This window comes from Dryobates pubescens, chromosome 1 (genome assembly GCF_014839835.1).
Source record: "Dryobates pubescens isolate bDryPub1 chromosome 1, bDryPub1.pri, whole genome shotgun sequence".
Taxonomy (NCBI): Eukaryota; Metazoa; Chordata; class Aves; order Piciformes; family Picidae; genus Dryobates; species Dryobates pubescens.
The window spans coordinates 22,190,565-22,472,657 of NC_071612.1; the positions used below are offsets into that span (position 1 = coordinate 22,190,565).

The 282,093-nt window shown below is 48.4% G+C and overlaps 3 protein-coding genes across 7 annotated transcripts in view; all 3 read left to right on the forward strand.

Moving 5' to 3' along the window:
• The first annotated feature begins 3,388 nt into the window (after nt 1-3,388).
• Nucleotides 3,389-19,368, forward strand: TPRA1 (transmembrane protein adipocyte associated 1). Of its 4 annotated transcripts, none has more exons than XM_054162829.1 (11): nt 3,389-3,492; nt 7,980-8,179; nt 8,315-8,447; nt 10,772-10,858; nt 12,633-12,705; nt 13,683-13,762; nt 14,913-15,023; nt 15,445-15,505; nt 16,515-16,617; nt 17,168-17,248; nt 18,344-19,368. In XM_054162829.1, exons 2-11 carry the CDS (start codon nt 7,989-7,991, stop codon nt 18,576-18,578), a joined length of 1,155 nt encoding a protein of 384 aa, XP_054018804.1. In that variant the 5' UTR covers nt 3,389-3,492; nt 7,980-7,988; the 3' UTR covers nt 18,579-19,368. The 4 variants fall into 4 exon arrangements, with proteins under 4 accessions (XP_054018804.1, XP_054018799.1, XP_054018803.1 ...); XM_054162824.1 differs by having other exon boundaries at nt 3,412-3,492; nt 7,977-8,179; XM_054162828.1 differs by lacking the exon at nt 3,389-3,492 and adding an exon at nt 3,541-3,630 and having other exon boundaries at nt 7,977-8,179.
• A 4,212-nt stretch (nt 19,369-23,580) lies between these two features.
• Nucleotides 23,581-144,229, forward strand: CHCHD6 (coiled-coil-helix-coiled-coil-helix domain containing 6). 2 transcript variants are annotated; one of them, XM_009896346.2, is made up of 9 exons: nt 23,581-23,754; nt 24,739-24,871; nt 25,089-25,158; nt 27,266-27,398; nt 59,505-59,525; nt 65,017-65,100; nt 85,151-85,221; nt 102,728-102,863; nt 143,691-144,229. In XM_009896346.2, the coding sequence occupies exons 1-9, from the start codon at nt 23,665-23,667 to the stop codon at nt 143,712-143,714; spliced, it is 762 nt and encodes a 253-aa protein (XP_009894648.2). In that variant the 5' UTR covers nt 23,581-23,664; the 3' UTR covers nt 143,715-144,229. The 2 variants fall into 2 exon arrangements, with proteins under 2 accessions (XP_009894648.2, XP_054018825.1); XM_054162850.1 differs by lacking the exon at nt 59,505-59,525.
• A 26,372-nt stretch (nt 144,230-170,601) lies between these two features.
• PLXNA1 (plexin A1) overlaps nt 170,602-282,093 on the forward strand; it is a 124,444-nt gene continuing 12,952 nt past the window's right edge. The window contains exons 1-28 of the mRNA XM_054162857.1: nt 170,602-170,913; nt 185,022-186,368; nt 192,490-192,672; nt 223,040-223,180; nt 225,290-225,390; nt 225,829-225,952; nt 228,675-228,828; nt 229,439-229,538; nt 238,626-238,740; nt 245,208-245,408; nt 254,036-254,132; nt 254,504-254,694; nt 258,691-258,842; nt 259,181-259,301; nt 259,624-259,760; nt 260,287-260,454; nt 261,330-261,423; nt 261,908-262,147; nt 262,907-263,050; nt 263,798-264,032; nt 265,353-265,495; nt 268,691-268,947; nt 273,208-273,274; nt 278,766-278,912; nt 279,747-279,906; nt 280,471-280,574; nt 281,044-281,140; nt 281,830-282,020. Of these exons, the coding sequence (XP_054018832.1) occupies nt 185,166-186,368; nt 192,490-192,672; nt 223,040-223,180; nt 225,290-225,390; nt 225,829-225,952; nt 228,675-228,828; nt 229,439-229,538; nt 238,626-238,740; nt 245,208-245,408; nt 254,036-254,132; nt 254,504-254,694; nt 258,691-258,842; nt 259,181-259,301; nt 259,624-259,760; nt 260,287-260,454; nt 261,330-261,423; nt 261,908-262,147; nt 262,907-263,050; nt 263,798-264,032; nt 265,353-265,495; nt 268,691-268,947; nt 273,208-273,274; nt 278,766-278,912; nt 279,747-279,906; nt 280,471-280,574; nt 281,044-281,140; nt 281,830-282,020 (5,067 nt within the window). The 5' untranslated portion in view covers nt 170,602-170,913; nt 185,022-185,165. The remainder of the gene's footprint in view (nt 170,914-185,021; nt 186,369-192,489; nt 192,673-223,039; nt 223,181-225,289; nt 225,391-225,828; nt 225,953-228,674; nt 228,829-229,438; nt 229,539-238,625; nt 238,741-245,207; nt 245,409-254,035; nt 254,133-254,503; nt 254,695-258,690; nt 258,843-259,180; nt 259,302-259,623; nt 259,761-260,286; nt 260,455-261,329; nt 261,424-261,907; nt 262,148-262,906; nt 263,051-263,797; nt 264,033-265,352; nt 265,496-268,690; nt 268,948-273,207; nt 273,275-278,765; nt 278,913-279,746; nt 279,907-280,470; nt 280,575-281,043; nt 281,141-281,829; nt 282,021-282,093) is intronic.

The window sequence follows — 282,093 nt, forward strand, 5'->3', positions numbered from 1 at the left end:
GGGTGACACATGATGGGGAGCTGGCTGATGCTCAGGCACAGGGAGCACCCAGAGATGCTCCCACCTGTAGGCTACTAGAGACCATGATGGCTTTAAAGGAAAGCAACCCAGGAGCTGTGTAAGGTGGTGCTGCCTGACAAGGCCCAGGTGACATGCTGTGATGAAACAGCCTCACCACAGGGTGCCACTGTCTCTCCAGGCACTGGACAGCTGGGTGGACAGTCTGGTCTGTCCTTCCCAGAAGACCATGCAGCATATCCATTTTTTTGCTGCTTTCTTTGGGTGCCAGCTACAAGTGGTCCTGTGCTTTAATTAGGGTGCTCATTCTCTTTGAGAAGACCTGAGGTTGGGCAGCTAAAACCCTAAAATCAGGTAGCCACCATGCACAGGACAGGGCTATGCCCTGTTCAACAGACTGGTCTAATAAAAGCTGAAGGAGTATTTTAGAGAGATAAAATGTCCTAGAAGAGTGGGATTTGGTGAAGATATGAGGGTGTAATGCTGTCCTGGAAACCATGACTGTGCCTTCCGCTTCCAACACCTGCAAGTCAGGTGACCTTGCCAAAGGAGAGCAGACTGCAGTCGGTACAGCAAGTACAGCACCAAGTGCCAGCTTTCCTCGGGGCCCTCATGGTTATACTAAAGTTGGTAAATATCACCTCTTGTCCTGCTTCAACCTGGCAACTCCAAGTGGCACAGTGAGGACAAGGGGAGCATGTCCCATCATCTTTATGCACTGCACAGAGTGCAGAGGTTCTCAGCTGAAGTGGGAAGATGTGTGCAGTTAGGAGATGGGGCAGTCCTTGGAGTTGGAAGTTATGTTTGCATACACCATGTTCGGGCTGGAGGGCATGGTTTACAAATAAAGGGAAATACAAGTTTTATGTAAGCAGTGAGGAAGGCAGGATCTAAAGTGTCATGGTCCTTGCAGTGGCACCCAGCAGTCTTCTGCCTGAGATACAGCTTTTGGCTCTGGTGTCGCAAGTGCTGGGCTCTGGCCTCAGAGTGAATCAGATGGAAAGAGCAGGTGGATTGGAAAGCAGAATCTCTCCTTCTGACACAGTTATGTGGGAGGTAACATGTTTAATTAGGTAGTGCCTGAGGCTACGAGAGAGAAGACATGGATTTTGGTCTTGGCTGTGTTACCAAGGCACTTTTTTAGGCAGAAGCACTCCACCTCTCTTCAAACAGAAGTGTCTCTTCTGTAACTCAGAGATACTGCTGCTTGCTGAGCTTCTGAGCTTGGATCCATAAATAGAACTAGTCAAAATATTGCAACATCTGATTAACTTGAATGGCAGCATGAGATGAGACAAGCTAAGGACCGGCTACTCCAGATGTCATTCCAAAGGCATGATACCAATATAAAAACCTGTTTCACCCCAATGTAAAAATCACAGGAATAGGGCTGTGGCAGGCAGCACAGCCTCAGGGTATGTCCCCTTCATGAGGCTTGCTGTAGGGAAGCTCAAAAATGAAACCCAAGAAGAGGATCAAGCAGAATTAAATTGAGAAAGATGTATGCATGAGGTTGATCCAGAACTCTGTGCACCTGCTGTTGGCTAGAGCAGGGAATGCAAACTTGATCAATATAGGAATCTCCTTAAGAGGTGTGGGCCTTGTACAGCAAATTTCAGCTTAGCAAAAGCTTTGTGCTCCTATAGAAGCCATCCCTAAAGCCCTAGGTGAACCACGGGTAGAAAACCACACCAGAGTTTATCCTCCAGTCCTTGAGATAACTCAGATAACAAGAACTGTTCACAGTTAGACAGCTCTTACTGCTGAGAATAATCTGCTAATGTTTAGTCAGTTATTTCCTTCAATTTCCTTTTAAAATCTTGACTAATTCATCCCAGCTATTTCCCTATTTATTATAGTTAAATACTCTTTTTCTTGGACTATTATTTTCACCTCCACAGCATGCTGATTATTTATCATGTTACCCTTTAGCTGCTATTATGCAAGTTATGCCAGGTTGGCTCAGTCAGCTTTAAACTTTCCTTAAAAGCCAACTCTCCCAGTTGTTAATCCTTCTCTACCATGGGGACTTGATTATAGGATCCAGGCCATGGAAGATTATTAACTCCCCTACCTTGTCATCAATAATTCTAATACAGAAGTAGCATAAACCCCTTATTCCCCTCTCCATGGAGGTGTGTGACGAGTACAGGATCATGAGTGTTTGCCTTTGGGTATGACTTTGGGTTGTGTGGGCTTGCCTGTAAAATATGATCAGGCTGTAGAACAGAGAGCTGGCACATTACAGGCAGCATTGAACGTGGTTTGCCTGTGGTCAAGATAGGCTTCTGCTCAGGCAAGACAATGGCACCACTGCTCTGCCTTGCTCCCCACTGTCCTTTGCACCATACCAAGACAGAATCATAGAAAGTTTTGGGCTGGAAGGGACCTTTCAGGGATGAGGCTTCTACCACCTTTCTGGGCAACCTGTGTCAGTGTTTACCACCCCCACTGCAAAAAAAAATTTCTTCCTTGCATCTAGTGTGTATCTTAGAGTTTAAAACCATTGCCTCCTGTCCTGTTGCAATAGGCCCTGCTAAAAAGACTGTCCCAAACTTTCCTGTAGGCGCCCTTCAAGTACTGAAAGGCCCCAAAAAGGTCTTCCTGAAGCCCTTTCTTCAGGCTCAACAACTGCAACTCTCGCAGCCTGTCCTCACAGCGGAGGTGTTCCAGCCCTTGGATCACCTCTGTGGCCCTCCTCTGGACCCGCTCCAATAGATCTATATTTACCCCATGCTGAGGACTCCAGAGCTGAACACAACACTGCAGTCAGGGTCTCACCAGAGCAGAGGGCAGAAACCCCTCTGCTGAGCTGCTGCCCAGGTTGCTGGGGATGCAGCCCAGGGCATGGCTGGCCTTCAGGTCTGTGAGTGCACATTGCCAGCTCACGTCCAGCTTTTCACCCAGCAGCACCCCAAGTTCCTCTCCACAGAGCTACTCTCAATAAAAAGATAGTGCAGGGGCCTGGCAGGGAGGAGGGCATGAGAGCAGCTGGCGTTCAGCATTGGGGAAGCTTTATTCCTACCACGCGTTTCAGGGAGTGATCAAGCAAAGGGAGTGATCAAGCAAAGGGACTCACCGCTGCAGGGCCACCACCTAGCCAACAGTTGGACGAACAGAGGCCCGCGGCACTTTAAAGGGCGGCGGGCCCGCCCCCCGAGTCCCGCCTCTCGCCCCCTTCCATTGGCTGGCACCGCTATTTCTTTCGGCCCGTGTCACCGAGTCTTTCTTCTCTAGTCTTTGATTGGTCCAAGCGGCCTCCCGCTCGGGGACTCTCTCTCAATAGTGCCGCTAGACACTCCCGAAAAGAGCTCGCCCCCGCCCGGCTCTGGCGGTGCGGCGCTCTGCTTGAGCCACTCTTTAGGGACGCTCCCTGGACACGGGGAGCGGCGGGGCCGGGGCCTGGGATGGTGGGGCTGGGCCTCCGCGACTGAGCACCGTCGCCGGGGAGGCAGGGGCGGGCGCCCGCGGCGGGTAGGAGCGGAGCTGGCGCCGGGAGAGGGGCTTACAGGGAGGGGCTTGTGGGCAGGGGCGGCGGGGCACCTCAGCCCGGAGGGGTGGGCTCTGCCCTGGCCGCACGGCCTGGCTACGGCGGGGCCGCGGCCCTCCGAGGTGAGCGGCGAGGCCGGGGCTGTGCGGGACCCCTAGGGACTGTCGGATTCCAGCAGTCGTTTCTGAGCGAGCGGGGAGTCTGAGCGTACCTGTCAGGCTCCAGTAGCCAGCGCCTAGCTGCCCTTTTCGTGTAGGAAGACAGCTTCGTGCCTTGCCTGGGGCGTTGCGGTTCTTGGGTTACAGTCGGTATCGGCTTGGAGGTTACCGGTGGCCTGGGACGACCTCGGTGTTCTGAGCTTCTGCCCTGTCCTTTGCGAACGCTTCAGCGGGTCCCTCCTCTTGCAGCCTGGGAGCCCGGCTGTGGCAGGAGCGTCCAGAGGCGCCTTTGCCGATCCTATGCCGCAGAAAGTAACTTAACGTGTTGTTTTTTTCCCGGTTTCTGGATCCTTTAGTAGCCTTCAACATAGATAATGTTTATTTGTCAGCGTAGAATGAAGTCACCATGTACTTGATCTCTGGGCTTCGCTTGCTGTATTCTTGCTTGTTGAATGTGCGCCCACCTTCTAGAGTTAAAAAAAGCCCACCACGAAACCAAAACAAACCAGGATACTTAACTGCTGACAGACATCCCTGAGCTGGGATTCTCCCTGAGAGCTGTGGGTTATTGTTGTTGCTTCTGCTTTTGGTATTTTTCTCCGGTTGTTTTTAGCATTGCAGTTCTTTTCTCTTCCGAGTTTACTCCAGAGCAAACCTTGGAGAAAAGAGAGGTCTTAGATCACTGGTAGAAAGTCTCTATCCTGTGCGTTCTGAGGGTGAAATGCAAAATGCAACCATTAGGGCCAAACTGAAGCTTGAAGAGCCGTCTTAAAAAGGAAGAGAAGAAAAAAGTGTGTGTTTGTTGTTGTTGTTTTCTTTTCTTTTGCTTTTAAGCATTTATTGAAGTAACAGTTGTATTTAAGCATGAAGCTGGACAGTGCAGCTTTTACTTGCACTAATGTTTTAAGGAGCAGTGTGTAGTATGCAGTGTAGTATAATCTGTACTTGCAAGATTTCCTGATACTCTTTTCAGCAATGAAGAGAACTTTTTTTCTTTTTAATTAGAGCTGAAACTCTGGTAGTATGTAATTCACCTTTCTGTGGTTGGGTTTTGAGAACACACACAATTGCCAGTGATGTGATCCCTGAATTTCTTTGAGCTCTGATGTGATTATGGTGCCGTGGATGAAGAAACGACATCCCCTGGATGAGAGGCATTTTCGCTGCAGGTGGAGCCAAGCCTTCCCCAGCAGCTCTGTCACAGCAGCCTAAGTCATGTGGATGTTCTTGAACTGAGTGCACCTTGGGAGTCCAGTGCCTGGACAGAGAAATAAGCCTGTGCCAAGTCAGGCTGACTTCAGTTGTTGTGTGGAAAAGCATTTTATTTTGTTTTCTGGTGTATGGTGAATAGATGCACCTGCTACAAGAAGGAGGGAGACCGGGACTGCGGCACTGGTTTGCTTTTATGTGGCTGTGGGGTGATTTTATCCCCATTGTGTAGGCTGGGCTGGCTGCAGTGAGTAGCCTGGTGCAGGCAGGGTGTGGTGAGTGATCTCTTGAATATGCTCAGCTGACTGGATTTCTTTTGAACTAGATAGGGTGAGGGTTTGGACAGTGTGCTGTAAGGAGCAGTGTTGCTGGGAATGCCAAAGCCTAACCAGATACTTGCCATCAGCTTGTGGTCCTGTTGCCTGTAGCTGGTACAAAAGCATGATGATTGTGCTGTCTGGCTGATGGCTTTGGCTGCCCTTTCTTATGTTGGACTTTCTGTTGCTCTGCTTTGTGTATGCTCCATCTTGGGAGGAAAAATAGAATACTGATCCAGGTATTAGTACACGGGTGTAGCAAGCAGCCCAGCTGAGGTAGGGTTGATTCTCTTTGCCCTTTGAAACTTTGTGACTCGAGCCTTGCCGCCTGTGGCCAACTCATCTCTTTATCAGCAGCTTGCTGTTGTTGCATGATAGGGGTGGCTTCTGGGCTCAAAGAATGGAGTCTGTTTGTTCTTTTTATAAAGGAAGATCTTTTTCCTGGGTAATTTTCTTGCAACTTTATTCTTGAGCTCTTTTCAGTGGGACAGGCTGATCAAATCCATTGCCCCAGAAAAGAATAGTAGGAGAGGGCTATGGTTTGCAGTTCATGGTACTATGGTACCCATGCTCAGTGAGGTTTTTAATCTGCTCTTCTCCAGTTTCTCTTTTTTTCTGTGTTGCTTTTTCCTATGCTGACAAATGTGAACATCCTTATCTTTGCTGCTATGGAGAGGGTAGAGGAGTTTCAGAGGAAGAGAAAGGAGCAAAATTATTAATAGAAGTTATTTTAAATAGTGTTAATTCAGAGAAGTGAGAAGCTGAGGGGAAGAGAGGACATTTGAAGAGATAAGGAAGGTGAAAGTTTGTTAGAAGCTCTTGTAGAGCTGGGACTTTTTGACTCAAAAGTTGATCTTTCCAGGTCTGTGTGTTTGTGTAATGTGATCTCTCTTACGTAGCACAGCATATGGCAGTCACCAAAGAAAAGCCCCAGCTCAGTGAGCCTCTGTCAGCATGGATGAATCAAAAGGAGGGTTTGTTAGCTGAGGGTAGGATGATCCCCTTACCCCTCAGAAGACCTGAAAAGAGTCTTAGCTTCTGAAGAGAAAGAAGAGTCTGTGGCTGACAGTCTCGAGTGGTTTGAGGGGAAGGTGCTGCTGAACTCTGAAAGCTTAACAGATGATATGGAGCTGTGCTGATTCATTCTGAATTGTGAGTTACCCAGAACCTCACAGGGAAAATACCTTCTGAGTCCTCTCACAGAGCCTGTCAGGTTTTGCTATGGCATCCAGGGCTAAAGTCAAGCAGGGAGAGTATTTTTTCCCTGATGAATCCTGGATTAACTCTAGCACACAAACTGCTGGAGTGCTTTCTGACAATGTGCATCTGTAGGATGCCAACTGATATCTATTTGTGTGTGTGTGTTGTCTGTGACCACTTCTTTGTCAGGAGATGGGCTAGGACCTTCTGTTTGTAGTCAGCTCCTAGGCAGTCAAGTGCCTTAAGGGTGAGGCTTTCTGTTTAAGGGAGGGAAGAGCAGAGGATTTGCACGAAGTGATACATTAAATCAGTGGCAGGCTTAGTAAGGTAAATCAGTATATACTGATTTAATTAGTATATACTAAATCCTGATCTAAAGTACTGTGGGCTGTAGTCCACTTAAGCTCCAAGATAACCACAGAACCAACAGAGAGTGAAGACTGCTGGTGTAGTTTCTGCCAAAGTTGTGAGCATGAAGCACTCGGGGCTTATGGATCACATCTGTTTCCCTTTAACCTCTGGAGGGACAGTTAATATCACAGTAGTGTAGGGTCTGGGGGGTGGACAGATGGTGGAAAAGATGTGAATGTGCTCTCAGGGAAGATAGCACAAAAAAGTTTCATCAGGGAAATGATAGATTCCATGTTGTCATCTCTGAGAGACAGGAGAGGTGTAAAGCAGTGCAGGCAGAAGAGCTGAGTGCCATGGCTCCTCATGTTCTGACTTTACTGCTCTGCTGCTTGAGGGCTTGACCTCAGGAAACCCATTAGACAGGACTGTGCCTGGTTTTGGCTTTTGTAAGCTACTAGGGTTGATGCTGATCTGTGTCTGAGAAGGGCAATGCAGTTGACACTGCTGGATGCAAAGAAGCTGAAGGGCTTTATGCTTAACATGGTTTTAGGCACTGTCTCTTCAGAGCCTTACTGTCATGTTTAAAATCAGAATAGTTCTGGCATCTTGCAGAGGGTTAGAAGAATGACTTTGAATCTTGGCTTTTGCTGGTGTTGTCTTAGGGAGATGAAGAGTCTGTACAGTCCCCATAGGTAACAGCATGTGAGGCTTTCCCTGTTCTCAGACTGCAGGGTTGGTAACAGCAACAAGTTTTAGGTAGGGGCCTTGATTTTTTTTTTCCTTTGCAATAGTTGAAATAAAATAATTGACTGTAAGTCGATCTTGGGGGCTACAACAATAATTGTTTGGAACAGCAGGGTTTCTGTCTCCGTCTGATGATACCATGTATTACTGCTGGCTCTCAATTTCTTCTATGAATCTGTCAAAGCTCAAAAAAAAAATCACAGCATTTAATTCAACATGGTATTACACTATTTTGAAGGTGCTTGTTACTCCGATACAAGATAGGTTTTTGTGCTGTCCACCCTAATGGCTGTGTGGAGAGTGAGGGCAGGTGGCATTTTATTGTGTAATCCCGTCTTTCAGATGATGATAATTGGCGGCAACAAGCAGGAAGCAGTTGTGCAGGGGCCTAATGGCAGGGATGTGCTCTTTAGCTCTGACTCACAACTGATTGAATGTTGCTTTTTGTCTCTTCTGTGGTTGACCTGTGCTGGGTTGGACCTGAGCCAGAAGGAAGGCAGGATGTTCCGGTCCGTGATGTCTGTGATGAGGTTCACAGTGTCTGACAACATCACACATTCCACTGGCCTGGTGACACCACTGGATAACGTGACAGCTTTGTGGCCAACAGCAACACAGGCAATCAATGACACCAACATCACTGTGCCGCACAAGTGCCTGTTGTTGCTCTATGAGGACATTGGGAAGTCCAGGTGAGACAGAAGAAACGAGATAATGATCCGCCCCTGGCTCAGGGGAGAGAGCTTGGTTGAGAAGGGACTGGGGCTGGTGTCTGCACTTCTAGATGCTGAAGAACAGGACAAAAGCTGTTCTCTTTACTTTTGCAGGGTCCGCTACTGGGATCTTCTGCTCCTGGTTCCCAACGTACTTTTCTTTATGTTTCTTCTCTGGAAACTGCCCTCTGCCAGGGCCAAAATCAGGGTCACTTCCAGCCCAATCTTCACTACATTCTACATACTAGTGAGTACCACTGTGCTTGTGAAGTGATGAGTGAGTGCGTTTTATTACTACTCATGAGCTACTGGAGAGAGAGCCTAGACCAGCTCTCACAGAGAGAAAATCCATTTTTAATTGAAGGTGTGCTACAAGTAAACACAGGTGGTTGGTTTGTTCACTATCTGAATTCTGCTTTCCACAGATTCTGGGACTATATCTGCTGGATGTGAGTGGATTTTGTTCTCCTGTGGAGATTTCCTCCTCCCCCCCTCCCTTTTTTTTCCCCCCCTTCTTTTGTTACTTTGTTGTCTTGGAATCCAGTATCTTACACTTTCTTTTCTCCATGCAGTAAGTAGCATGTGACACAAAACCAGCTTCTCACTGAAGCAGTGAAAGAGAAACGTGGGAGAATTGTTTATGTGAAGCTGTTTCAGAGCTTGACCATCTGCTGTAGAAAATTATTTGACAGGGTTCTGGTTAGCCTGAGAATGTAGAACCCAAACCCAGTTTGTTTCTCTCCTGCCATATCAGTGGCTGCTGGCTTGATGCTCTTCATGCTTCTTAAGATGGAAACAGAATATATAGGTAGTGCAGTTCTCAGAACATCTAAGATTTTGTTCTCTCCCCAGTCAAAAAAGTAAATTCACCTAAATTTGCTTTAAAATACTGTTCAGAAGCTTTATTTTAGTGCTTTTTATGATTCTGGCTTGCATTAGTGCATGGCATAATGTGCTTGCTTTTCTTTAGTATGTTGAGTACAAGTTTATAGAAGGCAGTGTGTGTTTGAATTGGGCTGGAGGCCTGGCATGTCAAAACTCAAGAAGCATCAAAACCAAATCTGAACTTAGCAGCCCCAACTAAATCTCTGTTGGGAACACTTGTTTGCTCTTTCAGGCCTGGAGTGTGAGCACTGGGCTGGTGCAGGATTTTGGGTGACCAAGTGTACACAGAAGTGGTCCAAACTTTTGAAAACATTACCAGTCCTTTCCAATCTGGATTTAAACCTTCCTTTATGCTTCCAGTAATGCACATGGCTCAGTGGGGAGTTCATGCCAAAGGCTTTGGAAAGTGAAACTCTTGATAAACCAAGGGGAATTAACAAGTGAACTGACTTTGTGATGTTGACTTCTTCAAGTCAGAAAAGCAGAAAGTGATGAAGTGGCCTTAGAGGAAAACAGTTTCATTCAGTTTGATCTTCTGGAGCATGTTACTGGGAAATGAGGATGGAAGTGTGTTCTGTGAGAATTTCCTCTCAAATGGCTGTTTGTCATGTCTTGTAGGAATGCTTTCCTGTGGAGCAGATATTAAAGCTAATAGATGAGGCGAAGTCTCAGACTACTTAGGGAAAGCAAAAAGGGTGTGTTTTCATCTTGTATGCCTGGTAGCTGCTCTAGAATATTTTGTTCAGGGACCCTTCTTCTTTTTCAATGTTTTGTCAGAGTTTTCCACCCCAGGAGAGGGTGGTATATTATTCTTTCCTGCCATTTGCATCCCTTCTTCCTCTAAGGAAGAAATACTCAGCTGCAGGTGGCTTATTGATCACTTCCATTCTACAGACACTTTAGAATCAGCTTGGACTCTTCATTCCTTGACAGATTTAGCTGTCTCATACCTGCATCATTAGAATTAGCCTGTGCCTCACAGAATTTTACTTGGAAAAATCTGCTTTCTTAAGGGATAAGTCTGCACAGCAGAGGGTAGATATATCCAACCGAGCTCTTAATTGCATAGTATGGCTGTGACAGCGCAGGAGTTGGTAAATTAGCCTTACTGAGCTCCCTGCTGTCATGAGTTAAGTATCTCTATGTTGCACTGTGCATCAGGGTAAGATGTTTTAAAGCTGTTGGTTGCAGCTGACTTTCTGCTGTGTTCCTGAGCATTGTCAATGTTGAGAGAGAGAACTGTGGATTTTAGCTTTATCACAGACCTGAAGTATGGTAGTCAGGTGAGTGACTTCTGTTATCTGATGTGAGTGGTTTGTTCAGTCATTTGATCTTGTCATTTGGAGGGATGTGGGTTTTGTCTAGTTTTTCTCCTTCCCTGCCTCAGTGGTCTGTGGGAAGACTGCTTGCCTGTAAAGATACTATTGTAAGGAGGGGATGAGACCTCTTCAGAACTATTTAATCTGACAGTTGAGGAGATTTATTCCTTCCTAAACTCTAAACCAGTGCTCCTACATCTAACAGGCCTGAGGAATCTTCTTCAGCAAAGTAATCTGCTGCAGGAAATCCTTAATACACATCAGGTTTGAAAGATGACCTGGAAATAGCATTGCAGAAGGCTTTCTGGTCACTACTACATGATGTGCCTTTTAGACATGAGCTGACTTCTGGTATCTTTCTGTGTAGGTATTTGTGGTGGCTTTAGTCGGCATTGCTCGTGCTGTTGTCTCCATGACTGTGAGTGCCTCTGATGCTGCCACAGTTGCAGATAAGGTAGGTACCATGCTGTTTTCTGCAGTTCTGATCACACCAGTCTGCTGTGCTTTCCCTTTTATATCCAGTCAAGAGGAACGTGGGTTTGTTGGGGTTTTTCTGCAGTATTCGTGTACTATGGAATCCTGTTCTGATAGCTCTTATCTAAATAGTCACAACATCCAGGGCTGTGAAACAATGGACTTCCTGAAATAGGCACACAAATAGTGGCAGCAAAACTTTCCTGTTGCTGGGATCATCTAAACATTCAGATACCTTTAGTGGCTAGGCAAGACCTGGGCTGCTTTGTCCTTGCAGTAGTTGAGCGGCTCTTGGAAAAATGTTAAATTCCTTTGCACTGAGAGCAAATCAAACTGAATGTCCATTTGAGACTGATAGCTGAATGTCCTTGTAGCCACTCTGAGCACAAGGTGAACCCTTAGCAAACAGGAAATAGCTTTGTACGTGCTGTTCTTTGTGGTCATTTGACTTTTAGTCGAGTATTACCTAAAACAAAAGGCTCTGGGGGTAGAGGAACAAGAGCCACCCATAGTGTATAGGTTCTTCTGGCTTTTTCTGTGGGATTGGTCTGGTTGTTTTACTTTCCCCTTTACTGTTACCTGTCAAAGCATTGTAATACACTGCTTGTTGTCAGTGGCTGGGTGTTTGTAGCATGTTCATTCACTTCTCAAATAGATGTAGGTCTGGGATGCAAATAATGGAGAATAGGTGAGAAGGTGTTTTTTTTTTCCCCCAGCTCTGTTGGTGTTGCTGCTAAGTGCACCTGGCTGGGAAGTCATGCAGTAGAACAGATACTGTCAAGCTTTTCTTCATGTGAACGTATATTTTATCATTTTTCTTTTGTTTTCTCTCATATACACACTGTGTGTGAGGTTCCACCTCAACATTAGGAGAAACTTCTTTATGGTGAGGGTGATGAAGCCCTGAACCAGGCTGCCCAGGGAGGCTGTGGGGTCTCCTCTGGAGACTTTCAAAACCCACCTGTATGCATTCCTGTGTGGCTTGCCCTAGGTAATCCTGCTTTGGCAGGGGGGGTTGGACTTTGATCTCTAGAGGTCCTTTCCAACCCCTAACATTCTGTAGTTCTGTGGTTCTGTATTTTCTGAGCTTAGAAATCTCATCAAATGCCTCTAAATATTGTGTACAAGAGAGTGACACTCAGTGATCAGAGGAACAGGATTAATAAACCAGAATCTGGGTTATTGATCTAGGTTTGACACTAATTTATTACATGACTACCTTGAAAGTTGCCTCACCTGTTGATTTTTTTTTTTTTAAATCTTATTTCACCTCAGAAGACATGGGAAGTGGGAGGGCTTTGGAGTTGAATATACTTTAAATTCAGGGACTGGTGGCTTTGGAGGAATGCAGAAAACTGAGTTTGTTCAGTCATAACTGTACTGCAGAATCTACTGCTTGACCCTAGTTACACTTTTGATGTCTTCTGGGGTTTGTGATTCTTTGGAATACAGCTAAAAACACCTCCAAGGCAAGTGGCAGATCCTCAAGTGTGGCAAAATAGCCATTTCCTCTCTCGTGTAGGCATGCTCTTTGTTTGCTCTCACACAACTGGTCTGTTTCACAGGCAAGGACAGGGCTTGGAACAAGCATGCAATTGGTATTCCTAGAAAGCACGTGGTAGGTTTGTGGAAATGACCTGCTCCATTCAGAGGCTGCCATCCCCTGGAGCAGAGAGTGGAGTTTCGCTGTATCAACTTATGACTGGTTCCTGGCTCCATCTAATTGCGTTTATCTGGTTTCTTTTATCCTTCAGATCCTGTGGGAGATCACAAGATTCTTCCTTCTGGCGATTGAACTGAGTGTGGTGATTCTAGGCCTTGCCTTTGGTATGTGTCAGGAGGTGTTTCAGTGCTTTGACTGTTTCCTATTCCCTTTCTTTACACAGAGGCTGCGTCTATAGCTTTGTGGAGATAGTGATTCTGTCAAGTGAAGGACCTGTAGAATAAAGACAAAAGACAAATTGGGGAGTTCTAGTTAGAAATGGCTGCAAGCTTGATGGCTTTTACAGATCTGTGGCTTGTGCAGTGTGCTTTGTTTGTCCTGCAAGCACGTGATGGAGTGTGCAGTTCAGGTGAAAGACATACACAGATGTCAACAGTCTGATCTTTGCTTCAGTTCCATTTTATTGAAGATTGTGCTTTTGGGGGTCCTTCGTCCCCTGCTTGATTGGTTTGATTCCATCCTGGCTTCATTCAAATGCTTTAACTGTACTTGCAATCTGTGACTCTACTTTGAGTTGTACAAGTAAAAATGCAGTTTGGAGCACCTCTTCCTGTGGGCCAGAGGTAGAGGAGAAGGGTTGGTAGGCATCGCTGTTGTGTCTGCCAGTGGGATAACTGAGCACAAGTTCTTTCATCTTTTGAGGGCTCAGAATTTGGGTTGGAAGGAGTTTCTGGAGGTTTAGATCTAAGCCCTTCTTTCCTATGCTAACCCAATCTCCCAGAAACTTTTTTCTTCCTGAGAATAAACTTCACAGCATCTCAGAGTACGTGATACTGGAGTCATTCCTGACTTGGTTCTTGGGTGTGTGTTTGTTTTGGGTTTTTTTGTTAAACCCAGTGGAAGAATTCAGTTCCTTTCTCTCTGTTAGTGTGGAATTCTCTGTGTTAGGGGGAAAGCAAGCACTGTTGTTTTCAAGGACTATTTTGTCTGTGAAGGGCTCGACTCCACAAACAGGGAAGCAATTTATAGCAGTTCAGTGAACTTTAACCTTCCCTTGACGGCCTCTGGAATTACAGATGTTTTCCTGTATTGGAGAGAACTGATTTTTATCATGAGTCATTGCTGTGGTTCTTAATTCCAGGTCACCTGGAGAGCAAGTCAAGTGTGAAACGTGTTCTGGCAATCACTACAGTGCTGTCTCTGGCGTATTCTGTCACCCAGGTGGGTACATTGGAGCAGAAGAATTAGTCTTTGCAAAAGAGAGGACTTCACCTGGAGCTAGGTAGTTAGGTGTGGGACTCCTATCTGGCAAGTGTCAGCTTTACTCTTTGGATGAGGTTTTAGTGTAAGACAGGATGCTTGTGGCAATGAATCAACATCCCCAGGGTACACCAGAGTCTATCTCCTGTCCTTTTTGTGGCAGGAATGGCTCAGCCTTGTAAAGTATAGACTCTCCCTCTTCCAACACAGCCTAGGTGAAGAAAGGTGAGGTTTAGATGGATTGCCTCAAGTGAATGTTGGAACAGGAGCGAGATTTTTTTTACACCTGAGCCACAAGTTCTGAATCTAGTCTGAAGTGCCATGGAAGGTGGATGAGAGATCTGAGGTGTTTGCCAGATAAGGGCAGTGCGGTGAGTCTCTTGTCTCCTGACTCTGAGAGCTCTTGCTTCTCTTCACACTAGCAGCTGGCTTGCTAACTCAGTTTATTAGCTGTCTCCATCTCTCTGAACAATGCAGTATGTGTCTGGGATGTGTAAGTGGTCAGCCCTCTGTCTCTATACTTGGGACAGTGCTAGAACAACACAGAGCTCTTTGTTCCATGACCAGGCTCATGTTGCGTAGGCAATGAGCTGTTCGTTACCATATGATAAACCTGGGGAAGCCTTGTTTAATGTCAAGGGCTGGAGCTATACTTGGGTTCAGGAGTGCTTACAAGCTCTTTTCTCTCTCCACTCTCTATTTATGTGGTAGCTTCTCTTCATACCATTTTTCAGGAGTTTTAAGTGAATGAGAGTGTCCTTTCCCACTTCTTCCACAAGTGTGGGCTTCGTATATTCTGGAAAGGCCTGCTTTAGAGATGGAAATGTAACTCTATTTCAAACAGACAATTGCTTGCATCCCCTGTCCCTTCAGTCTCTCTTCTGGAATGCCACTGATGCTCATTTTCTTCAGATGCAGATTCCTGCCACTTTTTTCCTCTCCCTTGTTTTCAGTTTCTTCTACTTTCCCTGTGTGAGCTTGATCTAAGCAGGGCAGTGGTTCATCTTAGGTGGCACATACAGCTGTGCCTGAACTTCTTTAGACACAGTCATTGTCCATTGTTGAGGATGCTGGTTATAATGGAATTATGTTGGTGCCTCTTCTCTTCTAGGGCACCCTGGAAATCCTGTACCCTGATGCCCACCTCTCAGCAGAAGATTTCAACATCTATGGCCATGGAGGGAGACACTTTTGGCTTGCCAGCTCCTGTTTCTTCTTTCTGGTAAGTACTGGACATGTGTTATGCCCTCTCAGAGCTTCTTTGTAATTTCCCAATGGGGCAGGGAGGATGATTTGTGTACAGTAAGGCCCTAGTGCTCCTCCTGCCCCATACAGTGCAGCACTGACGCTTCTCATGCAGCTGGGAAGCTGGAAGCAGTAAAGGTGAGGTGGGAGTGGTGTGAGCTGTGGCAGCTGAATTCTAGCTGAAGGCAGATGTTCTCCCTTGTTTCTCAGTGAGTAGCCTTTTTGTGCTGGTGTAGATGAGGTGTGGGACCTTCACATGTGCGCCATCTGCGCTGGGTTTAATATCGGGAGGTCTGTGCCTCTGTCTTGAAACATCCAGGGTGTGTGTGGCACCATTCCTGCAGAGGTGCTTGAGTTCTGTTGCCAAGGAGCCATGGAACAGTTATTTGTCTCAACAGGTCTATTCCTTGGTGGTGATTCTTCCAAAAACTCCTCTGAAAGACCGGATTTCTTTGCCCTGTAAGTGACCGCAGTGTCTTCCATAGTACAGATGCAGACAGTGTCAGAATAAAACATAGGTGGGAGTAAGAGGTTCCTGTACGTGATTGTGCTGCAGGTGCATCCCACTGTCTCAGGGTACAGGTGCATGGCAGAGGATTGCTAAGTTATCCCTAGGAAAAACAGCATGTGGTGCTTTTTTGGAGAGCACAGTAAGAGCAATTACTTTGCTACTTCAGTAGCTAAGCATTCCCTAAAGAAAACCAGATCTACTGCTCAGTTAGTGCTACAGATGTAAATATATAAAGTTCAGAAAGTCACAAGAAATGGCTTCCTAATAATAGCTTCCTTTGAAATGCATGAATGATGTTAAAGTGCACATGCTGGTCATCTCCTGAGGAAGCATGGCTAATTGTGAGCTGCTTAAGTTTTTTCTTTACACTTACTGTATTGAGGTGCTTCTCTGGTTTTTCTTGTTGCTGCAGAGTTATCTGAAGTTCTTGAATAGGGAGAGAAGCTGTTACTGAGCTGGTTGCATTGGGCTGTTCTGTCTTAAGTAGTGCTGGCCTCTGGGTGGGGATCCTCTGGAGGAGTGGATGTGTGTGGCACATGCCTCAAGCCTGACCTACCCAGTGTCCAGCATATCCTGCTTCTGTCCAGGTCTCCTGAGCAGTTTTGCTAGTGCTGCTCTTTGGGAGAGTTCAGCTTCTGGTTCAGCTGTGGGGGGGTCTTTTGTTTATTTTTCCCACATTCAGTTGTGTGACTGCCACTGGTTTCAGATGCTTGCCTGTAAAATCTTTGCAAGTGTTGCCATGACCACATTTTCAGAAGCCATCTATACACATGCAGGATGATGTGGTTTAGTCCACTATACCTGCATCAATCCTGCCAGCATGGGAAAGTTTTAATTCTTCAGGAGTTGTTAGATATGATGGGGAGGGGCTTCTGTTTGATGGAGATGGCAAACCAGATTTGCACTGGGCTTGTTCTTACAAAGTGAGCTTTATCTCTGTCCATGCCTTTTCCACAGCCAGGAAGAGTTTTTATGTTTATGCTGGAATCCTGGCACTGCTGAACCTGGTGCAGGGCCTGGGCAGTGCTCTTCTCTGTGTGGATATCATAGAAGGACTGTGGTATGTATGCTGGGGGAAGAGGCCTACAGCCCAGTTGATCATGTTGCATAAGACTGTGCTTCATCACTGCCTTTCCCAAGAAAATAAACTTGTGCTATGTTCCTCTGAAAAAATAAAGCTGTTTGGTCTGGTTTGTGCCCAAAGACCTCTAGGTGGTCAAGAAATTCACAGGGGAGAGGTCTGTAGAGTTGCATGCTCTGCAGTGTTCTTGAGGTGGAGAGGAAATGCCTGGCCATTGGCTCATGTTTTTTAGGTAATTCAATGTTCTGTTTGCTAGAAATGGCCTTGTTCATATCTAGAGTCTCATTCTTCAGGGTCAGTGTTGCTTCTGAGAGTCAAAATTGGGAGCACTGAGACCTTGAGTCTTGGCAGGGTTCCCTCTGACACATGTTGATGACAATGTCTGTTTACTTTACATCAGCTTGAATCTGTTTAGCACAAGACTTATTCTCTGGAGGGAAATTAGATCATTCTAGGGGGATGTGATTGGTGTTACCCAGCTGTATTGTGCTTGAGTGCCAAATTCCTTCTTCCCTTTTGTTGTTGACAGCTGTGTTGATGCAACCACGTTCCTTTACTTCAGCTTCTTTGCACCTCTCATATATGTGGCATTCCTGAAAGGCTTCTTTGGGTGAGTAGCCTGGCACAGGAAGTTACAGGGTGTAGACTGTCATTTAATTGTTTTGCACTCCAGTTCTCCCCATCTGTAGAATAAAGGTAATGGCTCCAGTGCCAGATAGGGAACCACTTTCTCCTTTCTGGCCTTGAAGTTTTCCCTTGTGTGATCCAGAGCTGTTTGCTTCTATCCAAGGCTCCTTTGCATGCAAAGTAGAGCTGATAGCTATATTCCTCTCAGACCACTCTCAGTACCACCTCTCAGTGGTAGGATTACCACTTCAGTGTCTGTCTTGTTTGCTACGGAGTTTTCCCACTGTCGTTGTTAACTTAATTGTTAGTGAGAGCTTGAATCTCGGAAGGTCAAATGGTCTTCTGGGTGGTGTTGTTTTGGAGTAGATTTGTAGAAGCGATTTAGGGGTTAGGTTAACTCTGCCTGAGGACTCCTCTAACATGGGCCCAAGGGCCACCAGTTAAAAGCTCTCGGGAGTGTGATTCCTGGGTCGGGGTTGCCGCCACGTGGCCACTTGGAGGAGATGCATCTTGGTAGGGAAAACAGTGGTTCGGTGAAGGTTTTAGCTTTGCTCATCAGCAAGAAAGAGCAGGCTTTGAAATAACTACGAACATAAAGTGCTCTTAAAATATCCAAATGTGCCTCTGCCGCCTTCTGAAATGAGAAGGGAGTAGTGCCTGGAGTTAGAGATGGTTACTGCTAACCCACAAGTGTTTGTGTTTTGGTTTTCCTGATGCATGCAAGTGGAGCTTGAGGTGGACCTGTTCTGTTGCTATCAATAACCAGGTTTCTGTGGAGTCCCAGTGGTGGTTGGATGCTGTTGCCCTCAGTAATTTGGAACTTCCAAAGATGAGAGCACCTTTCCTACACTGGAGTTGGGGTTTTGCCAATTCTATTCCTCTTAGGTGACTTAGGCTAAAACTACATTTAGCGTTACCTTATGGCAGTTGCTCTGCTAGGTGTATTCCAGGCCTGAAAGCTAATATATTTTTAGGGTCTGAATACAGTATTTCTTAGTGCTGCTGAGTTTCAGTTAAGGGTGAGTGGCTGTGATACTACATTGCTTAACCACACATTTGAAACTTTTCATCGCTCCAGGTCTGAACCGAAGATCCTTTTCTCCTACAAATGTCAAGTGGATGAGCCTGAGGATGTGGATGTGCACCTGCCCCACCCTTATGCTGTTGCCAAGAAGGAAGGAATGGATTCTGGCTTCTACTCAAGCACTCAGATAGACACCACAGCTTACCTGGATGACGTGGCCTCCATGCCATATCACGTGGGCAGCATCAACAGCATAGACAGTGACCGCTGGAAAGCCATCAATGCCTAAAGCAGGGCTACCTGCTTCACATGATGTCTTGTTCCTTTCCTTCCAAACTCCCTGATACCACAGCTGTTAGGATGTCCACTGGAAACCTGGCCTTGGCTATCTGCCATGGCTTTCTGCTCTTCCTTAGGATTTCCAGAACCTATTGTGGAACTGAGTTGGCAGCCCAAATCCTGTTGAAAAGAACATTTTTGTTTCACTATCTGACAACAATGTAAAACAGTCTTCATAAAACCTATAAACACCGAACCTTCCTGTTCTGCCATGTTCCAGATGTGAATATGACCCAGAAGACAGGCCTGCCTGGCACCTCTTCCTTTTCAGTGACTGAAAACACTTGTCTGCCAGTTTGGGGAATGGTGTGTTTAGGGATCAGGATGTTGATTTGACTGCTGTATTGTACATATATAGAAAGAGTTTGGTAGGTGAAACCAAAGATGGTCTTTGTGGGCATTTTCAAGCAGCATGGCTGCCTGGGTCTTTGTCATAGTGCAACAGCATAAGTGGTGATGGTGTCTGAAGAGGAAAGCTGTTGAAAAAGAGAAAGTTGGGCTTATCTCTGGTTTCAGCTAATATTGATGGAAATAATGAGTTGCAGTTGCTAGGGGTTAAAAGGAGTGTTCTGAGTGAGTGAGAACAGAGGTGTTAAAAGGAGTGAACTCTTCTTTGTGCCCTAGCAGCGTTTTGCTTGGGTGGTAGCTAGCAGCGTGGATGTGAACTGGCTGAACAATAGGGAGACAAGGACAGACAGTGCTGCTGTCTAGCTGACCTGAAATAGTTGTGAAACAGTCAGTAGAGGTTGTACTCAGTGGAGGTTGTACTGCTGTGCATCTGAACTCGCAGGAAAATCTAAGTAACAACACTGAATCAAGGCTGAGCTTCAAGAAAAGCAATGGGGTGGGTGCATTTTCTGTCTGCATCCTGCTTCATGGCTCTGGCAGGGTCTTGGAGAGTGCTGTGATAGAGGAAACTGACTCTGCAGATGAAGGCTCCAGAGATGTTCAGGTGCTTGAGGCAGAGCAGAAGCTAAGCTGTCAGGAACTCAAATACCACAGATGTGCTAGGATCAAGCTGGCTGGTGTTTTAAGTTGGCAGGCAAGTGGGAGATGGATGTGTTTCTTTGACAGTGTCCCTTCTCTTATGTTCAGATCCCTGGACTAGTGCTGGTTTGAATGGGTTTCATGTCTTGATATGCTTATGTGCATGTGGAATGTGGTTCATTTAAAGACCATCTGGAACTTCTTATTAACCTCTTCCATGCTGGAAAAGGGACTACTGTTGTCTGAGCTGTCTTGTATGCAGTTTCAAGACCTCATGTTCCAGTCCAGGGACTGTTCAGCTGAAAGCTGCATCAGGCTGGTTTCTGGGACATACTGTGCTCTCCAAGGATGAAGAGGTGTATTCCTCAAGCTTTGGGGGGTGCTTTCCTACCTGAGTCCTCCAGGTAGGAGGTGATCTGCTATAAGCAATAGCAACTTCCCATTAGGTGTGGTGGAAAGAGAATTTGAAATGTCTGGGGACTGTGTAAATCTTGTCCCAACTCACTGCTTGTCCTGAAGAATACTGAAGTCACTTTCTGAGAACTTGTCATGCAGGGTGCAGTGTGGAATTGTGTGTTTGGATCAGGAGCAGGTGGGGGAAAGCATTGGTTACCAGGGTAAGAACACGAAGTTCATATTGGTTGCCAAAACTATGCAGGCCCTTTGCTTATCTCTTTCTGTTAATGAGCAATGCAGCCTCTCTGTTCTGCCTGTGGACTTTGCTCCACAGGCCTCTAAGTAGCACTGGCACCTTGAAAACAAACACCTCCCCCTTTTAAAAAGACAAAAAAAAAAGTACTTTTGAGGAAAAAAGGCTTCCTTTTGTGTGAGAGCTGACTTGTCTCGTGTAGGTCAACAGCCTTTCACTCTTCCCCTCTGTGCAATGTCTGTGTAAGGGCTGGACAAGCAAGTGGCCAGCCTAACCCTGCCACATCAGCAGTGTTCTGTGCTGCTCCTGTCATTTGCATTGGCCTGAGCCATGCATGCTTGTGTACTCTGAAAAGGATGGATGAGGGTGCCAGAACTGCCCTGCTGCTGCTCCTAATGCTGCTTACGACTGATCTGAGCTGCCGGTAGAAAGCGTGGGGAAACCTGCAAAGCTTCCCTGAAGCTGGTGAGCCTTGGACAGCGCTGAGATAAGAAGGTCTTGAAGCAGTTGAGAAACAGAGGAGCAACTGCTTTGCCATCCAAAGGAGTATTTGGTGGCTCTCAACACCCTGACTGAGTGGACTTCCCTGCCCTCCTTGATGTGAAGAGCAGGTTATGAATTTGCCTTTTTGTTGGCTGAATTCAGTGCTGAAGAATCACCCGTGCAGGTGGTCAACATGTCCATCCTGTCCTTTGCTGGCAGGACTCCAGTATTTCTGGAGTGTCCCATGTTCTGCTGCTGAGGAGCTTCTGTGCTAGATCATGGACTGATCTTCCTCCTGTTGTATTTGTATGTATATATAATGCCATATTCAAAATGGACCTCAAGCAGGAGTATTCTGTGCAGAGGGGAGGGAAAGAGGAGCAAAAAGAGAGAAAATATAGAAAAAAAAATGTGTATTTTTGTTTGTTAAATAAATAAAAGTAAGTTTGGCATAAATGGTCATGCTTGCTTTCTGAAATGATCCATCTTACGGAGAAATGAAAATAACTTTCAGTTTCTAAATCTATGAGATAATAAAAGAACTTGATGTCCTTTTGTTGGAGGTGGATTTTTCCTTCTTGGAAGGCTATTACTAGGGCAGCAGATGATTGTGCAGAGAGTGGTCTCCAGGTCTAAATGACTGACTGTGAAGCCTTTGACTTTGCTGTTCCTGGGTGTTTTGGGGGTCTTTGCTGTAGGATATCTTTCTCTGTTGCTTGGGAAATGTAGAAGTTGGAACTGATTCCAATTTACACCTTTCTCTGGGCTTTGAAATTAACCCAGAGTCAGGACTGATTTTGTGCTGCAAGATGACATGGTAGCTGCTGAGGTAACACTTGAGTGCGCTGGCAGAACCCATCAGGTTCTCTGCTCAGGGTGTACATGCTGGGGAAGTGAACTGAGCTTTGTCTTTTCCTTGGGATTTGGTCTTGCTCTTGCGCAATAAAACCTTTTGGAGCTCCTTCCAGGCTCCCTGTAGAGCAGTGGGGATTGCCGCAGGTGATGCTACTGCTGGAGTTAACTTTAAGGGTGTTCTCTGCTTCTGCATAGGCAGAGAAGTTGCTGTGTACAGCTGCTCTGCATTTATCATGGCTGCTTCCACATTGCTGTGCTGCAGATAGTGGGCCCTGTTGGGGGTCTTTAGGCTCTTGGAGATCACAGAAAGGTGTGGCTGTAGGTGTCATGCAGTTTTGTGTGCCTGCTCTCTCATGGATCTTCGCAGGTGATGCTTGCCACCTGGCTGGAGGTGCACCTGAAAAAGGATGGGAATAATGAAATTTATGGGAAGACTTCTGGAAGAGTAATTACATGCTTGAGAACTCATCAGCCTGGAAGAGCAGTTGTGCAGATCTGTGAAACCTTGAGAGGACAGAGGAAGCAAGTAAGGAATGACTGTCCCTAGGCTTTTTCAGTACAAATCTGTGTGCCATCAAATGAAATGAGCAGGTGGCAGATCAGAAATAAAGAGGCTGATGAGAGTGTTCTGGGAGATGACATGGTTTGACTTTAGCCAGACCTTCGCTCTTGCGCTGGGTGTGTGCAGTATCTTTGTACTGCAGTACAAACAGCTGGTGGTACCATGAGGCAGTCTTAAGAACTCCAGCAATAGGCCAAATCCTCTGTGTACAAGGGATTAACACAAGTAACAAATTGTTTTCTGCTTCCAGGAATGTGCTAGAGAAGAGACACCTTGCTGTCTTGGGGGGCAGAGAGCACTAGATACTCTCTTAAAGCTGGCCAGAGCCCCAGTGCTGAGTCAAAGCTGGGGTTACTTACATTAATTGAAGTGAAGAATAAGCACTTAACTGCTGCAATGTGCTACTAAGTGCTGTGTTGATACCAAAGCTTCATTAACGGTCTAGTCACAAATAGGTCATCATGTGGCCTCTTATTTTTGGGAATGCAGAAAGTTTGTTTGATAAAGGTCCTTCAAAGTTGCCATTTCTCAGTCCAGCTGCTTGTATTTTACATTGTCTTTCTTATTCCCTTGATTTAGGCTGGGAATTGGTTGTGCCTGGTGACAGTGACTATCTGCAATAGCTTGACCTGTGCATGAGCTATGCATGTGACTCTTGGCAGGTAACCGCGCTGCCAGTAGCTCTTTCTGGAGCACGGTGGCTGAAGGGAGCAGAGCAGCTGCTGTGAAATTGACTAGTCGGTAATTTTGTTTGTAATCCCCACAGAAATGTGAGCTGACAGGTTCCGGCGGTGAGCTCCCTCGAGGACTCTGGAGAGAAATGCCGAGTGCATTTCTCCTGCACTGCTAGTGGGGTGAGGGGGGTGCCCTTGCTCAGCTGCGTTGCCTCGATGCTGCCGAGGGGGAATTGCTGTGGACAACTTCAGAGACTTGTCAGCCCGTGAATCCTCCCCGACGGGCAGCATCTGGGTGGTCTTTTAGTCTTGGTGTTAGGAGATAAGATTCGTGCCTTCCTGACATTTTTCTGCATGGTTATCTGCGGTTCGGTGTTCTTCCATAACTTTGATCCGGTAACGAAAGCCTGCGAGCTGGATGTACGGCAGTGGAAGGTTAGGGGCTGGTTTGATCCTACATCCAAAACGCAAGTGTGGAGGGCGGGCAGGAGAGAAGGAAGCCCAGGGAGCTCGGAGACTCTGGTTCCGCCACGGGTCGGCTGCAAGGTGAGGCCGAAGTGGTTACCCGCCGCGGAGAGCTTCTTTCCGCAGAGCCGGACAGGCCACCCGCGCATCGCAACCGCCGCCGGCAGACTACAGCTCCCAGCTTGCACCGCGCCGGCCTGCAGCACAGCGCCGCGCTATTGGCCGTGCTGGGGCCGACGGCCAATGGGGCGCGGGTATGTTGGGAGGCGGTGGAAGGGCAGAGACGCTCTTGGCAGGCGGCAGCCCGGTGTGAGTGGGGGGCGCGGTGGGAATAGGTGTCCGCAGTGCCCGTCCCGCCGGCATGGGGGCCAGCGAGAGCAGCCAGGGCGGCAGGCACGTCTCCTTCGGGCTGGATGAGCGGGATCAAGTCCGCGTGCTGCACGGCATCAGGGTGAGGCGGCCGTGCTGGGGCCGGGTGATGGAGGCAGGGTGGCTGCGGGGACGGGGTTGGAGGGCGAGCATCTGGGCTGAAGAATGCTGTGCTGGAGCGACAGGGGAGGGCAGGGAATGTGGTACAGGGGTGGGAGGGGTAAGTGGAGAAAACCAGTCAGGAGAAGGGGAGGAAAAACTGGAAGGCTGAAGGAGTAGGGGCTTGGAGAGGCCATGGAATGATTGGAGATTGGTGGGAAAGCAAGCTGAGTGCCTGAGCGAGACTTTTCTTAAGTGGTGACACACGAGCATTTATCTCCCCTACCCAACTCTACTCTCAACCCTCTTTCCCTCCTTTATGCTTAATGACCCCATCTCGCCCCTGCCTTGTGCAAGTAGTTTGATGTCACTGCCTGGCTCTGAGGACATCCCAGAGGAGACATCTCTGCCCATATTAATGGTACCAAGAGCCTTGGCAAAGCACTGCTGCTTGAACATTCAGGTAGATAAAAGACTATGAGGATTAGCGAGGATTAGGGTGTTTCTTGAAGAGGCAGTGGGAAAGTGCTTCTTGAACTTTGTTTGGACATACGTGTATGTGTTATGAAAACAAGCCCTGGAGAGTGGTGGTGTTGCCATTAAGGAAGGTTTTCTCACCCCATCAGAACCCTTCTCCCTACTTTTCATTAGTGTTTTGTTGTGGGTTTTTAAAATTACTATCATCATTTTCATTGCTATTGCTTCTTCATCCTTATGTGTCTGATTTTCTTCTTCGATTTCTCTGATATGAGCTTGCAGATTGTTTGTTTTTTTTTTTTTTTTTGCTGTGGTTTCTTATTTTTCATCTAATTTTGACCAATAACTTGACAAAAGTTAAATAACATTAAAATAAGGCAACTGGTATTATATTGCAGTAGGATGGAAACTGACAAATGGGTAGCTTTCGTAGTAGAATAGATGAAGAATTGACTTGGTTAATTTCTTTCCTGTATTATGTCTGTTTCAGCTCACTGAAGATGTAGTGAACCGAATGAAAGAGTCTTCTCAAAGTAAAAGGGACAACCAGAGGTCGTCCCATTCATCCAGTGGCACAGCTCCATCTTCACCAGCTGCAGAAGGGAGACCCAGATCTCCTATAGGTACTGTCAGTCCCTATCACGTCCTTGGGCTGTTTTGACATGCTTGTCAGTAGTGATGCCACTGGGTGTTACAGAGCAGCCCTCTATTTTTCAAGATAGGAGATTTCTTACATATGAATGTTAGAATGTATATATTCTTATATATTAATTTCTCCTCAAATAATTTATGATGTGATAGATGATGTTTTGTACTACAGGCCTGTGTTTTTCTTTCTAGGAGTCCAGCCACCAACGGCAAGTGACTCTGGTCAGAAGTCTTCTGCTGCAGAGCAGGAACTGTACAGGAGGTAAGGTGAAATTCTTGAGAAATACAATATATAAGCCTCTTTTGGCTTATATATTATAAGCCCTTTTTGGCTTATATATATATACACACACATATATTTTTTACCTCAGTCCAAGCACAGTGGTTGTATGTTTTAATGCCTGGGCATCCCTTTTGAAACTTTTTTCAGTTAAAGGCCATGGAACACATTGTTTTGGAGGAGCCTGTCTCTTAGCCAAAAGCAGCAGTGAGGGGAGCTGTGGGAGTGGTGTGTGGAGAAACAGAAAGGATGACAGAAAACTTATCTGTGCACTGCAAGACCAGTAGAGCATAAACTTGAGTATAGTTGCTTTTTCTGGGACAAATGAAGGAGTCCAGGTGTTTGATGCATCCTGGGAGGGATGGCTTTTGGAATCTCAGATGTGGTAGTGGGCTTAATTTATTTCATACCTAAACTAATCAGGTCCTTCTTAGGTATCTGATTCCATTCCTTCTTTTTCATAGACTTGGCATAAAGTCTGTCAGCACTAAAATGCTATGAATTTTTTATCCAACAGTATTTACATTTGTTAAGACAAAACCACCTATAAAGGTTGGGGGTAAGGGTGAGGAGGGGAAATTGCAGAAGAAAAGTGTCCTCTTCTCTCAGAATTACAGCAGTCTCCTCCTAGTTGTCGGTACTGCAGGGCAGTGAGAACTTCAGTTCTGTGTAGCTCAGTAGCTTTCTATTATTTCTGTTGCTTCTCTGGTGGTTTTTACCATGCTTATTGTCTGGGTAACAGTGAAAATCAGTCTCTCTGTGCATGGTGTTTTTTGGGGATTGCAGCTGATTGACCAAGCCTGTTAAAACCCTGTTGCATCCATCACACTCTCCTTACAAAAGTCAGAGATGCAACCAAGAAAACCTCTGGATAGCTGGTGCCTTTTCTTGGGGACTGTGGGACAAAATTACTGGCAGTATTAAGTGCTGAGCTACTGAACTGCATCCCAAATACCTGACCTGGGAAAGGAGAGGTGTACAGAAATGCCATGGAATGGTAGGCAGGGAAGACAAGAAAGGGAGAAGAAGCTTCTATGAGTGCGGCACAACTGTGAGTGGACAGAAGCCTAAGAAGGTTCGTGGATGACACCAAATTCTTAAAGGAGTGTTTGCTGTGCTGGAGAGGAACATTGCCACTCAGGAATTATAGGTGTGGGAGAAGAGAGGATGAGGGAGCTGCATTGGCTTAGCCTGGCAAAGAAGGGGATATAGCTGTTGTTTTCAGCTTCCTAAAATGGTACAATAGAGACAGTGTCAGACTGTTCTCAGAGGCACACACTGAAAGGACAAGAGGCAAGGGACACAGATCACAGCAAGCATTGTGTGTTCTGTGTGTCCCCAGACAGTCAGTGAGTGCAGTGAAGCACTGGAACAGGTTGGACTGAAGCAATGTTAGATTCTCCACCACTGGAAATTGTTAGAGATTGATTGGAGGAGGCCTTGAGTGACATGATCTAACCTTGAAGTCAGTTCTGTTTTGAGCAGGAGACTGGAATAGACAACATTCAAAAGTCCTGTCTAACCTAATTTATTATTTACTTCATGTTGATCTCTCTTTGCTTGCATATAGAATTTTCAAGGCTTCTATTGCATAGTTTCCTTTATGGCAGTCTGATACTTAGGTGTCCAGACCATGGATGTGACCAGGCTGCTTCTCTTGGTGCTGTTGTTGCATGCATTTGATGTTATTTTCTTTCCCTTTTATAGCAGAAGAGCAGCATTGTCAGCTAGGTTAACTCCTTTAGTGTATGTCCCTTGATCTTTTCCAAAGCAGTATCTATTTTTCTGGCTGACTACTTTCTATTTTCACTGGCTTCAAGTGACAATTAAATACTTAGAACTAAATATAACTGAGGTATAAGCTTATAGGGCACTAAACCTGCTGTTGCCAGAGCTCTACCTCTTTGAAGTGGTAGGTCGTGTGATAAGTTTGTTGGACTTTTGGATTCCTGCTGATAATGGTGGGGCTGTGAGCAGACTTAGTCAAATAGATTATGGATTTGTGTTTTGGCTCTAGGCAGGAGTAGTCTATAAGCCATGACCCTGTTTCCTGAAGTCTGCTGATCACCTTTTCTCTATGCTCATACAGGTATGAGCAAGAACAAGCACTGGTCCAAGAGGAGTTGCTCCGTCTGGCCAAAAGAGAAAGTGAGGCCTTGAACACTGCCCTTCAGCAGGAGAGGAGCAACAGTAAAGAAGAGAGGCAGAGAGCAGCCCAGCTGGTGAGTAACAAAGCCCCTCAGGATGTTTCCAGGCAGTACAGACTAAAATATCTCTGCTTGAGGCGATTTATTAAATGCTGCTTGTATGATGAACTTGCAAACTTTGATTTAAGCTGAAACGCTCATCACTGCCTAATTCATAGATCACAGAATCTATGAACCTAGTTCATCACTTGACATTTGGCTTGTGGTGTAGCTGGTGAGCTGCACTTACAGCATGATGTGCAGTGATGCTAAGGCCAAGTGTGCTAGGAAAAGCATAAGCAAGGACTGTGCTGGGGACAGCTTTACCTGTAGCACTCAGTGTGGGGTGTGTTTACAGGGTCATTGTCTGAGCTAGAGAGAACACTGAAACTGTGAAGTGTGTGAAATGAGTGTTTTGATATGTACAGGACCAGAGTCTGCTGACCTGATCTGTCTTGAAACCTTGCTCGGTTTTTCTATAGCATAGTTGTGCAAATACCCAAATTAATAAAAAGTAATAGTGAGTTGTGTTGAGTCTTTCATGATAACAGAAGAACTGTCATAAAACTGTCAACCATTTTAAGATTTTGAAGAAGGCTTAAGACTGATTGTTAGGGACCAAGAAGCATAAACCCCTTTTGTACACACCACCTACTCCCAGACCAATCCATTCTTGCCCAGTAGGCAGACTTGGTTTTGGACACTTCTTGCTGTTATTCAGGCACCTTGGTGGTGTTGAGATAACCTTTTGGGTTATTGTCATACCAGTGCTGAGAAGAGCAGTAATGGAGGCAGAAGTATTGTCAACAATGCAGAGCAAAAGACTCTTATCAGTTCAGTAGATTGGAGTTGATGCTTAATAATCACATGATACTATTTTGTGTTGATTTCTTCTAAGTACTAACATTACTGTGGCAATGGTGTGCTGCCTGTAAATAATACAGAGTCTTACTGGAACTGCCACTTCTTCCTGACCTGCAGTGGAATAAGTTCTTAGATGTGACAGTGAGGTGGGACTGTGCTTGCCACAGTGAGATCAAACTCCCAGTGCATTTAGCCTGAGATGTTGAAACTTTTTTGAGATGACTGAAAGTAGTTCTCCTTGTCTGGTACATGTGAAAGGATGGTTTAGGAAGGGGACAATCTTGGGTAATGATGGTATTCATTGTTTCTTCCATCCTACTTTGCTGTTGCATGCAGTTGATTTAAATGAAAACTCCTCCTTTGAGCATGTTGAGTGCTAATAGGCATGGCTTACCCAGGCATGTGACTTGGCTGTGAAGCATTTTGAGGTTACAATTTTGGTGGGCTGAATAAATAAAATTGTTATAAGAATGGCTGTAGTGCTTCAGACAGAAGGTCCTTCTAGCTCTTGTCCATCTCTGATAGTGATTTGTAGCAGCTGCTTATGGAGAGCAGGAGAACAGAGCAAATGCAGACCAGTACAAGTAGTAGTCATTTGTGCACCCTTGCAGCTTCTGCTGTTCTGGGGCTTAGAAGCTTCTTCAGCAAGAGGTTCTGTTTTCACTTTGGTGTTAACAGTCCTTAATAGAATTGTCTCCTGTGAATTTGTCCATTTGTGGTTTTGGATCTGTGGGTTTTGAATCTGTGATAATGTTTGTATGTGGTCGGATTGGAAGGTCTCCTGGACGCAGCTTGTGAAAGGCTGCTGTGTTGTAGGAAATAATCTGCTTGGCAGATTATACCCTGACCATGGGAAGTTGCAGGATTGCTGCGCTCTAGAACTGGGATGTCTGAGGCAGGTGACTGCAGTTTGTCTGCCTAGGACATCTGGGTCAGCAGATGCAGTATTAACTCTCTGCCCACTAGAAAGAGAAGGTTCTCTTTCTGAATGCAATTGACCAACTTCTGTGAAGAGGCAGGGAAGAAGCTAGTGGATTCGTTGTCCAATATAAAGATGTGGTCTGGCTGGGAAGTAGCGCCCTGCCCTCCTGCAGGGCGGTGGAGAGTAATCCTGGGGAAGAGTTGACTAGCAGAGCCTGGCAATATTGGTGAAGAGGACACCTCTAAAATGCATTGGGACCTGCCTGCTAACATACAAAAGCTGCTCTGGTATCTGAATTAGCTTTAAATCCTGCAGTGTTGCATACCCAGATGTCACATACTTGGTGCTCTGCAAAAATCTAATCAGGTTCTCCTTGTGTAACTGACAAAAGATGAATAGCGACCACAGAATGTTAGCCCAGAATGTGGTGCAAGAATGAGAAACTGTTAAATTTTATTGCTCTTTAACTATCTCTTGATCAGTCATAAATTTAAGATCCTTAAAAATGGAATAGTCTAGCCTCTCCTTGCAAAGATGAGGTCAAAGCTATTGTCTGTTGGCTTCTAGATGTCTTCCTAAGCGAGAGCTGGTTTTGCTAGCCTTGTGAATTATTTGGATCCCTGTCAGACATGCTTTATCTCAGCTACAGTTTAATTTTGGGAATGGTTACCTTATTGTATTGACTTAATCCTGCACACTTCATATCTGTCCTTTGTCTTACCACTATTGTTTTCACCCTTTATTTGGAGTAGGGCTTGAATGTTTCTTGCTCACCCGTCTGCTTTTTATTCCTAGCTGCTCCTTGATCTCTTCTGTGTCAGTCCTCTCTTTCACCATTCAAGGCCACACCTTGAGTACTGTGTCCAGTTCTGGGCCCCTCAATTTAAGAAGGACATTGAGACTCTTGAATGTGTCCAGAGAAGGGCAGCGAGGCTGGGGAGAGGCCTCGAGCACAAGCCCTACGAGGAGAGGCTGAGGGAGCTGGGATTGTTTACCCTGGAGAAGAGGCAGCTCAGGGGAGACCTTACTGCTCTCTACAACTACCTGAAGGGGAGTTGTAGCCAGGAGGAAGTTGGGCTCTTCTCTCAAGCAACCAGCACCAGAAGAAGAGGACACAGTCTCAAGCTGCACCAGGGGAAGTTTAGGCTGGAGGCGAGGAGAAAGTTCTTCACTGAGAGAGTCATTCACCATTGGAATGTGCTGCCCAGGGAGGTGGTGGAGTCCCCATCCCTGGAGGTGTTCAAGAGGGGATTGGATGTGGCACTTGGTGCCATGGTTTAGTCATGAGGTCTGTGGTGACAGGTTGGACTTGATGATCTTTGAGGTCTCTTCCAACCTTGGTGATTCTGTGATTCAGGTAGAAGAGAGTAGTGTAACTCTAGGTGTACCTTGTCTGGGTGCAGATCACACTCAAAATGATCTGCTTGAATTTATAAGAGAGCAACTTCCAGGGTGGTTGTTGTCATCGTTGTGACCTACTAGGGAAGCCAGAGAAAAGTGGGGAAAACTTAATGAAAGAAATAACAAATAATTGGCTTCTTGCAGCATGTAATGTAGTAAGGATTGAAAATCATGCCACTTACAATTAGAAAGGTTTGGTTTCTTTCATATTTGCAGTAAAGATCTGGAGCTACCCAGTGCCCTTAGCCTATCAGTAACTTGGTGACTAGGAGCCTTCTCTTGTACAGCTGTCTCCAGTAGTGCTGCAAGATTCTCCTTTGACCTCACCACTTGTAGCCCATAAATCCAAAGGTGATAGCTGTATTTTGAAGTGGCTTCATTTTGGTTGTGCTGCGAACGTCGCTTGCCATTTAATCTCCTCTTTATAGTTCTCATTCACTGACTTCTATTATTGGCAGTATTGCTATGAAGCACTTCTTCAGTCTTATTACATAGCACACATTCCTAAAGAGAGCATGGACTGGAGCTAACCTTTGATAGAATTTGTGTCAGCTTCTGGGGCCAGTTGCTTCATCATTGACAAGGTAGGATGCAGATTAAGATTTGTCTGTTTGCTGTTTGTTTGTGAGGTTTTGGTTGCTTGGTGGGTGTTGGTTTTTGTTGTGTGCCTGTGTATTTTTTGCTTTGGTTTTGCTTTTTCCTTGAATTGGTGGTTACATGAAGGATTTAGAGCTCAGTCCCTGGGTTCTACATTTTTGTTTTGCTCTTTCTTTTCTTTCCTTTTTTTTTCATTTTATATAACTTTGAACAAGGTACTTAGCTTTGAGTAAAACTCCTTAAAGTTTTAGTTTAAGAAGCAGAATAGCTCTGTAAGTAGAAACTGCAGCATTTGCTTCCCTCTTTGAGTGAATATGGCTTTTTGATTAGCCGTGGGGGACTGGCTCAAATGGAAGTGGTCTGCTAAGCTGCTGCAGAACGCTCCCCAATTTGTGTTGGAGATGAAATGTTTTGTTTGTTTGTGCAGCACCGCAGGATTGTGGTGCTGGCTGGACTCTGAATAATTTAATGCTTAAAATACAGCAAGGGTTGTATGTACAGGGCTTCACAGCAGGGCTGAAGGTGTTTAACTAATGCCTGCAGCATGCCTTGAGTCTCATGTGAAATAGCCAAGAATTAATACAGCTAGCTTTTAAAGTTTGCCTTTTTTTTTTCCTCCCTAGCATGAGGAACTTCCAAAGTTGTCACAGTCAAGTTATTCAGCTGCTTCACTGTGTTGTGAACAATCTCACCTTTCTCCTCTACCAGGAGTCTTTCCTTTTTCATTTCCAATTAATCAAAACCTTTTCTCTCAACTTCTCGGTTCCTTTGGCTTTCTTTTTTTCTTCTTCTTGCCAACAAAAGAAACTTTGCGAGCGAAGCTGCTCTTTTTTCTCCCCTTTCTGCTTTTGTAATCTCCTAAGGCTGAGCAGCATGTGCAGCATATGCATCATGAGCCTCTTGGAGCCAGTGACTCCCTGCCTGATGGTTTTCTCTGAAACCTTTGAGACAAATCAATGTGGAATGGGAATGGAGAAAAGCAGAAGCTGGGGGGGAATAAACGCGATTAAGCGAAGACATCTCATTACTACTCTAGAAAGGAAGGATTATAACTTATAAAATAGGAGGATCTCATTTAGGGGCCATGTGTGCCTGTGTTATCAGGGCAGAGGGAGAGCAAATAGAATAAATGAAATTAATACTTTGAAAAGAAGCATTACCCGGATTTGAGAATTGAACTAATATGATTTGTGCCAAGCCCTGCAGTTCTTATCTCCCCATTTAATACCCTTAGGATAATGGCTTTGTCAGTGATTGACCGAAAGTCATCGTCTTCCTTCCCACTTTGAAAGAATGAATGCAGAAGTGGGGTGATGCTAGGACAGGCTTTGCACCACGATTGGCTTTTTTTAGGCAAGACTGATGGGCGTTGGTTGCTGTGTGACACAGCAGACTGGACACAGAATTCCTAAATTGCTGGGGAAGTTTTTCTCCAGCTGCCCAGGGATGGGCAGCATACTTTTCCTGGTGTTCCTGGTCATGCCCTGCTTGCTGGATGGCAAACATTTATTTTCTGGTGGTTCCAGCATTGCACTGTTGTGATTAGCGTGGTCCAGAATATAAGCGTGGGAGGAAATACAAGGATGTAGGGTTTGTCTCTGGCTGCTCCAGTAGCTGATTATAATTAGTCATAGGCTGTGGATTCTTTCAGATGATTTGTTGCCCAGAAATTATCTCTTTGCTCTTCTGTGCCTTCATCTCCTGTCGATTCAGCAGAGGAGGGCTGAAGGAAGAATGTGTGACTGGCAATGTCTTTTATCAGGGCAGTAGGTTTTGATATTGATGTCCTCTTGTCAATGTGGAATTCTGTACTCTGGAGCTTTGCTGGTGGCATGCTTTGGACACTTTCATCCTTGGTTTAGTGTAGATTGTGGTCTACTGACATTTTAAGTAATACATTTATTTCTCCATTTCAAAGAATGTGAAAGTAAAGTTGTTCCAAATTGGTGAAAGCAGTAGAAACAGCTCTTTCATAGATTAATACAACAGAGGAGAATTTTGGTGGTGGTAGGAGAGTGGAGCAGTGGTGGATTGAGGGGTTTTTTGCTAAATAGGGATAGTGGGATGATCCAATTGGTGCAGTTCCAGTCTTTGAAGCTTCAAGACAATCATGCTTACATTTTTTTCCTTTGAACTGGCCATTGTTGTGGAGTATCAGCTGTAGCTGCAGCTGAGATGATGCTGAAGGTGGTTTCAGAAACGGTGCTGAGCATCATTTAGGTTTGTTAAGGCTTTCATTTACTTTGCAATAAGCTGGGGATCAGCTTCATCCTAGCTGATTAACCATAGATAGGTAAGTATCTCTTGATTAGGCACAACAGAAACCCAGCCTAATCTCCTATCACTGTGACAAGCTGGAGTGACTGGCTGGGGTCCAGTAGCTGGTGTTTGTTGAAACTGAGCATGAGGCCATCAGTGAGGTGACGCTGCTGGTTTTGAGGGCAGGCTTCTATCCTTAAAACTTGTCACTTCTTCCTATTTATTTGACCTGATGCAATGAACATGATGTGAGCTTGGCATTATGGTTTGGACACTGCTCACATTAGGGCCAGTTTTGTTGGTCCTGTTTGCTCAGCAGCTCAAGTACAGCACACTTGGCTAAGCCCTTCTAAGGATGCGAGCCTCTGCGGTTTGTACTGGGAGGAGACATAGCTAACACAAATCTTGAGGTCTGGTGGCTCTTCAATTTCTGTAAATATTTCTTCTAAGAAGTTTTTCTTTCTGTGGGTGAAGCAGAAAACATTGAATAAATTTAGAACATTTGGAGGCTTGTTTCAGAAACAGTGCAAGCCTGATTTTCACTGATGTTACAGTGAATAGCAACAAGTACCTGTGTGTGTTTGCTAAAGGAATTATAGAATCAACAAGGTTGGAAAAGACCTCAGAGATCCTCAGATCCAACCTATTGCCTGACACCTCATGACTAACTAAACCATGGCTTCAAGTGCCACGTCCAATCCTTTTTTGAACATCTCCAGGGACAGGGACTCCACCTCCCTGGGCAGCCCATTCCACTGGCCAATTACTCTTTCTGTGAAGAACTTTCTCCTCACCTCCAGCCTAAACATTCCCTGGCACAGCTTGAGACTTCTTCCAGATTCATTTTTATGCTTTCTTTAAAAAATGACTGGTGTGTTTAGGTACTAGAACAGGAACTCTTACATACAGTGTGGGTATGCCCAGTGGCACAGGCAGTGCCTCCTGTTCCCTGCAGCCTGGCTTCTTGCTGAGCACTTCATGCTGTGGTCAAACACTCTCGTACCTAATCCTGTTGCAGGCTGAACCAGCTAGGGAGCTCTAGCAGAAGTGACATCATTTTGGGCTAAAAGTTGCAATGCCTGAGCTAGCAGACATTTTTCTAGATGATCCTTTGAGGAAAATGTATTAATATGTGAAGTCTTCAAAGTTAGTGTTCTGTTATTCTATAGTCTTTCCCCCCGTTCTTCTGCTGCTGCCTTCTCCTATAGAACTGGGTACATTTCTGCAGTGAAGGAATGACTCCTTTTTATGAAACCATTAAACATTTAAGGGGTCCCGATAGAAAGCAGTCTTGCAGTATTAAATGGTGGACTTTGAGAAGGTTTGCATTAAATTTAAGCTTGCTATGATGAGGATCTACATGTCTTCTACCTCCAGCCAGCTAATAACTTCTGGTCTCTGGAGCATCAGTGAGGTCTAAATTTAACTAAAGCAATTTTGGAGAATGTGTACTACAGTGAACTCGGAATGGAGAAACAAAGCTAAGTCAAACCAAAAGAAAACCACCTCTTTCTCCATCTTCTCTGGAGGGAAGGCAAAGCTGTTATCTGGCTAAGGGTAAGATGCTGGGTATGTGCTCCTTATTTTCCCTGCTCCTGCTGCTGTGATTTGTCAGACATTTTAAAGTGGATTTTTTTTTTTTTAATAACTTCCAATTTCTGCAGCCAGCTTTTATCTCCTGACTGAAGGTTAATTTGTGTTTGGAGACTTTTTGCAGATTGCAGCAGCTGATGGTGGTTTGACCTTCTCATTTTTGTAGTCTCTTGCTTGGACTTAAGCAACCTTATCACAAAGTTGGCCTCTTTTTAAATCCAGCAGCTGCAATGAATTAAAATTGTCTATGGTGTTGCCTTCTTCCCCTGTCTTGCCTTCAATTCTCCTGTGCCCATATTTCCCATTTTTTGTCTACCAAGTTCATATCCTCCTCAGAAACTTCTTCCAGATTCATTTGTTGTGACTTAGGGTTACTGTAAACCCTTTCCATCATTGAAGAAGCAAAAGATAAGATTAGCCTTCATTTCCCCCTAATTATCACTGTAAGATATTTAATTCATAAAGAAATAAGAGAGTACTGTTCTAGTATTTTTTTTCATGAATGGTTCAGCATTCATGGGGAAAAAAGCTAGTTCTGCATTAAAAAAAAAATTATTTTACTGCCAGACTACTATGGAGTAGTAGAACTCTGCTCTAATTTTTCAGGCTTAAGCAACAGATTTGGTAATGCATCAGGGTGTTTCAGTACAATATATTTGTTGTTTTCTCCTGTGAGCCGTTATCAGTGCTGGGCCCCATCCTGTTCAATATCTTCATTGGTGATCTGGATGAGGGCATTGAGTCAGTCATCAGTAGATTTGGGATGACACCAAGTTGGGAGCAGGTGTTGATTAGTTAGAGGGTATCAGGGCTCTCCAGAGGCATCCTGAGCGGCTGGACAGATGGGCAGAGTCCAACAGGATGGCATTCAACAAGTCCAAGTGCCGGGTGCTGCACTTTGGCCACAACAACCCCATGCAGTGCTACAGGCTGGGGTCAGAGTGGCTGGAGAGCAGCCAGGCAGAAAGGGATCTGGGGGTACTGATTGACAGCTGGCTGAACATGAGCCAGCAGTGTGCGCAGGTAGCCAAGAAGGCCAATGTCATCCTGCCCTGCATCAAGAGTAGTGTGGCCAGCAGGAGCAGGGAAGTCATTGTACTCAGCACTGGTTAGGCCACACCTTGAGTACTGTGTCTAGTTCTGGGCCCCTCAGTTTAAGAAAGACATTGACTCTTGAACATGTCCAGAGAAGGGCAACAAGGCTGGGGAGAGGCCTCAAGCACAAGCCGTACGAGGAGAAGCTGAAGGAGCTGGGAATGTTTAGCCTGATGAGGAGGTTCAGGGGAGACCTTATTGCTCTCTACAACTACCTGAAGGGTGGTTGTAGCCAGGAGGGGGTTGGTCTCTTCTCCCAGGCAACCAGCACCAGAACAAGAGGGCACAGTCTCAAGCTGTGCCAGGAAGTTTAGGCTGGAGGTGAGGAGAAAGTTCTTCACAGAGAGAGCTGTCAGCTGTTGGCATGTGCTGCCCAGGCAGGTGGTGGAGTCACCGTCCCTCGAGGTGTTCAAGAGGGGACTGGATGTGGCACTTGGTGCCATGGTTTAGTAGTCATGAGGTCTGTGGTGACAGGTTGGACTTGATGATCTTGAAGTCTTTTCCAACCTTGTTGATTCTGTGATTATTAGTAAAACGTCAGGTGGTTTGTGGTGTAAGATTGTCATAGGCATAAAGACTGAGAGTGTTATAAGAGTGTAGTTCCCACTGTCTTGGTTAAACTTTAGTTTTGGCTTGTGATTCTGCTTGTCTTTTTTTTTTTGAGTACTTGGAATATTACATCTATCTATCTTAGTATTTGCTGATAGATTTCTGGTATTCATTGTGTTCTAGCTAAAAATTTACAGTGTTTAAATCTTGAATCAATGATCCTTGAGGGCTGAAAATTTTCTTGATGTTTCTGACTAGAAAGCGTTGCTTGAAATTCATAACCTTGGCCTCTTTTGAAGGGCTAATATAGCTAGGAAATGAGTTTGCACTGAATGGAACACTTGGCTTGCACTCTCAACTGATGGGGATGGGAGGTAAATGACCTGCCACTGGATGTCACTTCTGTCATATTCCCTAAATACTACCAAAACTAGCTTTGGTGCTTCTGCTACCTTTTCTCAGAGCCTTAACGTGTGTGTCTTGATGTGATCCTCATTGACAACAGAGGTGGCAAAGAAGTTCCCTGAGATGGGCCAGGTGTTCAGCACTGGGTGGCAGTGTGGGAGAGAAAAGGTGCAGGGTCTTTTTTGGGTCTGACAAGTGACTTCATAAAGTACATGTTTTAATAAGGTAGAATAGAAAGAGGACTACAGATAGTGAGTGGCTCTTACATTCCTTCAGATGGATTCGGATCCATACTGTGCAAGGATTTTCCTATGGCATATTGTGCAGACGCAGAGCTTCCTCCTTTTTGGTTGCTTGAGCAATTACGTTGTTACTAGGAACCAACTGTTCATAAAGGATGCTCACATGAGAGCATCTTGCTGCCCTTTTATATAATGGCAAAGGAATCTGCAGCACAGGACAGGCCTGAAGGCCATTCTTTACCTGCACCTGCTCAGCTGCACTGTTCTGTGGATCACCACCTCCTCCATGCGCAGCGGTGTCCGGGTCAGAATTACTAGATTCTACCCCTTCATCTACATAGTTTTGCACAGCTCAAAGACAGGTAAGTTACATTGTATTAGCAAGCTGTTGAGCTAATGGGAAGTTTCCAGAGGGGCTGGAATGTTATCTGTGTGATAACACCTGTCAGTGCACACAGCACAGACCAGCATGGGGTATTCCAGTGGGTTCCCACTCAGCAGCTGCTCACGGTAACATATGGGCTTCTCAAACCCTGTGTACCTGGCCTAACAGCAGATGTATCTTGTTCAGATGGTGTTTTCTCTGATACAATGTCTTCCACAAGTCTCCCAATAGCTTTGTGGGGCTGTACTGGAAAATGAGTCCACATGGTATGATGGGAGAGATCAAAAGCACCAATGTCATTTCTTTATTTCTCACTCTAAAGACAAAGCAAGCTGATGCAAAGAGCCAATGTCACAGAGTCATTTTCCAGTTTGTTTATACCCTCTGATATGTTTGGGAATCCTCAAACTTGCCTCTATTTGCTGATGAAGTTTCTTTTCATTGTTTGCTTCCCTCTCCCTCTGTCTGTGTCTTTACTTTCCCCAAACTGCAGGACACTTTGCTCCTGCTGCCTCTCCTTGCCGTGGCGTTATCAGGCACGTGTGCAGCGGGTGAGATTGCAAACGCCACTGTTCTCTGGGATTCTAAGCATCAGACAATGTTTTACACGGCGTCCCATTCTCTAGCTGACTGGTTGGACATGATGTTGGTACCTTATCTTCACGCTGACACACACTGGACATTAATAGAAATACATTGCTGAGGCACATGTGTGGAATTTCAAGCAGCCTTTCTAGCTGTGCTTTAGATAGTCTATTGTGTGCTTAACCTCTGGGAAGAGGTTTTGATGAGAAACGTGGGATGTTAACTCTTGGGCAGCTGGGTGGACTCTCCTGGAGTTTCTTATTACAGTCAGCCTAATATCTGCCTAATTGCCTGCTGCTTATAGATTTTGGAGTTTCAGCAATTTGAAACCTCTCTTTCCATGAGCAATATTCCTCCTTCCTAGTGCAAATCTTTAGGGAAGAAATACCAATGTGTGCTGCGTGTGGAGAGGAGGTAGGAGGTACGTGCTGCAGAGTCAAGTGAGCAGCCAGCACCCTTGTTTAGCTTCGTCTAAAGTCTGCCCCTGAATTATTTTTGGCTCTGTGATTGCTTTGCATCAACTGAAAAAGTGACCTGGGTGCAACTGCTGGTATTTGCCAGGAATTCCTTCTGCTTTTGGAGCACATCTGAGTTGTTGCTGTTTCCTTTGCACTATATATGTATACTTTCTCTGCTTGTTTGTTATGACCAGCTGCAATTACCTGTATTATTTATGAGTACTGAGTAAAACATGATGGAAAGTACCTTCTTAAAAGGGACCCTACTAAGGGAGAGGAAATGAGCTGATGACTTTCTCTTTGATTTTTAGACGAGGAAAATAGAATACCTGCAAGCTTGTGAGGGAGGGAAGGAACGAGAGAGTTAGCTGGCTTGCTTTTTTTCCTGTCTGCATATTACATTGGGGGTTTGGAGCCTTTTTAGCCTTGAAGACTTTGTGATAATGGGCAAACTTGCAATAGGAGTTGAAAGTAAAAATTGATCAAGCAGACAGATAGAGCAAGGCTATTTATAATTACTGTCCAAAAGAGAGAAAGCTCTGTAGTTTAATACCTACTTGAATAGTACATTAGACTAAGGATACATTTGTTAAATATCCAGTGCTCTTCCAATTAGGACCAAGGGCTTGCCACATACATTCTGCTGGATCTTCAGCCTAATAATGCTTTTGCCACCTAAAAAGTGGCTCGCTGTCGAGCAGATGGCTTCAAGCTCCTTTCTTTTTCTAAACACCCAGGCTCATCTCTCCTCTCTCTCCTTTTCCCTTCTTTCCAGCCTCTGAGCAAAACGGATTTGTTCCTCAGTGTTCCTCTTGCTATAGCTGTAATTGGCACTGTCAAGCTGAAATTGTGACTCCCCCCTGTAGCTTCTGAACTTCCAGTACATAAATGGTTCCTTACAAAAGCTGTTCTCTTCCCAGCTGAGGATCTGAGCAGTCAGTCATTTTGGTACTTTTGTGTGATAGGTTATGCTTATTTCACATTTAGCTGTTCAGAGGAGGGAATTTGGAATAAGGGTATGTTAAAAAAACACCAAACAACACAAAACAACAACAAAATGAACACCACTGCCCCCCACCCAAAAAAATCCAACAAGCCACTAGAAAACAAAAGAACACACAACACCCCCCCCAACCCAACTAACCAAAAAAGACCCTACCCCAAACAAAGCAAAACCAAAAAATCTCCCCAAAATTGATAACAATAACAACATCAGCAGTGTGTATCAGCTGCACATCTGTGCATGTTTCTTATATCTTCTTCCCTGATTTTTCAGGGTATGAGAATTTTGGTTTAGGTACAAAGCTTGCAAAAACATGAGGGCTTTAAACTGCAAAGCCAGCCATGGTTTTAAAGATAATGAACACCAGTCTAGCCTTTAGTTTTCTAGAATTGAACATGTTGCCCAACCCCCCCCAGCCACAGCATGCCTTTTCCTGTTCAAGGCTCAGCATTTTGCAGTGTCATTTTTCTAAGCTTTGTGGTCCTGAAGGGTTTTCCTTAGAGTTCTGTTAAAAGCCTGCTTGCCTGTGATTTCCTGTTATACAGCAACCTGCAAAGAGTGATGGCTCTCTGGTCAAGTAAAACTTTGACACTGTTCATTTACTGGTAACAGAAGCAGGGTGCATCAATACCCTTTCCCATCTGATGGCTGCTCAGAAGCTGGCTCTCAGGTCACTCTGCCCTTGTTCCAGATCGTGATGAAGATCTAAATGAAACCTTGAAGCTTTTGCCAGCCACTTATTTCCTTTTCTTTAGTACAGTTTAGAAGTAGTTCATAAAACTGTGTGCATCTGGGGTAAAAATAAGCGTTTTCATTGTAATTAATGTAGATGGAATATTGGTTTGTGCCCAAATTAAGTGGAGCACTTTAGCTGTGCTCCTGCTCCAGTAATGTCATTCTGCCACGGCAAGCTTATTTTCTGAGGTTAATAAGGAATGTGTTAAGGCACCTGGAGGGAAAGGAGCTCTAATGGCCTTAGCTGCCATTCTTCTCTGTGGAGATGGGACTAATGTGGAGGATAAATACTTTGCTGCCTCAGGCCTTGCAAATGTTGTCTGCACCCTAGGAAAGAAAATAGTTCAAGGAGTACTGTGAATGTTCTTCGGATGGGTTGAAGTGGCGAGACAGAAGAGATTTCCTCCAGCCTACTCTCACTAACATGAATTTTAACCCCTCTTAATTTCAGTGTTTTGCTTGGAGGGCAGGTAATGGTAGATGATTTCTTCTGATTACATGTGTGTGCAACACAGACAAAATTTTGCCTCTTTGGTGGATATGCTTAGAAGTTGCACTGGGCATTCTTAAACTGCAGTAAAAATTCACAGCTCTGTTAAGAACGAGTAACAAAACTTCCACGTCGTTAGGCTGAGTCCATGTTGTTGCAGAGTGGCCAGCAGATGTTGCTGTTGAGCTTGCTTAGGCTTCACCGTACAGTTCAAAGTCACCTGCCTATTTTAAGAGCTGGGATGCAGACTGATTTGGAACTAAATTTCCTGCTTGATAATTCATGTCACCTCCTGGTAAGTCAATGCATTGTCCAGGGACTTAAGGTACGTGTGTGTAAATAAATAAATTGTATTAGAATGGCTTTTGTGAGCTGTGCATTGTTATTTTATTTCCACTTCATTACTGACTGAGTTCTTACAAAACCTTGCACTTTTGTTAGCAAAGCAATTTTGATTTACTTGTTTATTTTTTTGGTATTATTTTTGAGGGAGAAAGGGGTTTTTTTTGGCTCTTTCAAGAGAGCCTCTAACATGGGATGGTGGAAATGGAGACTAAAAGCCAATCCGTAAAAGGTGGATCTTCGTTAGCACTCCTTTGAATTGGGGATCTGGGCAAATCTATTACCTACCTTGTGTGAAATCTGGGAGATCTTCCTTGGGGTCAAACCCACTGCTCAGCCTGGTGCCTGCTCTGTGTATTGGTCTTGCAGACTGTACTCTGCTCCTCCGTTCTTTATGACGTGATTCTAGCTGTAGTATTTTGGGACTAGAGATTTTTAATGTGCATCTCGGGTGCGTGCCAGTGATGATGTTCACACTTTTTCCTGCGATGAGAGAGCACTTTCAAAGCACTCGTGAGTATTTCCTGAAGGTGGCAGTGAAGGGACGCCCATGAAGATGCCTTTCCAGGGAACTGCTGAGCCTTCGAATTGTTTACATACCAATGAAATGTCTCAAAAGTTTGCTTATTTGTTTTCATTCTGGCTAGCTCCTCCAGGACTTACCATAATATTTTTCAAGGTGGTTTTACCCCGAAGTTTTTGAAGCTTTTCAGTTTCTGTAGAAACACATAATTTGAAACTGTGAGGCCACTGTGCACTGACATAATTGATGAACTGGAGATGTATGCTGAATCAGCCTGCTCCTATCTTTTATTTTCTCACCATGCTTCTTGGGGCTCACTTTTCATGTTTGAATGCCTGGATCTAGCAACTTGTGGAATTGCTGTGTATTCACACTGCAGAGAGGAGGACAAGGTTGTCATGAAGATGGTGCAGGTTTCCGCTCAAATGATGTGCTCAGCCACCTCAGATTGCTTTTTGGTCTTCAGTTCTCTAGTTGGTTTGTAATAGTACACCTTGGAGGGGTAGATCACTGCTTCTGAGTGCAAGTTTAGTTTTGGAAGAATGGCAGATGCTGTCCTAATGACATCTCAGGCTCACTATCAAAACTGGTGTTGCTGCCTTCATTACTCAGATCTTCTTTAAGAGTCACTGTTTTGAAGACTACATCCTAGCCTTCTAAATAGACACTAGGTGCAAAACACAGACTGTAAAAATTGCCTATAATATCTGTGTCCCTTTGTCTGCAATCAGACTGTGTGGACTATCTAAGAAGGCCTATAAAAACCACTGAAGTTTCAGCAGAATTTTGAGATGTATGCAGTGCTGTAGTAAAGATGATCTTTCAGGTCAGTCTTCACTGATCTTGTAAACTTCTGACTTGTTTTGATTAATTTGGAATTTAAAAGATAAAGATGATCTAGCTGGCCTTGGGCAAAATAAATTATTGCTTTGAGGGCAGAATCTTCTCTGGAGGGACAAGTTGGTGGCTGGCTGGAATCCCTGCAGATTTTCAGGCAGGAGATTTGTATCTTCTGTTTTCAAGAAGGAGAAACAAGGGTTGTAAAAAACACTTAAAGGTTCAGTTAAGATTTATTCTGGCTACATAACTGCCTCCCATAATAACTTTAATATGCATCATCCTGAAACTCCTAATTGGCCCTGGTGTTGGCAGGACTTTCAGACCCAGTAGATTCTCCAGTGTTCAGCAGCTTTTAGGAAGGAATGTAGCCAGAGACGCACAAAAGATGAAATGGCTGCCTTATAAATTCTGACTGACCTTGAGAGTCCTTGTTTTAACAAGCAGGAAGATGCTGTTGAGAGCCTTCTAGACTAGAGCAGTGGTGGGAGTGTGTGTAGGTGTGCAATTGTTGAGGCAAGAGGAGAGGATGGGGGAAGACCTCATGTGCCTTGGAGAGAGGAGGTGGTTTAATTGTGGGCCATGTACCTACTTACCCTGTTGTTTATTTGCTTCTGTCATTGGAGTCCTGTATGTATTAACACTGATTAAAAATGTGTGGTTTGTGGGTTTTTTTCCATCTAAGGGATGTTTGTGGGGATGGGCTATGGAAGATCTGTGGGTTGAATTAATCCATTTCATCTGAGGTGGTGTCTTTATTTAGGAAATGATCCCAGTCAGTTGTTCCTCTCTGCTTACTGACTGGTTCCTGGACAAGTGCTCATCAGACAGATCAGAGCTGGAGGATGAAATCTTCTTTAGCTTCTCCTGGGCTCCCCCTGTGCCTGGGTGCCTGCCAGGCTGTTGTGACTGATGGAGGACTGTCATTTTTGCTCTCCTGGGCTGTCAGTTGAGCACCTCTTGCAGACCCTAAATTCCCTTTAAAACAAAACATTTGGCTTAGTTTATTTCATTCCATTAAGTAATTCCACTGCTAACACATAATTATCTACAGCAGTGACACTCGTCTGTGCTTTAATTATCTCAAAGCTGCACAATTCCCCCTCCCCCCTGCCTGGAAGTTGTCACTTGTGCAGGGTGGTTTTGCAGAGATAAGTGTGTAATACACGGCAGTGCTTTGGGTCTCACACAATACTCAGGCAGTTGCTGATTGCCTAAATGCAGGCAATAGAAGAGGCAAGGATTTTGGTCTCAGCCTTCTATTAGTGGCTCTTATCCATGTGGAGTGAGAGACATTGGGAAGGAAAAAGCTTATCAAAACTTCATAATGCAGGCTTGAAAGATAAAGATGTGAGCAAGTGCTGATTGGAGGCATTAAGCTTACAGGTGTTAGGGAAATTTGGAAGCACAAGTATTTGTTTTTCTTCTGAAGAAACTTAGGAAGTGAAACATCCTTGATGTTGGGCAGCAGCCCAGGAGCCCTGGTTGTGTTTGAGCGAGATTCTTTGTATTTCTCTTTCTTTGTTCATTTTTCTTCTTTCTTCTTTCTTTTTTTGTTTTCTTCTTTCCCTTTTTCTTCCCCCCCCACCTCCAGCTTTCTTTTCTCACCTCCTTTTTCAGTAAACACCTTGTCTAAGTGCAGAAGATCCCAGAAGTCTTTGATCCAGCCAGTCATTATAAGGTAACACAGCTGAGTTACAGGGTGTTTACTACCAAGCTGGATGAATATTCAAGTGGAGTACCTGCTCTTATGTAACACCACACTCTCTTGTTTAGGAAGGAGTGTTTTTGTTAACAAAGGACAAGGTCAGTCCTGGCTGAACTTGGGGGCATGTGGGTAGCAGTCTGCCTGTGTCATTGGAAGGTAAAGGTCTGTTAGGGCATAATGTGTTCTTTGAGAGATTTCTAAAACCTTGCAAAATCTGAAGGAGGAAAAAGCTGGAGGGGGCTCATAATTGGACTCATCTAGCTTCACAAAGCTGAGAGAAGTGGGTTGTAGACACCTCATTTAACTTGCAATGATGCACTGAGGTTTGTGGATGAACACCTGGAGCATGTGTCAAAAAGATAGCAAATCTTGAGAGGGACCTGATAGGAATGAGGACAGTATGCAGAAGGAAAGCCTGTTTATTATCATATAATAGATGGAAATGAGGCCATTTATTGGTGTTATCTGCTGGCAGAGACGTTCCGCCAGCTACCTTCATTTGGAACTCTGACCAAGACATGCAGTATGTAATTGTGTTCCACCTTCCATCCTGACTTAATTCTCAGAATTGGAGTTACTCTTTTGCACATACAAAAGCACTGAATTCTTTTCCTGTATTGTTATGGTGAAGGCAATTTCTGGTTGCTGACTGGCAGGAATGAGGAAGGGTGCACTGTGCAGCTTGTGTTACAACACGTGTCCTCAATCCCAGCAGTATCTGCTGCTCTTGGCTGGCAGCAGCAGCACCTGTTTGAGTAAGATTTCTTTGACCTACAAGTATGTTGTATATTTTCTTTGGCCCAAGGATGTAGTCTTAAGTATATCACTTGAAGACCTCACAGCTTGCTGAGCTCTAAATCTTTCCATCAATCTCAGATTTATTTTTCCACACTATTTATCACCATAGTGTTTTATGTACTTTCCAGATCAGTAGGACTGGCATAATGTGGTGGTCAGTTTGATGGCTTTCTTCCTCTCAGGAGAGTATGTTATATTAAGATTTGTGCTTCCTATGGGAGGCTATATACTCACCCTACAGTCATTAGCCTGGAGAAGAGAAGGCTCAGAGGAGACCTTATTGCTGTCTACAACTACCTGAAGGGAGGTTGTAGACAGGTGAGGGTTGGTCTCTTCTCCCAGGCAACCAGCACCAGAACAAGAGGAGACAGTCTCAAGCTGTGCTAGGGGAGGTTTAGGCTGGATGTTAGGAAGAAGTTCTTCACAGAAAGAGAGATTGCCCATTAGAAAGGGCTGCCCAGGGAGGTGGTGGAGTCACCATCACTGGAGGTGTTTAGGAAGAGATTGGATGGGGCACTTGGTGCCGTGGTTTAGTTGATTAGATGGTGTTGGGTGATAGGTTGGATGTGATGATCTCAAAGGTCTTTTCCAGTTTGTTCTGTTCTGTTCTATTACAGAATTTTCTGAGGGAAAGTCCTGGGAACCTGAACACCATTGACAAATTTCCAAAGGTCCCTTATCTGAATACTGTTGATGGAAATACTTTTCACATCTGGCAATGCTTTCACAGAAAAAAACTTTAAAGTGGTAAAGTTAATACCCAGCACAATTGCTTGGGTTTTTGGTTTTGTTTGAAGCATGCTTGAAAACCTTTCCATAAGAGTCCAGAAGGAAATACTGCCTTAGTGGCTTTTGTGACTCATCTTATGTTAAAACACTCACCAGGTCTGAGGTTTCCATGAACCTGTGTTAGTTATTTCTCTGGAGCTTGTGCTCTCACCTTTGTAATATATTTTCTAAGTGGAAATGGGATGTCACTCTTAAAATTATTAGTTCATGCAGAGATACAAAGTAAAATGAGGATATGAGAGCTGCGTGGTGGAGGTGATGGAGCTCATTGCCTCAATTCTCCTGTGTGACATGATTGAGGTACAGCATGGAGAGAGCATTCCTTTTCCACATGGCAAGGGCATTATTGGGGAGCTGTTGTGGGAAGGGGTGGGTGAATGATCCTCCTAGGACACATGTGGGAGAAGAAAAGCCAGAAACCATAGGACACACTGTGAAGCCTGGGGTTTGGGGTACAGAGCACTTCCTGGCTCTGTGTGCACACGTGATACCTTAGACTCCTGTGAGTTTGGTGGCAGGTATGGAGAGGGGATGGCAGCCTGGCAAGTCAGGCGCCAGTGTGGCTGATGATTAATTGCCCTTTTTAAATTGCAATTATGTCAGTCATAGAAGCTGTGAATATTAATTCCCAATTTGCTGCTTGAAAAACTGAATGATGATGAGATGGGTCCATTTTACTGATGTCTCAGAAGCGAGCTGAGTGCTGCAGCCAATAGCTACTACTGAAAGGAAAGGCTGCTGTGACTTTTATTGTTGTGTGGCTGTCTCACCTCTTCTTTTTCAGTGTTTCTGTTCCCTTCTTCAGAATCCTCTCAGTGCTTACAGCAAATTTTCCAGACTGACAGTAGTAGGTGGCAGGCTGACACTCAGAGCGAGTTAATCACTGCAAGCAATATTAGTTACCTGGATTTGCTGGATGGCCTTCCACCATTCACTGCTGCTTCTTGAGTCCCTTAGAGACTTCAGAATGAAATGGGTTGCTTTTTCGCTGCTCCAGCTCTTTCCCTTCATCTCCAATGTGTGTAACGTTTCATTCCATTTTACTTAGATCTTTTGAGATAATTTTCTGATTGTGCCTTCTTGGAAGGATATTAACAGGCAAGCATCAGCACACTGTGACTGTTTTCCTTTCAGTAATCTGCTCAAATACACAGATGATGAAAATCTTGGTTTCTTCTGCTATTCGGTCTGTTATCGGTCATGATCCTGTCTGGTATTTTCTGCATGAATCAGGACAAATTATTACATCTTTCTTGTGCTTTAGTTTTCTTGGAATGGCAGTTATCTCAACAAGTGTTGTCATGATGTGTGGATATTCACTGAGATCTTTGAAGGTGAATAATACGGTGCCTTTTTAGAACAGAAAAATAAAACCCTTCAAAGTGCTCTGGTGGTTTAGTTCTTGACGCTTTCCCACTTTCTAGAATGTTGTTTCTTCTCAAGCTTTTCCAACCTTTCAGCTAAAAGTGACTCTGGGTACCTGTGTATTTCATTGTTTTCTTGCAGGATTGGTATATGCTGAGTTGTCAAACTGACTTTGTGATTTTTTTAAGCAACAGAATTAAAAGGTGGAAGCTGCACAAAAATTGTCTCCACTGTTTGTTCTTATTTTAGTCAGATGTTCTATGTGACTGGAAAAAGTTGCTTGTTGCCTGAAAAGATTCAGAATGGAGGCATTAAGGAACTGAAGGTGCTGTGTATGTGAATGCAAACTAATTACTTGGTATTTATGGAAAAGCAGATTATTACCTGGGGAACATCTGACACTAGAGTGTCTGTATTTTAGGCTGAAGTGATACTGCTCCATTCTGACATTGTTGATGTTTTGCATACAAGAGGGCCTTGCAGGAGGATTATAATCTCATCCCATGAACTAATGCATTCATATTTATGGATATCAGCATTAATTTTAATAATTGTGTTTAGCAATTGACTTTGTGAGCCCCTATTATCATTCTAGTTAGACATCATCATATAGTTACTGTCCCAGTGGATTAAAGGTCTTTTCCAACCTGGTCTGGTCTGGTCCTCTCCTATCCTGTCCTCTTCTCTCCTAGAAGAAAATTAGGTGCAGCAGGGAATAGCAAGAATGTTTTAATTTTTGCTTAGTGTTGTCCTTTCCTGGAAAAAAGGCATGTAGCAGGCAGTTAAGTGTATTTCTGTGGAGTCTTCTTACTGGCCTGAAAAGGTGTCAAGGGTTCAGTTCTTCATTCTAGCTTTTTTTGTTTGTTGGTTTTCCCCCTTGTTCAGCTTTTATAATTGAATGGTAAATTGCTTGTTTTCATTGGACCCTTTCATTTTGGAAAGCTCTGGGCAATCTTTTATTGCTGCTGTTGGCCTTTGAGGTGAAAATGAAGCATTTCATTTTACTAAACAAGGGTGTTGAATAGATAGCCATTTAACTATTAAGTTAGTGATAAAAAGCTAGTTCTTATGGGTGTTATTTTTATCCTCCTTCTTCCTGTCCCCTTAGTGCACTTTGCTGTAACTGTGGTGTAGGAACTACTTTATCCAGCACTTAGTTAATGGCATCTAAGCATGGCTTTTGGATGAGGAAGTAGTGGCTTTTATGATAGCTCTGAAGAAGTATCAGAGCTGCCAGCACCCCTGGCTTCTCAAAGTGCTGTTTTATTGGCATGGAGAGGCTGCACTTAGAAACCTGTCTACCAAATGCAGAGTTTTCAGCAGTGTTTGGCTGATGGAGAAGTTTCTGTTCTGTGGTAGGAGTAGAGTGATCGAAAGCTTTAGCCCCTATTTCTGTTGGAGTAGTATCTGCTTCACCTGAAAAGTTTTCAGGGCATTTTGTCTTTAGGGCTTGAGCTTCGGTTTCATATCACTTGGCTAAACAGGTGCTGTAGACATTGATTATCATTAACTTAAGTAGTTTTGAAATACCTTTTTTTTTTTTTTTTTTTTTTTGACTTAAATTGTTTTAGTAAGGTTTGGTTCAGTAGGATTCCCTAGCAGCACGCGTGACAAACTGTCCCTACAAAGTACTGCTGAGATATCCCGTTTCAGCTGGCAGCCCAACAGACAAGCACATAGCCTGCTGCACAGCGGTGTAAGGTGCGTACACTCCTCCTGTTGACACCAAGTGCAAATATCAACTCTTAGTCAAGAAGTGACAGTCTAAAGACTGTGCAGGCTCAGAGGTGATTTCAGGCTTCAACAACATGTCTAACCATTCAGTAAGGGGGAATGATATGATGATCCAGTGATTTATGTTGAAAAGGAGTTTAAGGATATCTGGCCAGAAACTGGAGGTTCACATTCAGAAAGTGAAGATGTTTTGGATTGCGGAGAACTGAGGATGGAAACTAAAGTAAGAAATAGCTGTTTGCTTTTTTTATAGAAGAACTGACTGTAACTTGTAACATGACTTGAGAGAACACCTAGTGCTGTGGAAAGCTTGGGAGGAGAAGGGAGTCTCCCTTTATGTCTTAATAGGCTTAATATCAGAGCTGTTGGACACAGAGCTGTTGGACAGAGTCTAGAGGAGAGCCACAAAGATGATCCAAGGCTTGCTCTGCGGATAGGCTGAGGGAGGTGGGGTTGTTCAGCCTAGAGAGGAGATGATTCTGGGGGCACCTAATATTGCCTTCCAGTATCTGAAGGGATCCTACAGAAAGGCTGGAGAGGGACTTTTCATAAGGGTATTTAGTGATAGAACAAGAGGGAATGGTTTTCGGCCAAGAGAGAGTGGGTTTACACTGGATCTTAGGAAGAAAGTCTTCAGTACAAGGGTGGTGGGACATTGGAATAGGCTGCTGAGGGAGGCTATGGATGTCTCCACCCTGGGGGTGTTTAAGGCCAGGTTGGATGAGGCTTTGGGCATCCAAGGCTCGTTGAGAGGCATCCCTGCCCGTGGCGGGGTTGTCCTTTTTAGTTGGCAATTCCAGTGCTTGTGAGTTCAAGGTAAGCTCTGTTTCTGCTGGTGCTGTGGCCTGAAAAGGATCCTGCTCTTTCTGCTCAAGCATTGTGACCAGCATGAAGAGGAAGGCAGAGGAAGATGACTTCAGCTGCTGCCTGTCTCATTTCTATCAATGTAAAGAGCTTTACAGAGACAAGTAATATTTTGCAATTGAGTTTCTCTTAAAGACGCTCTGATGCTAATGTTGATTTAATAAGGTTCTCTCATTCTCTCTCCTTGCTTAATTTGAAACGTCTAATTTTGTGCTTCACAGTTCTGAACACAGAATTAGTGAGGGAAGAAGAGCTGGAGGCAGGGGAAGCAGTGCCACACCAGAAGTTGCCAGGGGAGACTGATTCAATAGAGTGAAAAGGTGCAAAAGGTTACGTGACCACAGTTCAGAACAACGTGATGGTGGTACTAATGAGAAGGAAAACTTGATCCTTTAAAGTGTTGTAAGGGTCTCTGCCTGTGTATAAACAACATGAAATGGCAAAGGGAGCACTGGAGGGTTGGCTTCTTTTAGTGGATTTTTCTTTTGATTTTGTATGTATGTAATATATATCTTATGACAGACAGGAAGGAGAACATTATGAGATAAATAGGCTTTTAAAGGGGTTTGTTTTGAAGGTTGTTTTCCTAAGTGTGGCATTTATTTTCAGAAGTGCTGAGGGGTTATGAGAGATGGTGAATTTGATCTTGCTAATTTTTTTTACCTGCACTTGACTCTCCATTGTTGGGATTTTTTTTTTTTTGTTTGGTTGGTTTTGTTTTGTTTGCTTATCTGTTTTGCTTTTTCTGCTTTAATTTTATGCTTGTGGTGAAAGGTATTAACATCCTTGGACATTTAGCTCCTTTGTCATCCTGGGGATGAATGTAAACTCGCCAGAACCACAGTGCCAAAAGGACAATCTAAAATACAAACAATAAATAAAATAATAGCAGCAATGCAAGCTTTTTCCTTTGCCTCCTGCTTTGTTAATGCACCTTTCCTCTGCCTCTCAGGGAACTACTCTGACACAATCAAGCTGAATCCTAATCTGCTTCTTGCTTGAGTTGAGTGACAGTTCTTCACAAAGCCAAGTGGACAGTGTAAAAGGAGTACAAGTTATGCTCAGTTTTATGATAAACTGCTGCCATGTTTCATTGAAAACCTCATTAAATCACAATTAAATCTACAGGGGGTGGGGGAAGTCATCTTGGTGATAAATGAAGTTTATGGATTTCAGTGCTGGCCAAGGATATCATCTGCTGCCTGCAACTACCTGAAGGGTCGTTGTAGCTAGGAGCGAGGTGGTCTCTTCTCCCAGGCAACCAGCACCAGAACAAGAGGACACAGCCTCAAGCTGTGCCAGGGGAAGTTTAGGCTGGAGGTGAGGAGAAAGTTCTTCACAGAGAGAGTTGTTAGCCATTGGAATGTGCTGCCCAGGGAGGTGGTGGAGTCCCCATTCCTGGAGGTGTTCAAGAGGGGATTGCGTGTGGCACTTGGTGCCATGGTTTAGTAGTCATGAGATCTTGGGTGACAGGTTGGCCTTGATGATCTTTGAAGTCTTTTTCAACCTTATTGATTCTCTGATTCTATGCTCCTTGCCTTTTGAGCTCAGTGAAGTCCCACCACAAAATCACCAGGAAACTGTCCCAAACAGTGGAAGCTGTTGGTGGATGATGATCTCCATCTATCTGTGTTTCTTCCATTCCATGGCCCTGGGCAGATAGAAATATCCATTCCCTGCATCAAACTCTTGTGTAACACACTCACTCCCCCTCCCTCTTTCTTTGTACATTGTTTCTGGTAATAGGAGCTGAACTTCTGCCAGTTACTTCTGCAGAATTTGATAGCTGATACCGGATTGTGCAGTTGTCTCAGACATGTGGATGGGGACTGCACTTGACCAAGCAGCCTGCATAAGGAGTGGAGTTATAGGACCAGCTGTTAATACAGACTCTAAATAAAGGCTAAACATGCTTTCAGGTTTTGGTTCTTTTTTCCCCTGCCTATAGTGACTGGTCTCCAGGAATATTTATAAAATCATTTAGCTGTCTGGTTATTTCTAGTTTACTGCACTGGTCAACTTGTTTGATCAATAAATCAATCAACAGGTTTTTTTCCATTACTTCCATTGACTTTGAAGGTCTAGCATAGAAAAGGAGCTCACATAAAGTAAGTGACTGGATGTGCCCCAACTATAATTAGAAAGCAAACAGTGTGGAGATATGTTTGTAAATAGTACCTACTACAGTAAATACAGCAATCTGTCTTTAGGGTTCTGTGATACTCTGAGCTAGATTGACTCTCAATTTGCAAACTTATGAAGCATGGATCTTAGCTCTGTCAAATCATCTGACTGCTGTATTGAGAGCATACACTGTTTTAATGCTAAATTGCGAGCTTCTTGCTTTTGATCGAAAGGTTCAGGGATAAATACTTCTGTGGTTCCTTAGCATGTGGTGTTTTCTGTCTTGAGAAGCTCCACTGAGAGAAGAATGCTGTTTACTTTTCCTAAGGTAAACTCCTCAAGCTGCTTAAGTCTTCCTCCTGCACCCAGTCTATAGTCTCTTCTCAACAGCAGCAGCACCTGGTTTGTATTCCGTGCTGAGAGACAAGGCATCCTCAGTTCAGGAAAGATGTTGACTTGATGGAATGTGTCCAGGGCAACAAAGCTGGGGTGGGCTTTGGAGCACAAGCCCTATGAGGAGAGGCTGAGGGAGCTGGGGTTGCTTAGGCTGGAGAAGAGGAGGCTCAGGGGAGACCTTATTGCTGTCTACAACTACCTGAAGGGAGTTTGTAGACAGGTGGGGGCTGGTCTCCTCTCCCAGGCAACCAGTACCAGAACAAGAGGACGCAGTCTCAAGCTGCACCAGGGGAGGTTTAGGCTGGGTGTTGGGAAGAAATTCTTCACAGAGTGATTGCCCATTGGAATGTGCTGCCCAGGGAGGTGGTGGAGTTGCCCTCACTGGAGTTGTTCAGGAAGAGACTGGATGGGGTACTTGGTGCCATGGTTTAGTTGATTAGATAGTGTTGGATGATAGGTTGGACTTGATGATCTCAAAGGTCTCCTCCAACCTGGTCTGGTCTGGTCTATTCTAGTCTAGCTACCCTCTCCTTGCCCCTGATTGTTCCAAGCCATCTGCCTTGAGCAAAAGAATGTTGCATTGCCCAACACCTGAGCATCGAATCAGCGTTGAGTTCTTGTAGCTCTTACAAACGTTGAGCACTTGCACTATGTGGAGAGCTGCTGTTTGCAAATTGTCCTATCAAATGGAAATCAAAATTCTGCTGGCAGTGACATAATTTGCAAATTACTTTTGATATAGTCATCATGCCCTGGAGATTGCAATGTAAAAATAAAGAATACATTTCAACCATAGCCTGAAATCCATGTTGCTGAACCTCCTCTTCATGCAGCTGATTTCTTTATGATACACTTGGACTTCATTGAAAGGTGCAACCTTGCAGCATTTTCTCTGATCACAGCTTTGTGAGGAGCCAAGATTGCACATATTTGAGAACCAGTCTATTCTCTTCCTAAAACACACAGTGGGTTGCAAGTGCTTTGAAAGCAAGAATCAGAGTCTCTAGTGGACATTTTGTCTATAGCTCAAAACCACAACTTAATTGGCAGCCTTTTCATAACGCCGAGTGTGGCCTAGGATGTAGGGAATGCTGCAGGCGAAGACCAAGGTGTATTTTCAGAACTGATTGTAGGGAAATTCAGTGCTGGCTGCCTGTTTCTCTTTAGTGAGCATAGAGATGAGGGAGATTGCAGTGAAGTTTCTTGCTTGTATGTGTTTCTTTCATGTGCAGTCTCTCATTAATATTCCTACCTATTCTGACTCCATTTTATTCCATAGGTACCACCTTACTACAAGCATGGCTGTATATATGTACTAGTCCAGACCATTCATTGAAACTGGACTTACCTGCTTTTGGTGATGCTTTCTGTCAGGCTTTGGAATTGACTTGCTTTATTCTAGGTGTTGATTACTGTACGCCTTTCCCATACACATTTTGGCAACCTGGTGGGTTGCCCTTAGAAAGATACCTGTCCTCTAAGGCTGTGTGAAGTGTGCTTTTTTTTTTTTTAAGAAGGACATTGAGACACTTGAACGTGTCCAGAGAAGGGCAACAAGGCTGGTGAGAGGCCTTGAGCACAAGCCCTATGAGGAGAGGCTGAGGGAGCTGGGATTGTTTAGCCTGGAGAAGAGGAGGCTCAGGGGTGACCTCATTGCCCTCTACAACTACCTGAAAGGTGGTTGTAGACAGGAAGGGGTTGGTCTCTTCTCCCAGGCAACCAGCACCAGAACAAGAGGACACAGTCTCAAGCTGTGCCAGGGGAGGTTTAGACTCGAGGTGAGGAAAAAGTTCTTCACCGAGCGAGTCGTTCGTCATTGGAATGGGCTCCCCAGGGAGGTGGTGGAGTCACCGTCCCTGGAGGTGTTCAAGGGGAGATTGGACGTGGCACTTGGTGCCATGGTCTCGTTGTGGGGTCTGTTGGGACAGATGATCCTTGGGGTCTCTTCCAACCTTGGTTATACGGTGATACTGTGATTTTGTGTCTAGGATGGAAGAGCAGGGAGAAAAGGAGAACTTACAAGGCTGTCAGAGTGGGTAAAAATGTAAATGGTGATGTTTGAAAGTGCACCTGACCCTCCACCTGCAGAGGAATTCATGGGGATGGACAGGGAGCACATGACCACGACTGAAGGCTTTCAAGGATTTTCTTATTCAAGCATGTCATTAAGACACTCTTTGCCTGGATTAAACACCAGCCCTGAAGTCCACTGTGTTTCTCTTAAATGGTATGGTTTGAAATATTTATTTTTTTTTAAAAAATAAGACTAAATTAGATTTCTAATCCTATGTACTAGGCATTCACTCTGCTACACTAAACCTGTATCCATTGGCTGGCATCTATAATTGTATTTTGTTCAGAGGAAGGTTAAAAATTGCATGTAGCGTCAGAGAGCAAAAAGTGGAAAGGGAATTCCTTCTGCATTCACATGGTTCATCATTTGTACTGCTTGGAAGCACATGGGTTGATGATGAATAAAATCATCTGGGTTTCATGAATTATTTTTTTCTTTCCTTTGCAAAAGAGTGGTTGTGTTTGAAGCACTGTGTTTGACTCGGAAGCTAATCTGTTTGGTATTTAAGAATCTGGCGAGAGAAAGCTCTGTCCCCGTGTGCATGCACAGAGATGAGATGGGGATGTAGGCATGCGTAACTGTTGTTCTCCCCCGTCTGTCCTATCCCTAGAAAGCCATATGCCACCCTTGGGCTAGCATAATGGCAGTCTGTATTAATGATTATGAGCTAGAAATAATCCGAGAAGAATTGAGTGGCCTTTGATTCTAGCTTTGTGAGAAAATACCTCATTGACTCAGCAGGCTCTGAAATATGTTCTGGGATAGAAAGTTGTAATTAATGTGGCATTTCATGATGCCCTCTGGTGAGGGTTTTAGTTTTGCTAAACTGGTCAGGGACTTGGAGGTTCTTATGTCTAACAGTCAGAGTATGAATTTTAGCAAGGAGGTAAAAACTTCAGGTGAGTCAACAACTCCCCCTCTATCAGACAGCAGCATCTTGAGCACACATCTCTGGAGAGCCTACGCTCTGCAAGATTTCCATAGATGTTGAATGCCTTGCCTGTTGGCAGCCTACAAAATGAAAACTGTATGTATGTATGTGTAGAAGTGGTGATGGCAAGGGGAGAATGTGGAAATGGGCTAGAGTATTAAAGCCAGCAATGAAAGCAGATGGTTTGCTTTGTATTTTATATAATAGGTTTCTCTTTATTTTGTTTTAAATACAAACTATCAACTGTCAGCATTGCAAACCTATTTGCAGCAATGTTGCAAGTATTAGGAGTGCAGTTGGCCTTGAGTCATAAAAGGGCAGAGGGTTTTCCTGCTGCTTCCCATCTTCTTCATGTTTATAGAATTGTGTATGTTCTGTATACATTAGAGTTGAGCAATTTCATCACAGCCTTTCCTCAAAATTGATTGCTGTTCAGTGTCTCTTCTTGCTGCTTCTCCCTTGTCAGTTGTTACATCTCTGACTCTTACATTTAATATTAATACTGCTTCAATTTTCCACTAAACTGGAAGCATTTAAGGGTCTGGAGTGGGTAGTCAGTGTCTAGATACATTCTTTAAATGCTTTAATTCCTGTCATTGTGGAAAAGTTTAGAGCTGTGTTATCACCTTAAGAAGAAATGACTCTTTGCTCATTCAGTGATGAAGTCTGGTCATCAAGATGTTAGAATATGTGTTGTGGAGCACTTCAGATACTGACACGAGTGCAAAAGTTGTTGCCAGCAGCTGTCTCGGGTTTTGGACACCTGCTGCCTCTCATTTCTCTCATCTCCCACTCTTATCTTCCAATCCCAAAGTTGGCAGTGTCCCTAAAAAAGACTCTGCTTTGAGCTCTTAAGTAGGAGATCTCTACCAAGGTGGTATTCTGCATTCTTGGAGTCACTGGTCATGCTGTAGTGAAATTAGCTATGTGACAGAGATATTGACTGTGGCAAGGTAATGGATGTCTAGGGTGAAGCTGTCAGGTTACAAAGGCTCTGCCCTTCCTAGGACTGCTATTTTATCATTCTGATCTCTTCTTCCCTCACTGTCAAATGCAGAACTACATTGTGATGGCTTACTGCCATTTTTGTGTTTGCCCAGACCACGACAGACATGAGTGGTGTGCCCATTCTGGCAGTCATGTGTGGGTGATGTGGTGTATGGCTTTGGGAGAAAGTGCTGGAAATTGTCCCTAGGTGTGAAGTGCTAACTTGGCACTGTTTTCTTGATTTTATTGGAGGTTGGACTGTTGATAGATATGTGGGAATGCATCTCCTGCCTTGAATAATCAGTGCTCCAATGTGAAATATGTGGAAGCACAGGTGCGTTACATACATGCTTGCCATATGTAGCCAGAGCCTTCTCCAAATGGACAGTGTCACCTCTTCTACCTCTCCTAAATACTGAGGACAGAGATTGCCAGTTTGGTCCAAGATCCAGTTTCAGTAGTTTTTTTTTTGCCTCTGATAGTCAAGAGAAATACCTTGATTTGTGCTTAAGTCCAGTACATGTACATCTTCCTGTGATGGCTAGCCAGTAGGTTCTCTGGAAGAGAAATAAACACTTGTTTTAGCAGAAAGATTCAACAATTCTGACCCAGGGTGCTGAAGGTTGGGGCTATAAAACTTGTAAGACCCTATGTGGGAGCTGGAAGTGAAGCTCACTCATTCAGGAAGCCCAGAGCCCAGATGTCGCTCCTTTCTTAAACAGTGTCTTCTGTTATCAGCCAGTGTTGGTAAGGCCAGAACTTGGCACAGGCTTAGAAGGTAGCAAAACATAAGCCAGTAGCCCTCCTGAGCTTTCATTTTTTGTATTTTATTTTATTTAGTCTGTGCTTCACTCCAAATGTAGTTATTTTTTTTCCCAGCCCAGCAATATATTGTAGTGCATCTACACCTGTTTTAATTTTCCTGTTTCAATTCAGTGGAGTCTCTGTCTATTCTTAGAGTAATAATTTTCCCCTCTCCTGAAAGGGGAATTCAAGCCCTAGGCAGTACCTAGAGAAGAGCTGACCCGTGGTTAGTAACAGTGTGACCTTCCTTAAAATTCTGCTGTTGTGTATTGTATCTTACAGGGGTGTGAAGGACCACCTCTTAGTATCATAGTATCAGTCAGGGTTGGAAGGTACCACAAGGATCATCTAGTTCCAACCCCCATGCCATGGGCAGGGACACCCCACACTAGATCAGGCTGGCCAGAGCCTCATCCAGCCTGGGCTTAAACACCTCCAGGGATGGGGCCTCAACCACCTCCCTGGACAACCCATTCCAGGGCTTCACCACTCTCATGGTGAAGAACTTCCTCCTCACATCCAGCCTGAATCTCCCCACCTCCAGCTTTATTCCCTTCCCCCTAGTTCTATCACTACCTGAGATCCTGAGAAGTCCCTCCCCAGCCTTCTTGTAGGCCCCCTTCAGATACTGGAAGGCCACAATTAGGTCACCTCAGAGCCTTCTCTTGGTGATAGGGCTGGTTCCTCCTCCTCCTCCTTCCTTCCTTCTCGGGAACTGTCCAGTGCCACAGTGTTACTAGCTTGTGTTCATTTTGTCCTGCAAGTGTTTGTCCACCAGGACAGTGACAGTTAATGGCTTAGGCACTGCAGGGATGACAGATGCATAACCAGTAAAGAGCTACTGGTGTGCATGACCTACCTGCTGAAAAAATAACATGCACCATAAAGAGCCCTGTGTTCCTCCTGTCCATCTGCGAGGATGGACAGCCTTGCAATTGCTGAAATGTAAAAAAAACCCAAAACTAAGCACATCTGTCCTGACTGTAAAAAATCAGCAGGAAGAAAAATGTTATTCAAATCAGGCTTTTGTCAAGACTGGTCAGTGATTACCGCTGAACACCTGCTGGGGATTGGTTTGTTTGGCCAAGGACTTGATGCTGCTATATCAAACCTGTCTGCAGAGAAGGGAAAATTGACTTCCCTTGGTTCGACTGCAGATTTCAGTTCCAGCCCTCTCAGCTGTTGCAAAGGATGAGGATGGATGACACACACGGTTGATGACACATTATCTCTCAGTTACCTGAAGAAGTCACTCTGTGCCATTAAAATGATGGCAGATCCCATAAACATATGGCACTCCACCGTCTGCTCCCTCTGGCACTGAACTATGACCAAGAGGAAGGTTCCTCCTGCCCTGTCAACTCCCCTCAAATAAATAATCATAATAAGAAAGGCCAACCTTTCTGAAGTTCCTGCTGCACAAATGTGCAGCTGATTGCATGTAGTGCTGAGAGGCAGGGAGGACTTGGAGCCCTTAACAGCAAATGAGAACTGTGGCTGCCTCATAAATGCCTTGGCTTTGAGAAAGAACTGGTTATGGGCATGAAATGTTTATCATCTTGTAGTTGCTTTGCTGCTGCTGGGTTCCTGTGTAAGTAAAAAGTAGTAACAGGTAAGTAAGAGTTGATACTGCGACCTGCTTCATCTGCTTGTCTTCATAGCTAAATAGCCTTGCTGGCAAAAGAAGGAGCAGGTGAAGGCAGATTGGATTTGGCCGAAGTTTGGATTGTGTACTGAAGATGTGTTCAGTTGCTTATGAAGGGGGATCTGGTTGGACATCTGATCAGCTTTCTCTTAGAGAGCACTCACTGAAATTGTCTGGTAAAGAAGATGACTTGCTATGGAGGTCAGCTTGTGCATTCAGAAGTGCCCTTGCAGAAGGTTTTGTCCTTTGCAGGTCATTTGGAAACAGCACACGTGTTGGCCACCTTCTTTTGAGTGTGCCCCGGCGCTGCCACGCGCACTGGTGCATGTTGTGCATATCAGCATCTCTAATACTGTGCAGCACCGTGTGTGACTCCCTGAAACTGGCTGCTTCCTGCTGCAGTCTTTGGGGGCTTTGCTTTGTTTTTGTTTTTGGGGTGCATGTGCTTCAGTTTCGCTTTGCCAGCACTGGTTCCCAACAGGGGGTGGCACCACACTGCTGAAGGTGCTTGCCCTTCTAAAGGAACTTTTCTAAACTTGTCATCTTTACAGCTACACTGTGCAGCTTCCATAAATCACTGATTTCTCTTTTTCTTCTCTTTTCCCTTCCTTTCTCTCGTGTGCTCTCTGTACTCCAAGCCTGCGGATTTGGATGCCTGGGTAAGCACTGGTGGTTTTTTTTCCCCTCCTGTCTGGATCTTGCTTATTCCGAGTGTCATGTTGCTACTGCACGCGTACAGATTGTTACTGCGGAGCACAGATGCAGGATTTTATTTTCTGTCATTACATTTTAAAAGGTGTTCAGCTAGAAAATTGCATATTATTTCCTCCATAAAGATTTTTCACTGGTTCCTTTTGTGTGGCTTACAGCTGCTGAAACCGAACTCGATCTGGTGATGTGTGTTGCTGGCTTAGAGAGCAGCAGAAACAGGAGGAAATGAAGGTTACAGCACTGCTGCTTTTTGAGGCCATGAGTCTACATCTGGGTTCTAAAAAAAAAACCAGCAAACCCAAAACTCGGTCACCTGCCCTCAACAGAATGAGAGAGAGGACAAAAAGCAGGTGTTTTTGTAGGCCTTGTGTCTGGAATAGTGGCTGCTGGTGGCTCCACAACAGTGGTGATACTTCTGCTGGTGCAAGTGAAGATTGAGTCAAGACTCCCCTGTGGTTACTTGTCCAGTAAAAGCCTCTCTGTAAAGTTCTGCTGTTCAGTCTCAGGCATGATATATGCAAGCTGCCTTTTGTTTCAGTGTTGTCCTTTCAGCTCTGCCATTCCTTTTGGGCTTGGTGAGGACCATGCTAGCTAGGTAATTTTGGAGCTAGTTCTGTTTTGCAGTGCATTGTTGTCAATTCCTCCTTCTAGGCTTGGAGCCTTCAATAGCATTTGAGTTTGCTCCCTTCCCACCAGGACTGGGAGAGACATGGGTAAGCATGAGGTATAGGAATTTGCAGTTGTGAAGTGTGGCAAGCTGAGGTACTCAGACAAAATACCCTTGCTGTGCTGCTGCAGAGATGTTACTGGATACCTTTGGGGAAAGTTGATAACTCCTCTTAGCACAGACAAGATGATGTTGAAACAAGGCATTTGAAAAGAGACTTAAGGACCTTCCCTTTATCCTTGCCTGGACTGCTTCTGACTGATTCTCCAGGCATCATCTCACTAGTTCTTCTGTGACTGGTGAGTGTGTTTTGCCAAGATGATCAGGCTGGATGTTAGAAAAAAGTTCTATACAGAAAGAGTGATTGCCCATTGGAATGGGCTGCCTGGGGAGGTGGTGGAGTCGCCATCACTGGAGGTTTTTAGGAGAAGACTTGACAGGGTGCTTGGTGCTGTGGGTTAGTTGCTTGGGCGGTGTTGGATTGGTTGATAGGTTGGACGCGATGATCTTGAAGGTCTCTTCCAACCTGGTTTATTCTATGTATTCTATGTATTTTTTGCAATAGTATTGCCAAGTGTTGTGACTTCCCTTTGAGGAAGTTCTTTATAGGCTGAGTTATGGACATTTCTTTCTAGCTTGACTTGCCCATTGTGGTATTGTTTTCCCCCCCCCCCTCCAGCAGTCTTCTCCATGCTTTTCCCCCTATCCTACAATCTCAACAATATTGCATAGAGACAGCCTAATGTGAGCCATCAGCTGTGGGCTGTGCTATTGCTGCACTTTGTTCCCTAGTGCCACATTCCCTACTGTAATCTGATCCTGGCAAGAGGCTCTTTTTTTTTTTTTCCAAGCAGATTTCCTTCCTAGTTTTCAGGTTTAACAAGGTGATGAGAAGGGACTGTGATTAAAAAAATCTGGTGATATTTTGGGAAGGGGAGAGCAAAGCCAAAGCTGAGCTGTGCATGGATGTAGCTAGATTGAAGTCCAGCTCTTAGAAGGTCTGATGTGTTGCATGTTGATGTCAGTTCAGGACAAGGCTAAGAGTGCCTGGCTTTGTTCATAGAGCATGAACTAATAATATTTCATTACCTCAATTAAGAGGCTTGTAAAATATTTCTTTTGGCCTGCCTGTCAGTTAGTAGGCCAGTGCTTGAATTCTTCACTTGCGCCAGTATGTAATGCATAGCTTTAGAAATGTGCTTTCACAGTTTGTTTCTAAATGGGTTGCTTGATAAAGGGAGGGCAGGAGGCAGGGAATTGCACATGACTCTGCCCCAGCTCTTTGGCATGGTTCAAAGCGGTGCTGAGATAACCTGGAAAAACTTTGGGTTGTGGAAGAAGTTTAAAGTTTAATCCTGGTAGTTTACTTTCAGTGTTGTTTTGTAAGAATGCAATGGTCATAACTTCTTACATGTCACAGGGAATTCTTGTGCATTTCCTGAGCGTATCCTCTACCTATGTTTTGTACAGCTGCCTACAAGTATGTTCACAAGTATGTGCTGCCCCATGCTACTTTCCGAAGTTTTGGGTGCATCCATGTGTTCTACAAGTAGCTATCCTCTCCCTCCCCTCCCTCTGTTTTGTTTCTATCTTCTTACTTCTTGGACATCACTCTCTATTGTGTTCCAAACTACAGTTCCTTAAATGTCTTCTCTGGGCTTTGGTCATCTCTTGTATGATAGGTTCAAGCTTAGATGTAGATTCTGCAGCATGGACATGAAATGCAACTTTCTGATGTATGATTTTCAAACCAGTGTGTTATCATGCATGTCTTCTCTTCTCCATCCTCCTTTAGTTCTAAAGGCCTTTATGTGAAAAGCATATCTGCTTTGTTTGGCACCTGCAGTCTCAGTCCCCTGTGAAATTGTAATCATTTTCATAGCTGCCAGTTCTGTCTGGGACATCACAGGCATCTACTTTCAGGTAGGGAATAAGCAGCAGGACTAGAGGAACTCTTAATAAATATCCTGCATTCATACAAAATGTCCCTTGTTGCCTAACCCAGTTTTGGAACAGTGAATATTTCAAATGACACATGCTCTGACTGTACCATTCATGCTTGAAATATCACCATAAAGTATACTAGAGTTTCTAGTAGTAACAGCTGGGGATAGAGGGAAACAGCAACTTTCAAGCAGATCAGTCACTAATAGAATGTTTCTCAGTATACTTCAATGCACTGAAGCACCAGCAGCTCTTGAAAATAAGCAAAGCATAAGAAATGTTTGAGTTGTGAGTACAAACTTTTTGTGCAGCCTTTGGTTCATCAGACAGACTTATGGCAATAAGTGGGAGAACAAAGGCAGGCAGAATAGGAGACATTTATTAGAGGGACAAATGGTTTGTGTGTGTGTGCTGAATAGTCTGTAACTGGCAGATCTAGGTTTGGTTCTTTGACGTCAGTCTTGCAAGCTCTTGGAGAGGTCACTGATAGAATGTCTGTCTGCTGCAGGGTGCATTGTTGTGGAGGTGTTATTCACTGTGGGTGCCCCAGTTCCAGTCAGGCCTGCTCGTGAGTCCATGGCTTGCCATCCTGCAGATCAGCACACCTCTCGTGTCTCCATCTCAGCACCCCACTTGAAAGGCTGGGTATTTGGCTTGTGTTCCCTTCCAGAGATTTCATATCCATGTCTTGCCAGAAACAATAAAGCCTCTTGCCCACCATTATGGTGTTGGGTTTGTGCTCCCAGAGCAGATTACTACCCCAGGAGAGCAGCACTGACACACGATTGATTAATTTAGATTAGGCAGAAACTTTCTTGCATTTTAAGAGAGTTATTTTTTTCCCCTTTCTTGAAATATAGCTCACATTACATCTGAGTTGTGCAGAGGGGTCAGTACTATGCATTATTTCATTTTCTTATTTATTTTCTCCTTAAGGAAATACAAATCACTTGTTTAGTAATCTAATTTTGTGAATGCTATGCAGAAAATCAGCAGGAGCATTGGGTCCCTTTGGTCATTCACCAGACCACTCTGCCGTCTCACGTCTGTTTCGCTTCAGATGACATTGCATATTCCTTTCCTGTACAAAAAGTGGATATTGGTTCAGAAGGATACCTTTGGTTCTCTTATCACAGAAATGGTAATAATTTTGACACTTAAAGTGACCATCAGTGCCCCTGTTGTTCCTCCGGTATCTCTTTGGTTGTGCTTCAAGTCTGGGGCAGCTGATTCTCACCCCGCTTCCCATCCTGTTTCAGACGGTCTGTGGGGCTACAGGACACGTGGCAGCTTTGGTTAAACCAAAGCCAGACATTTTTACCTTGAATCAGGTGTCTTTGAGAGCAAGGGTATTTAGATGTGAGTCTATAGTGTTTATGCCTTCCTTTGGCCCTGCTGGCTGGGTGACAAACATGAAAACCAAAATATTCCTTTTTGCTTTAAAAACAAACAGACACCACCACCAGGGCCCAGCAAACCCATTATTTCATGTACTTCTCTTCTTGCTTATCAAGCTGCCTAGCTTAAAGCCTCTTCTAAGCCCTATTATACCACTGTATTTCCATCAGCAGGGGAGTAGGAAGAAGGAAATGTACAGCAACTGGCTTTCAGATGTAGGTTTTCTCATTAACAATGGCTCTTGGCCATAAAAGGGCAGGTCTGAGCCCATGAGGATGTTTCTGTCCCAGCTGCTTAATCATATTGGACCAGCATTTTCTGTGATTGTACCATCATCATTAAAGTTAAGAGCAATGCTGCTGGGATGCCATAGATAAGCAGGATTTGTGCTCATGTTAATAATTCTAGTTGTGAAAGGTCTTCTTGCCCGGTAATAACTTATGTGAGCCCAGAGCTGTGGGGGTGGGATGGGGGAAGGAAAACACCTGCCATTCTTCTTATTGTCATTGCTTGTTATTTCTCAGGTTAAAAAGTTTGGTTTGGGTCTGTCAATGCCATATTTTTGTAATGCTAGTTCAGTTTAGGGATGGGAATGCAATAAAGTACTGCTGGTTGCTAAGAGCTGAAAGGTAAGAACTAGTGTTGTAACCACACAATTATTGTTTAGTTGATGGCCAGGCTATGCTTGAGCAAGTGCTTGCATGCTAGGTTTGCTGTTCTGGAGCTGTTACACTTCAGAAGATGGAAGAGGAAGACTTTGACACCCATGTCCCCTCTAGACCTGCAGCACCCAGCTGGAGGAACTCTGGGGATGCTGGTGGGGCATACACAGAGAGTATGTGGAGAGAGCACTTAATTATCAGTGTAGTCCTAGGTATGTGTGTAAAAGCAAGTGCATGGTCAGTGACAAGGTGTCTTGCTATAAAAGTACTGCAGCATAGACTTGTTTTTCGGATCTTCCTCATGGTTGTAGGCTTCTGTTAAATCTGTAGAAGTTTTGGGATGCTGAGGGACAAGTGTTTATCTAAAGTGGAGGATTTGAAGTTTATTTAGAAGGTAAGGTGAAGAACACCGAAGTGGAATAAGAAACATCGTGATTCTTGAAAAATAAAGTCCTGGCTAAGGTGGAGTTGTGCAAAAGGCAATAGGAAGGTGTCACAGGTTTCATTTAATAAGGAAAAATAAAATCCAGTTTATGAGTTTGGTACTAATTTAAACTTGTGGAGGTAATGCAAAATTAACTGCAACTCTAAAAGCTTGTAGTTCCACCAAGAGGGATGCTCAGCTGTCCTGAGCAGGGATATTTTTAAATGTTGTTTTTATTTTTTATTTTAGTTCCTTCCAGTCTGCATCCCACATGCTTTCCTTGTCCTCACAATTTTCATTTTCGATTTCTCCTTCCACTCATGCTCTTTTGTTGCTCTTCCCAGGCCGCGGAGCTGCAAGGCAGGGAGGCAGAGCTGAAGCGGCAAGAGGCCTTCTACAAAGAGCAGTTGGCTCGCATTGAGAGGAAGGTAAGGCTAAGTTGTCTTTTGTGGCCTCTGAATACTAATGGGATCGGATGCAGATCTGTGTGGATCCAAAGTGTAGAGAAACAAGAAGCATTGTGCTGAGACCTGGAGCCATCAGCTCCCAACGTCTGTCTGTTGCCCACCCCTTGCACATCGAGGCGATGAAAAAGCTGTGCAAACCAAAGCTTTTGAACAGCTCGCATTTGAAAGATGAGAGGTGGTTAACTGGCTGAGGTCTGAAATGAAAGGATTCCAACTTTATTTTCTTTTTCAGCATGGGGTTTAGGTGAAAGCTAAGTTAAAAAAAACCCAAGTGTCCTTCCTTCCCTTCCTTTTGTTGAGGATTCTCTCCTAAACTGAACCCCCAAACAACTACCAGTCTTGCCATAAATATGAATTAAAGTTGTATTATTAATTTTTCTCTGGGGAGCCCAACAGTTCAGAGGGTGGTGCTGCAGTGGACTGCCTGCTTCTTGCTGGATAAGCCTGTGAAATGAGCATGATTTAAAGAGACACTGTCAAGCATCTTTTAAGCCTGAAATGACCTTTGAAAATCCATTTAGGGATTTGAATCTCTTCCCTAAACATAGGATTTGCTTCGCTGTTTAATTGTTTACCACGATGAGTTTTTAAAAATTGATGCCATAAAAATAGGAGCAGCCAGGCTGCTCTGTATGAACTAATGTGTTTTTCACTTCCTGGCAAAATGAAATAATGTTATAAGTAGTCTTTATTTTTTAATAAATGTGGAGAATAATATTCTCCAATTTGAAGCAATTAAACCTCCTGACAGGGCGTTGCATGAATGTGACTTGTAGCAGTGAAGAATATGAAGAAATGCAAACACTGAGAAAGGTGGGTTGTAGTGAGACAGAAATCAATCAGCTCTACTACCAACATGTACCATGGTGATGAATATGAAACCTGGGAAAACTGCAGAATATAGAAATGGTATAAAAATATTGGCACATCCATTCCCCTTCTCGTTCCCTGCTATTGCGTGATTGTCCATACAGTTTGTTGGCTGTTTTTTTTTTTCCCCCCTTTTCTTTTCAAGCCATTGGTGGTAAAACATGCCCATGAGCAATTTCACATAATACAATTCTGTAACACTTTAATCCATACAGTTCATTAAAAAATAAACTATTAAAACTACCACTCAGTGTTGCATTCAGATTTTAAAATTCTATTTCTAGATAATGGGGATTGTTGAGTGAAATTGCAAACAATCTAGCAGCTATCGTTCTAATTATCACAGTTGTCCATATGTTCATAGGCAAGGGGAATTTCTGCAATTTCTTGGTCTCATGCTGTGTGCTTCTATTATATTCCCCTCTCTGGATCTGGTTTCATGAAGCAGAAACCGCAGGGGAAAATCTGTATGTGTGTCTGTCCTTTATGGACAGTGGAGTGGGGAGAAGTTTGTGTCCAGGCTGCATTGTCTTCTTTTTGAAGTCTTTTGTTTGTTTTGTGTTTCCCTTTTCAGATCCATGTTCTTTGCTGCAGGGTACTTTTTTAAAACCAGGTGATGGCTATTTTAGTGCAGGACCTTCTCAGGGCAAAGAGGTGGCTTGCCCATAGTCCTACTCAAATGCAGAGCTACATAGAAGCTGTCTTCTAGTTCTTACGTGTACAAAAGCAAGTAGATTAAAAGGACAAATTGTCTTTACTCTCTTGAAACACTAGATAGTTTCTGACCCTTGCACTAGCATTTTGCTGGTAATAAAATAGAAGAATGCCTCCAACTGTTAATCTGGATTGGAGTGGGAGGTGGTGGGGGCTAGAAGGGAGAGCAGAGAAATGTACTTGAAACAGTGTAATAAAGCTTAATTGTATTAGTTTTGAAAAAGGTTTTCGATCTTCTCTGTGGATAATTTTATTCCTATAATGGTTGGAAAGATGGAAAACCTAGTACAGAACAATCTTTTTTATTAGCTGTTGCTTTTATATAATTCTGCCTTTATTTGTTGAATACACACAGACCTTGGCATTTATTTATTTATTTATCTTTCCACTGTGCTGTAATGCTCCAACTCGGGCTTAGATGCATTTTTATATATCTATGTCTACCTATTTTTGTCTGTATCTATGTAAGAAAAAAAGCCATTGGTAAGGGGCTGAGGTGGAGGGGAGCTCTGAAATAGAAGTTTGCTTTCTGTGTTGTTTTCAGAGGGGATGGTCACTGGGACTGCGGTCACTGGCAGTTCAGATGTGTGTGACTGGAAGTGAATGCAGGTGGTGACTCAGCATGGAGTTGGAAAACTGAAAATCTTCCTTCTTAGGACTGGGCTGTCAGGAATTCCCCCCCCTCTCCTCTTCTGCTGTGCCTGTCTAGAACCTTAGGTTGGCTTTGTCTCCACTTCACAGTATGGTAACAGAATGCAGTAGCAGGAGGCTTAGAGATTTGGTGTTGCAGGATGTTTTGAAGTGTTGGTGTTGAGAACTAAGTACCTTCTTGGTAGAATGCTAAGAATAACTGTGTTATATACTCGTTAGAATGTAGTAGCTGCTGCACTGAGTCCATCATGGAAAATGTCCTCTTTTTTTCTGGTAGTGATCAGTTTTCAAGACTTGGAAAGAAGGTGCAAAAGAACCTCACCAAAATTAAACAACTACTTTTGGAGAACAACTTTGAGAGGAGACTTCCTAAGTGTTGTCAGTTGGAGGCTGACACAAGCCCTGCTGTAGAAGAGGGTTTTTTTCATTCAGTATTTTTATTCACTGTAATGGAACTTGGCTTACTGCCACTGTTCTTCTACATGTCTCAGGCATTTTTCCTGAAGCCTTGTTTAGCTCTCTGCTTCCAATGTCACGTGGCAGTGTGTGCCACAGATTAACTTCTATGCTCTAAAAAAAATCTCTGTTACCGGCTTCAAATACATTTTTCATTTAGTATCCTTTATGTGAAAGAAAGGGAATTCTCCTCATGATTCATTATCTGTAGATTTCTGTTCCCTCTTACCTTCTCATTAAGCTTGAGCAATCCTCACCTTTGCAGCCTCTGCTTGTGTGAATGACTTTTTCCTGATTTCACATTCTACTTGTTTGTGTTTGAGCCCTTTCCCCCTTGTGGCTTTGTCTTTGAGATATATTGACCAGAACTGAACCGAGTAGTTCTCTTGAATGCAGCAGATTCTGTGAATACATTATGCTTTTTTTTTTTTTTTGGTAATCTCTGAAAGAGTTCTGTAATCTACTGGACAGAGCACAGAATTGGAAGCAGAAAACTGTTCATTTTCTAATAGCTGTTTCTCTTTTGGGAGTTTGAAACAATTACTTAGTCCATCTATCTCAGTTATTCCATCCGTGTGATGGAATAGCTTATAATGGGAGGGCAAAGTGTTGTGAAACAGTAAAGCTATAAAAATGCTAAAAAGGTTTTGCCTTTAGTTTTGCATGAGATGAACTATGTGTGTACCTTGTTTCAAACACATCTCGAGGAACCCAGTTACTCTAGACAGTCTTATTAAAATTTCCACAGGAAAGTGCATGTATGGGGGGGAAAAAAAAGGCAAAAATAAAACATCGGTGTTTCAGCCTTTGTGGTTGGAAAAAGCAAGAGTAAATGCAGCAGTGCTGTGTCACACTGAAGATCCATCTAGTTCAGTGTGCTGGTCCCACCTGTGGCTGAAAGGGAATGTCTTGGGATGAGCGTAAGATGGGGCAAAGTGTGTGGGATACTTGCCCCAAGTGTTGTGATCATCTTTGAAACTTTTCTCCATTTGTTTAATCCTCTGTGAGACATTTGAACCAGAACTGTGCACACAGCCCTCAAGATGCAGGTGAACCATGAGTATATCTGGTAGCTGAAGTGGAAGCACTGTTTGGTTTGCTGATTCTTTGTAGTGCCTAACGCTTGATTTGCACTTCTGACTTGTGTTGAGCAAATGCCACGCACTGCTGCTGCTAGCGGCAGTCAGCTGCTTGGAGTGGAGATTTGAATGCAGGAGTTAGCTTTACTGGGCTTAAACCAATGCTGTGATTTGTTGTTGGGAGGTGTTCTTCCCTCTCTACCTTTCACTGTCAGTTTGTCAGGGTGTGTGTGTGTGTAAGTGTGGTGGGCTTTGTTCTTCCTGCAGCGTGGTGCATGCTTTTGAGACTTCTGTTTTCAAACAAACAAATGGACTTGAACAAATTCCTTGCAGAGGATCAGGACATTTGTGATGCCCTTTCTGTTCCTCATTCTAGCAGTTCACTAGTTGTGTTTCAGTCTTTTAGGTTGCTTGTATGTTTTTGTTCAGGTGTGCCTGAAGTGTTTTGTTAATAAGGAAAATTACAGGGAGCAGATCCTTTGACTGTTTCTTATGTGACTGTGTGTTAGCACAGGATTTTGGAACTGGTGATGCAGATGTTCAATTCCACACTTGGTTCCAGTGTGGCTGTCTAATCTCCAATAAGTAATCCAGTAATGAGGCCTGGGTAATTTGTTTTAAGTGGTTAAACTTCTAACTCTGACTTCTTACACTGATTTTGCATCTCATCCATGTAATTTGGAATTGTTTCACCAAAAGTGGGCCTCATCTCAGCTGTGTGAAGGAGCTTTTGTACTGTAGTGTTCCTCTGGGTAGAAAGAATGAGAGTTGGACCTAATAATCTGTAAGAAAAGCCTTAGAAGCATTTAATTTGAGAAGGTTAAGATGGTGTTCTTTCATGCATTTATATGTTACTGAGAAGCAGGGAGAGAGGGAGGGAGATGGATGGAACTTGGTATAATAGTTAACATAGATGCTGCTCAGGACTGGGATTTTTGTTAAGCATTGTGTGTGTGCATTGTCCTGCTTTCTCCAAAATTCTGGAAGCACACTTCAAAAAGTATGATAAGAAAGTAATGCAGTCTTTCATGGAACTCTTCAGATGCCAGGAGATTTCACTTAGCATATTAGTTGTATACTTTCTACCAAGTAAATACTTGGTAGATTTGTTTTGCCTTTTGGCCTCTTGCTGGGTTGAACGTGACAAAGGTGACGGGCAGCGCTACAGTGAAGCGAAACATGAGCAGCTCTTTGGAGCAGTATAAAATGGCAGAGAAAGAATGAAGGTAATCTTGGCAGATGAAGTGAAACTCCTTGCTGCAGATGATGTGTCGTCTTAGTTTGGATTTTCCTAAGCCCCAGCTCCCACGTTATCTTTTATTAGGTGGCAGTGGACTACTGCGAGCAGCAAGGACATTAATATGCAATGCTTTTCTGCTTGTAGTTTTCTCCAACAGTAAGTAGCACAAGAGATATTCGTAAGCTGTAGAGCATTTATGCCAGTGGGAAAGGAAGGCATTAAAAAAACCAAACCACCTCTCTTTTAATTATTGTTGTTAATAAGGTAGACTGTACCCTTTTCTCTGCTAGCTTCGCAAATCTTGCAAGTTTTTGTGTGGCATTCCTCTTGTTTGGTTTGTGTAAACTAATCTCCTTTTGCCCTTGCACTTACTATTTAATTCATGTTTGTAAAGCATTTAGGATGTGTAAATAGCAGGGAGAGAACTTCTTTTTGTTTGTTATTCTTATTGGTGTTGATCCCTCTTCTTGGAGCATTCTCCCATTGCTGGTGCAGCAAGGTCACCCCTGCATGTGAGTCCACTGTCATGTCTCTGCTCTTTGGCCAGCAGCTCATCTCAATAAATGGCTCTGAGAAACTGACAGCAGCCTGGAAAAAAAAAAAAAGCCTTCTGAAAGAATCTGTTCATATTGGGTCTTCATGATCAATTTAAAGCAGATTCTGTGGGGTTGAACAGACTAATGCCACCTGGCAGAGGTGGCAGGGGATTTCTGTTGAAGGGGACAAGGAATCTCTGAGCTGGGATCCCAGGCTGTGTCTGTATCCAGCAGATCCAGAGACCACTCACCTACCTTTGAAGCAGCAAGCCGTGTTGAGGTGTTATCTTCAACCTACCCCTCTGCCCTCTCAGTGGGAGTTAAAGATTCAGTGCCCTTTCCAAATGAGTTGACATGTCTTGGCAGGTGTCGCTGACACCATTTACTTTCACAATAAAGTGGCCTGTAACATCTTAGGGCTGCGTGTGAGCTATTGCTGTGCGTGTAGGGGCTGCTTTGTTTGCCTCCAGTCACTCTCTTGCCAACCGCTAGCTTACTGCTTTAGCCAGTGCTGTGGGCTACTTTGAGGAAGAAAAGCTAGTGTGAAACCAAGTCTCAAAAAATGTTTTCCTTTCAGAAGCATTTCTTGTCCCTGCCTTTGTAATTGAGCCTTACAATATTCTTTACAATATCTGTCTTTTTTTCCTTTTCCTTACCTAATTTGTTCAGTTCTCATCCCCTGTTGCAAACCCATCCTCCTACAAACCCAGCAGTGCTTTCTGTGAACCTACAACAGCTGTAATCCAAAAAAGCAGTTTGCCTTTCAGGCCAGTGGAGCACTATAACAAAGCACCCAGTTCATCAAACTGTGTTGATTTAATCTTCTGAACACAAGTAGAATAATCCACAGTATAGGTTTTTTTTAAATAGACTGATAAGATCTGTCCTAATAGTCCAGATCACTTCCCAGTTGCTCAGGCTGTCTGCCCAAGGCTCTGTGGACACTGCTTAGTAGGTGGTAGTGGCTCTAGCAGTGTCTCTCAGGATGCAGCCTTTGATATGTAGAGAACTGAAGATTTTGTCCTGTGTGCACATTAAGTTTCTGTATGGGAACAAAATGAAAGAAGAACTAACCTGAAACTGTCATCTGAACTTGTTCTGAACTCATGCTCTTCCTCTTTTCAGTTATTCACAGACATTAAATGTCATGCTGGGGGATGAGTGGGGAATACAGCACCCATAATTTCTTCTTTCCACTGGTATCTGTTAGGGCTGACCAGCATCTAGAGGAGGCTCTGTCTTCCTAATCCTCCTCCCTGTCTGCAGGGAGCGTTTGATTTGTTGTTGCTGTGGGCCAGCTCCCAAACTGACTTCCAGTAGCCTGTGCTTAATTCACCCTTTTAATGGCTGTTTTGCTGAAAGCTTGTAAAGTTTAGTTGTTAATATACCTCAGTACACCAGCTTTTAGAGATCAGATAAATTGATTGGTAATTTGATGAACTCAAAGAACATCTATAATAGAGTAAATAAAATGTGTTAGATGTCAGCACTGCCTCTCTGCCTGCTCTGCAGTGTGTATGTTCTCTCTTCAATATGTGTTGACTGATGTACAGTACATTACATCAAATTACAACCAGCCTCTATGCAAACAGCAACTAAGTGTTTGTTTCCTCTTTAGGCTGGACAATTAGTGTAGAGATGCATTTGCAGTCTGTGTGTTGAAGGGTGAGCTGCCAGAGCCTTACAGTCATTTTGTTTCCCTGGCATTTAGAGTACCTTTGCAGAGAGAGAGAGAGAGAATGATGCTTACGGGTTGCTTCATCTTGGAGGAATCCATCCTCAGGCTTGACTTGTGAAATAAATGTGGCAATGTGTGGTTTGAACTTAGTGTCTTAACACTGAATTTAGCAGCTGAATTTAGATAACAATCTGGTATCTGGTCTCATCAGTGTATCACTATGAAGACTTGTTAAAGGCAGAACAAAAAGACCTTGAATGTGATCTTGTCTCTTTGTTAGAACTCAATCAAAGAGTATTTATCAAGTCTAGTTCAAAAAGAGCAAAACAAGGGGTGCTTTTGTCTTACTTTTGAGAGGTTTTTCCCCATTACTGAATTTCTCCTGTGATCCCTCTATGTTTTTTGTTCAACCCAGCTTTCCCTTTATTTCTTTCATTTTCTTATTGCCTAAGTTTTAGTTGTTGTTTCCTTCCCCTTTCTGCTGTTCACAAGCTCGTTTATAAGCAGGATGGTATTTATAAATAGGTAGCACTGTTTCTATCAATGGGAAACTCTGTTACCAGTACAACCAGTGCTACTTTTAAAATGGAATGGTTGCCTGCACAGGCATACACGTGTGTGTGCACACAGGGTGCCTCTCGCCTCTTTCCACCGTGCTGTGGTTGTACCTTAGCACCAACTACATTATCCTGCTGCAGTATGTACCAGGGCTGTCTCTTATTTCTGTGTAATTTGCCAACCAGTGTACAATTAATTTTTTGGCCCTGTTATTGCAGTATTGGCTATTTTATGAGACTGTAGAGAGTTAGCACTGTGAATTGATTAAATATGTTCCAGACCGTAGGCTGGAGTCTGCGTGTCTGCTGGGATTTGGATGATTGAAGCTTGTGCTTCTCTTGGGATATTCCAGATTTAGACTTAAGTCTTGTAAATTGTTTCAGGTAGACAAGACTTCCCTGTGTGTGTGGAATCTGCTTGCAAAAGAGCCTGACTTTGGGGAATCTGAGATTTCTGTTTCAGCCTGGAGCAGTCCTTCCATGTGTGGCAGGAAGAAAGTCATCACCGCTGTGACTTAAAAATAAAGCCAAGGCCTGGGATCATTTAGAAAAGGTCCTGAAAATTATGACTCTGCCCTTACAGAATACACTATCATCATGCTAGTGGAAAATGTGGCTGATAATTACTCTGTAAATTGGGCAGGCTCCACAGAACATCTCAAATTTGTGATGAATAAAGTAGTCCAGAGATCAGACTTTAAAAAGAGACTGCTCCATATTTACACCAGCTCTACCTTCTGAAGTGAATGTGTTTAGTAGTTTACTGTGGGTGTGTTAAATACATGTTTCATGACAGCCTAAGGCCACTTCTCTGAAGGTTTTTCCCCATCTGCCAGTCATTTTAAAGAAACATAAATAAAAGAGCTACTCCAATTTCTTGAACATATAATGCACATTCCCAGGAGACCAGAGTGACTCAGAAGGAGCTTGTAAATAACATGTTTTAATGTTCTTAAATATATGTGCACCATCAGGCTCACCATGAGGTCTTGAGCCACTGGAAATGGTATTTGCTTTGTCTGCCACAGAACCTCATGATCCCAGGGTGATGAGTGATGAGGGTTTTGTTTGCCCTTTTTTTGGGGGGGTGGGTGGGGGATGGAGGGGGTTAGCTGTTGGTTCTGTATTCTGCTGTACCAAGGCTGATCCCAGTTGCAGTTCACCGTTACACATTTTGACTGTAATGAGAATTAGCTGGCTTACCCATTCACAGTCGAGGCCCAGTGGAAATGTTTTGGGTTTTAATAACAATGCTAAACATACATCTCATATGCACTAGAACTGTCTAGGAGTTGAACCCTGACAAATGTGGAGAGGAGAGTTTTACCCTGATAGGTATTCACCAGTGGAGTAGCCCCATCAGATGAAAGATGCTGCTCTGAGCAGAGGGCAGGGACAGCAAGGAATGTCTGGAGAGCCAGAAAAGGTCGAGAGGCCACTTAATTTGTGCCAGACTCCAAGAACCCACAAACAAGTGAGACTTGGGAGGAGGAGATGATGGAGCTGAGATAAAACTCTAAGCCTCTGATTTGAGAAGACTTGTAATAATGAGGTTATTTTAAAAGAAGAGCTAGCTTTTCTTTTCCTTCCTAATTACTGCTTTTCAGGTGTTTTAATAAGGAAAAAAAAGTCTTCATTCCTTCTCCTTCCTTCTCCCTCCCCATTCTTCTGAATGGAAGCCAGATTTTTGCTTATGTAATTTCAAGCTGCAAGGTTGCTTTGAGTTTGCAGGGCTGGATCAATTGAGGAGTGCCTAGATTTATATTTCCCCCTCCCCCTCTAGAGATGTCTGATGATGTATTGGATGGTGTGTAGAAATCATTTAATTTGCCCTGACATGCAGCAAGCCTTGAACTGACTGGACTGTGGTTCTTGAAACGGAGAGGACGACTCACATGGGCATGTAAAAATGCTGTGTTGTGTGCTCCCTTGCTTATGTGTATGATTTTTTTTTCAGACTTCTTTATGTGTAGTAGTTATGTGTGCTGCAGAATTTCCTTTGACTCTTTAGGGAACAAAGTGCAGATGATGTGATCTTTCACCTTTAGGTCATTTGTTAAGAGAGAGCTTCCAGTAGCAGCAGCGAAAAGCCACTACTTCCAGATGGCTAATCACTCATTCGTGTGGCACTGAGGTCATTTTCCCTCCTCTTAGAGGCAAGAGTTTGTTGCAGGAAGAACAAAAAAATAGATACAACTGTGTCCTAGCTGTCGATTTCTATGATGGGCAAAGAGCATCCCAGTGAGGAACACAAGAGTTAGTCCTTGCTGGCTGAAAATAGGGCAGTTCCCTAGCAAAAGTATAGTTCTGTCCCCTCTTGGTGTTCCTGCTGTCTGATTTCTGAGGCTGAGCTGTCCTCACTTGAAGGGCTAGGATTTAGTTTTGGTCTTGTCCAGTAGGTGAAAAACTGATACAGTTTTCATGAGCCTAGCATTGTGTGATTCTGTGAAAGTTTCTCAGCTAGAGCAATACACCCCCAATCGTTCCAGTGCTTACACCAAAATATTTCTTTGGGGGTTTTAAGCCTGCTTTTATTTCTTCCTGATTTACTCCCAATGTCAATATCTGGTGTTGCTCACATGTAGTGTTCCTTACTGTTAGAGACAGTGGTTAGAGATTAAATTCTGAGTGTGGATTTAGCTTGCATCTCTGAGTGCATGCTGCAACATACATGGGACATTCTTCCATTTATGGTCCTGAGGTGCATTGCAAGGCTTTATGCTTTAATGTTAACCAAACTTTCTGGTTTAATGTTAATAAGGAATTATATCTATTATTCTGTAGTGGTCTGAAAGTTAGAAATGTTTCATTTCCTCGGACTGGATTCTGTAATGCAAGTCAAATACTAAGCCAGTGGTTACCCAAAGCTATTGCAGACAGTGGGTGACTTCATGCACCAGGTTTGTGACAGTCATTGACTGGAAGGAGTGGTCTCTACTGGAGAATGAAACATTTGTGTGCCTGCCTCTTCTTTCTGTGGGTGTTTAATTTTCATGTGAGTATTTGTCTCAAAAGCCCTGCTGTGAAAATGCTTCTCTCCACCTGACTGGTGGTCTGTGGTCCTTCTGGGCTGGTCTTTGGGGACTTCACAAGTTCTTTGCCGGCTACAGAAATGTCTCTTCAATGCCTTGTCCTGCTCAGAGGAGGCAAAACTGCTCTGTTAAAAACCCTGTGAAGGAGAAGATCTCTAAAAGCAGAGAGAGTGAGACTTTCAAATGATGGAAAGGAAATTGCTTACAAATGTTCTGATTTCTTTCTTATCCCTTTTGCCATCCTTTGTCCTTCTCTGGCTTCTTTATCTTAGGATAAACATCATATTTATTTTCCATTTACTGTGTGGAGAATTTCAATCAATTTTGAATAGCAAAATAAATACAAAAAGATACTAGTGTTCTTCTCTCTGACATCACTGATGCCTTGCAGGGAGGACTGGAGGTTATGTGACGGCAGTATTGCAAAGGCTAGGCCAAAGGAATTTGTGCTAATCCATTTTCTTTCGTGTTATCAGTGTTTTAGTTTATATTTAACTTTCCTTTTTAAGTAATAATCAATACTTCTCACTAGAGATACCCTCATGACTCATCCTCTTTTGTCAGCTGTAAAACAGATATACCATTGCTTTACAATGTTTGTCCAAATATCACTAATAGAGGAATGACATCAAGTTATCTGGGGAAAACTACTTTTGAGCTGTGGAGCTGGGAACCTTTTCCAGGTATTAACTGAGGTTTCCAGTTCACTGGAAGATAAGTGAACGCTGTCCATGTTTAAACAGTGAGACTTCAATGCTTAAGGTTAGTATTTTCTGTAATAGCTTTTGTTACTTCCCTTTTTGGTTGTCTGGGTATGGTAAATTTCTGGAGATGTGCTGATTACCCATAACTTGAGCTGGAAGTTTTGAATAATGAGCTCTGGAGCACCTCCAGGCAGAGCAGCGAGCCAGCAGACACTTGTGCAAGTGTGGATTTGTCCGTGTCATTAGCTGTGTACAGTGACCTGCGAAGTCCTAGCAGTCTTTTTGGCTGTAATCACTAAACCAGCCTCTCCTACAGGATCAAATGGGAGAGGAAGCTGCAAGCATAGTGAGAGAACCCTGATGGAAAATACAAATGGCTCCAGAAAATGCTCTGGGAGTAAAAAGAAAAAGTACGGTGGCAAAACAAATTGCTGCTGATACAATTTTTCTTCCTCTCCTAAGTTTACCTCTAGTATGGCAGTTTTCCTCCCTTCAATAAATAAATGCAAAGATGAGAATCGCTGCCAAAAACTGTCACATTTCTGGAACTTTCAGCCCCTGATTATTCACATTAAGCCTCCCTCCCCCTCCCCCCCCCAGCACTACAGTATTCTGAATATGTACACCCACCATTCTGTCAGATCTGTGCAGTCTGTGTCTGGTTCATCTTCTGTGTCTTTGATGTGCTCCATAACGTAGGCAAAGAGAGGTCTGATAGTCTCTCTAAAAACCTGACAGTTTGTGTGACAATCTGTCCACGAATCCACAGGCTCCTTGTCAACCAAATGAGCCTTTGAATATCAGAGGTTTTTGGAACAGTGCTTGCAGCATTGCATATGACTAAGGGGAGAGTACAACAGGCTTCCTTGTAACCTGAGAGATGTCTGCATTTTCCTTAATCATTCTGGGGACATCTCATCATTGCTTGTTGGCTGGTTCTCAGCACCACACATGTCGGGGTTATTTAGCAAAGCTTGATTTACTGGAAACTGCACATGGAGAATAATTTGCAGTTGGGGGTAGAGGGAAAAACCCTGGGAGGGTGTGCAACTTGCAGGCTTTGGTATACTTTTTTTTTTTTCCCTTTTCCTGGGTGTGTTTTGTTTGTGGTTGCTTGTTTGGGTTGGGTTTTTTTTGCATGTTTTGTTTATATTTTTTTCTTACGTGACTTTCTTCAGTTCCCTTTACTGATGCAAGTGTGTGGATATAATGCATTTTCTTCAGTATTCTCCAGTCCCCTTGCACATCCTGCTGCCTTGAGTCTGGGCTTCCTCTGGGAATCCAGTGGACTGCATTCCTTAGCTATCTGTTGTGGAAAAGGATGGGGTCATGAATGTAATTTAGATTTTTTAAAATGGTGATGGGAACTGTTAACTGGGCCAGCTGCTGCAGTTTATAAATGGGGCTTAAGGATATTCTCAGCAGGAGTAGCTGAGAGTTTTAGCTGCAGCATGCCCATCCAAGGTGGTGGGAGTTCTGTTGGAGGCTCTGTCAAATACCAGCTTTGGCATGATGGCATCAAACCTTAGCTATAATGTTCTTCCCTTCCCAAAATAAGCTCCTGTGATGGGCCTGACAGGAGAATGTACGTAGTATCCTTTTTAATGCATGACAAGTACTTGATGACTGCTTGTTTTCTTTTGGGTTGTTTTGTTGGTACTTTTCTTTTTTCCTTCTAAAGTGCTGGTCAGCCTCCTAGTGAGGCCTTCAGCTGCTTACTGTGGCACTCCTGATATTCTGGCAATTCCCTTTTTGCATCTTCTCCCCCTCCCTTAGCACTGATTCTCTGCATGCCTCTCTTGCACAATGCCCAGTTAGAGGCAGTGTCCTTGGATCTGGGAGTTCATCCTGACTGTGTGATGGGCCAGCTGGTAGGATCCACGTTATCTTGGTGGGAGTAATTGTGCAGCTGCCTAGCCCAGGCATATCTGTGCCCTTAAAGTCATGGCTGCTGCATTGCCTGTTCAGGTCAGCCCGGTGTCGGAATTCTCTGAAGTAGATGCTGAAAACTCTTGATGTTTAATCAATGCCTGGGAAGCCTGTTTACCTGCACTTGTCAGGTATAATTGATTCAGGCATTTACTGTGAATTCCTAACCTAAGACTTCTCACTCCTGTATTAAGCTTCCAGCTAGGAGGAGAGCAGGGCAGTGCTCTCCTACAAGAGTTTTGGTGTTAATCTGGGCCTTTCACGATGATGTTGCTGTCCTTGTCAGAAAGCCTGGGTTGCCTGCTGGCATTTTATGGCCTTTTTCTTTGAAGGTACTTTTATTTTACAGCATTTGTCTTTAAAGAATTACTAATTTGTTATTTTCAGTCTTTCAGAACTGTGTGCTTTAAAACAACCTTGTATAAACACAGCCTTCAATTCTTTCTGGGTTTCTTTTGGTCCTTCCTCTTTTGATGGCCTCTGCAGTAAAAATGTCTTTGTTGTTGACTGTCTTTTTGATTTGAAGATAACATGAGCCTTTTCTGAATGCTTACAGTGAGGCACTTGCAGCTCCTTGGAGAAATTCCTAATACCATCCTCTGTGGGGTACATGTTTTAACTGGACTCTTCTCCCTGTACCTTCATAGACAGTCTGACTATGCCATACAATCACAGTCTGGGTCTGTAAACCCATTTTCACCCAAATGGAGTATCTCTATCTCTAGATGTGGGACCTAGTTCTGGAAGTTCTAGAATGTGTAGCTTTGGTTCACTGTGTGCTTTAGGGGCTGTAACTTAACCTTTTTGTGCCTAGCTTGTTATCCACAGGATAAACCCAGCTGTGGTCCTTCTTCCCAGCTCTCCTTTTGAGGAAATTGGTATTTTGTGGGATTATGTCTTTGAGAAGCTCTCCAGATATGCTACAGAATTAATATTTTGCTTTCCACTCAAGATAATATTGCAGTCATAAGATGATCTGTTCAAACAGTTACATACTTCTGCCCATGACTAGTTTAAGTTTGTTGTTACTGTGGACATTGCTCTTTTTCTTTCTTCTCTGAATCTTAATCCAAATTTTATGATCTTACAGTTTGTTGCCAAAGGAAAGAATAGAACGACCCAAATTAAATGCTCTCATTTCATTGTTGCCCTCAGTGGGAGGAGTGGATGAACCCACACATGAACAGCAAACAAGTGAGCTGTGTTTAGAAGTTGGCTTTGGCTGAAAAAAACAACTTTTTTTTCCCATATCAGCAAGATGTTTGTAGTTGCATCTTTCCTCTATTACCTTTTGAGTCAAAAAAACCCCCAAACCATTTCAATTTGCATAAAAGCAGTTTAACCTCTGGCTTCTGTGCTCTCGTGATATGCCTGATATGCATAATTCTTTTTCTTGCCAAACCATCTTCTATGTATATCTGTGCTTTTGCTTGATGGGAAGGAGAAACTGTGAGTGATCTTTTAGCTAAACATTAGCTGATACCAACAAAAAGTCTGAGCAGTAACTTGAAGACTGAGCTCAGGAAATGAAGAGATTGCCTCTTGCAGTATGTCCTGAAATCCCAAACTTCCCGATTTGGACCAAGTCGATAGCAGTGACTGATTGTGGAGGTTGATCTTTAACAGCTCCAAACTGTCATGCAGTGAACAGATGAGTTCAGTTCCTCTGCCTGTGTACCTGTGGGAGGGGTGCAGGGAGATGGGGTAATTTTTCACATCTGTTAGGAGCCATTTGCATGAGTGGTGAGAATGAGCAACCTGATTTATAGTGCATGTGAACCAGCGACCCGGTGAGGGGTGGTGCCTGAGTGTATCTCTGCTTCCCTTAGGCAGTGCTGTGAGCAAAGGTGGTTCCTGAAGTCTGTGCTAAGCAATGGTTTTTTTCTCTAGCTTCCCGCTGTTCCTCATGGCAGCAGCTGTGTTGAGGGCACACGTGTGTTCCCCTTCCCTGGGAGCACGCAGGCAGGCAACAGTCGTGCTGCTTTATCAGGATGTGTTAGGTTTTATTTTTGGCTTCAGAAGCAGCTGGAAGCAGGAATTCGAATGTCTCCCAGTTGGCATTTGATACGTGAGGAGTAACCTCTGTTTTCCTTTCCCCTCTCTCTCCCCAAATTCACGGTGTTTTCTGCTCCCAGGGCACGCTGTGTAATTCCTCCTGCCACGCAGCACCACCCCTTGTGCTCCTTTCAGCTCGGGCAGGGCTTGTGGCAAGAGGATTGCTGGGAGCGGGCAAGCGCAGCTGTTGGGAGAGGGGATCGAAGCAACATGTCTGTCAGGTGCGAGGTGGTTTGTACCATCTAATCCCTTGGCTGTTGCATGCAGCATTTGTCATGGCCTCACTGGCCCGCTCCATTTCATCAGAGGTATCACTAGCGTTCATCTAGGCTGGCAACATTTCAACAGCTGTTAATCCTCTTTGTATCTTTAAACGCTGTGACCACTGACAAGCTTCTGTACTCTGAGGTGTCAAAAAATCTCCAGATAGCTGTGGTGGTGGTTGGGCTTTTTTGTTTAATCCAAATACCTTCTGATCTATTGACCCAGACTGAACCAGATGGAGAAATCTGTGACCCAGTGTCAGATTTTTTTTCCCTCATCTGAGCTTGATGTGCACAAAGAATTTTGCCTAAAATCTGATTAATTTCTGGATCCTCGTGCTCGCCTCGCTTGATTTTCTGTTTTACATGTTACCGCAAGCAGCGCGTGTTTCACCGAAGTTGTAAGGAATGTAGTTTAATGTCAATGTGAGAATGAGCTGGCAGGGTTTCCTCTTTATGCTTCAATTACTTTCCCTCCTGAAATAACCCTGAGAACTCCATCTTCTGCTATATTGTTTCCTTACTTCCTCTGCTATATGTTGTGGAAAGGGCTGGGGCAGCGTAGCAAGGTGTAGTAGTGAGTGTTGGAGTTTCCCTACATGTTTGCAGCCAAGGAGGAATGATGAATTAAGACTACTTCAAATTTAGCTCTGAATAGTAAAATGTACTCTCTTTGGGAAGGGAAATTTTTAGTGCAAGGATGCTTTGGGAAGAGTGGGGAGCAAGAGTATAGCAGCAGATCTGTTGTAGGAGAGCAGCAGGGTAAATGAAAGTGGTTCTGTTGGTCTTTAGGCTCTGGTTATGTATTTTTATAGCTTCTCAGTGTTTCTATTATTTGCTACGAACCATCATTTAATAGCAGGGAAAAATCTTTCAAACTAACATTTCTTTGTTTAGTTTGTTTGTCCTCTCTGGAGAGCTCTTTCTCCATATGACAAAGATCTGATGTTCTAAAGTTGCGTCGCCTAAGGCTCAGCTTTATTGAGAGAAGTGAAACATTTTAGGTGGTTCATTCATTCTTTCTGTGTGTCTTGTTATTTGAGCCCTTATAGTGTCCTTTGGTCATGTTTTTAAACTTATTTCTGCAACTAAGACTGCCAGGAGCTTTATTTAATAACAGTTGAGGTCTCATGCTCAATTTTTTTTTTTCTGTGAGCTGCTATTTTATCTCAAGCATCAAATATTGTAAATGTAAATTAAAAGCAGCATTGATGTCCTGTAATTTTGTGTTGAATGTCCTCTTTTACTCTGCAACTGAATACTGTTTTATGAAGGTAGAGGACTTCACTAAGGCTGTGCACCTCAGACCTTTGTTTCAAGTGCAGATACCACACCTTGATCTCTCTGAATAGCCATTGTGTGTGGGCAGTTCTGCTGAAGCCATGGGAAGTGCATAGGTGGTTTCTGGCTTGGTTGCTCATTTGCAGCCCTATTACAGGGTCCTAGGATTGTTGTAGTCCATTGGAACATCCTCTGCCAGAGTGTGGTAGGGAAAATACTGAAAACTAAGCAGATCTTGCATCTGAAGCTGTCCAGATGAGGATATTTGGAAAATTATTCTCTGTACATGCAAGCCCAAATCAAAGAAGTGCCGTGACTGTGTCGATGCCGAAAGGCCTGTCTGTTGCTCATTTAGTGTTTAGGACAAAAGTGAATTTGATTTTCCCAAGGTAGGAAAGGGCCCAGAGGCCAAGGAAAACCTGTTTAACAAGTCTGCTTGTTGAATGAACTCAGGTTTAAATGGCAAAACTCTGTTTTTCATACTTGGGGAAGCATTTAAAGATTCTGATTCATAGCGTTGGCAATGGTGCTTCACTGTTTCCTAGGGTTGTTGAAGGGGAGGGGAGAAGAAACTGGCAGAGAGGTCTGATCCAAAGGCAGGAGGTCCAGTTGGAACACATGCAAATAGGTTTCATTTTCACAACTCAGCAGCTTTCATCTGCAGGTTGAAGGTCTTCTGTGCCCCTCCTTGATCTTTGCATTGTGCCATGTGCCTTTTGGCTTCTTGGAGGCAAGGTCTCCTTCTCTTTTCCCTCACCTGATGAGGTTCTCACTTGCCTGCTTTTATCAGTTTTTTATGATCCAGACCTATTTCACAGTGATTTCTTCCCTGACTCCTTTTTGCCCATGTTGGTAGCTGGTGGTGGTGAAGCAGAGGCTGATGATACTGCTGGGTCGTTGAACTCTCCCTAATAATCTAGGCAAGGTTGTGCCACAACCACTTTAATCGACAGTGCAACCAGCAAATGACTCTGTTGGCTGTTTTTCTTTTCTTTGGGTGGGTTAAATGCCAACCTCATGCTGGGTCTCACGTACAACATATTTGTTCCTGTTTTCCTCTCCTGCTGCTGTTTCACTGCAGAGTGCCGCAGGCTAATAGTATCTGACGGGGCTACTTCCTCTTGCCTGAAAAATGTTTAATTCTACCACCTTGCTTTCTTTCTTCCCCAGTTTCTCTCATTTTGATCTTTCAAATCCAGTCCCTTTGAGAAATCAGACAGTATGAAATATGAAAATTGCTTGAGTAGTAATTGGAGAAATGATGAGACTTATGAAGCCCATGGAGATAAAGCTTACATCTACTTATTCACATTATTTAATTTTTAATGGTAAATTTAATTAATGAAGCACAGGTCTTGTGGTTTCATGTGTGAATAAGTAACAGCAGGGAGCTGAAAGTCATGAGGTCTGTTTACAGGACAGAGGAAAACGTTCCATTAAAGGCTGAACTTTTCATTATGGGAAGGAGAAAAATGAGTTTAATAGCATAGAAATGTGACCATTGTGTAACAAATAAGTAAAGAAAAACATTAATGGCAATTTTCTGGCAAAATGCATTTTTGAGTGGTTACCCTTCCATGATTTCTCAGTTTAAGTCTGTCCCCTAGGTCAAAGTTAGGAAAAGAGAAGTCTGGTCTGTGGGTTCTTTTTTTGGGTATGTGACATAAATTCAGGCACCAGAGATAAAATGCTTAAATATAGCACCTGGAAGCTTAGGCTCTGGAAGCTTGTATAAGCCTTCCAATTAGCTGAGCTTCACACAACTTCAGTGATACAGGCAGCTGTTATCCCTCGCTTGCAGATGGGGAATGGTGACTTGCCCATGATTGCACAAGTGGCAGAACCGCTAATAGAACTTGAGTTATATCTGTCCTTTCCTTTTTCTAACCGCGGAACAATACGTGTCGCCTCATCATGTGCAGGACCACAGCTGCATCTATGGGAAAATAAATGGAGAAGGGCAAGAATAGTGTTCTATACAAAATGACCAAATCTGGGGGGAGATGAGATAGCAGCTAGAACCAGCCCTAAATGAATAGCTGTCCTCGCTTTCAGTGCTGGTTTGTCACTTTTTTGATTGATTATTGCATATTTTCTGCATGCGCCTTTTCAGACTAAGGCCCTTGCAGATGAGCTTTGAGTGAGGTAATTGCAGCTATTTCAGTATGAAGTCCAGAGGCTTTGCCTGAAGCAGCTTGATCAGCAATTTAGTGACACAAAACCTTGCGGTGAAGTTACTGGTGGTGTGCAGCCATTCCCTTGTGCTGCTCGTGCTTGGGAGGCTTGTAGGTGCTGCTGAGAGCAAGAATTCATCCTCCATGGTCAGCAGCCTGGCAGTTGTGAACTAAAACTCTCTCTGTGGAAGCTTGGGAGAATTCAATGCAAACTTCTTAAGCCCTGCAGCAAGACACTCCAGACTGGCAGGGCCTTAACTGATACCTGATACACCTCCCTATGTTGTTAAAAGGGAAACAGGCTGCATAATTTTCTTTTAAAGAATAAGTAACATAAGTAGAAGCACTGAAATGTAAAATGGATTTTCCAGTGCTAGCAGCCAATTTTGATGCTTGCATGTCAGTAACTTACAGGATCCTTCACAGCAATTAATGAAAAAAGAGAACACAACATAACCTATCTCAAACTACCTTGGTGCTGGAAACACCTCGGTTACATGGAATAATCAAAGCTGAAGGCTGGGTTTTGGTGACCTTTCCCCCCCACCCCCTCTTTCCCTTCTCAAGGGTGAAGTGCAGAATGGAGGACATGTCATGGCTTGATGAGTTTTGCTGAGAAGAAAATAAACTCTTAAGCATTTTCTTTTTAATATTTGTGTGTGTGTGTTCTTTGAACTGAAGATGCTCTTTGTTGTTGGAAATGGTCATTAATTATAGAATATGACTTTGTGGTGGGGTAAGATCTGAGGTGCCTTTAACTTTTAGAGCTGAGCATTGTGTTCTCTATTTCAGAATGCGGAGATCTACAAGCTGACATCGGAGCAGTACCAGGAGGCAGCCACCAAGGCAGAGGAGTCAATAAAGTGAGGAGCCATTTTTTTGTGCTTTTTGTCAGTTCCAGCTGCATTCTGTAAAGCTCTGCGTGTAGCCTCTGGATATTCCCATAAATGGAGTGTGAAGTTACCTCCTGTCAGGTGTTTAGGGGGCTGATGAGCTAGCAACTTCTTTCTGTGCCCAGCTTGACAGAATTCAGTGTAAAGTTGCTAGATCTTAAAAGGGAGAAGAAGAGAAGGACTTAGAAAATTGTCACTGAACAGGAATATTGCCTGGCGTTTTGAAAATGGCAATGGAACATGCTTAGCCTGTTCAAGCTTTGACCCAAGGCATTTAACCTACACATTGCAGCACTGGGCAAGTGCACAGGAGTAGGAAGAATGGCATCACTTCTAAAGTTTGCATGTCCAGGGAAGAAAGAGCTAAACAGTCTGAATCTTAGCCCTGTAAATTTCAATTAAAATAGAGTTGTAATTAACACAACTGCTTTCTGAGAATGGCTGCAATGATTTTTCTGGCCTTGTTTATGGCCCTTGGCACAACTAGTGTACCTTTAATGTGTGGTTTTGTTTTTCCCTTTACCATGAGTATATTTAGTGTCTAAACTCCATTTGGATTTGCCAGTAGTGTTATGTAGCTTATTGTTCCACATGCACTAACAGCTGTCCAAGAAAAAATATTTTCTGTAATTCTTTAATATTAATGAGTCCAAAGCAATTACACTGTCAAGAGCAGTACTCTGATTTCAGTTGGGTAAACAGTTGGCCAATGTGCAGTAAACTGGAGTAGTGGCATATGTAGTCCAGTTGGGTCCAGTCCAGACTGTACGATATTTAATTGCATAAATAGATAATATGGTAGTGATGAATATGTTAGTGGGGGGTGCAGTATATTGTGCTGTCTGTACTCAAAATTACGTTTGGCTGCCAAAGCATCACATAACCTGTTGTGATTTCACGTTTTTGTTTGGACAGTCAAGCAGTAAGTTGCTAAAGAAGCCAAACCAAGGCAGCTAACACATTGCATGCATTTTCGTGCGGTTCTCCATCGCAGAATTCTAAATTCTGGGGTTTTAAAAAAAAAAAATTTAAAAATTCATAGGGCATAAAGTTCTGACAGTCTTTGATCAGCTCAGCCTTTTCTCAGATTTGCTTCTGCAGATGTGCCATCATAGAGTGATAGGAGTTGGAAGGGACCCCTGGAGATCATCTAGTCCAACCTCCACCACCAGCGCAGGTTCACCTAGAACAGGTTACGCAGGATGGCATCTGGGCAGACTCCAGAGACAGAGACTCCACCACCAATCTGAGCAGCCTTTTCCAGTGCTCCATGACCTCAAAGTTCCTCCTCATGTTTAGATGGAACTTCCTGTGTTCAAGTTTGTGCCCATTATCTCTTGTCCTGTCCCTGGGCACTAATGAAAACAGACTGGTCTCATCCTTCTATCACCTTTTAGGTATTAATAAGATCTCTCAGTTTCCACTCCCCTTAGTCTCCAGGCTAAAAAGCCCCAAGCCTTTCAGGTGTTGGGAACACATGTAGCAATGATTTATCTTCATCAGTTGGTAGAGGAAGAGACTGGGACTTGGGATTATGTTCTCTTGCTATTACAGACTGTAACTAACCTATTTTTTATAGCAGTCTAAAGTCTGGTTCCTCAGGCTTCAGTTTCACTTGGTATCTTGTGTTTCTTGTGGAGATGAAGACTGGTAATGTAGCAAGCTTAGGAATGCAAACATTTCTCATAAAGTGTAGTGGCTGAGGCCAGTGCAGATGCTAATGTTTTCTTTCAAGATTCAGAACATGTATTTATAGTCTCTTAAGGGTTTATTCCCCTTTTCTTTGAGCCCTTATCATCTGCTAATCCCTGGCTTCTGGCCTTTGTACAGTGCTCTTTGATGGCTGTATGAACAAGAGCCATCATAAAGGGACAGATTCCTTAGGCTGCCTTCCTTGCAGCCATAAGAGACACCTACCCTAACGTGACACTGTCTGAAAAGATAATATAGCTGGAGGGGTGCCTTGAGAAGGGACAAAGCTGAGGGCAGAGTCTGGGATAATGCCCTTTGATAGTTGTGCATGTGGGAAGAGTCATTGTTTTGCCCCATCAGCCTGCAGTCTAGGGGTGTCTTGCAGCAGCAGGCAGTGAGCCCTTTCAAGGTTGCTACCCTGGTGTATATCCCACCCTAGGAACACTCTCAAAGAGTACATGTGTCTTGAATAAGGCTGGGACAGGGTCAAGAAAACATTATTCTTACATTGGTATTCATGCTTAATTGATAGGAGTTGAAGTCTGTGTTGTGAGATCTTCTTGTCAGCCATTGTAGATTCAAGTTGTTCTGCAGGCAGTTTATGGTAATAAATGATAAGACCCTGTGACTTCAGTGGAAAGAATAGTTTGCTCATCCTGTTTTGCACTTTCTTATTAGATATACAAGCACAGTAAGTGCTAAGATAGGTAAGAATGATTTATGCAGATCTATTAGCTTGGTTGGCAGGAATAAACTGACACTCCAGCAAAATTACATGAACTGGAATACTGCCAAAGTATGAATAAAGCCCTGGTCTGCCTGCTTCCAATGCTGAACTATGACAGCTCCTGTAACAAAAGGAAACCAGGAGTGGCACTTTCCCCATCTGCAGAAGAGAGTGTGTCTCCTTCCCATAGTGTCTCTTCCCTAGTTTATATCAGCTCTGCTTCACTGTACTCTTTGACCTCTTCCTGGCAGTTGTACCTCGAGACCAATCTACCCTGTGTTTATTGTCTTCTGCCATTGTGTATCAGCATAGTTGATGGATAAAGAAGGGGATAAAGCAGGAGCTCTTTCCACAGTGAGTACTCTGCTTTTTGGAGGCCATGTTGAAGCAAAGATACAACATATCTGAAACAAATAAACCCACCTTTTTTTCCTTGTAATTTATTGACTTCTATAATTCCCTTATCAGCACCCACAACTCTGTACAAGTGGTCAATTGTTCCATGGATTATTTCCTCTCCTTAGTGATTATCAGGTGTTGCAAGACTTTGGAATGTTGTACAAGCTTTCCACCAGTGACCCTTCACAGCATGCCTGTGAGTTAGGCAGGTAAACCTTCCTGTCTCCCTTTGTATAGAAACAGAAGTGGAGTACTTATTGCTGAGCTTCATATTAAATCACTGACACAGTCATTAGCTCTTGGTTTCTACTTCAAGGTAGGATGCTAGGCTTGATGCCTGCATGGCCTGACTTGTACAGTAGACTTTGTTCCTCATCTCTTCACTTAAACCCAGCCTGCTCATGTCTCCATGTTCCTACTGCAGTGTCTCCTTCTTTGTTCTGGGCTCTGTCCAACCTGTTTCTTTCTCCCAGAAAAAAGATCCTAGCAACAAGAAACCACTGAGCGCAGCTTTCAGCACCTTAAGCAACTTGCCCTTGTTGCTTACATGCTGTGGTGAATTGGACAGTTGCCACAGACGTATTGTCTAGATGTTGTTATAATTGGTGCATTATGATTTTTCTCTTTTGTTAACCAACAAAATTAAAGTCTGGGGACCTACAACTTTTCCCCCCCTTTTCCTTCCCTGTTTAGCAAATTGTGCACATCAGTAACCACCCACAAAGGAAGCGGCGTGTAAATAAAAAGCCAGCGCTCCCCGCCCTTCCCTTCGTTCCACATCCTTTTCTCAGTGTTCATAGAGCCATGACTCAGACTGGGTTTAGAGAAGACAACTTGCTAATCCCCTCCCCGCTACAGAGAATAAAATGGCATTTCATTCCAAGCTCTATTAATGCTCTCGCTCTGGGGATAAAGCAGCACTCCCAAAAGGCAGTGGCCACATTTTTTTTCTGTTACGTTGTCTTTGTCTTCTTTTGAGTGTTACATTTAGATTAGCTTCTGAGGATTAAATGTTATTACAGTCTCTGAATCTGTTAAGGGGAAGAGGGGGGCTAAAAAAAAAACCCAACCCAACAGTAAAGAGGTTATGGCTTAGTGCAGGCACTCTAGATTTATCCTCAAAATGCTGGTTGGGTTTTTTTTTTGTGTGTGTGGTTTGTTTGTTAGAAATAAGATTTATTTTCTTTCTGTGAAGGTTGCCTTATGGTTTTCTTTTCTGTAGTTGTTAAATTTGGATGCAAGAATTGGCATGGGGGTGTGTGACTCTCTAAAAGGTAAAGCTGCAGGAGTGGGGTGAAGGGATTAGGAAGCTGTTAAAAGATAAAATTGTTCTGAGGCTGGGTTCTCAGCCTGAGAACTCCTTACAGTTTGCAGAAGTGTTTCTGAAGCTGCTTACTGTGGCTGTGTTGCTTTGCATGTTGTGCATAGAGAACTGCTTATGCTTTGTGCTGTTATCGAACATTGCTATCTTATCCTGGTAGAGATCAACCTTGAATCCAAAGCAGCTTTCCAGTGGAGAAACTGCTGAAGAGATTTAGTCCATACAGGACTTGGTATCTAAGAGTTCCTTTTAATGGTCCTAAGATCTTTACTCTTAATGGGCATGAGTGTTTAAGGTGATTACATTAGAGAAATTGGCACATAATAAGTATCCTCTTGGGCTGAACATGGAGCAGAGATCCACACTGATGTGGTGGGGGTAGGGGAAGAAGGTTCATAGATAGTCTTTCTGATGGGAACAGGAAACTTATGACTTCCTTTCAGTACTCATGGAAATTAAGGTTTTATTGAATTGCACAGAATTTTATGAGGCTGATGGCCCATCAAAATGGCAACACTAACTGGAACCTGGAGGAATTCCCTTTTCTTTTTTTCTTAGCCCCCCCCACCCCCTTGTTTGTGTAAATCTGGAAAGTTCTTAAGGTGGTTATGGGGTATTAATTTTGAAATCTCCTGTGAGACTTCAGGTGTTTCAACAGGGGGCTGTGCCCAGAAGTCAATCTCTGAAACAGTTACTATGTGGACAGTTGTGAAGCCCAAGGAGAAGGGTAAAGACATCATAATTTGCAAACAAAATTGCTTTGGGATTTCTCCTAGCATTAGATTAAATGAATGATTAATTCAGTGTTGAAATGAAGAGCTTCTGCAGTAGGGATTTAAGAGTGTTCAAGAGTAAAAGACTGATTAGCACTGGGAGCTCATGCCCAGCCTTATCTCAACACAGGGCTTCTGTGACCTGCAACGATGACACCTTCACAAAAATTAGTTCGACTCCATCCCAGCCCTGTTCTTCCCTCAGTCCTTGGTTTGTGTTAGTTGCTCCTACTTCTGTCTGTGCTGAGTCTGCTTCACGTAATCTTTAAATAAAGGGATGAGTTATTAGCCAAAGCTTTGCTGTCTCAGATTTATGAAGTTGCTCTTGGTAGGAAACTGGAATATTGCTGTAGGAGAATAATGGGCATGAATTTCCCCAAAATTACTTCAAAAGGGAGTAAAAGAGTAGATGGCCCAGCTTTGACTGGGTGTCATTTTACATGGAGTTTTACCGAAAGAAAAGCTTTCTGATCATTTTCAGTTCTGCTTCACAGAGGTTTTCACTCGTTTACATTGGCATGTAAACATTTTTGTTATGAACTCTGGAAGACCCCTTGTTAAGCAACTTTTTCTACCAGTGCGTTGATTTTTGAGGCAAGGTTTGTTCCCTTACTTCTTTAGTAATGTGATATGTGATAATAATAGGCAAATATATGTAATGGGTTTGTGTAAATGTTCCAGCTGGGCCAGGTTATTCTTTTTTGAACTGAATTTTAAATCTTTAAAATGCATCAGTTTGTATACTTCATCCAAGCTGTTAAATCTTTTCCAAGTTCAGTTCAGTTCTTGGGGATCACTAAGATGCTGGTTCTATGTGCTGCCCAGGGAGGTGGTGGAGACGCACACCCTTGGAGGTGTTCAAAAAGGGATTGGATGTGGCACTTGGTGCCATGGTTTAGTAGTCATGAGGTCTTGGGTGACAGGTTGGACTTGATGGTCTTTGAGGTCTTTCCCAACCTTATTGATTCTATGATTCTAAATAAGACTTGCCTTTTGCCCAGTTAATAAAATGATTTTGTAATCTAATGTTCACGGCACCCTCTTTCCCCCTCAGGCGTGCTGAGGGATGACGAATAAATCAGTCGAAAGAACCCAGATTGCAGGTTTGTTAGTGCTGAAAAAACGGTGTAAAATATGAACATATCTTTCCAAAATGGCAAGAGCATTCCTTCAAAGGTGCCTTGGTAGAACTTGGGAATGTGTAAAATAAGACTTGAACAGGAATGACTGGAATAGCAGAGGAAGAGGTGCCAAAGACTCTGTGTAGTCTATTAGGGATGTTTCTGTTGCTATCGATTTTTACATGGAAAGCACTCGTGTTCTGTACTAATGTTGTCATTATAAAACTCTTAGATCAGGGTTTGTTGGCAGGCCAAATCCAGATTGTTTTCAAAAGCGTGGATATTTGTGCAGCTGTTAAAACAAACCTCAGAAATACTTATTGTGCATCAGAGCACGCGAAATCTTTCAGTCCAAAGCTCTTTATCATGGAGAATGCAGTGGAAACAGAAGCAGATCTCTGCCCTCAGATTGGGAATTACGTGTTCCACTGTGTACCATGGTGGAAGCAAGGTTTCTCCAGGTTCCACAGCATTTTATATTATATGGAATCACAGGTCCACACCAATGTTGAGATCTTCTTGTGCCTTTGGTCACTCCCTCCCCTTAGCTGAGCTGGGAAAGGCACCATATTAATGTGCCCAGGTGACCAAGAAGGTCAATGGCATCCTGGCATGTAACAGGAACAGTGTGGCCAGCAGGAGCAGGGAAGTCATTCTGCCCCTGTACTCAGCACCGGTTAGGCCACACCTTGAGTTCTGTGTCCAGTTCTGGGCCCCTCAGTTTAGGAAAGATGTTGAGTTGATGGAATGTGTCCAGAGAAGGGCAACGAAGTTGGTGAGGGGTTTGGAGCACAAGCCCTATGAGGAGAGGCTGAGGAAGCTGGGGTTGCTTAGCCTGGAGAAGAGGAGGCTCAGGGGAGACCTTCTTGCTCTCTACAACTACCTGAAGGGAAGTTGTAGCCAGGAGGGTGTTGGTCTCTTCTCCCAGGCAACCTGTGACAGAACAAGAGGACAAAGTCTCAAGCTGCACCAGGGGAGGTTTAGGCTGGATGTTAGGAAGAAGTTCCTCACAGAAAGAGAGATTGCCCACTGGAATGTGCTGCCAGGGAGGTGGTGGAGTTGCCCTCACTGGAGGTGTTTAGGAAGGGACTGGATGGGGTGCTTGGTGCCATGGTTTAGTTGATTAGATGGTGTTGGATGATAGGTTGGACTCGACGATCTCAAAGGTCTTTTCCAACCTGGTTAATTCTATTCTAATTAATGACCCAGCTCAGCTTATTCCTGTGGTGGCTTTCTGCCTCTCATATTCCAGCGTGTGTGGTGCATAGTGTGCTGGTGTAGTGGCGTGGGGGTGATTTGTAGAGGATTGAGGTTAAAGTTGTCTGGGGAAGCTTTCCAAAAAGAGTGGTGAATTGAGGATGTCAGAAGCAATAATGCCCGAGAAACTACTTGTTACCAGTGAATTAATGACTTGTTTGCTAATTAGCAGCCTAAGGCAAAGTTGAGGTAACACTCCTAACAATCTGGTCATTAATTCAGTAGCAAATTATTTCAAGGGCAATGTTGCTATTTTGAACACTAATTGTGTTCCTGATTCTGGATTATATGTGCTGTGCAAAATGTCTTTACTTACTGTTGAGTGAGAGTCTCCTCCTGGAGTGATGGAGGGGTGCAAGAAGAGGCCAAAGGCTGGTACTAGTGGGGGAAATCTAAGGAGAGAAATAGTTTATTCTGTAGGCCAGAACTTCTGTATTTCCTCCTCCTGAGGAAGTAAACTGTGGCAGGATGACTGTGGACAATTTCCATCATGGTGATCCATCTGTACTGAGGAAGTTGGTGGTGTTAGGTGCTGTTGGATAATGAGAGGTTGAGGTCCTTTCCTACCTTTTAAAGGGAGTTAAAAAATCATCTCTATCACACCAGGCTTAGATGTCTTAATTTATTTTAGTATTTATTTATTTATTTTCACTGGTTTTAATAATTCATGAAGCTACTCTGCTAAAATAGGTTTCTAGGCTATGGAGTCCCATTAGCTTTTGGAGTCTCAAGGTCATATGGTACTCCACCCACAATAAGAGTACTTTGCTGGGGTTGCTTCTTTCTTCCTATCCTTTCCTTGTCCTTACTACTCCTGGAAGTGTCTCTTGCCTGCCTGTCTGGGACATGCACATAGCACACCAACCACAGTCAGAATGAATTTGGCCCATAAAAGTGGTGTTTGGAAGACAGGAGCATTTGCTTGTTCAGGGAATATTGTTTCTTCAGGGAGAACTTCTCCACACAGTGCTTCCTAGCATGAGGGAGCAGCCTTGGGTAGCCAGGGGTCCCATTGACTCCCATAAGACTCTTTGTGTGCTTTTCTCCATACTTAAAACAATGTTATATAAATTACTTTCTGTAAGGGATTTTTATTTCCAGTTCTCCGAGGACTTCTTGAACATAGGATATCTCTTTTAAAACAAGAGAAAAAACAACCAACCCAAACCACCAAACAATCCCAATTCCCCACACCCCCCAAACAGACTTCAAGACTTTGAGTGTTCTTTGAAAGCACCATTGTTGTTGTCCTTTGGGGCATGAGTCAGTAGTCAGCAAGTTGCACAGGATGGTTATAGAGGGGCACTGTGGTTTTGAAGATTAGAGTATGGGCAGAAACAAGAGGATTTATTGAATATGATATTTAGCTTCCTATCCCACCTGAACTTTGCTGGCAGCTTCATTCTCCTTGCAAAATTTTGTTTCTGCTTCAGCAGGATGTGCTACACTGTCACTGCAGAATTTACTGATGGACTCATATTTTTCTTTGTCACCAGTAACCCCTTATGTAGTCTGGTGTAAAGCATAGAGACCTAGCACAATGCCTAGTGGCATTTCAGAGAAGCAGCTTCTTCCAAAGCCCTTCCCTTAGCAGTCTGACATCATTGCAAGATCATCCCACATGGGGTTGCTTAGCCTGGAGAAGAGGAGGCTCAGGGGAGACCTTCTTGCTGTCTACAACTACCTGAAAGGAGCTTGTAGCCAGGTGGGGGTTGGTCTCTTCTCCCCAGGCATCCAGCACCAGAACAAGAGGACACAGTCTCAAGCTGTGCCAGGGGAGGTGTAGGCTGGATGTTAGGAAGAAGTTCTTCATAGAAGGAGTGATTGGCCATTGGAATGGGCTGCCCAGGGAGGCGATGGAGTCACCATCACTGGAGGTATTTAGGAAGAGACTGGATGGGGTGCTTGGTGCCATGGTTTAGTTGGTTAGGTAGTGTTGGATGATAGGTTGGACACCTAGTGTTGGATAGGTTGGACAGGTTCTGTTCTGTTCTATTCACATAGGAAACATTTACTGAACCTGTGTCCCCCTCTTGTCTTGTGGTTATGTGAAATCAGCATGCACTTTCTTCAGAATAGTTTTTGGGGAGGGCTTTAACAGGCCAACAAAGAATATGGGCCCACCATTCTCCCAGCAAGTAGTGTGCCAGCTGACCCTGGGCAATCACAGCACTGCCACAACCTGTGCGTTCTTCGGGCCAGGGCTGCATGTGTTCTGTAACTGCATGCATTCCCTTCCTGACCTGAGATCTTAACAAGTTTTCAGGGTTTTATTTTTTATTTTCTCTGAAGAACGAAACTCCCTATTCGGGTCACTTGTTGGGCTGTGTGTTGTTTTCAGATTCGGTTATTGCTTGCTATATTGCTTTTCTGCCTTGTGGGAGCTGAGCCAGCTTCCTTTCTGATTCAGAGAACTCCTTCCAGCAACAAGATTCTGACTCATTCCTGCTTGGCTTCCAGAGACCGTTTTGCTGCTAACTTTAGGCTCTTCATCTTTCCTAGTCAACTTTTAGTAGCTTGGCATCTCTGGAAAAAATGGTGCATGGCTTTGTGGGCAGGAGATCCGGTTCTGTTAACTTCTGTATCTCTTGGCAAGTGAAGGAAGAGGCACTTTCTCATAACTCAGTATTCTACCATCGTAATCAGTAAAGAATTTACATCCAAATGTATATTGGAATTATCCACTTGTGGGGAGAAGTCTCTCATTATTCCAAACCACTTGCCATCTGCCCCGCAGAATGCTAATAAAGAGATGGTTAGTTATTGTGTTTCCAGGTTCAGAAGGATAGGGATCACTTGATTTTTATATGGGCTTGTACAGTATTTTGCATATTGCTACCCTCCTCCTCCCCTGAAGACCCACAGCCCATCACCAAAACCCAAGTGCCTGCAGCTTATGGGAGGAGCTGAGGAAGCTGGTAGAATTTGGTTGAAGCTGCACTTGGCAAAGTGCAATGAAGTGTAAATTGAAATCTTTTAGGATGGCCTATTAATCAAATGGGAAATGACCCCTCGTGTGTGAGGATAGACTGTATAGGAGGGCAAGAGAGTTGGTGGTACATTGGAGTAAGAAAAATAAAAGCCCTGGCACCAACACTGGATGGGTGTCACAATCTCTGCATCACTTTCATCACTGAAATGGAGAGATTGTTGGATTTCCTAAATTAGAGGTTATTACAGAGAACTGCTAGATTCTTAGTATTTTCCACTGCAATCCCTATATTTCAGAGCTTGGGTTTTGGTTTTGGTCTGGTTTTACCTTTTATTATTATTAGCTGTATTTTGGGGGATTTTAGGTGGGTTTTTTTGGTTTTTTGTTTGGGGATTTTTGTTGGCTTGTTTTGTGGGGTGGGGTTTTGTTTTTTGGTGTTGTTTTTTTTTCCCTTGAAGAAAATGTGGTTGTGTCAGGCTGTTTTCACTGAACACAGTACAGTGACACAACAAGTTGCTGACACTTGAGATTTGGGCATTTGTGTAGCTTTTGTTCTCAGTGATAGAATCTAATTGCTTACACAGAAGAAGATTTCAGAACAGCTTCTGCGTGTCTGCGATCAGAAGGAAAGGAGATATCAGTCCTGGGAAGGACAAGGGTGCATTGAGTGCACAAATTGCAGTGGGGAATTGTGTGGCAGCTTCAAACAAGCTGTCAAAACAAGAATGGAGATTGGGAAGTACTTGAGTGACAAATTTTGTAGGATCACAGAGTCATGCAGAAACTCACAGTGCTCTATAAATATACATTCATTAGGCACTTTTGTGGACAAGGTAGGGAGAAAGAGAATCGTGTGACCTGTTATTGAAATGCAGCTGTCAAGAGGAGAAAGAGAGAGGGGAAATAGGGCAGCTGTGCTGTAGTGTGCTGCAAACAATGTGACAAGGCACATGGAAAAAGGTTTAGAAAGACAAGAATACAACTGCTTCAGCTGAGATTTGGACACACTGCCCCTATTCTCATGAAAATTGTCATGAGGATTCATCCTTTTCTGTAGCCTGTTTCCTCTTGCTCTACACAATGTTGCTTCTACAAGCCTTGTATTCCATCCAGATCAGTGGCAAAGCCTGATGAGCAGTGTTTTGAATACATGAGGCTGATCAGAAATATTTCCTTCCTAATCACATTAGTCTATCCTCGTGAGGCATTCAGTTTACACTGAGCTAGGTTATGTAGCTTAAATATTACTGCATTTTTAGTAGACATTTGGATAATCTATTAAACTTACTCCTTCTCTTATTTTTCCTGCCAGACAGCTGCAACATGACCCTTCCCTCTTTCATTTAAAGCCATGTTATCAGGGAATCCCATAGGTGGCTGTGAGGCTGTAGTGCTTGCTTTGTGACAGTGCAGTCCTGTGGCCTGTGCTGAAAGTTAGCTTTCAGGGCCGTTTGTTCTGAGCTGATGAGTTTGTTTTATGTGGGTGAAAATGCTTCAATTGTGTTTAATTTTCTGCTGTAAATGTCAAGGATGCACTAATGAGAGAGGAAGGAACCTTGCTATGTGCTGTGTATTGCATTTGTCTGGAGTCATTTTTCTGACATGTTAAAGAGAAGCCATCAGCGCTACCCAAGGGACAAGGCAGTTTTTACAGGTCAGTTAACCACTTACCAGTTTTCATCCCTGTACAGTACAGCATGGCAGCACACCACACTGATGTGAGCAAACCACCATTGAGTTTAGTCTGCCTGTAATGCACCCTGTACGTGCTGACCAGCTGATTACTCCTTGACATGCAGAAACTGCTGCTCTGTGCCCTGGGGTTTGCTCACAGTGCTGCACATGCTCTTCATTGCTGACCTTTGAGGCTGTCTGCACTGTGGTGACAATGGTGACTGATGTGGTTTGCTCAAGTTACCTCAGACACTAGTCCTAGTCAAATAATGCAGTAGAAGGCAGCTAGCAGTTGTTGGATTTTGCAGCCCACAGGAAATTCCAGGTTACTGCCCCATCTATGTTGCTGCTTGCAGCTGCATGCTGAAGCTAGCTGCTCTGAAATGGTCATATATGAGGCACCCTGCATGTCTTTGTGTTTTGCTTTCTGAACAGAAATATCAAAATGTCTACCTTTAGATACCATCAGTCTCTTAGTTTTTGGGTTCTTTTTCCTTATCTTGAGTGGTTTCCCAGAGTAAAAGGTGAAAAAGAGAATCTTGCTCTAAACTCCATCTGGAATTGCTGTTCTACCCAGTGAAGCCAAGTGGTGGTGTGGCACTCACTTTGTACTAGTCTAAAGAGCTGCCAAGTCCTAAAGCACTAAAGTTGCATCTCTCTTGGCTAGTCTGATTTTTCAGCTGGGTGAAAGAACTAGCAGATACATACGTATCTTCCAGCTCTCCCTTGCTTTCCAATACTGAGTCCATAACTCTTCTTCCATAAAGGAAACTTGTCAGCAGCAACTCGCCAGCAGCCCTTGTGCTGTGTTTGAGACCTCCTGTCTTTGGGGGTCTGTATCATGATGATAGGGCCTTAATTGCCTCTTGCAGTAAGTTTTTTGTGTCTGTCTTTGGAAGCTATGTTGCTTCTTGATTAATTGATGGGCATTTAGGCCAGCACTCTTCCTACTATTGTAGAGCTTAGGATGGAAATTCTCAAAGAACCTTGCTTTAACCTCCCGGACACTTAGCACTTCTTCGTGGGGTTTATATCCACGTAGAAATGAATTTGCCAAGACAAATGAATGCAGTTATTGACTGGAGCAGCCATTACCTGCTGCTATTGAACAGTTAGGAGGGGGTTAAGAAGAAAACCTCTTCTGAGCCACTAGATTGGCCCTGACTAAGATGAATGTCTAATTCACTCCCAGCATCCTTACCGCTGCCAGTAATAAAAAGCTTGCTTCACATATTCACCCCACTGCAGACGTTTCTCTTAAATTAAATATCAAGAGGACATATAATAGCACGATTCCACGCCAAGCCAATATTATCAGATTGATGTCAGCAGTGATAATAGAAGAAGGATAAGTTGATGAGATTTCATTTATTAAATAAAGTAAAAGGGAATATGCAGTGATAGAGAGGATTTGGTAACTCTTGGTGTGTCAAAATGCAGCAAGATCGTGCTCGTTTTGTCTTACCTCAAGGGATAGCAGAGAGAAGGATGCCCTTTGTTTCATTTTAAGAAAACCTCTCCCTTGTTTTCCAGGCAGAGACCTGATTTAGATCCCTCCATGGGAGGGGAAGTGCTGAAATAATGGATTTCGTGTGTACGTAGCCTTCCTTCCCATTGAACAGTGGTGAGGCAAAGGTTTCTTTCCCTGCTATGATGGGGGACGCTCTGCTAATGAGTATTATTTCTGAGTTCATCCTTTAGTTCTTCTTGCCTGTCATCTTCTCTCCTTTCCTCTTCCTCTAAGGAGACAAGAGAGCGAGTTATTGGTTTAATCTTTCATATTCTGTATATCCTGCATTTATTTCCCAGGTATTGTCAGGGCTCATCTCCCATTCATCCCTGTCTGCAGGTATTGTCCTAGCCCTTCCCAGCCCAGCCTTTCTCGTCTTTTTCCTAGATGCTGTAAAGGAGCCCCTTGCATCTGTTTTGCTAATAGTGGTAGCAATTGCAACGTGTTTTGTTTTAGACAGAGGCTAATTGTCTGCCTTATTTGATGGTGACATATTATGCTTAAAACTGTGACCCATTGTAGAAGAAAGGTCAAAGCATGCGAGTTTTCTGCTCTTTATGTATTCAAAGCTCATCCCTGCTCCACCATGTTCCACCCCCCTTGTTGTTTAAGAAATAGTAATAAAACCCTTCAAACAATGAGGTGCTTACCAAGAGCAGTGTAGTGAAGTGTCCAGAAGATTAATTTTTCTAAAGGTTAATTAGAGCCAACAGCCTTGAGCTAGGTTGAGGTTCAAGTGAGATAGCTGGCAAAGGTCCACCTCCTTCGGAAGTCAATGTGTCATTGCTCTCAGAGATGTTTGTAGTTAGCTGCTACTTGTGCCCATCAAGTTTTTTGTGTTTAGCTCCCTTTTCCTTTCAGATACCTACAAGCAGAGGCAGACAACTGTAAGATGCAAGTGGTATTACAGGGCTATAGTTCCCCCCTGTATGGAAATGTTACAACCTGAAGGTAAGAGACTTAGTGTGAGCAGCAGTGGCAACCCTTTGAGTCAGGTAGGACAGCAGTAGTGACTACTGTGCTTGAGCACTTGTTCGCCAAAGCAGTAGAGAGATCCCTTTTCAGTCCAGATGGGTACCCCAACTTGTCTGCTAGATGTGGGTGACTTGTGTACTCCCAGGCTCTGCAGGACATGCTTCCTTATGGCGAGCTGACATTTACTTCTTGTCCCCTTGTTTCATAGCTCACACTGCACAGTGGGGCACAGTGACAGTTTTCTCCCAAACAGCACTAGCTTACTGCTCCAGAGTCAGATGTCATTCTCAGTGGGATTTAACTGGTTCTGATGAATTTCCAATTCACTTGTGAATGCACTGACATATTGGTTTGTGTAATGTGTATTGATAATTACCTTAACCAGCTTTGCATTGTTTTGATTAGTTTCTTGAAATCTGTTTTAAGAACCTGATGCAATTGATGCATGACCACAGTTGGTTTTATTCAAGAAATAAAGGAGAATATTCTTGTTATGCTTCTGAGTACCTGGTACCAAATAAATCCTGTGTGTTGTGAGAAGTGGCAGGTGAGCACCAGAACAAGAGGACATGGTCTCAAGCTGCACCAGGGGAGGCTTAGGCTGGAGGTTAGGAGGAAATTCTACACAGAGGGAGTGATTGCCCATTGGAATGGGCTGCCCGGGGAGGTGGTGGAGTTGTCATCATTGGAGGTGTTTAGGAGGGGACTTGATAGGGTGCTTGGTGCCATGGTTCAGTTGATTAGGTGGTGTTGGATGATAGGTGGACGTGATGATCTCTATGGTCTCTTCAACCTGGTTTATTCTACTGTATTGTGTGAACACTGATTTAGGTGCTTGCTGGACAATGTATGCCATTCTGAGCTGACTGATCCCTTGCCTCTGGTATCCTTTAAGCAGCCACACTCACTCTGTGGCTTCTCATTCACCACTGTGTAGTTTTTAAATACCCCTCTGCACTGTGGGCTGAGCATCAAGAGGTCTCCTTAAGAAGAGAACAACAGACTTTGCACTACTGTCTGAGCCCACAGATGGGTCCCAGTGTTATATTTACTCTAGGCAATGAAGGCTGGTACAGTAGGAGGGATGGTGAAGAAACAGACCCAGAAAAAAAAAAGGTGTAATTCCTCTAGCTGACAATGGCAACCTCAAGCATTCATCTAAATATTTTTGAGATGTTTGCACCATGTTGTTCACTTCAGATGAATCCAGACTGGTTTGTGGCGTGCTGTCCTTTTTTTGCTCTTCCAGTTCTCTGCCTGAGAATTGCAAAATGTCCTTCAGTTTAACATGGCTGGGTTTCAAAAAACCTAATTTTAAAAGTCTTAACTTCTTCAATGAAGTGAGGGATTTGGTGGTATTTCCTGACCTGGTATTGTTTGGTATCATTTCCACAGTCTCACTGATTTGATTAGAGTGACATTAAAGTTAGTGACAAAGCAAAATGCCAACATTATGAGTTTCTGAAGCTCTCCCTGGGTTCTTTTCTATTCCAAAAGTTGAAGATTTTTTTTTTTAGAATATGGATTTTTAGAGGCTTTAAAGGTGATTTGCTACAGAACATAGAAATTAGAAATGTGCACTAGCCTCTAGGGACCATACATGAAATAAGTTTCTTCTAAAGCTGTAAGATTAGAGCAGAGGTGGAAAAAGATGTCTGTGTAGTATCTTTGGTGGTTTCTGATCCAAACCTCAGTGATTTAGAGTGTGACTGTCAAACTGTAACTGATAAATTCTTAATTTGTCTGTGTATGTTGACAGTAGGACTGAGAACTGGAAAGGTATCATTTGGAATATATCTCAACCCAACTATTTTGAGGGAGCAATCAGATTGCTGATACAGAAAGGACAGAGGTATTTTTTTTCTTCTTTTGGCCCTTCTGATTGCCTTCCAGCTGCTTAAAAACGAGCATGATTTGGAAACTCTCATCTGAGCTCTCTGAAAGCTTTTAGATGATCTTGGTTTAAGATTTCTTAGAAGTCTGTTCCACCTGAGATGAGACATGCCCAGGAACAGATCCTGTTGTCTCTCTCCCTTGCTATGAAGCCCTGTTGCTGAACGAGTGCCTGTCGTTAGTGTGGAAGTGAATACATCACAGCGTGGCACTAATGTCTGCCTGTGGCATCAAGTGCTGTGGAAGGAAGAGGTGCATTTGATATTTGGACACATCTCTCTAATCACATTGGGGCAGAAAATGCAAAGAATTAAATGGGTTTATGGTTTAGGAAGCAGCATTTGAGGAGTGCTGCACCTAAGCATATGCTCTCTTGTTCTCTGGTAAAGCATACTGTGGCAATTGTGCTGCAGATTCCTGCAATGTCTGTCTGCCTGTCTGTGCAGCTGACGGCACTGTCGTTACTGTGTTTGTGTCACTGTTGCTGGTATTGTTTTACAATGACCCTCCTCTTTATGGTACTGTTGCTGATGATGTGCCATATGTACACATACACATTAGAGTGTAAGAACATCATCCCTAATTGTTCTTGGGTAGCTGTCAATGGCATTTACAGGGTATGACTACTAATTACTTCAGAAATACAAAGAAATAGATAGCTGGTCTTGCTATTACTCCAGTCTCTAGGAGAACAGCAATGCTTCCAACCATGTTGGATTTGTTGAAGTGTTTAAACAGATGAAAATACAATAGATTGAGGCAGCTTATTCTGTTCAGGTCCTTATGAGACAGTGTACAGATCTAGGGCAGGCCCAATCAGGATTCCTGAGTTCTGCTAAAGGTTTCCAATGTGAGTTGGGGAAATAATTGAACCTCTTGGAATTGACTTTCTTTTTCTTTTTCCTCCTGACTGCAGAGGAGAGACAAACTTCTGTCTAAGGGTAAAACTGCCTTCCACACCAGCCTAGAAAGGTGTTCTGTCTGTCTGCTAGGTACCCTAGATTTCTCAGCCAAAAGACACTGCAGGTCCTTTGACCAACTTTGGTGATTGCTGTTCCCACCAGTTTCTAAATTAGGGCTAGTCTAATAGAGACTGGGTCTCCAGTACAAGGTAAGTGTGTGTCACTGGTAAGGTGGTAGTAAGTGGGTGAAAACTCCTCTTCATACTTTTCTTTTTTTCCCTGTGCTTGTTTTCCCCACAGGAGAAGGAACACTGACCCTGTCTGTGCAAACCTGCAGTCTGAAATTCTGAAGTGCTACCAAGAAAACAAATGTGAAGTGCTCAAATGCTCCGAGCTGGCTAAGGAATATCAGCGCTGCGTTAGTGCCGCTCAGAAGGTAATAAAAGCTTCTCTGTTGTACCTGCTGGCTTTGCTGTCCTGTTTTGCATGGTGTTTTCTTCTGGGAAGTGTTTCTGAGAGACATGGTATCTTTTAGTCAATTTGCCACATTGTTTTCTTCTTCTTTTTATTCCTTTTCCCACATTCATTTCACATTTCCTAGTCACACTGTGGTATGTCTTGGCTTTATTCCTATGAGCTCTGTTATACTGGGCTGCCACCAAACTATTGACTCCAGTGGTTCTAGGTTTCAAAATCAGTCACAGTAATTTCCCCAAGTTTTACCTTTTTGGATATTCTCTTTTGCAAAGGCTAAGCAAAGCCATTTTGCTAATGGTGGCAACATTTTGAATGGGCTGTAAGCATCCTCCCATTATGGGAGTTCACAGGTGGAGGTCTTGGTGCCTGAACAGAGCTTCTTTACTGAGCAAAGCTGCTGCCTGCTAAGAGAAGTGCATCATCTTGTGCAGAGAGTCAGCAAGCCTTATGGCTATTCCTTCTGAGATGCAGAACCCTAGTAGATTCTGTTGATGCCTTAGGACAGCAGCTGCTTGGTACCTTGGAATATTTTCTGGCTATTAAAACAAGTGAAGGAGAAAAGAAAAATGAAGTATTTGGACATTACAAGTAGCATATGGTCTTGGTAAAAGTGCATGGTAAGGCATAACTCTGCTGCTTGGGATATCTGGAGTGCAAAGGATGCTGTTCCCCATGTGAGAACTCAGTGGGTCAAGTGTCCCCCAAAAGCAGACTTTTTCTTGTTTTTTTGAGGGCAGGAAATTCTCCAAAAGGTGCTGAGAATAGCAAGGTGGATTTGGGGAAAAGGATGGAGCCTTCTGGGAATAGAAACCCGAGATTCCTCTCATGGGATTACTAATGCAAAGGCTGGGGGAGAGGTGAAGATTTCATAGAAGCAGTCTTTCTCTGTCGCATTAGCATTGTGAGGGGAAGCTGTATGCCTGATTTAAGTATAACATGAAACAAGCTGCCAGCCAGCTCCCAGAAGAAACCCGACAGAAGGAGATGGGAAAATTGTCAGGATATATTAGACCAAATGTTGTTGCTAGTCCTAGTGGAATTTTTTTCCTTCCTGTTTACAAAGAAGGTCTTTGTATGTCTGCAAATCAGCAAGGTTAAGGCTGCCAGGGAAAGGGCTTTTCTCTGATATCTTTAAAGTCTCCATCTCCCAAAACATGTGGTTTCTTTTTCTTTCTCAGCTTTAAAGTAAAGCAGTGCCTGTGCCACTGCTGCACAGTCCATGCCCTCTGGTGCTGTGCACGGAGCACTGGTGCATCTATTGCCAGCCTCTGTTACCTGATGCTTGCGCCTCGCCTCCCGTAAATCAGCCTTGTAGCCTTTTCTGTGGAGTGTATCTTTAGCAAATGCATTTACCAATACATCTTTATTGTGTGCAGTGCAGGCGGAATGTGATTACCCGGGAAGACAGATTGCATTAAACTTCAGCATATTTGCAAGCTGTGGCTCCAACCCGCCTGAGAAAGGGGCTGGGACACTGCCAGCCCTGAGCCCCAGCCCAGCGTTATTATAGAGTAGGTTGGAAGCTGAATGACTGGGAACAGCAGAGGGCATTGAAAGACCCCATTAACTTGGATCTTTTTTGGATTTGGGTGGTGGTAGGTTTGTGGTAGGTTTTTTTCTTTATAAACCAAAACCTGGGGCTTGTCGTTGTTCCCAGAGTGCTCTCTTGAGGAAATTTTTCCCCTGTTACAGAAACTTCCTTGAAGCAGCATTGCATGTGCATGAGAACAATGTGGCAGAAAATCTCCTTGCTGTGTTTTAGGAGAGACCAAGGAATGGGTAACTGAACCTTGCAGCTAGATACAGACTCTAGAGCAAGTACAAATTCAAATATAACTTGGGTAAGGCAGTGTGTCTTCTGTGGTCCCCTTTGTTCCTGGGCGGCTCAAGCCCTAACAGTTTGCCTCATTGCTCTTACTGACTCCTGTGACTCCTGAGATATATGTAGTGATCACAAGCTGTTATGTTTTCTCGTGAAGGATTAAAGCTGCCTCCTCCCCTCCCCTTTTAAGCTGTTATTTTTCTATAAGTTTAAATTAGCATCTTCCACCAAATGGCTTTGTCTCTCGCGTTCCTCATACAGGAAATTCAGGTTGGAGGAATGTGGGGGGAGAGGGGCCAGAATCTCTGCATTTCTTGAGTGGTTTTTTTTCCCCTTTATTTTATTTTTTACCTTTCTTTTTTTTTTTAATTATTATTATTAAGCACAATTTGTTATCTAGTCCAGGAGGTTGTAATCAAAGCTGGATGTGTGACTTCAGCTCACTTGCACGCTGGTGATTTGTTCTTCAGCTTTTCACTAAAGATTTTATAAGGCTTGGTGAATATTCTTTAATGAAGCATCTGGTTCTCTGCAAGTTCCTTTTGAGGGCTGGTAAAAATGTCTCCAGGGCATGGTATACATTAGACTCAGAGAAAACAAGCTCTCGTTTTCTAGAGTGAAAATTACAGTGGATGAGAAGAATTCTTCCCATCTTCCCCCTTGCTGTGTTTCTTTGAGACTGTTCCTTTGGGCGCCCATCTCCCTTTGCCTGTTGCTTTGCACATTCCTATCTGATCTGGGATCTGAAATGTACCCTCAGTTACTTCTGCCCCAAGGACAAATAGATCAGGTAATCATTTAATGAGTTTTGCAATTTATTTTCTACTCATACCCTGGGCAGGCCCTCTTACTGCAACAGGTTACTTAATTGTGCATGATAGGGATGTAACTAACATTAAGTGTTCTGTATGTTTTCTGGCCATGGGCTTTTCTTTTGTAGTCAAGGGAGAGAAAGAAATAAGCACCACTAGTGCATGGCACATCTGATCCTAAAACAGTCATTTGAAACAGGTTGGCTGAAGTGCCATCCACGAGTGAGCATTTCTCTGCCACTTGAAAGGCACATCCTGACTATGAACTCCAAAGTTAACGCTTGTAGTGGGATAATAATAGAGCTATGGGAATAGGATCCTGCTCTGGTTGTCCACCTGTGTAGATGACATGCTTTCAGCTTGCCCTGCCTAACCTGCTCTACTAATGTTGCTTTTTATACCATCCAGAATGTTAAGTTTTGGTAGTGTTGCTATTGGCTTGCTGAAGCAGCGTCAGCCCACGTAGGCTGTGGGTTCCTTGCTTCATCCTGTGCTTTGCTTATGTGGAAGCTCTCTGACTTCACTGAGTACGTTGCTGTAATGTCTCCTGTTTAATTTAGGAGTGTTTTATCTTTTCTGGTGGTCTGTTTTCATGGCGCTGCAGAACTTCAGCTACAGCATAAAAATCGCTGGCTTTAAATCTAATAAAAGCTGGGATAATGGGACAGCTGTGGAAGGGGCAGTTCCCATTGTGTCTTTTAAAATTGCCTGTAGTTTATTGACCACGGGTTTCACCAAGAGCTACCGCTGCCGTTAGATAATGAGAACTGAAAATTGCTGCTGCTGCTTCCCCAAGGTTTTATCTTGTGCCAATGAGAAGAGGCTGTGGAAGGAAGAGGAGAGTGGTCGGTGGAAATCTGCATGTCTTGCTTTGAGTCCAGGTGGAAGGGAAAACCAAATGATTTCTTTTTTTTTAAAGCCCAAGTCCTGTTAGTGAACTGGGCAATGAGGCTGGTGAGAGGCCTTGAGCACAAGCCCTGTGAGGAGAGGCTGAGGGAGCTGGGACTGTTTAGCCTGGAGAAGAGGAGGCTCAGGGGAGACCTTATTGCTGTCTGCAGCTACCTGAAGGGGAGTTGTAGCCAGGAGGGAGTTGGTCTCTTCTCTCAAGCAACCAGCACCAGAACAAGAGGACACAGTCTCAAACTGCACCAGGGGAAGTTTAGGCTCCAGGTGAGGAGAAAGTTCTTCACAGAGAGAGTTGTTCGCCATTGGAATGTTCTGCCCAGGGAGGTGGTGGAGTCACCATCCCTGGAGGGGTTCAAAAGGGGATTGGCCGTGGCACTTGGTGCCATGGTTTAGTCATGGGGTCTGTGGTGACAGGTTGGACTTGATGATCTTTGAGGTCTCTTCCAACCTTGGTGAAACTGTGATACTGTGTAATTGGTTCCCTCACCCTGCAGATACAGACTCACATGCAAGCCCCTCAGAATATTTGTGACCCATTCTGCTTCCCTTATGTCCTGTCCACACGAGTAGGCAAAGCTGAATTTCCTTTGAGTTTTTGTTGTATAATTTGCTCCATAATTGATGATTTTTTTGCCAAAGAATCTCTGACCAGCTGCCACTTGAAAAATGTGACCTGTGGTGACCCTGCATTACCATGATTTGAGATGTCAAACCGAACCTGCTTCTTGTGACTGTGCAGGAAAATGTCTCTTAGGAAAGAGCATGTATCCCTTTCTTTCCAAGTGTTTTCTTGCTGTCTCTAGGTGCTTGTCTTTCACAGAAGGACCAAGGTGAAATTTTTGTGCTCTAGCTCCTGGCCAAACCAAGTTATAAAGAGCTGCATACTCAGACACGTGTATTCCCTTGTCAATAGGAGCTGTGTACACCGAGCTAGGAGCCATTCATAATTCTGTGCTCTTTTTCCCTGCTCTGTGGCCAGCTTCTCACGAGTCTGCTATTCATAACAAAGGTAAACCTACTTCTGTCAGGGCTCTAGGGCTCGTCTAGATGGGGAAATTAGAATGCAATAAACTGATAAGTGAGTTTATGGCACAACAACTTGTGTCTATGAACATTCTGGGTTTGTAATGGAAGTGCAGGGAAAATTCACACTCGTTTACTGTGAGTCACTCTGCTATGCAAACAAGCCCTTGCAAAACACTGACTGACTGAGCAGAGGTAGTCTTTTAACATAACCTTGAATTGACTGCATTCTCGTTTGCCCTTGACTGTAATAAAAGGAACGTGGTCAATTTACTGTGCCTACTTTTCCAAGGGATCCCTGTGAAAGTGCAGTTCTCATTTAGCACACACAGCAAAGCATTGCAACCCTGCTGGAAGTTTGTCTCTAATCTGCGGGTGGTGACCTGGATCGCTGAGATGCTGCTGCAGGTAGTCATGCAGTGTCCTGTCCTGATGGAGCAGTTTCACACAAGCATTTTGGATCGTGCTGAAGCATGGACTGCTGGGAGCTTTCATTTCCACAACCTGAATCTCTCTCTGCTTAACAGAAACAGCTTTGGGATGCATTGGATGCCACAGGCTGCACTGCAGGTATCTCTGATCCTTCTCGATCATTGGGCTCTTGTTAAAGAATTGCTTCTGTTCTGAAGGACTGCAGAATGCTTTATAGATTATGTACTTAGTAAGGTAGAGAGCAGCAGCCAGTGTGTGTGGCTGTGGGAAGAAAGCTTTGGCCAGATATACTGAGGTCCATATCTGCACTTGAGAAATGCCAGGATTTCTCCTCCCCCAGGATTCTGCAAAGGTAGATCTTAGGTGTTGAAGTCTCACTGAGAAGATATAAATATATCACGCAGTATGCTGCTTGAAATGCAATATATCAGACTTGGAAGGCTCTGAGATGGTTTGAGCTTTGTGAAATTAGCTTTGTAGTTTCAAATAAATCTGTGTTTCATACCTGGGAGGTGATATGCCCAGCCATCCTCAGCCACCTGTATACCTGCCCTGCCTTTCATTTCTTGGCCCTTGCTCAAAGGTACCTGTAAAGCATTTTTCTTGCCTTTTCTGTGAAGTCAATCCTCTTTTTAAATTCTTTCTGTTTCCCAACCTTTATTTGTGTAAATGCTGTGGTGATAACACTATTGAAGGAGTTTATGACTCAATAAATGGCCCCCACAAGGGGAGTCAGTGGAGAGGCTGCAAGCTGCAGGCAGCTGCTGTTTGTTTAGTCATAAACACAGAGGAGAGCAGTAGTGGATTAGCTGTACCCAATAGTACCCTGACCTGTTCTTCACAAAGGTGAAAAGGAACCATCTTTTGCTTCTAATGATAAAAGATGGAAATGATTATTGTTTTGATTTTTAAGACAACAGTTCTTGGTGCTGGTGAGTCTTGAGTCTATACACAATCCTTCATAACCTCAAGAGTTCATCAGTGGATAAACTAAGAATACAGAGCTGCCTGGAAGGGTGTGAACTGTCCCAAAATTAAATGGTGGCCTGCTTAAAATGGAAATAGCTGCTGCCTATACCTGGCATTTAAGAAACTGGAAGCTTAAGTTATTTGTTTGCTTTGTGTCTGAACACGTCAGGAAGCCCTGATGTTCCCCACAGTCTGGTGTGTCCTCACAGTATCACAGTACAACTAAGGTTGGAAGAGACCCCAAGGATCATTGAGTCCAACCTGTCACCCAAGACCTCATGACTAGACCATGGCACCAAGTGCCACATCCAATCTCCTCTTGAACCCCTCCAGGGACGGTGACTCCACCACCTCCCTGGGCAGCCCATTCCAATGAGGAATGACTCTCTCTGTGAAGAACTTTCTCCTCACCTCGAGCCTAAACCTCCCCTGGCACAGCTTGAGACTGTGTCCTCTTGTTCTGGTGCTGGTTGCCTGGGAGAAGATACCAACCCCTTCCTGGCTAGAATCAGCACTTATTAACCCACTGTCTGCTGTTTGTAGTCCACATAAAGCCCAAAGGTAGCACCTCCTGCAGTATGTAAGTTTTGAAGAAAATGAGACCATAAATAAGCCTAAGACTTTCTCTGCACACTTGGCTGTGCTTCAGGTCTCCTCTTCCAGAGATACTTAGTGTCCATACTTTGCATCATCATTTCATCTCACATTCTTGTATTCATTGCCTGGTCTGGATGGAGGACTTCTGACCTTGTTTGTCTTCTCAAAACCAATCTGTTGTCCAACAGGTCGATGCAAAGTCTGTGTGCATTTATTTGGGGGGGTTGTTTATTTGATGGGGGGGGGGGTTTGACATTGTTAAAGTGAGGCAGAATTGTCTTTGGGTAAAATTTCTCACTTGATGATTCTGATCTCAGTAAAGTTAATCTAAGTATGCATGGTGCTTGGTGCCGTGGGTTAGTCGTTTAGGTGTGTTGGATTGGTTGATGGGTTGGACGCGATGATCTTGAAGGTCTCTTCCAACCTGGTTTATTCTATGTGTTCTGTGTTTCACAGATGGGTCAGAAGGTAAATTTGTTAGAAGGGGTAAAGGAGTAAGATTTCCATTACAGCATCTGAAGCTGAACTATTTTGGGGGTTTGTTACTTTTAACATGTGGTCTGTGCTACAGTTCTTCTTGTTTTAAAACTTAGTTTGCCTGAACCTATTTAAAGCAGTCCAGTTTTTATTCCCTATAATAAAGATACTGTAAGAGCTATCCAGTCAGGGAAGAGAAGCCATAGCTGACTTGATGCTGTGATGTGGTCTTTGAGTGGGTGAATCTGAAGAGGCTCATTTGAAGTTGGGTATCAAAATTTCAAGCAAAGTAGAGCCAAGCACTGTCAGGAAAGGAATGTGATTCTCTAATGCAATGGGTTTGTTTTCCTCTCTTTCCAAAGACTAGTGTGTCCAGTTCTGGGCCCCTCAGTTTAAGGAATATGTTGACTTGCTGAAATGTGTCCAGAGAAGAGCAACAAAGTTGGTAGGGGGTTTGGAACACAAGCCCTACGAGGAGTGGCTGAGGGAGCTGGGGTTGCTTAGCCTGGAGAAGAGGAGGCTCGGGGGAGACCTTATTGCTCTCTACAACTACCTGAAGGGAGGTTGTAGCCAGGAGGGTGTTGGTCTCTTCTCCCAGGCAACCAGCACCAGAACAAGAGGACACAGTCTCAAGCTGTGCCAGGGGAGCTTTAGTCTGGATGTCAGGAAGAAGTTCTTCATAGAGAGAGTGATTTGCCATTGGAATGTTCTGCCCAGGGAGGTGGTGGAGTTGCCCTCACTGGAGTTGTTTAGGAGGAGACTGGATGGGGTGCTTGGTTGCATGGTTTAGTTGATTAGGTGGTGTTGGATGTGATAATCTTGAAGGTCTGGTCAGGTCAGGTCTGGTCTGGTCTAGTCTAGTCTAGTCTATTCTAGTCTATTCTATTCTATATTTTAGCTGAAATTAATGGCACCTAAATGGATCTACTAGATTTCTCTAGCTGTGTGCTCTTGTGGTGTGTAAGGCAGTGCTATCCTGTAGCCAGTATTCAGCTGGACTTATTTAGCATGGGAAGTAGTTGCCTGGGGGTGAGAGTGTTGTGATGCATCATGCTATTTTAATGCCAAATGTTTTCACCAAAGATTTGTAGCACTGTGTTGGCAAGTTGGAAATGGAAATTCTTACTGGGATTAATTCCAGGAGACTGATGACCAAGCAGTCTTGGACAGGAAGAAGTTGATTTCCAATTTTTAAACTATGAGTTTTGCTGCTGAAGTTAGATTGAAACAGATCCACAAAAATTGCTGTCGATAGCAACTGCTGGGTGGAAGCACAAGGTCAGTGGTCAAATGCCTTCAGAATCTCAAGAAGTTCCAAAATAGCTGTGACTTCCATAACTTCCGTGCTAATGTTAGATCCATGCTCTGACAACCTGGCTATAACTTGGGGAATTATTTCCGTGATGCCAAAGTCTTCATGACAAACTGGGGAAACCAAAGATTTGTTATGCTCCTTGTTGGTCATAGTCTGTGCAGGATGATTTCCTGCTACATGCAGTTTGCAGTTTCCACACACCATCCATCAGCTGGTTTTGTTAGCAAGTCTTGAGGCTGAGTACCTTGAGGACTAATAGGATTTGAAGCCTTCCCCAGTCGGCTGAATGTGTCTGTGTTGATAGCCTGTACCGGGGTTATTCTGTGGCACTGGTCCCAGCCCAGTGGAAGAGTTGCTACCCCGCAAGCAAGACTGCACTACCTAGCTCTGCTTTGTAGGGCCAAAGAGAACTTGGGAAGTTAACAAGCAAGGAAGGTCCCTTCTAGTAGTAGGAAACCAATCCATTTGTCATCAGAGCTATGGCATATTGAAGGAGAAGGCTTGCAGAAGTTGCTGTGATGCTGCTTTCTGGTGTTTGCTCTCTCTACAGAGCCTCCTTCCAAGACAGTGGAGCATTCAGCTGTTAGAAAAATCTAAACTTTGTGGGGAGGTTTCTTTCTGCATCTTGCCTGCATTAATTACTTGTGGTTTTCACCCTGCTGTGACACTGTCCAATGAGCCTCTGTGTCTGGAGATATTTCCCATTTATATTTGGGATGCTTCCAAAGTAATTCAAAGCTGTCAGCTCTAGCTAGACCTTCTCAGGCCAGTTTAAATAACCTTTCTGGACACCAGTGCTTCAAACACGGGAGCAAGACATGTTGAGGACAGCCTGTTACAGTGACCTCAGTATAGTGCTAGAGTTAGCTCTGCTGTTGGTACTTTCATCTGTTAGCAAGAAACTTTCCTTTTGCTGGAACACTGGTTTTGCTAGGGGCCTTTGAAAACTGGTGAAAGGCCTTTACAGACCTGTGCATTCACAGAAACTATCCACAGAGCCAACACTTCTTGTAATTGCAGTTTGTTACTTGTGTAATGTGAGGGAAGCAGGTAGGGAAGCCTTGAGTTAGGATGGCACTGCAAAGTGTTGTGTATCTTGTGAAGTTGGAGAAACTTGCTGCTCAGCTGTGCTAAGCCTGAATGTGCATCCAGAAGTGCAGACAAAGTTATTTTGACAACGCGTTCGCTCTTTGTCCCCGCTGAATGCCTATTTGTCCTCTACAAATGGATTTCAGGATCAGCCAACCTCCAGCTCTGAGTTAGTCTAATAAGGTATGGTAGGTAGGATTTAAAGGCTGTTTTGCAAACAACTGGTTCCCTGCATATATTAGAGGGGATGGTTTTTAAAATAATGCTGTTGGAAAGCTGTTGATTTCACTTTTGAAATATCTGTATGCTGTTGTGTCTCAGCTCTTCTGCCTCTGTCCTTCAAGCTCTCTGCCTGCCCTCTGCCTGCTTATCTTTCTGTCATTTCTGATTACCTCCACCCATCTGCCTCTGCATTCTCTCCCACTCAGTTTATCAGTCCATGTTTGCTGCCCACAAGGACTGGGTTTATTTTTTCTGAGCAGATCATCTGTTGAGTTATTTCACTGATCTGTGTAGCAGAAAGCTAAAGGTTGCTTGGTTCAGTCTATTAGTAAAACATTATTCCACTGCTCTTTTATTGGGGGGCTGGGAGCGCTGAACATCACCAATCCATTTGCAGCGTGTTTGTGTGTTTGCAGGTGCCTAGTTCCCTTCTGAGAATGAATTTAATGTTGGTGAAAGAAGATCATGAGATTTTATTTATTATTTTCAGAACTCCTGAACAGACTGAAGTGCACACAGTAATCATTCCAGTTCTCTCTGTGCAGTGTGTTTTTCAGGCCTGCTCTGATCTAAGTGTTTCCTATGGAAATGGAGAATGGTTTTCTTCATTTACTTGTTCGTGGGATTCTTCTTTGAGCTTGCAAACAAGGATGATTTCAAGTGTTCTGGTGATCTAATTGCTGTGGGCACTGTCTTAAAAACTGCAAGGAGCACCCACTTACACAAGTCATGCAAGCCTCTGGCAGGTGGCAGTGCCTTCCTGCCATGTCTGAGATGGTACCTTCCCATTACAGTTATTTGCACCTGTACAGACTCCTGGATCTTCAAATCTCCTTTCTGTTTGTTTGAAGTTTCATTCAGTGGATACATCCTCAGGAAATCACAAAACTGAACAAAATGCAAGCTTAAAACTGTGTGAGATGATAGCAGGTGGAACCATTTGCTGCTTTCATTCAGATCAGACTGTTGGAAGACTTTTACATTTGTCTTAGTCTCTGAATGATGTTTCCTACTCATGCCTTGCAGTTGCTCTGAGTTTATTCTCTTTAGTACTGTGCATTGCCCCAGCTCAGCTACTTAAGCAGTTAGGTTTCTGTCTAGGACACACCTTTCCTCTTCAGGTGTTGTATTATATAACAGCTTCCTGTTCTTGAGGTTTTTCTGTGTGTCAGTCTCTTGACTGTTGTGGAAAGTGGTGATGCTGAACTGATTGGATCTGTATGGCTGCCTGTTCAGGGGATTAGACTAGCAGTACCCAGCTACTTGATAGGTCCCTGCACTGCTGCTATTAAAAAAGACATTCTTCTGTGAAAGCCTCATCACTGATAGAGCTGTAAAGCTTTGGATCAGGGGGTGAAACTATAGTTGGCAAAGTCTCCATGTTCTAGGCTGAGAGAGCTGTACAGAAGAAAAGAATAAGTAAATATTGTTGTGGCATAAACTTCAGCAAGAACTGTATCATTTAGAGGACTGTTTGGCATAAGATTTTAAAAAACCCTCAGTTTCTAAAAATCAGAATTGAGGTTTTTATTATCAGGCTGAGGCAGCAGGGCAAGTAATATACTCTGTGTCTGTTATGTACTTTATAACTTTATGAAGGAAGTTCTTTGACAGAGCAGGAGAACTTCTGGTTATAGATATGATATGGAGACTTGTTATTTCTCCAAAGGAACTGGAAAAGAGACTGAATTACTGTTTGTCCCATCTCAATGCCATCTTAATTTCATATTTGAACACTTCTCACTTCTTTTCATGGGATGAAGAAGGGAGAAATTGTATCCTCCTCCTGAGGCAATGGCTGCAGCTGAACACGGTATGTTGCTAAATTATATGGGTACTTCTAAATGATGCTCTGGGCTCTGTGGTGCATGACTACTGTGTCTTCTCATGGATTCAGGTGTACACCAATTGCTGAGTTAGCAGACAAGAGATTTCCTCAGGCCGTATTAGCAGGAATATGAAAGCTTTTGTCTTCAGTAGTGCTGAAGGTGTAGCCTGCTTAGGATTATCGCCATTTAATGAGCTCCGCAATGTTTCTGGGCCCTAGGATGTTGGCACTATGGTTTAACTTCCTGTGGCACATCAAAGTTGTATTTCATCTTTAAGTATCAAGCCTAAGTGTGTTCAGGAGTGTCCTGAGTCTCAGGAAATCTTCTCAAGTCTTTTAGAGTAGAGAGCCATGGTAAAATGTATTGGACAACGTGATCCATAGAATCATAGAATCAATAAGGTTGGAAGAGACCTTGAAGATCATCAAGTCCAACCTGTCACGTAAGACCTCATGACTACTAAACCATGGCACCAAGTGCCACGTCCAATCCTCTCTTGAACACCTGCAGGGATGGTGACTCCAGGTGGAATTCTTGCCAGCTGCGTGTACCTGGAGCTGACAGGACAAAGGCACTGTAAGAGGGCTGGAGTACACTGGAGGAATTTGTTAAGGGCTTTTACTGCACCAGCGACCACCTTACTGTTCTACAAAAGCCAACCTTAAAGCATCTGTACAGACTCCAGAGGGACCTTTCTGGAGGAGAAGAGGGCTCATTGCTGAGGACAGATATGGCATGATGTTCTACCAAACATCTTGAGGCACACGGGGTGCCGCTTGGTTCAAGAACAGCCATTCTGGAAGTTATTAAATGTGAAAGTCACATTTTGTCCTGGCTTGTGATAAGGACATTATGTGCACACAAAGCTACAGCATGAACTTGAGACAACAGAATGCTCTCAAGTTCATTGTTTAATACTATATCAAATGTATGCAGGTTAGGAGATGAGCAAGAGACTGTGTGAGACAGTTTCTTGTGTCTTCTTTTGTGGAGCATTGACATTTGCTGCATTAGAGCCCCACAAAATACAGGAAAGCCTCTCTAATCATGTAGGTGTTATTAGCAGGTTTCTTGCACTGATGGATTAGAGCCAGGCTGTGTTCAGTAAATGTGGATAAATAATAAAAGGTGAGATTGTGTGCAGTGATCCCAGGTCTCCTTTCTCCAGCTGCCACCTCCTGTCTGTTTGCCGGCAGCCTTTGCACAGGCAAACGGCTTTGCTTGAGAGAGCAGGCTGTGCTCTGTGTTCTGACATAGCCAAAGGTGGCTGACACAAAGCCAAGGGAGAGCTTCCCTCCCAGGGACTGAAATGTCAACAAAGATGTTGTACTGCCTTGCACGGCCCTGACTTGCTTTTGTATAAAAACTGAACAGATGTTGGAAGGTCAGGAGCTTTGCCATATACACAGCAGCCCCTGGAGAGCAAGGCAGAGCATGCTCAGGTGTCACAAGTAACACTGCTCCAGGTTGAATGTGCCAGCACTTCCTCTGAATGTCTGCCTTCCTCCTAGCTGTGTTTGGAGTTTTACCCTGATTAAGGAAGTGGGACTTGTGTAACCATGTTGTGCATTCATGAGCTTGGTTTCTGTCCCATTCTCTGCTTGCTCTGAACCTTCTGGTAAGTTAGTGATGCTCCTCAGAAGGCACAAAGGCTCTGAAGTAATAAGTTCCTGTATGTCTTGTGAAAACAGGCAATTAGGTGGAGAGAAAGGACCCCAGTGGTGTTCGTGCAGGGGGCAATGGTATGGACTCACGCCTTATTAGACATTTGTTTGGTCACAGAGGAACTCAACTTCAAGACACAAATCTCACAAGTGACTACGGTTCTGTTGCTCATAAAATGGGCAGTTTCCACTTGAAGACTCTCACTTGCCTAAATGTTTAAGGGACTGACTTGTGCTTACCACTATCATCAGCTTCACTGGAGAGACATAATAAGGGTGGCACTGCAGCAACTGAGAAAAGCCTTGGGTTTGGGGACATTCCTCTGGAATATGCTTTCTCTTTTCAAGTATAAATTTCCTTCTTTGCTTTTGACAAACAGAAGCAAAACCCTTATTGCAAGAGAGGGCTACAGAAAGGGCCTAGCTTTCAGAAGTCAATAGGCTGATTCCTTAATGCATGTTTTCTTATTTTAGGATGAGAGAAATTATATGGTATCAGGTGTGAGCAACCTGGGAGAAGAAAAGAGCTCATGGATTTAAGGTAGCCTGTGCTCTGTACCTCTTTTTGTGTTGTTCAGGCAAGTGTTTCACTCTTGGGAAATTTCAGCTCTGGGGACCAGAGCAACTGCTGATCCTTACTGTCCTCAGAACTCTGTGCTGCTCAGCTGGCAGGCAGTTGTCAGTTCCTTGGTAGCTTGTTTTTGTTGCTGTGGGTTGAGGTAAGACAGCAGTTGAGATGAGGGAAGAGGATACTTTGTGGTGGTGTATTCCTGTGTCCAAGAACTAGTGCAACAGAAACTGTGTGTTTGAGTGGAACAGCCTAAGATTTGTCAGCTCACAGTGTGGTCATTGGCTATTATGTCTAGCAGTCCTTGTTCAGTGTTTGGTCACAGGGTCAATGACTTTTGACCATCTTTTTCAGTCCCTGCTGGTCATATTTATCCCTCTGTTGTTAAGCCCATTTTGGCATGACTAACAGGAGCTTATTCCAAAGCTTAGTGGGAGCATAGTGGTCGTGCAGTGTGCCCACTGAAGAACTGGTTGTGTCAGCAGGTCTGCATGCAGGCTTTGGACGGTGTAGCAGGGGATCATATTTATAAAGTCTTCACAGGCCCTGAGAATACAGTGATAGGCTTCAAGCATGATTTCCTCTGTGCTCTGCTTTTCCACAAAATATTCAGGCATGATCCTTCAAGGAGTGTGAAATATATTCAAAATCCCACTGCAGCTTTTTTTCTCACAGTCAGCAGAGTTGTCCTTTCTTCTCTGGTGTGGAGTTGTTTGCTGTGGAGAATAAGCAGTCTCTCTTCTCGTGATTCCTTATCTCTCTTTGGGACACAATGCCATCAAGAAAACCAGCTGTTCCAATCTGAGAGTCTGCTTCTGCCTTCATGCTCTCTTGTCGACTGTTGAATCAATGAAGTGTTGCAGGAGTATAGAGAAAAGGGTGTGTGAAGAAATGAAGAGTGAGATCACACGGCAGGGGTACAGTGAACAGGATTCATTTCGTGTCGCATAGTTCACAGTGGTTGTGTCTGGGATCAGATCCACTATACTAACAGAAATCCCCCCACTGAAACTTGAATCTCAGATCCAAATCCTTGCTTCACTAAGCAGTGGGATCTGAGAATTCCCACATGGAGAAGAGAGCTAGCTAATCTGAGAATCTAGCAAGACCTGACAACAAGTTCTGACTGCTCCTGCTGGGAAGATGGTGGCTTTGATAGCTGTTACTGAAAAAATATTGAAAGAAGAGAGTTAAGGGAGATAATCCTTGGATGCCAGCTGTAGCAGAAGGATAAGGTTCAAAATGTTCTTCCTGTAAATCCTGCAAACTGCAGTTCTGACTCTTTTAGCATCTTGAACCACTGTCTCACACCTTTATCAATATGAGCTTTTCACCTGTGATGCTCAGATTCAGTGGCATCTCTGTTCAGCAAAGAAAACTGCCAGGTTGTGCTCTGACTTTGGTTCCAGCTGTTTAGTGCACAAAGCTTTCATTGCTGCCATGGAAAGCTTTTCTTAAGGGACAACATAAAGCAGTAGGAGTGTTGTGGTGCTTGATAGACATCATCCCTTGAGAAGTGTCTTCTAAAGCACAGCAGTCTTGTACACTGTTATGTGGATAAAAGGTTATAAGGATTGTGCTTTAATCTGTAGCTGTCTTCAATTAATCCCCCCAGTACTTTTGTATCTGATTCATGTTTGGACCCACCAGCCAGGTATGTAAGGGAATTTCTTCAATGGCTCTGAATTGATCCACAAACCTTTAGGCTGTAGCTGTGCATCTGGGTCTTGCCTGCTCTTCCTCATGATCCTTCATTCCTGCTCCATCTTTGCTCTTGCTTTTTACTCTTTCTGTTGGCACTTTCCTTGGCTTCATCAGTTTTGATTTGTACTTGACTATGGTACCTGGTCCATCCTGACAGCAGGATGGTAAGTTCACTTCATACTGCCTGTTTTGCCTCAGGCAAGCTTGCCTTCTCCCTGTAAATGCCTCAGAATCAACAGTTGGAAGCACTTCTTAATCTTGGCACAAATTTCTCAACTGCCAGTGAAATTTTGACAGGCTTCTGGAATTGTGTTGCAGAGCTGTAAGAACCTGTCCTTTTGATATCTGACTTGGCATTTCTTATTTGCAAGTTTACTTCTAGGTATGCACTTGATTCTCTCTCTCTCAATTTTCAAAACTCTTTCCCTGAAGTTAAGTATCTGGAATCCTCCTGAGCTTGAAAACACTAAAAATTGGGCAGGATCTAGAAGCATGAAGGTTGAGGAATCCCCATTTTCACCCACTGCCCCCAGAATCAAGTGCTGTATGGCACTCTCAAGCTCTTTTCTCCATCTTATTTTTGCTTTGATTTGTTTTGTAGCATGCTTGAATTCAAGATCGTTGCGAGTCCTGTGCTAACACACTGGGGTGGGTCTTCATTAGGTCAGGACAGTGCACAGCAAATGTTTGAGCTGTAGGCAAGGGTAAGTTGTCCTGGGGCTCTTCTGTCATGCTCTGTGATTGAAATTTAAGCTGTGGGTGTTTCATGTACGTTCTAAGTTGTGTGTGGCTCAATGGTATCAGTATAAATGAGTGATACCTTCCTCTCTACCCAGCATGAGCAGTTCTGGCTATCTGAGAGTTTTTTTTCTTGTTGTGTGCACAAGCAAGCTAGACATATGCTATTGCCTGGTTTTGCTACCTCCTTCTATCTCTTTGTTTACTCATCTCCTTCTGGAGACTGGGCTTTGATATTTTTTATTTTTTTCACTCCTCTTCTCTCTGTCTTCAATTTTTCACCTGCTTCCTTCCAGTGTCTCTGCACCCTCTCCCTTCCTTTTCTGCTCTCTTCTGTCCCTTCGTTTGCATTCCTTTCATTTTCAAGTCTGTATTGGAGCTGACACCAGGCTGCCTACTCCCTGCAGCACTGAACTGGCAGTTTGGAAAAAGGAGGCTGCAGTTCCCTCAAGGGCAAGACAGAGTTCAGTGTCTGTCTTATTTTTAAATATGCATCTGAACATGGCTGATCAGAGCAGCAAAAGAAGTCTCTGGGTTCTGAATACTGGAAGCTTATCAGGACAGAGTAATGCTCTGCATCTGCCTGTGCTCCGCACTGAACATGAAAGCTTTTTGGCATAGGTGAGTTTGACTCCATAAAACACGGGTAAGATTCAGAGGCTTTGTGGAAAGAGGGTGGAAAGGTGTGGATGCTTCTGTACACCTTCTTTTTCAGCTTCAGCTTCTTTCTCATCTTGCCAGATTCATACATTCTTGTTTTTAACCCTGAGGGATCCCAAAGTGCAGTACCAAGCTGTGCATGAACCTTGCCTAATGCTGTTTGCCTTGGGCAAGTAAAAGACTGTTGACATCATCCCGCTGGCATGGTGAGGGGACAAGCTGGGATATCCCAGTTCTACATTCTTATCGCTACTAGTGCCCTTACAAGGCACCAGAAATGGATTTGCAGGATTCCCAGTATGACTAGCAGCTCTGCTAAGGCAGGTTATGTCCCCAGCCATGAGGTTCCTAAATGGTTTTGCTGCTGGTATCTGTTCATCGGCACAGTGACGTAGTCACCTAAAGGCAGGTGCCTACTGGTCCAACAGCTCTTGCCAGCCAGTTAGAATCAGAAGTGAAGGAGAGCATATGGAATTAAAGCTACATTCATAATTTCAGTTTACTCAAGATGTGTGTAGTGTGGCAGAATAACAGAGTCCTCATGCTTGTAAAAATGTGTCAGAGAGTCCCTCAGAACCATGGGAAGATCAAGACCTGTTGGAAACCTTCTGCCAGTTGTGTCACTCTGTGACACAGGCTACTTTGGTTTGACATAGACACAGGGTAAGAACGACTCCTTTCTGCAATGTACTGGATGTTTCTGATCCTTGAAGTGGTCAAACCTGGTCTGCATAGCTGGGAGTCTTAAAGTTGACTGCAGCAAGAAGTGTGGTGGAAGCTGCACAGGCTCACATTCTTCATGTTTTCCCTTAGCATCACTGACTAGCAGCCCAATCTACCAGGACTCAGTAACAGAAGACTGCCAACTGGAGGAGGGCAATGTTCGGAGTAGGATGAAATAGGCTTTTCTCTGAAGAGAAGAAGCATACAGATTGAGGATGCTAAGGTCTTAGTTCTTCAGAAATGCTCCAGTAATGCTGGAATAACAAACTGGTTTGGCTGGAGGAAAATTCCTCTTGCAGAAGTATCTTAGTGTTTATTCTGTTTAACTTCTTTCTTTAAGTAGTAGTTAAGATGTTCCAGTTGGAGACTGATCAACTGTGTGTGAATGATACCAGAATTTACTGCTGGGGTGAATGGATTTGTCCTTCTATTTTGATTCTGCCTTTTTCCACCCCCCCCAAAAAAAATCCATGTTTTTGCACTCTGAGGTGTGTTCAGTTGCTGTCCTTGTACCAGTCTGCTCAGTATTTATGTGGAAGAGGTTGTGCATTTGAAGTGGGTGAAGAACAGAAACAAGAGCTGGCACTGTGCAACTGATCTCTGCAGTGCTGCATATTCAGTTGTCAATTTTTTTCTACTGCTTTCTGAAAATTTCTGGGTTCTTGTTTTAAAATAGCTGAGAGAGAGAGGGAGAGGATTCACTGCCTACATGAAGGATAGCAGAAACCAGGTGACAGACCTTTCAGATCCTCCCTGCCCAGAAGATGGCTTTGCTGGAGCCTTGGGTCCATTGAATATGCCTGTCTGTGCGCCCCGTCCTGGTGAACAGCACCGTGAACAGCATGGCTTGCACACTGCAGTCCTGAATGGCATTGCTCTTCTTAGACCTTTCCTGAACAGTCAAGCTGCTCATTACAGACTGTCAGTTTTTTCTGAAGAATTGCATCACACCACATTGCCACCAGAGCAGGGTTCAGTGCAGAGGGGAGCCCTGGGTAGCAGGGTGCAAGAATTGCCTGAACTGGCCGCTCTGATGGCACCAGTTCTGCAGCTATTGAGGCTGTGTCAGTCCTTGGGAAAGCAAACAAATTGCTAGAATACTTCCAGTGTGACCCTGTGTGACCTTGCTTTTCTTGTGAGGGGGAACAGTTTCCAAAAAAGCAGCAGAAAGGGTGTGGGCAAAGGCGCTTTCATGTGTAACTTGGAGTGTTCAGGATTAGACCCTGGGTCCCTGGAGATAAAAGGCTGCTGTGTTAACCCCACCACTGCATCTCTTGCCAAGTCTGAAAATCCAGGTTCTTAAGAGGAGCTGTTACTTGTATGACCTTCATGCGTGAAACAATTTCTCGTTTAAAATGTTTTTTTTTTCTCCTTTATCAGTTATTCATTGAAGAGTCTCTTTGCATCTGTAGAATTTTGAAGGGTAGCTATTATTTTACCATTTTAATTTTCCCAGCTGTTCAAATAATTGTTTTAACCTCTCAGTGCCTGGAAATGCTTTTCACATCCTGGTTGCTCTGCACTGTATTTCTTTAGTTTCATTTTTTAAATTACCAATAGATATTTTGCTCCCCATTCCAGGTGGCTATTCTGTGACTTTCTTCTATATAACTTTAGAATAGAATAGAATTAACCAGGTTGGAAGAGACCTTTGAGATCATAGAGTCCAACCTATCATCCAACACTATCCAATCAACTAAACCATGGCACCAAGCACCCCATCCAGTCTCTTCCTAAACACCTCCAGTGATGGTGACTCCACCACCTCCCTGGGCAGCCCATTCTAATGGCCAATAACTCTTTCTATGAAGAACTTCTTCCTAACATCCAGCCTAAACCTCCCCTGGTGCAGCTTGAGACTATGTCCTCTTCTGGTGGCCTGGGAGAAGAGACCATCCCCCACCTGGCTACAACCTCCTTTCAGGTAGTTGTAGACAGCAATAAGGTTTAAGGCTATATTGATCTGAACAACACTCTGGCAGCAAGGTTCCCTTGAACTTCTGCTTTGTGATACTGGGTTCTTGCATCCTGGCAGTTTGTTGTTGTTCTCCCCTTAAATGACCCTCCCCAAGAGATGCTCAGTACTTGCAGATCCCTTTAAGATCAGAACAAGTGGCAGTTACTCTGAAAGATTTTGCCACTGGCCTCTCTGGGGTTATATTTCACTGTATATGGGGAAGGGGCTCTGACAGCGACAGTAAAGCCAGTAGAGAGTACGTTGTCTTCCCACAGTTTTACAGGTATTAAGGTCAAAGCCTTAACTACAGTAGTGGTTTCTCCACCCCCCAGACAAGGGTGTGACAGCCAAGGGTAAAGCAAAAAACTCCTGCTGGCCAGTCAGAGGAGTTTGCTAATGGAGCTGCATGGGGCACTCAATACCAGTGCGATGTTCTGGCACAGGGTGATTGCCTCAGAGAAGGGGAGCGCCACCTTTTGTGTCCTATTTGAGGCAAAGCACTTCCATGTGGGAAAGCCTCCTGAGCAGCAGAGTCTCGTTTCATAGCATTACATATATATATATATATATGTATAATAATGTATATTTTCCTTTGTCAATGAGAGTTGCTTTGCTTGAGTATGTCATCACAGTCTCAAGCTGCACCAGGGGAGGTTTAGGCTGGGTGTTAGGAAGAAGTTCTTCATAGAAAGAGAGATTGGCCATTGGAATGGGCTGCCCGGGGAGGTGGTGGAGTCACCATCACAGAGAGAGTGATTGCCCACTGGAATGGGCTGCCTGAGGAGAGGTGGTGGGGTCGCCGACGCTGGGGGTGTTCAGGGCGAGGCTTGACAGGATGCTTGGTTGTATGGTTTAGTTGATTGGGTAGTGTTGGATGATAGGTTGGACACGATGATCTCGAAGGTCTCTTCCAACCTGGTTAATTCTATTCTATTCTATTCATCTCTGGAGGTGTTTAGGAAGAGACTGGATGGGGTACTTGGTGCCATGGTTTAGTTGATTAGATGGTGCTGGATGATAGGTTGGTCTTGATGATCTCAAAGGTCTCTTCCAACCTGGTTAATTCTATTCTATTCTATCAAAGGTCTTGCCATAGGGACAGAGCTAGAGTTTGAAAATAGGTAACTACAGTGTGGTATTTTGGACATGTTGCTGTAGTTCCTCCTGCATGCTCTCCTCACATGTTCCAAAAGTTGTAAAAGGTGATTTATAATTCATCAAACTGAGCGTAAAACATCTGACTGCCTAAACCTATCAATCTGGTCCCATCTCTTTCTAGCCCTTTAATTAGGGAAGGCCTGCTGAAAAATGTACCCATCAGCTACTGAAAAATGGTGCGTTCCTGGACCCTCGGTATAGATCTTGAGTGTTCCAGGTGCCAAAATGCTGTCAGAACTGACAGATCGTAGGAAATACACCCACAGGCAGAACATTATCCATTACACCAGCACTGAACAGTGGGCAGTAAGGAAAAATCAGCAGAGAATGTATCTTTATCAACTTTAATTGGCTTTTCCCGTTGATAAAAATCAGTGTACCTGGCAAGGAAGAGAACCTATCTAGCAGCTTTATCTTTCCATCCCAGAGCTGAAGGCTGCAGACCATCTCCACTGACATGTGATGTGGAATTGACTCAGCACAGTTCCTAACAGTGCAGTGGAGCCTACAACCCACACAGAGAAGGCTGCCAGTCAGTCCTCAGTGAGTGACCATGTTTAAACCAGTGTGAAGAATGAATTTCTCTGGATAAGTTGGAATTCATCTGTGCTCTAGTTGTTCAAAATTTACTTCAGAGAGAATCAAACTCAGTTAAACATTTCTTCGGGTCCTGACTTGCAGGCGCTCTTGGATTGCGGCTGACTGGGCTGTGAAATCAAGGATCTGGGCAATGGATATGCTGAAATGAAAAGGAGACAGCGAGCAAGGGAAGCAGGAGCTACAGGAAATGTAGAGGTTTGGGGAAGAGGACAAGCTTCTTTTGGGTCATTTGCCACCATGGGTTTCTATGTAGCTTTACATCAGAGACAAAGGAGACAGCCACTGTGCGGATTTCTCCAGAGATGCTGCTTTGATGTCTTCTTGCAGCATCTTGCATTTACTGAACTATGTAAAATGTTTCTGTTTTCCTTGGTGCTGCTTTTATGTCTAATGCTATTAAGAGAGGTGACAGTTTTATTAGAGGAAATAATGTGGTAGAGATGATTGCGAACCTGTTGCTATATTAAGGTTTTATTCTAGTTGATTAATGAGAACAACTAATTTCTTTATGAACAATTTGGCAATGTGTAGCACCTCTCTTGCTAAATTCTGCAGGGCTTCTGGGCATGGATTTATTTTAAGTTCCTGTTCTGCTAAGTCAAACTCCTCTATCTTATTTCCATAAATAATGGAAAACCCAGGTATGTTGACTCAGAAAATGGCAGTTTGGTATGTGAACCTTGCTGCAAAAGTTTCTTTTCCACAGTCCCTGGTGACCTTAAAAACCAGACTATAAGGCCATCACATGATTGCAATCATATAAATGCTTTTAACTCTTGTATTTAAGACTTTAAACCACAGTTGGGTATTCAGACAGTTGAAGGAAGAGTCCTGTTTCCAAAGGCTGCTGTGAAGGGAAACGTGCCGCAGTTGGCACGGACCACTGTGATCTTTTCCAGTGTATCTGCTGTGCCACGGAGGCACAAGTTGGCATCCTGGAAATGTTTATCATATAACTGACTGGGCAGCTTTGAGAAGTGTGGATGCAGTGGTGGGTAGGCTGTGTGCAGGGGCTGTACTTGGACTCTACCAGCAGAGCTCTGCCCTGGCCAGGATTAATGCAGTGCCCAGCTTAACAGGTTGCCTGTTGGTGTAAACTCTAGAGCCTGCCGCTGTACAAGCTGTAAGAATATGATGGACCTGATGGAAAAAAGGTGGTGTGTGGCTTTGATTTTATTTTTTTCTTTCTACTTATCATATGTCTGGGAGAAACAGAGTAATTTCTTGTGTTCAGAAGATTGCTTTAGAAACATGAAGCAAGTGGGAGGGAGGGCTAACAAAGTCCATTCTGTTCCTCTAATTCAATCTGCCTATTTACAAGACCAAGCCGTCAAGTATGTTGTCACTATTCTTTGCAGTAAGAAGAAGATTGAGGCTTTAAGAGGCTTCTGGAGAATGTATACACAACCACATGAATAGCCTAAACCATCATAATTCATATGGTTTCCATGGATGCTGGCCATGCTGCACACAGGACAGTTCTGTTCTGCTGATCCAAAAGCCGCAGCAGTTTTACCCGGAGGCTGAGCGCTTGGTGCCATGGTTTAGTTGGTTAGATGGTGTTGGGTGATAGGTTGGACTCGATGATCTTGAAGGCCTTTTCCAGCCTGGTTAATTCTATTCTATTCTTCTATTCTAAACTCCGGCCTGATGTTGCTGTCCAGTGTTCATTAGGTGTCTCATGCTAGGGTGAAATAATAGATCCCTGCATGTGCAGTCCAAAGAGATAGTAAAGAACTGTAAGATTTATTATGTGTTATAAGAGAATAATTCCAAATGAAATGAAACTGCAGAAAGAGGTCAGGATTTTGACAGCTTGTTTTGGGATGGCAAAATGCTTCTTTGGTGACCTGGAACTCTTAAAGATCAGGAACCTGAACAAGAGGATGTAGTCTCAAGCTGCACCAGGGGAGGTTTAGGCTGGATGTTAGGAAGAAGTTCTTCACAGAAAGAGTGATTGGCCATTGGAATGGGCTGTGCAGGGAGGTGGTGGAGTCACCATCACTGCAGGTGCTTAGGAAAAGACTTGATGGGGTGCTTGGTGCCATGGTTTAGTTGATTAGATGGTGTTGGATGATAGGTTGGACTCGATGATCTCCAAAGTCTCTTCCAACCTGGTCTGGTCTATTCTATTTGATGATGTGGCTGCCCTAGATGCTCAGTTTGCCAAGTGCACAGTGTAAATGCGAATGGTCTGGCTCTGTGTCAATCATTCCCTAAATGCTTGATGGTTCCTGAGTGACCATCTCCTCAGCCACCTCCTGCTTAAAAGCAAGGCTGTTTTTCTAAACCATTTGCTCTCTTTAATTGAGGGCTGCGAGCCGTTGTGTGCAAAATGCTGCAGGATCCTTGTCGAGTAAGGGCCTTGATAAATATGTATGGCATTGTCAAGTGTTTGTAGCTACTCTGCAGGTAGTGGTGGACTAGCAAGCTGCATACAGTAAAGAGTCACTGTGTCTCCAGGGTCAGTAAAAACATGATGGCACAGGGGACTGTGGGAAGGGGCGCCAGGATAGCTGCCTTCAGCATCACCTACTAATAAACCAGCTATTTTTAGACCAGCTGAGGCTTTCTCAACTAGATTGTTAAATTAATATTTACATACTGGCTTCATTGTTGTTCACTAAAAATCTCATTTGCATTAGTGCTTGGACAGAAGTGCAGCTTCTTGTGCTCCCGACACAGGGGTGCATTTGATCAGGGTCTCTGGTTTGCAGCGTGTGTGTCAAACCCTTTCTGATGGATTCTTGCCTTGCAGATCCTCTTCTCCCCACAGCAGCATTTCCCCATCTTTCTGTGCCTCTCATTTCTTGCAGGAAAGCTCACCTTTGTTCCCAAATGTCCGCAACTCATCATAAGGCTGATCTCGCCAGAGAGAGGGATGAGCAGCTTTTCTGCATAGCAATTCTTAGTTAATCTCTGCCTCTCAGAGAGAGACTTGAATTGTTGATGGCTTGTGGGTAATTTAATAACTAGCAAACAAATAGGCTGTGTAGATTGTAGTAGCTTAGCCCAGATTCAAAACCCCCCACCCCTATTTGCATCTGTTTGAATGAATTTTGTGTGCTTCTTTACATTTTAGTGCCAGTGACATAGCAGCAAGAAGAGTCACTGCTCAGTGAAGCTGTTGATCACAGCAGGCTCCACACCTGGCTAAGCAGTTTCAATCCCCTGTGTGTGCACGTGTGTCTGCGTGCCTTTCAAGAAGGAAGAGAAATCTACTTGCTGGATGCATCTCTCTCTCTCTCTCTCTCTCTCTCTCTCTCGTAGTCCTTGGATGACCTTGAACAGTCACTTAACTTGTGGGGCTTTGCCCATCTCTACCTGGGCAGATGTTACTTCTGTGGCATGGAGTGTTGGGGTTGAATGGATGTCTCGGAAATGTTGTGGATGAAAAGTGTTGCTGGGAAGTGAGGTATTCATATAGTGCCTCTTCAGACAGCTGATCAGAGTTCAGATTCAGCTGCCTGTCTTGCTGTCTCTTGCTTCAAAGCCCTTTGGACACTGGGGTTGTGCAGGAAGTCGGAAGGCAGTAATAGCAGGGCCGTGATGCAGACAGGTGTCACAGCCCTCGCTAAGTTTCCACTTCTTGGTGCTTGCAAGGCTGTTGATAAGGTGCTGTTATGCTGGTATTGTGTTATTCTTAATCTGTCTGTGGTCTGCAAAGGGTCTAACAGCATCTGTTTCTCTGACACCTCTACAGGCTCTCTGGGCACCTCATTACTCTTTTTGGGAAGAGAACATTGCAATCCAGTTAGTCTGTCCGCAGAGAGCAGAGCTCATCTCGCCGTGCCAGCCTGCTTACCGGGAAGTTAGAGCTCAGAAAGCGGATTGCGGTTTATCTCTCCAGGTGCATGAGGCACGTAATATCACAGAGATAATACAGTATGTGCTGAAACCATTCACCCTGTATTTATTCTTTTTAAGATAGCAAAGCTTCAATTTCCTCCCTTTCAAAATGCCTCTTCTCTTGGCTCATGAGAAGACAGAGTGGGACAGGCCAGCTGTGGACTCGGGTCTGGGAAATCTGGGAGTCAGTTCCTTGGTACTCCACGTCCAGTGAGCTGGCTTGCACTCATTCACCCCTGCCTCTTCCATCTCAGCTTGAATTTTTGCTGAAGGCAGCAGCACCTGATTCTTGTGTTTTCAGATCTACCTTTTTTTTTCCCCCCCCTTTCCCTGCCTTCTGGTCTCCAGGAGAGATGGGGGATGTGGTTTTCTGCAGAATGTCAAGGTCTCTTCCTGGAGAGCTGACAGCATTGGTGTTTTATATGTACATGGGCTATTGGGATGAGGCATTCTTACTCAGAAACATTGGCTGAGACAGGCGGACATTCCTCCTGCCACACAGAGACAAGCAGGCACTCTCTGTTGCCAAGCCTTGAAGTATTTGGCATGCTTTCTATTGCCCTAGTTTTGTGGAGTTGTTCCTGAAGTTTTACAAGTATATGAGAATCTTAGGTCTGTGGGTTTGGGGTTTTATTTATTATTATTATTATTTAACAACAACAACAACAAAAAGAGTAACTAAAATAACCCATCCCTCCTGCCTAGACAGCAGTGGTATGAGAACATGACTCAAGTGCTTAAAACTAGAAGGTAAATGAAATAACCTCAGTGCATTTATTTCTGAGTGGTTTTACAAGTCAGCGTTGTGGGTTTTAGGGAGTTTCTGGCTTAACTCTCAGGTTTTGATGTGAAGAGTGTGCAGTAGGGTTCATTTTCTTGAGTGAGGAAGTATTTGCAGCTCCCTAAGAGTTCACACATCTGCAGTGTCCCCTGCAAGCAATAATGAACCAAGCAAAACAGTCTCCCCAGATTAGAAGAGCCCTGCATTTTTCAAGTCTCGTTTGCATTCTAATTTGTGCTTTTTTAGTTGCTCTACTTTTCAAGCCTTCCTTGCAAATGGGAGGATCTCAGGCTCTTTAGTTTTAAGTGGAAGCCAAGATTTCATGTAAGAACGTGATTGGGGGAAGTGGAGCTTTGACATTTTCTTAGCTGTATCGTATATCATCAGACTCCCATATGAGCCGGCAGCACCGTTTATGCAGAGGTTCGTAATTATTCACAGAGGGGCCCTGCTCAGCTTTGTACTCCCTGGCTCACCTACAGAGAAGACTGCCTGGCTCTGCAGGCCCAACTCTCTGTCCTTCCATAGGCTCACAGGAGCACACCAGGCTTGCAGGCAGCTGCCTGGACGCTTTCATGTCGGGTCTATAGGCAACCACAGAGGCACGTGCTCCTGAAATCGCCGATGAATTCAGAGGCGCACACTCACACCTCTCCACTGCCTGAGTGGGGGGGGGACACATGCAGTCAAACTCCCACAACAGAAAGGTTTCCAATAAAGCTGAAACACAGAGGTATTGTTTGTCCTGCTGCTGGCAAATGCACAGAGCCATTGTGTGGGTCCTGAAAGCCTTGGCGCTTTATTCTCTGCAGACTGAATGGCAGCCGCGGGTAATAATAACACAAGATTTTAAAAAGCCAACATTATAGGGGCATTTACAGCCTGCTGAGAGAGTGAAATCTCAGCAAGGCTGAGCAGTGTCTCAAGTAATCCTATGTTTTTACTGCTTGATTGGGAAATGATGGGCAGCTCTGGAGAAATGGGCACCGCAGAGCAGATGAAAGGGGAGCAGGTTGTCTGTTTGAACTCCGCAGTTAGTAGAGTGGGACAAATGGAAAAGCTCTCTGCAAATGAGGTGACCAGCCTGTCCCTCCCGTGCTGAGTTGGCTGAGGGGTCTGTATGTGTGCTTGTACACCTATGCTTCCTTCCCAGACTGGCTGAAAAGCTAAGGCTGGCTGGTGTCAGTGGAGCCAGACTTGCTTTGCATAATTCAGAACCTGGTGCTTGGAGACCTTTGGTCAGCATCATCCAGAGGTGGTACTTTGGTAACTGTCAGCAGATCCACTCAGGACTATTCATGTGTGAAAGTGTAGTTGTGGACCAATTGTGGATAAAAGATGGTAGGATTAGCCTTCTGCCTGCAAGAGCAGCCAGGCTTTCTGTGAACTGAAATTTTGGGAGACAGAAAATACTGAGCTTTCTGAATGCAAGTCTCAATTTTAAGTCATGGTAATTGAGAGTTTCCTTACACAGTTTAAGCTGAGCTGATTGATAGCATCTTACATGTGGAATTTCATTATTTTCAAAACAAACAAAGAAGCTCCACCTCACCAAGACAAAAAGGCCATTTTTCAAGGCATAGTTCTTTATCTTCTAAGTCAGGTCTTTAATTCAGTGCTGGTTCTAACAGTTCTTTAAAATGCATCTCTTCTAAAGCTTTTTGTGTATGTGTAACTATCTAAACAGCTTTAAAAGGCCCAGATTTCCTCTGCACACACATGGAAGTTGTATTTGATAAGCTGAAGGCAGAGGACTGGCCCATAGCAACATCCTCTCAGGGTATGTCTAGGCTGCAGAATGATGATCTGTCAAAGCCAGCCCTAACCTTGCTACCTTGGGTATTCCCAGCAGGTTAACCCTGGCAGTGCTGAGCTGCTGGAATATGCACTCACCTGCTCAGACAGGTTTTGCAGCTCTCTGCTACTCAGCAGGTTTCTGAGATGCTGCATCTTAACAGGTGTGACTGTGGTCTTTGGTGTTGGTGGTGCAATGAGTGAAATGGTGGGAGGTGTTATAAAGTAATAAACCATGTTTTAGTGAGAACACATGCTGCATGGCTAGGGCAGCTGTGCTTTAATGGCTATGTTTTTCCTTTCTAAGAACATTCTCATTTGATCAAGTGTCTTACTTTGCTCGTGCCAGGCAGCACGGCACGGAAATTGCTGGGTCCTGGGCACTGTTTCTTGTGCAGGGTGTTATGGGGATTCAGAAATCCAGACTGCTTCACAGATTCATTTACTTGGATTGATGAATCTGTCCCTGCCTCTGTTTCCCCAAGAGTAATGTGAAGTTACTTACGTCACAGGGATTTATGAGCTCCTTTCTATATTGGCCACTCTGCGGAGAGTGAAATTCAGCTCGGAGGGCCCTGCGGAAGGACAAAGTATTTGAGTTTGTTCTGTTCTAATCCTGGTTACAGAAAATTGGCAAGTTCCTGCTGAAAGTCTCTTTAAAGACAAAATATAAATACCCTCTGATTGCCCTTCTTTTTTTTTTTTTTTCTTTGTCCTTTTCTCCTCTCTCTCTCTCTCTCTCTTTCCTTTATGTGTTTTGTTTTTCTTTGAAATGTTACTTGTCTTAAACTGTAAACTGTTCAGGTTGAGACCTGAGAGCTTCTCAGTGCTGGCACAGACCTGTGGAAGAAGGTTGTGGGCTTGCTTTGTTTCTACAGGTTGCAAGTGTGACATTAAATGTATGTTAGTGGTAAAGTCTTTGTGGGAAGAGGGTGTAAAGAGATGTTGAGTGACACTAGAAAAGAATGGTCTAGGAAGGGGGGAAGAGAGGATGTAGCTAAAACTAAATATGATGCTTGCTTTTTGCCAAAACCTTTGCAGCAGAAGCATGGATGTATTCCCAGTTGACAGTTCTCTTGTCTCTCCTTTCCTCTCCCTTTTCTGTCTCCCTCTCTGGGGCTACTGTTCCAGGATGAGTTGGTTCCAAATGGACAATACTTTTCTAGCAGATAAACGGACACCTAAGCAGCTGCAGTGGTATCTATCATGAACAGACATGCTGCACAGTGAGGGAAATTACAAGATGGTACCAGCATCATTTGTCATATTTAAAAAAGGGAGAGCTCCCCCTCCACTTGAGCAGCATCCACAAGACAAGTGAACACCACACCTGAAAGCTGTTGCTTTCTTTTCTAGTCTCTTATTATGTTTTCAAATGCTTCTGCTAAACAGTCCACCTTTAGGTCCTCTTCATACAAAAAGAATGTGTTTTAAACAGATGGAAGCAAGCCTCTGTCTTGACACAGATGCAGGACTACAAATTTGCAGTGGAGGAGATGGGAGATAATTATTTAGATGGCTTTTGTGGCTTATTCCAGCATCTGGTATTCTACCAGGGTGCCTCCTGAAGAGGGAAAGGGCAGGAAGAAGCTAGAGAAATGCTGAGCTTGTTTTGCACTTGGTAAAGGTTTTTAATCTTGAACAAACAATTTGGAATTCATGCAGTAGAATACAATGACTGAGAAATAAAGATGCATCTCCTGGTGTTCACCATTCTCCCTTTTGTTTGCTCAGAGCCATGATCCAGGTTGTAGGGCATCTAATCTGCTGTTCTCTTAATTGCATTAGTTACAGTGGGCGCTGGTGGGCAGTTGCTCAGAACAAATCAGTCTTGCTGAGATAGTGACTATGAAGGGAGGTTGTATCCAGGAGTGGGCTGGTCTCTTCTCCCAGGCAATCAACACCAGAACAAGAGGACACAGTCTCAAGCTGTGCCAGGGGCAGTTTAGGCTCGAGGTAAGGAGAAAGTTCTTCCCAGAGAGAGTTGTTAGGCATTGGAATGTGCTGCCCAGGGAGATGGTGGAGTCACCGTCACTGGAGGTGTTCAAAAAAGGATTGGAGATGGCACTTGAAGCCATGGTTTAGTAGTCATGAGGTCTTAAGTGACAGGTTGGACTTGATGATCTTTGAGGTCTTTTCCAACCTTATTGATTGTATGGCTTCTGCCTTCTGGGCTGAGCACGCAGCTTGACTCAGGGCTGCTGTTTGGGTGTGCCTGTGGTTGGACACCCGCACCTCATCGCATAACTGAGGGCCTCCGCAGCCTCCCAGGCCCCCCGCAGCCTCTCCCTCCTGATCCGTGTGTCACTCCTGGACAGGGCACCCAGCACTCCCTGCCCAAGCTGTGGATTCCCAAGCCGGTACCACCCAGTGCAGCAGGCACGACCTCCCTGCTTCTTGGCTCCTTGATGGTGTAAAAGGGGAGTGGCAGAGTGAAATGTTTAGGATTTCTGGGGTGACTTCTGAAACCTCTATCCAAGAGGTGTGGTTGAGCCATTTGACTGTCTCAGTTCAGGTCATTAACATTTCAGAATGTCTGTTATTTTGCTGTCTGCCTGCCTAAGCTTGGTAGAGAGCTGTCTAACTGGGGCTTGGGGTGGGCCAACCAACCACGTTTCTCTCCCTTGTGATCTAATCAGATCTTGCAGCTCCCGGGACCAGATATTTCAAGATACTTAAAGACTGGCAAGAGTTAGACATGCAATTAATTCTTTAAAATCTGATACTCAAATACCACAAATGCTCAGTCAGCAGTGAGCTTGTGGTGCAGAAGAGTTGCAGTGCTGAGTCAAATGGGATGATTCTGCTGAAAGATACTCCTTTTTCCTGGTTTTATACCTGGGCAGTGAAGGTAGTCTCACAATACAATTAGGGGGTTTATTATTATTATTATTATTATTTAGTTTACCTGCAGGCTCTTCACCATGACCCTAGTCTTTGCCAGGTGTTATTATATATTCCACAGCTATCTGCAAACAGATGTGAGGATTCCCAATCCTCCATTGGCTCTATCATTGCCGATTTTTGCTGCCTCAGCCAGAAGAAAAGGAGAGTAACATCTACACCCATATGTGTGAGATGAGTATGGCTATCACACAAATAAAATTACTGGCTGCTGAATAGCAACAGCTTAATGAAAATGTGAACTGTTAAACAAATAAAGCCAGTCAAGCTCATAATACTTCTGCGTGGAATTTCACTGTATCACTGAGTAGAAATAGAATTAGGCTTAGGGAAAAAAAGATATCTGGAGAAGTCTCTGCTTCTGTGCTTAGTATATGAAGCTGGACTGGAGAGGAGTGAGCTATACTAAGTGTGGATGTGCTACCTCAAGCTAGAGAGGAAATCTCTAGTGCAGGAGCCTGCTAAAGCAAGGCAGGAAGGTGAAGGCCAGTGACATCTTGGCCTGCATCAAGAATAGTGTGGCCAGCAGGAGCAGGGAAGTCCTTGTGCCCCTGTACTCAGTACTGGTTAGGCTACACCTTGAGTACTGTGTCCAGGTCTGGGCCCCTCAAATTAAGAAGGACATTGAGACTCTTGAACGTGTCCAGAGAAGGGCAACGAGGCTGGGGAGAGGTCTTGAGCACAAGCCCTGTGAGGAGAGGCTGAAGGAGCTGGGGTTGTTTAGCCTGGAGAAGAGGAGGCTCAGGGGAGACCTTATTGCTCTCTGCAACTACCTGAAAGGTGGTTGTAGCCAGGAAGGGGTTGGTCTCTTCTCCCAGGCAACCAGCACCAGAACAAGAAGACACAGTCTCAAGCTGCACTGGGAGGAGTTTAGGCTCCAGGTGAGGAGAAAGTTCTTCACTGAGAGAGTTGTTAGCCATTGGAATGTACTGTCCAGGGAGGTGGTGGAGTCACCATCCCTGGAGGTGTTGAAGAGGGCATTGGATGTGGCACTTGGTGCCATGGTTTAGTAGTCACGAGGTGTTGGGTGACAGGTTGGACTTGATCTTTGAGGTCTTTTCCACTCTTACTGATTCTATGATTCTAAGATAAAGCATTAGATTATTTCTGAAGCCTAAATGCAAATTGTACAGAGGGATGGAGCCCTTGAGGACAGTGTGATTTGTTTGTTTTATTTATTTATTTATTTTAATGCATTTCCTTAGCATCTTCTGCTGGTGAATAATTATTGTACCTCTGTGTGATTGCCAAGTAACATTCCTCTTAAAAAACGACACCGAGATGGGGCTTTAGCTGCAGCTGCTGGGCAAAGTTGGGAGGAGTCTGACAAGAGAGCCTGGAACTCTGGCTTGTGCCCTCCAGGCAGTGCTGCCTTCTAACAGCCATGGGAAACCTGCAGGGTTTAGCACACTCACATGTTGCAGGTGAAACCCCCAGGAGGAGAATGTAACCACTACTATTGAGGTCCCATCTCAAAGGCACAGTTGTATCTGAAAGGGCTGTGAAGAGTTTTCAGCACCTTACCCAAGGACTGGACTTTCCTGTGCTTCCATCTTCATGAAAATTTCTGGAGTTAAAGGCATGCTCATTAGGTTAATAATCTGTTCCAGGATGAGATCTGGAAAGGCAGAATGCCTGTATAAAGTTGGGATCAACTTGTGAAGAAGCCCTGCAGCCAAGGAGCTGCTGAATCTGCCTCCACACAAAATGTCATCCTCTCTCCCTGGCTTCTCCCACCTGTCTATGTTTGGCTGTGAACAGTGAGAGGCAAAGGACAGGATGGGGATGATCCCTAGGAATTCAGAGGACAACTGGAGTTGCTCTTTCTATTTCCTGCCTCTCTTTCCCTCCACTCCCACCCTGATGGCATTTCTTCACAAGAAAGCATGTCTTAGCTAGGCCTGGTCTCAGACGTCAGTGGACTCAGTGGTGTTTGGAAGGTGTGCTGTGTCTGGGTCACACAAAGCCTTAATGCACTGTGGAATTAGAAACATTGGAGGAATTTATATTCTAAATGTCTTCATTTTTCTAGGTGACCTTGTGAGATTTTCTTGTACCAGATCTGTATCTTGCCACCCTGCTGCCTTTATCTAATTTGTTTTCTTGTGTGTGTTGCTGACATCCAGTGAAGTGTAATTTGTTTGAGAAGTGGCACTTACAACGAGGATCCTGCTAGTAATCCCTGCATTGAATCCCTATATACACAATGTTCCAGGAATAATTAAAGGCACAAACTTCAGTCTTGAGGAATGCACAGGGGAAACCTATCCTGAAATGAGGCTTGGCAGATCTGACTTTTGTACTTGCAGTGCTTTTTAGCAGCAGGATTTGCTATTTTGGTTCCAGGACTGAAGCAGATTTAAGTGGAAGTCTGACATCCTGAATTTACACGTCCTAACAGCAGTGTTCATCAGTCACTGTGCTTACTGTATCATTTCTCTACCCCTTCTCTCTATTAATTTTCCTCAATAGTCTGCAGGGATCATTTGCCAGCCTGATTCAAATTCCTGCACTTTCCTGGCATCTTGTTTTATAACATCTTGCATCATGTACTTTCCATTTCTGTAATCCATTTAATCCGAAATACTGGAATGGCTTTGCAGGTATTTACTGCATTTCTTTCTTCCTTGTGTTAGGAGGTAACAGGTCATTTATACAACTTAATCCAAAGTCTCTTGGCTTCTGGGCTTATTTTTCCCTTTCATTTTCCCACTGATTATCCCCGAGGCTGGTAGTGAGGGCAGGAATGAGAGTACGGAGGAGCTGCCTTTATTGATCCATATGGTTTGGTTATGTTGTGCTTGGAGCAGGGCTTGGCAGTTTAGCAGTTAAACCCTGCAGCCAGTGACCCCAGCAACAGCATTGCTGGTGCCTGTCCTCAATTTTTGGAAGCGTTGGGCGCAGGGTTTGAAATAACGAAATGCTGTTGCATCAGTAAGTGGTTTTCCATTCCTTTTGGCTCTGGAAACGGATATTCACAGTTGGGTGAAGTTCATTTTAATCCTCACAAAACCAGAGGTGGATTTGTACAAGTTGTCGTTGTTCTGCTTTAGGAACACTCTGTGCCTTCTGGATCCCTTTATCCCTCCCGGGGACTAATCCACGGTCTTGAGAAACGCTTGGGGTGACTCCAGTTGTGGGATACAGGGGCTGCCAGCGTTATCTCGTTTGCTTGTTCCAGAAAGGCACAGTAGTGTTTGTAGTGCATGCTTTCTGATGTGTATAGATAGTGGGATGTAATTATCTTCCCCTGAGGTAGAGTCATTATGCTTGTTGTAAAGAGAGAGGGTCGCAGTCCTAATGGGAAATGATTTTAAAGCAATCTTGACCAAGTCTAGTGGAGCCATTTCAGACCACTTAAAACTCAGCCAGTCCTTCATGGTACTTGTGATATGTCCACTTTATGTGGTAAGAGGCAATGGGACTAACACTTGTCGAGGGATAAAGAAAATCTCTGATAAACTGCAGCCTCGGCTTTGGGTAAGCGCCGTGTGCTGCCACGGGGGAAAGGCGCTGGCAGAGCCCAGGCTTGATTATTATTGTTCTTGATACTGATTTGGACAAACGCAAGGCACTTGCAGAAGCAATAAGGCAGCAGTCAGGAAAGCCACCACCTTGGGCTTCCTGCACTACAAAAGCTGCTCTTCTGCCCCCAGGCTAGAGTCCTGCCGAGGAGAGAGGATTGTCCCTGTTTCCCGAGCAGGTGGCTGGCTAGATAGTGGCACAGTCCCCAGACCAGAGCCAAATCACTGGTGGGTGCACTTGTGGTTTACTTGAAGTTCAGGCTTCAAATGTGCTCTGACTTTCAAGGCAAGTTTGGTCAGAGGTTGTTTAATAGCAAGTACTACGTAGTGTTACAAAATGTCAGAGGAAGACAGCCTTCAGCATGCTTTGTCCTATGGTGGAGTTGTGGTCTGTAGCAAGGTGAGGAGAAGGACTTTGGCAGAGCTGATGGAAGGTGGCAGTCAGCAGTTACAGGTCATGTGGAGGTGCCAGGGCAGGTCTGCTGGGACCAGCCCGTCGCCAAAAAGCAAGACCCCGCTTCACATAAGCTCTTTGCTGTGTTTCAGTCCGTCACAGAGGCACAGCAGCCTGGGCTGTGCAGGTTAGCAGAGCTCAGCTCTAAGCCTAGTACCCAGGAGAGCCAGAACTACTAGTAGTGAATGCTCCCTGTATGACTTTCATCCTTTGAGCTCCTCTGTAATGGTATTGGAAAACAAAAGTTGTTTAAATAATGGAACAGACCCGATGAAATTGTGCAGTGATGCAGAAGGGGTGAGGAAGGGTTATTTCCTTTCTTTCCATTACTTCTCTCCTCCCGCCTTGCCTCCCAAACGTGGGTGGAATCTGCATGTCAGGCACTAGCAACATCAGCCTGGCCCCGTGGCTTTTCTTAACGGTGAGAACGAGCTTAAATGCAATTAACATTGATTGAACAAAAACTGCCCTCGGTTTGTATGCCGATTAATTAACAGCCATCCTTTCAGCAGTGACCCTCTGCAGAGCTGCGTTTGTTCCTCCTGGCCCCCGGATTTTCTAGCACACATCCAAAATCAAAAGCACTGAGTGTGTTCCCTACTGTTATGTCTGGGGCTACCAGCTCAGCGGGGAGATGCAGCCCCCCAGCTGGGATGATTTTTTTGTGCAGTCTGCTAAACTGCAGAGCTGCTCAGTCAGTGGCAAAACATTTCCTGTTAAGCAAGGCTAACGACGGGAGTTCTCTGCGAGTTAGAACAATGATCAGAACAATTGTCTGGAGGAAATCAGTGTTATAATGCATGAAGAAACAGGTGAGGCTTAGAACAGCCAGAGATTAGTTGTGTTAGTAAATAACTTCATATTCGGGTGATGCAGAGCAATGGGGACCTGTCAAGGCAGAGCAAAGCAAACAATGTGCTGCCTCTTGTGATTCAAAGGAGAGTGGGGGTGGGGAGAGGAAACCAGAAAGACTGTTCCTGTCCCTTGCGTTCTGGTGGGGTGCATAGACCAGGGAACTTCCACGTGAAAGCACTTTCTGGGGTGTACTGGCAATGCATCTGGTGAGTTTTTTGAAAGGCATCTTTTCTGCTGTCAAGCCAGCTTTGAAGACACCATCTGGGGAAGTAGCCAAGAAGTCACTGGGTGAACTTCTCTGCTTTGCAAAGCTATTAACACCAGTACAGAGAAGAGGGAAAACAAAACTCTCTTCATAGCTTTTTGAATTAATGTTTTTTTGTTGCTGCCAGACGTGCTCTTGCCCCTTCTTATTCCAAACCCAAGGACAGCAACTGTTGGACTCCTGAAGGATGAGAGAGACAGAGAGGCTTTTCTGTGCAATAACTATATGGCACAGAAGTGCTGTGATCCATTAGTCAGCACAGCTGCTCCACAAAATAGCCAGTACCCTGAATGTAACAGAACAAATTGCACATAACCAAAAAATACCTACAGCATACATCAAACCAAAGAGACTCAAATGTCCCTTGCAGCAGTTTGGGGTGCTAATAGCCCCACAACAAATGCCTTATGCAGTGGAAAGGCCTTGAAAACCCATCCTAGGACAGGTCAGAATTTTTGTATTTTGTTAGCACCTCTTTCTAGACCAACTGAGAAGAAAATGTTGTGTGGTCATCTTATTGAAGTCTGCTGTGTGCCAACAGGTATCTTGGTTTCCCGAGCTGCCTGCACACAGCAGCGAACTAGGAACTATGGAGATTAATTTCTACTTTGTCACTGACACTCCAAATGCTCAGAGTAATTTATCATGAGAATCTGTTTTCTGATTTCTTCATAGCTACACAGTGCCCATATGTCTGAGTGCTGTGTTGTGACTGCTCAAAGGAATATTAGAACAAAGGTAAGGCACTCGCTGGAGGAAACTTGCAGGGTTTACCCCGTGAGACTAAAGGCTGGTTAAATAAATATCTCTTAGCACAGCTGAGGCTTGGCAAGCAGCATCTCTGGCAAACACTGAGGGAGGAAGTTCTTCAGGGCCTGGGGTTTCAAGAAGGGAGATTCCTCCACTGGCTGTGATCTTCCGGCGAGGCTGAGAGCCGAGGCGCAGAGCTAGCCAGCGACTGCGGGAGGTGTAGGGGCTACTGTGGTCTTGCCAGGCAGCCCCAAGCTCCCACGCTGGGATGCAGACTGACTAAGAAGGAAATGAAGGAAGACAAGAGAGTGATGTGTTAGAAAAGCTTGCTGGGACTTACTTGTCCTGATGCTGATACCAAGGCTCCAGTTCTCTACTGTGGGAGGAGGACTGTGTTGGGTGTTGACTGGACTCCATCTTCAGCAGGGGTAAGATTTGTGGAGCAGGTCTACTTTCAGAGCTCAACCTTTTCTTCTCATTCAACTGGTGCCAGATTGGAAAGCTACTGGCTTTCCTAAGGAAGCTGCAGAGTGGTGACATGTGTCAGCTCTGGGTGGGCCAGTTTTGACCTTTGTTAGCTCCCCAGCAGGGCCTGTGGCAGTGATAGAGTGTGGGTTAGTGGTTCAAGGTCCTGCTTGCCAGGAGAGGCGTGGAGGAGAGCACTGAGTGCCCTCCAGCTGGATTTGCTGTCAGGGCTGAACAGATTGCCATTCCCATTTCTGCTGCAGACACAGCTGTGAGGAATTGCCTTTGTATGGACCCCTTCGTGTGGGCGCTGCATCCATTCATGGAGGCACTGGCTGAAGCTCAGCGAGTCTGGAACCTGGTATCCACCTGGAGTTGGGCATTGGCAGTGTGCAAGAAGGGAAGGGCACTGCTCCCTCTCATGAGAGTGAATGTGTGGTACGCTTTACAAGGCTGCTTGTTTCCTGAATTGTCCTTCTGCTAAGACTGCAGCAGAGACCAGCTCATGCCAACTGTTGGGCAGTTATTTTGTGATGAGGCACTGAACTTCTTCAGACTGAGCCTGAGCTCAATTAATTGGGAGTATCCTACTGTGTGGAAACAGCACAGCTTGTGATTGCAGGCTGCCTGGACTTGTGTGTGCAACTTGTCTGGTTCATAAGTAAGGGCATGAAGGCTTCTCCTTCCCTTTCCTGGCTTCTTCTGCTCAAGGTAAGTATGGTAGCTACCTGGTAGCATGTTGCAGGGAGGATTCCAGGTTGAATGAAATGAGGGGGTGCCAAGTCTGTGTCGGCCTGGTTGGTGGAATTCAGTGGAATTCCATGCTAGGTGCAATTCAAACACTGGTGTAAATGGTTAGCTTAGCAAAGAGTGGGTTTAGCCTCAGAGGTATGGCATCCTTCCATGCTGTTACATAGCCTGTGAGGCATGAAATTGATGCAACTGTGCTTTTAAGTAGCTAGCCACAGATTTATAAATGGATGGCCTAGGAACAGTGAAAGCTATTATATGCAAATTCTAACAAACATAGACTTAAGTGATGGACTAACAGACCAGGAGGCCTACAGAGCTTCCACTGTGCAGTGTCTGTGTGATGCTCTGCAGTAGCCATCAGAGGAGACCTTTGGTCTCCAGTGTTGTCAGCTGTTAATTGTGCCTGCACCCCACAGCATATTCTGCAGAAGATCCAGAGGAGCATGGGTTCACAGCCACCCAGAGACTGTATTCTGGTTTCACTTTCTTTGTAAATGGAACTTTAGCAATATTGGAGAGCTCAAGACAGTCTACACTGGCATGGCAAATGCCATGAGATCTGGATTGGCATCTGAGCAGGAAAGTTTGAAACAGCTGGGAAAGTCATCCCCCTGTGCAGCCTGTTGAGTGCTGGAAGTTCTTCCATCCCCAAAAATGTCAATCTTACAGCCTTCATGAGCACTCTGTGCCCCTGATGAGGGAGAGGACATTAATTAGTTGCTCCATCCACCACAGACTGCTCTTAGATGTAATTGTATTGCATTGAGAGCATCTGGGCCGATCAACAGTATCGTTACCTGCATCTTTTGTTCACAGAAGTTTCCCTTGGTGAGTGCTGCAAGCAGGAAATTGGTGTCTGGCCTGCCTGGCAGTCCATCAGTTCTGGGTCCAGTGCTCACTGTGCAAAGGATTTTTGAGAAAGTTTAGGCATCCAGAATGAGATGGAACCTGATGTTTTTGCACAAGGGATGTTTGTGAGCCTCCAGCTGAATGCTTCTCCGGTACGTGGGCAGGTGAGGCTGGAAAGAATTGACTGAGGTTAAGTGCTGCCTGGTTTTCAGTATTTTCTGCTGAAATGAGTAAAAATAGGTAGTTATGATTTTGAACATGCAATTGTGGAACTCTAATATTCTTTAAAATCACTTTCTTTAAAGAGAGAAGTGTTCCTATCTTCCAGGAGGGCTAAGCACAGGGTGGCCACGTCAGTGGCTTTCCCACAAAACGTAGCATTCCTCCACACTTCACTGGAGAGTTACAGTGGGAATGCAGCAAATTACTTTATTGCAAAATTGATTGCCAGTTGTTGCTGCTTCCCTCATTTCCATTTGTGTGAGTGCTATTGGAGTTTTTAAAACATATTGCTCTGTGTAAAACTTTTAAGTCACTGATGATGAGAAAAATTACCTGGGAAATTAGAGTCAGTTGAGTTATATTGATGGTTCATTTGTCAAGTTTCTGGGTAAGCTTTGTCTAGATAATTTGGCAAAGGGTTTTCTCTTTATTCTTGAGCCCTTTGAAGCTTTCCCAGTTCATTGTTGTTAGAGATAGGGCTGTCTTTGGAGATGCGTGGTCAATGTGCACTAAATATGCTGACCTTGCAGGTGGTACGCAGCAAGTATCAGCCTGCTACATAGAAGTAGCCCACATTACACCTTCACCTTCTGACAGGCATTGCCAAGTGTGCCAGTGTCGTCATTTTGTGATGTTGTTCTTTCTGATGCACACTCAAGGAGGCACAGCTTCTCTCCTGAGGAAGGCTGCTGTCCTGAACTGAGGGCAAATCAGCCCTAGTAAAAGTGGATGGTGAGACCACAGGCAGCTAACTCTTCAGTTGCCTTTCTGTAGTTGACTTTAGCAGGGTTCTCCAAACATGGGTCAGTACAGTCTGCTTTGCAACAGGGAACTGCTCCTGTCCAGATCATCAGGAAAAAAGGAGCATGTTGATGGGTTGACTGTGCAGTTCTGCTGTTTGTGTAGCTACCCCAGCAGTTCGTTGATATCAAGGTGCCATTGCTGATGCACAAGAGCTGGTTACCTAGGTTTTGAAGGACACCCCCAAAGGTACCCATCAATACCCCCAGAGGGAGAGGTGTTATAGCTGGTGCCAGGTCTATTCTCATCAACTACTGATGGCATTGTTGGTTTGATTTCTTCAACTTTATAGGAATGATAACATTAAAATAGGAAAGACCATAGCAGGCTGTGCAGTCTCCATCCTGGAAGTTTAGGCTGGAGGTGAGGAGAAAGTTCTTCACTGAGAGAGTCGTTAGGCATTGGAATGGGCTGCCCAGGGAGGTGGTGGAGTCCCCATCCCCGGAGGTGTTCAAGAGGGGATTGGACGTGGCACTTGGTGCCATGATTTAGTAGTCATGAGGTCTGTGGTGACAGGTTGGACTGGATGATCCTCGAGGTCTCTTCCAACCTTTGTGATACTGTGAAATTCTGGGGGTTTTTCTACTCCTCAGAAGTCTGTAGCTCATGTAACAGCTACCTGCAGGATCTATCACATAGAAAACAGTGTATCACTTAGATGATGTATCACTTAGAAAACTGGAGGTTGCTGTAAGGACAAAGCAGGCATGATTTTGCTTTGAATTTTAGAAGGGTTTGGGTCTTAATAGAATAAAGGCTGTCAAACATGTCTGGAGTGTTAGGGCAGTCTTCGAGTTCCTCTCTTTCTCTCCCCTCTCTAGTGCTCACTCTTCCAGGCTGAGTGAGTGATGTGGGCATGTTTGATGACAGCTAATCAGTGTTTCAGTATCCTGCTGAGGCTGAGACTTAGCATGGAGCTACAGTTTCTCCTGCCACCAAGCTGCTCTGAGGCTTACCTGAGACCATGGCCTTTCTCTCCTGCTATATGCCATCAGATTTATAAACTCTGTTTATTTGTAAATGACCCTGTAATCTTGTTCACAGAGTCAGTCTCACCTTTGATCTCTTGACCTGCTATCTTGTTTCTCCAGCCCTTTATCCCCTTGAGCACTTTGTGTTCTGCAGAAGACGAAACCCGGTGATCTTTCTGTGGGGTTTTCACCTTACCAACATTATTCCTTCATTTCTGAAAGGAAGCGTCCCATGGTGACAGCCGCATAACTGACTTGCTGCCTTTGTCTTCTATATCCTCCAGGAGCTGTTAGTTAATTCTGGATAAACATCAGCCATCAAAGAGCAGAGGACAAGGACTACAGATGCCCTCGGAAGCCCCAGCATCCTTCTGGACAGACACTGACCGAAACCGGTGCCTTCTGCCCTTTGCAGTCCAAGATGACAACATGATTCCTCTTCTGATTGCCTGCATGTATCAGTCTGGGTGGATGTTCCTGGAGGTGGGAGGAGGGCCCTGGGAGAAGGGGAGGCTATTGTTTCCTTTTTCACTGTATCACAATGTGAAGAATTGTGTTGACTCCAGGTGCTTCCAGCACAGCTTGGAGGCTACTCAACACGAGGCTGGTTTGCCCCGTGCTAGCGTTGGTTTCACTGATCCACATCTGAGTTTCAGGATCTGTTATCTTTGTCTGTTTGCTCTGGAGAAAGGGGTCTGAAGTATTTGGAAGTAACCCTGACTAGCTTGTTAGGATAAATTGTTCCTAGCATGCTCCCATCGGTTACACCGGTAGGCGCAGTTCTTCCCTTCCAAGGTTCCCTCCTAAACAATAAAGTGTTTAATGATCACTGTGTGCTGTGAGATACTTTCAGTCCCATGAGTTTGCAAATTGCTGTTTTCTGTCTACTACCCATGCCAACAAAAACTCCAAAGGAGTGTGAGGAATAGAAAGATTTCAAGTCACAGTTTATAAATCAGAAAAGTTGTTCATTTTGGTCCAGAGCTGAATGGCTTTGGCTTATCTGAAAGCACCTGGAAGAGTGCAAAGTCGTGGCTGAAGGGAACTGGTGTTGGTAATCATGCTGTAAAACCCTTTACCTGCTGAATGCAGAGCTCAAGTTATCTTTCTTTGCACCAGCTCTTGTGTGCAGTTCCTGCTTTTTCTGCCATAAACCAGCATCCTTTCTAGATTTGTGCTCTATTTTGACCTCTCCTTGCAGAGCTGAGGGACAGTGGGGGCTGAGAGCAGCTGGCATTTCATCCTTGTGGAGGTAGGTGCAGCAGATCTGCATCAGAACTGTCATCAAACCAGGGGAGCAGGTCTAGCTTAGTTCCCCTTCTCCAGCTAAAGCTTCTCCTCTGGCAGTGTTTGCTGCTCATGTCCTCTCTGACTGTATCTGACAGCTTTTAAAGGATGTGAACATGGATTTTTGGAGGTCATGTCAGAGTTTAATGTAGTGTTTATGAAAATGGATGAAGGGGGCTGAGAATTGTTTTCTGTGCTCTGTTTTGCTTCCTCTTTTTTTCTCTAGGCAGCAACCTAGAGCTTTTACATCTTCATTAAAGCAAGAAAATGCCTTTCCTTCTTGTGGAGAGCTGGTGCCACAACCCTCTTCCTCCTCACAAATGATGTTTGCTTACCCATGGCTCATCTCTGTTGGTCTCAGATCCTGCAAAAAGTTCAGCTTGTTATCACTGTCTCTGTGCCCAAGGGAGGAGGGACAAGCTTTCCAGAGCAAAGTAGGACATTTGATGCCCTCAGATCTGTTTGTAAGAGCACTGGGTAGGCTTTTTCTTCATGTCAGCTTTTGGATCTGCTTGGCAGAGCCAGGTTCTACAGGGCTGCAAAACTTCTGACACTCCATGTGGAAATTTGGAGCACCAAGGTCTATCCCTGACTAGACTTCAAATTATTGTTGGTCTGAAAAGTACTTACTTGGTGTCGTCTTCATTTCACTCTTGCCCCTATCCAGTGTTGCCTTAGCATGAGTAATTTAAATGTCATTATTTCAGCTGCCCTAAATTGAAGGGGGGGATTATGATGCCAGGGCTGATTATTTGGCGGCGCTGGACAATTTTCTCTGTTAGGCAACTGTAATACATTTCCATGTTCCTTTATAATGAGCTTTATTTACCAAATTGGCAATTCCTCTGTTGAGAAATAACTGATTACAGCATTCAGGGAGTTGCTGTCATCTCAAGATATGCAGGTGTCTGTGGAACATAAACAGATGTGATTGTTGAGACACGGAACTCAATTGATAGAGGGTAGGGGGGAAAGTATCAGCCATAAAATCATAACTGCAACATCTCCAGCTAATGTTGGCCAGGTGCACTGCGGTTGTTTTGCAGCCCAACAAGGACAAAGTGGCACTCTAAGGCCATCCAGTACCTTCAGATGAGGGACTGCTTGATTCTTAGCTGAAAATATGCCTCTTACTTGTTGTCACACTTCAGTACTGGCTTGCCAAGCTCTCGGTCTCTGGTGGTCTCTGAGGACAGACATAGATTCACTGTGTAGCCTTGGAGTGGGAAACTCCTCTCTCTGGCCATGCTGGGTTTGATTTTAGCTTGCTCCAACGCCTCCAAACCTCTTGGGGATTGTGTGTGTGGGGATTGTGGTCCCATCTGCCTTTCAGGCAGTCCCTTTCTTTTGGTGTTTCCTAATGTCCAGCAGCAGCTCAGGTATCTGAGCCTTGGGAAAAAACCAAAACAAACACAAAACAACAACAACAAAAAAAAACACAAACCCCACAGGTGAGCAGAGATGTTGATAGGAAATTGGCAAAGATGAAGTTCAGTTTGCAGAGCCTCAGCTGTCATTGGAGTGAAGATACACATCACACACCACACAGCTTCTTGGGTGAGTGCTTTCTCTTTCCATGCACCCCACCCCCCCAGTCTTTGCTGCTCTATACTACTGAGACCCTTGCAAAGAAGGAAGAAGGCCTTCATCTTCTCTTTGGCTTCCTCTCATGTGTCTCCTTGTCTGCTTGTTGGAAATTCTGAGCATGGCTTTTTTTTTCCATGCAAGATTGTGACAGCAGGTGTCAGTTACGCTCCAAAGTGGTACAGACCATTATTCCTGGAGCCTGGTGTCCAGTGTTGAATAGATTTCCTTATCACACAGCTACTGTCACAGTTGGCATTAATGGGCAACTAGGACAGCAGGATAAACGAGGTTTGAATCTATTGTGGAAGCTGAATTGGAGGCAGTTTCCTCCAAAGGCAAATTTGAGGTAGGATAGGAGCAGCCAGCCAGGCTGCTCTCTCTGCTGCATGTGTTGGATAAAAAAGAACTCTGCTGTGTCCAGGAATATGTGTGACCTATTTCACCTACTAAACCCAAACCTGCCCAGTGCCAGATACGGTTGGACACAGTGCTCCGTTCAGCTGAACAGCTGCATGTCCATTTTGTCTGCCCTCTTATTGCAGTTCTCTCTGCAAATTGGGTAATTGTGTGTACAAATGCATCTGGCAATTCTGATGCAATGTGCACAATTGTGGTAATTTCATGTGAAAACACAGGCTTGCAGAGTGCCCACTTCACGGGCATGAATTGTTTTAAAACTGGCCAGATGAATGGAAGGAACAACCTTGTTATTCAGGCATAATTTCTCAGTGTTGCAGGAAGGATACAGAACCAAAACAATGGAGTGAGAGAAGATACAGCAAATCACTGACAGAAATTTTCCAGTAGGCTTCAATAGCCTTTTTTAATGAAACATTCAACAAGCACTTTGAGATTCCAGTGTGCAAGAACATCTCAGGCTTTCTGAGCACCAAATTTGTGATCTTGCATAAAAACACAACCCATTGCCTCCTGTTGTTAATATTTCACACTTGGCTTTGCAAGATGCTTTATCTAATATCCTCTCTGCGTTCAGGCTTCTCCCAGCTCTGCCTTGTCCATAATGGGAGAGGCTGGAGGAGGAAGGCAATTGCCAAGCATGTCTGTAATCTACGTAGGAGGGTTTTGTGTAGCTGTAGGAGGAGAAGAGTAAGTCTCATTTCCTATTTTATAGTCTGCTGAATCCTGTGATCTCATGCTGTGTGCTCCTTTTCCAGGCAGAATTTTTCAATTTGTCTTTCAAGTTGTTGTTGTTTTTTATTTCCAAACTGGTTAAAAGTGCTTGTCTGTAGCTTGTTGCTAGGTTGTTTATGTCTGGTTGCCTCAGGTGATTCATTGTCAGTGTTGTGTGCGCCTTGGGACCAGGTTCTTCAGTTCCCCTGGTGACCTGGTCTTTTGGGGTTAGGAGGAGCATAGGTACAAGGACTGTCCACTTGCTCCTTCTCATTCCCTCAAGGAGCTGCTGTTAACTAAATGCACCTTGATAAAGCAAAGCCCACAACTGCAGCAGCTCTGTTTGCCACCCCAGGGAGCTGTTGCACCCAGCACTATGGAGTTAGGGGTCCCTTTTTTGGAAACCCATGGGGGCTTGAAGGGCCCTTCAGAGTGCTGTGGGGTTGCAGCCCCACACCTGCTCCCTTTAGTTTTTTACCTTAATACTTGGAGAGGATGGATGTGATATTCCTGAACTGACTCACCTGCCCTCCTATCTGTCAGCTTTTCACTCTGCTCCTGATGCGTGTTTTGGTTTCTCATTGCTTCCCCAGTTCTCCTGGCCTAATACCTAGGGAGAGTGAGGGGTGATGCAGGCTGAAGTGATTAGCCTGGACCGGTAGTTATCTTCATGCTGAGGTTGTTTAGGGCAAGTAATGATGCCCTCCATATCCCACTCCAGTGCATAATTACACTGGCAGAGTGGTAGTTGTGCAGCCTGGGGCAAAGCCAGAAGGAACAAATGGAGCAGCCACTGGTCTCAGGAGGGCTCTGTGTCAAAAGACTGTCTTGGGTTTAATGACACATGTGCTCTTCTCACACTTTTTACAGAGGTCAGCATATGGCAGGGAGTTTTTCTTTGTTGCATTCCTAGGGAGAGCAGCAAACAAACTTTTGTTTCCAAGTTGAAGATGAAATCAATCTATGGGGTATGTAAAACAAACAAACAGAGAAAACCCCCCACAAACAACCCTACAACTGCTCCTGAAGCTGCTTTCCCCTTGTGAATGGCCTAAATTAGATGTTCTTCCTGCTTGTACTCAGTGGACTAGCTGCACTTGATCCAGCCACTTCGTTTGTGCAGTGTGCTGTGAGGTGTTGCTGGTACTTGTGTCTGGTTCCTGCCGCCCTGTGTATTGCTTTCTGTGGGAGCTGTTGCATGGAAGATTTGCTGTCCCAGGGAGCATAGAAGTGGCAGTAGGGACCTGGAGTTTCATTTTGATTCCTGCTTTACATCTTCCTTTATTTTCACAAAGTGTGTTTAGATATAATTTCTGATGCCTTTGAAACAGGTTTGCCTACCAGCATGAGCCCAGACAAAGCCCTCTGTCTCCCATGGCTCTTTTTGAAGAGCTAGGGTCTGTTCACCTTGGTATGGATACTTTAAAGCCTTAATTTCAAAATCCCTTTTTGAACACAGAGTTGATACTGGGTGGACAGCTGAGGGTGGACAGGTGTCTACTGCTAACATGTATGGTAAACTGGTTCATGCAGTTCAGTCCTACACAATTCCTACTTCTTACTTCTCCACAGAATTGAAAAAAATAGAAGTTATCTTGTTCAGCCTTGCCATGGTTAGTAGCTGGAAACTCAGAGGCCCCCTGGCTTCTCTTCATTTGATCCATACCAATTTTTTTCTCTATTTAAAAGGGCTTGTGCCTGTTCTGAGGCACCTGCTGTCTTCTGAGAGCTGTGTGCTGTGAGTCTTTTGGCCTGTTGCTCTCATGAGGATGCAGTGCCTGGCTGCTGTTGGGCAGTGGGAGGTGGACCCGGTGAGTACACTCTGTGGGCACACTCCAGCCATACCCTCTGCCTGTGCATCTGTGCCTGAGCAGCTCTGCTTGAATCTTGGGGTGGGCAGCTCCTTCCTGAGTATGGGACAGGGCTGCTTGAGCTCTCCAGTGTCACCAGTTGCTGAGTGGGCGTATCTGAAGGGTGCTTTCCCAGGATCCATCTAAGAAGACTCATTTTGACCTGGCTGCATCATTAACCCGGGTATGTACTCTGCAGTGTGTGAATGGGCAACTTAAACCTTGTAGGTAAGGAGAATATCACCAACCTTCAGCCTCAGATCACTGAGCTGTCCTAGGGGTTGCTTTTTCACAGGGACAGCACAGGAGAGCCTCTTGTGTTTCAGTACCTGGTGCTGAGGTGCCAGTGGAGTTAGAATGGGTCTAAGTGGCAATTACTTTTTTTTTCCCTTATGGCTTTAGATCAGGTTTGTATGATTTAGTCCTTGAACTGCCTGAGCTAATTCTCTAATGGGCACCACCTGAGGCCAGTGAGTGACTCTCCTGCAGCAGGAATGACAAGAGTGTTATTTTTCCCCTTCTACGACCTCTTGAACGTCCCTCTGTGTCCATTCTCTCGGTGATGGAGTCCACTGTCACAGTGAGTTTGATTTTTATTTTCTCTGAATGGGAGTGCCCCTGTAAGTCAGGATTAGCTAAACACAACATTAAAAAATAAAGCAGGGCTATTAATTTAATGGGCTCCTCGTTACAACCATCATAAACCAAGTAAACAGGAGCTCTGCCAGTGCTGCCGAGCATTCCCCCTCCGAGCGGCCGAAGCAAGGGAGAGATTTGAATCTCTGCCATTTGATGAAGCTGTGTGCAAGGATGGCTTTTTAAAAATTAATCCTTTGCTTTTCCTTCAGTAGCCTTTCAACTGCTGAAGAAGTCTGCCTGGTGACTGCAATGAAACTTCATGGCTCTTAATGAGGCAGAGGGGAAATGCCGGTTCAGGTTTTAGCTTAAATCATATCAGCCAAAGGAAAAGCTTTCCAAAGGCAGAAAAATTGCTCTTTATGGGCTGCTTCAACAAAGCAGCCTTCGTGGTCCCTTTAATCCTTGTTTACTTATTTTTCTTTTGCAAGCCTTTGTGTTAGGACTTTTTGTTCCCCCCTGTACTCCTTACCTTACAGTGTGCTGTTGCTAACTAATGGTAACTTCCTTGGCTTGCCATTTATTGGGTTAAATAGATGAGCACTGTGGCTCTGGGATGGCCAGGCAGAATGAGCCTGGCATCCACATGCACTGCAGGAGTCCAAAGCTGCCTTTTCCTGTGAGCTCTGTGCTGCTCCCAAGCATGACTCTGTGACCTCTTCTCAGGGCTCTGTGGTGGGAAGGCAGGCAGTGCTGTCCAAACAAAGTATAAGCTGAGGCCAGCAGAGTGACCTGTGCACTAGGCTTGTTCCAAACCTAAATCAGGTGCTTGTGCAGTGCTGTGAGATCTTAAAGAGCTCACAGAAAATGTTCATCCATTTATTTCAAGACCATGCTGTAATTATTTTATATAGTGCCTTTTGGTACCCTGAAGTATACATTCCCAGGCTGGAGGGTGGTTAGAAAATGGAATATCCACAGTACTGTATTAAATAGACTTCATGGCTGCTTTCCCTAACATCCTAATGACACCCAGCCATGAAACCTCAGTGTCAGCTGTTGGTTCCACCCAGCTGCTGGGGCTGGCCTCACCTCCACGTTGCTGGGAAAAATGAGCTCTGCTGTCTGAAGGAAAGGGTGGCAACTTGAGGTGGCCAAACAGATAAAGAAGAGATTGTGCTGCAGAGTCTAAGCTGATCATCTTCTTGCAAACACCCTCAGACAGCAGGGTCAGCTCTTCAAACAACCTAGCAGATGTCCTATTTGGAGGCTGCAGGTGGTCCTGCATTGCTTGTTGCTGTTCTAAACTCCAGGTAGTTTTGTCTGGGCCTATTTTCAGCTGATGAATGGAGTTAGATCCATATAGGTTATAGGAATGCAATGTCAAGATGCCAGTGTGCAAGTGTGGCATCAGGAGAAGGGAAGTCCTGTGCATGATGGGCAGATGTTTCCAAGTGTGGCTCTTCTGCTGGGTAAAAATCTCCACCAAACAGTGCAAGGAATTGCACAGGAAAAAAAAGAGACCCATGTGCACATCATAATATAAAGGCAGTCTGTAGAGTTGTGACTGCAATCTTGGTCACTGCCCACCAGTGCTTACTTTGTGGGACTGCTTAGAAGCTCCAGGTTTAGCCAACTCTGTGGAAAATCAAGCACACTCATTAACAGAGAGGTTTTAATAAGCTGTACACAAGAGAATTGTGCTCCTGATAATTTTCCAGTCACCCTGGGACTGGAAGCTGATGCTCTAACACTGCCACCGACCTTGCAGCGCTCCTGAGCAAGAAGATGACAATATAATCATAGCTGTTCTCAGGAGAGCAGGATTCTGCCATTCTCAACATGAAAGAAAATTAGACTGTAATGAGGAGTACAAGGTGAAAAGTTATGAAGCTTGGAAGCCTTTAGCATCTATTGAGAATGTGGACACTGGAGAAAAAAGCATGAGCCATGGCTCAGCTCTCCTACTGCCCACAGGGCCACCCTGCAAAAAAAGGCTCACCAGGGACTGCTCCTGGCTGTCCTTGCTTTGTTTGGTCCAAAGCAGTTCTTTCCATCCAGCCTTAGATTTTTAGGTGAAGTAATTTATAACCAGTCTGCAGTATTTCCTCTTGTTGTTGCAGATCACCACCTGTCCTCCCAAAAACCCTTTCCAGGGTTTCAAGTTATAGAAAAGCTCTTCCAGAAGACTGCAAGAGAAGCAAGAGTAGACTACAAGAGAAGCACCTCTCACCTCATGGTGTCTCTGTGTCCAAAAGAGACAGGTCTCAAAGTTGCTTTGTCCTTGCTGAACCTGAGGCTTGAAAGGTTTATGGGGATGGGGACAAGTGCCCGTGGAAAAGCAGTGGTTGAAAATGTGACTTTGACTGTTAACTTGGGGAAGACTAACAGCCTTGCTTCTGGTTTTGTAAGGGTCCTCCAAGTCCTAAAGGTTTGTGTTTGTGAGCACTGGCAGGTGAGCCTCAGAGCTGTGCAATAAATTCACAGACTACTCCATATTCGTGGCCCTGTGTGCGCTCCATTAAACAGCGTTAACAGTGCCCTCGGCTGAAACTTCATTGCGAAGTCATCGGCAATTTGGTAGCACCTTCCTGTTAATGGAGGTATTCCTTACCCCACGAGGGAGACATGGAGAGAGGGCCCAGGTGGTTTCTGTCCTTCCCAAAGGACTTGGCAGGGCAGTGATGCTGGGGATGCCTGTGCAAACTGAAAAGCCCAACCGATGCTGCTGTCCCTGCCTTGCTTTTCCTTTCCAGCAAGCGATCGAGGGGTTGCACTTCATTAATGCAAGGGACTTTTCAGTTTGAGCTGTTAGCACACACTCTGATATTTATATTTATTTATTTGTAGCATCCAGACTTTGTGCTGTCTGGATTAATCCTCCAGGTAATCTGATGCTGAGCCATTATTGTGACAACCGAGCGTACGGTTTGACATGCATGCTGTACCTTGTGTGGCTAATTTATGTAACCCAATTTATAAATTACATAAATTGGTTACATAATTTACCACATACCTTGTACACTTCACAGTAATATTCCCAGCTTGCAATTTAAACAATCCTTATTCCAAGAATAATTTACACTGAAGACTCTTGAATAATTTTGCAATCTATTCTTGGACAGATAAGGAGCTGTGTTTGTTAAACAAACGCTGGCTGGTGTTGGGTTTAACTTATTAATCACCCTGTCCCAATTCCCAGGTAATCCACGGCCTCTGCGTGTGTCCTGTCCTGAGTGATGCTCTGCTGGCAGGGCCAGACCCATGCAGAGGTCCTGGTCTTCTTTTTGCACCTCTCAGGAGCCTCCTGCCTGGGAACAGGGAGTTTCTCCATCACCCAGCGAAATCCAAGCTTCAGCACGGCCAGTCCTGCTGGGAAAGCTGGCTGTGCTGCCTTGCAGCCTCATCCAGGAGCACAGCTTGGCTTCTCCATTGCCCACTTAAGCATGTGTGCGATGGGTGGTGGTGTGCTCATGGTGAGATGAGATTGGAGGGAGAGGAGGGGCTTTTTCATGTATCTGGGAGAACATGTGGTGCAGGGCTGGAGGATGATAGCTCTGTGGATGGTGGCCCAAGGAAGTTACATACAGTAAGTTGTCAGGAAATCTCTGCTTGGCCCGGCTGGGGGTCTGCTCCTAGTTTCCTTGCACTGAGGAGTTGAAGGGATGCAAGGCAAGGCAAGGCACAGGGCAACCCATTATGCTTCCTGTTTGCAGCCACCCTGCACAGCTGCAAGCATCTGGCAGGCAATACCTTGGCCCTGAAACTCTGCACTTTCCTCTGGGGTGCTGAGACCCACAGGAAGAGGATGGTGCTGTTCGTTGTTCTCTGTTTGGGTGGCTTGTGGTGCCTGACTGGCCCATTTCATTGCTCCTGCTCACTGGTGTCATGAGTTGCCATAAATCTTATTGTGGGGGTTGCAGGTGCTTAGGTGTTCAGCAGTGCCTGTAGCCCAGAGGGAGCACCATGCTGCTCCTTCCAGCTAAGCACAATGTTGGCCTGATGCTAAAGGTGCCAGAGCTCCTGCCCTCCACATCTGGCTTTGTCCCCTCCCCATCTTTTGCAGTCCAGCTGTGGCCAAATGTCTGCATGGGCAACAGCAGAACAGAGAGCTGCCAGGGCAAGGAGCACAAGTGCAGCACAGATTTGGCAGGCAGGCAGTTCTGATAGTGTTGGCCTTTCCTTGTCCTGTTGCTTTGCATCCTGGTGTTGCTGCCTCTCTTCCATGCTTTCTCCAGGAGGGGACAATGATGACAAAGACCATTGATTTAGCATCCAGTTGCTCCAAAACCAGATCCTATCCCCAAGCTGTCTCCCTGTGACTGATGCTTATGAGCACTGCAAGCAAGACATTTGGCAGCATGGTGGTGGAAGTCGTTGTACAGCCCTGCTGTCCACCATGGCCACCAGCCACCTCCTACCGATGCCCAAAGCTCTCCCCTTCCCCACGGCACTGCCTTAAGGGGACATCCCCTCCTCACCTGCTTTGAGTCTCCTGGCATCTGGGGGACCATGGACTCTTCCCAGCTCTGCCTTTGCTCCTCCAGACCTATGTCCCAGTTAGGACCAACAAAGGAGTTATTGTGTGCACACAATCCCGGCACGTGCGCCAGCCGGACCCACGTGCCCCAGACCCGCGTGGGCAGACCCTGACCTGGGCAGCTCCCATAATTATCTCCTGCAAGGCGAAACAATTAGGAGTCTCTGCTCCCCTCTCCCTTCCTTCCCCCTTCTGTATTGTTCTTGGCAAAGAAAGGTTAATTAAACTCAGAAAATATCCCTTTTCTCTCTCCCCCCCACCCCCCCCAAGCATGAGACTGTTAATTTTCTCTTTATATTTGTATTTAATTAATTCCTGTAAAGGCTCCGACTATATTTTTTGGTATAATTTCTTCCTTTGTCTCTCTCTCTCTCTCTCATTGTTAATCCTTGCATATTCAGGTTTTTTCCCCCCTCCCTTTTCCCCCAGATTTGAAATTCTATTACCATTTCAGAAGGCAGGCATTTGAAGAGAAAATTGAATACCCGTCCAGTCTTGATAAGAAGGACATTTGGTACCAACGGTAATTTGTGAAGCAGATTCTCCCCACACCCCACCCTGGGTCCCCCCTCCCTCACTCTCCATGCTCGTGGTGGAGGATGCACTTATGCCGCGGTGGGGGGGAATGTCACGACATGGCCTGTGGCTGTGCTTGGGTCACTGCATGGGGATGGAGTGGCCTGGTGGCACACTGAGCCTGACGCCTCCCCTGTGCCTTCACACGCCCCAGGAACCCACTCTGCACCCCCACTTCGCTCTTTTTGTGCAGAGGTGATGCCTTGTCAGGTTGCCCCCGTGTTTTTGGGGGGAGCTGGGCTGTGCTCACAGCCTGTGTGGTCAGAGGCTCCTCTCTCCAGCCCCACGAGCAGTGTGCCAGCAGGACCGAGAGCAGCAGCCCTGAGCCTCCCTGTGCAGAGCCAGAAGGGTTTTCTTTTCTCGGGACCTCCGTGTGAAGTCACACGACCTGCTTGGGTCACCCATCTGCACTGGGGGGGTCTGGATTTTGGGCACAGGGTCCTGCAGCTCCATTCAAGACACGGCGGTGGGCACAGCCATTGCATTGTGCCCTCTCCTGCCTTCTCTTCACACCCCGGTGCCAGCGCGGGGCTGTCGGGGCACTGAGGCCAGGGCACCTGTTGGTGGTGGAGAAGCAGGTCTGGGGATTCACGCCGAATTGTTCCCCCTGCTCCGTGTTCGCTGTTCCCTCCCTGTCACTTCCCGCACCACAAGGTGTCTGTGCCGGCCGCGCCTCGCCCCGCGCTGCTGAAGGGTGCGGGGCACCCACCCGCCGTGGGGTCGGAGCCGCAGCCGTGGGGGTGGGAGCGGGGCCGGGCATCCCTTCTGGCAAGCAGCACAAGATGGCACTCTCGCTCCGCGCTTCTGTCCCTGCTGCTTCCCGGCTCCCGCTCGGCTCGGGGCCGAGACCGGCGGAACTGGGGATGCTGGAAGCCGGAGCAGGGTCTGGGAGGCGGGGATGCTCCCGGGCTGCTATGACAGAGCCGCAGTCGTCGAAAGCCAGGGCGCGTCTCTAGGAGCTTCTCAGACCGGCCGGGTGCTGCGTGCCCGCTACGGGAGCAGCAAAATCTGACCGTGCCCGGCCCTGGGACATGGGCTGAGACCTACCCAAATTCGTGTCACTTGTGACCCACACGGTACGGCTCTGGACTCCCAGGACAGTGCACTAACCAAGCGCAAGGAGGAGCAGGAATTGGCCACTGCTGCTGGCTGGGCAGTCCCCCGGGGTTCAGCATGGTGCTCCTTGCTCCGGGACACAGTGGGAGCTGCCAGCCACCAACAGTGGCAGAACCCTCCCCGACAGGACAAGTCCACGGACACCAGCGGTGGCAGGACCCTTCCCGACGATCCAAGGCCATGGTCGCGATGCTGCTGCCCCATGCAAACACCCAGTCCCAGCTGGGTGGCAGCCACAGTGACCAGCAGCATTCCTGTGATCCCATATAGCCCCTGAACAGGGGCTGGGAGCTGCGCTCCCGCCAGGGTGCCGCACTCCCGCCAGGGTGCCACACTGTGCGGCTCTGCCCACTCAGGCTGGAGGGTCCTGAGTAGGGTGGTAGTGGCTGTGCCCATGGGGTGCTGGATGATTAAGTGGGAGCTCCAGGAAGAACCTGCTGCTCTGGCACAGCTGTGGCCCTGAAGCAGAGCTGGTGGGACTGAGAGCCTGGAGAAACTTCAGGTCCAGGGATGGAAGCCTGAGGGCAGCAGGCAAGGGGATGACTGCTGGAGCTGCAGAGCCCCTGGTGAGCCATGCTCTCCCCACCTCCTTCGCTGCTGTGTAAATCATGACGGCTTGGACTGAGCTGAAATTAAATATTCCCTATTTCCTTGCCCAAATCTGTAGTTTCCTTCTGGCTCTGAGGCTCTGGGCCATATTGCACATTTGAATTTAAAAGCAGGCTTGGCTTTGGGCTTGTTATTTCTTTATTTATTTATTCTAGAATTATTTCCTTTAAAATCAAGGCTCTTTTTTTCTGCAGCTTGATGCTTCTTTCTGAGTGCAGCGGGTTAGGGGCAGGAGGCAGAAGCTGGTCCTTGGCCCTGGGGAGTGTCCTTGGGGCTGTCTGGAGCTGTGGAAAGGAGCATGGTGGAGGGGAGAGCCCAGGCACCCGCTGCTGGCTCTCAGCCCTGTAAAGGGAGGTGCAGAGTTAAGGCGATAGCTGGGGGTGCTGATGGGCATCCTGCTTCCCCCCCCTGCTGTAGGATTTGCCATCTGCTGTGTGAGATGCAGCATTTGCTTGTTTCAGGGATGTCACACCGGGGATGACATGTCCCTGAGTAGCATTGCTGGGCTGCCCTGGCTGGGCTGTGCTCTGCCCTTACCCAGTGGAGCCAAGGGCTGGGGTGCAGTAGTGCAGGTCTGGGCTCTGAAGGTGGCCTTGTGGTTTGGCACATTCTGGTTTCATCTTACTCCCTAGAAAGCCAGGAGGCTGGTGGCTGAGACTACAGCATGGGGTGCCCAAGTCTGAGCAGCTGTCCCACTGCAAGGGCTCTTGGGCACCTGCTGGGAGCATGGTAGGCAGGGACCAGTCTCTTCCTTACTTTGGGACTGGGAGCAGTGCTGCAGGAGCATCTTTGGGGTGGGATGCTGGTGGGAAGAAAGGATGCAGAGAGTTGGGAGGAAACAAGGGCAACAGGGGAGAGGAAGAAGGGATAGAGTGGGACAAGGTAGAAACAGGAGCGTGTCAGTGAGCAGTGGTGTCACAGGAGCAATCCCTGTGGCAGGAGCTGCCCTGCACCATGTGCCTGGCAAGTCTGCCTACCCATCAGGCTGCTAACAAGGATTAATCACCAGTGCTGGGCTCCTGTGCTGGGCCACATGCTGCTGCTGCTGCCTTCTGTCCAGTGTGGGTCCCCAGCAGCTCCACAGGTAAGTTATAGCCACATCAGTACAGATGGCTCTTCGCAGGTTGGCAGCTTCACCAGTGGGCACCTACGCCTGGGTTGATCCTGAAGTAACCCTGATAGCTTTGCTCTTTGTCCTGGCCAGGCTACCCAAGCTGCAGGTAGGAGGGTAGTGGCCTGGGCATCCTGTAGCCGAGACCCCAGCCCCAACACCAGAAATCACTGCTCTGCCCTCATGGGCAGTGACATTCCCAGGCAAAGGAAGCAGATGGCTACAGCAAGCTCATGAAGGCCTCATTGGGCAGTTGATGGGGTGCCTTAATTACTAATGCCACAAGTAAATGACATTCACTGATTGCTGCTAACTCTTGCTACCCCAGTGCCCATGGGGCAGGCAAGTGCTGGCAGCCGGTGTCTTGCCCAGCAGAGGCCATGGGCGCTGCCAGTGTCTCACTCTGTGCCTGGAGGAGTGTGTGGAGACATATGCTTCTCCAATCTGCTTGATCCTTGGCACATTTTGACCATCCCTTGCAAAAGGTCTTTAAGGGTTTTAGCAGAGAAAGGAGGTGCTGGGGACACTGAGATGGTGAGATGAAGCTTGCCTCCCTGGTGCTGCAATGGAAAGGACTGGGAGGAAAGCCACAAGGCCATGTGCTGGGTATTTTGGGGGATGTAGGCTTTGCTTGGTGAACCAAGTCACCCTGAACCTAAACCAGCCTGCCCAGAGACATAAACCCATTTTACAACCCTTTGCCTTTGATGACTTGGTGTCTCCTGAGCTGTGTCCTGGCTTCAAACAACTGGAAAAATGGAGCAACCATCTCCCCAGGGTCCCCTGGATGCAGTGAGCACTTCCAGCATCACATCACTGTCTTCCAAGACAGAAGGATGTGACCTGACCTGGTGCCTGCAGCTGTCATCATGTCCCCAGGTGAGATGGCCTCAGGGGTGGATGGGGTGGCCACAAGGCGCTGGGGAATGCTGGGATCCCCCTGGCTGTGCACGGGGCAGGCCAGGGGACCATGCTGGCTGCTGGCCTCAGCTGTTGGTGTGTTGAGGTCCCTGAGGGGGACTTTGCTTGCAGCCTGCCCAGGGCTGGCTGCCGTGGCTCTGCACTTCAGCACCTTTGCTGGAGCAGAAAGGTGAAGTATTTCTCACATGCTGCTTCTTGTGAGCAGTAATTGCTTTCCAAGGGGTTTGCTTGGTGTTCCTGAGTGCACTTCCCTGTCTGCTGCATGAGGAATGTGTGCTCTTCCCCTCTCTGCTCTTTGGGTGCTTCTATGTTCAGGCAATTTCCAGTTCCCTGGCATGTGGGTGAAGTCCTTGGGGAGAGCAGTGAGCAGAAGGATGAGGGAGAGGCATTTGGGGGGTTTTGCCAGGGCTGGGAGAGCAGGCAGAGCCCCTGAGGATGCAGGGGTCTTGGGAGGAGCAGCAAAGGCCCTCTTGTGGACCAGTGAGGTGCTGGGGCGGTGAAGGTGGTGCATGGCTGTGCAGTGGAGGTGTGGGGGTTTCTAGCCCAGAGCCCTGCAGCATGCACGGCGTTGTGCTGGGCTGTATCGCAAGGCAGCTGTTAACTCTGCACTGAATGGTTTGTTAAGGGAGTTAATTTACCCTGGGCTGTTGGCTAATTTGGGTGAAAAGGCTCAGCCACGGCTGTGTCAGGCTCAGCCTCTGCTTTGCCACCCTTTGGCCCTGCTCCTTGCACTCAGCAGTGGGGCTGGAGAGCTGAGGAGGTGCCTGGCACAGATGGGCTGGGGTGCCTACTGGCATCCCCCTCCTTGAGCACACAGCACCTCTTCCCCAGCTGTGGGCTCCCATCCCTGCACTGGGGCGCCAGCAAAGCCCCCTGGCTCAGCTTGGGCCCCTGCCCTTCCTGGGCACCCTTGGGTGGCTGAGCTTCCTCGTGGCGTGGCGTTGGGAATCGTCTTTAGGCACACATATTGACATTAAAAAGGGCCCCTCTGCACCTATTAATTGAAGCCATTAAATTTAATGGGATGGTTATTGCATGTTAAATAAATACCAGCTAATTATGAAAAACATATTTGCCAAGGTTTAACTATAGAAAAAGATGCCTCAATTACATGGTTATTAAACCTCAGAAATATACACTTTTAATAATGAAGTGACATTTAAATAACATACATTAACTGTCTTATTAAATGTTGATTCTTTTCATATTTGAGGACTTCAATTTAGAGCATTTTCCCTGGCACCAACCATATGATGCATCATCAGCTGTCTTTCACTCATGCTTTTGTAAACTTTTCCCTTTTTTTTTTGTATGAACACTGAAGTGTTTCTGTTTGCCTTTGTTTTGCCAGCTCCCAGCTCGCCCTTTGGGCAGTGGGGATGTGCCAGGGGAGTGTCCATGGAGAGCAGGAACTCCCAGGTGGCTTCTTCCAATTGCTAAGCCCTTCCTATGGGTGGCAAACCCTTTCCTACATCTCTCATCCTAAGCCAGAGGGACAGCCAAGCCTTTCAGGATTCCTGATGCATCCTTTTGGGAAGGAAGACTCTGCCTTCTCTTGGTTTTCCAAACCAAGTGAGTTTGTAAGAAGTAGCCAGGAGATGGGGAGCAGAGGCTATGGTGGAGGTACCAGCCTGGTGTGGCAGAGGAGAGCTTATTTCTGTCTCTGCTACTGAACTGTGTCTGTAGTTGGAAGGCCTTTATCCCTCCCAGATGTGAGGAACCTGCCTGGGAAGGGATGCTCCGTGGGACACATCCTCAGCTGCTGCTCACAGGGGAGTCCTCCACAGCCTTGGTGGGGCCTGGAGTGGAGCAGAGGTTGTGGGGATGGTGTGGAGCAGCACAGCCAAAGGCTTGCAGGCTCCTGCTGCTTTAATGCATTTATTGATTGTGGTGTACACGTCAGGATATAATTTAGAAATCTTTCTTCCAGAATCAATTAAAGACCTTACTAGGCACAGAGGAACCTCTTTTAGTTAAAGCCTTCACTCTTCCCACCCAGCCTGCTGTGCCTTTGAAGGGAAGCCCTGTCTCCTTCCCAGATGAGGCTGAGTTCTTCTGTATCTAGGATCATGGGTGCCAGTATTGCCCACTGGCAAACCTGCTGTTTTTCTGGGAATTGGCACTGCCCTGGCTGCTTCCCACACCAGCCATCAGTTACAGGCTGCCATACCTGCTTGTGGTGTTCCCTGTGTGCATGGTGAGGTTGGGGGTCACCCATGCTCAGGAGGGGGGGCAGCACGATGCACGCAGGCACTTACATTAATTATGGAGAAAAGTCCTGGGGGGTCTCCCAGGGGAGCAGGGCTGTGGGCTGGGCATGGAGTAGTTGGCCGTGCTCCTGGTTGGGCAAGGGCAGAGGTAAGGGTAAGCTGGGGGTGAAGGGTTGGCAGCCCTGCCCTGCGACTGCGCCGTTGGTGTGATGAGTTGCCCAGTGTCAGCCCACAGCCCCATGGGGTGGAGAGGAGAGGGCTCTTTAGAAGCAGCAAGGAAGTACCATGCTGCAGGCATGGGGATGTGGCAGCTTTTCCAGCTTTCAGGTCAGATGACTGTTGCTACCATGGGACAGCAGTGTGCCATCTGGGTCCGTGCTGACTCCTGAGGGATGGACTGGGCTGGACAGGCCTTCAACTGCTCTCACCCTGCAATGGCTTTTTGCTGGGACACAGCCAAGGCAGCTTCGACTGTGAGGATGGTATTGGGGGAGTGGGGGAGTGTTGGAGGCAAATGGCTTCTCAAGCTTCTCAGCTGCTTCTTTTCCCTTCTCTCCTCTTAAGCCATTTGGTGTGGGCAGTGGGAGTGGGGCATGGCTCCCAGGTGTAGTGGGCTCAGACCTGCCAAAGGTGGTCCCATGTCTTCTAAGACAAGCGAGGCATCAAGGTGGGGATGACTGGAGAGGCATGAGTCTGGGTGAGTCCAGCTGGGTTATGGTGCAGGTCTGGCAAAGTGGAGGCTGGACTTGTTCCTGGGGAGAACAAGAGGTTTCAAAATGCATCCTTCTCCTCAGAGAAGAGATATGTTTCTCACTCCAATTTCCTGTGCAGCAAGATAGGGAAAAGGCTGTGGAAAGCTGCAGCCTCTGCTTTCTGATTTTGGCTCTGGTAATATTATGAAGTTTAATCAAAAATGGAACTGAAACATCCTTTTACAATGGTAATATCTCTTCCTAGACATAGATCTTTGACTACATCTAAATTTCCCTGTCCTTTGTTTTCCTTTTCTTACTCTGGTGATGAACTTTCTTCACAACAAATGCAGGGTGGTTTGGTTTGGTTTCTGTACAACCTCTTTAGTCAGTTGTCACTTTCTCATGGAAAAATGTTGAGGGGGAAAACAAGGAAGTCTTTAAGGCTGAGAAGACTGAGATTTGGGTCTTGTCTTTGCTGTCTCTCTTCTGCCCACTGTTACAGGTGTATGCACTGAGGTCACAGAGCTGGTGTGAAACAGCTCTGTCTGGCAGCCTTATCCACATAGTGGTGATGCCAGGAGTCCTCTGGCAGCTCAGCTTTTCCTGGGGAGCTGCCTTGTGAGTACTAACTGCTCTTGTCTCACCAGCAGAAGAAACATGGTGACTTGTGAAACCATCTCAGGTTTGGGGAGCTGGGAAGCTAAAGCCAAGCAGCTGTGGATGCATTGCAAGCTGCAAACACTCTGCTGCCCTGGGGCAAGGCTTGTGGGAGCTCAGTATTTCACAGGGCTGGGCACTTCTTCCTTGCTGAGGTTTGTGGTGCTCACCAAGAAGACTCCATGCTGCAGTATAACATGCCTGCATAGGGAAATTGTCTTAAGTCATGGTTCCTATGATTTTTTTTTTTCTTTTTTAAAGGTATATTTATCATATCTCCTTTTGGAATGGAATTAAAGCAAAATTAGAAACTAAAATAACTTTAATTATGAACTTCATGATTCAGTATGTTGCAAATCCTTCAGCATAATATTGTGCCATAAAAATGCTATTTTGTGATAATTATTATTATTATTATAATTAATGTTCCTTAATTGCTAATGTCACAGGCATGTGTTATCTCCCAGGTTTCCTTGCAGTGCCTCTGGAGGAGCTCCTCCGTGGGGAGATGTGGAGGATTCAGGTGGGGACCCAGGCAGGCACTGGCTACGTATGTGGGGCTGTGGGTGGGCGTCTGTGTGTCCAAGCAATGCTGCTGACTCATCCCAGCCTGCAGCTTGTGTCCAGCTCAGTGCTTCCCAGAGAGGAGGAGGCAGTGAGCAGCAATCAAGGATAAATGTTGTTAGAAGCTGTGAATAATGCCTCTGACCCAGGCTTTGCTGCAGTCTTGCCTGCTCTTGTGGCTGGCCATGTGTTGCCTCCAACAGGCACAGATGAGCTGAGAGTGGTTTGATGGCTCTGCCTTTGGTTGGGGTGGGAGAGCCCAGGGGCACCTGTCTGTCCTTGCAGGAATGGGTGGTGATATGTTAATCATGGCCTGGCTAAGAGTGCCCTGTGTGGTTGGAAATGCCTGGGTTTCCCCCCATCTCTCTTCAGAGCCTCTACTGTGCCAGGGTTTGCTGATGGAGCTCTGGAGGTGCTCACCTGTGCTGTGTCTCATGGCAGTGATGCCACAGGAGGTGGCCTTACTGTTTCAGGGTTTGCTGGAGCTGCCCTGCTTCTGCAACCAAGCATGTAGGTTGTTCCTGGGCACTGCATGTGCCAGAGGCACACACCCTTGGCACAGGGCACACAGAGCTCCTGAGGTCTGCCTTCCTCTCCGTCCTACGCACAGCCCTGCTCCTGCTGCCCAGCCTTAGATCAGCCTGCAAGTGGTGGATCTTCATTGTTATGGAGCTGCCATTGCTCCAGCCCTGTTATGGGAAGTGTTGCCCCAATAAGGAGATGTTTGGGCTTGTGGCTGCCTGGCTGTTGAATGACACATGGCAAATTTCAGCCAGGCTTTGGGTGACTTCCTTTCCTCTTTCCCAGCCTTGAGCCTAGCCTCTCCTCCTCACCCCCAGCCACCAATTCCAGAGGACCAAGGGCAAATTGTATTCCCTCTGGTGCCTGCCAGGCAAGATGCCAGCCTTCGGCACCATGTCACTGGAATGAAAAAGAAGAGCAAATGTAACCCCACAGCCTGTGGGGCCCAAGGAGTCCAACTTCTCGCTGCTGTCACTGGCAAGGCAGGAGGATGCTGTCTCCCACCAGCTCTTCCCACCTGGCCATGAGCTGGTGACCCCTGCAGCACGGTGAGCTGCGGGTGGGGAAGACGTGACGGGTGTGAGCAAGGGCAGTGTGCCTGGAAGAATTAAAACTGGCCAGAGGGAGGCAGGCAGAAGGCAGCAGGATGGAAAAGTGGTGGGATTGATGCTGCTGCCAAATTGGGGTTTAGAAGTTCTTGTTAGTACCCTTTGGTAGCTTGGAGGATGCTGCTGGGGTCTGGGAAGCAGTGTTAGAGAGTGGGGCCTCAGGCCCAGGTGTGAGGGAGGAGCAGGGAGCAGAGGGATGGAAAATGTCTGATGCCAAAGACCTGAATTTTTCATGTGACCCAGAGGCCTTGCTCATACCAGCATGGGGCTGCCTGGGACCAGCAGAGAGTGGGGAGGCATGAAAACAGCTCCTGAGCCACCTGCTTCACAGTGGTGAGTGTATATGGGATGAAGCTGAAACCAGGATGCATTTTTAATGACACAGGCAGGGCTGGGTTTCTTTAAATAAGACTAGACAATGACTGTGTGCTCCTGAAGCTGTGTAGTGCACCACAAATGCATTATTTACAGCAGCTTCTTCCTTGTCCATTTTAATTTTACATGGGTACTGGAGAAAGGGAAGGGACTCCTTGGCGTCTCGTGGCCACCCACTTGTTCCATGTGATGGAGATGAACTCCTGAGCCACCAAAGGATTTGGTGTTGATTTTTCCACTGATTTGAGTCATGGGGGAAACAGCCAGCCTGGGCATGGGGCCTGTCACCTTGAGGAGCGGCAGCTATGGCCTGAGGTTTAGTCTGGCTGAAGCACCATTAGATCTTAATTGTGTCATTTTCTGTCTTCTCTCCATCCATGATGGGGATGCTCTTAGACCACTTCAAACCCCCTTGTCTCTATGCACACTGAACACAGCATCTCTCCTCTTGGCACTGGTGAAGGACCAGAAAGCTGATGGAAAGCAGACAATGAGATGTTATCTTGATGGTAAGGGAAGAGGCAAATCTGCTCCATTGAAGAGGTCCTCAGCTGTCCCTGGAGAGGGAGGGTATGATGCAGGTGGGAGCAAACAACAGCATGGTGGCCTACTTTGGAGGAGGGAGGGAAGGATGCTATGAAGGATGCAGCATTTCCCCAGGAGGGATGCTCTGCCTGGTTCCAGCTGTTGACAGACTAGCCAAGGCAGTGAGCATTGACCTCAGGTTGCTCTTCAGCCCTCAACCACTAGGTTCCAGAGCTGACACCTTTTGCAATTAGCAGTGCATCCCTTTATACTTCAATTAGACTCATCCTGTCAATGTGCCCTACTTCTTTGTCTCTGCAAGACTAGCCCACTCCAGGTAACCTGCCACAGGACCTAGCACAGTGGCTATGGTGCACCACTGTCACTAAGTGCCCCTGATGCTAAACATGCTGACGATGGCACCATGCCCTCCTGCTGGCTGCAATAAAGCCAAACAGCCAGGTAGCCTCTACCAGCTATTGCCATGGCTCCCAGAGTGGGGGTGGGTGTCCCAGTCGGGGGGTAGGTATCCCTGTGCCATGGCTGACGTAGCGATGTCATATTCACAGTGGTGGACATCTGCACCTTGGACACTCTGTGGAGCTGGGGAGTCAAGCAGTGACTTTCCTCCCTTCAAAGTTGTCCTGACTCACTATCTGTATTTGGTGCATGTTGTGCAGGGACGCTGAGATTTAGTCCATCAAGGGCTGCTTGAGCTCCTCGGTGGGGAGCCCTCGGGCTGCTATGGGAAGCGCAAAGCAGTTCCACTTCTCCTGAGCGTCTGCAAAGGTGTGATGGGAGTCCGGGAGCTGATGGACATGAGTCCGCTTTCTCCGGCGCTGCTGGGCCTGGGAGGGTTGAGATGGCAGCTTGACGGCTTGGAAAATAGGCTGAGATGAAGGAATATCAATATGGAGAGTGAGCTGCTCCTGCTGAACAGCCCCAGGGCAGCTAACGTGAAATGCTGGTTGTCTCCGAGGAGTTGACAGGTGTCTGCATCAGGCTTCCTGCTAATTAAGCGCTGTTGTGAGTCATGGGGCTGAGGGATGAAGCAGCTCAGACAGTGCAGGTATAGCCAGAGGGCAGCTCTGCAGGACCTCCCTGCCCATCGGGGAAGAACTGATGTGTGCCTGGTTTGTCAGCTGGTGGATACAGAGTCATCAGGGCAGGTAAGTCTTTTGGGCATCAGCTTTGAGAAGAGCAGAGCCGTCCCGCTGGGTGTCCATCCTTTCCCACTGCAGCTGTGTGTGTCTTACCCTGGGTCCCATGGCTGGCACCGATGCCCAGATCTTCTGTTACAGACCTGGTAGAGTCATCCAGAGCATCTTAAACAACCACAGCTCCCAGTGCCCATCCCACTACACAGTGCAACAGGCTGGGGAAACAATGATACTCCCAGAATCCTCTTTCTGCTGAACCCCTTTGAGGTGACCTGCTTTGCCCACAGACCAACTCCTTCCCAACCCTGGCCAGGAAGCAGCTTCTTGCTGTATTTAACAGTGGCACCGCCCACCAAAGCCTCTAAAAGAAAATTTCCCATTTCAAGGAACACAGATATGGTGGAGTGGAGGAAGGGGCTGCTCTCCAGCAATGCTTTGTGGACTCCACTGATCCTGAGGGTGCCTGTAGCAGCAGGCATGGGATAAAAGCTATGCTGGCAAGGAGTGAAGTGTTTTCCTTCTTGGGCAGAGCTGTGAAAGGCAGGGTGGGTGACAGCCCCAGTACCATCACAGGTCCCTTCCCCATGTACCTCTTCAGTGCCTTTTGCCCACTAGTCCCACTTGCCTCTGCAGCTGTGATCCCCTGAAAAATGGCTCTATTCATCCCCTGTTTTAACCTTGCCCTGGATCCCCACAGCTCTGCAGACGCAGTTTGTTATCCCGGCTGTCAAGAGGCTTAAAGAGCTGCTGAAACTTCCTGGAAAACTTTGACAAACCCTCTGGTTGGACCTAACGCTGCCTTCCCAGCTGGTCTGCCTGGCTTTTCTGTTCCCAGAACAGAAACGTTATCTGTGAGGACAGAAGGAGAGAAGAACCCCATTGCTGACTTCTGAGCAGAGCAGAGTCCCTCCTGGAGCCTTTCAGAGAATCCCCAAGGACTGAGGTGAGCAAAGCTGAGCTGCAGAGGTGGGTGAGAAGGTTCCTACAGCCCACATTTGGATTGCAGCCTCCTCCCTGAAGCAGGCAGGTTTCACAGCCCAAAACTTGGAACACAAGCCCTATGAGGAGAGACTGAGGGAGCTGGGGTTGCTTAGCCTGGAGAAGAGGATACCCAGGGGTGACCTTATTGCTGTCTACAACTACCTGAAGGGGGGTTGTAGTCAGGCAGAGGTTGGTCTCTTCTCCCAGGCAACCAGCACCAGAACAAGAGGACACAGTCTCAGGCTGCGCCAGGGGAGGTTTAGGCTGGAGGTTAGGAGGAAGTTTTACACAGAGAGAGTGATTGCCCACTGGAATGGGCTGCCTGGGGAGGTGGTGGAGTCGCCATCACTGGGGGTGTTCAGGACGAGGCTTGACAGGATGCTTGGTTGTATGGTTTAGTTGATTAGGTGGTGTTGGATGATAGGTTGGACATGATGATCTTGAAGGTCTCTTCCAACCTGGTTTATTCTAGTCTATTCTATTCTAAAAGGTCTCTGGGCTGCAGCCACTAGATTTATCTCATCCCTGTGCATCACTGTTCAGCACAGGGGCTTTAAACCCTCTCACAGATCCTAGGGGCTTCATTTTGTGATGGGGCCTTGGGAACAGCCCAGAGAGGTAGCGTGTGCTTGATTTCCTGGGCACGCCTCGCAGGGATCTGCCTTCTAGCAGAAATTTTAGCTGTCAAAAACTGCAAACAGTTGAAAAATTTGGTAATTTAGCTGAGTATTTTTAGCCCCTCACCACTCAGACTGGGTTAACCCCGTGAGCTGAGCAGAGGAGCCTCCCCATCTCCTCAGGGTCTCTCTAGAGACCTAATCCTCTCCCTCTTCAGGGTCTCTCCCAATTAGTTACTTTTTAATTATTTTTAAATTTCTTTATTTTAAAAATTTTTTAAACAAAGTATCTGACAGGCTGCTTTTAGAGAACAAAATGCCCCTCCGTCTCTTCGGTAACACGGGGAAAGCACATCAGACACAAGGAGAACAGATTGTCTCTCGATGTAATTTTGGTCAAAGTTGTGGGTAAGAAGTGCTGAGTCAGCTTGTAGCGTAATGAGAAGGAGCTGAGTGAAGCCCTCACCGCTGGGCTTTGGGTCCAGCTGCCACCAAGCTACATTCTGCCTCTAGCCTTTCCTTACTGCACCCTGCCGAGTGTGGAGCTTTGGAGTGCCTTTGAGGTGCCACTCAAGCCAGCTGTCCTCAGGGCATGGCGAGGCTGTCAGCCCGCGGGGTTTGTCAGGGAAGGGGGGGGTGAGGATGCAGGAGGCGGCTGGGGAATGAACAGAGCAATTAGAGCCCCTTGAGAGGCAGGATAAAAGGCCAGGCTTCCTGAGATAACGAGGATCTCTCCGCGGGGGTGAGGTGCCCAGGGTCGGGGGAAGCCACATGAGTGACAAGCATGTCCCAGTGCCCGCCGGGCACAGTGCTGGATGAACCGTTGGCCCGGCTGTCGCTGCGAGCCTACGGCTGCCTCCCATCGCGGGGCGCTTCCCTGCCAGGTCTCTCCTGACCCCATGTTGAGCTTCTGGCACGGGGAATGCTTGGGTTTTCTTGCTGTCGTTTTATCACCCTCTCTGGGGGCTGGACCCTCCTTGGCAGTTCAGGACAGGGCTGGCAGTGTGCCCACAGCCAGGACACTCCTTTCTTAGCTCCACCACCTTGGTTTCCCTCGTTGCTGGATGGATCTTTCAGCCAAAATAAATTACTCCAGTTTCCTTCCCACTGCTTCTGAGCAGGGGAACATGGGAACAGCGGCAGTGGCCCCAGGGTTGGTGCTGCTGCATCCCTTGGTCCTACCCTGAGGAGGAAGGATTAATCCCTCTCCACTTGCCTGTGCAGCAGGAGATGGCAGCTGTGGGACCAAGGTGCCCATGCACCAGCCCTTGGAGAGAATGAATTTAAAAGCAGTGTTGGGAGCTTGCCTGAATATCTCTCCGTTCTTCTTTATATGTTTAAGAGGTTTTGCTGTCTTGTAATTCCCCTGAGAGACCTGAGCAGAAGCCTCTTTGGATGTGAATACCTGACAAATTTTAATGTGAAAGGAATTCACTAAATTTAGTCTCTTGGAGGAAGGAGGAAGGAAAAAAAAGGTGAAGCGTTTCTTTCAGCTTGGGGGAAGCGATCCAAACCCCAGCCACTTTGCTGCTTTCTTCTTTTCTTCAGTCTCAAAGGCTTTTAAGTCTGGGCCCCATGTGTGTCTGTGCACAAACCAGAGAGGGGAGAACTGCAGGCACTGACATTCCCTCCCCAGGGGAATGTGCCTGTTCCCAGCCCCTCCTGGCCTCCAGGAGAGGGATGCTGGCAAGGGCGCTCTGTGATAAATGATGAAAAACCCTTGTTTGTGTTGGAAGGGACCAGCTGTCTGAGTTGCAGGGATGTCATTTTTGTTCTCAGGTGGGCTCTGAGCAAAGAGTGAGTACTGAGGAATGGAAGAGCACCTCTGCTGTTGTATTCAGACAAATAGTTTATTCTCCCCTCCATCCTCCTTCCTACTCTTGCCTGAGCCTCCAAGGGCCCCTCTCCTTTGTTCTGGTGCTTGAGAGTCACCAGGAGCCTCTTGTTTTCCTTTCGTGTCCTCTCCCACAGTGGGCTCTGTGCTGCTCTTGCTGAAGGTGTCTTCCCTGTTTCTCTGACTTCAGGAGTCAGGTTCCTCCAACCAGCCAGGACAAGGTCTTATGTCTATGCTTTTACCTGTGTGGAGCCACAGACACCTGCTGGGATGCTGGTGGAGGTCTGCATATGTGTGCCTGCAGAAGGTGAGCACATGCTTTTCATCATGGAGAGAACGTCAATCCTCAAACTCCAATGGCACATCCTTCTCTTAAGGGCAAAGTGTGTCCCAGCACTGAGATTTGGTAAGGATAAAGATCTGTCTGGCTGCACCCGGGAAAACCTGTATGAACAAACCATGTGGCATGATTGGACATGGAGAGGTGATCCCCCACCATAGCTGCAGCACACAGTGGGGGCTGTCTGCAGCTCCATCTCCTGGAGGGCAGGTCCACATAGAGCCGCTCCATGACGTTGCTATCCCAAACGTCGCTTACGAAGCCAGTGTAGGTCCCGGTTAAAAGCACTGGAGTTCTTTCTATTTGCCTTTGTAAAAGCCCTCTCCCAACCTCACAGGGCTGTGCTGTCCTGGGAACAGGCGAGATGGCAGGGTACCTACACGTGGGGAGGGGGGAAGCGAGAGAGAGAGCATAAGCGTGGGGGAATGAAGATGGTGAAAGGGGCTGACACTAAGTGTAAAAAAAATACAACCTCTTCAGCCCCCAGCTGGATTTTAACAGCTTTTAACAGTGTTAACAGCTTTTATTGTTACTTTCCCCTTTGTAATTTTATTTCTGGGCGCAGCGGATGCCAGCAGTCAGAGGTTGGATGGACAGCCCTGGGGAAGGCAGCCGTGTTGTGGACTGCTGTGGGCTTCAGGGGTGAGGCAGAGGAGGACTCTCGGTGCTCGGCACTGCTGCGGGCCCCACCACCTTCCGGCCGCTTTTAGAGCCACTCCCCGCAAGGCGTCGCCCTTTTAAGGGACCGCGGGGGGCGGTCCCGTCCCCCTCCCTCCCCACTTCTGGCGCCCCCTGGAGGCGGCGGGCGCCACCGCCTCCCCTCCCTCTCCGGTTGCGGGCGTGCGCGTGCGCGCGGCGGCGGGGGCGCGCGGCGGGCGGCGTTCCGTCGGGGCCCCGCGCCGCCGTCCCATTCATGCGGGGCAGCGGCGGCAGCGGCGGCGTGAGTGAGGCGGGCGCGGAGCCCCGGGCGGCGGCGGCAACAACGGCAACGGGAGGAGGCGGGCGTGGAGGAGGCGGCGGTAGAGAAGAAAAAGGAGGCGGTGGCGGCCCGGCGGGCGGCTTGGTGTGGAATGCAATTATGGCTGGCACGGCGGAGGCGAGCGGAGACCGGAGCCGTGAGTAACCCGGTTACAACTTTCGCTCGGCGGGCGCGGCGCGTGCCTTTACATGCCCAATTGTTTGGTTCGTTAAAAACCCGCGGATTTGCCTTTATTGCCCTCAAAACACGCGGAGGGGGCGGTGGCGAAGCGGGGCTGGCCCGGGCAGGGCAGCGGCGACCTTTCGAGGGAGCGCGGAGGGGCCGCGGCGGCCGGGCTGGGCTGGGCTGGGCCGGGGCCGCGCTGCTGCCGCCCGGGGCCAGCCCCGCATTGCGCCCCGCGGCTCCGGGAGCGCGGCCGCGGGAACCGCCTCCCGCAGGGAGGACAAAAACCCTCCGGGGACCGAGTCTTTCTCCTCATCCACCCTACGCCCCGCCTGCATTTCGCAGAGCGGTGCCGGCGACCGGGCAGGTGCGGGCTGGACCGACCGACCCGTTCAGGGTGCCACCTTCCCGTTCAGAGCTGCTCGGGCCGGGGCCAGTGGTCCCGCGGGGGTGCCTGAACCTGGGGTACCTCCCTGCCCGGCGTAGCAGCGGGGCTGGCTGCCTCCCTCCTTCAGCGCTGCTGTCCGCTTGCTCCGGGTCTCGGCGGGGTTCTCTTTCCCTGTGCTGAACCGCGAGGAGCCCACCCGAGTCCGGCACCGTTAGAGACGTGAGCGGGGCGCAGCCTTTTCTGGGCTCGCCGCCTCGGATCCCCGCATCCGCCCTGCCTCGGATCCCTGCATCCTCGGATCCGCGCATCGCGCTGCCCCGTCTCTTCGCTCACATCTTTTCTGCCATCCCCGTGTCCTCGCTGCCCCACATCCACGTTCATACCCTCCCTACCATTCATGCATCCTTGCTGCCTCATGTCCCCGCTGCTTTATGTCCCTGCATACCCGCATCCCGCCAGGGCGCGGGGCGCGGCATCCTGGCCGGGCTGTCTCCGAAACCCGCAGAGCCACCGCTGTCCCCCCGCTTCCCTTCCCAGCAGCCGGCAGAGGGATGTCGGGGGATAATGTCTGCTGAGATGCTTGGGTTTGCCGGGCGAGGCAGGGCGCCCTGCGGGATGGCTGCCGGCCGGCGCCCTCCTCATCATCGTTACTATTGTGATCGTGTCGTAGTTTGGCAGCGCAGTGCTTGGCCACCTCTCCAACCGAGCTGCGATACCCGCGTACCTCCCTATCGCCTCCAGTATTACCGTGGAGGGTGAAAAGTAAAGCCGGCGGCGTGTTCAGTGTCCCTCACCCCACTCCCTTTCCCGTTTCTGCCCTGCCAACGCATTCGGCAGCTCCGGCGTGCGAGCGGCGGGGGATTTGCAAAATCTTTGTGGCACGCTGAAATAAATCCTGAAATCCCTTCTTCTCCCTTGTCCTCCTTGCAGGGAAATTCTTCCTCCTGCCCCTGGCCGAGCGCCGGGTGGGGGGAGCCAGGGGAGGGGGCTGGTGTGTAAACAGGGCTTAACATGAAGGTCACTGGTTAAAGAGGAGATGGATGGGAAAGAAAAGACAGGCATTAACCTCACTTGTTAGCTCCCCCTTTCCTCCTGCTTTGGGGAGGACAAAACAAAAGCAGAACCTGCTAATGGCGGGATGAATATTCATGATCCTTCTCGTATGCTCTGGGACGCGGAAGGGAGAAAAGTTGGGCAGATGAGCTGCCTTTCCGAAGCTGCTTTTCCTCCGGCTTGCGAGGAAATCCCGTTTTGCTGAGCGGGGGCTGTGTCGGGGGAATTACTGGCCTTTGCTGGATTTTCTTTTCTTTTGTGTGCTGCTGCAAGAAAAAAAAAAAGAAAAAGAAAAAAAGAGGATCCGAGGCTATTGACTACATCAAAGGTTATCCATTTGAAAACACCATTTTCCTCTGAGCAGCGGCTAATTGCTTCCTGAACAATCTCAGGGTCTTTTGTATGTACTCAGTGGGTAAAATGAGTGACTCCATGTCAGTCTCTCAAGACACTGGTGGCCGAGCAGGGTGGAAAGGTGGAGAAGCCAAGGAAGAGCAGTGAGGCTGGAGTCTCTGGGCACAGATAATTTCTTAAGCGGCTGCAAGGGTGGAAGGTTTTCGCTCCATCCACTCACCGCGGTGCAGTCTTGCTGGTGCTGGTGGATGCCGGCGCTGGCAGCGGTGTGGCGGCACGGGGTTGTAGGGAAGGCTGGTAAGGAACTTTGGATTCAAAATACCCGATGTTGTGTGTGATCCGATGCTCCCCATCTGCCTGTGGCTTTGGCTGCCAGTGCCGCTTCTCTGCGAGCGGTGAGCCTGGATGTGCCGCTTCTCCGGGGGCTGCCGGGCGGCAGTGCCGGGATCTAGCTGGCTCTGCTGGGTGTTCTGCAGCTGGTACCCTGAAGAATAAAGTTTTGGTGGCGTGGTTTTAGTTAGCATGGCGATAGCAGCACCGGCAAGAGTTATCCCCTCTTGGCTTGTTTTCTTTTAATAGATGCATCGGATTTGGAGCAGAGCAGAGGCATCGCCTTCCAGCATGCTCGGGCTGTGCAGGGAACCGTGGAGAAGAGCCCTTGTGCTTCTTTGTAGCACAAAGCCCTTTTCCCGTGCGAGGAGGCAGAGTGCTCTGCCAGAGATAAACAAACTCCTCTGAACTCCAGCGAAAACAGGGCCGAGAGCCATGCCGGCGGCTCCGGGCGAGCGCTGTTTTGCCGGAGGTTTGCGCAGCCGAGATGGAAGAGGGTAATAAAAGCGGCGCTGCTGCGTGCTGGCAGGGCTGCCTCCCCTCCTCCATGCCGGCAGCAGCCGCGGCCGGCCATGCCCCGCTCCCCGGGTGTAAATGTCACGCCAGGCAATTTATTTCGGTGGGTTCGATGCATTTGACATCCGTTGAACAAAGGGAAGGATATGGCCCTGGGATCGGACTTAACGGAGGAAACTTGTACGTGGTTATTCTCCAGGCTGAGCGCGAGTCCGGGCCTTTGTTGCTGCCTGCCATGCTCCTGACTGTAGCACTAACCTCCGGCGAGAGCCGGACCTGGCCCTGAGCTGGGAATTTCCGAGCAGGAGCGCCTGGTGCTGCTGTGCAGGCACTGCCAGCTCACTGCAAAGCTGCAGCATCGGGCTTCTGCTGAGTCCCGCGGGGCTTTGCTGTGACCGCCTCTCTGTGTAGGGTGTTTCAGTGCTGCAGTCTTTTATGTCCACACTTGAGGATCAGTCGTGTTTATTGGCACCCTGCCACAACAGAAAGAAAGTGGATTTTGGAAGAGACAGGGCAGCAAAAGCGCTGCCATTCCTCTGTGCAGCAATAGGAAGGTCAGCATGGGTCACCCCCATGCCCACATGCCGTTCTTGCTACCTAAACTCAGATTTTGCATTGACTTGGGCTGATGAAATGTATGTGTTGGGTTGCTGCCCTCTGTGACCCATTGATGTCTCCTCCAAATTGTGTTATTAGATACCTGTGGGCTATGTGGAAGAAACCAGTGGGCGGAGAGGCTCCTGGCTAGTGTTTGACCAGTGGTACGCCATGCATGTGTAGGAAAGCCCTAGGGCTGGGAATTGTGAGCAATAAGGAGCTTGGTTCAGTGTGGCCCGTGGTCCCTTACTTGTCCTGGGTTTGGGCTCCTTTCCCCAGCAAGGTGTTGAATTCTAGGTCTCCATGTGAAGTGGAGAGGAGCAAGCATTTGCCACCAGCGGAGCTTGGGTGGCTGGTTTGGCTTCAGGCTGGAGACATCCAACTTCTCTGACTGTAGCCCATGACTTGTTCTGGGCAGTTGTGGGGAGCATCCCACTACAGATAGCTGGTACGTGTTGAGAATATGTGTGCTCTGACCCATTGCCTCAGCCATGCCCCTCTTACTCCTGGCCAGGAATGGCAGTACTGGAAGCCAAGTAAGATATCCCCACATGGTTCTCCAGTTATGTTTGGAAGCTGAGTTTGAGCAAACTTGTGCATCACAAAGGAGGAAAGCTCCAGCTAATGAATACATCTTGATGGTTTCTGAGCCAGGCATGGGATGTCATGGTTTGTGTGTTGTGTAGCCAAAACGCACATCTTCCTGCCCGCTTGGCATAGTGTAGCTGGGCATGGATCTGTGTCCTTGTTTTCCTTGCTTTCCTGAGCATCCTGCATTCGCAGATGCCTCCAGCCTTTATTCCAGGTGGAAGCCACCACTTAAACCCCTAAATAAAAAACATTTAAAAGTTTCTTTTCCTTTTAGCCAAGGCTTGGCAATCTTGCTTCTTGTTGCTGGTGTGCAGAGATGCTTGAGTCTGGAGAAGAACTCCACATACAGGTCATCAGGCTTGTACTCCACAAACATTTTGGCTTCTTTCTTCACTGAAGTCTCCTTGTATGGCACAAGGTGGACTGGTTTGGGTATCTGCACTGTCCCTATGATGTAGAGTGTGTTGGTCTGTTGAGTCCTGTCTGCCCTGTGAGCTGCTGTGTGCTGGCCTGTGCCCAGGAGCCAAGAGCCTTGTGAGCTGCCTGAACCACAGAGGAGATTTGTTATTACTGGGGTTGATCTGGGGCCTGGTGTGAGCCGTGACACGATATCCTCTTTGCTTCTTGAGCTGAGCTCGTGAGGGATTTTGCTGGAGAAAGTGCCTGGGGTGAGAGCATGGCAGGGGTGCTGGGGATGGGCTGCATGGCTCTGGGGGATTCGCTTTGTGGGGACCATCTCCTCCCCATCTGTCCTCCCAGCTGCCTGCAGTCAGCCCTGGGGCTTGGTGCCTGTCTCGAGTGTCCAACAATCCGCTGGCCAACTTGGCACAGAGACCCAGGAGTGGTAGTAATCCAATTTGGGCAGTTTAGCTGCACTTTGCTATCCAAGCTGCTGGCCGGAGCTTGAGAGCTTTAATCCGGCTAATGACCCCGGCTTTGGGGTTGAGTAACCGATGACCATTTGCTTGATTTAGTTTTCCTTTCTGTCGATGGTGGAGAGCGGAGGCTGAGGCTGTTTCTGAGGCTGCCCTTGGTATTGAGGACTGTTTCCAGGTGTAGGTATGTGTAGGGGCTGGAGGGTGAGGGCATTACGGAGGGGCACTGCAATCCCCGCTTCCTTTTCAGGAGATCCCTCCTTCCCTCTTCCTATTTTCCATCTGCCCCCCCTCTTTCTCTGCTGAAGATAAGCCCTTCTGCTGGAGCTGTTTTGCAACATGCTATTATTTTCAGGAAGGCGAAGCCAAGAAAAATAAAGCCTCTCTCTTCCTTCGGTTGCCTACTGTTTAATGTACAAAATACAGGGGTGGTAATTGCATTAAAATGTATATAATTATACTGGAGGGCGAAGGGAAAAAAAAATCTTGCTAATTGCACGAGTGTTTTGAATTGATCAACGTTGAGAGCTTCATGCTTTTTTGGGAGTTTGGTGGAGCCGAGCTGCAGTCCAGTGTGTGAGGGGTTAGGAGCAGGGCTGGCTTCCCGTCATTGCTAGGAAGTCAGTTGGGGTTCTCGACCTCTCGGGATGCTCCCAGTCCCTCCAGGGTTGTGCCGGTTGTGTTTGGAGCCTCATTCTCTGCTATTGCAGGGGACTGAGCCCCAGAGACAACTGACACTACCCCCATCCATGCAAACCTCGACGTCATTGTAGCAGCCCTGTGAGTCCCTTTGCTTTACGTGCTTAGTTAAGCAACTGCTTGTGTGTCAAACCGTTCTTGCAGAAGGAATTCCCCGGTGAGAGGAGCGGCAGATTCCTGTTGGTGTCTGTGCAGGGGCAAGAAATCTCCATGTGATGCTGCCCTGTGCTCAGGGGCTGCTACCCCCTGCTATGAATGTCGTGTGGGTGTGAGTGGGTGCTGCTGGTGGCTGACCTTCTGGGCAGGGTAGGAGGAAGGATGGTCTCATGCTTTGGATGACACAATGTGAATGCCACGTTTCCTTCTGCGAGTGCCGACCCTGCCAGAGCCGCGATAGCATCGCAGGTAATTGTACTGGCAGGGAGTTGTTTGCTGCGTGCGTGTGGCTGTGCTCTGTGTACGGGCGGCTGCTTTGCTCTTCCTGTGCAGACTGTTAGTTTCAACAGGGGAAGAGGAAACCCCAAAAATATTTTGAGAGGAATTTAAAAATAATCCTGGAGTTTGGCCTGTGGGCAGGATGTTTCGCAGAATCATGTTCCCTGCTGGTCCAGGTCCAGCCCTGTGGCTCCTGGAAGGCTTTGCTAGGTGGTGTTAAGTCCTGTCTTGTCATTCTGGTCAGCCTGAGGACTTGCTTTTAGTCTCTGGGAGCTGGAGAGAACCAGGAGTTGGGTGGGTCGAGCTGCCCCGTACCTAAGCACAGGCAGAACCAGGGCATGAGCCCAAGCTCAGGCTTAGAGCTGCCAAGGCCTCTATAAAACATTTAAAATCAGTTTCCCAGAGTTTCATTCCCTCCACCCTCATCCTCTCCTTGGTGGTTTGTATTCCTAGGAGTGCTGATATGCCAGCAGGGTCCCTGCCTGCTCTGGCTCCTGGATGGCTACATCCTTTCCAGAGTCATGGGGGGCTCTTCCCTCTCTGGGGAGACCAGGATCGGCCTGATGAGTCCTTCTGAAGTCACGAACCTGTTTTTCAGGCTGATGTCATCGGGAAGAAATGGGGGAGGAGGAAGGCAGGAAGGCAGCGTTGCTTCCGAAGGAGAGCCTGTGCCGCCGAGCCTGTGCTGCCACTGGTGGGCCTGGCTTCCACCAGCGCACGCCATTCCTTATCAGCGGCACGGCGGCGGTGCCCGCGGGGCTGCTGGCGCCCGCGGGAAAGGTCCTGCTCCGCACCGCCTCGTGCCAGCCTGGGTGCGGGAGGGAGGGATGTGCCCATGGCAGGGCACGCATCAGCTTGCACTGGGACTCCCAGCAGGATGTCTTTTGGCTCGCTGGGTGTGCCTTGCACAGCTCCCTGGCCTTCTGTGGGGTGCTGGCGCTCGCTGGAGCTACCATCCAACCACCTTCATTAGTGGAAAGTGGATTTTTGGCAGAGGCGCTTGGCCAGCCCAGCACAGGCAGGCAGCCACCTCCTCTGGTTTTTGAGGCAAATGAGCAGATCCATTATGCTAATGCCTGTTGGGGTCTCAGCCCCTTGTGCCCGCAGCATCAGACTGCAGCAGCGTGCCTGTGTCCAGCGTGGCTTGGGGCTGCAATTGGGATCTGCAGGGAGAGAAGCAGCCTTGCTCTTGGCCAGCAGCTCTGGGCAGTACTACACCCATGCTTTGAGGTTTGCTCTGCCCTTGTTAGTTGGGGCATACTCCCAGATCTGTTGGGTAAGAGTCCCTTGCTGCTGGTGTGGAGGTGTGCTAGAGTGGGGGGCTGTACTGGTGCTGCTGGTGAGGGTGGTGATGCCAGCAGGAGAGCAGATTGCAGGCACAGCCCCTGCTGTGGTGTGCACAGTGCTGGCCTAAGTCTGTTGTGCTGTGAATGAAGCCCCCATTAGTCTCTCAGTGCAGTTTCCTCTGTGGTGGTGTTGCTGTGGGGAGGCTTTTGGGCTCTTTCCCTTCTCTGCCTGTTCCACTGCTGAGTGAAGCTTCACCAGTTCTCTGGCTTTCTTGCTGCTCTTGAGTCAGCTCCACCTTGGGCAAATAAAATGTAGGGTCATGCTGAGCTGGGACATGTGCAGGGGAAGTGGAGCCAGGAGCTGGGCCGATTCCAGCAGTGGTGCTCAAGACGGCAGAAAGGGAAGGAGGAGAGGTTGGTGGGAAGAGGAGACAAACATGGCTTGGGATTTAGTTGGGGAAGACTCATTTGGACAAGTATTGTGCTCTGTCTTAATCAGACCTACCTAACTCTGGCAGCAGTTGTGCTCAGCTTGCCACGTGATGGCAGGAGCGCTGGTGTTAGCGCGGGGCTGGGCGGAAGCATGGGAATTTCAGCTCAGCTGGGATTAAAGCAGCCCCAGAGCGACCTCTCTTTGCTGGGAGCAGAGGGAGTCCAGAACTGGGAATTCTTCTGCTGCAGTGCTTTGTGGCAAAGCAGGAGCTCCCTCTGAGATTTGGGGGAAGCACAGTGGAGGTAGGAGGTGTGGAGATGTGCACATGTGTCAGAGGGGAAAACCCAGCTGGGCTGGAAGAGGTGCATTGACCTGGGGAGGGTCAGGACATCAGCATGTGTCTGTGGCTATCCTAGCCAGGTGAAGGATATGGAACAGCGGGTTTGGGATTGAGGAACAATGTTTGTGCCACTTGGAGTGATATCAGACAAGGGAATGATGCTGGTGGCCATAGGACATCTGGTTAGACTTCTCTGCTGGCTTCTGGGACACCTGTCTTATGGGCAGTCTTCCGAGTGCCTGCAGGTCCAGGCTGGGCCAGGGTGACCTCCTCCAATGGGACTGGTTTTTTTTGAACGTATGCATGGGACAATGGACTGATGGGATGTGAGAACCAGGGTCTGGAGTGTATGGGCAAAGCCAAGGTTGGTACATTGGTCTCTATCCCAGGCATCAGTCGATCCAGGTCTCCCTTGGCTGCGGGAGCTCCAGGGAAGGCTGGGTTGTGCTTTCGTCCTGCAAAGCACACATCCGGCCTGTAGACTGCATATAGAAAGCCCTTTGACAGCCCTTATAGGGTCCATACAGGGACTTTGATACTCAGGTGAGTTATGAGAATAAGGGAAGGGACTTGTATTTTCATCATAGGTGAATAGAGCTGGGGAGCATGTTTAAAGTCAGTGCATGCCTGGTTTCTGTGTCAGGGATGAGCAGTCCTGGCAGGACCTACTGAGACTGTTGTGTGGCTCACTGCCTTGGGATGTTGTGGTTGGGGGAAGCTTGTGTTTCCATCTTGGAAATGCACGTGAGCCCATTTGGGAGCAACTCTCTACAGGGCAGCATGCAGTCTCTCGATGGTGAGAGCACGTGGTGGCTCCAGAGCTGTTTTGCTTGGCATGATGTGACTTCTTGCAGAGGACTGGAGAATTGCATGCTTGAGAAATGCTATTTAATTTCCTTGCTGCTTGTTCTTTTATGCCCCTTTTTGCTGAGGGTCAAGCTTCTCCTTGAATCCCATGGGTAGTAGATGGCTGCTTTTCCTTGTCATGTTTCTTAGGACAGAAGAGGTTGAATTCCTTGCAGGGCAGGAGGGAAGCAGCTCTGCCCATGTGCACTGTAGTGGCCTTAGCCCCTGCCTGCAGGGGGGAAGGGCTGGCAATAGCCTAGGAAGAAACTGAAGATACTAAAGATATTTTGGGTGCTGATGATAGTATAGAGATTGGAGTGGGGCAGCTTCAAAGCTTGCTGTTGATTTCATCAGGGTGTGGTTTGAGCCAGGGATAAGATTTGTAATGATTTAACTCTCTTGCTAGGGAGAGACCCCAGCCAAATAGTTTTTAAAGCCTGTGTGCAGTGAAGGAAAGAGTTAAAGGCTAGTCCTGTTGCCTATTGCATATGTAGTGCAGCAGTCCACAACCAGCCTCCCCTCATTGTTGGAAGGCTTTTCCCAGGCAGAGGTGAGGCTGACTCTCCTGTGGCATGTGGATTTTTCTTTCCCTCAGAAAACCTCCCCATCTTCCCTCTCTCCCCTTTGCTGATTACTGGCAGCTCAACAGCTTCGGTGTTTGAAAATGGAGCTGGTCCCTTCTTGCATCTGAGAGCAGCAAGTGACTTGGAGAGATTGGAGGTAAAGACCCATTAGATGCCATTTTGCCTTTCAGGGCTTGGTTATATGGGGGATTTCAGTTCCACTGCTTCACTCTTCCAGCCTCCTTTGCAAAGTGCAGGGTTGTAAAGCTCTTGGGGCTGTTTGCAGCCTCATCCCACTGCTTGGGAGCAGCTTCTCCAAGACAAACAATGCCTTCTCTGGGATGCAGACCTGCTTAGGACCCCAGCAACTGTGTGGGGCTCCTCTTGGGGTGTCACATGGTGGCAGACAGCACCAGTGGCCATGTGTGCCTGCTGTGGTCTTAGTGGTGTGGGTCTGGGGACACCAAGTAGGTCTGTGGGTGCCAGGTGCACACCCCTGAGCTTGCTGGCATGTTTAAACCCTGTCTTTGGCTGTTCCCTTGGGGGCTGCTGCTTTGTAGCCTATCCATCCATGCTGACTTGGCATCTGTCAGTGCTCTGGATGAGTAGAGAGCTGGTCCTTATGCTATGTCCAGTCTTTGCCTTTTAAGGTTAGTTTTTTTCATCCCGGTATTCCCGCCTTGTGCTATCAGAAATGATGATTATTTTCCCAAAGTGTGATCTCCCATCCCAAACCCAGATTTTTGGCCATGCTGTGAGACCAGGAAGCTTGCAGCCTTGGGGCATGAATTCTGCAGCCCCTTGCCACCTCTTTATCAGCATGGGACACATCAATAGCTTTTTGATGAAAGCCTCTTTTGAAGCTGGGGTGGATGAATGTTGGCCAAGGACAGGCAGGCAACCCTATCCAGGTCATGCAGCAGCTGTGACCAGCTCAGTGGCCACTTTTGAGGTCAGACTGTGAGCAAATGTCCTTTCCAGCGTGGGAAGAAAGGGGCTAGGGTGAATTTGGTGCTTGCAGCCTTGCAGCATTGCTTTGCTGGCTTTGTGTCTGGTGGCAGGTTTCCTGCTCTCCCTCTCTCTGTGTATTTATATATACACATTCGTGTGCGTGGGAAATGGTGCTGTCTCACCGCTGGTGAGGTGCAGGGTGAGCCTGTGCTCCATCACTTGCTGCCCAGCCAGTGCAGTGCGGAGTAGCTTTGGTCTTGCTCTCCCAGTTGGCATCCAGGCTGGGCTGTATTATTTTATTGCAGCCTGTTTCAGGGCTGGGCTTGGCTCCAGGGTGTCTGCTTGGGGTTTTCCTGTGTTTTTGGACTGTGGTGTTGGTAGGTGCAGTGCAGGTCTCTTCCTGGTGACATTCTCATGGTGGTCCTGGGCTGAGGTCCTCCCTGAGGTGAGATGCTACTTGAGTGCAGCCCCATGGAGTGTGAGTGCTGCGTGGTTTAAAGCATGTTCCAGCTGAGGAGCTGCCCTGCAGTTAGCTGTACCGTGACCTCTCTGTAGGGGTGTGACAGGAGGGAAATGCCCTTTGGCCCCTGCACCACCCTTCCCAGGCTGCTCCCGAGGACAGGGAGCTGGGGCTGTGCAGGCGCTTGTGCTCTGGCACAGGGCTGTCTGCCCAACTCTGGGCTGGAACCCAGCTTTAAATCAGTCCAGGTCTCAGGAACCCAACTCAGTTAATCCTCAAGAAAGCAGACAAACCAATCATTCCTACCTTGCCTTTGGTCGTTGCTACTGATGGTTTTAAGCAGGACTGGACAACACCACTACTGCTGTCAGGTCACTAGGACGAGATGTTGCTGCTGAGGTATATTTAGGAGCAGAAGTCTCGGAGGAGCTCTGCAGTATCACTTTTCAGCTTGTCCCAGCTCTGCCTTGCTTTGCTCTCATTCCAGCTCTTGAGTGGTAGTTCCCTGTGTTAATTTGGGAATCTCCTGTTGGGCTTTCTAGCCATGCTTTGTGGCAGCAGCCTGACCTCTATCTCTCCCACTCCCTGAAATAGAAGCAATGAATCATAGAAATGCACCGAGAAAGTGACTTTCCAGTTCTGCTTGCCTGTTCTGACAGGGCGATGCTCCTGCTGGCATCCCCGTGCTTCACCACGCTCCTGCTTTTGCCTCCACCGTTCCCCACTGCTCTCCGTGGCATTCTGCTGGCACGTGAGTTTCATGTCAGTGGTGGTCTCCTTATGAGCCAGCTGACTGTGCTGTTCCTGGAGGGGCTCAGCTTGGTCTACTGGCAGTTCAGGGCAGCTTGGTGAGACACATGCTGGTTTCTTGGGGTGGGAAACTTCCCTCTGGCAAGCTGGCAGGAAACCGCGCTGCCCGCTGCTGCCAGGCCGGTGGCTTTTGGAGGTAACTGGTGGGGTAGTGCCGACGGTGCTGCTTTGTATCACACCATGGTGTGGTTTGGGCCTAATCAGCTCTGATCTGGGGCGGTTGTGGTTAGGCTTTTACTGACAAGCTCTTAAAAATGACGGTGCTGGGCAGTGTAGCTGTCCCTTGGGAGTGTGCTCGTCCCAGCAGTGCTGTGACTCTGTGCTCCTTGATATATGGCTTCCAATATTGAAAGGGCGGTAGGAATGGGGGATTAGGACCATGGGGATCATTTCTACGGATGGTTGCTTCATACTTTGGTTGTCTCCACACTCACAGAGGTTTGTGGCGCACCCGGCTTTGGTCACAGTGTTGCTTGTAAGCTGTTGCCCTGTTGGCTGTTGTCTTGGAGGTGAATTTTTTGGGGGATGGAAGAGAGCAGGGCGGTGAGCACATGGGCAGGGGAGAGCTGGTGGAGTTGGCAGATACATGGGGAGGTTTTGGAAGTGGTGTGGAAGCTTTGCCCAAACTATTGGGAGGCCAGCAGCCTGACACGGCTGCGGAGGTGACTGGGGTTTTTGTGCTCATTGGGAGCAGGAGAAGAGGGGAAAGGATCTTTCCTCTCAGGCCTCTTCCTGGCTGGCTCTGTGGCTTGGGAAGCAGGCAGTGGAATTGAAGGATGCTATATGGGATGCTGGGGTACCCATATGGCTCAGCTGCTCACCTGGTGATGGTGCAGCCCTGCCGAGGTTTGCATAGGGCCTGGCTGATGGGCCCCACGCAGCCCTGCTGTTACGATGTGTGCAGCCAGCTGCCCTCTGATGCCAGCATCCTGCCCTGCCCAGGCTGGGATGCCGGCAGAGCTGTGCAGTCACTGCCAGAGCTGCACAGTCACCGCGGGCAATATTTCCTACCCCTGCCACTCCCCAGTGGGGATCCTCCCGCAGGTTATCCCAGGATGAGTCAGAGATGGGCAATAAGGAGAGGGAGTCTCTCCTCCTCCCACGTTTTTGGAGCAGCTTATCTGTGGTGGGTGGGGTGGGGAGCTGAGGGCTGAGCTTACGTCCCGGCTATGGACCTTGGGAGTGACAATCCCTTCCTGGGTTGTTAGGTTGTGATGATGACCCATCCAGAGCCCTGGAACAGGCTGCCCAGAGAGGTTGTGGAGTCTCTTTCTCTGGAGAGATTCCAAACCTTCCTGGATGCGGTCCCAGGCGACCTGCTCTGGGTGACCCTGCTTTAGCAGGGCTGCTGTACTGGGTGATCTTCAAAGGTGCTTTTCAACACCCTCCATGCTGGGATTCTGTGTTGGTGGGATGGGCTGTGTGCTGGCAGTGGGGTTTGCACAACCCCTTGTTAGCCCAGCAGCACTCCTGCCTGTTGAGCAGACATGAAGGGCAGACCTGTCTGCATTGGCTATCTGTGGCCATCTCCCCTTTGTATTGTGGGGATGCAAAGGTCATGCTGATGTGGAGTTTTTGGCTGGCTCCCTGCTGCTTTTCTGCTCCATGTGGTGGGCTCCAGTCATGGCACAGCAGCATGCAGAGCTCTCCATCCTCTCTTTGTGTGCCCCCTTGTCCCTTTGGAGCCTCTTAAGCCAACTGCCTAATGGTTGTCCCTGAATTTCTTAATGGATATAAATGCCAGAAGGATGTGCTTCTCCTTGCTCTGCCTACTTGCTGCTGCCCACGGGCCTCCTGGGCTTTGTCAGACAGGCAGGTGGCAGGGGCGGCAGGCAGCATGCCAAGGCTCTCAGTTCTCCCAGCTCCTTTAAAAGGTGCTTTCAAGATCCTCTTGTGTAGGGGCTTGGGCTGTGCTTGCTGCAAAATGTTAGTGTTTGTTGTTTTGTTTTTAACCTACTGCCAGTGCCACCATGGAGCAGGGCAGGGGCAACAAGCTGAGGGTCTCATCTCAAGGCTTGTTAGCAGGCATCCATGGCTAACACTTTGGTGCTGCTGGTAGTCTTAAAAGCAGGTCAGGGCCAGTTACACCACACTGAGATGTTTGTCTGTGGTAGGTGTGCCAGAGTGCACTGCAAGGATGTTGGCTGTTCCAGTGGGGTCCAGCCAGCAGCTGTAAGTGTGCTCAAAAGCAGCTTCTGCTCTTTCCAAGGAGGTTTGGATGGGGGTGAGGGCAGGGTGGTGCCCCTTGGAGGCAGCCACTGGCTGGTGGTTGGGGGCTTGGATGGTGAGACCAGGGGCATGGCAGCTCCTTGATAGGGATATGCTGTGTGCAGCAATGTGCAACTGGGTGGAGTTGTCCTTGGCATCTTGTAGGCTCCATTAGTCCCTGCACACTATCTTCCTCTGGGGTAGAAGGTGGGGGTGTGTCTGTGTGTTTTGTAAGGCTGCTTGCTGGTAAAGTGTGAAGCAGCAGAGTCTCTGCTGGGTGAATGGAACAAGCTTGATACTGTGAAGTCAATTCTCCTAACCCTGCTCTTGTCTTTCTCTCTCTCTAGGGCTGACCAGAATGGCTGTGCCCACGATGTCCTGAACGCTGAGAACAGTGGAAGCAGAGGAGACTGTGCCCTGTTAGCTCCTCCTCCCTCCCTCATCCCTTTAGTTTGGATTTGTTTCTATTTATTTTGTGGCTGGGTTTGGGTATGGCCTTGGCTGGATGTGAGGCTGCTGCAATGTGGCTCCTTTGGTTCAAGCACCACTTGGCCATCAATGTTTGGACCTTGCTGCTCTTGGGGAGCACCTGGCTACCGCTGGCGGAAGGCAGCCCCAAGTCTCCCTTTAGGACTTTCCCAGTTTCAGACTGGAGCTTGACGCACTTGGTGGTCCACAACAAAACTGGGGAGGTCTATGTGGGGGCTGTCAATCGGATCTACAAGCTCTCCAATAACCTCACGCTCCTGCGGACCCACGTGACAGGGCCTGTGGAGGACAATGAGAAGTGTTACCCTCCGCCCAGTGTTCAGTCCTGCCCACATGGGCTGGTCACCACCAACAATGTGAACAAACTGCTGCTGGTGGACTACTCGGGGAACAGGTTGATTGCCTGTGGCAGTGCCTCCCAAGGTATTTGCCAGTTCCTGCGGCTGGATGACCTCTTCAAGCTGGGTGAGCCCCACCACCGCAAGGAGCACTACCTCTCCAGTGTCAATGAGTCAGGCACCATGTCTGGGGTCATCATTGAGGTGCTGAATGGGCAGAACAAGCTCTTCATTGGGACGCCCATTGATGGGAAGTCGGAGTACTTCCCTACCCTCTCCAGCCGCAAGCTGATGGCCAATGAGGAGAATGCAGAGATGTTTGGCTTTGTGTATCAGGATGAGTTTGTGTCCTCCCAGCTCAAGATCCCCTCGGATACGCTCTCCAAGTTCCCCACCTTTGACATCTACTACATCTACAGCTTCAGTAGCGAGCAGTTTGTTTACTATTTGACCCTGCAGCTGGACACCCAGCTCACCTCACCTGACTCCACCGGGGAGCAGTTTTTCACCTCCAAGATTGTCCGCCTCTGCGTGGATGACCCCAAGTTCTACTCCTATGTGGAGTTCCCCATCGGCTGTGTGCAGGACGGCATCGAGTACCGCCTCATCCAGGACGCCTACCTGACCAAGCCTGGCAAGGCTTTGGCCAAGTACCTGGGCATCTCGGAGCGGGAGGATATCCTCTTCACTATCTTCTCCCAGGGCCAGAAAAACAGGGTTAAGCCTCCCAAGGAGTCTGTGCTCTGCCTCTTCACGTTGAAGAAGATCAAGGATAAGATCAAGGAGCGTATCCAGTCATGTTACAGAGGGGAAGGGAAACTCTCGCTGCCCTGGCTCTTGAATAAGGAGCTCGGCTGCATCAACTCAGTAAGTTCCCACTTGTCTCTATCCAAGCCAGGCTTTTTCTGCTTCCTGGCAATGCTCTCTTGCTGAACCCTTCCTGATGGAACTTACCTGAGCTGTATTTTCCTGGTGGGAAGACTGGCACTGTTAGGGCTCAGCTTGCTCAGTAACATTCCTCATGAACATCATGGCTTCATTGTGGGACAGCCATTTGGGTTTGGGTTGTATTGGTGCCTGTGGAGAGCCACAAGCAAGAGGCCTGGTGCCAATGCAGGTGCCTATTTCTGTGCCCCTGCCTTGTGGATCTGGTTGGTGAGTTGGACTTGGGGGACAGGATGCCCAGTCCTCCAGGCATCTGCTGCAGCTCTGCCGGGAAGTCCCCTGCAGATGGCATGTGTGAATTTGCGAGCGTTGTCACTTGGGGCTTGGCAGCGGCTGAGCAGAAGGTGTTTGGGGCAGTGGGATGTGGGAGACAGGGAGCGTAGGCCTGACGTAAAGAGGTTGAGAGGCTGGTGGTCCTGAGCACAAGGTGCCATCAATGACATGGGTTTTGAGCATGGCCAGCGCAATCTGTCATCCAGAGGTGTGAGAGATGAGTGCTGAGAGTTACAGAGGAGTGATTCTGTCCCCAGAGATGTGTCTGGTGCTCATATGGATGTGTACAGCCCCTGCTTGTGACTCAGCTGCTCTCAGAGTGGGGTGCAGGGGATCTCCTTACTTGGCTCTCTTGGTTTGTTTTCCAGACAAACTGTTACTATTGCTGGAATTTTTTCCAGGCAATATTGTAAACCATGAGCAGTCACAGAGAGGCTGTGGGTCTGCATTATGGGGAGGTCTTACACTGGGCATCACCAAGCTGGGCTGAATAGTCCCCAGGCAGGGTCAGATACCTGGCAGAGAGAGGTTTTGGGGTGCAAGTGTGTGTGCTTGGGAGAGCCTGGTGGAAGTCTTGACACTCCTGCTATTGCCCATCTTGTCCTGCTTGCTGGTGCTCAGCACCCATCACCGAGCCCCCAGCTCAAGCAGTCTTTTGGGTGCCTGGTGGTGGAAGCAGGTGGGTAGGGTGTCCCTGTGGAGCGGCCCTGCCTTCCCTCCCACCATCCTCCCCACAGCTCTGAAGGAGACAGCTAACAGCTGCCTGACAAAGTAAAGGGTTTGCTGTCAAGAGCGCTGGGCTCGCAAATCAGATTTTGGCTTTGAACTAATTCAATTCTGCTGGAAAATGATGAAATCGTTACACTGCTGCCTGTTGGGTCACGCAGCTGCTGGCTGCGGTGGAGGAGATGCTTGCTGCTTCCTCCTACACTCCTGGCTCTTCTCTCCTAGTGCCCCTTGGCAGCACCGTGCACCCTAGCTTTGGGAAGCCGGGGGGGGGTGTCTACCCCTGTGTACTTTGGGGGTGGTTTCATGCTAAGAGAGTCCCAGATTTACTACCTGGTGCCAGCCCATGCAAATAGGTGAATTTCAAGGTGCTCTTTGGGTCCTGCAGATGTGGTTCATGTGGAGTGGATGTGTGGCACGATGGGGTGGCTCCTGCTTTCAGATGGGTTGTGTTGGGGAGTGCCACCCTCCCCCAGGGCAGTCAGGTGGTGTTTTCTGTCCCTGTCCTGCTCCAGCTGCCAAGCAGAGCAGGGCAAGGCATGATTGGATTGTGAGTCAAGCCCTCAGCCCCTTACCCTGCTGAGTGCAAGTCAAACCAGACCCTGTGGAGCATGTAACCTTTCTGGCAGGAATCTCTATGCCCCTACATGCAGCCACCTCTGGGATGGGGCATGGCAGTGATGGATCTTGTTGGTGAGAGCTGGCCAGAAAATAGAGAGCATGTTGTGGGTTTTTTTTTTTCATTTTTAAGGAGGCAGAATGTAATTGCTCAAGTCAGTAGTTGTTTGGGATTTACACTCTATCCATATGGAAGATATCCCAGGAGCTCTCTTGCTCCACTTATTTGTGATGGCAAGGGGTTGAAGCCGATCCTTGCTGGAGAAGGCTTTGCTGACACCCCACTGCCAGACCTTGAGCAGCATGGGACCAAGGGATGCTCATCTCCCAGTGCTGCAGGGCAGCTGGTGCTGGAGCCAGGAGAAGAGGCTGCCAGGCTTGGCAGCCAGCTCAGGAGATGTTAGTGGTTGCTCTCTTAACTGGCGAGCAGACCAAATTCCTATCTCCTGCTTCTCTCTCTTCCATTTTGGGATCCAGTGATCTGGCAGTGCGAAGGGGAGTGGAGCTGTCTTGGAAGTGAGACCCCTCATACTGGTACACTCAGAACTGTGCACACACCTTGCAGGACCATCTGGTCTGTTCTCCTGCACCAGCCCTGCTGCTTAAATTGTTCCTGAGCCTGTCCAGAGGTTTTGCAGTCATGGTGTTCCACTGAAGAGGGATTTGGTGTTGTGTAGCCCAGCTCTTCGCTTCCCCTGTGCAGTGCAGAGGCTGGAGGTCTGCTTGCCCATGGCCAGATGTGCTCAGTACATCTGTCCAGGGTACCCGTACCCAAAATGGAGGGACAATAGTCTGATGTAGCAGGGGTGAGAAAGGGCAGAGAGTTGGAGCTGGAGTGAAGATGATGCAGCAGAGAGCATGCTGGAATTTCTGAAGTCCTTGACCCCTTGGGCTGTCAGTGCAGGCAGAGCCAGTTCTGGGAGCTGGCAGGACACCAGCAGCAGCTTTCCGTGGGCTGCCCCAAGGAGAAGATTAGTTTTGAGTCTTTGGTGTGGGGCTTGCTGCCCAGCCTGCTGGCAGAGGGCAATGGCTGGGGACAAACTGTCCCAAACTGGGACAGGATAAGCCAAATCCTTTTCTGGTGGCAGACAGAGAATTCAGGTGTTAATGAACTGTACCACATTTGGATTATTTCTGGGAAGCAATTAAGGTGTAAAAGATCCTGGCATCCCAGCCTGGCACTTGGTACCTGCCTCCTGCAACCCCCTCCCTGGCTGTTTGTTGTCCTCATCCTCCATTGCAGCCCCTGGGTGGGCACAGGGGGATGAGGTGAGCCTGTAATGGTATTAACTGGTGAATTCCTGGCTAATTAATAATGCTGAGTGGTGTGAGCCTTGCCTCTGCTGTCTGCTCCCTCATTGCTTTCGTAAGTGGGCTTGAAGAAGGCAATGAGACAAAGCATGTCAAGGAGACACCCGCTCCCACTCGCTTGGTGCTGTGGAACTGCTTTCCCCCTCCTGCAGGACACTTCCCTTGGGAAATTCGAGTTCCCTGACCCTTTCTGGGGAGGCGCATTAATGCTGGGAGAGAGAAGGGTGTCCTGCTGTGGAGGTGGGGGCCTGGGGCATCTTGGGGGCCAGAGACAGCTGAGAGGGGTGCCAAAGGAAAGCACTGAAATAAAAACGAAATTAAAAGCAAGAATTGAAAGAAAACTACCTCCCCTGTGCAATGGGCTGAGGCCGTGGTCCCTGCAAACACCCATGCAAATGGGAAAGCAGGCAGAGCTTGACACCCCCTGCAGATCCCAGCATCTGCAAGCTGAAATGCTGCAAGGTCACTGTCCCTGTGACTGGCTGTGGTGTGTGTCAGTCACTGCTGGCACTGACCAGGGGCCAGATGTCCCTCTGTCCTTCTGTCCCTCCATCCCTCCACCTCGCCTTTCCCTGCAGCCTGTATCTAGTGGGGATGCTGGTGGGTGCCGTAACCCTGGTACTGCTGCCCTTGGCCCGACCTCCCCGTGCCGCCTGCCTGCGCTTCCCTACTGAGGCAGTTTGCTGTTAATGAGCTAATTGTCGGCGTAATTATTTATCGAGGTGGTGCCGGCATCGCAGTGGTGGCTGCGGGGGCTCCTCACGGTCCCGGAGCACAGCTGTATTTGTCGTTTCCCAGAGTTTGTTGAGACAAAGCAGAGAGGAGTAAACAGGGTAAACATCTCTCCTCTTGCATATTCAGCAGCTGAGGGGTTGGGGAAGCTGTAGACTGAGTGCAGAGAGAGCAGAAACTGCATCCAGGGGCTACCAGAGCCTAAGGGCATTGCCTTTAACTTGCCTGCTACTGCTGGGTGAAGATGCCTTACTGGAATAGGGGAGTTGTCAGGGCCAGAGAGTGGATTTTTTTCCCCCAGCAAAGTGCCTGAAGAATCCGGGGTATGGAAGCTGGGTGTCTTTTGGAATGTTGCTTCTGTCCCTGTTTGGGAAGATAATTTTCTTGGATCTACTCTTTTAAAATGCCTTAGCCAGGTGATGCAGAGGAGGATGGTCGGTGCATGTGCTGGCTGATGGATAGGAGACTTTGCTTGCAAGGCTGGGATTCAGAGGAATGGTGGAGAGATCCTAGTCTCCCTTCCTGTCTTTTTCTGTGGTTACACAGGCATGTGTTCCTGTTTTGGAGTCCCCACATCTCTCACAACTGGCTGTGGTTGTTCCCCCAGTTGAAGGAAGGACAAGCAAAGGTCAGGCAGGGAAGGGAGCTGATCTTTGGCTGTGTGCTATCTCAGGCACCCATCACAAACAAATCAGAGTAACTGAGGAAGCAGCCAGCATCCACACATTGCCTGGGGAGGCTGAACGTGACCAGCTGGCCTCATTCCTGGTCCTCCCTGCTGGAATGCTGGCATGGCACTGAGTCACCACAGCAGCCAGGAGCAGGACTGCTGGCCTTGGGGCCAGCATGGCAAGGAGGACTGTGGCTGCAGGAGGCTGAAATCATTGTGGCTGCCAGTGCATTGCATTGGGGCACAGAAAACCAGCATAGAATACATAGAATACATAGAATAAACCAGGTTGGAAGAGACCTTCAAGATCATCGCGTCCAACCCATCAACCAATCCAACACCGCCCAAGCAACTAACCCACGGCACCAAGCACCCTGTCAAGTCTTCTCCTAAAAACCTCCAGTGATGGCGACTCCACCACCTCCCCAGGCAGCCCATTCCAATGTTTTCCCTCCTCATTTTTCTTCTTCGTTGTGCATGACTACTGCATGGTCTGAGCTGACCCTCACTTCCCAGGCAGTGCCCAGCGGAATCCTGGGCCTATGTACTGCCCTTGTGTATGTGGAGCTCGGCAGCTCAGCGTTTTCCCATATGCTCCGTGCACATGCTGTATGGATTTTAAAACCCCTTGGGGACTGGCATACATTTGGAGGCTGCTGCTTGCCAAAAAACCTCTCTCCCCTTTACATTCAAAGTTACATAAGGAACTTTGTGAAGCGGAAAAATCCCATGGCTAGAGCAGGCTGTCTCACCATCGGCCATTCCTGCCTTGCTGCCCTAGCCTCCTGCACCCAGGCTTGCTGCTGCTTGGGGATTTGGCGGGAGCCCATTGCCAGAGGCTTGTCCATTGGCAGGACTGACCTTGCTAGAGGTCCCTGGCAGTGCAGCTCCAAGGACAGAGAGGGCCTGGTGCAGCTCTGCCTTGGCTTCTCCCCAGGCAGAGCTTGCAAAAGCTTCTCCCAGACCCGTGGGCGAGTGCTGCAGCGAGGAGGTAGCTGGCTGAGCCAAACGCCTTGTCTGGGACAAGGTAGCATGAGAAAAATGTGGGGATTTCCCAGAGACATTCCTGCAGGAGTGGATACTGGGCTGGCAGGTGGGTAGTGCTTGCTGGAGGCTCTGCTCTGTGAAGTGAGGTTCTTTCAGGAGCCCAGACCCGTTAGTCTTGGCTGGGAAGTGTTTTGTCTCTGGAGAAAGTCTGGAGTGCAGGATTCTGCCCTTCCTGCCTTGCTGCTAGGCTGTTCTCTTGTTGAAGCTGGTGCTGGGAGAGGTGTGTGTGCTGGGGTGAGGAGGGGAAGTGTGTGTGCTGAGGAGCTCCTGCCAGCATCCCATGCGTCTGAAGTGTCAGTGGCAATGACAGAAGGGGAGCAGTATTGCTGCTCTGGGTCCCACTGGATTTGTAAGTGCTGCCCTGTAAGGTGCAGAGGACCAAGAGCCTTGGTCTACAGAGCTTGTTCAGCTACAGAGAGGGGCTGTGTACCTTGGATATGTCCCAAGTACCTTACAACAGCAGGTAGGGAATTTTAGGGAGGCATCAGCTCATCCCTTCCCTCTGCTGGTGAGGAGGGACACCTGGGACAGGACAGGCAAGGGATGGGGCTGCTGAAGCTGCTGCAGCCAATGAAGTGGAAGTGGGATATGGCTGGTGGCCATCCAGGAGGTCCGGCGTGTCGCTGGCACAGAGTTCATCATCTCTCCTCTGTTTTCTTCCGACAGCCGCTGCAGATCGACGACAATTTCTGCGGCCAGGACTTCAACCAGCCGCTGGGTGGGACCGTCACCATCGAGGGCACCCCGCTCTTTGTGGACAAGGAAGATGGCATGACCTCGGTGGCCGCCTACGACTACAGGGGACAGACTGTCGTCTTTGCGGGCACACGGAGTGGCAGGATCAAAAAGGTAGGGAAGCCTTCAGTGATGCTGGTGGGGACTTCTTGCCTTGCTAGTCCCTTGAGGGTACAGGTGGGACTGTGCCTCCAGCATAGCATGAGTTGGTGTGTTGGGGGTACCATGCGAAGAGGCGGTGAGAGGCCATTTCCTCCTGCTCCTCTTTGCCAGCCGAGTTTACAAAAGCTCCGTCTTCTGGAAGGGTTATAACCTAGGGAAGTTGAGTACTGGCCACTGGTGGGTGTGAGCCTGGTCTGTAGTGTCTCAGGGCAGGTGGCTTTGTCCTGTAGCTGCCATGGGCTGGGCCCTGTCTGGACAGATATGAATTACTTTGCTATTGGCCTGGGCTGGGTGGCTCTAGCCTTGGGGTGGAGGAGACTCCTCTTCCCATACCCTGCTACGGCACAAAAGGTTGCTTGTTGGTGGCAATTAGCAAATAGCTCTGTGTGTGCCTTTCTCTGCCTGCATCTCCACAGGGCACAGATTTCCTGTTATCATAACATCATGCCTGTAATTACAGCTGTACATGCCCTGCCTAAACACAGCTTGCATTAACTGCATCTTCAACCTGAGAAGACGGTGCAAAGGTCCTGGTATGGTCTCTGCCAGTGGCAAGAGGACCAGGTCTTGGCTGAGGGGTTTGGCCTATTGCTTTGTGAGTTGTAAGGTGCTCCAGCACCTGTCCTGGCCACAGCATGCTGCAGTTTTGCTGCTTCTCCTGATCTGTGCTGGTCAGGGTACCGTGAAGGAGGCAATGTAGATTCCCTGGCAGGAATCAGGAGGAGGGTGCAGTGGTGGATGATAGTCCCTACACATTCCACTTGCTCTGTCTCTGTTCCCTTTGGCCTGCTTGTGGCCCTGCTTATTAGCAATGTGTTTAGGGGGTAGGAGGGGAACATGTGCAGCATGTGTTGGGTGCTGGGGTGGGGAGCAGGATGCTGGTGGTCTTCTCCAGCCCCACATCCTCTTCTAGGCTTTCTGTGGTCCTTGGTGTGGGCCACAGTGGCGCCAGGGCTGAGCAGGGCTGTGGGGAGCTGACAGAGGCAGCTCATCCTCCTTTCTGGATCGATAAGGGATCCGGAGGGACTGGTGTCATGTTGCTGGCAGCTTCTCCTGCCGCTGGGCTCCAGATGGGAGATTTTAAGTGGGGATGGGAAGTAAGGAGCATGTGGGAGGAGGGTTTACAATGCCATGTGAACAGTGTTATGCCTCTAGTTCCTTGTTTATCTAGAGGGGCTGGCAGCTGCTTTTTACACAATACCTCTGGAGTTTCCTCTCCTTCCTTTTTTCAGTTTTTCTCTGGTCTTTGCACCTTTAAAGCCACTTAGCAAGCAGTGATCTGGTGTGGGTGCCTGGCCATGGTGCAGGCTGCAGACTACAGAGTTGTGGTTGAGGCCAAGACTTGGAGCCTGGCTGTGGTTTGAGCATCCTTCTCTCCTGTAGGGCTTTTTTTTTTCCTTTTTTTGCTGTTTTCTAAACTCTCTTCCCCAGAGAGCTGATCTGGCTCTCTGGCCCTGTAGAACGGAAGGCCATGAAGCAGGAGCTTCATGGGGACCAAGAATTCTGAGTCCTGTCCTGGCACTGGAATGCTGAGCAGGTTTCATAGTCGTCTCCTGCTTGGAGCTCCCAAACCCCGCAGCAACCCAAACCAGAGTGGGAGCACTTTGAAGGCTCCAAGCCCTGCATTGCCAGGTCTCCTCCATGTTCCTTGCTGTGACCTTGGGGTTGGTAGCCCAGCCTCTCTGCGGCAGCCCCTGCCTGGCTGCCCAGCAAAGTGCTGCCTCAGCAGCTACCTGATCCTGCTGCATGGCTGCTGGTGGGGCCGGAGGGAGGGAAGGGCTCCTTCCTGCCTGAGAAGCACAAGGCGGGGGGCTGCTGACCTGTTTCTGAGTGGTGCCAACATGTCTCCAATTATGGGTGCAGCAGTGTGGTCGAGGTAGTTTCCCCAGGCAGAGGGTAAGGGAGGGGTGCATGGCCCAGCAGTGGTCACAATCCCTCTGCTTTGACACATTTCCCACCATGCCCTTGGCAAGCACCTAAGTTAGGCTTGGTGCAGCCTCAGGGCTTCTCTGTCCTCCTGCCTGTCCCACCTACCCTTGCTGGCACACTCTGGCATCCTCTGGGGAGAGAGGGCTGTGCTGACAGGTGGGTGCTCCTCTCCCCACTCCCAGGAGCCCTGTAAAGGATGCTGCTCTGCTGCAGGGGCACTGATCTCACCATCTGGTCTGGGGTAAGGTCAGGGCAGAGTCACTGCTGTGTCTGGATTTTCCTTGGATGGCAGCTCCCATACCCAGCATTTGTCCAGGCTGTTGTGTACAGACAGAGCCTCCCTTTGTCCCCCCCAAAAAAGCCACACAAGCCTCTGGCTGCCCTGCAGCCTTTCCCCAGCCCTGTTGCCAACAGTTGCTGCTGTGAGGCCAGGGTGGTGGGCAGCACCTGCTGCTGCCCCAGCTTCAGGGAGAGCCTAATTTTGGTGTGAAGTGTTTAGAAAGGTATTGCCAGCAACGTCAGATTTGCAAACCTGGTGGTGGGACAGGGACTGTGGGCTGGTATGGGGAGGCACTGGAGGAGGTGGAGATACGGGACCCTGAGCAGGAGGCACAGGTCGCAGCAGCAAAGGCCGTGGGCAGCCTGCTCTCAGCTTGTCCCCGCAGGGTTACCAGGCAGGCACAGTTATCTTTGGCTGGCCCTGAGTTATGTGCGGAGGCCAGACTTGGAAAGCCCGGGGCCCCGCGTGCTGCTTGTCCTCCCTGCCAGCAGTCATGGGACTGGGGTGCTGGGGGCATTCCTGGCACTGCCTGGGTGAGCAGCGTGCGGGGATGACTTCTCACGCCGCTGGGGCTGGCGGTGAGCCACTTCCTCCACGCTCCCGAGCTGGTGCGTCAGGGACCCGGCTGTGCACCCTGTGCTCTGAGGATGCTGGGGATGGGGAAGTGACATGGGGATCTAAGCCAGGAGCACGCTGCAGTGGGGATGGCCAGGGGATGTTTGTGCAAGGGCAGAGAGGCTTGCTTCCTAATGCCTGGGTTTTTACTGGAAACCACCTGTCCTCAGCTGGGCAGTCTTTTGCTGGGCAGCTGTCATTTTCTCAGGCGGTCTTTCCCATCCTTTGAGTGCACGGAAAGCTGCATGTGTGGTTGCAATGGGAGTGCTCAGTCACCTGCTGGAAAGGCACATTTGACACTGCACCTGTAGTTACCTCTTAAGCAGTGCACGCAAGGACCCTGTTTCGTGTGTGTGCTTTGAAGTGTTGTGTGGAGAGAAGGAAGAAGGATGATGCTGGAAGGGGTGTCATTGTGCAACCCCCTCCCCACTAGCACTGGGCTAGTGACTCTGAGCTGGGGCAGTGGGGTATCCTGGGAGGTGCAGCACAGAGACCCGACTGCCCTCGTTAGTTTGCCATCTGCTCCTCGTTATGCAAACAAGGGATTGCCTTAGGGCTCCACTGAGCTCCAGTGTGGCCCTTGTGGGTTGACCCAGTTTTGGGTTCTAGCTAGTTATTTCTGGGGGCATGAGCTGAGCTCCTTTCTCAGTGCAGCTGGTGGCTCCCTGCCTACTGCTGTCCCCTCACTTCTGTGGAGCAAGAAGGCTGCAATCACTCTCTCCTGCCGCAGACCTTCAGGAGATACCCAGCACCGTCGGGGATATAGACGCTGGAGATCCCTAGTGTGGGCATAGTTATGAGATGGTGCAGCCAGGGCATCCCAGCCAGAACAGCATTGGACTACACGTCCCTCACACCCAGCCAAGCGCCTGCTTCCTGAGGATTATCTGGCTACCAAGGCACCAGCATAATCTTAGCAGCTCCCTGCCCTGTCCTGAAAGCAGCTGGCTGTGGGGTGAGGCTTCATGCCTCACATGCATCAGGACGTGTCTCCGTTGGGAATCTGCTCCCCTGCAGGGCTGGTGCTTGCTGCAGCTTGTTTATTCTCTCCCACGGAAAGCACAGCTCAACTGGCCCCATGTCTGTCTTCTTTGGCTCCTCCACGTTAATAACAACAAACTCTTCATGCTGAGTGGGTCACCCCCAGCCCTACACAATGAGATGTGATTCTCTTCTCCTGTCAAGGGGCTCCCCTGCTGCCCTCTGTCCTCCCCTGTGCTTCAGGGACCAGATTTGGCAGCCTGTGAAGGCAGCTCCTTTGAGTAGGGTTCTCTTAAAGCTTTAGAGAAGGATGCTTCGATGTGTTCCAACCCTTGGTGTGTGTGAGCAGTATGGCCCAAAAATAGGTGCTGTAGGGAGGGGAAACTGCTGACTGAGGGCCTTTTGGGAATTTCCCTGTTGGCTGCTGGCTCTCCTCCCATCACAAAGGCCCCCATATGTCAGCCTCTTGGGTATGATGCATGACCTGATCATAGTCCACATGAGCTGGAAGGAGGAGCTGTCAGGCTCCCTGCCCACTCTGCCAGTCCTGTCCCCACAGATCCTTTTGCGTCACCCTCTGCTTAGTGCTCCTGGTAAGCAGCTAGGGCTGAGAAGGAGCCCTTTGTGTCGCCGTGGCTCTTGGAGTGAGCAGAAGGGCTCAGCCCCCCTCGTGACCCTACTGCTGGCTACCCTACTTACTGCCTGTGCCTCAGCAGGATTTTGGGGCTGGAAGGGGGCAGGTTTGGGGCATGAAGCCTGCCCTGGCCCTGGTGGTGTCAGCCAGTGACCCTTGAGGACTTACTGAGTATCAGCCCCGGTGCAGCCCCTTGAAATCCTCTCCTGCCCATGTTGCTGCCTCTCCCCAGCTGGCTGCCCAGCACAAGGGCCTTTTGTTCCTTCTGCCTCTTCCCTCTGCCCTCTCCTACTCGATCCCCATCCCATCCGATGGGGACCCCTCACCCCCTCCTCATATGCACACAGCTCCATAAGATGCCTGTGCTCAGCCCTGGGAGGAAGATCTGCTCCTTGGAGCATGCATCTGTGCTTCTCCCCAGTCAATGGCAATAATTTTATTGGCATGACAAGGTAGCCGACGGTTGCCAAAGTGAATCTATCAAATACCTCTCGGCGGCTCCCCGCCCCCTCGAGAGCTCTTGCTGGAGTCGTTAAGCTGTTTTAATCAAGGTGGAGGCTGGAGAACTGCCGTGTTGAGTGGCTGGGGTGGTGGGGAGGGGTGGCAGAGCCCTCCCTGTCCCCCAGCTCGTGGCGGGGAGCGCTCCGCATCGCCCCGTTCCTGCTTAGCAGGAAGGGGCCCCGCTTGCCAGCGTCGTGCTTTGTTGAGCCGCCTCGCTCTGAACAGGATGTTTCATTGTTGGAGGAAACAATTAGAAATTCATCGTGAACCGCTGGCCTTGGGGACCGGCCGGGGCGGCGGGGCCGGGGCTGCAGGCAGCTGCCAGCGTCGTCCTCGAGTGACTTCTGGAGGGGGATGTTGTGGCTATTCCTCCTCCTGCGAGATGGATAGGGATGAACCTTTCCATGCTTCTGGCTCTCGGAGGGATGCTGCAGCACGCTCATGAAGCCTTGGGGAAGGAGAGGGAAGGTGTCAGTGGGCTCTCTGCCTCTAAACCTCTCTCCTTCCACCCCTGTGCCCCCGGACTTTTTTTGACTCACAAGCCATAACCCTTTTTTCTTCTTTTCTTTTTTTTTTCCCCCTCCCATCTGCTCTGCACTCTGCACAAAGCCGGCAGGTGAGCGAGGGCGGGGAGCCTGGCTCCCGGCCAGCCGGGGAGGCAGCAGCAGCCAGCCCTGCTCCAACCTTCCCTGCCAGAAGTGCTGACGGTGCACGTCTCGCCTTGCCCTGCTCCGGCGCCCGCAGGCGGCGTGCCGCCTAACCCCATCCATCACTCCGCAGCCAGCGGGCAAGGCAGCGCTGCCGCCGGCTTTGCTGGTGTCAGGGCAAGGTGACTCCTGGGAGCAGTGCGTTGCAGAAGCTGGAGGAGGCTCAGGGATGGAGGCAGATCCTGAAAACCCCATGTCTTCAGAAGGGCTGCTGGATGTGAACCGGGCTTCTAACTTTCTTCAAGAAAGGGATCTGAGGGCAAGATGCCTCTCAGCAGTCCCCTGAGCCAGCTTGTGCTGCCCCATGGGGTGGGCTCAGAAGCTGGTGGGTCTGTGCAAGCCACACACAGCAGCACTGCCTTTGCAGCTCTTCCCTGCAGACCATTCCATGTCCTGGCAGGGACTGCCGCTTTGGAAAGAGAGTGTGAATTGGGCTGTGAAAGAAAAATCCAAGAGCCTGCATGTTTGTGCCTGCATGCCATTGCTGGTCCTGTCTCTTGTTGCAGGACTGGTTAAGGCAGTGGTGACCATGGCTCAGCAGCATTGGGAGAGCAAGGTGGAAGAGTGATGGTTTGGGGTCATTGGTGGGGACTCTGGGCCCCTCTAAACCTCTGGGCAAGAGTCACTGGGAGCCCACATTAGGAAAAGGCATGTGTGGACTTGCCCATTGCTGGGGGCATGAAGTGCTGGCAGTGAGCACTGAGTATTCCCTCCTTGCTGATGGGATTGATCTGGTTGGTGAAGCATGAAGCTGCTCAGCATTTTCTTTTGCACCATTCTGGGGCTGTGGCCCCTGCCTGTGACCCCAATTCTACTGGGAAGAGCAGGAGCATGACTGGCTTTGAAACTTGCTTCTGTGGTGGCCCCTTGGGGACAGGACAGGGTGAAAAGCCACCCCATTGAGATGGAAATGAGCTGGGAGGTCCCAGCTCTGTTGGGTCCCGCCTGTTGGAGCCATTGTGCCTATTCACTAGCACAAACGCTGACTAATTTTGGCTTTTAGGGTGGGAGAATAGCTCAGCCTCCCACCAAAGGCAGCGGAGAGGAGGGAGGATATGGGGAGCCCACGGCTCATCAGGCGAGCAGTGGTTGGGGAGGCAGAGGCTGTGGGTATGACTGGTTGGGAAGGGACTGTCCTGGGGTGTCCTGTCTGCCTTTGTGCAGCTCCATTAATTCAGGTTTAATGTTGCCTGAGGAATTTGTCCTGAGCTCGTGGGCTGCTGGAGGAGGGAAGATGTGTGCCCAGCAGGGACCGAGCTGGTTTTGGTGTTTGCTGGGATATGTGAGGACCCAGACTTGTCTCAGGTAGAGATGTGACAGTGGAGGAGGTCAGCCATCCTCAGTCCCTGTAGGCTGACCTCCTTGCTTCTCCCCTCTGAACTGGGAGGAAAATCTGTCATAGATTGAGAGAGGTGAAGGTGCACTGTGGCACTTGGAGATGCAGACTGCTGGAGCCCATCATCCATCTCTGAGGCTTTGAGACCTGGGGTCAGTCATTCATCTCCACTGCAGGTCCAGGAGGGGGTGGTGCTCAGCCCCAGGCCGTTCAGAAGAGCTGCTGTTTGGCCTCTGTTATCCCCTGCCCTTGTTAATTACGGGCTTTTCTGAAATGGAGCAGGAGAAAGGATGTTAAGGCAGGCTGGTACTGATGAGGAAGGCAGCAGGAAGGTGCCCCATGGGATTGGCATTGTGAGAAGAAATACAGAGGTGGAGAACAGGAGCAAGATCTGGGTGGTGGTGGATCTTGGGGTTGACCTTGTTGGGTGACAGAATAGAGGACCAGAGTTAAACCCTGTCCTGTCAAGTATCTAAAAAGCACCCAAGATGGGACCAGAGTGCTCAGCCTTCATCTTGCCTGGATCATACTTAGCCTGTGTGATACAGGGTAAACAAACCTGAGGATCAGGGCTGTGCTGGTAATCCTACCCTACCTCGTGGATAAGAAAATATCTGGGAGTTTTGCTCATCAAAGGGCAATGCAACTGGAGCTGCAGCACCAGAGGTTTAGACATGCCACCTGGCTATGGAAAGTGGTCTCCTGGCCTCGAGGGTGTGCATGCTAATCCTGGCTTAGGCCACCACAGCAAGGATAAAGCCAAACATTTCACGTGGTGGCACTTCACAAAGAAATGAGTTGGGTGAGTTCTCCTTTTAATCCCTTGACTGGATGCAGCTGTGTGGTTGAGGGTGCACTGGAGTAGGCTGCTGGGTGGAGCTGGGGTGGTGTAGCAGGGAAGAGCATCTCAGAAGGAGCATCAGAGCCCCAGATGTAAACATGTCCCATTTTTACTTGTTTGCTCTGTTTTTTCTTTTCCTCTTATCTCTCTTACCCCCACAAGTGCTGGAAACAGCTCTGTCTGCTGCACACCAGCCCCTGATCTTCCTCTCCTACTTTGGTAGGTCCTTGAGGTTCCCTTATTTCACCTCTGACCGATTGGAGGAGTGAAGTTGAAAGGTTCTGCACTGAATAAACCTTCCTGAATCCTCCCAGGCTGCTTCCAAGCTGTTACTTTGCCACATAAACCCTCCCTCTCCCTTTCCTTACCCATTGCAATTTGGTTGAGACTGGAAGGGAAGAGCAGGGTTGCAGCGAGGCACGGCAGGGAATGTGACAAGCAAGGGGAGTGCCATTGTTCGGGGTTTGGCACTGGATTTTGGGACCCTCGGGTGCTTTCCCTGGGTGGCCTGTCCTGTACCAGAGCTGATCCTGGCACCTCCCTGCTCTTTGTGCTCTCATGGACCAGCTGCTGGCACGAAACCTCCCCACAGCAGCGAGAGCAATTGTCTACATAGGAAGCAATAGTGGGAAAGTTTTATTTAATGAGTGCTTAGTTCTTTTAATGCTATTTAGCAGCTGGAGAGAAGGAAGAGAGCCAGCACGGTGTGACAGGCTGGTTCTCTGCAGAGTGCAGACGAGCTGAGGTGGTGGGGAGCATCCCTATGGTCTGTCAGAGTGAGGTAGGACGATGTGATAGTGCTTTGATTTTGCCACGCTCTGTGCTCTTGAGAGCAGCATTGGTTGGTCACTGTGCCAGGACAGAACTGGCATGTCTGGGCTGCTCAGTTCAGGGTTGCAAGGGTTGCAAGGTTGGGTCATGCTGGTAGAGCTGATGCTGGAGGAAGCATCTCCCTCCTGCTGTAATCCCTGTACAGGCAAAGGAAATGATGCTGGGCTGAAAAAGGCCTGTGTGGTTTTTATTAGCTACAACCCTAATGATGTATTTTGGATTGCTCTCCTGTGTAGATAAAATTTACCAGACCTTGAACAAAGGGGGGGGGAAAAAAGTCTCTCTGACCTTGAATCTGTTCCTCCACTTGTCTTCATTTCACTCCCCTCAGCTGGGGACACGGGTCAGTTTTGGGTGCTATTTATAGTCAGCTTTGCTTGACAGTTTTCTTTACAAAGCGAAAGGTTGTCACCTTTGTTTCTGATACTGCAGAGAGGAGCTGCTCAAGGGAAAAGGAAGAATAAATGAGAAAATTTTCAGAGTGTTCCTGTATGTGGCAAAGCTTTGTAATCTGGAAAGATCAAAAAGCACTGGACCTGCCACGCTGAGCTCTTTGTGTGGACATAGTCATGGTTCATAATGCCTGGAGAGATACAGGATGATGCTCTGCCGTGCTGGCTGCTGACTGCCGGGACCAGATGAAGCCTTTATCCACTCCAGAAGGGTGATGCTTTCCCTTCCCAGGCTGTTTGGCTCACTTCTCCGCATCTGGCACGGTTGGCTTTGCTTGAAACAGCACGTTAGCTTAATTCTTCCCTTCTCCCTCCCCCGTGAAGGAAGCCCTGGCTGTGTTTCCCACCTTCACTGGAGCTGCCTGCCCACAGGAGCTCTGCCGCTGAAATGGCATCACTTGCCTGTGCCCAGATCCCCTCCTCCGGCCTCGTCCCGTGCTGACAGACTTGTTGAAACAATAAATGTTGCCATAATTTAATTTTCAGGCAAACAATAGTCCAGGGACAATGTTAAATTCATGAAACTGGCTTAATGCGACGACATTTAATGAAACAATTAGTGCGCTAGTGTGGCTGTGCGTGGCTCGGGGGTAGTGGGGGTGCTGCTCCAGCTCGCCCACAGTCCCTTTCTGGGGACAAGCTGGGGAAAGGTTGATGCTCTGGGGAAAATGGGGTTGTCCTGCTCTCCCCCCGCCAGGCTGGGTGTGCTCTAGGGCTGCAGTTTTCTTGTCCTGCTCCTTGATGCTGCTGTGGTGCAGGCTGAGAGGTGGTGGGTCCAAACTCCGAAACTCCATGGTTTGGCTGAGAGGGGAAAGGTTAATGAGAGTGCTCTGGGGCAGGAGCGAGCTTGGTCTCTGCAGGCTTTGCCTTCCCTGATCCTTTCTGCTCTTTGCCTAGAACCCCAGGAAGGTCACTTCAGCTCCCAGCTGAGGTGGGGGCAGGGTGGGGAAGGGAGTGTCCCTGCTGAGGAGGCTTTTTGCTGAGGACTGGCCAGGCAGGGGATTGTCCCTTGGCTGAACACTAATGGAGGGTTTGGCAATGGATTGGTCGAGGTAAAGGGCTCCTGGCCATATTGCTGCTGATCTCCATCTGCTCCTGGAGAGCCCTTGTCCCTGTTGGTCCCTGGGATGCCTCTGGGCAAGGGCAGGCAGAGCAGGAAGAGGAGCCATCTCCTTGTGTTTGATCTGCATCTTGGAGAGTTTCTTCTCAGGTGTGATGATACCTGTGTCAACACACTGTCATCCCCCAACCTTTGCTTTGGGCTGCCAGATTGAAGCCTCAAATGCTGTAGCACCCCAGCTCCCATGTATGCAGCACTGGCTCTTCCCAAGGGCACTTGCCTCCAGGGCCACCCCGGGTTGCAGTATCCATGGGGCTATTAAGTGAGGTTGTTCTATTTGTAGCAAGAGTTAGGGGCGATGCTGTGCTGGGATAGGACAGGCTTGGCTTTGGGCGAGGGTTATGGCTCACAGAGCAGGTGAGAAGAGGCAGTTTGGAGAGCAGAGAGCCTGGCTGCTCGTTCCAGGGCTGGGTTGGATTTGTGCCACCCTACCAGCATCTCTTGGGCACTCTGGCACCAGTAACATGTCCAGAAGAGGTTTCCCTGCTGTTTCTTTCCTCTCAGTGATTGAAAGAGCTCCATAGATCTTAATTATATGCTGGCATCCACAGAGCAAACCTGGTGCTGCTGTAGCTGGAAGCTTGATGCTGGCAATGCTGCTCACTGGGCCTGGTGGCTGCTGGGGTATGGGGCTTCTTTGCCATTCTGATGACAGCTCATCCTTGCTAGATTGGCAGACCTCTGGAGCCACATGGGTGGGAACTGAGGCAGTGGTGGATGAAGGGATGATGTTAAATGTGTGGAAGATTTCGCTGTGGCTGTTCTTCAGTCAAGTGTGAGGAGGGTGCAGCTGGAGACACATGGATGCCATCTCCTTACCCTGAAGGAGATGCTATCTGGGGATCTCCAGCCGGGCTTTTCTCACCTGCAAAAGTCCCCCTTGGCTCTTTTGCATCCTCCTAATCCTCCCAGCAGCGCCCTCTACTGAAACCTGAGCACCACCAAACTTGTGTCACTGGTGGTGCTTTTCCCACCTGGGACTTAAATCTAGAGTTTCACTGAAAGATGCAGCAAAGTCTTTCCAATGATGGGTTTCTGAGCTTATGGGCAAACTTGAGGTCTGTAGAGCAGTTTGCAGTCCTGGAAGCTGTGAATGCAGCAGGTCTGCTAGTCTCAGAAGCTGGGTTGATGCCTGGTTGTTCCCTGCTCCCTGGCTTTGTTGTGCTTATTTATTTATTTGCTTTTACTGGTAACTGTTGAACAAAATGCAGTTGGGAAAAAAAAAAAACCTCATGGAGGAAATATATGATGCAGTTTTGATGTGTGTGTGTGTATACATATATATCTGTGTCTGTTTTCCTTTACAAGCTTCCAAAAATAGGCCTGTCTTGGCCAGGGCGACTGTGTCTGTAATTAGCTTTGCAAAGTGGGTGTCTTAGCGAGGTTGGTACATTTGCAGCCACGCAGAAAAGGCTCAGCATTGCTGGCAAGGAGCTTAAGGTGTGAGACCTCAGAGGAGGTGGCCTTGGCTGGAGGGTGGAGAGGTGCAGGCAGTGGGCTCTTGCAGTGGGCTCTGTACCAGCCTTTGCCCCCCCCCCCCAGGATGGAAATACTGGGTGGGATTGGGCTCACTATCTGGTTTTCCTCTTCACACTTGTTTTCCTGATGGTGCGTGGGGTGTGTCTGTTACCTGTGATGGTTTTTGTGAGAAATGAGCAAAATCCTTTAAAAAGACCCCAAAGCCCCAAAACTGCACCTTGCCTGCATGGTCCTTGCCAGCTGATTCCCACCCTGTGCGAGGGATGGAAACTTCCCAAATTGAATTCTCCGTTTATTTCCCCAGGGTTTCTCCATGTAACTCTCCCTCTCTTTCTGGTATGTTTATGAGCCTCCAGGGATCTGTTTTTACACTCAACGTTTAAAATTAAAGATGTGTTTCTCTTCTAGAAGGTGAGATAAACACTCGCCGTCTCAGCTAGGGTTTTCCTTCCTGACTTCCCTTCCACCAACCCCCCCCGCCCCGAGAAATCTGCTGGTGGGAAAGAGTGAGCCCGTGGCTGCACAGAATAAGCTGGGAATGAGATGCCTGGGCTAGGCTTTCCTCCCACGGGGTCCAGTCCACTGCATCGTGGGATGTGTGAGCTTTGGCTTCCTCCTCCATTTGCTTGTTGTTTTAAAAGAGGGCAAAAGTTGCTACCTTTGGCATGGGGTGGATGGAAGGGGAGGGAATGGGAAATGTGCTTGCTTCAGCTTCAAATCTGGTCCATCTTGGTGATTAAGGGCATGCCATGTGATGACACCATACCACCTCTCATCTGTGGGAGGGCTCTGTAGATTGCACTAACTCTGTTGTAAAGCAGTGTCTGTTTCTGGCCTGAGGTTGTGCAGGGGCTGGCACTTCCTGTGGTGGCACCTACTACCTGTGGTGGCACCTACTACCTGTGGTGGCACCTACTACCTGTGGTGGCACCTACTACCTGTGGTCCTTGTGGGGTGTGCTGCTTGGGCTGCCTCAAGTGTGTCCCCCTGCAATTTGTGCCCTCTTGAGCTGCTCATCCCAGGGGTAGAAAGCATCTGCATCCTATTAGCTTAAGGAGAGGTGGAAGGTCTTACTCTGTGCCTCCTCACATGAGCATCACTGTTTACCTTCCTCTCTGCAGCTCATTCTTTCAGATCACAGTTGAGGGATGCCTTTCTGCCTGCTTGCTTAGGCTGCTGAAATGGGACCTGAGCTTTATTCTGGAAATGGAAGCAATTAAAGAGCCTGCAAACAGCTCTGTCCCTTCCCAACACCATATCCGCCCAGGTGGCTGCCTGTGCCTCTCTCCTGGGATGGAAACATCTCCGCTCACCTCTGCTCAGCTTGGTTTCCCCTCAGCATGTGCTGCTGCACTCATGTGAGTGTCCTCACTGCTGTGCTGTGGAAGCTTTGGCACCCAGCCCAAATCCCCAAGAACAGAATTTTTCAGCTGAGACTTGGCCCATAGTGCATTTCTGAGTCAGTACTGGGGTTAGTACCACGTACCTGTGGTGCTGGGGCATTTTGGCAAACATCTATTGAGCTCTGTACACCCTGGATGTCCCTGCCTGGGTGGCAGGTCTTGCCGGCCAAGACTGTTGAGTCAAAACTGTTGTTCCTGACCCCTCTAACCTCCCTAATTCTGTTTATGCTCATGAGCAGGGAGAAACAGAGAGTGAGCAGGCCTCTTTTTTTTTTTTTTAATGGCTTTCAAGTTTCTGGTGATGTTTTTCATCAGGAAAATGATAGTTGCATAGAAGCAGTTAATTGGAGGAAAAGTTTATGGTAATAAATGTCAAGAATGTTTCAGGGATGGTTTGTATGAAATGCATTTCTTTAAAGCCTCCCAGCAAAAACAAAAACCTTGCCCTATTTTGAACCTTGCCAAAGAGAAACAACTTCAAAACTTCAAGTTTCTTTCTCTTTTTTTTTCTTCTTTTTTTTTTTTTTGGTGTGTGTGTAATGTTTAAGTGCCTTTTTTCTCCCCTCAGCCTGTTCTCTTTAAACAAAGCATGTGTTTTCCTGGCGCAGCTCCCCAGAGGCAGCTCTGCTGAAGTGGAGGGCAGGGGCTGAGGAGGTGATGGCTGGACGAGTCCAGGCAAGTCCTGGGTTTTGGCAGGAGCTGGAGTCCTCCATCTTTTTGGGGGTGGGGCTGGGGGCTGGACTGTGGTCAGTTGGATTTCCTGCTTGTGCTTCCCATTTCTCCTCTGAAACATGCCATCTGTGGATGGTGATGGCCACAGCCAAAATGAGGAGCGACCTACAAGCATGCACAGAGTATGCTGATATCCTGGGGCAGAAGGTGATAAAGGAAAGAGTAAATGCTTTGAAGTGATATTAGCACCTTGGCTGCCTCTCCCTGTGCAGCCATCCTCTGTTTCTCATCGGGCTGTTGGTAACCGTGCTTTGCCTCTTGCTTCCTTAAGCAAGTGAGGGCTTGAGGAGGTTGGCATGAAAGAAAATGGGATGGGGAAGATGATTTCCTAGGAGGGGATATTTGTCCTAGGAGGGGGTATTTGTCTTCATGCGTGGTCTGAAACATCTCAGGGATGATGAGGCTGCCTGAATCTGCCTGGAAGCTCCACTCACCCCAGTGCAGCCGAGCCCTGCTGCGCGCTGCCTTCCAGCCACAGCCGTACCTTCGGCCCCAGCTGCGGGGCTCGGCGCTGGTGTGTTTTTCATAAAGGCTCTTAATCACATACAGGATGTTTCTGTTTGTTCAAGCAATGAAATCACACAAACAACCCACCCCCAGTTTGGCTTTCGCGGAGCATCAGCTGCTCGACCCAAGTCCGGCAGAGCTGGAGCAACCCTCCCGTCTCCTCCTCTGGCTCTCGACCCAGCAGTGTGGCGAGAGCGCGCTTTCATGTTGTGGACATGGCCTGGAAAGCTGCCCGGCACCGGGGACAGGATTAGATTAGGGCTGGGAGCTGGGGGCTGACTCATCGCTGGGGCTCGCACTTGGCTGAGGCGGTGGCAGCAGCGTCTCGCGGGAGCTTGCGGGGAGGCTTGGAGACCTTGAGCTGGGACCAGGCCCGTGTTTTGGGGGTTGGGTTGTAGGCAGGCTCCGCGTGAGCAGTGACTGCTAGCTCAGGCCCTCTCCTAAGAAGAGCGCAGTTGTTTTTTGAGTGAGTTTGAGGCACCATTTCTCATTCCTGGGCTCTGGCGTTGTGTTGTTGCGCTACCCCAAGCACCCAGCCTTGCTTGGGGAGGTTGCAGACCAGCCACTGCCTTGTCTTTTGCTTTGAGCTTCGTCCCCCGGGGTGTTAAGCATAAGGAGAGCAGGAATGCGTCAGGATGGATTGGAATGAAAAAACACCCTGACTTTTCTTGCCCCTGTTGTGCACATTGGTCCCACTGCTGCTGTTTCCATGGCAAAGCAGCGGGCCTGTAACCCAGCCTGCTCCGTGCTCCTCACTGTTTAGAGGAGCAAAAATCCTCGGAGATGATGAGAATAATGTAAGAAGCCATTAACGAGAGCGGGAGAAAGAACGGAGGAGCCGGAGCAGGGTCGGGGCGGGGGCGCGGGGAGGCAGGGCTGGTTTTTGGCAGGGAGCAGGTCACGTTGGCAGCCTGCTCGCCTTGCCTTAGATGTGTTATGAAGTTTTGGAGGTTGCTTGAAAAGTGTCTGGGGAGCAGTGGTGAGCCAAGCGGGCCACGGGCCAGCTTGCAGCTAAACATGTTGTTGTGTAAAATTGCAGTCAATTAATTTAAGACCTGCCAATTTCAGCTGCAGAGCACTAGGAGGTTCTGTCAAGTTTTCAATGGGATAAAAAGGGGGAAGGGGGGGATTAGTTTTCAGCACTTGGAAGGGCAAATAGTGATCCTCTGCTCAATCCTGCAAAGCACCTCCTCCTCTCTGCTCCTTTTGGTTGTGGTAAATTTGCTGCCATTTGGGTTAAAAGTCCTTCTGGTGTGTGCCATTGTGTCTGGGATGGTTGGAGGACAGCAGCTGGAGCCCAGTGAGGTGTCAGTGGTCATTCCAGGGCCTGGGAAGGCACTGGCTGTGGGGAGATGACCTAATCCCGTTTGGCTTTGCAGTGGTTCCCCACCACAGCCCCCCAGGGAGAATCCCCTCCTGCATCCTGAGATAGTCTTCCCCAAACATCTGGTCATGCAAGACTGGTCTGATCCTTGGCATGTTGGGCAGCATGCTATCTGTCTGTAATAGAGGAGGAGCTGAAAAATAGTCAGAGTAACCTGAAGAGATGCCTTAAGTACTCTGCTTGCCAGCTCAGAGGTCAGAACTATCATTCATGATAGGGTGCACAGACTGGTACCAAACCATTTGAGAAAACCTGCCCTGGAGAGCTGACAGCCAAGTGAGCAGAGTGTGACAGTGTCTAAACCCTGGAAAGGCTTATGCCTCCCTTATGTGGTGGCAGTGACATGGTGCTCCTCCCTCGGGATGTGCCCTATGCCAGCTATTCCCTCTGCCCATTGTACTGTCATGCTGCTGGAGCGTGGCACCTCTGGGCAAGGGGACCCTACTGGAAACTCCAGCTGGTGTTCCGTTGTTTGCTCCAGCCTGCATCAGAAGAGTGTGTCCTAGGTTTTGAAGAGCAGTGCATCTACAAGCTGGCTTTTTGTTTGGGTTAGGTTTTGTCTTGCTGTTTTTCTCGTGCTTTACAGCTTAGTGAAACCTGTGAGAAAGCTCAGCTCTGCTTGTGAGTAACAGTCATGGGACTGGCAGGCGAGCCGGCTTTGGCTGTTCCCCTTGGCCAGCTCACAGCCAGCGGCAGGGCTGAACAAGAAGGGGAGCTTGTTCTGCTTGGGACTTGCACCTCTCTAGCTGTGGCTTAGCCCTCTGTCCTTATCCTGACTTGTTTTTACATCTCTAAAAACAACTTAGCGTAGATTTACACACGTGTGCATGTTTGCTCTTCCTGTGGTCTCATCCCCAGACTTTTATTGTAGCCTCAGCCACTATGGCTCTGTGTTCCCAGGACAACTTCTCCAACTGCTGCTGCTTTCTTACTCACCATGGAAGGGTACAAACCCACATGTCAATGTTTGTGCTTTTCTGTGCAAGGGTCCTGTTCTGGCTTCAGATCCCCACAAGGCTGCAGACTTGCTGCTCCTCACTGCTGGGAGGAGAAGGGATTTTGGAGGTAGGTCCCTCCTCCAGAGCCAGGCTGTGCCGCGTAGGCACTGCTGTCTGCGGACTTCCCCAGAATATATGAAGTGTAATTTCCTCCTGCTTCGCCGGGAGCTTGTTAATATTTCACTGGGACATGGGGGCAGCCTGAAAAGCCTGTGCTTCAAAGAAGGGCAGCCTTCAGCAGCTCTGGGGTTGGCTTTTGGTTTCCCAAGCTCATGCTATAACTCGTTCTGTGGTTTTAAAATAGGTAAAAAAACCCCACTCAGCAGAGGAGGAAGCCCAGAGGAGAACGCGGCTGGCCGTTGCCTGTATGCCACTGCCTTGCTGAGCTGGGCTGTGGGTCTAGTATCTGTTCAGCTCCAGTCCTGCATTGCCATTCAGAAAAAAAAATATAAATCCACCATAGCTAAGGGAGAAGGACTGTCTGGAGGCCTTGTGAGCCCACTTGGGTTTGAAATTGCCAGTTGGGACCCTCTGCAGCCCAGCTGTGTACTACTGATCACTCTTTCTACACAGAGAGAGTGACTCTCCTTTGGTATGGGCTGCCCAGGGAGGTGGTGGAGTCACCATCACTGGAGGTGTTCAGGAGGAGGCTTGATAGGGTGCTTGGTTGCATGGTTTAGTTGATTAGGTGGTGTTGGATAATAGGTTGGATGTGATGATCTTGAAGGTTTCTTCCAACCTGGTTTATTCCAGTCTGTTCTGATGCCAACCTGGTGCTCAGGAAGGGCTGCTGCTGAGTTGCATTTTAGGAGTGACTTTCGGAGGGGGTTTTCGCGGGCTTACTTTTGCCTGGTCCTGGAACTCCACAAATCGGAGCAGGATTGGCCCTCCAGGAACGATAACAGGAGAATTACTGCATTGCATGGGCGTCTTTATGTGTTTTTTAAACCCTGCCTTCTAATTATAAATAATGGCTGTGATATGAGATATGATTATGATGGATGGTGATTCTGTATTCCGTGTGCATTAGCGGCTTTAACCTTGCTGGGGTAATTATGTCTCATTTTAAATTCTGATACTATTTATTTGAGGTAGGGGACTGGGAATTTAATTTCTACTGCTTTGTCTTTTAGTGTTATTATTATTTGAAAAGGATACCTTTGTGAAATTGTTTTTTAATCATTCCCTCCAGTTGGCAGCACCGGCGCATTAATGTTTTCAGGGCCCATGTGGGGTTGTTTTGGAGATGTTTGTAGAGGTAGATGTTTCAGGGGTATGTGCAGCTGAGGGTCAATGCATAGGACAGGAGCTTCTCTGCTGAGACACCTGTGTGCATCCCTCTGGCTTTGGTCTTCCCAAAGCAGCTATCCTTGGCCTTTTGCGCTAGCTGCTGCTCTTGACCTTCATGTCTCTGCCAGGCTGGGCTCCTTCCTCACACCAGGTCTCTGGGGGGGGTCCAGGCAGGAGCAGGCAGGGCTGAGCCATGGTCCTGCCTTCCCCTCTCACCATCTTTGACAGCATGTTTAATTAAAAACCACATCAACCCGAAGATTATGCACGTGGTCCTTAATCAGTTTGAAGTCTCCGTGAGAATAAAGTAATTATACTACTCGTTTGGTTACAGTAATTAAAACTTTAATTAACATCATTTCCCACCCCTTGGCCTCCCTCTACAGATATTCAGGAATGCAATGGGTGCCTGCCAGGGTTGTACCTTGGGATAAAGCCGTTTATCCGGGGGCTGTCTGCACATCCTCGTTTACATTCCCTCCAGCGTTATGCTGGTGAGGTCCAGCCATGCTTGGTGCTTGCCTGTCTGTCACTGGGTTCCTGGGTGCCAATCTGCATCCTTGGCTGGGAGCAGCTCCTTGGTCACGATGCAGGCAAGTTTCAGGGGGTGGCAGCTCCACCTGAGGTCCCCTGGCAGCAGTGAGAACGGTGGTAGGTGTTCCTCAGAGATCTTATGAGAACTTGGTTTTGAATGTGGTGTGTGCTTTGGTCTAGTCTTGGCCAGAGCCAAGCTTTCAGAGAGCAGCCTTGCATCTCCAGGAGTAATTTCTTAGGAAGCTGTCTGCACTTTTCGTTTCCCATTGCGTGGACCGGCAAGATCTGCCACTGCTTGTGGCAGAGTGCTGTTTGTTGTATCTGGAAAGCTCAGGATGAGCTCCAGCCCCCTTTCACCCCAGTTTACCTCCTGGCTGAGCTCTGTAGTCACCAAGGGGCTCTGTGTTGGCCAACAGGACCCAGCGTTCCCTGACAGCCTGACAAAGGGATTGCTGCCTGGAGAAGCAGGGTGGGGGATTTCTGCATCGGTGCCGAAGGAAATCCATGCTGTGTAAAACCTGAGCTCTTAAATATCTTCAGCAGCATCCTTAGGGAAAGCAATCTCTGTATTTAAATCTTCTCAATCTCTCCCTCAAAATTACTTCTATCCTCAGACTGAAGAGCCTTATTTTCATCCTGGTTTTGAAGGGAGAGCCTGCTGCAGAGAAGTGGTTTTCATTGCTCCCAAGTTCCGTGTGGTGGGCAGCCATGGCACCATAGCTTTCCCCTGGCTTTGTTGGAGATGCAGAGGAGGGTGTAGTGTAGCCAGGGATGTGGCTCCTGAGGTCAGAGCTGCCGTGGGAGGGCCAGAGATTTAGGGTGTGGGAACAAAGCCTTAAAATGCAAATAGGAAGTGAGAGCGGGGAATTTAGCAAACATGTCAAGAGCTCAAGGTGGTGCAAGTGAGAGGGTCTGATTTTGAAGCAGAATATTTGGAGGCACTCTCCTGTGTGCTCAGCCCGAAGCCAGGCTTAGCTGGCTGTTATCACTGGCAACACCAGGCATGGAACAGCGGAAGATTTCTTCTCTAATCTTGGAGGCGCTTGTGTCTGGAGCAGGGACTGTTTTGGAGGAAAGGCAGAGCCTGGAGTTTTAATTGTGGCATGTCAACAGAGAAGATGTTGATCTAAAAAGAAAAAACCCAAAACAACTTTAAAAAAAGTGTGACTAACTTTCTGCCTCTTCCTGATGCCATGGGTTATGTTCCCTTCGAGTGCATCATGTGATGTATGATTTTGTCATTGAGTTTGTAAGCGATTCTGGATGTGCAGTTCTGCTGCCAGTGCTGGGTGTTAATATTTAATGTTGTTTCTGTGCCCTGTGATATTTAGACTCTGATAGTTCATTGCTTATCAGCTCCTTTTGGGCAGTCTGATGTGATTTGTCCGTGGAGATAAAACACCAGGACAGTCCAGAGCTGCAGCAACAAGCGGCCTATTGGGTAGGAAGGGATCAAAGCTGGTGTTAAACAGGTAAAGCTGAATCACCCCATGCAGTCAGCATTGTCCTTCTCCCGGGGTGGAGGTGAATGGGCAGTGGATTTAGCTCCTGTTAGATCCCCCTTGCTGCAACGTGTCCCTGCGGCAGACAGCTTTTGGCTTGCACATCCTGGAAGAAGTGGCTGGTGTGCTTCTGTGACTGGAGCTGAATGAATGGGGAGCCCCTGAGGTGGGGTTGCAGAAGACTTTAGAGTCTGCTGGCTGGATAAATCCCAATGCAAGGCATGGTGCAGCTCTACTGGCTCTTGCTGGATCTGTGTGTGGGGCCACTGGTGCAGGTGCTGGAGTGGAATAGGGCCAACTGCCAGGGGTTCCCTGAGGGTTCCCTGAAGCAAACTGTGCCCCCCTTGTGGTCTGTCCCTCCACAGCCTCCCCTGTGTGGACTTTTCTTGCCACTGGCTCCTCTGCCACATCAACAGACCCCACCTTGTCCTCAGGCAGCTCCTCTCTTGCTGTTGTGTTTTTTTAGAAACCAGGAAGGAAACAGCTCTTTTCCTGAAGCTGAGGGAGGAGAAAAGGATACAACTGATCTCCAGCTGTGCTGCAGGCCTGGGAGCTTGTCCATCTTCCCTGCTAGATCCCTGTTGAAGCCCCATTGCCTCCTTCCTTGCCCTTTGGGATGCCATGACAGATCTGGGAAGCAGATCTGATTGGCAGCAGTCCTTGGCCATAGGCATGTCCCAAGCAGCCAGGAAGATGAAGGTGGTGGGACAAGCACTTGGTGTTTGTGTTGGGATTATCTTGATCTGGTTGGTCAAAAGTGTGGCTAGACTTGGAAAGGGAGGATTGTGCTGTTCTGTTAAGCTAAGCAGCATTTTTAGGAGGAAAATAAGTGGTGGTTCAGATTTGCAGGAGAGATGGCAACTCCTGGGCTATGGAGAGGCTGGGGATGACAGCTCTGTGTCTGTTCTCCTTGCTAGCCAGTGCAATGGGCTGGGTATTGCAGAAGACTGGTAGCCAAGGGTCTGGGCTGGTCCCCATGGGACAGAATGCTGCAGTCTACTTGGAGAAACCTGTGCCTTGGCAGTGAAGGGATGGCTTTTGTTTGGTAAATCAAGTGCTGAGTCCTTCAGGTGAGACCTTTTCTTCCCAGGGACTTCTCTGGGACATTTAGGTCTTAAGTCACCCTAGGCTAGTCATGTGGAATCCAAGTCCTGTGGTAGCCAGGAGGATGACAACATTGCCATGGCTTGCACATGTGCCTGAGGCCTGTTGAGTTGCTTGGGATGCCTACAGTAATTAATAAATGGGGAAAAAAAGAATCCTGTATTTCTGTGATGTGCTGTGCCCTTCACTGCTGTCACCCAGGGCTTTTTCCTGCATGGAGGGGAACAGTGGAATGTAGTTAGAAGGTCTCAATCCCATTTTGCTGTGTGCATTTTCTGCTCTTCCTCTTGGCAGAGCTAAACTTCTTTCTCCATCCACTGCTGGGCTCTCCTACCTCTGCAGCACCCTCCTCTCTTCCCATGGCTTGAGAAGCTGTGGAACTCACTTGCATGCTTGTGTTACCCTCCCTTGAGAGGAACATGTCTGGGGTGATGTGTAGGGCTGAGGTCTTGCAGTGCATTTATGCTGGAGAAGGCACAGCCAGGTGCAGGCACCATGTGGATGGAGGGGTGGTTTTGGGATGCTCTATTGCTCCCTCCCTGGGGAGCTGATGCCCTGGTGGCTCCTGTACATCACCCTCCACCTTCCCCACCCTGGGATGCCCAGGAGCTGCCATAGATTCTCTTTAGCCATGAAGAGCCTGGAGCACATGGGCTCAGTGGCTGCATGCACACTCCATGCACAGGTTATTTTGCATCACCGTTGCTTGGCTGAGGGTCAGCAAAGACTGAGGACAGCCATCCTGCTGGGCCACAGCATCACATGGAGGGGTCCCTGGGGTTCCCTGTCCTACGCCCGCCCTTCACCATGCTGCTTGGCAGCTGCCGGTGCCTCCTGCCCGCTCCCTGGCTGCCCCCAGGGCAGAGGCTGTCCATTGATTCGCTTGTCAGGGCCCCCCTCTGACCGCCTCAGCCCTGAGTGATGCTGATTGGGAAATAATTGCAATAATAATAGAGATATTTTGCTCCTGAGTGACTAGACGATATGAACTGGGCGCTGAGCCAGGAGAGTTTTGAAGGGCAAAGCTGGGAAATCAATGGCTCGAGACTGCCAGAGCAGCCGTGGGGACTGGGGGACGGGACCTGGGGCTTTGCTGGGGAGGGAAGCAGGGCAAGTGCTTTTACCCATCCTACACCATGTGACTCTCAATGAGGGGTGTGTGTGCTTATAATTCCTTTCCCTTATCCATTCTTTCTGTCACTCCCTCCTGCACCATGTTTGACTTTGGTGAAGGTGCCCTGTCACTCACTCCCTCTTTCCAGCAGTTCTGTTGTGGTACAGAGAGATCGAAAAGATTTTGGACAGTACTGCAGTTCTATCAGCATTGCTGCAACGGGGTGTTGGGCTGGACCTCTTCAGCCAGCTGGTGGAGCAATGTGGGCATTATCTGGTCAGGGGAGGTTTGGGGAAGGTTTGAAGATGGCAAGCATGGTGCTGCTCAGTGCCGTGCTTTGCCATTCTGTGCCATCATCGTGGGCTGATGGTGGTCTGGCTGGCTTTGTTAAGTTTGGTCTGTGCAGGGGAATGCTGCTCATGTGGGTGGCTGAAAAAGAGGAAAGAATGGAAATGAGTTTGAGCCAAAGAAAAAGGTGGTTAGAGAGGTTTGGGGAAAGTAGGGCTGTGTTTTGGGGTCCTGCTGGGCACACCTGTGCCGCCTCCTCTCCGCTATCTCCTACGGCAAACCGCAGTGTCTTCACACGGTTCCTGCCTCACCTCCCTGGGATGGTGCATCCGTCCTCAGCCCGCATGGCTAAGCTGGGGATGCTGCCCGGGGACAGAACGGCGACAATAACGTGTTTTGAAACTGGCTGGATGAACCGGTGTCGTATCTGTCAGTGATGGCAGGTCGCTGGCATTTGCGGCTGTTACGAACAGTGATTCAGATTAGGTATCTCCTTGGCTCTCGATTTGTTATGCTGACAGTACTGAAATCCCGGTGTTCACCGGCTCAGGGGACAAAAGCCTTGCTTCTATTTGTCCTTATAATGTGAATGGGCTCACTGGGTGAGAGCAAGCAGCTCATCTCACCCCATTCTCTTGGTGGGCTAGTGGTGAGGCGGGAGCATCCCAGCCCCGTGCGAGGAGTCGGTGAATCCTCCTCCCTGCCTGTGCCGAAGGCCGGGAGGCTGGCAGCCAGCTCTGCGGGGCCCCGGCGTGCCGGGTCCGAGCAGCCGGCAGCAGGCAGCTGCCAGCCTGTCTGGGAGGAGTCCTGCGTCTGCTGCGCGCCCGGCTGGTGCATTCCTGTGCGGGCAGCTGGCGGGGCGGCGGGGAGGGTGGACGGCTGGCCGAGGGAGCAGAGGTAGCCGGGGTGCTGGCTGCCAGCCCGCCCCGCATAGCTGGGATGTTTCTGTGGGGCCATCCTGTCCCCAGTCCCGGGTTCAAGCTCTTGAGAGGTGCATCCCCAAAGCCTTGCCTGTGCCCGTGCTGCCTTGCTCCCCTCCAGCTGGATGCTTGAAAACTCAGAGGCTGTATGGTGAGCCCAGGTAAAGCAAGGCCAGGGCTCTCCTGGTGGCAATTTTCTTGACACTGAGACAAACTAGAGGTGAATCCTCTATCACCCTGGAGGACAAGTTTATTCACCTGCAATACAGCAGGAGCCACTGCCTTCTCTCCCCTGCCTTCTCCCTACTCTTGCCCCCTGCCGTGCCTTGTCCATGCCTGCCTTCTCTCTCTACTGGTTGTGCCCCCCAGGACAGATGGTGCTGTGGCCCCACAGTTGCTCCTGCCCCTGTGTTTTGCTGGACAGCCCCTGCATCTTCGTGGGGTGGGGGGAGGAGTGTGTGATGCCCCAGAACAGCTGACCTGGGAACCGCATTTTAAATCCTCACCCTCCTTTGGAAACTGGAGAGGGACATGTGGGCGGCAGCTGCTGGCACTGCTGGTCCTGGGGAATGGTTGGTGGGAGGAGGCATGTGGAGGGGCAGCAATTGTCCCTATCCCCATACTGGCTTCTGCCTTGGAGTGAGCCTAGGCCACATGCCAGAAGGGGCTGTGCAGGCTGACACCCCCGGGGGGTTGTCCTCCAACCTCCCAGCTGGACACGAAATACTCCCTTTCCTGCTGCAGGCTTGTCAGCATGGTGGTGTGGCAGCTGTCACCTTCACTCTGGGGCACCTGGACTCCACAGGTCTTCTGTTGTCTCCGAGGTAGCTCCATGGTTTGGGGACTCAGCTCTGTTGGAACCTGCTCCTCTCCTGGTTTTGTTTGCTCTGTCTTGTGCCCTTTGGATGGATGCTGCCAAACTGAAAGCAGAGTGCTGTGGGTGTTGGCATGGCCCTCCTCTTGTGAAGAGAAACGCTGGTTTGGGGGAGGGAAACCCAGGCCATTCGTAGTGGCTGAGCTGTGAACACCAGTAGCACAGGGAAGGGAAGGTTTCAGCCCAAGCTAGGCTCTGCTCTCTGCATGCCAAAGCTTTTTCCTCCTCCCAGTTCATGGATGTGCTGCAGAACTTCTCACTGACAAGAGGATGGGGCAGGAGGGGAGCAGGACATGGACCAAGGCGGGACAGGGACCTTGATCCAGCATTCTCTCCTCACAGCCCCTTCTTGTCCTGCAGTGCTCAGTTCCTGTCCTCAGTGAATATCCCTGGGGCTGGAGGACTCTTGGCTTCCCCCAGTGAGTGTTAAGAGGGAAGGGGGAGGCTTTGAAATGCACTCCCATAAGTAAGCCTTTCTTTCACATCGCCCATCAGCGCTGTGCGAGCCCCGTGGAACTGGAAAGGGTCCCCGTGAAAAGGCTGTGGAGTGTGTTTCAGGCAGATAAGTCCCTGCCTTTGAAGTGTGGCAGGCGGGCAAAAGCGCCCTCCTCTTGTAGCTGCTGCCAGCCGCTGCGAATTAATCACAGCCCTGTACAGATAAGAGTACAAAGCCTGGCTGAGCACTTCTCCTGCCCGAAGGAGGGGTCTGCAGGGGACTGCTGGGGACCCAGGATGGGGCCTTGAGAGCCTGGAGGGGAGGAGATGGAGGGCTGGGATGGGAGAGTCCCATGGGGGGGACTGACTGTGGGGCAGTGAAGAGCCTCCTCATCCCAATGGTGGGCTTGAGGGGTGTCCCCTGCAGTGAGACTGAGTCTCTTGGGGATCTCCTACATGTGTCCACAAACACATGTTTTCAGTCCCACCCCAACATGCTCTGGACCCTGGTCGGTACTCTACCAGCATGTGGTAAATCCAAAGGCAGCCTTGGCATGTCTGCAGCTACCCTCCCTCTCCGGCTGTGCTTCCTCCGTCTCTGCCTGGAGTCCCTGGCCAGGGCTGAGCTGTAAAGCCCTGTCCCCTGCTGCCGTCCTCCTCCAGACCCGCTGCCAGTGCTGGGTGGCTGCCAGGTCACAGCTGCTGCCCTTCATTCCTCTCATTGCTTGTCTTTCCAAAAGGCAGCCCTGGGGAGGTGCCTCTCTCTGCTTTGTGCCCATTGCTGGTGGCTGTAAGGACGTTGGGAGATTTTCAGCTTGGTGGTTTGATGAGCGGTAGTCAGGCAGCAGTTATGGCAGTGGGGAGGTGCTTCCTCACCTGGACAAGCCTGGAGGGCATCTTGTCCAGGAGAGCAAGTGTGCTGCAATGAAAGGAGCTGCCTACTCTTGATGTTTAGGTTTTGCCCTTGCTGTGCTTTCACTCCCCTTTGCCTTTCACAGGGGTTTCAGGTCCCAGCCTTGTCTTGCACAGCTCCTTAGGGCAGCAGCTCTTCACCTGGTGCTGGCTCTGGTGGGACCTCGGCCCTGCTGAAGCTTTTGAATGCTCCAGCAGCATGGTTTGCAAAGGAGAACAGCTTTGAAGGGAGCACTGGGCTCAAGGCAACAGCAGGACCTGTTGGTGCTGTTGTCTAACCATGACCTTGCACCACTGCATGCTTCTTAGCAAGGTGATGTGCTTTCCTCTTCCAAAATCTGTATGGGAAGACAACTCCAGTCAAGACCAGACCATCCACAGGAACTCACTGTGGGCCTCCTAGGGGAGGACTTTGCCTCTGCCCAGCCAGGACATGATGTGCATGGTCAGTCATTGTGCTGGGGTGCCTGGGGTTTGAAGAATTGCATGTCCACCTTTGCCTCATCTTTCTTTTGCTGGGGTTCTTTGTGGCTGGCCTGGAAGGCAAGGAGCCTGTTGGTAAGGTGAGATGAGATGCCTTTGCATTTCCTGGCCTTGTGCTGCTTCCACCAGCCCACTTGGCTTCTGAAGAGAACATGTCTAAACCCTTCCCTTTTCAGAGTAAAATTGTGCTGAGTGTTCTCCTGTGAGATGGGCTCCTCGCTTTGGATGGGAAGGTTTCTGGCAGAGCAGCTTCCAGGCTTGCTTTGAGAAGATTCACCCCGGCAGGGAGCTTTTAATTTCTTGCCTCTGGTCTCCTCTATATACAAAATGTGGCAGCAGCCCAACAAGGCAACCTCGCTCCTGCTCCTCCACCTTGGTACAGCCCTGGGGTCCAGTCGCTCCCTGGGTCTCCTGCCAGCCCCTCACAGGAGGCAGCTCTGCAGAGCTGCTGCCTGAAGCCAGCCTGAGGCAGGCAAGAGCGAGGGCAGGAATCCTGAACAAGAAATTAGTGCGAGTAATTATTAGTATTGGGTAATTATATCAGCACCAGGATGAGGAGAAAGGTTAATAGGTTTATTTATTTATTTATTTGTGGTAAATGTCTTTTCCCCTGGGGGGGAAGGCAGGCAGGGTGGGCAGGAAGGAGCGTGTTTCCGAGGGGGGCTGCTCTGATTAAACCGCATCCTCTTCCTCTTCCCCTGCCCCCACCTACCCTGCGGGTGTGGGAGAGGGGGGGAAGTGGTCCCTCCCGGTGCCTGTAAGATATGGGAGGCACTTTCTGCATCCCACAGAATCACAGAATTCTTTAGTTTGGAAAAGATCTCTAAGGTCATTGAACCCAACTGTTGACCCAGCACTGCCAAGTCACCACTAAACCGTGTCCCTAAATGCTACACCTACATGTCTTTTGACTACCTCCAGGCTTGGCGATTCAACCATTTCCCTGGGCAGCCTGGTGCCTTCCAATCCTTTTGGTGAAGACATTTTTCCTAATAGCAAATTCAAACCTCCCCTGGTGCAACTTGAGGCCATTTCATCTTCTCCTGTTGTTAGTTGGGAGAAGAGACTGACACCCACCTTGCTACAACCTGCAACATGTTAACGGTCCAAGCATCCCATCCCCTTCCCACCGGCTGGGAGAGATAGGTTCCCATCAGGCTGATCACACTGGAAAGACTCTGATGCTAGGGTTCCCACCTTTGCCCACATGGCAGCAGGTGCTTTGGGCAGTCTGGTTCTCCTGGTATGGAATGATGTTGGAATCTATCTGCTGGTGATCTCCTTATGCTGGGGGGGGGGGAGCTGCAGGACGTGTTTGCCCACCATGAGCTAACTCAGAAACCTGCCCTGTGCCCTGCCTTTTGTCCAGCCAGAAAACAACTCCATGACCACGTCTTGCAAATGTCACTTTCCTGAATCCCAAACCTACCTATAGATCATCCTTAGCAGGAGGAGAGTTGCCAGAGAGCAGGAATCCTATGTGTGTATGCCTTGGGGTGGCGTTGTGCTCCCCTCTAGAGCACCCTGATGTGCGGTAGGCTGGGCTCCAGCCCTGTTTGACTACCGAGAGTATTTTTAGGTTCTTCCTGGAGCCTCAAATTAACTGGAAGTGCTCCATGTCTGTTACTTTTTTTCTTTCTTTCTTTTTTTTTTTTTTTTTTTTTAATACAGCTTTTTCTCTTTCCCAGCACTGTGCAGTGCAATAATGTAATGGGGAAATTACCCTCCTAGTTAAAAATTACTGCCAGTGCGACATCCAGCCATAGATCTATTTTAGAACCAGGGTAAAACTATATTGATTCCTCTGTGCCGCAACTGTGGCCCATAAAAGGGTTGTAAAGGTGCATTTGTCACGTTGCAGGGGGAGCTGGTGCCCTGCTGGAGAGGGGTATGCTCCCCTTTGCTGTCCTCCAGAGAGCTGACTTGGACAGGACTTTGTAGAGGAGAAGCTGAGAACCAGGAGGGGAGCAACCTGTGAGGGTGGGTGGGCTCTGGGGGTGATGTTGGGTACCACTGAGCATGGGGTACTGTGGGGCAGGGGTGTCACATGGCCCTGTACCACAGGTGTCTGGTGCTTGCCCTCCTCTGGTATTTGGAGCAGTAGCAAATGTGATCTGGGACCTGGTCAGAAATACACACCCTTTCACCCCCAAAAGGGCAGGCTGTAGCTTCAGGATGGATGTTCAGCATTTCTGGATTCTCTAGCACAGTGGTACCCAAGGTGGGGGGGAGTGATGGGGAGCAGCGTCTGTGTAGGGGTCTGGCAAAAGGATGCTGAGAAGGGCAGGTAAATACCAGGAGCACTTTGGGTTGTGGAGGAGGCTTTTCAGTCCTGCAGCAGGATGTACAGGGGTTTTGGGGCTGTGCTGTGTGTTCTCAGGGGTTAGCCTGGCTCTGCAAGCCCACTCGCCATGTCCCCATGGAGAGGGCGGCCCCTTTGCTCACTGCTGTGCAGGACTCGTCACTCTCTGGTTGCTCAGGGGTCTCTTTCTTAATTAAATACATTTGTTTTGTAAAACTGCCTAAAAATAATCCAGGGCTGGTGCATGCAGGAGGCTGGCAGTGAATCAAAGGCGCCGCTCTAATTAAACGGGCCCCAGTTTGTTTGTGAGCTGCATACATTTCCATGCTAATCAGCTGCACACCGGGATCCTGCTTTCCTGGCCCGTATCCTCCTGATTGGGAACTATGCAAATGCCAGTGGTGATTTATTGCAGGAGGGGGACCAGGGTGACTGGCATGCCAGGGTGACTGCCATGGGTGGCACAGGAGCTTGGGCATGGTCATGGGAAGGGCCACAAGGATGATGGGAGGGCTGGAGCACCTCTCCTGTGAGGGCAGACTGAGACAGTTGGGGCTATTCAGTTTGGAGAAGAGAAGGCACTGAGGAGACCTTATTGTGGCCTTCCAATATATTAAAGGGGGCCTACAAGAAAGCTGGGGAGGGACTTTTTAGGGTGTCAGGTAATGATAGGACTAGGGGGAATGGAAAAAAAAAAGAAACGGGTAGATTCAGACTGGATGTTAGGAAGAAGTTCTTCCCCATGAGGGTGGTGAGACACTGGCACAGGTTGCCCAGGGAGGTGGTGGAAGCCTCATCCCTGGAGGTTTTTGAGGCCAGGGTGGATGTGGCTCTGAGCAACCTGCTGTAGTGTGAGGTGTCCCTGCCCATGGCAGGGGGGTTGGAACTAGATGATCCTTGAGGTCCTTTCCAACCCTAACAATTCTTGATCCCATGCACTGGGGGGGATCCTGAGCCCTGGATGCTGGACCAGAACCCTGCATGTGCTGGCATCAGTGTGGAGCTGATCGGGGGCAGCATTTGCTCCATCTCACTGGGCACGCTTCTTCTCTGCCTGCTGCTGGGGTTTTTGCAGGATGTGCTGCTGGCATAGTCCCCATCCTGTCCCATCCCATTAGAGCAGGCCAGACCCACTGAGCCATTTATCCAGCACTGTCTTCCCTGGGCTGCCCTGTCCCAGGGGCCAGCTTGAATCTGGGGGTATTGCAAGTGATGACATTTGCAGCAAGCATCTGGTGGCAGGTAGGTTATAGCAAGTAGTGGAGCCGACTCTGGCTTCTACTCAGTAAGTGCTCCATGGTGCCTCCTGATGTGGTTATCACCAGTATAGCCAGAAACCATTGTGCTTAGGAAGAGCTTTAACGTAATTGCAAGCTATAAGGGGATTAAAGCCTTTGCCACGTTCCTGCTCAGGGAACAAAGGAGCTTTCTGAACCTCTGTTGACCCTCGGCTTCCTTGAGACCCTCTTGACTTTGCCAGTCATGAGCCCAAGTGTTTCCTCTAATGGATGGGGAGACAGGAGCCCAGCCTGCATGCACCACAGCCTCCTGGCCTGGGCTTGGTGCAATGTGTCCTGCCAGCTGCTTTCAGATGGGTTTGCTGCTTTACTGCAATCAAGGAGCTCCTGTGTGCCATGCTGCAAGTTGGAGGGGCTCTGAGGCTGAGCGCAGCACTGAGGGAAGCAGGGCAGCTGTGCTGCAGTGGCAGTGGCCATGCTGGTGTGGGATGGAGAGGTGGCATCCCTGACAGAGCACGTTCCCCATTCCACACCATGGGTGGGGGCTGAGGTGCATGTGGGACTGTGCTCACCCCACCTTGCTCTCCCCACAGATCCTGGTGGACTTGCTGGCTGAGAGGAAGCACCAAGCGCTGCAGTATGAGAATGTCGTGGCCCATGAGGGCAGCTCCATTCTGCGAGACCTGGTGCTGAGTCCTGACCGCCAGCATATCTATGCCATGACTGAGAAACAGGTAAGAGGAGGGCATGGTAACCCCTCTGTTTTTTATTGGCTTGGCAGCCTACATTGCCACCCCAGCCTGTAGTCCCATGTGCTGGGAAACCTTTCAGGCAACTCCCTGGTGGAGTCTGCTCTTTGCTTCCTGGAGCTGGGGCTACCTGGGGACTCCTTTCCCAGGCCAGAGTGGCAGCTCCTCCATGCTCCTCTCTGCAAAAGCACTGCCCCGAGGCATTGAGTCTGTGGCCCTGCTGTTCCTGTCCTCCCTGGGGCTGTGCTCCAGGCGTTAATTGTTTGCAGCAGCTGCTTGAAATCCCCATGGTCCCTGGGGACTGAGGGCTTCCTGACCTTTCTTGCAATGAGGGGCTGGCCATAAACCCCCTTCCTGTTCTGTCCATCCCCTCCTAAGCAGGAGTTTTGCAGGTTAGCAAAAGCTCCTTGCTCCACAAATAACTTTTTCTCCTCTGGGGTGTCTGCTTTTGCACTTTGGGACAGCGGGGACATGGGGCTGCTGGGCCCCTCGGCTTTGGTGCGCACCCTTCAGTCTCTGCTGTTGCTCGTGCTAAATCAACCAAGAGGTACAGATCTGATCTGGATCTGGTGCTGCCATCCTGGTGGCTCATAAGCCTGTGGGCTCATGGTAGGGAAGTTTTAGTCATGAGTGTTTGCATGATACCCAACCTGCAGCAGAGCTTGCTGGTGCAAGTTCATCTGGCCATAGGCTACACTGGAGCAGGTGAAGCAGGTTCATGCCACAATGGTGGCACTTTTTGGATCTGGTTTCAGCAGGGACACGCACCATATCCTGTGGGGTGACACAGATCCTCTGTCTCTGCCCAGCAGAGATGCATGTGTGAGTGGAACTACTGTGGAGCTCAGAGCATAGCAGGTCTCCTGGCTGCCAGTTTGGGAGGGAGAAGGATGCTGGAGTAGGACTGTGGGTTTGTCTAGACAGCCCCACAGTGACTGCAGAGCTCTTTACCTCCACCTCTTCCAAGCTTCTGTCTTTGTTTTCTGCTCTACAGCAGGAAAGCTGTGGCTTTCCAGGTGAGGAAAAAATTGCATTTGTGTTCCTTCATGCAGCTCTCCTGGGCCATGTTTGTCCTGGGCTGTGTTCCTGTCTCAGGCCTGGTTCAGCTAAGCCTCCCCTCTGTGGGGGCTATGTTGGAGGTGTGGGTGGTGGTGGAGTCGTTATGTTAGCCTAGACTGGGGGTCTTCCCCAAGGGCTGGCATGCACCTGTGCAGGGTCTGCCTTGGGGGTACCTGCTGCCACCCTCCTTGCCACCATCTTCTGAAGCAATGTCAGGGACAAACAAATGGGGATGCTACAGGTATCCTTATCAGTATGCAAACTGAAGAGTGCTGGTTGGATAGCATTATCCCAGCCCTGTAGGCACCATGCTGAACCCATGCCCTGCTGGGCTGGGAGGAGGGAAAGCACCCTGGGCTTAACCTGCAGTGGAGAAATTTGCAAATTTGAGTTAATTAGTCCTGCCCTGTGGCAGCAGTGGGGAAACTGAGGCACGAGCATGGGGAGGTGCAGACAGCTGCTTGGTGCTGCTGGCTCCTCACTCAGGTGAGCAGGCAGCTGCCTGCACCCCCTCCCTGTCCCCCTCTTCTCCTCCCCTCTCCTTAATAAAACTCGCTCTCTTCCCTACTACGGCTCGGTGTTATCAGAGTGCTGGTGGAAAGTAATTAAATGAACAGTTGTAACAGAGCTCGGAGGGCTCTGAGAATGAGGGGATTTTAATCAAATCTGGAGGAGCAATTAATAAAGGACTGGTAACCCTTTCGGAGCAGGGCTGCGGCAGCCACGGGGTGCCTGGCCAGCATGGGGAGCTGACGTGGGCCTGAGCCAGCACAGCCTGCTCCCACAACCCTGCAAAGGTGCAGTGGTGGAAGGAGCTTGGCTGGGGAAAAAGCCTCCCTGGGATGGAAGTGTTGCCTGCAGGCATGCTGCCTGGGTAATGGTGGGAGCTTAGCCTGCTCCCCACCACTGTGTCCTCTCTGATGGGGTGGGAGCCACAGGGCAGGGTGACTCCTGTTTCTGGCAGGGTCTAGCCATGGGTGCAGCAGGAAACATACAGCCCATCATCTTCTGTTGCTCCCTGCCTATTTGCTGCAGGTGACACGGGTGCCAGTGGAGAGCTGTGAGCAGTATGAGAGCTGTGAGCTGTGCCTGGGCTCCCGGGATCCCCACTGTGGCTGGTGTGTCCTCCACAACATGTAAGTACCACAGGCTTGGCCCCAGGGCCACACCAGCAAACAATGGTCCCTCCTCACTGCTGGTCTCCCTGGGGACATATCTCCTGGACTTCAGCCCTGAAGCATGGGGGGAGAGAGGAGTCCAAAGGGTCTGTCATCCCTTCCCATGACACCCAGGCAGTGCTCACAAATACCTATGTGAGCACTTAAGTCCTGTCTTTGGGCTCCTGGGTTCTGCTTCTTTGTGCTGATAAGAAAAGATGAACATAAGAGACCCCTAGAAGTCCCTGTGCTGGCACAAGGGGAAAGCAGAGCTCCTGTACAGGCCTCTGGCACCCAAGGTCCCTAACTAGGCATCACCTCCATACCAAAGGGCCTGTCTGCCATGGCATCAGCCCAGAGCCATGCAAGAGCCCAGGGGATTGTCCTCCTCACCATGCTGGTTTCATCCTCCTGCAGATGTTCACGCAAAGACCGTTGTGAGCGGGCAGATGAGCCCCAGCGCTTCGCCTCTGACCTGCGGCAGTGCGTGCAGCTCACCGTGCAGCCCAAGAACATCTCCGTCACCATGTCAGAGGTCCCGGTAAGCCACCTCTGCTGCCTGCAGATTGCCCCCAGCCACCTCCTGACCCTCTGGAGATGATGGCTGGGGAGGTGACAATTGGTGCAACCGATGGTTGCTGCATCAAGAGAAGCATTGCCAGCAGGTTGAGGGCGGTGATTCTCACCCTGTGCTCTGCTCTGGTGAGACCCCACCTGGAGTACCCCATCCAGTTCTGGAGCCCCTATTACAGGAAGGATCTGGAGGTGCTGGAAGGTGTCCAGAGAAGGGCCATGAGGATGTTCAAAGGGCTGGAGCACCTCTCCTATAAGGGCAGACTGAGACAGTTGGGGTTATTCATTCTGGAGAAGAGAAGGCTCCGAGGAGACTTTATTGTGGCTTTCCAGTATCTTAAGGGGGCCTACAAGAAAGCTGGGGAGGGACTTTTTAGGGTGTCAGGTAATGATAGGACTAGGGGGAATAGAAAAAAAATAGAAATGGGTAGATTCAGATTGCATGTTAGGAAGAAGTTCTTCCCCATGTGTATGGTGAGACACTGGCACAGGTTGCCCAGGGAGGTGGTGGAAGCCTTATCCCTAAAGGATTTTAAGGCCAGGCTGGATGTGGCTCTGAGCAACCTCCTGTAGTGTGAGGTGTCCCTGCCCATGGCGGCAGGCGGGGTTGGAACTAGATGATCCTTGAGGTCCCTTCCCACCCTAACCATTCTATGATTCTAATTAAAAAATAACTAATGAGTATGTAACAAATGGGGAGGCAGGGGAAAGGAAGTCCAAGACACCTAAAAACATAAGCAAAATGCTGGGCATTGATAAGGGCTGGCCTATTGATGGAGATAACAAACCAGCTGCTGATTATTCAGGATAGACATAACCAAGCAATAAATATTTCTCTGTAATACAAGCACCAGCATCAGAGATACCATTTGTAGGCCAGCGATCTATCTAGCTCAATATCCTGTCTCTGACCCTGGCCTGCGGTGGGTATTTTGGGATGAGACTTTGATGCACAACTCGCTGCTCTGTCTCTGTGCAGACAGAAAGGATGATGGACTTCCCTGAAGTATTTTCCAGGCCATTAGCACTGTGAAGAGAATATGAAACAGCATATACTAGCAATAAAGTTTTGAAAACTGCCATGTCTGGATATCTGACACTCAGGAGTCCTATAAGAGTTGGCCAAGGAGTTCCATGGCCTGCAGATATTTGTTGCAATGTGACTTTGTAATAAATAAGCAACGTTAAGAAAAGCCCTGAAAACAGAAAAGGTGCTGATTTGTTTCTTTTCCCCAGATGCAGCAAGGGCCAACTGGTCAGAGACTGCTTAGTCTGATGTCAAGTTTAGAAAAACTAAAGGAAAGAAAAAGCTGGTGCAGGGTACAATTAATAAAGATTTAAGGATGGGAATATAATTGATGCCAGTCAATGTGGTTTTATGTCAAGCAAACCACATTTTGTTCTTTGATGAAATGATGACTTGAATTAGAAGAGGGGACTGTGGGGATGTGATGTTCTTAGGCTCCTACAAGGCGTTTGACTCGGTCCAACACAATGTTCTGATTAAAAATTAGCATTATACAATATTGATAAAGCATGTGTTAAGTGGATTAAGAGCTGGCTCTGTGACAGATCTCAAAAAGTCCTCAGCAGAGGGGAGCTGCCACTGGATGGGAACAGTTTGGAAAGTGCTTCTGCAGCAGCTGATGCTTGTTGGTGATGTGGAGATAAATGCAAGATGGCTGTGGATGCTGGGACTGAGGGGGTGGTGTGGGGTGAGATTTCCTACAGGGCAGTTGGTCTAGCAGAGAAATGGAGATTTGACATAGCCAAGGCTAAAGTTATGCACAGAGGGAGAAGACAGGCATTCAGCCAGGGTCCTAGAAAGTGGTGCCAGGGCTGAGCCCTCACTGTGGGCCTTTAATGCTTCTTGGGTGCAACTGGGGGCTACGTGATGTTGTCACCTCTTGAGTGGTTATCTCCCTGACCAAGGGCAGGATGCTGTGCAGAGGTCTGGTGTGGTCAATGTGGGGAAACTGTGCTCAGACTGAAGTCCAGATTTTGAAGGGAGAGGCTGAAAACCTCCCGTAAACATCATGCAAATGAGTTGAAAGCTGGAGAAAATGCCTTGCAGTGAGAGACTTCCACAGCTCAATCTGCTTAGCTTATCAAAAAGAAGATTAAGAGGTGACTTGATTACAGAGTATAAGTGCCTTTACAAGGAGCAAATATCAGGGACTAAAGGGCTTTTTAATCTATCAAGGAAAGGCATAACAAGAACTAATGGCTGGAAGCTGTGAAAAATTCAAATTAGAAATAAGGCAAGCATTTTGTAAAGTGAGAACTGCTGACCCTGGGAATGAATTTGCAAAGGGAGAGGTGGATTCCTTCTCTCCTCAGCTCTGCCAGAGTGGATGCTTTTCTGCAAAACACTCTTTGTCCCTGACTCTGTGCTTGGTCTTTGTAGAGAGGTTAGGTGTAATGGCTTGTGGTATGGTGAGGGCAGAGAATGGGAAGCTGTGAGTCATTTAATCTTTTAACCCATTTGAGTCTGCTCTCCTTGCTTGAGCAGGGAGGTCCATGGATAGGGCTTGCTTGCAAAAGCCTGGAGCAGGTCTCCCCAGATCATGTGGGTGGAAGAGGAGGGATTGCAGCCCTGGTCTTTTCTGTTGGTTGGGCTTCATATGGCAGACACAGAGAACTCTTTTTTGCCAGTTTCCTGTGTTAATGATCTTGCCTCTCCTCCTCAGCTGGTCCTGCAGGCCTGGAATGTCCCAGACCTCTCAGCAGGAGTCAACTGCTCCTTCGAAGACTTCACCGAGTCCGAGAGCCGCATTGAAGATGGGAAGATCTATTGCAGTTCTCCCTCTGCCAAGGATGTAATCCCCATCACCAGGGGCCGAGGTGAGCCTTATGCCCTGGGGTTGGAAAAAAGCCTTGGACAAACCTTGTCCCACAGACAGATGTGGAAGAGGACAGTCCTCCCACAATGCCAGGTCCCAGTCCCTGAGCAGGACGTGAGTTGGATTCTTGGGGTGTAGGAGGAGAAGGACATTGCTGATCATAGGGAACTGGTCCTTGGTCTCTTCCAAGCCATGGGCACAGCTACTTGCTGATGCTGTATTGGTCTGTACACCAGTCTGGGGCACCCTGTTCTTCTTCCCAACTATGGACCACTCCTTGATTAATGTGCTACAGCAGGTTGTGGCCATGCCAGGTAAGACATTCTGCTGACCCCAGAAATGTTAAGTTCCCCTTTAGTACCATCAGTACAACTCAAAGCACCTGCCTCCATGCCAGGACGGTTGCAGTTAGCAGTAGGCACTCAGAGCTGTGTTTGGGCTCTGCTGGCCTGTGGTGGCTGACTGGAAGAACACTTTTTGTTGCCAGATACAGGGAATTTTGTTAGTTAACTGGGCTGGGTAGTGATGCCTAGCTGCTTCCAGCCCATTGCAAGCCTTGGGCTGTGCACTGTGTTCTTTCTGATGCCTTTTCCTGCCTGTGTCTTTCCCAGGGGACAAGCGAGTGGTGAAGCTCTACCTGAAATCTAAGGAGACAGGGAAGAAGTTTGCCTCTGTGGATTTTGTTTTCTACAACTGCAGCGTCCATCAGTCGTAAGTGGCTTGGTCTTTGGGAGCAGATGGTGGGACAGTGTGAGACTTGAGGGGGGAGAGATCTCAGTCTTGTGGGTGCTGATGTTGCGAGAGGAAAGGGCAGTCAAGTATAGTGGTGTTTGCACTGAGAAACCACCTCTGTTTGCCTTTGTAAACTGGGACGGTGACCAGAGCACCCACAATTGCTTTGGGCATGCAGGAACGTGTAGCATCAAGGCAGAAGCTCACTTAAAAACAGGTCTTTGGGTTTGGCAGAGCCTTGGAAGAAAAAAGTGAGTTTACTGCATTGCAGGCTGTGGCAATCCATGTGACCAAGAATGATGAGCACCTTCTTGTTCCTGGAAACAGTTAATAGGAGTGACTGGGTGATGCAAAAGGAGAAGCTTGTGTTTTCCTGCATACCTGCTTCCCAGGCTTGCTGGAGAGCCAGCTGGAAAGTTACAGCAACATGGGATGGAGCATGCTGCGTGTCCTGGGGCGTTTACTCAAGAATTTCCTAACTGGAAGTAACTGTGGATTTTCTTTCTCGTGTGGCTGCTGTGAAATCTGCTCCATGGAAGGGTTGTTAGGCAGTTTGAGAGATACAGGTGGTAGAGCAGAGGAGGTGTGGGTTATTGATGCAGGTGTGTCGAAAGCAGGGTGTCCAAAGCCTCTAACAGCGAGCTCCTGATGAGGAGCTACGGAGAGATGGCTCTGCTTTGGGAATACTGGAGTAAATGCTGGGATGTGTTAGGGCAAAGAATTTGGAGCTCAAGAATGCAAACGATTCTATTACCCTGCCAGAAACCTCCCATGGATGGTAGCGCTCCAGCTGATCAGTAATTATAGATAAGCAAATGCAGAGTGATCTCTTGGATGGCTTTTTGCAGAGTGTCTAGCCTGGCTCGGGGGCCTCTGCAGCAGGTTGCTTCTCCAAAGCCTGTTTGGATTTTCCATTTTGATCAGGGAAAAGCAGGTGAGGTGCAGGCACCCAGGCTGGGTACCTGCAGTAAGCTCTGAGGAGGGTGAGTTGAAGGAAAGCCCCTTCCAACCTTGTGTGTGTCATGGCAGGGAGGGGATGTTCTATCTTGCCTGCCCATTGTGCAGGGACCAGATCTTGGCTCCTGTGAGTGCTGTGCTGGTGAGGGAGGGGGGAGAGAGAGAGAGAGAGAGAGTTTGCAAACTTGACTTTCTCCCTCACCTTGACTCCTGCGATGAGCTTTGTCTCCCTTCACGTCGTGTGGTTTCAATAACATTAGCTCAGCTTTGGCTCAGGCTGGCTGCATGTCATTATTTTGCAAATCAAAAAGCAAATTTGACTTTTGGTTGTTTTCTAAATGAAAGAATGAAGACTTTTAAGTACAAATGGCATCAGATTAGGTCCAATGGGGGCTCCAGTGTTCTGGTCCGGGGTGGGAGAAGGTGGTGAGGGAATTGGGAATTATTTTATGTGTCAGACACAGGAAGGGGGGAAACCAATCTCCCCCCCAAACAAACCTACAACAAAGAGCCCTGACTGATTTATTACTGCGTTGATGTTTAATTTTGGATGCATTATTTAAAAAGGCTAATTATGGATGCATTAATATTTATGGACTTCACTTGGAGCTGATAGAAAAGTCCATGTTCTAGGCTGCTGAACATTTCTATTATCTTCTTTCCGTCAAGAATTTTGGGGGTTGGAGGCAGTGTTAACTCTGTGACCTGCAGTCAAGTCATAGCCAGAGAGCATGGCAATACCTGGGATGATGCAATACTCTTAAATACCATCTGCAGACAGACGTCTTTAATGGATCTCTTTGGAGTTAATAGCTTTTCAGATCTGGGTTTCACATTTTGTGGAGGAAAATCTATACGTCAGCCTGATAAATTCTGTATTAGGAACAATATGCTGTTCCACGAGGCTAATGTTTTTCCTGTGGAGATCTCTGAGCGCTGTGCACTACATTTTCTTTTTGTATTTTGGTGGCTTTGCTCAGGTGGGAAGCCAGAGGCCTGAGTGTCAAATCATTTCTCAGCTGTGGATGAAATGTTTCGGCGAGGTTTTGCAGATGGTTGTGGAGAGATGGGAGGATAAGGCAGCTCTTCACTGGTGTCAGCTGAGCTAGCTTCAGGGAAGCCAGTACAGCCTCCACTGTGTACACCAGGGAGAGTCTGAGCCTTATTTTCAGCAGACATCTGGAAAGGCATTAGTGAAATGTGCCATTCAAGCCCTTTTGTGGGCTGTGGGGCTGATCCTGCCACTGTGCAAGCATCCCTGCTCTCTTGTTTCTCATCGCTTTGCAAAACTCTTCTTCCCATGCATTTTCAATGACTGCTGGAACCAGCAGTTGCAGAAGGAAAGATACTTCTAATCCCATTTCCTACAGGGGAGGAAGAGTACGGAGGAGGTTGTGCTGCCTGTATGTTTGGCTTGTGATGATCCAGGCTGAGAGATTGCCTTCCAGATAGTGTCCTGTTGGCTGTCGCATCTGTTATTGCAGGGCTTTCTAATGTCACACAGTGCTATGGGACTGTGTCCATTGCAGACCAGTATCACTGGCTCCTGGAGTACTTCTCTGTGCAGGTCCCTGGGAGCCCTGATATGACTTGCACCCTCTCTAGGGGTCTATTCCTTGGTCTGGCATGGTCAACTGGCAAGCTTCAAGGTGTCTCAGTTTGGTGTAACACACCCCAGGAGCTTGGGGCTTCTGTAGGGCTTAGGCAGGTGTTTGCAGTCAGTGGCATCTTTGGGCATCTTGCTCCTAAAGGCTGGTGCATTAGGCAAGGGATAATTCTGTCTGAGCTGTGAGAAGTGCATTGAAAGGAGCTGTGGAAAGCTGGAGGTTGATGCAGAAAAATGGGTCCCTTGCCAAAGCAAAGGTGGATGGCTGAGGATCATAGAATCAATAAGGTTGAAAAAGACCTCAGATCATCAAGTCCAACCTGTCACCCAACACCTCATGACTAACTAAGCCATGGCTTCAAGTGCCAATCCCCTTTTGAACACCTCTAGGGATGGTGACTCCACCACCTCCCTGGGCAGCACATCCCAATGGCCAACAACTCTTTCTGTGAAGAAGCCCATGCCAGGGAAGCAGGGCTGCTTGTACAGGCTCATCTGCGGCTCCTGGGGACAGACTGGTTCCTGTGGTGGAGGACAGGATGGAAAACCCCAAGACAGGGAGTGGGGTGGATTCCCTTGGGGGTTTCCTATGGGGTGTAGATCAAGCACAGGCATTTAAAGACCGCACGGCGCTTTGATCGCCTAATGAATCGGCCTGGGTCCAGCGCGTGCGCGGGCAGATGTTGAGGTCGTCTTTGTCAGCATTAAACTCCCTCTTCAAAGCGCTGGTAGGGAAATGACTTCCCTTTCAAGATAAAGACGTACCATCAGGCTCCCTGCCTGCCTCTGGCAGAGCCTGCACTTGCCAGCGAGGTGGGCGAGTGGGGAATCCTCCCAGAAAGCCAGCAAGCAATTCCGGGGAGTACCAAGATGTATTTCTTCTCACTGTTTTCATCTTTGCTCTCTGGGATTCTCCTCTGGAAACTCTGCTCTGTAAATGTTGCTGCAGTTTGGCTTTTTGGAGAATGTGGCTGCAGGGACAGGGATGGCAAGTGGAGAGGAATAGAGAAGAAAATGAGAGCCTTTGATGCTGTGGGTAGGTTTTGCAGTGCTGCTGGTTTTTGAGCACCGGCATGTCACCAGACTCCCTTCCTGCGTGACCAGCCATTGCAGTGGGGGAGCAAAAACCCCGGTGGTGGCATAGTGGAAGGGAGGAAATCCTGTCAGTGGGTTTTATGCTGAGAGGGGATCTGAGCAGTCTGGACACCTGTGGTGGTGCAGGCCTGCACTGTCTGCCCTGTCTGGGAGGTGGTCATGATGCTACCAGCTCATGGTTGTGTCTCACTGCAGTGGTGGCTGTGGCACCCAGGTCCCATCAGCTGCTGAGTTTCTCAGAGGCTGGAGCAAGGGGCAGACATACCAGGTGGCTCTGGCTCCTCCTGGCTGGAGAGATGTGAGTCTGCTGTGATCCTGCCCCACAGGTCGAGCTTCCCCTATAAGCCTCCTGGGATTTTAATGCATGTCCCAGGGGCTGTGCTGGGAAGTCAGGGCTGTGCTGCTCTGGAGGCTGAGGCACCTGTTGGCACCTACGGGACGATGCCAGCCCTCATGCCACGCATTACTGCTGCCTTTCTCAGTGCCTGCACCGTTGAGCTGCCCACACATGGAGTGGCTGTTTCTCTGCTGGCCAGACACTGCTTGTTTCCAGATGTTTCTAGATGCTTTCTTTTCAAAGGCATGGACAGATGGCTGCAAGCAGTTGAGTGAGTCTGTTTGAGTTAGCACAGCTGAGCTGCAAGGCGGTAACAGATCCCTCTGTATTCCTGGGCTGGGGCAGGTGGAAAATCCCGTAGGATGGCCTCAGAGACCACTTGAGATAACCTGGTTTATGTCACATTTGTTGTGAATGAGGAGGGCTGCTACAGCCTGGTGTTGTTTCAGTGAAACCTGGGTCTGATTCTGCATCCCCCATCTGCATGATGGCAGATGCCTTGGACCACTCTGCAGTGGGTCTGTGTGCCCAACCCCTACCCTTTGAGTAAAGCCCTTGGCAAAACCTGCCAGGGACAGAAAAGCATCAGGCTGGCAGAAATGGATTGAGATGGGCAGGGATGGATGGAGGCAAGAGCTGAGCTCCCACCCTGTACCTCTTCCTACTTTGGGTCTGGGCACAGATTGGGAAGGGCAGAGCTGCCTGTAGATTTGTGTAGAGGTTTGGGGGGTACTGACCATCTGTTCCTGCTGCTCCACAGGATATCCCCCCTCTCCCTGAGGCAGAGAGATGGATATAAAACCCAAAGCTCTGCAGTTCAGCCCCTCACCCTTGACAGCTGCTGCTCCAGATGCAGACTGTGCTGGAGCTGAGTGTTTGCAAAGGATGCAGCCTCCTGCCAAGAGGAGGTCTGAGGAGCAGTTGGGGGGCTTGCAGGCAGGCTGTGCTGTGCATGTGCAGATGCTGTTTCCATCAGCACCGTGTTTATAATTTTCCTTCTTAATGGTCCTCCCTTGCTCTTGGTGCCATTCAGCTTGCCTCTGTCCCTCCTCCCTGCCTGTCACTCTGTGTCCTTTCTGGAATATGCTGCTCCATGGAAGCAGGCTCAGTGTGCATGTGTGCATGGTGCTCACAGGCCCTCTCCCTCTACTGTTTGCTGCCCAGGTTTATCTCAGCCCTGTGGACCCTAGTTTTGTTTTCAGCCTTTCCCACTCACCCCACTCAGTGCACTGAAGAGCTCTGGGCTCCTCTGGGCATGTGACATGCCTGGTGCTGGGACAGTAGAAGGGAGAGTGAGCAAGGAGCCTGAGTCCAGTACTGCAGCATTACTTTAGATCAGGCATGGAGGCAGCTGCAACCTCATCATGACAGCTGGAGGTGCACTCTACAGAGCTGCCCATGTGCCCAGCGAGGAGCCAGTCCCCAAAGCCACCCCTGGGTCTGGGCTTGTCCTGCAGCGATGCTTGTGGTCCTGAATGTTCCATGGAGATGCACTCAGTTCTGAGATGCTCCTTAACTGTCTCACTTCCCTCTCCACAGAGCTGCTTTTCTGCCACATGTGAGGTGTTTCCCTCGCATGGCTTAGAAAGTTTGGTACTGGTTATGAAAGTGGAGTGGGTCTTGACCCAGCTGTGTAGTCAGTTAGGAATAAGAGTGGAAGCTGTGTGGAGGCTCCAGCTTTGCCCCTGTGCCACTCAGGGGTGGGCAGAGCTGCCCTGCTGCCTGCAGAGCTCCCTGCTCTTTCTGGGGGTGCTTGCAGGCTGGCAGTGAGCCTGGGTTTGTTTTGGAATGACCCTGAAATGTGACTTGGAGGTTGGTGCCACTTCTGTCACATGAAGGCATAAGGAGGCTCCCCCACCCCCAGTCTAAGCTTCATCTCCACTGGTCCCTGGTATGGATGGGGAGGAGGCAGATGGGGAGCAAGCTGTGGGTCCATGTCTTCACTGCACCTCCAGCATTGGTTTTCTGCCCGGCTGGGCTTCTTGCACTCCTGGCATGCTTCAGGGAGGGGGACTTCAACACATGAAGGAGGGCCTCCCCCTAATTATCAGGAGTGATGAAAGCCTCTTAGGCAAGAAGTGACGAGGGATGAGTGCCTGACCGTGGGAAGGAGAGAGACGGCACAGATGGCATCATGCTGCAGAGCAGCCTGCTCCTGTGCCGGGAACAGCCAGCAGCCCCTCGCGGGCACTCTGGGGATAGGGTCCTGACCATGCCACCTGGCCTGACCTGCAGCCAGGGCGCCCTGCCTCGGCTCCTGCCCTGGGTTTTGGGCAGCCTTGCAGGGCCCTGGGTTGGTAATGAGGACATGCTGAAGCTGGCAGGACCGAGGCAGGCTGGAAGGGGGGGTTGCACTGTGTTGCTGGCAGCCGGACGCTGGCTTGCTCACCACTTTACAGGGTCTTTGGCCAGCCGGGGGGTGCTGGCCCAGAGAGGCTCTGAGTGCAGCAGAGATGTTACAGAGCGAGATGTGTGGTGCTGAGTGCTCTTAGGGTGGTGCTGGATGTCCTTCCAGCAGATGGAGAGCCATGGCAGAAGGGAGAGTGTGAAAACCATCTCTCAGGATGGGGCTGTAGAAATGGCTCTGTTAAGTTAGAAGCGGTTGGGAGGGCTGAAGTAGGAGGGAGGGAGCTGTGCGCCTTGGGGTGTACATGAAAGATAACCTGAGATGCTTTAGGTCCTTTGACAAAGGGAGACCAGGAGACTAACTGGGACTGCAGTAGGTAAAAGGCAAGGAAGCCCTCAGGTGAGGAGGGTCCCAAAATAGACAAGATTTGGCTTTGGCCCTGAAGAACTGCAGAGCAGAGCTGTAGGTCGTAGAGGCTGGGGTGCCCAGAGCAGGGCTTTGCTAGGTGCTTCACCCAACTTCTTTGAGGTGTCTTCTGAGGTGGTGGAGAGGGGATTGGGGAGTCTTTCTGCAGACCCTGAAAGACATGATGGCTGGAAGATCTCCCCTTTGCAGAAGGCTGATTTCATGGGAGAGTTGGTCGTTATGCCTCAGCACATGCTTGGACCAAGCTCCTCTCTGACATGACCTCTCTGTGGGTTCTCTACTTCCGTGAAAATTAACCCATGCTTTCCCTGCCCTGCTGCCTCCATGCCCTGGATTTCTCTGTTCACCAGTCACTGTCTGAGTCCTTATCAGGAGAACAGTATCCAGGAGCCACCCTTAGCTTCGTTTGTGTCCTCTGCTCCTCCCACCCTCTGCACCCCCCTCCATCAAAGCAACCAGAGATAGGAGGCTGTGGCTCTGCTTTTAAGTTGAATCTCTGCAGCTGAAATAAAATTGCATATATTTGCATAAGGAGCATCTCAATTAGCATATTTGTGGGTAAAGCTAAAAGGGCTGTTCATTTGAAAGTGAAAATGTGAGCGAAACATGGAAATGACTTCCAGCCCCCTTTGCAAGCAGCTTAATTAAATATTTCCTTAGTGTGTGCTCATGGATTTGGGAAGCTCTTGCTGTATATGTAATGGTGTGTGAAACCCTGTGAACTTCTGGGGTGGGCACCGGCATTCTGAGCTGCCCACACTCACGCCTCCAAGGTGACAAATGTCTGCTGGAGGGCAAGGGATTTGGCATGTCTGTCTCTGCCACCCGAGGATCTCCCTCCACAGGAGTTTTCTTCCTGCCCCTCACGCAATGGTGCTCTACTTGCTGTGTTGTTTCCTAGGGGCAGAGGCAGGGAGGTAGCTGTGATTTGGAAGTGGCATCAGGCTGGGCAGGGCTGCTGCCAGGGGAAGATCATGCCTTTGATTAAATGTAATTGCTCCTGTTCATACTCAGATCAGTGAGGGCAGGTATGTGCCTTCTAGGAAGACAAATAGTGCTGCTGCTTCCACCCCCCACTTCTTTCTCTTCTTTGTTTTGTTTTGGTGGTTGTTGTTTTGGTTGGCTTTTTTTAAAGCCAGGATGATTATTTTGTTTTCCTTCAAGCTCCTGCCTCAACTTGGGCTGCATGGGACATGCTTGGCACAGACCTGCCCCAGGAAGGACCTCACTGCTGCCTTGGGGCAGTGTGGTGGGGAGAGCTCAGCCCCTTCCTTCTTCACAAGGGCGAGGGCCCCAAAAGCTGCCCCCTGCCTGCGGGGGTGGGTGGGATCTCTTGTATTTGCAAACAGGGCTGCCTCATGTGCACCATGAAGAGACGGTGTGCTTTTAGCAGGAAGTGGTTTGTAACGGAATAGGCTATTGGGGTGCTGCTTGTGTGAATGGTGGCACAAAGAGGGGAACCTGTATGTCCTCTCCTGTGTGGGGGAGAGGCATGGGCTTCTGGAGCTGGGTTTTTTAGTAAGAGACGTGCAGAGCAAAGTACGGGGCCCCCAACATCCCCGGGAGCCCCCGGCATCCCCCAGAGCCTGAGCACATCCTCCAGGAGAGGGGAACACGTGCGATCACACCGCACAAAGAGCCTGGAAAGGAGGCTGAGGAGAGAGATAGAAGCATCTCAGGCTGGAGAGAGGGGGTGGAAGTGCACACAGGCACGCAGGCGCGGCTGCGGAGGGCTGAGGAGGAGGGGGGCTGAGGGAGGGGGTCACACACAACCTATTGTGAGCGGCTGAAAGGCGCTACAGTCCCGAAATGTTAATCTGCCCCAACCTTTCCCCAGTTATAATTTTCCTCTCAATGAGTGTGCATTAATCCGGCCCTTTCTCCCCTGTTTCCCTGCGGTGCAGAGCCCTTGTTCTGCCGCTTCTCGCTAAAACCGCCTTTCTGCGAACCCAAATAAAGCTCCCAAAGTCTGGAGCTCGGCCCGCGCCCAGCCGCGGGGCGGGCAGGGTCAGCTTGCCAAGCAGAGGAGGGAGCGCAGCCGCCGCCGCTGGGGCACAGACCCTGCAGTGCCGGAAAGGCTCTTTCCCCTCAGCCTGCCGTGGGTCAACCTGGCGGCGTGTGCAGGCAGCTCGCCTCCCAGCCTGCTGCTTCACGGCTCTCGCCCCACACGGGAGGGGTCCTTCCTACCCGGGCATACGGGATTGCCTGTAGATGCTGTCCTGCCGAAGCATCCCCAGAAGTGCCCCAATGGACCCTGCCTTGCTGTTGCCCTGACACCTCCCACTTCTCTCTCTGCAGCTGCCTGTCCTGTGTGAATGGCTCCTTCCCCTGCCACTGGTGCAAGTATCGCCACATCTGCACTCACAACGCAGCTGACTGCTCCTTCCTGGAGGGACGGGTGAAGCTCTCTGAGGTAAGGCAATGTCAGCCAGCTTTCCTCTCCTGCCCCAGTCCTGTCGTGGCCCGCTGCCCTACAGGGAAGTGTTTAGAAGAGAGCAAACTGCATTGGAAGCCTTCCCCACCACCTTGCCTAAGGTGCTAAGGCTGCCTGGGAAGCACAGGAGGGGTGGGAAATGCCAGTGGGGAGAGGCTGTGTTGCTGTGGAGAGGCTGCTTGGGAAGTGCAGCCCAGAGCACTTTAGGCTGAATGAAGGGAAAAACAAAGGCAGAGCCGCTGAAGCATTTTCCTTTGATGTTTCTGAAGGGAGCAAGCTTGAACTGTCATTGCAGAACAACTTGTTTTCAGAGAGGGGAAGGTTGAAATCCATAAAACAAACGGTTTTGCTACACCTCAAACATTCTTCCTCTCAAATGCTTTGCTAAGAAACGTGTTCTTTTGTGGGGGTTCATCCTGTGCAGTATCCGTGCCACCCACTGGGGAAACCTGTCACTGACAGGGTGCTTGCAGAGGGTCCCAGTGTCCCCCAGCCTGTGGTAGCGCTGCTGGCTGCTTGTGTTGGGTCTGAAGGTTTGACAAGCAACTGCTAGCTGTACAGTAATGCTGACTTCGAACTGGAAGGGAGAGTTTTTGGAAGGAGAGTTTCTCCTCTGTTCTTGTCCTGGAAGGGGGCTCTAATTGAACTTGCTTTGGTTTCCCAATATGCCTGTGCAGGGGCCCAGCAGGAAGGGTCCCGCTTGCCTGATGGTTGCTGCTGGGAGCAAAGATGTATGCTGTCCTCATGAGAACAGCTCAAGTGGATGTTGTTCTGGAGAAAGCATTTGCCCAGCTTGTCTCAGATAAAGCTTGGTCTCTGAGCTGTGGCAGAGCTGGTGTCCCAGAAGCCTCCCAGTCTGGGACTGGTCCCCAGAAGCAGTGATGAGCAAGAAAAGCTTGTCTGCACTTCACAGACCATGTGTGAAGGCAAGCAACTGAGATGTCCCTCAAGGTCTTTGCAGTCCTGGCTAGCACTGAGAGGAAGCCTGCCTCTCTGTCTCCCCATTTGGGAGGAGCAGCACTCTGAGTGAATTGCCATCCCCTATAACTAGTGTCTTCTGAGATCTGTGGGCTCGTGGCTGTCCTTCTTGAACATGGCTGTTGTCCTCCCTGTGTCCCCCTGCTTCTGGGCTGGGAGCATGCATGGAGTCAGATCCCTCTGTGGTTGAGACACCCCAATTAATTTTCCCTCTCTGCCTCTCTCATCACTCAGAGAGCTCTCTCACAGGAGAGAATGGCAGAGCTGGGCCATTACTCAACCATTGCCCAGCCACCAGCAGCACTAAATGATTTTGTGCCAGGGTGGGATGGATGGAGAAGCTTCTTTCCATGTACTGAGGCTGAACCCTGCATGGCTTCTGTGCTCCCTTGGTGTGGGTCAGCCTGGACTGGAGGCCAAGTGTCAAGCCTAGATCAACCCACCACACCCATGTGGAAAAACAGAGCACCTCCTGCCTCTCCCAGGAGAGCTGCTGTGTCTGTGGGGGAACATTTGGGCTTTGCAACCTGCAGAAAGAGCTGCTTGGATGCTCCCTGGTTTGGAGCCTCCAAGTGCTTCAGGAGTTGGTGGACCTGCAGAAGATGAGTTTCCCTGTACAGGGCCATGCTGAGCTCTTGTTGTGATCCAGCCCGTTGGAATGTGCTGCCCAGGGAGGTGGTGGAGTCACTGTCCCTGGAGGTGTTCAAGAGGGGATTGGATGTGGCACTTAGTGCCATGGTCTAGTAGTCATGAGGTCTGTGGTGACAGGCTGGACTTGATGATCTTTGAGGTCTTTTCCAACCTTGTTGATTCTATGATCCTTAGTCCGAGCATGGAGCTGAGTAAAGCTGCTTCTAAGCCAAGTGCATTGGGAGAGATGGAAAAACCCAACCATGTGGACAGATGGGGTTGATGCTTGCAGCCCCTCTGCCAGCCTCTCAGATGGTGTGGTGGGTTGACGTTTCCTCCCCAACATTAACTTTGCCAGACCAACTCAGTTAGAAGCAAATGAAGCTGTATTTGCAAGCAAAATCTACGCTGTACAATGGAATGCAAGGAGCATGTACAAAATATACAGCATTTACAATATTATACAGATATTTACAATTAATAAACAGCACAAGGACTCCCCTGGCCAAGGACTACAGGAACCTACTAGCTTCTCCCTCCCGGCTTCTCCCTTTACCCCCCCATACAAAAGGGACAAGAGAAAGGAGCAGAGGAGTTAGACTTAGCCAAGGCCAGCCAGAGCATGCAGATTCTCTCTCCTGAGCGAAGCAAAACCAGCTGAGATCAGAAAGGAAGAGAAAAGGAAAGGGAAGAATTGTTATGGTACAGCTCCTCTTATTCCAGATATTTACCCAATGAATTTGTTTAGAATAACCTTTTGTTTTCCTGGTTGACCCAATAGAGATTTATTTACATTTTTGCACTTTTCTGCTCAAAATCTGTAACTAACTAAATTCTAAAGGTGTAGCCTAAAACCACCACAGATGGCTCAGTGATGGCTTTGCACTGTGCCTTCCACCATACAGCCAAACTCCAGGGTCTGCCACTTTCCCACAGCTCCCTGGTGTTGTCATTCGAGTGCAAGGGGCTTGCAGTGTACTCATGGGTGCTCAAGGAGGGAGGATTTGGTAGCGTGGGAAGATCAGAGGAAGCTGTTTTCTCCTAGTTTCTGCCCTGAAGACATCTGTTGATGGATTGACCTGCCCCAGTTATCCCAGAAGCCTTGGTACTGCTTCTGCAAACACTCTTGGTGTCCAGACCACTGGGCCCCAGTGGCTTGCTTCTGCCCAGTCCCCTTGCTGAGGGCATGGAAAGCTGCTGGGGGGTTCTGCTTCCCTGCCAGACAAACCCAAAGCTTCTGGCTGAACTCCCCAGGGATGTTGTCTTTGGGACGCATGCACTTCTCCCGCAGACCAGCTGCTTGGGAACTCATTTTGGTCCAGAGCAGGCTGCCCCACAGCAGACCTTTTGACCACACTGGGGCCTGGAGTGGTGCCTGGCTTGGGGTTTGGAGTGCCTGGCTCAGCCTGCTTGTGCATTGGTGTGGCCTCGGCTGTTCCCGGCAGCATGGTCAGACATCCTCAGAGCAGCTGCTGCTGTGGGCTGCCTGTCTGGGCAGCATGCTGCATGATGAGACATCCCATTCCCATCCTCAGCTGTCCTGATCTTCAGTGTGGTGGGCGAGGGAACTGAGTGCCAACCCACGGCACCACTGCACAAGTTAATAGTAGGTGTCCAGCCCCAATCTCTCTGTGGGAGGATGTCTAATGGGAGGGCTGTTTTAAGCAGAATTTGGTCTGTCTCTGTTGACTGTAGTGTGGTGGGCACTGGTCAGAAGAGACAAACATTAACAGTAGTGCTTAACTCTTCCTTCACTGGTTCCCACGGGTGGTTCACCATAGTTTCCTGGGTAGGAGAGTAGCAGCTGTTTGGTAGGAAAACTTGAAGAGTGACCCACAGCATTCTGCCCTGGGCATGCCAGGAATGTTTGCCTGGATTTCTAGGGTTGGCAGGACGGGAACAGGGCGTGGGTAGGAGCCACCAGTCATGTAAATGTGCCTGGGAACAGTGGCAGCAGGAAGGATGTCCCTGCCCGCTGGCTGCAGTGGCTTTGAAGCCTGGGCTCCAGAGATAGTCCTCCTCTGTGGCTTGCTCTACCTGGGATGCAGAGCTGGTGATGAAGCAGTGCAGGCTGCTGTTCGCTTTTCCCTGGTCGTGGTGCTCAGCGGTGGCTGCAGGATGATCAGTGGTGGAAGCTGGAGCTTTCCATTCCAAAAATCTGTTCTCCTGCAACAGTTCTTACTGCCTGCTGATGTAGAGCTGCTGTGCTGGTGAAAGGCTGCTGGCTTGCAGGGACCAAGTGTTTGAGTTCAGTTTAAGCAGGTTCAGTTTGTCTTCATTCTCCTATCAATGGGAATGGCTGAGGACTTCATGATGGAACCTCAAAGCCAGGATCAGTCCCAGCCTGCTTTCATCCCCACCTCAGCTGATGGCACAGCCTTGTAGCTGGAGCTGGGAGCTGCAAGAGAAACCCAAACCACAGCCTTTGCAGTGTGACTCTAAAGCTCTTACCCTTTCAAGCACACCTGGACACCTTTGTCACGTTTTTCTCCAGCTAGAAAAGCAGTTTTAACAGAAACTATCCAAGTTGTGCTATGTTTGGGAAACTGTGCCTCAGGAGTCTTGCTGTTCTGCGTGTCCCATTCCTTCCTAGCTCCCTGCTCCTGGGGGCTGGGGCTCTGCAGGAAGGGCTGTTTGAGGCAGGACAGGGAGCTCCAGGGGCTGTGCAGAGCGTTCCAAGGGACGCAAGCGTTGGGTAATGCTGGAGCAAGCTTCCTCAGTGGTTGGCATTGCTCATAGGGGATATGAGTTGTCCCAGTGCCCCCACTCCTCTGGGCACCCTGGGCGCCCACCAGCACCAGGTGCTTCCTGTTTGGGCGCAGGCTGACATTTTTGCTGGATGAGACACTTCTGCCTGCAGATGTGGAGCATGTGACGTCACGAGGGGACTCGGCTCAGACTGCGAGTCAGCAAAACCAGCTTCTGGCCTGCGTGGGGAGAGGGATGCACAGCGCTGCCGCGCTGCCCGGCCTCGCGTGGTCACGGCCACGGCCTCGCCTGGGCTGGCAGCAATAATTACAGGAAAAATAAGGAGGTGGAGGTGTTGGAGAGCAAGATGAGAGCTAAGCCTTGCAGAGGTGAAGGTGCATGCCACCTGTGGGGTCCCCTGCAATGTGAATAGAATAGAATTAACCAGGTTGGAAAAGAGCTTGGAAGGGGATCAAGCAGGTGGGGACTTCTACATCATCAGTACTTCTGAGCTGGGAGCCCATGGGGAGCAACTGCCTCACAGTGGTGGGTGCCAGTTATCAATGGCAGTGGGTGTGTGGGGGCTCCTTGCTGCGAGCCTTGAGCTCGTTCTGAAAGAGGAGCAACTGAAGCCATTTGCAGAGGGGCAGCCATGGTATGGAACAGGGTGGTGGCAGAGCAGCACCAAGGTTCCCGAGACGGTCCCAGTCCCATCACCATCTCTGGGTTGGGGCTGGCACCACTTTTCCTCTTTGCTTTCACTTTGTTTTGGGGATGAAGTTTCTTCCCTCACAAACCATGCTTTAGCAGAATACAGGCTTGTGAATAGCAGAAAGCCTAAAGAGTAAAATTAGTTGGTGTTTTGTGTCAACACTTGCTGAATGAAGCAGTTTGTCGTTTCTCAGCATCATTGGAAAGTGATTCTGCTAGATTAATCCTGCTGGCTGAGATAAAACCTGGTGCTGGGCAAGGTCTAGCCCAGCTGGCTGTGGGGTGGCAGGAGGCAGCAGGGCAGTGTTGGCCATGTGTGGCAGCTGGTGGCCTTTGGGCAATAGCTGCCCCTGGAGCCATGGTCATTGGCAGCCTTGTGAGAGCAGCAGAGTGGCTGTGTCCACTCCCAGTGCTGCTGCTGCCATTCCTGGTTTCGGAGCAGCTCGTTGCAGCACACATTATTCCCCCTGGATGTTATTTCAAGCTGATACTTCCAGGAGGCTCTGCCATAGGTGTGAGACCTCTACCTGGCTTGGCAAAACTCACGTGGGATTGCATCAGACTGTTGTTGCCGAAATGGCACCTGCTGGGGCCATGGAGCTGTTTTGCTGCCTGAGCTCATTTATTTTTGCTCCCTCCTGCTCCCCTGTGCTTTGCAACAAGGCTCCCCAGCTTCCCTGGAGCAGCTGGGAGCCTGTGGCTATTAATAGTTGAGTGCTTTGCTCTCTCAACGGCTCCTTCCTTGGGGAGTGCCGGGCCTAGCAAGGTCGTGTCAAGCCCCTTGCTCTTGCCTTCCTCCCTGGCTTGGACTCACCAGCATTGAGCCATTGTCTCCTGGGCAGCCTGCAGCTGGGCTGGTTGGGGTGATGCTGCTTTGAACTGGCCATGGATAGAAGCAGCAGCAGCAAAACACACTTCAGAGCAGGTTCTTTGCAACACTGCAGAAGCACATAGCAGTGTCAAAGTGTGAAAAGGCTTTTCTGTCTACCTGTAAAGGAAGAGGATTGCAGGCTGTTAAGGGAAACAGGAGGGTTGAGAGGGTAGCCTGGCAAAGCATAGACCAGTAGACATTAACTCTGGAATCTCCTGACTGCAGTGATGATGTTAAAGCCCATCTTGGTATCAGTTGATTTGTTCAAACATGTATTGCTGTTGCAGTGCCTACAGGTTCCATAGCTGAATCTTCTCCCCACCTCATACCTGGATCAACCTGAGCTTGGGAAACACCCCACTGCCTCTCTACTGTCTCTGTCTTGTGGGCTTTGATCAGAGCAGCCATGAGATGCTGTTTTGGGGTTGGCTGCACAAAAGGATTTACTCCAGCCTGTGCTCAGGGTGGTATTTTCGCTGTGCATTGCCCAGCCTGCCAAGCAAGGAAGGGTCAGTGGGGTGTTGAGTGGTGCTCCCTTCTCACCAGCTGCTTCTCATTTCTCTTGCAGGATTGCCCCCAGATCCTGCCCTCCACCCAGATCTACATCCCTGTGGGTGTAGTGAAGCCCATCACCCTGACGGCCAAGAACCTGCCCCAGCCGCAGTCCGGCCAGCGCAACTATGAGTGCATCTTCCACATCCCCGGCAGCACCACGCGAGTCACCGCCCTGCGCTTCAACAGCACCAGCATCCAGTGCCAGAACACCTCGGTGAGTGCCCGGCTCGCCTTGGTGCCGGCTTCCTTGGCAGGCTGCTCATTCCTGCCCTGCCCTGGGACCTCCCTGCCTCATTGCGCAGCTGGGTTTGCTCTCTGCGGGCAGGTAGTGTGGGTTTCTGGTGCTTGTGGTGTGTGAGGTGGGCTCCCCTCGCTTCTCCTGGGTGCCTGGGGAGGCTGCTGCTTGGGGTCATTCTGGGTAGGATCAGTGCCAGAGCCGTCCTGGGGGACCTGCCAGGCTTTAGGAGTACTTCCAAGGAAATTGGCTTTGGAAAGCTGAAGAAAGTTGTCTGGGCTGGAGCCAGCTGGCCTGAGCCTGCCAGAGCCTTGCCGCTTCCTTCTCCCTGCCTGCTCTTGCTTCCTCCTGACACGAAGCCATCCCCCTTTACAGGCAGGATTGAGCTAACACCTTCTCCATGTCCTGCTGTGCACACGCTTCCCCACATGCGGCCATGCCTACAATCTCCATGAGTGCTTACCCTCCTCCCATGCAGCCCCTCTGCATCTCCAGCTGGCAGCTACCGCATCCCACCACCTGCCTGCCTGTTCTCTATCCCCAGCCCCTGCTGGTGCATTGCTGCCTGCCTCTCTGTCCTTGAACCCTGCAGCTCTATCACTTAATCTCTCTCCTGCAGGCAACTCTGCCTGGTCTGCCCTCTCTGGTTCCCTTATCACTAAGCATGGGGTTGTTTTGTGGCCCCTCAGTGAGCAGTGTATGTGCCTCTTGCTGTGCAAGGAGTGCCAAACCCATAAGCAAACTCACCCAGGGTATTAAGAACCGTGCCCCCCCCCCCCAAACTGATTTTGCTCAGCTCCTCCATTGCTCAGCTCCTCAGCTGCCCTGCTGAGCTCTGCACCGACCTGCCCTTGCCTGCATGGAGCCAGCCCTCCCTTCTGCTTCTTGTTTAATCCTTTTAAAATTTGTTTTCCATCGCTCACACTGTGAAAGCTCATTTGCAGCCTAGCACCAGCACCAATCCCTGCTCCCTTTGGTGGCACAAGTGACATTTAGAGACCATTGAAGATGAGCCCTGGCTCTCTTCTGCCTCCAGCACTCCCAGGGCCGTGAAGCATTTGGGCAGGGGGAGCATCCTGGGTCGCTGCCTCCTGCCCCTGGCATCAGGGCTGGAGATGCTGTGCTGCAAGGGCTGTTTCTTGGTGACATGCAGTTTGCAAGGAGCAGAAATACTCCTTATCCTGAGCTGCTGGCTGGAAATGCTGGTGGTGTGCTTGACCTGGAGGCAAATGCAGGTAGTGGCACAAAGTGCAGGCTCCAGAGAGCAGCAGGACCAGAGCAGTGTCTGCAGGACTCTGCTGCAAGAAGCTGTTAGAGAGGCAGCTTAAGCAAAGGTTTGTGGTCTTGCTACTGTGTTTGGGGGAAAAAAAGAAGCTGCCCAGTGGAGCTGACTTGGTTGCCGGTCCCTGATCTTAATACTGACCCTCATCAGGGCCTTCACCATGCAGATCTGCCCCTGGACCCATCACCTGCAGAAGTTAGTGTTAGTGTTTCAAGGGAAATGCAATGGCTGTGTGTGCAAAGAGACATCATGGTGGTGGGGATCCTTCACTGGGATTTCATTACTTCTGGCCGCCAAGCTTGCCCACGCTATCTCCAGCACAGCCACATGGGAGGTTGCTTATGGTTCAGCTGATCCGTGATTGTCCCAGGAGAAGCCCTGTTACATTGGGTACCTGTTTGGTTGTCCGAAGGCTGTTTTGCAGTGTGTCTGTGCCTGATCCCACTGCTGGAAGACCCATGCCTGGAAATGGCCTGGAGGAACCTTGTTGCAGGGGGGGGGGAGAAAAGTGGCCTCTCTGTGCCAAAGGGAGAGCCCAGCCTGCAGGGACTCCAGCTGGGAATAGAACTGCATTAGCACCTGGGAGCTAAAGCTGCTTCTGCCTGGGGCACAGGAAGTCTATGGCAGAAGCGGATGTTGGCTCGCAGACCTCCATCCCTCCTGGTGATTTGCTGGTTCTGAGCTTTGCAGGGACGTCTTGTGAGCCTCTGCCTGGCACGAGCCCCTCAGCCAGCGCAGCCTCCTGCCAAGTCTTTTCTGCCTGCAACTGGTAGAGCTGGCAGTTCCCTCTTGCCCAATTCTTTACCCTGCAGTTTGGCTTAGCGGATTCAAAAGCAGTTTGGGACGGTGTGTGCTGCACTGCAGCTGCATAGTGCAGGCGGCAGCCCTTGGCTCCATTGGGGTGTTGGGTGAGGTGCCTGTACTGGAGCCTTTGCATAACAGAGACAGGACTTGGTGTGGGGGTTTAAATATTTAGACTTATTTCTCCCCAGTAAGTTCCAGTTTGCAAGGCAGGAGGGAGGTGCAGAATCGTAAACCACTGCCTGTGTTTCCCAAGGGGTACTGTGGCTGCCAGCACCAGTGTCACAGCCTCTGCAGCTCTTGTCCAAAGGGATAGGACTGCCTCCTTGCCCTGTATGGGCCCTATGCGGAGCTGAGGTAACCCACACCTCCTGGACTGCCAGTGGTGGACCTTTGACCTGAAAATTATCAGGGATGCCCTGAAAACAAAGGAAATCAACTGGAGAGCCTGTGAGAGGCATTGTGGGCTGTGTAGGAGTGGGTGTCGGCAGCTCCGTGGTGCCATGGTCTCGGGCAGGAGATGTGGCTTTCAGGCACAGTGTGTCTTCACAGACGGAAGAAGAGAGTTTTGGCTTGAAAGAAGCTGTCTTGCTTTCAGGGTCTGCTCATCTGCTTTAACATTTGAGGGCATTTAGCCAGGCTGCTTTATGGTGTGGGAGATTCAGATTCACACTTCTGTGATGCTTGTCTCCTCTCTGTCTTTTTTTGCAGTCCGTCTGGCTGGTTGATAGCACTTTAGGCTTCTGTGCAGTCACTCACCAATGACCTGCTGGCTCTTCCATTGCCATTCATCCCTTGGGTTAGGATTTTGTGTCTTGCCTGGTATGGAGGATACTGGGCAGTGGAGAAATAGGGAAAGGATGACTTCCTCCCAGCCAGCAACTGAGGAGTAGATGTCCTCTCCGAGGGAAGGCATTTACTCAGGCTTTATTTCCAGGAGTTCAATGGGATCTAAACAAGAGGTTAATTACCCTGCGGAATTAGGGATGCTTTCCTGAATTGTTCGTGAATGGAAGGGATAATAAGTCAAGCCAGGCTTAAAACTCCTGGTCTTTTGTTTAATTTTAGTGCTTGTCAAACTCCAATGACTTGTTAGCACTTTGAAGAAAGGACATCTTGTTTAAATATTCAGCACTCCATTCATTAAGGTTCGAGTGTTGACTATAAACATCATTTGAGACACCCAATAGATCTTCAGCAAACTCAAGGGAGACAGGCCTGGCGTTCCCCATGCATCCCAGCAGGGCACAAAACAAGCCCAATAAAAGTGTTTCTGCTTCCTCACTTTGGTCTTTTTTTTTTTTTTAAGCTCTTTAAAAGGAAAGCAACCCTAAGGATTTCACACGTGTATTGTAAAGGAACAAAAAGGAAAGACAAGCCTAACTAAGAAAATGAAATTCTTTGCCAGTAAACTTTTTTTATTGTTAATTGTTACTTTTAATCTTCTGGAGGCAGAGATTTCCAGGCTTGTTTCTTGCAGCCCAGGGTGGAGAAATGGTCACCTGTCTTAATGTGTGCATGTAATGTCACCGAGTTTCATTATCAAAGCATTCCCTGCCCTTGCCTGTTCTTTCCCATCTGCCATCCCTCGGTGGAGCTCATTCTTCAGATTGCTGCAAAAAATAAGCAGTTTTGCTGTTGGAAAGTATCACAGCCCCCAATCTGCACTACTGCTTGTAGTGGTGGACTTCATCTGATTTAGTCTTGGCCTTGGCAAAATGGCTACAGGTGTTTCTTGCTGTCAGGGGGTCTGGGTTTTCTCTCTGGAATGTTCTTTTCAGTAGCCCCAGAGCTGCTCTTTCCCTTTAAATGTAAAAATAAGAGGAACCCCTGATCTCCTTTCCATGAGCATTTGACTTTGTCATCTCAGCACTTTAAATTAAGCCTCATGCCTCAATTATTTTCCTTTCCTTTTAACCAAAGCCCCGTGTGGCAAGGAGCAGCTGTGTCACCTCCCTGGCTCCCTTTTGGCTCTTTCCTCACCAATCCCTCTGGTATGGGCAGCCCACCCTGCCCACCCATTTTGGCTGCAGCTCTGGAGGTCACTGCTTTCTGGCCTGGCTTGGGGGCTTGGATTGGGATGTTCACCCAGGAGTGGCTTGTTCCCATGACAAAATGATGAGGCTGCTGAGCAAACTGAGCTATTGGGGGAGCATGGTACTCAGTGAAGATGCTGAAACCAGGGTGCCCAGCCCTGGATGTGGATCCTGAGCAGGTAGGCAAGACCTGGTAGATTAACTTTTTCTGGGTGATTTTTATTATGGTAGAGCCTGAGTGCTGCTCTGACATACTCCCAAGGTCTTGGGTTCTCACTTACACCCTGCAAAAAATTTGGGCAGGAGGAATCCAGGCGAAGCAGCTGATGTGTGATGGGGGAGGGGAGGAAGAGATTTATGTTAAGAGAGCAAAAGGAGATCCAGAATGAGAGGCCAAGCAGTGCCGTCAAGTTGTGCTGTTGTGTGGCTGATGGTGTTTTACTAGGCCTAGGGTGTATTTATGGAGGCACATAAATCATACCCACACGCCACGCACCTCCAGTGCATGGATCTCTAATTAACCAGCCATGGAAAGGGAAGCAGGATTGGAGCCCAGAATGCCAGCACCGTTTGCCAACAAAGCCGTGCTCTCCGTCCTAGCAGTGCCTACATTTATCTTTCCTGCAGCAGTGTTTAAAGTGAAAAGGGAGTATCAGGAGAGTTTGATAGGATCCAATTAAATTCCAGCAGATAAAATAATGATGAATTGCAGTTGAGCCCTGGCGAGACGCGATGTACATTACTGCCGTCCCCGTAGTGCAGGGGAAGGAGTTGAGGTCATCAACTACAGAAAAATAGGACACAGCTGCAGCCCAAGCGCTCCTCCAGAAATGCAGCCCTGGGGGATGGTGCATAAGTGAGGGAGGGGGGTTGCAAGGGAGGTTGGGATTTGTGGGTTTGCTCACAGAGGGCAGAGGAGCAGCCCCTCTGCTGCAGTTTGTTGGGGCTGGGATGCCTTATGGCAAGGGATTTGATGCTCACAGGGCCACCTTGACTTGTATGGGCTCAAAAGGGCTAGTGCCTTGGCTTGTTGGCATGATGCTTGCAGAACATCCCAAAATGCATCTCATTGTAATTGGCCCACAGATTTTGGGGTGCCCTCTTGCTGGCTGTGGCTCTGCCCTGGGAGCATGGCTTTTAGGAGTGCTGAGCCCCACACCCCAAAGGGGATCTGGGCAGCTCTCAGTGCCTATTGCTGGTGTCTGGTATGTGAGCAGTGGGCTTCCTAGAACCAAATGTGAGATCTTCAGGGCATGTGGACCCACAGCCCTTGCAGCACTCTAAGCTGGCAGGTATCCTCTTGCATGGGGATGGGGCGAGTGTGCGAACTGGGGGAAGCACATGAGGTTGTCAGCTGTTACTTGGGAAGATGCCTGAGATAAGTCTTGGGTGAAGAGCCTTGAGACAGATTTAGTGAGGAGTCCTCTCGCTTGAATCATCACTACAGAAAGCCTTTCTGGGAATAGCCATATCCAGGTTGATGGGGCTGGCATTATCTTCTGTCAGCTCTTCCATGCTTCCCTTGCAAACTCTTCCAGCAAGGGACAGGAAGGCTGGCTGGGTTAGGTAAGGAGCCAGACAGCTCATATCTGTGCTGCTGACTCACTCAACATCTTTTCTCCCATCCCAGCACTGATGGTTTGCTCTTGGGTCTTTGCCTGTCATTTTTTGGTCCCAGAGCAAATGTCGCTTTCCCAGATCTTGGCTTTGCAGGAGCTGCTGACCTGTGCTGCATTATCCTTCAACGCAGCCGGAGAGGGGGGAGTGTCTCAGGAGCCTTTGTGTAGCAAAAGCTGGTCTGATAGCAGGTTTGCCTGGCTAGGTGCATCTCCCCACTCACACCCGCTCTGGCTTCCTCTCCCACAGCTCATCCCAGATCGCTGCCAGCCACAGTGATTGATTAACTGGGAAGTTAATAACAGATAAGTGTTTAATGGATGTTTAGCACCATGTGAGCTGGAAGCAGGGAGGAGCCAGCATGATGGAACCTGCTGGCTGTCTGTGGGCTCTTGTCTAGATTGCATGGGATGGACAGATTGGTAAGCCAGCCCCCTGCCTGATTCCCCATGGCTGGGGGCCTTCAGGGCTGGAAGGCAGCTGCTGCTTTCCTCAGCTGTTGCAGTGGGGGTGCTGCCACCTACATGGCTGTGGCTGTGCCTGTGGATGAAGAGGGTACTGTGCTGCTTGCACCACAGCAACAGCAGCTGCAAGACGACCTTTTGAAACCCTCCTTCAAAATAAGAGATGCTTTAGAAATTGGAATCTGATGGATCTCCACACCCCAGGAGGCTAAGCACTGACCCACTGTGGCTGTAGCTCCTGCCCACATATGACCAAGCCATGACTCTGGCTCCAGAACCCTACAGGTACCAGTAATGGCATCCAAACTGTGGACCCACTGCCCATCTGTGTGGGGCAGGTGAGAAACTGATTTTTCATTGATATCTGCATCCTCTTGGTGACCCCATGCCACGAGCACCGGCTGGGGTGAAGTCTCCTGCTCATACCTGCTACTTCCTGCCGTACAGTCCTGTATACCTAGCTGCTCCCCACCATCTGCTCTAGCTCCATGCCATGACAAATTCAGCATCCTCAGCACAGTGTCTTTTCCAGGGATGTCATCTCTTGTGCAACTGCCCTGTTCCTGTCTTGGGGCTGGTGCATGAAGAGTTAATGCTCTCCCTCCCTCTCGCCCTATTCTTCTTCCTCCAACCCACCTCCCAGAAGAACTAATTTCCAAAAGCAGCCGGGGCAGAGAGATGCAAATAAGTGTTTTGGACAGCTGCAGGCTGGATGCCTTCCCGAGATGCCAGGGCCCCAGATGAGACATGTCAGAGTACAAATTGAAAATGCCAATTTCACTTATGCTGCCACGTGGCTCGACACAGCTAAATTCTGCTCCGGCACTGCCACCGCCCTCCGCAGCACATGCGCCCTTCTGCTGCCATTCTCCCTCTATTTGCTGCTGCAAGTCTGGACAGCTCCTCATGTCCTGTTGGACATGTCCTTGAGTGGGTGTGGAGTAGAAGATGATCAGATCTGGACTTCCAGCCCAGTTCTGGCTCCATCTTCTCAAGCCTGTTGATGGGAATGTTGCAGAGAGGCCCTGGTTGTAGATGGTGTGTGATGGAGGTGTGGCTGAAGGTCCTCTGAGCAACCACTCTGAGACGTGCTGTGTCTGGGAGGCTGTACGGTATGGGGTGATGAGGCTCTTCCTGTAGAGGCAACATGGTGGTGGAGCTGCTGGGTGCCCAAGAAAGGGTTGAGTTTTCAGCTGGATGTCTTATGCTTTACAACTGCTGCAGCCCTCCTCCTTGGGATGGGCTGCATTTTGGGGTCCTCTACCCTGTGTTTGTGTGGAGTGGCCCCCAGACATAGAAGCACTAGCGAAAACTATAGAGGTGAAATTGAAGAGCAGGCTTGGCCTGCACTTTGTAGGGCTGAGGGAGGAGTGCATTGCCATAGCCATGCCTTATATTGGGCATGTGCCCCATTTTGGCACTGGACATGCTGCCTGGTGGGGAGAGGCTCAGCACAGAAAGGACCAGCTTTGATGCTGAAGCGAGGACTCAAGTGTCTCTTACTTCCAACAGTTATCTGGGCATTCTGACTCCCTTCATGGGTCATGTCTATTCCTCCCCTGGTGGTGGCTGAGTACAGCAGACCCAAGGAGCAGTTCCTGGTGCTGGCAAGGGACAAATGTACTTTGTGGGGCAGCAGCTGGAGGAGATACTGAGGCCATCTCCTCTGTGTATGGCACTGGGGATGTGAAAGGTGACGCTTAGGCAGGCAGGAGGTGGTGGCAGGGCGGTGGCCAGCCCGTGGCCGGTGAGCTGCTGCTGGTGCATCCACCGCTCCCTAACGAACTCCAGCAAGCCATGAATCATTCATTTAATCTCTCCCGACACGCCTGTCATTTTCCCGTGCGAGGAGCGGGGAATCTCTTGCCAAAGGAGGTCATTAGCTGTCAGGGACGGTTCCGACTGCCTTCCTGCCTCCGTATCGATTAAACCTCTCTGCCTGCGTGTCGGGGCTGTGTGGGGAATATTGATGGTGCTGCTGGGACTAGGACTTGGGTGTTCAGGCAGGGAAGAGAGATTTGGGTGAGGAGGAGGCACTGGCTGGGCTGGAAGGAGCAACTGAGATGAGTATGTCCAGACAGCAGTGGGTACTGGGGCCAGAATTTGTAGTCCCCCGGAGCAGGTGGGACAGGACCCCTTGGTGTCACCTTCTCACATTGGAGCTTGGGGCATCTGGGTGGTGGTGCCAGTCCTGGAGTGGGGTGCAACTGGTGGCTGAGCACTCTGTGGAGCTGGGAGCAGTGCAGCTTATGGGTGCAGTGTATATGTGGACAGGAGGGATGCTCTCCTGAGATCTGTCTCCTCTGGGTTGATGGGAGACATTCACAAAATGGGGTTATACACATCTCTCTGCTCCACACCAGGGCCTCGCTGGTTAATTTGCCACCTTCTGTTCCCCTCCTGCAGTATTTCTATGAAGGGAATGACATCAGTGACCTGCCAGTCAACTTGTCAGTGGTCTGGAACGGGAACTTCGTCATTGACAACCCCCAGAACATCCAGGGTGAGTGAGAGATGGGACAGGGGTTGGAAAGCAGCTCGGTGCCCTCCCAGCCCCCAGCCTACCCCTTTCCCCACCCCTGACCGCACTTTGCACCAGTGCCTTGTGGGAGGGAGTGGTGCTCCAGCTGCATTGATCATACAGCTTTCTAACAAGAAGCTTTTCTCCAAGAAGCTTTGAGAGAGAACTCAAAGCTCTGCCTCAACACTGGGTCCATCATGCTGGTGCCTCCTCCCAGTGGTGTTTTGTCCCCCTGGGAGCCGGTATCATGTGTGCAGGGTGTGGGCATGAGAGTGGGTACCCTTCTCCCCAGAGCCCTGTGCTTGTGGGCTGGGGGTGCTGTGCTGACCCCTGCGCTCCTCCTGCCGTTGCAGCCCACCTGTATAAGTGCTCAGCGCTGCGGGAGAGCTGCGGTCTGTGCCTGAAGGCCGACCCCCGCTTCGAGTGCGGCTGGTGCGTGCTGGAGAGGCGCTGCTCCCTGCGGCAGCACTGCCTGGCCTATGACAGCGTCTGGATGCATGCCAGCAGTGGCAACAGCCGCTGCACTGACCCCAAGATCACCAAGGTATGTGGGGACAGGTGGGGGATGATGCCTTGTGCTGGGGGAGATGGGGGTACGGGTGAGGCTCTCTGGTGGCGCCTCGCAGCAGCCAAATCTCCTGTGTCTTTAGGACTGAGTGTGGCTTGTTGCCACTTTCATTTGCAAGGCTAAAATCCTCTCTCCACCACCTCTCTGCGCTGGGCTTTGTGGCTGTGGTGGGTTGAAAATTTCCCCCTCAACATAAAATTGCCAGACCAGCTCAACTGAAAGCAAATGAAGCTGTATTTACAAGCACAACTGCGATCTAAAATATGAAATGCAATCAATATGTACAAAATGTATTATTATACAATATATACAATGTATAAACAGCACAAGAATCCCCCTGGACAAAGCAGGGGGCTACCAACAGCTCCCCCTTCCCTGCTCCCTTCCCCCCTGTATTTAGCCAAAACAAAAATGCATTCAAAGTCAGCAAAGCCAGCAGAAGCACAGAGCTAGTATCTGCTGGAGAGAAGAAGCTGAAAGAAAGTTAGTTGTACACAACTAGTTTATGTTGGTAATCTGTCCAATGGGATTATATAGAATTTATCATGGTTTTCTTTTTTACATCCAGCAGTAATTTATTTACATTCTAACACTTACTGTTCAAGATCTGTGGAAAATTTTCTAGACACAGCCTAAAACTACCACAGTAGCCTGTCTCTGAGATTCCCACCACTCCTGCATGTGATCGTGGGAAAGCAGTGGCTATAGGTTGCTTCTCCTCAGGTCATCATGCTCACTTGGGCCAGTAGTTTATCATCATCCTCTTTCCCTGACAGCTTTTATGACCTTTGCTTAATAAGATTGTGTATGTTAATATTGATGTGACTGTCTGGGCTGGGCTCCAGGTACATGAGGAGGGACTGGTGGGTATTTCCACTGGATACCTTCTGTTTACCTATGACTGGCCAGGCCTCACTGGTGTTAATTACTGGAGTCTTAGCACAAGATGTGATCTGTTTGGGTTTCAGTTTCTCATCTGATGGAAACTGGAAATGAGAGTCATGCCTTCTCCCCATGCTGCCTGCTTCTCACGGTGGGCTGGTGCTGCAGTGTCCTGAGTGGTAGCTATGCAGTGGGTAGGGGGTTGCACCCCCATTGGGCACTGTGTCCCTGCTTGCCAGGAGAATTGCCTGTAGAGAGTTGATTTGAGCTGGCAGAGTGCTGGCAGGAGAAAGGATTTGTTCCTGGGGATGTGGGACCAAGCCCTAGAACTTGCATCGCTACTGGGAGGTCCACTGTTGTATGCAGGGCTCCCCATTCCCAATGGCTTCCCACCAAGCTCAGGATGAACTTCCCAAAGATGGAGTCCTGGGTGTGGTGGGAGTGGAGATCACAGTGGCTGGGTCATTCTTGTGGCCATGCTGTAGGCTGTGCCCCCTCTTGTGCTTGTGTGGCTGGGGCTGCAGGCATGCACACACACTGCCACAGAAGCTGATGGTGCCCAGCCTTGGTAGCAGCTCTCCTGCTCTGAATCAGTATGAAATTTTGCAATAATTTCAGGTGAATCAGAAACAGATCTGGCAGCAGGTGAGCTTGACCTTGGTGCCACTCTGTGTTAGTGCCTGGGAGCTGGTGTTTGAAGTGGATGTGCACAGGTGATAGGGTGATGCTCAGCCAGCAGCCAGCCTGTTGCTTCCTGCAACCCCTGTCCTACACCCTGGGCTGTGGACAGGCTTGGAAATGTTCCAGAGAACAGCCTAGTATAGAAAAGGTGCCATGGGGTGGCGGGGAAAAAGAGTCTCCTACCGTGGTTTCAGGAGGAGTTGGAGCGTCTATCTTGCCCAGCCTCCAGGGTGCATGTCTCCTCATGGATAGTAGTCCTGGACTGGGAGATGACAATGGTTCTTCACCCTTGGAGTGAAGAGTGACTTGCCCATTCCTCAGTGGTTGGGACAAGCTCCCTCCAAACCTCTATGGGGTCCTGCCTAGTGCTGCTTCTGCCCCTCACTCCCTTCCCTGGAAAGAGGGAACCCCTTGGCTTTAGGATGTCCTGGTCCTGCTGTGGCTGCCAGTGCTGGGCATAAGCCCACTTCTTGTGCCCACCACAGCCATTTGCTTGTTGATGTAAAAAGACCCTGTGAAACCAACTGGCAAAGAAGCAGTGGTGGTTGTCAGGGCCAGGCGCTCAGAGGTGGAGGAGGCAAAGGGGAGGCTTGAGCAGCCCCCACTGTCCTCCTCAGCTCCCTCCTCCTGCACACCTTGCTCAGCTGTGACCTCCCAGCACCGGGTGGCCAACGATGTAATTTCATTCCTGGGCTCATTTCTCTCCCAGCGCGTGGCCCTTGTCAGCTTTGCCGCGGAGGAGGAGGAATCAAACACGCCGGAGCGGCTTTCAACACTCGTTTAGAAACACCAAACAAACAGCCACTTCTTGCCAGCTGCCCTGGTGAAGCTCGTTTTAGGGGGAAGGCCCAACCTCACGCTGGCTGCAGCTGCTACAGTGAGCTCCCATCCTGGACTTGGGCAGGGGCTGAGCTGAGTTTAGGCAAACAGCAGCTCCCCACAGCCCCGGAGGGTTTTGTTTATGTATAAACTGTGAGCTGCCTTGGTGGGAGCTGGAGCCCCAGGAGCTGGTCTCAGCTGTGATGCTGTCCCAGGGCTGTCCTGCAGGCTGTTTGTGGTGTTGGGGACTGATGCTGAAGGTAGTCAATCCCCGGTGCTGATGCAGAGGACAATGGTTAACCCTAGAGGTGACAACTCTGGTGGAGCTGTGCAGAAACAGCCTCTGGCTCCATGTGGTCCTTTGGGGCTGCTGGCGATGTGGACAGTGTCCACTGCTGCATGTTTCCTACCCTCTGCTCATCTGCCTTGCCTCACTGTGTGGTGCTGTCCAGGAGTGAGCCTTGCATGAGGTTGAGGAAAAGGAGAAGAAGGTTCCAGCTGGTTCAGGTTCCAGGGTTATAGCCAGGAATGCAGAGAGCTCAACATGTGCTTGGTCACAGCATGAGCATGGTTGTGGTGTGGGCCTGTCCAAGCACTGGGTTTAGGGCTGGCAGAGGTCCCTTTTCATGCTAGAGTGGATCTCTGCTAGTGCCACAGGAGCATGAGCAGAGGTGAACATCACCTGCAACAAACTAGTTCCTTTTCCTGGGTCAAGATGCACCTTCCTCTTAGACCAACCCAGCAGACATTATTCTCTCCCACAACTGCTGCCTGCAGCTGCCTTTTCACCTGCTGTGTCTTGGCATCACCAGGGACCCAGCCTCAGCCCTAGTTGCAGCTGAGGCATTCAGCCCTGCCATTCATCCAAGTTAATGCTGCAGGTGGGTGCTGAGCCCCCAGACCAGTAAGCACTGATGTAAAACTGCCTCTAATTGCCTGGTTGGATGCAGCAGTGGACCTGCACCTCTGTTCATCTCTCATTCCACCACCATCTGCCAGGCCACACCTGCTTTATTGGGCAGAATCCTGGTAAATGAGACATGGCACTGGGTGGAGTGAGGTCCCAGGGTTTACCAGTGGAGAGGAATCCTTTTACTCTGCTGCCTGCTGTGTGCAGGGACCTGGTGGAGATGATTTGTCCTTTGAGGAGGATGGGGGCGGACCTTGGTTGTGGGGACCTCATCCCAGGTATGTAGGGCCTGGCCAAAAGGCAGGCAGATCCATGTGCTTTCTTGATGGCTCAGCTGGACCTGTGGCTGACACTGACCGGTCTCCTTCCCATTAATTTCCTTGTCACCTGCAAGGCAAATCCATCAGCAGCAGGGTGTCCAAATCCAAACCCTGTGCATGGACACATCTGGCATCTCCTGGCTTGTCCCTGGGGCAAGTTGTGGATGTGGCTGTTATTCAGGAGGTCATTCCTGTTTTGTGGACTGCTCACAGGCACACTGGCATTTATCATCACCCATCTATTCCTCGCTGCTTGTAGAGGAGTAACAAACATCCTGCAGCAACCTGAGCTGCAGCTCGCCTGAGCGAGGTGTTCCTGCAGATCTGCTCCCTTGATTGACAGGCCGTGCTCTCTCCTAGCTGTTCCCTGAGACTGGCCCTAGGCAAGGGGGGACCCGTCTGACCATCACCGGTGAGAACCTGGGCTTGAAGTTCGATGACGTTCGCGGGGGCATTCGAGTCGGCAAGGTGGCCTGCAGCCCCATCGAGAGCGAGTACATCAGTGCTGAGCAGTAAGTGCCTGGTGAGGGGTGGGCCCGCTCCCGATCGCCTTGGGGGTAGGCTGGGCACAGGGGTGCTGCCCAGTGGGGCTGCAGAGACATGGAGGTGACCGGGAGAGAAGAACATGCTGGTTGTGGTTGCTCTGGGAAGAGCCCAAAGGCTTTGGGGAGGCTGCCCACAGGGCTGGCAGTGGAAACAGTCACTGCCTTGATTTCTCATGAACCTGCTGGCACCTGGGACCTTTGCTTGGTGTAAGATCTGTCCCTTCCTGAAGCTCATCCATCCCTACCATGGCATGGGGAGTGTCTTGGTGCCAGGACACTAAGGACTCCTTCCCTTTTTCCCTCAGGATTGTGTGTGAAATTGGAGATGCCAGCTTGAGCAAGGTCCACGAGGCACGGGTTGAAGTGTGTATCCGTGATTGCACAACCAACTACCGGGCCCTGTCGCCCAAGAGCTTCACTTTTGTGGTAAGCCCCATGCCAGGGGGTGGGTCTGGTACTGTGGATGCTTTTCCAGGCAAGTTGGAAAATGGGCCATCATTTCCTCACGGGGCAGTTGGGGAAGCTCTGGAGAAACACTGGGTCAGTCATGCTGGTTGAATTTCTCCGAGGCTGCCGCTGCTCTGCCTCCCTGCAGTCCTGCTGGCACTGCCAGCCCTTAGCACCATGCTCTGCTGGTATCCTACAGGTCCCTCACTTTTGTGGCCTGTCACCTGCTTGGGGTTGCTTGGGGACATGAATTTCAGTCTCTAGGTTGTCTGATACCAGAGATGCTCTTTTCCTTTGACAGACACCCACTTTCTCCCGTGTGATCCCAGCACGAGGTCCTCTCTCCGGTGGCACCTGGATCGCCATTGAAGGCAGCCACCTCAACGCTGGCAGCAACGTTTCTGTGACCATTGGGGGACGGCCTTGTGCTTTTTCATGGTGAGGAGCACAGAGGCAGTGGAGGACAGGTGACAAGCACCTTCAGAAGACAGAGAAAGTGCTGGGAGCCAGGAGGGATCCCAGGGGACCAAACACCACGGGTGTCTGGAGATGTCTCCTGCAAAACCTCTGTGTGTCAGAGGCTGCAGGAAGAGCAGATTTTTCTCTAAAAGCACAAAGCCCTGAGGCATGAAGTGGATAATTTTTAGATTAGGGATGATAATGGAGCGGCTCTTTAAATATTTTCCTGCGGTAATTACTGGTTATCAGCCCTAATCGCTGCTGTTTGCAGCAGCCGCACGATGGGAACGCTCAGGAGCTGCTCAGCCTTTCCTGGCTGCCTTTTGTTTCATTTCTTCTTGTTTTGTAATCCCATTTTTACCTCCTTTTTCTCTTTGCCTGTCTTGGAGGATTCAGAAGGGCAAGAGGGGCTGGGGCAGAGGGCTCCTAGGCAGCATTGGGCGCCCCCAGCCGCTCTCACCTTCCTCCTGCGCGGGTACCGATGGGTTATGCATTTCTGCCCCAGGAGAAGCGCCCGTGAGATCCGGTGCAGGACCCCCTCTGGGCACACCCCCGGCGGCTCTCCTATCCTCATCAACATCAACCGGGCAGAGCTGAGCAACCCAGAGGTGAAGTACAACTACACGGAGGATCCTACCATCCAGAAGATTGATCCCGAGTGGAGCATCAACAGGTGACTCATGGGGTGCCCACAGGGAGCTCGTGGGACACCTGGGGGGCTGTTTTCTGCACAGATCCCCCCCGCCTGGTGGGTACCTCTTAGCGCTGCTGCGATAGCCACCGGGCTGCGCTCCAGAGACCTGTCGCGAGAAGTGTGAGCAGCAGCTTGGCGCCAGGGGCCTGCGAACTCCTGGCCTGCAGTGCTCAGCCTGGCAGGGGGCAGGAGAAGAGAGCGCTCTGGATCTGGTTAATTTCAGCTTGACATTTGGCAGTGGCAAATAAAATTCAAATAGTTCCCATCGGGGGATTTTTTTGAAATGTTTACATATTTTTCTAAAAGGTTTGAATTGGCTGGAGAGGAGGCAAAGAAATCCATTAAGAGCTAGCGCCAGGGGAAACCTTCCCCAGGGTGTTGATGAGGAGTGAGCTCCCCAGGAGCACGGCCAAGCTCTCCGGGACCACAGGGCTTTTAACACCAAGTTACGGAGAAAACTTGGCAGGGCTCAGGCTGCTCTGCCACCCACTGCCCGCATAGTGGAGAAGAGGGTGGCAGAGAGGATGTCCTCCTCCTGGGGATGCTTTCCCATTGCAGATGCCTGGTCTCCTTTAGCTTGGAAGCTGCCCAAACTGGACACAGGGTGGGATGTTAGTGTTAATTAGCAGGTTTTATATCTCTTAATAGCCCCTGGGTCAGCTGAGATGTTTTTTTAGTGGTGCATGCTAGATTATGCTAGCCATGGTGACATCTGAGTGGGATAAGAGGTCCCTGGGGCATTGTAGTTCACCCAGACTGGGACAGGTGGGTTGGTGGGGATGGGTGATTCCCTTCCAGAAGTGGGGAACCGATGCCAAACTAACTTTCCTAACCCATTATATCCATGTCTCTAGTGGTGGGACATTACTGACTGTGACTGGCACCAACCTGGCCACCATCAAAGAGCCCAGGATCCGAACCAAGTATTCCACCTCTGACAGGGAGAACGTAAGTGGTGGGGGCTGGGGGCAGGATTCTAGGTGGAGGGATGCTGTCCCTCTGCAACACAAGGCAGAATGCACATCCCTTGCCCCTCAGGTGTGATGATGAGGAAGGTCTGAGATATGGGTGTTGCCACCCAAGGAGAGGCACTGATCTCTGTGCAGAACCTGCAGCCAGGTGCTCCCAGGAGAAGGCTGAGATCTGAGTGTGCACAACTGATGTGAGGTTTGTGGGATGTCTGCAGAACAGTAACAGAAAGAGCTTGTCCCAGGAGTGCTCCCATTTGCCACCCCTTGCACATTCCTTGCAGACAGGACTCTCTCTCTGCCCCAAGATGGGAAGTAGTGCCTGTTGAAGTAACGGCACAGGACAAAGGATCCCAAGTCTAAACTCTGTCCAGACCTGCTGTTTGCAGGAGATCCTTGTGAGGTCTGGTCCTGACCTCCCTTGCTTGGGAGCTGGATTTGACCTTTGTCTGTGCCTCCTGCAGAACTGCACAGTCTACAACGACACCACCATGGTGTGCTATGCGCCTTCCATTGACAACCCTGTGCGGAGCCCTCCTGAGGTCGGCGATCGCCCGGATGAGATTGGCTTCATCATGGATAATGTTCAGGCCCTGCTGATCATCAACACCACCAACTTCGTTTACTACCCAGACCCTGTTTTTGAACCACTTAGCCCCACAGGGATGCTGGAGCTGAAGCCAAGCTCTCCCCTCATCCTCAAGGTAAGGCAGCGTGTGCCAGAGGACATATGGGCAGGGAGGTATCCCTCTGTGGAGGTTGCTTTTTGTCTCTCTTGGGCAGTATCCTGCACTGTGAGAGCATGAATCTACTCAATGCATCAAGAAGGGTGTGTCCAGATGATCTAGGGAAGTTCTTTTACCTCTCTACTCTGCCCTGGTGAGACCACACCTGGAATACTGCATCCAGTTTTGGGCTCTCCAGTTCAAGAGAGACAGAGAACTGCTGGAAAGAATCCAACAGAGCCACAAGGATGATTAGGGGACTTGAGCATCTGCCCTGTGAAGAGAGACTGAGATCTCTGGGGCTGTTTAGTCTTCAGAAGAGAAGACTGAGAGGGGATCTCATCAATGTCTATAAATATCTGAGGGGTGGGTGTCAAGTGGAATGGGCCAAGCTCTTTTCAGTGGTGCACAGTAATAAGACAAGGAACAATGGATACAGACCTGAACGTAGAAGATTTCACCTCAACATGAGGAGAAACTTCTTTACGGTGAGGGTGACAGAGCACTGGAACAGGCTGCCCAGGGACGTTTTGGACTCTCTTCTGGAGACTTTCAAAACCCACCTGGATGCATTCCTGTGCAGAATACCCTAAGTGATCCTGCTTTAGCAGGGGGGTTGGACCCAATGATCTCTTGAGGTCCCTTCCAACCTCTAATGTGCTGTGATACTCATGTGGGGGCCTTCAAGTGTGCCACGTCGCATGAGAACTGACGGTCTTGTTCCTTGTTCCCTCAAAGGGCAGGAACCTGCTCCCACCAGCTGCTGGTAACTCCCGCCTGAACTACACAGTGCTAATTGGAGACACTCCCTGCATCCTGACTGTCTCTGAGACCCAGCTCCTCTGCGAGTCCCCCAACCTCACTGGCCAGCACAAAGTCACGGTAAATGCTGACACTGGTACCTTTGATTCTTGTGTCCCATGTGCCACAAGAGGTTCAGTCTTTATCCCAGCACTGGTCCTGCTGCTTGCTTGTCCTCAGGTGAGGACCGGACAGTCTGTGCACATGCAGGAGCGTCCTCAGGAGCTGTCTTCCTGCTCCCTGGGTATCACTCTCCCCGGTTACATGTTTGGTAGGACCAAATACTTTGTCCCCGTTCTGACACTCTCAGCCAGACATTCCTGTGCCCTGGGTGGCCCTGCCAACAGCCTTCTTTCTCCCTTGGTGCCAAGGCACAGCCTTTGCTGAGGCAAGGGGGCTTCCCAGCTCGTACCCCAGTGCTGGCTCATGCAATAAAAGGGAGGCTTCTTTGTCTGTAGGGTTGTAGTGCAGCAGTGCTTACACTCCAGGACCCTGACAGGTTGAAAGGCACCCAGCACAGTCCTCCCCGGGCGCCCCACCCATGAGGGAACTCACTTCACATCCCATCTGTTACTGTAATTTTGTCTGAATGAGCCATCAAACACTGCCTGCTCTGTACACACACTGGCAGCATGTGTCCTGCATCCCATTAAAGCACGCCACAGCACTCTAGACCAGCTTCTACCATCCTTGAGTTTTTCCATATCCTTCCTTCCATGGGCTGGGAGTCATCCCCCACTACCCAGCACAGTGGGCATGGTGGGGAGGGCTGCCCTGGGCGCGTGCGCCCTGACACCAAGGTCCATGTTTTTTCCCACCATGCTGCAGATCAAGGCTGGAGGGTTCGAGTTCTCCCCAGGGACGCTGCAGATCTACTCAGACAGTCTGCTCACTCTGCCTGCCATCATTGGGATTGGAGGTGGGGGTGGTCTGCTTCTCCTCATCATCATCATCGTCCTTATTGCCTACAAGCGCAAGTCTCGGGATGCCGACCGGACCCTGAAACGCCTCCAGCTGCAGATGGACAACCTGGAGTCCCGGGTGGCACTGGAGTGCAAAGAGGGTGAGGGATCCCTGTACCTTTAACGTGACGGTCTTCCAGGGTACTGTAATGTCCGAAGGCTCAGTGTGCTTCCAGACTTTCCTTGCTGCCTTCCAGAGAGGGAATGGGAATGGGCGAAGCAAACTCAGTTTGGGTGGAATTTGGAGTTTTGGTTTGTTGTGGTTTTTTTTCCATTCAAGAAATTCCCTTTCATTTCCCCAAATGTGAGAAGAGAGAGTGAGGAGGGTAGTGAAGTCTGCCTGTGAGCGGGCAGTCAGTCTCTCATTATGTGACAGACGGATGCTGGGAAATTGGACAGAATTCCATGTATGATCCTGCTGATAAAACCTAATTGCCCATTATCCCCCTGAGTTGGCTCCCAAGGCCCTGACCCTGCCAGCCACAACCACAACCAGCTTGGGCATTGTGAATGGAGCAGGCACTGAAAACAAGATAATAAAAAGGGGAAAGAAAGAAAAACCCTTTGCTCCCCCAAATCCCCATCCCTACACATGCCTGTGGATGGAACTGGTGACAGGAGAGGGGAGGGAGCTGCTGAAGGGGATGGTGTCTTGTCTTCCACAGCTGGCAGATAAAAGGATCTGCTTTTAATTAAAAGGCACAATCTCTTCCCTGCCTTTTCTCTTTTCTAGTCCCACTAGTTACAGATAAGATAGCACGCCTTTCAAGCTGACGGTTTGTTTTTTCTCATCAGGCTGACGAGCCTGCAGTCCTCTGCCTGGCTTTCAGCTCCCTTTAAAGTGCCGTTAATTTGATTTTTCTGAGGGTTTTCTCCCCCCAGCCCCTTTCCCTGGTGCATCTCCAGGCCTCCTCTCCCGTCAGCTTTTCCCTGTAGGTGCAATTAAAGGTTCAGGACTCCCCTGCATCACCTTCCCCTGGGAGTTGTGGCTGCCTCTGTTCAGATTGAGAGGTGCCAGGGTGGGTGTGTTCAAGCTCTTCTCTTGAGTAGTATTTAGGTCAAAAAGAAATGAGGACATTCTTGTGGTTTAGGCTAACGTTTTCCCTGCTGAAGCTCTGGCTTTGTTCAAGCCTTGCTGTTCCTGCTGCCTCAAGCATCCCTGGGAGGCTGCAAGTGCTGAGCTGGGGGGATTTGAGCCTTCTGGGACCTGGCAGGCCTGTTCCCAAAACCGCTACTTGATTTATACTGGGGAAGCCATTCCCACCCTCTGCAGCTCAGTTTCCTTATCTGTGAGATGGGGACAGGGATGTGGAGCTGATGCATGCCTAGGAGGACCCCTCCCATGGGGTGCTGGGGGATGTGACAGAAGCTGTGTGCTGGGACTGTGGGAGATGCTCCTTAATTCTGCTTTTCCCCCCCAGCCTTTGCTGAGCTGCAGACTGACATTAACGAGCTGACCAACGATCTGGATGGGGCTGGCATCCCGTTTCTGGATTACCGCACCTATGCCATGCGGGTTCTCTTCCCAGGGATAGAAGACCACCCCGTGCTGAAGGAGATGGAGGTGTGGTTCTGTCTGTCTCTGTAGTGTTTCAGGGTGGGGATGTGCCCTACCATAGTCCCTCGTGTGAGTCTCTGTGCCCCAGCCACAGGGCTGGAGAGATGCTTTGGTGGGATGCTGGCCCAGCCTGGTACAGCTAAGAGCTGCCATGAATGCGGACCGGCTGCCAAACGGTTACTGTGCTCCCTGACATTAATATCAATATTTATATTAATATCATTGCTGCTGTCATTTTCTACAGCACTTGCTTTATTCAATTGGGTTTGTTTGATGCCTGACCGGCTGCTCGTTTCTAGCAGACTTGTCCAACATCGCCTGCTTGCTTAGCTCCATTTCCCCACACCGAACCCATCCTTGGCATTCTTCTGCTCCCCAAACCAGCTCCCTCTCCTCTCCTGGCCTCCCCATGTCTGTTTAATTTAGTGCGTGCAATTGCACAGCAATTGGCTTCTCGTTTGCTGGGCTGCTGAGGCCACTCTTGATTAGAGAAAGGAGGGGGCTGACCTTAGCTTCCCCTCGCTGCTGACCTGGCACAGTAATTAATGTCGACGTGGGCTTCACAATGTATTTAGGAGAAGTAATTGGCCCTGGTGCAAGATGCACGGTCACTAATTACAACACAACAAGCTCTTACCAACTGCAGATGCACGTGCTGGTGTTGTACGCCAGCATGGCTACAGCACAGGACCCTGGCCCTCTGCCTGCTCTCTTTCCGTGATCCCTAATCCCAGCTCTGGAGGGCTGTAGGGACCCCGTTTCCATGAATTTCCCCTTGCAGCTCAGGTTTCCGGATACTCAGAGCCACAGCAGGAGTGAGCGTAGCTGCCTCTGGAGCGTGGCCCTTCCTGTCTGTGCAGACTGTGCCTGGCTCTCCTCTCACCTCTGCTCTTGCTCTTAATTTTTCTAAAGAGAGAGGGGTGGAAAGGGTATCAAAAAGGGTATCAGAGGAGGAATTTTGCATTGGCTGCAGCAGAGCGAGTAGGATTTTGTCCACTTCCACCTCCTAATTCGAAACATCCCCCTTGAGAGAGCACACTAGCTCAGCCTGGCCTGGGAAACTAGGAGTTAAAGTTGCAAAGGAGGGGGGGGGTGGAAAAAAAAATCCCCAAAAGAGATTAAATACAGCAACTACAGTTGTGTAAGCTGCACGTAATTTAATTGGGTTTCCTTTTATTTGTCTCTTTACTCAGAGTGTAACATTAGCTATTGCAAGTGACGGGCAGGAACCGGCGCTTGCTCACGTATGCGCTAATCCGCAGCCAGCACCAGGCTGCCGGTACCAGCTCCCTTCCTCTGCAGGTTTTGGGGGGGGAGGTTTATGCTCTGTGTGAATTTAACCCTGATTAAATATTTAATTCAGTATTGTCCATTTATTTCTGCTAATGATTGGCAAGTGAAACATAGGGGCCCAGGAAGGCAGCAGGCATGTGAGGACCTCAGGCATTGCCCTGCTGCTTGCGATGGGGGTTTCATGTCCTCTTTTACTGACTGCCAAGGCTTCAGTGGAGTGGCCACTGTTGGGCAGGGCCTATTTCCATCTTATTGAGATCCTGCTGATAGAAGAAAGTGTCTTGTCCCGTGGTCTCCTTTGCCTTGTTTTGGCTGCAAAAGCACCAGTGATATGCAGGGTATGCAGCCTGTCTCCCTCTGCCCCAGTTTTCTTGATGGGTCTGGTAGGTCTCCAATGCAGCTGCTGCTCTCTAGCCAATTCTTGGGTCTTCCCATGCTGAGGAATTGACTGGCATCTCTGTGTCCCAGCAGGGAGCAGCCAGTGCTGATGAACCTCAGGCATCTGCCTGAGTTACTAGCATCATTGCATCGAGGCCCTGCAGAGTCTGGAGGGAGAGACTCAGGGAAAACATTATGCAAAGCATTTGTGTTCCTAGCAGAACATTATCCTCTGACCTGCATTAAGGGAAACTGAGCCATGTGCTTGCTTGTGTGGTGCCCACAAGATAAACCCTGAGGTCAGGGGCAGAGAGGGTTTGTCACTCCCCCATCACCTTTATGGGATACCCTGGGGCAGGCACCCCCCCCCCCCGGCCTGTTTGGTGAGGGTGGCAGTGGCACCTAGGGGCATGTATCGCAGAATTGACAAGAACTGGGTGGGAAATGGGGGTTTTATCCAGTGGGAAGGAGTATTTTGGAGGGGGAGGTTAAAATGATGAGGAGCATTACTGAAGTGAAGAGAGCTGATCCAAAGTTTTGATTGAAATGAAATGATTTGATGTGTCAAAACCATGTTCATCATTTTGAGTTGGTGTTTTGAAATGAAAAGCGTTGTTTTGTCTCCAAATATCAACACACAATAAATTTTTCCACTTATTCTCAATATCGAGAAGACAAGAGGGGAATAGGAAAAAAAAATAATTAAAGTGAATGTTTTACTATGGCAAAGCTTTTCTCCAGAGAAAAACATCTTTTTAAATGGGGAAAACATTGTGTGGTAAAAATGTTCATTTCTGATAAGAAATGTGGTCAGGGTTGACCAGATCTGAGCTGACAATGGCAGCACAGAGATGAAAGCATTCCAGCCCAGTCCCTGCTGGGTCCCATGTGGCCAAGTGTGGCCAGAAATACACCTTCAAACATCTCAAGAGGAAAGGGAGTATTTCAGGCTGTGTGTGGAGTGGGGCAGAACCAGGTTTCTGCTATTTGTTTCCCTGTCTGTAATCCAGCCCCCTATAACCAAAGAGGTTTGCTGCCGGCGGCGCCCAGGGTTGTGGTTTTCTTTGCTTTCTGTGCAATACCCCATGCACATGTTGCAGTGACTCGGGTGGAAATTGAGCTGCTTGTTAGCTGAAATAGAAAATTACGATTTGTGTGTGTTTGGGAAGGCAAGAGTGTTTGTTTATGGGAAGGAAGTGCGTGTGTGTGCCTGCACACGCGTGGGAGAGAGCCTTTGTGTGGAAGCGTGTGTGCATATATCTACAGAGAGATACACTGATGCCTGGAGACTGTGTTAACCTGATGCTGAGATACTACAAACTAGATAGTATTTCTGTGGGGAATTGAAGCTGATCACCAAAAAGGCAAATTGGCAGTATGGAAAAAAGCAACTCCAACTGCTCTGTGACCCTTTTTCATCCTTTTCTCTTGGGGAATTGGGGTGAATCCAGGGTCTTGTGCAGCCCAGCCACATTTTTCTGGTCACCCTCCCTGTTGTGCCCATCTCCCAGTTTTACTTTATCTTTGCAGGTCCAGGCAAATGTGGAAAAGTCCTTAACCCTCTTTGGGCAGCTGCTGAACAAGAAGCACTTTTTGCTGACCTTCATCCGCACTCTGGAGGCTCAGCGGAGCTTCTCCATGCGGGACCGTGGCAACGTGGCCTCCCTCATCATGACGGCGCTGCAGGGGGAGATGGAGTACGCCACAGGGGTGCTGAAGCAGCTTCTTTCTGACCTCATCGAGAAGAACCTGGAGAGTAAAAACCACCCCAAGCTGCTGCTGCGGAGGTGAGTGACTACCCGAGAGGATGGTGCCCAGGTGGTTCTCAGCGTGTGCACGTGAGCTGGTGTCCTTTACTGCTGCTATCAATGGCAGCTTTGGTGTTGGCTGTGGCAATGTCAGCGCTGGGTCTGTGGTCTGGGATTTCCTTGCCTGTCTGCATGCAAGTATGAGAGGGATGTGAGACCACCTGGATGCAGCCAACGCAAGAGTTGCCCATGGGATGTTCTCACTTCGGTTTGGCCTGTGCAGGTTCACGTTGTCTGGGAAGGAGGGAGCAAGATGCTTGGCATAGCCTGGTGCAGGGGAGGATGCACGCTGGTACCAGGTGCTGTTGCCTATCACTGCAGCAAGGCTCCTTTCTGCCTTCCCTTCTCCACTTCACCAGGTGGTACCCCACACCTCTTGGCACATGGGGCAGGTCTTGCCTTGCCTGATGGCTGCCTTGCTGCATAGGTCCCTCCATGGGCTGGCAGCATGCAGAAGTCCACCTATCCCTGCTTCTTCCCTGGGGCTTACCCACCTTGCTGGGCACTTGGTGGTTTTTCTGGGAAAGCCAAATGGATCTTCACAAGCTGAGAGTCTCACTGGGGCTGGAGGAAGTGTGAGCAGGAGGCAGCCTGCCAAGCCCTGCCATGAGTCTGCCTGGCCCATCAATATTTAACAATAGCTCTGAGCTCTCCTTCATCACGGGCTGATGAATATTGAAAGATACACCAAGTGCTGAACAAAAACAATTAATAAGCTCCACCAGCTCCAACCAGCTCTCTAGGCCCTCTGTGCTATCTTCTCCTTTTGTGCACCATGCTGTGCATCCCCATCTCTGCTTCCACCAGGCTGGTGCTGTCAGCCTCTAGCAGAGATGCAGGGATGGCTGAGAGCCCCATGACTGGCCTGTCACCAGAAAGGCTCAAGAAAACCAGAGCATCTTTCAAACATGAGATAGTGTTCATTGTGTGGCCAGACCAGACAAAGCCTATCGGGCTTTATGTGCCTGGTTCAGGGGAGATGCCTGGAGAAGGCACATGTGTGACCTCATCCCAGTTGCATCTTTGCTATGTTCCTTGGCCAGTCTCTTTAGGCATGTTGCTTTCTTACTCTCTCTCCTTCATTCATCACAATACAAGGATACCCTTAATATCTCAAAGCACCTCATTAGCAATGAGCCAGAGAGGGGGCGTGGTGCAGATCTGTGGCTGGCCAGGACAGCAATGGGTCTTAGAGGTGCTAACCACTGTCACCCCAACCCTGTTTCCTGAGTGCATCCATAGGCTCCTTCCTCTCACCATCCCTTCAACCACACCAGGCTTCAATGAAATATTTAAACTGCATTTCCAGCTCCTGGGTCTCTCAGAGCATCACAAAGCCACAGCCATTGGAGCAAAACTCTGGAATGAAGTAAATCAATAAAATATAAATAAAAGGCAGTGTGGGGAGCCCAGCAGCTGCAGTGACTGAGCCCTGGGAGCAGCACAGGGACAGAGCCCAGCCTTGTGTGTGGTGAGAGCTGGCAGCCCAAGGACTATCATTTCCCAGCCATGGAGCTGCAGGATGCTTGGGACAGGGCTGAGGTCTCCTGGCCAGTACCTTGCTTGTGCCTTTCTGAGTGATATTTAATAAAGAGACTTTGTTCTTCCTGCAGCCATGGCATGGAGTGAGTGGTACTGAGGGCTGTGCTTCTGTATCCTTTTGATTAGCCTTGCTGTTGGCCATAAGAGTGTGCTTACTGCCCAGGGCAACTGGATTAACATTGATCTAACTGGAGAGAGCTGTTATTTATTTATTTTGCTATTGGATAATCCCCCTGTTGCTGTGGCATCTGGTTCTATCATGGATAAAGACAAATGTTTGCTGTAGCCTGGGTGGTGGCACTTCAGAGGAGTGTTAGAGGCTTGCTGTCAGCAGAAGACCCAGGCTGGGGCTGGGGAGGTTGTCTGCTGAATAGCTTCACTTCACCCCACTCTTGTCTTTCTCCCCATGTCCCTTTCCTTCTCCATTTTTTTTTTCCTTTTGGTGGATTAATCTTTCCTGGAGGGGCTTCCCTTCTGTGAAGGCTCAGGTATTACCATTCCCTAATGGTTTAAGGGGGGGCTGTGCTATTCCAGGGAGGGCAAAATTTGCTAAACCCTATTAGCATGAGAGAAAGCCTTGGAAGGGGCCATATGACCCTGAGCCAGCTTGAATAAACTGGGAAAAGTGGATTTTCAACCCCAGCCATCTGGTCTTTGGGAGCTGCTCTTGGCCCATCTGCTGGGCATAGCATTGCCATTGGGCAGTGCATGGCATTGGGCAGGGAGACTCCTTCTGAGGGCTCTGGTTTGGATTCCCTCTGAGTTTTGTTTCTTGAGGCAAGTGGATTATATCTGTTCCTCTCGTGCGACAGGAATGCAGCCATGTCCTTGAGGTTATTAGTATTGCTGTGCTTTCAGGAGCATCTGTATTTGCAAGTGGCTGATCTGATGATTAATGGGTGGATAAGCTGAAGAAGCCTAACCAGAGAGGGTTGAGGGACTGGCTGGCAGTTTTACTTTAAAGGGAGCAAAAAGCACTTTAAAAATAATGGCTGTGCTAGGGGAATTTTAATCTATGGCAGTGAGACCAGGCTGTGGTGCAGGGACAGGCATGTTAAACCTGCTTTTGCATGTTAAACCTGCATGATTCACCTGGGACCTCTGTCATCCTGGGCTCCCTAAATGGTAGGATGTCCCTCTCCTCTTCCAGTACAGCATGCCCTGACTGCAGTACCACTCCCTGATATCCCCACATCCTATTTGTACCCACCATGCCTCATGCCCATCCTGTGGGATCCTGCTCTTCTCTTGTGCACATTCTGTGCAGTGATCATCTCAAGCAGACCTACTTCTTGCTGCATTGCTTTGGAGCATGACAGCACCTGGATTTGAAACATGCTTTAGGAAAATAGGGGCAATATATAGGTTGTCTCAGAGCAGTTTTGGCTGCTTCCTTCAACTCCCTCTCCAAAAGCTGAGAGGCATGGTTCTGTTTTTAAACTCCTCTTGGAGTAGGCAGCTGCAGCTGGGACATTTTGCACTGCAAACATCAACACCCCAATCTAAGTAGACACACAGAGACCTGGAATTTCCACCATGCAGGCAGGGAACAGTTAAATGCCAAGTGTCAAAGTGCCTTTGTAAGGTGCCCCAAAAGTTCATGGAAAACAGCTTAAGGTTCCAGCCACTGGTCTTACTCCTTCATCCTTTAATCCTCTTGTTTTTGGCTGAATTAGTACTGGGAGTAAGTTTGACCAAATCCATATTGAGATCAAAGTCTCCAGACCTAAATCAAGTTATTGGCTTTAACCAAGGCCATGTGCCAGTGGATCAGTGCCTTCTCTGCTTTGCAGGGCTCTGCATTGCTGCCTGAGATCCACCTAGATCCATGCCCATGAGCAGTGCCATGAAAGGGAAGTAAAGGGGCAGAGCACAGCCTCCTAAACTTCCCTGTCATCACTGCTGAGTGCCAAAACCCAGCTGTCCTCTCCTCCAGCAATTCGGAGCAGACCTTGCACAGACTGCTGGGGAAAATTCTCTTTATCCCTCTAGTGCTGGTGGTGGTTGTCCTCTTGCTGTGCTGTGGGTCCTGGACTTGGAGGCCCTAGAGATCAAGGGCTGTTCTGGGAATTGCAGGAAAGTCCCATGTCTCCCTGTAGTGAGCCTGTGTCAGGGCAATGCCTTGTAGGAGCAAAAGTCAGCAGCAACTCCCTGGTGGGTAGAGGGGCTTCCAGCTAGGTCAGGCATGTGGTGATATAGGAGGAGATACTCCTGTTGTGAGCATATGGGTCAGGATCTGACTTTGTCTCACAACCTCAGCTCTTCCTTTCAGTTAAAGTAACTGAGGAGCTTGCAGAGTTTTACCTGGCATAGGTGCCTCATACAGTCCTCCTGTGGAGGAAGCTGCCTGCTTCCACTGGGGTAAAAGGGAAGAAACAAGCTTCATTGAAGTACCAGGGAGATGAAACTCCCCATGGGACAAGGCCATGCTCTACTCAATCTGGCTCCCCAAATACACTGAAGATCAATTTGCTTCTCCCTCCTGAGGGGCTGCTGTGGCTCAGCTTGTGGACGGGCAGGCTTTGTGTTAGAGCCTTTGCTGCCTGCTTTTGGCCCTTTGCTTTGAAACTCCTGCCTTTCCTGATGTGACCTTTTAAAGACACAATTTAGCCACAGTCCAAGGCTGAGGTGGCAATGGGTGTGATCAGAGACCTTTAATATCCTGTGTTGACAGCTTTGCTCTCTCCCTCCCTGCAGAACGGAGTCAGTGGCGGAGAAGATGCTGACAAATTGGTTCACGTTTCTACTCTACAAGTTTCTGAAGGTGAGTTTGGACAGGGATGACAACCCCACAGGGAGGTGGCTCCTGCCTTGCTGGGATGAGCAGTGTGGTACTCAAAAGCTGGGCTGATGTGCTCCTGAGTGCAGTCCCTCCTTCCTTCCAGAGCAGAGATTGCTTCCCAGACCTCTGTTCCCATCCTGGATTCCTGAGGTGTGATTAGTGATTCTGGGTCTTCTTTTGGGGAAATAGCTGAGATTGAGAAATTAAATCCAGGCCTGTGTTGCTTAATGCCTAGTGGGTTTGAGATTGTGTCCAGAGAAGGGCAGCAAAGCTGGTGAGGGGTTTGGAGCACAAGCCCTGTGAGGAGAGGCTGAGGGAGCTGGGGTTGCTTAGCCTGGAGGAGAGGAGGCTCAGGGAAGACCTTATTGCTGTCTACAACTACCTGAAGGGAGGTTGTGGCCAGGTGGGGGTTGGTCTTGTCTCCCAGGCAACCAGCACCAGAACAAGAGGACACAGTTGCAAGCTGCACCAGGGGAGGTTTAGGCTGGATGTTAGGAAGAAGTTCTTCCCAGAAGGAGTGGTTGGCCATTGGAATGTGCTGCCCAGGGAGGTGGTGGAGTCACCATCACTGGAGGTACTTAAGAAGAGACTTGATGGGGTGCTTGGTGCCATGGTTTAGTTGATTAGGTGGTGTTGGATGATAGGTTGGACTCAATGATCTCAAAGGTCTATTCTATTCTATTCTGTTTAAAATAGTGCTAAAAGAATGGATAAATCTGAAGTAACTCAGCTGAGTCTTGAATCCCTTTGGAGTGGTTTCCATTCCTCCCTCCTTGCCTCTCTTTGTGTTAGCCTGGAAGGAAAAAGCCCTTGGAGCTGGTCTTTCTATAGACATGACTGTGTTTGGAGGATATGTCTGCCTGTTGGAGCTGTGGTTTGATGTGCTGCACTCCTCGTGTAACACTGCTGCTTTTCCTTCATCTCTTTGACACTGAGGTTCTGTGGTAGGAGAATCCTTTCCCACAGACATCTCCACTTTTGCTTCTGCTTTGTTTCTAAAAGGGCACCCCATGGGGCCTATTGGCAGCCAGGGCCACAGCTCTCTGCAGCACCTGCATGAGGTCACGAAGTCTGTTAGCTTGAATTTGCCTTTCTCCCGGTTTCATCTGGGTAGCAGAAGAGGATGCCAAGGCATAAGGGCTGTTTTTACCATTGGTTCAACCAACTCATATTGAGAATTGGGAAGTTGTGGAAGCCCCATGCCTGGAAGTTTTTAAGGCCAAGCCGGCTGGGGCTCTGAGCAACCTGATCTAGTGTGAGGTGTCCTTGACCGTGGCAGGGGGGTTGGAACTGGATGATCTTTGAGGTCACTTCCAACCCTGGCAATTCTGTGATTCCATCAGCACCGTCAGTGCTTCCACCTGCCAGGGCTGCACCGTCAGCTGTGGGGGTTCCACATGGAACCCTGGCTCGGTCCTGCTGCTGCTGCTTTGGGGATGCCATGGGTTGGGTGACGGGTGCCTGCAGTTCTGCTACTGGTTTTCCAGTCAGCAGATCTGTTTCTTGGGATCCTGCCTGGCGTCAGCGCGGCAAGGCTGGGTGGCACGCAGCTGTTTTCGTGGGATTTCATCCCTCATTAAGATAAAGAGAGTTTGAACTGTTTCCAGCCAAGAGATGAGAGTGAGCAGGAGTCTGTGCAGAACTCAAGTGATAGTCAACGAGAGGTGATTTATAATATCACTTACATGCACTTGGCTGTTTGCCTCTGTCGAGGGATAGCCTGTATCTATAAAAATCTAGCTCTAGCATGTGGTGGAGATTGCTTTCTGGGGGTGGGAGAGGAGAAAAGCTGTGCTGATGATCATGGAGAGATGTCAAACCTCCTGCTATTTCTTCGGTCTGGGGGCTTTGCTTTGTGAGACCACCCTCTGCTCCTGCAGCAGCAGTGCCAGGTGGTATCAGGTAGGGTGCTGACAGACCACTCTTTGGGCTCTGTGGGGTCAGTGGGACATGCAGGAGTAGTTCTTACTGTGGATAAACTGCCTCGGGGCTCCTTGAAGTGGACATGGTTGTGCTTTGGCTAAGTGCAGTGTGCAGCTTCAAACACCCACAGCAGCATTTGGGGATGTTGCATTTTTCTGCATGAGCTGATACCCTTGGCCTGTCGTGGCTCAACTGGGCCATGTGGGCAGTTGGTTGGAGCGCATTCACTTTCTTCAGAAATGGCTTGGATCAGTTCATAGGCCCCCAGTGTCCTGCATCTGTCCTTGTACAGCCCTATCCCCTTTTGGTGAAGATGCCACATGCACTGCCAGTGCTAGGCACGTCTGAGCATGAGGAGTAGCAGGACTGAGAGAGAGTTGGGGAGATGGGACAAAGACAATGCCTTTTGTAAAAAACCTTGACTGCATCATTACTTTGGTGGCAGAAAACACCTCCAGTCTCTGGGTGGTAGCAGCAGGAGAGAGGACTCTGATCTAGAGGCACCACTGCAGGAGGAACGTATGTGGAGAGCCTGAATAAACCCACTGGCTGTGAGATTTGTTACGCTGCAGATCATCTCCTTGGGGAAGTGGTTGAATCTCCATGCTTGGATCACTCCAGTTAGACTGGAAGAGACTTGAGGATTCACTCCTGGCCTCTCCTGGGCTGGTCCCACCAGAGGAGACTCACAGGGCCATTCCTGCCGGTCTCCTGGCAGTGAGAGGGTCGCAGGTGGCATCAAAAAGCAGGAGAAACCCGTGGAGTTGATGGAGAGGGATCACGGCAGACAGTTTGCCAGCAGGGAAATGGCACCAAACTGTGGTAATCATGCATGTAAACGAGGCAGGAGGACGTGTGCCCAGCTGCCAGATCAGCTCTCAGCAAATCTGCCCCAAGCAGAGCCGGGCACTTGGATGGGGACAGAGGCAGGACAGCCTACCCTGCCCAGGGCCAGCAGCATGGGGAGCCAGTGAGGGCTGGCGCTTTCATGGGGCCCCTGTGGTAGCATTTATCAGACTCTTAATGAGACACCCAGGGGAAAGAGAGAGGGATAAATGGAGACAAGTGCTGAAAAATGCACGATATTAGGTGCCTGATGAGCTAGATCTAGTCAATAAGACAGTCTGAGCATTAGCTGGCTCGGCTCACCTCACCTCCCAGTGTACTGATGTGTGCATGCACAGGGGTGTTTGCAGCTGCCCTCCTCCAGCTCAGCTCTTGTGGAGAGCCCCTCCAAGCCCCTTCTGTCAGGCCCCCAGCAGTGACCAAATTGCACTGGGTCTGGCAGCATGGGCTTGGTCACATCTGGTGGGCATGATGCCCTCCTTCAACCTGTGGGGCCAGTCATCCCCGTCTCAGTGATCCCCTCCTGTATCTCACCCTGTGGAGATGATCATGGGGCAACTGCCCAGCACTGGTTTCTGCAGTCACTGTTCATTGTGTTGGTCTCTATCAGTGATGAGCCCTAAACCATCCTCATCTGTTGTGGCTCTGTGAGCTGTTACCCGTGGCAGCATTTTGGCCCTGATCCTCAAGAACCAATGGGGACAGTGAAGTTGGGAGCAAGGTTTTGTATTTTAAGGGTAGGACCCACATTTGTCAAGCTGCAATGTGGAGGATGCAGAGAGTCAGGGAAACAGGTCAGAGAGGCGGTTGCAGTTGTCATTAGGGTGCCTGACAGATCAGAAGGAGACCAGGATACTGGGGCACACAGGAGCCCCCAAAAGCCTGTACAGTGCTGGAGGAGTGATATACCCATCACCAGTACCACTGGTGTCTCCATCCCTCCAGGGATGTCATAGGGTCAGCTCTAATCCACACATCCAAAGATGTGTTCCCCATCAGCCTGGCTGGCATCTGAGAAATGGAGGAGGTGATACCTGGAGTGCTACTGGGCCACCAGTGTGGGAAAGGCTGAACCCACCTCTCTTGGTGGGGATCCCCAGAGGTGGGCACAGAGCTGCAGATGAGGGGGGCAGCAAGCATGCCTCGCTGGAGAGGGGAAATCTGTGGGCTGAGACAGATGCAGCTGTGCCAGATGTTAGCAGATGTCCTGCTCCAGGCTGTTCTCTATCCACGCTGCTTTGGCAGACTTGGAAGTTTTATGGGGAGCTGTTACAAGCAACCAAAAGAAGCAACTCAAGTCTTTCCACCGTGGTCAGTGGGGTGGGCTTGGGGTGCCGTGTTCCCCCTCAGGGCTGACTGCCCTGTGTCCAGCCTGGCACTGCCACCTTGCTGGACAGCTGGCAATGCGCATCATAGCCCCCACCTTGGGTCCCTCACTTTTCCAGGCTGACTTAATGAAGCCAAGTTTGCAAATGAAACATAATTTCAAAGACAGGCATGTTGTCGGAAGGTCTGGGGATGATGTATGCCTGTTCCTGCTCGTTAGCAGCTGTCTCTTTAATTACCACAGATGCTAACGAGATGCTAACAGCATATGGTGACAGGGAGAGAAGCCGCACTTTGTACCAAAGTACAATTTATTTGTGAGGCTGCTGGAAGGGGAGGGGTGAGGGCTGGTGGGGTAGAATCTGATGGGACTTGTCCCCCTCCTCTCTGCTCACATTGTAGCCTTTTTTCTCCCTTAGGGCTAATACCTGTGTCTGGAAGGGCTTGTTAGGATTCAGCTCAAGGGAGAGGTCTGGGCTCTGGGTGCTAAAGGGGTGTCCACTCAGCCCCTCTAGACCAACTCATGGATCCAGGCTGGTTGATGCTTCTGGCCTTGGCAGGTCCTTTGCTGTTCCAAGGTCACTGTAGTTCCACCCTCCAGCATCTTCTGGGGAAGTGACAGGTCCAGTTTCTCTTCTGCCCACCTGTGAGATAGATGCTGATGTGGCTCGTGACTATAGGGGTTTGGCACTCCTGTAGTGGGGACACATAGGTGGAAAAGGGTTTAACTGCAGGAAACCTCATTGCTTGTTCCCCACCATCAGCTGGAGACCCTGGGTGGAGTCGTCAGAGAGTTGCTCCTGCTTTCTCTTCCCAGTGGATCTGGCTAGCTGTACCTATCTGTCATATGGAAAAACCTCCTTTGACTTTCTCTCATGTGAGACTGGGCTCCTAGCAGATGCCAAAATGCCACTGATACCTGGGCAAGAGCCTCTAGGCTGTCCCACTGCAGTTATCAGATGCTTCTCTTTGCTGGGTAGTTTAAAAGACAGGATATATCCCATAAACAAAACCCCCAGTCAAAACCTCTTCTTTAGTAGCCCAAAATTTAACCTTGTTAACTAATTTTTGGCCTTGTAGAATGAGCAGAATTCACCAGGGAGTGTCTGAAAACTGTAAAGCTGAGCCTAAGAGTTGTTAAGACAAAGAAGCAGCCTTCAGTGAGCTTGGAAGGAGAGAAGAGTTCCTCCATGGACTAAATTCTACCATGTGCCCTCTTCCATACAGTCTTGAGTTAAGGGCTGGAGACTACAAAGCCACATATGGGGCTTGATGCTGCAGAAGGCTCCTGACACAGTGGTGGTTCTTGAAAGGCATAGCTGGTGCCTGGTGTCTTCTTACCTCTCTGTTGCCCTCTTCTCCATCCCCTGTCCTGCAGGAGTGTGCTGGGGAACCACTCTTCATGCTCTACTGTGCCATCAAGCAGCAGATGGAGAAGGGACCCATTGATGCCATCACAGGAGAGGCTCGCTACTCCCTCAGTGAAGACAAGCTTATCCGGCAGCAGATTGACTACAAAATGCTGGTTAGTGAAAGCAGAAGCTTCACTGATGCTGGTCTTGTCAGGACTGGTAGGTCAAGCTGTTTAGCAAGATCCTGAAGGCAGCCAAGTACTTTACAAAGAGTGGTTTGTCATTTGTTCTTCTGTCTGGCATCCCTGGGGTGCCTTTAGCCCTGTCTGTATGGTGCCCATCCAGCTAGGGTCAGAAATGGAGCCCTTGCATGGCAAGGTTTGCTCTTGCCATGAAGCTGAGGAGGCCAAACAGGAACTGAATCCTCCTCCATGCCTCTCCCAGCAAACCACATGGCCCTGACAGATATGAGGCCAGAGATGCTGTTGAGCACATGCTACCTGGAGCAGCCAGCAGCTTGTGTTGGGTGAAGATCAAAGGCAGAGCCTTGAGATTACTGCAGGAGATGGAGAGACACTTGTTTTCTTCCATATGAGTTGTCTCCTCTGTCCAGCTGAATGATAAGTCAGGTCTTCCCCTGGCTGAGTCTGGAGCTACTTCTTCACCACCTTGATCTTCACTGGGCTGGTGCTGGGAAGAGAGTGGAGTTTGCCTGGCCATTGCTCAGGCTAGATGGATGCTTATGAGTTGGACATGGTTTACTGGCCCAGGATTCCTTCACTGAAATTGTGCTACCTTTTTCTGGGAATAGCTGGGAGATTGGAGGGTAGCAGGGAGAGGTGGGGAGAAGGGGGGAGCAGAAATCTGCCATGTGGCTGCAACTGGGCAGCAGCCTGGGAGGTGAGAAGACATGTTGACAGCTGTAGCCCCATGTCCGTGGACCTGTCTTCACAGCCAGCGTGGCACAACCTCTCACTTGAGTCTGTCTCTCACTCTCTACTGTGCAGACCCTCAACTGTGTGAATCCTGAGAATGAGAATGCCCCAGAGATCCCTGTCAAGGTTTTGAACTGTGACACCATCACGCAGGTGAAAGAGAAGCTGCTGGATGCTGTCTACAAGGGAGTGCCCTATTCCCAGAGACCCAAAGCTGGAGACATGGACCTGGGTAAGAGTAAGGCCAAACACTTCCCTGTGGGAAGCAAGGATGGGACTAAGAGTAGAAGTACCAAAAAAACCTGTTCAAGGCAGGAAAATCCACATCTACAGGGGAGGGGACCTGGCAAGACCAAAGTGTTTGTGCTTGTCCAATCCATGTTTTCTGTGCTGGTGCACTGACCCCTGACATGAGATTGTGGTTCTTGCCAGTAGAGAGTATGGAGAGAGGATCCTCCTTGGCTCTGGCTGTGGTGTGGCTTGCAGGCTTGAAGTGGCTGAGGTCCAAGGAGGCTGACAATAGTTGAGAACAGCGTTAATAGTCCTGTTCTTAAAGGAGCAGCAGGAGAATGAAGAGGAGAGGAGCAAAGGAAATGGTGGCTGGGGTCAAATGGACATGATCTTTCCTTGAGTACCTAGAAACAGGTTTTACCCAGCACCATATTGACAGTTGTCAATCCTGGGGTTCAGAAGGTGGTGGGAGGGCTTGTTGATTCCCAAACCGTGCTCCCACCCTCACCTTGGCTTTGTGCTCCAAGCGTCACTAACCAGAAGCCCTTCTCCCTCACGGGGACAGAGTGGCGGCAGGGCAGGATGGCTCGGATCATACTGCAGGACGAAGATGTCACCACAAAGATTGACAATGACTGGAAGAGGCTAAACACCCTGGCCCACTACCAGGTAAGGCTGTCTGTGGTGGAAAGCATTGAGCACTTTCAAAGCTGCTTTGAACATGAGCATCTCTTCTTCCTCCTTAGCTGGGTCAGGGCCTGGGCTCAGATCTTCAACCCATGCCGCTCCGGCAGGGGCATGACCCGGAGGTCTGCAGTCACATTCCTGCCTGGGTCCCATGTTTATAGTCCTACTGCTCAAGGAGGCAGTAAGAAGGGTATCACCAAGACTCATAGAGGTTGTTTCCTGCTCTGAACTTATTGTGCTGGTTTTGTGCCAAGGTTTTTGGTGTGTTCCTGTTCTTACCCCTTCACCTGAAGGGGATATGTAGGTCTCCATTGCTGGAGATGGATTTCCTTGGGGGGGGGGGGGGTACAGTGCAGCTTCACCCTTCCTGGGCTGGTTTCTCCCTCTTGTGAGAATGTTCCTCCTGTGCCTCTCTGATATCACAGCCTGCTCATGTCATTTCTGCCCCCAGGTGACGGATGGCTCCTCAGTAGCGCTGGTGCCCAAGCAGAACTCGGCATACAACATCTCCAACTCTTCCACCTTCACCAAGTCCCTCAGCAGATATGGTGAGCATGCAGGGACATCCCCTGCTGTACTGATAGGGGAGCCAGCATCGGGCTGGGCTTGCAGGCCATGGCACAGGGCAGGTTCACTGTAGCTTTGACTCATGTGAACAAGGTTCTCCAATCCCTCAGCTCTCCTGCACCATGTTGTTTATTCTGGTGTTGGAGAAGGAGCAGATGCCCGCAGAGTCATCCCTCTTTGCAATGTGTCAGACTCGGTGGGGGGAGAAAGACATGTCAGATGGCTCCTGCTGAGGGATCTCCTCCTTTTTATTCCTCTGAAATCTAATTAAAATAGGCACAGAGACACTTTGCACTTAAATGAGCAGAGTTAAGGACTCTGGTGAATGTACTGGCAAGTGTATTGCAGCTTTGGTTTGGAAGAGAAAAGTGTGGTCAGCTCAAATTGGTACAGGAGACATCTGTGATCCTGGCACCTGCATGTAGGGAGCATGACAGACCTCTGCAGAAACCCTTCCATGATAGTTCTGGTTCCAGTACATCAGCCAGGCTTGAATATAGCCCAGCAGAGCTCCCAGTCCACAATGACTGCAGAGGCTGGATCCCAAAGCTCCCATTTCATAGACATGATGTGCCTTGAAGCCGCAGTGGAGGAAAGGGGGCTGGAGGAGTTGGCAGGGAGGCAGAGGTGGGCAGGGTGCTAATGTCCCCCCTCTGTTTGGTGCTTGCAGAGAGCATGCTGAGGACAGCCAGCAGCCCTGACAGCCTGCGCTCACGGACCCCCATGATCACCCCGGACCTGGAGAGTGGCACCAAGCTCTGGCACCTGGTGAAAAACCATGACCACATGGACCAGAGGGAGGGTGACCGGGGCAGCAAGATGGTCTCTGAAATCTACCTGACCCGCCTGTTAGCCACCAAGGTATGGCCCAGTGATGCAGAACTGCCACCTGGCTTTTTGAATCAGAGTGGGAAAAGGGCAGTGATTTGGGTTG

Coding starts and splice junctions, on each gene's coding strand:
- CHCHD6 (XM_009896346.2), top strand. CDS start 23,665: ATGGGGGCCAGCGAGAGCAGCCAGGGCGGCAGGCACGTCTCCTTCGGG. Junction 25,159..27,265: donor GAGCAGGAACTGTACAGGAG/GTAAGGTGAAAT, acceptor ATGCTCATACAG/GTATGAGCAAGAACAAGCAC. Junction 59,526..65,016: donor CTGCGGATTTGGATGCCTGG/GTAAGCACTGGT, acceptor TGCTCTTCCCAG/GCCGCGGAGCTGCAAGGCAG.
- TPRA1 (XM_054162818.1), top strand. CDS start 7,773: ATGGCTGTGTGGAGAGTGAGGGCAGGTGGCATTTTATTGTGTAATCCC. Junction 12,706..13,682: donor GATTCTAGGCCTTGCCTTTG/GTATGTGTCAGG, acceptor TCTTAATTCCAG/GTCACCTGGAGAGCAAGTCA. Junction 13,763..14,912: donor TGGCGTATTCTGTCACCCAG/GTGGGTACATTG, acceptor CTTCTCTTCTAG/GGCACCCTGGAAATCCTGTA.